Below are 283,331 nucleotides of genomic sequence, written 5' to 3'. Positions count from 1 at the left end.
TGTCTTCCAAAGGGGCTGGAACACTGCACATTCCCACCCGCTGTGTGTGAGTCCCATACCCCCACAGCCTTGCTGACACCTGATACCGGGGGCCTTTAAAATGTTACCCATTCCAATAGGTGTGTAGGGCATCTCATTATGATGTTAAGGTTCGTTTCCCTAATGACTAATGATGTTGAGCAGCTCTTCACGTGTTCATTTGGGGTCTGTCTCTTGTCTGGAGTCTGCTCAGCCCATTTTTAGAAACGGAAGCTGCATTTCCTTATTCCGGCTGCTAATGAGTGGTGGGGTGGGAGGCATCTCAACCTGTCAGTTCTAATCACTTTCCTTCATGTCACCTTTAGGATGCCCTGAGCATCCCTGAGGTTCTGTAGGACACATGCAGCCAATCTGGGAAGGCTCCTCGGGGTAAAGATCCCAGTACCTGGGCACGTGGGTCATTTGTGAGTACATGAAGTCCTCTCATGGACGCTGTAGGGATGGTTCAGTAAAGTGCCTCTCCAATTCTGTGTTCACATGCTCTCCTGAGTGGGAAAGAAAGTGTGGACCATGCAGCTGTTGCGTTTAGAATCCCCTGGACCTGAAGCCTGCCTGGTGCTGGGCCCTCAGGGGTGGCCGATTTCAGCTGGTCTAAACCAAGTTCTTCTGGCAGTGAAGGTCACAGGAGCCCTGTAGCAAGGCCACCTTAAGGCTCTAGACGGGAAGGGCATGGCTGGACCTCTGGAACCGCATACACATATGCTAAGAAGGGGTTAGTCATCTGTCGACGGTGCTTTTGAAACCCATTCTGGAGGCACGAGCCCTGCCATGGTCTGGGTGGGCAGCTTCCCAGAGCACGCAGAAGTCCAGGAGATGCACTTTGAACGCACGAATCAGCAGCTCATGGGAAATGTGACTTTTTAAAATGGAGAGCGACTGCGTGAAGTCGTGTGCATGCTGGGAACTCAAGGTAGGTTTCCTTGCGTGGTAGATACAGGCCTTCACCTGACAATGTCAGCGGATGCACCCACTTGGGTTTGAGGAAAGATGCAGTCGGAGGACCAGAGAACCAAGCCAGGGCCTGCAAAAGGGGTGCAGCGGAGCGGGCTGGCAACCAGGCAGATGGATTTAGGGCCTTGGGGATAAGCAGGCGGGAGTCAGGCTCTAGCGCCCTGGGATTGGGAGCTGGTTCATCCAGGGATGGAGAAGTCCCTCCAGGGTCATCAGCCATTGCGGGGAAGGGGCTCCAGGGACAGGGCAGGGTGAAGCCTCCACGCCAGCATCGTACACAGGACGGATGACGATGACAAAGTGCAGTCGCCCTGCAGGTGGTGGGAGGAAAGTTATGGCACAGTAGGTACCACCAGGTCTGGCTGGGTTGGGGGAGGGCGGGGTGTTGTTGCCAGGCAACGGGTCCCTGTGTCCTCCGCCTCCCCACCCCCAAGCTGGGTCCCACGCGTTCACACATGCCCAGCACTGCGTGAAAGTGTCAAGCCCTGGAGCTCCTGGGCTCCTGCCCCCCACCAAGGGCATCGTCCTCCCTGTGCACAGTCTGTGCGGCCTCTTAGCTTCAGCCTGCTGTGACCCACCCCCCAGGCTCCTCCCACCCCCCACACAGCCTGGCTCCTGCTGCCCACGCCTGATGCTCTGGGACCCCCTCCAGCTGGAGGACATTGGGCAACTTCTGGAGACACTTTTGGTTGTCAAAACTAAGAGGGTTGCTACTGACATCTCATGGGTGCGGGGCCAGGGTCAACCTTCTACAGTTCACAGGATGGCTCCCATGCCCAGGAATGATTCAACAGCCCCCAGCACTTCCTGATTCACGTCCGTCAGGCATCCAGCCAGCCTGTGATAGATGTGTCCAGTGCACTGGCCCGTCATTGACACCTGCGGTACTCCAGGCCATTGCCATGCTTATGAATTGCCATGTTGTCATTAACTATCATTAATTCCATTGTATTTTCATCCTCATCAGAGAAAAAAGCAACAACGGAAAACGCAAAGGTAAGTGAAGAGGGCGTGAGTGGCATATATGCCTGATCGTTTGTACACAGGTGGGAATGGAGCGGAGTGTCTGTTGATGGCGCACAGTTACGGCCGCGCATCCGTCCTGCACAGACGTCGCGTCCAAGGTCTGAGAAACCCACGTGTCATTCTCTTCAATGGTGAGGCTTCTCTATTCGCATTCTTGCATTGTTCATTTTAACTGGGAGGTTTACAAGACCTTAACTCGTTTTCAAAACATAAAACTAAATGAAAAACTAGATGAGTCATATGTGATGGTTAATTTTATGCGTCAACTTGCCTAGGCTGCTGCACCCAGATTTTGGTCAAACATGATTTTAGATGTTTCTGTGAAGGTGATTTTTTAGGCGAGATTCATATTGAATCGGTAGACTTTGACTAAAACAGGTTGCCCTCTGTATTGGGGGGTGATCTCATCCAATCAGCTGAAGACAAAACAGACTGACGTCCCCCAAAGAAGAAGGAATTCTGCCAAAAACGGACTTTGGGCTCAAACTGCAACTCTTCCCTGAGTCCCCAGTCTGCCCGCCCACCCTACAGATTTTGGATTTACCAGCCCCCATAACTGTGTAAAATAATTCCTTAAAATAAATATTTCCCTCTCTCTCAATATACAACAGATATATAGATACGCAGACACACACACACACACCCTGTTACCCTGCTGATTATTGGTGATGCTTCTGTGGGGAACCCTAACACACTACATTTATTATTTTTCTTGTAAAACGGCACTTGTTTGAGATTTTTAAACGGTTGACACTTCATTATTCACATGACGTTGGCTATTCTTTCCTTCACAGAGATTTTTTTTTCTTTTTTTCAGGATATTGAATATATTCCCCTGTGCTGTACAGTAGGTCCTTGTTGTTTATCTGTTTTTTATATAGTAGTTTGGCTTGCTAATCCCAAACTCCTAATTTATCCCTCCTCCTACCCTTCCCCTTTGGCAACCATAACTTTGTTTTCTATGTCTGTCCATTTCTGCTTCATAGGTAAGTTCACTTGTGTCATATTTTAGATTCCACGTATAAGTGGGCTATCATATGATATTTGTCTCTCTCTGACTTACTTGTATGATAATCTCTATGTCCATCCATGTTGCTGCAAATGGCATTATTTCATTCTTTTTTATGGCTGAGTAATATTCCATTGTGTATATGTACCACATCTTCTTTATCCATTCATCTGTCAATGGACGTTTAGGTTGCTTCCATGTCTTGGCTACTGTAAATAGTGCTGCTATGAACACTGGGGTGCATGTATCTTTTCAAATTAGAGTTTTCTGTGGATATACGCCCAGCGGTGAGATTGCTGGATCATATGGTGACTGTATTTTTAGTTTTTTGAGGAACCGCCATACTGTTCTCCACCGTGGCTGCACCACTTCACGTTCCCACCAACGGTGCACAAGGGCTCCCTTCTCTCCACGCCCCCTCTGGCGTTTATTACTTGTAGACTTTTTGCTGATGGCCTTTCTGACCGGTGTGAGGTGGTACCCATTGTACTTTTGATTTGCGTTTCTCTAACGATTAGTGATACTGAGCGCCTTTTCATATGCCTCTTGGCCGTCTGTATGACTCCTTTGGAGAAATGTCTATTTAGGTCTTCTGCCCATTTTTCGATTGGGTTTTGTTTTTTTTTTAATTATTGAGTTCTATGAGCTGTTTGTATGTTTTGGAAATTAAGCCCTTGATGGTCGCATCGTTTGCAAATATTTTCTCCCAGTCTGTAGGTTGTCGTTTCATTTTGTTTACAGTCTCCTTTGCTGTGCAAAACCTGTAAGTTTCCCTTCACGAAGATTCTGAATTCCACCAGTACCTGGGTCACCGTGCGCATGCGTAGCTTGTATAATCACAGTGGTGAGTACGTCTGAAGAACAATGTTGAAAGTGGCTGTCCTGTCCACCCACGGCAGGGGTCCATCTGCCAGACCCAGCTGCCCGCAAGACACAGACAGAAGCTCAGATCACGTGTGTCTCCCTCCTGGGTACAGGGAGCAGGGAGTGGGAAACCAGCTCGGTTCGGAATGGAAAATGGGACGTTTAGAGGAGAAGGAAGCTCAGGACAAGTTGAAGCCGGAAAAAGCTGGACCAGAGTTAGAGGAACTGTGCAGTGAGACACAGGGGAAAGGGCTCCCCACTGCTTGAAGCTGACCAGCAATTCCCAGCAGGTGATGGTGCTGAGGACCAGGGCCTCCTATCCCGTGTTACGTTTCGTAGACGCTAGAATGCAAAGGAATGCAATAAATATTCATTGAATGAACAAATGAATGAGTAAATCCCATAAAGTCAAAATGTAAGACGTTTCTGTGCACACACAGGTGGGTTAATTCCTGTACTCTCCCCAGCTATTAACGAAACCTCACATAGGAGCAGCCAGCACCTGCTCTCATACTTCAGTGGTTGCCCAGTGCTCATTTGTGAAATCCATTTTTAAAAATCTGCTATTTCAAGGGTCTGGAGTGAAAATAGTGTCCCCATCATTTTTAGAAGTTTCCACAAAAGGCAGTGTGGTGGGGTGAATCGTGTCCCCCTAAAGATACGCTGAAGTCCTGACCCCAATATCCGTGACTGTGGCCTTCTTTGGAAACAGGGTCTTTGCAGATGTCATCAAGTTAAAATGTGGTCGTTGTGGATGAGCTGGTCTGTAATCTAATGGCTGGGGTCATAAGGAGAGAGAGATAAAGACACAGAGGACACACAGGGAGGCCGTGTGACAACGGGGCAGAGATTGGAGTGCTGTGTCTACAAGCCAAGGAGGGCCATGGAGTGCGGCACCCACAGAAGCTGGGAGAGGCGGGAAGGACCCTCCCGTAGAGTCCGCAGAGGAAGCATGGCCCTGCTGACTCCTTGATTTGGGACTTGTGGCCCCCAGAACTGTGAGAGCACAAAGTTCTCTTGTTTAAGCCACACGGTCTGTGATGTATAGAATGAGTACAGGTAAAATGGCACAGAACAAGGCTATGTCCTGAGAGCCAGCACTAGTAGTGAGCTGAACAGGAAACAAATTCTGAAACAAGTAACTCATACTCTTAGAGGTTTACATCATGCTGGGCACCTGTCCACTGTCTAACACTTGAGACTCATTAACTCAACCCTTCAACAACCTAGGGGGAGACCAAGGCACAGAGAGGTTAAGTAACTCGCTCAAGGTCACACAGCTCATCCCTGGCAGGGTGGGGATGTGACTCAGTTTGGACCCAGAGCCTCCTTCTTCAGCACTAAGTGGTCCAGCATGTGGGCCTCTTCTGTCGCCGCAGCTGAGCCTCTGGAGCTGGAAGCACGCTCTCTGCAGCACCGTGGTCTCCATACGAAGCTCCAGGGTTATTCCTAATGAGACACTTTGCGGGCAGCACAACGCCTAGACTTGAAAGTGAGTCGGCCGTGTCAGGAGGGACGTGAGTGCCTTCACCGGGCAACTATTCAGTGAGGAGCTACTAGGTGCCGTCACCACCAGAACCGTCAAAAACTCTGGGTCAGACCTGACCGCACACATTCAGCCCTTCCCCTCCGCCTCGCGCCCCAGCCCCGCCCTCCCACCTTCAGCTCCGCCTCCACCCAACAGCTCCCTACTCCGTCCCATCCCTGCTCCAGGCCTCCTGCTCTCAGCTGCCTTGTGCACGTGACCAGGCCCCACCCCCTACATCTCTGACTGCGAGACCCAGCCCGACCTGGCCCTGCCCACCGCCATTAGAGCTTATGACTATCTCCCAAGTCCCATCTGCTCCCCCCACGTCAGTCCAATTGTGCCACCCCCAACCGCTGGCTGCATCTTCCTTTCCACCCTCATCCCCCGCTACTCCTCCTTGATCTTCACGCCTCATCTGGTCTCCAGGAGCATGAAGGTCCTCTCCGTGCCAGGCAGGATGCTAAACCCTGGGGCTGCAAGCAGAGAGAAAAGGTGCGGGGACAGGTGAGAAGCTACCTGTGATTGCCTCCAAGTGATAAGTGCTGGGCCCCAAATGCACCTGAATCCCAATGGAACAGCGAGGAAAAACTACTTAGCCCTGTGCAGAGGTCAAGGAGGGCTCCCCAGAGGAGGTGACACCAGGTTGAGGCTGGGAGGATGGCAAGGAGCTGGCTAAGCATGAGGTGGGAGATGGACATTGCAGGGAGGAGGAGGGAGAAGCTGTGTGAGCTCCCTGAGCTGAAGTTAGCTCTACCTGATGGCATCTTGGCCCGCCTGCAGGCTTCAAAGGGCTGGAGAGACAGGCTGAGCTGCAACAGCCCAGCCTCGTGTGCCTTGCTAAGGTCCAGAGATGGCAGGACATCCCTAACTGCCACTGTTGAGTTCTACCCCGCTTTAGGTTCTATTCATACATAGAACATACATTCCTGGTTCTCTTGCCAGATGCTTCCTCACCTCCTCTGGACCCAGAGAGACAAATAGCTTGGGGCCGCTCTGCTGGGGGCAGCCTCGCAGAGTTCTTGTGGGGTCATTGCAAGTGGGACTGTGATCTTAGGCCCGCTGTGGACGTCCCACGCAGTGCTGGGCATGTGTGAATGCGTGGGACCCAGCTTGGGGGTGGGGAGGCAGAGGACACAGGGACCCGTTGCCTGGCAACAACACCCCGCCCTTCCCCAATCCAGCCAGACCTGGTGGTACCTACTGTGCCATAACTTTCCTCCGACCACCTGCAGGGCGACTGCACTTTGTCATCGTCATCCGTCCTGTGTACGATGCTGGCGTGGAGGCTTCACCCTGCCCTGTCCCTGGAGCCCCTTCCCCGCAATGGCTGATGACCCTGGAGGGACTTCTCCATCCCTGGATGAACCAGCTCCCAATCCCAGGGCGCTAGAGCCTGACTCCCGCCTGCTTATCCCCAAGGGCCTAAATCCATCTGCCTGGTTGCCAGCCTGCTCCGCTGCACCCCTTTTGCAGGCCCTGGCTTGGTTCTCTGGTCCTCCGACTGCATCTTTCCTCAAACCCAAGTGGGTGCATCCGCTGACATTGTCAGGTGAAGGCCTGTATCTACCACACAAGGAAACCTACCTTGAGTTCCCAGCATGCACACGACTTCACGCAGTCGCTCTCCATTTTAAAAAGTCACATTTCCCATGAGCTGCTGATTCGTGCGTTCAAAGTGCATCTCCTGGACTTCTGCGTGCTCTGGGAAGCTGCCCACCCAGACCATGGCAGGGCTCGTGCCTCCAGAATGGGTTTCAAAAGCACCATCGACAGATGACTAACCCCTTCTTAGCATATGTGTAATACAGTTGAATCCCTTCCCATCCGAGACAAAAGCTACTTACTGGATACACTCTGCCACGTTTGGGAGTGTTAGTTAATTAATCCGGGATAGATTAATGCAGCCAGAGCAAAGATTCAACAGGCAGGGGTGCCAGGCTGTGGGGCAGTGGCCAGGGTAGAGCTAATAGCATGCACGAGGGCATGAGAAGGAAGTGGAAAAGGGGGAGCAGCGGTCTGGACTGGGCCCTAAGGAACACCTCCCTCCCTCTCCACCCGGCAAACCCAGGGAGTCACAGTGCCCTAGAATCACCCCACTGGATGTTTGCATCAGTGACCATGCCTGCTGTCTTATTTCAGGCCCTTTCCATTTCCCATCGCAAACATTGCAGAAGACCCACAGCTTCCAGGCTCTTCCCTCTCCTCCCCTCCAGTCCTCTGCAGAACACCCAGGCTCACCAGCTGGACATGTCTCTCCCGATGGTAAAATCTCTCACTCTGTCCTTGTCACCCAAGGGAAGGCATGGCCTCACAGAGCCCGCACCTGTCCATGCTCAGCCCTCAGCCCCGTGGGCACCAGCTGGGCCCACGTTAGTGCAGTGTGGACTCCGTGAGGGCAGGAGCTTTGCTTTTGCTATTGATCTGTCCTAAGGGCTAGAAGAGTGCCCAGCATGAAGTAGGTGCAGAAGAAAGCAAGAGAGAAAGAAAGAAAGAAAGAAAGAAAGAAAGAAAGAAAGAAAGAAAGAAAGAAAGAAAGAAAGAAAGAAAGGAAGGAAGGAAGGAAGGAAGGAAGGAAGGAAGGAAGGAAGGAAGGAAGGAAGGAAGGGAGGGGAAAGAAAGAAAAGAAAGAAAAAGAAAAGAAAGAGAAAGAAAGAAAAAGAAAGAAAGAAAGAAAAGAAAAAGAAAGACAGAAAGAAAAGAAAGAAAGAAAGAAAGAAAGAGAGAAAGAAAAGAAAGAAAGAAAGGGAGAGAGAGAGAGAGGGAGGGAGGGATGGAGGAAGAAAGAAGACAAATAAGTGACCGTTGGGTTTGGTCCCGTGGAGGTCACCGGTGACCTTAGCAAGTGACGGAGACTCAGGAAGACTGGAGTGAACTGAGGAACACCCAGGGGGAGGGGTGTGAACAGAAATGGGGACACAGACACTTTCCAAGTGTCCTGATCATGCTGTATTTCATGTTGATGACCTCATGCACGCCATTGGCAAGTTGAGCTCCTTCAAGACAGGGCCTGAGCCTTGTGCATCTCTGCACCCCACCAGCAGCACAAGCACCCCCGCCCCTTGGCCCATGCTCAGTAAACTTACTCACTGAACACCTGGATAAAGCTGTTGGTGAGGGCTTCCCTGGTGGCACAATGGTTCAGAATCCGCCTGCCAATGCAGGGGACACGGGTTTGAGCCCTGGTCTGGGAAGATCCCACATGCTGCAGAGCAACTAAGCCCGTGCGCCACAACTCCTGAGCCTGTGCTCTAGAGCCCGCGAGCCACAACTCCTGAGCCCGTGCGCCACAACTACTGACGCCCGCGCACCTAGAACCCGTGCTCTGCAACAAGAGAAGCCACTGCAATGAGAAGCCTGCGCACCGCAAAGAAGAGTAGCCCCTGCTCGCTGCAACTAAAAAGAAAGTCCGCGTGCAGCAATGAAGACCCAACGCAGCCAAAAATAAATAAATAAAAAATAAATAAAAGCTGTTGGTGAGAAACGTCACTTTTGCTCATAACCCATCAGCCATAACTGATGCCCCCTAATGGCAGGGGGCAGGACATGTAATTATCATGAGTGCCCTGGGGTGGTCGGAAGGAGACTCAGAGAGAAGCCCAGAAAGTCTCTGCTGCTCTGTAAAAGGGAACCCCATTCCATCCACTGTCAATGGAGCCCCCCTGGGGCCGGCGCCCACCTGCCTCGCGTCTTCACGCTGAGAGACAAGCGTGCTGAGGAAGACGTGGGCTCTGCCCTTGCAGAGCTCTGAACCTCAGCCTGGTGACAGGCATGTAAACCCACATTTCTTCACGAGAGGAGTGTCCCAGGCCCCCAGGTGTTGCTTGTTGGGAGGGCCAGAGAAGCAACACCCAAAGGTGGCCTTTGCCCTGAAAGTTAATTTAGAATTTCCTGATTATCAATGAATGTCTATTTCCCCTGTCATTACAACTCCGTGGTCAAGTTTATAATTGCTATAATTCAGTAACAAATTTCACCACCAAAAATAATTTTGAGCTGGTGTGCATCAGGGTTACCTTGGGAAAGCATCAGAGGAGCAAAGCATCCCAGTGCCACGGATCAGACCCGCCCCACCTGCCGTGGGTCACTTCACACTCCCAGCTGTACCGCAGGAGCCAGGCACCGCCGCGGTGCTGACCTTCTCTTCAGATCCTGCACCCGGCGTCCCTAACAGGGCTTCGCTCAGAGCACATCCGGGAACTTCCCCCCTCGCCCAAACTTAATACGTCTTTACTTAGCAACATCTCCTAAGGTCCTACTTTTAAAATATTATAGATTTGTATGGAATTTCCTCGCATTTTTCTGTACGTGCCAATTTACAGGTTTCCCTGGCTTTTGTACTGCCATTATTATTTGCAAATGGGAATACGTGCAATTCTGAGCACATTACTTCTATCAGTTTATTATGACACCTGTCGTATCACATGAGGGATTCTGTCTTTATTTCGTGACCTTTTTTGTTAATATGCGTCATTGTTTTCTTTTTTTAATTTATTTTTTATGGAAGTATAGTTGATTTATAATGTGTAAGTTTCTGGTGTACAGCAAAGTGATTCAGTTATACATACATATATATATTCTTTTTCATATTCTTTTCCATTATGGTTTGTCCCAGGATATTGAATATAGCGCCCTGTGCTCTACAGTGGGACCTTGTTGTTTATCCATTCTGTGTATAATAGTTTGCATCTGCTAATCCCAAATTCCCACTCCACCCCTCCCTCACCCCACCTCCTCCTTGTCTATTCTCTATGTCTGTGAGTCTGTTTCTGTTTCGTAGATAAGTTCATTTGTGTCGTATTTTGCGACACTGCAGTGGCTTCTCTTGTTGTGGAGCACGGGCTCTAGGCACGCGGGCTTCAGTAGTTGCGGCGCACGGGGCTTAGTTGCTCTGTGACATGTGGGATCTTCCTGGACCAGGGATCAAGCCCGTGTCCCCTGCCTTGGCAGGCGGATTCTTAACCACTGCACCACCAGGGAAGTCCCCGTGCATCATTGTTTTGTTGTTGTTTGTTTGTTTTTTGCGGTACGCGGGCTTCTCACTGCTGTGGCCTCTCCCATTGCGGAGCACAGGCTCCGGACGCGCAGGCTCAGCAGCCACGGCTCACGGGCCCAGCCACTCCACGGCATGTGGGATCTTCCCGGACTGGGGCACGAACCCGCGTCCCCTGCATCGGCAGGCGGCCTCTCAACCACTGCGCCACCAGGGAAGCCCCATCATTGTTTTTAAATCTTATATTCAGGATCACCCCAGGCTGATTCTGTTTCACCCCATGCATCTTGCTCGTCATTCTCACCATCTCCTCCAGGAACACTTTTATCTGCACTTATTCTAGATCTAGTTATTTTTCCCTGGAATAGCTTTAAGGAGTTCTTTAAGGAAGGAGTAGAAATGACAACAATAATACCTAATTCTCGTTGAATGCTTACTGTATGCTAGGCAGCGCTAAGGAGGACCTTCATTGTCTCATTTAATCCTCACATGTGTCTCATTTAATCCTCATACGTGACCCGCGGAGGTGTGGATTGCCAACGCTCCTGTCTGAAGGATGAGGACTGCAGGTTGCCGAGGTTACGTACTAATAACTTGCCCAGGGCCACCCAGTTATTCAGTTGAAGAGCTGGCATTTGAACCCAGGACTGATCAATCCCACCACCACACTCTCAGCACCGCCTACTCTGCCCCTTGGTGCCCTCCTTAATAAAAAGAAAAAACATCAACACCCTGCATTTCTTGCAGTTGTGTCTGAGCCAGACCAGCCATGCCTATTAAAATCACCGCAGCTCAAGTGTTCTTTCACTGTGATCAGTGACAGTAGGTTCATCGTTCCTAATTGCAGAATTAAACCCTGGTTTCTCAGCGGCGGGAAGCTTCTTCATTTATTGTGCAGTTGATACCAAGTTGCAGAAGTGCAGGCCTGTCAGTTTCAGTAACATCTCCACAACAGCTCAGCTATGCTTGGTGACATTTTGTTTTTATAATATGTCCCATGAGGCATCAATGGTATAATTTTTGCTTATTATCTCTTTACCGTTTTATACAGATTGGACCCTGCTAAAAACATTACCTCAGCAATTCTCTCCTGAAAGTTAGCTTAGACCTGCTAAAACAACTGATGGCTTATAGTATACTATAGTATGATTGTTTTGGTGACCACTTAAATTTTTTGGTACCTGAGCTCAAGATAGGCCACTGACTCTAGCAGGCACTAAAAGGCAATGAAAACAGTGAGGTCCCCTTTCTTGCAGCACTGGGAGGGGATTTTAGTTTTAATTCAGAATTCTGATGAGCTCACTTCAAGCCCAGGAGAAAGATCAGAGCACTTAATTTTAGAATAATTATTACACTGCTGATGATACAGTGGTGAGCGTATCGCAGTAAGCACGCCATCAGGACGAAATCAATCACTCCAGTCCCCTGAGTGCAAGGGGAGGACTAAACCTGAAACGGAAATCAGATTTCAGAGGGATGCCCAAACGTTTTTTCACGCTTACCTCCCCATCACATACTCTGAATACTTTATTTTTTTAATTTAGTCGATTTTTATAAGTCAAAACTTCTTGGGAATGTTGCCAAGCATCCTCTGAGAATCCTAGACGTATCATAGCCAGTGACACATCAAGTGAATTAAATACGCAGGCTTGGTAAAACCTCAGATGACATCACTGTGGTTTTCGGTCATGGGTCAGCCTCAACTATCAACGTTCGACGTGTTAAAACATTGGCAATGATTTGCCTACCTTGTTAAGAAAGCAAGCAAGCATAAAAGGGACAGGGTATCTATTTTCAGAAGTAGTCATTTCACAGAGAACCAGACAGGGTACCAAACCAATAGAGTCACATACTGAGGGGGGGATTCTGTCTAATGGAGGAAGCAGATCAAATCATTTGACCCAGTTTTTACGAGTGCTTCGTAAGCAAACTCCAAGTTCTATAATGTTTTATCAAGTCTAGCTCTATAGTTGCTATTTTAATATTAATTGGGGGGGAACTATTAAAGACGCTTAAATGTGTCAAATGTATAGCATAAAACATGACAAACATCAAAAGGCATTTGGAGGTGATTAAGTACAGTAAGTACTTTCAAAATCAAATTTAAATGCACGTTTGTATTTCTTTTTTCAGTAGGGTGACTCACGTTCTGGACCAGGGTCAACGACGCTGACTCTTACTAAAAGAAAAGGGGCAAAGCTTTAAAGTCTCCAAGATTTTTTTTAAAAAGGAAAAAAGAAAGAAACAAAAAACAGTGGCATCTCTGATCTTTTAAAAATGGCTTCAGGGTCAGGGCTTCCCTGGTGGCGCAGTGGTTGAGAGTCCGCCTGCCGATGCAGGGGACGTGGGTTCGTGCCCCAGTCCGGGAGGATCCCACATGCCGCGGAGCGGCTGGGCCCGCGAGCCATGGCCGCTGAGCCTGCGCGTCCGGAGCCTGTGCTCCGCAACGGGAGAGACCGCAACAGTGAGAGGCCCGCGTACCTTAAAAAAAAAAAAAAAATCATAAAAAAAAAAAATGGCTTCAGGGTCAGATCAATTTAGTCAGCGTTTTTAGCCCTCTGTTCACTCTGTGCACGGAAACACACAAAGCTGGAGGTCCAAATGGGACAAAGTTAGCCATTTGTGAATGTCCTGGTGAGAGACACCCCCATTCCGCTCGTAGGTACCCAGAACAAACTGCTGTTTGGGAAGGGCCGCCCCACCAATACCCTTTGCTGAGTTCGTTTTTCTCCCACAATCTGGTGTCTTGGTCTAGAGATCCAGAATGCCTGTCAGCTCCCTCGTGCCTGCCCTGGACCCGGCACAGCCTGTGTCAGGGATGAAGCTGGAACGCCTTGCTTCGTGGCCATTTACGGGAAGCGGGTGGCTGATTGATTCCAGAGCTCTCATTGTGGCACAGAGAGGACAGAGGCTGGCAGGGCCACCTCCTGCCTCAGGCCCGCCCTGCATCTGGGTCCCCGGGAGAGGCGGAACCGCCTGCCTCGGGCTCCACAGCTCTGAGCACACACGGGTCTCACAGCGTTTACACCTGGACTGACAGTTCACATCTATTTCCCCAGAGAGGATGCCAGCTCCTTGAGGGCAGGGACCACCTGGTATTCATCTTTGCAGCCCAAGAGCCTGGGGCACGGCGGGCACGTAAATCATAATACTGAAGGCGGGGAGGGTGAAAAGGAGAGATGGCCGAGGGGTGGATCTGATCCGCTTCCCCACACACCTCACGCTTCACAGAAAAAGTAGCTCATCAAGCACAGGCCGTGGGCTGCAGGTCCCTCAGCTTCCTGCTTCCTTCTAGGTCTCCCGGCTGCACACGCCTTTCTCCCTGCCCCGACCACCTAACCTCAGCTCTGGGCCCTGGGTTACCCCTCCCCGTTAGAAGAGAAAGAAGATAAGGGCCGACCAGTTAACCGTGCTTCCACAGATCTGAAATATTTTCGGAGCGGCTTATCTGCAGGTCTCAGCCTTTGCTGTCTGCCCTGGTCTGACCTCTATTGCTCCACGGCCTGGCTTTTACGAGCCTCGCCTTCCTGGGGCGTAGACGGCAGTGGTCATTCTAAAGCGCAGGGGAGCCGTGTGGGTCTGATCACGATTGAGGGAAGACATTTGTGCAGCAGCGGCCGCCATTTTTCACCCTGCTCCACGGCCTGGGGACATAGATCCATCTTCCTTTACCAAAGGAATCCCACGGTGCAGCTATTAAAAGAACTGCATTCCTCCCCATCTTTCATGAGAGCAGCTTATGGAAGGGCACACAAGAAAACCCATCTAAATCCATGTTCTTTTTTTTTTTTTTCTTTTTTCTTTTTTTTTTGCGGTATGCGGGCCTCTCACCGTCGTGGCCTCTCCCGTTGCGGAGCACAGGCTCTGGACGCGCAGGCTCAGCGGTCATGGCTCACGGGCCCAGCCGCTCCGCGGCATGTGGGATCCTCCCGGACCGGGGCACGAACCCGTGTCCCCTGCATCGACAGGCGGACTCTCAACCACTGTGCCACCAGGGAAGCCCTAAATCCATGTTCTTGTTGCACGGTTCATAATCAAATACCCAGAATTACAACTGCTATTGAAAACACACACACACACACACACACACACACACACACACACACACAGAGTCCTCTCCCAATCTTGCCGAAGGCAAAAGGGCTGCTAGGAACTGGCGTTGAGGTGCTGACGTGATTCAGTTACTATCGGTGGCAACTGTCAGCCGAATTGGAGGACCTGGAGGTGTCTAGGTGTTTAAGGACCAGGGTGGTGGGAAGAGAGAGGAGGGGTGAGCAGGTCCTGCCTCTGAAGAAAAGAGCACGGCGGGCTGAAGCTTCTACTCGGGGGGTTCTTCAGTTCAGTACCCTCCCCTTTCTTACCATGATGTGCAAAGACCAGGCTTCTCAACAGTGAGGACACAGTGGAATTGACACTCAACCCAGCCCAGCCTCAACCATGCTCAGGAGAGAGCTGGGGCCCACCCAGTTCTGAGGCTCGCTGGCATCTCACATGGCAGACACCATGAGGGCGGTTGTCATGATCCATTCACAGAGAATCGAACGCTTCACCACTTCTCATTGCCTCCTTTTTCCTACATCATCATGTGCTTTTCAAAGACCTTCCCCCACGGCTGACATGGAAACAGGAACACTGTGTTCACGTGTCGTAGGTCAAATAGTAGCCTCCAAAAACATCTGGTCCCAATCTCTGGAACCTGTGATGTGACCTTATTATGGAAAAGGGGTCTTTGCAGATGTGATTAAGTTAAAGGTCTTGAGATTGGAAGATGATCCCTGATTACCTGGGTGAGGCCTAAATGCCGTCCCAAGTGTCCTTAGAAGAGAAAGGCCACAAGACAAGGAATGCCAGCAGCCACCCAAAGGTCAGAGGCCACCAAGAGATTCTCCCCTGTATCCTCCTGAGGGAGCGCGGTCCCGCTGGTACCTTGACTTCAGCCCAGTGATACTGACTTCAGATTTCTGACCTCCAGAACCATGAAAGAATAAATTTCTGCTGTTTTAAGTCACAAAGATTGGGATAATTTGTTAAAGAAACCACGGACAATGAATCCACCTCTCTCTACCTTAACCTGACTGTTTAAAGGGACAACCCCTCAGCTTAACAGGTTGGGCAAATTTGGACGTCTAGACACAAGTTCAAAATGAAACAGAGAATCACAGCCAGTTAAAACTTCGCACTTCCAGGGAATTCCCTGGCGGTCCAGTGGTTAGGACTCTGCGTTTCCACTGCCGAGGGTGCAGGTTCAATCCCTGCTCAGGGGTCTAGATCCCGTAAGCCACATGGCCCAAAATAATAATAATAATAAATAAAAACTTCCCACTTCCAAATATGTAAAGGCTTATGTTTTTAAACCCCAATTTACAAAAGGGCTGTTTGGTACAAGAGATACAAACAAGTCGAGTTATGGTATTACTGACACAGACTCAGACATCACTGTGATAGTCTCTGAGGGAAAACTGGCCATTGAGGGCAGATGGCCCAGGACACAGTGCTAGCGACAGGCCCAAAGCTCTGGGACTCACAGGTTCACAGGCACAGTCTCTGCACCAAGAGCCCACAAGTGAAGCAGCTGACCTGCTAGCAGCCGGTAACCGATGAATAATGTCACAGCAAAGCCACCGCAGCACAGGGGCAGGAGGCCTGGGGCTGAAGCTTGGAGGAGAAACGGGATCTGCCAGCAGGCTGAATAGGAAAAGGGCATCTGGGCAGTGCCGGTCCCAGCCATGCGTGGCTGGAGCAGTCGGTGCAGGGGGGACGCCCAGAGCCATCTCCACTCCACTTTGTAGGTCGCGCCAGCACTGAGGCCGCAGACAACATCCAATTTGCACTTAGAGAGATCAATCGGACTAAAAACGTTCTGGGTTGGCACGGAAAGGCGCAAACCCGAAGCAGGAACGTGGCTGAGTGGCTACAATGACCGGCCAGAGGCCCTGGAGCCAGGGAGCGGCAGCAGAAGGGCAGGTGAGGACAGATCAGGGGTGTCTAGAGGTAGATTGATAAGACTGAGTGACGGCTGAATGCAGACACTGAGAGAGAAGAGTCTAAAATTACCATCAGCCTTCTGGCTGGGGTGACAGGGCAGTCCCACTAAGTAGGACAGGGATAGGGGAGGAAGAAAAGGTTCAAGGGACGACAGAAAGAACTTAGGAAGTTGTGCTATGTGAGCGCAGAGCTGTAGGTTATCCAAACGGTGATATCTAACGAGGAGCTGTCCAGATAAATGATGTGAACCGTGTCTAAATAAATCTACATGTACATGGAGCTAGAAATCCTGCCGGGATGCATCCGTGTGTGGAGGACACACAATAAAAATATGAACTCAAGGTCAGGCACCAGGCTGGGCACCGGGCAGGCAGAGGGGAACAGGAAGCCCACTGAGGGGGAGAGGCTGCTGTCAGGCAAATCCAATAACAAGTGCACACGTGTATAACAAGCTACACAAGCTGCTATGGGAGCACAGAGGGGGGCCCCAAATGCAATGAGGCTGAGTGATAACAGGGGAGGGGGCTGGGGGAGTCCTGGAGGAAGGAACGAGAACCAGCAAGATAAAATTATCAAGGGGAGACTGAGTGTGCACAGGGCAGGGGGAGGAAGAGCTCAGGGGAGAGGACAACGGACAAGGACACTCAGAGGTGAGAGGCAGAGTGTGACTTGTTCGGAGAGGACGTGTGTCCACGTGGGTGCCGGGGGACGCGGGATTAGAGGCGGGCTGTCACCAGTTTGGTCAGTCACATTACGAAATTTGAATGTCATCCTTAAAGCAATAGAGAGCCATCAGCAACTTAAGCAAGGGAGTGGCATGACACCTTTGGCTTTCTAAGAGGATCACTTGAACTGCAGCACGAGGGTGGATTCAACGGGAACATCCTGGAGGCTGGGGAGCAGTTAGGAAGTTGGGGACTGGCCCGTGGTTACATTATCAGAGGTACAGCCAGGAGGTGGATGGCCCCGATTTGGTGACGGGCCGAATACTGGTGATGAGGGAGGGGCTCTGGCTCAGGCAGCTGGGCTCACGTCCCAGGGATGGACAGGACTGCATGGGGTGAAACAGGAGGGCCACGGTCAGAATGTCAGGAGACCCAAGCTGTGAGGACGGTCTGGGCAGAGGAGCTGACACAGGAGGCTGAGAACCAAAGGTCAGATAACGGGTAGAAAATCCAGGGGAGGGAATTCCCTGGAAGTCCAGTGGTTAGGACTCTGCGCTCTCACTGCCGAGGGTGCAGGTTCAATCCCTGGTCGGGGAACTAAGGTCCCGCAAGCCGTGTGCTGCGAGGCCAAAAAAGAAAAAAAGAAAAGAAAATCCAGGGGAACGAAGCATCACTGAAACAAGCAGGTTTGAAGGAGGAATTGGTAGGGTCACAAACCAAAGAGCCAACTGAACAAACTGCTGGATTTAGCAGTCAGGTCTCTTTTAGTGAAATGGCCTGATCACATGGCTTAAAGAGGAGACACCAGCGTGTATCTTCCTGAGGCAGCGGGAAGGGATGCAGGGAGAAGGCGATGGCTTTTGGCATACGGTACAGTACACTGAAAACTAGAAAACCCAGCTTCTAGCTCTGGTTACACAGCTGGTACGCGTTTTCTCACCCGTAACGTGGGGACAACTACGTGTGCTCGCCCAGCCTAACCACAGGGGACCCTAAAACTCAAGGCCCTTTGAAAGACTTATAATCACTGTTCTTTTAGTTCAAAGCCACTTTTTGCTCCACCACCATTCAGTTCAAAATACAAAGACACTTTTTCAAGCGTTTAAAGAGTTGCAGAAGAAAACTTTTAGGTGCAAGATTCTTCCTTTGAGACTGAGTCCTCTTAAAATTAGTGGAACGAAAACAACTGACAATAGAGCTGTTCATTTTGCAACACGTTTTTAATTTTAATCAACCTAATGCGAGATTATTTCTTGCACATGTTCCTCAGACGTTTCATAAATTTTTTTTTACCTAGGGTCGTATGTATAAACTCAACTTTAAAAAATTAAATTTATCTGAAAACTGACATTTGGAAAATATTAAACAACATGGATTTAAAAGCCAGCAATTTAAGCATTGGTCCTAAAAATGATCACTTTAAAAGGCAGTCTCGGGAATTCCCTAGCGGTCCAGTGGTTAGGACTCAGCGCTTCCACTGCAGGGGGCACCGGTTCCATCCCCGGTCGAGAGACTAAGATCCTGCATGCACCCCGGCCAAAAAACAAAACAACATGCGGTCTCCTCTCCATTCCAATCTGATGTGTTTTGTTTACCTTGCCTAACAGAACCTTTCTGTAGAGTTAGTGTGTACAGTTTGGCATTTCTGTTACACCAATTTTCTGGTTTTGAATGAGAGGGAAGTGAGTTTTCTAAATAATGGGCTTGTAATACTCATGCAAGAAAACGACAGTCTAGGAGACAGCAATTGAGAATTGATATTAGAGAAAGTAAGTTAGTTGCCCAGCGATCGCTTAAGCCAATGCCTATTAAAAATGAAGGTTTTGTCTGTGAACACGCAGCTGACAAGTGGATGCCACGCGAGGCTGAAGAGCAGAGCTGCCACCCCCATCTGCTCAGGCGGGGTGAACCTGGAGGCCCGTTCACCCCAAGTCAGCACCGAGCGGTCCCCAGCGATCAGAACGTCCAGCTGGGAGGAAGCGTTAGCGCCCAGGTTGGTTCTCAGCAGGTCGGACGCCCCGTGGAGAGGCGTCCGCGCCGCCGAGATGCACCTGGACCCGCGCACCAAGGGGCTGCCGTCGGAAAACAGTCCTCCGAGGGCCGAGCGGAGGCGCCGCCGCAGCGCACCGGGCCGGGAAGGGGCACCACCCGGCGAGCCCACCGGCGCGTGTCCCCGCGGGCGCCAAACCCACCGGGACCGCCAGGCAGAGCGTGGTCCGCGCCTCCGCGATACGCGTCCCTCCAGCCGCCGCCGCCGCCTCCCATCAGGGCGGCCCACGGGGGAGGCGCGCCCCGCCTCGAGCGGGGGGAGGACGCCGGCGCGTGCGGCTCAGGAGGAGGAACACCGGGCGGAAGGCGCGCGCGGGAGGACGCGGCGGCGGTAGCGGCCAGCCGCCTGCCATCGGGCCCGCCCCGCCCGGCCCCCCGCGCCGCGCACCTCCCTCGCCCCGCCCCCCGGCGCCTGGCGGCCAATCACAGGGCCGCGCACGTGACGAGCGCTGCCTGCGATGACCTCATCCCTGGTGTGGGATGACGTCAAATTCAAGATGGATGGAATCACAGCGGCAGCGGCGGCTGCGGCGCGCGCGAGCGGAGTGTGAGCGGGAAGGGGCCTGGCGTCTGCCTCGGGGCTGAAGACCGGTGAGTAACTGTCAGGCCCCTGGCCCTAGGAGAACTGCGGGGCCCGTGGGAGGCCACAGCCTCCCCGCAAAACGCGGCCTTTCCTGACGTAACTCTGAGGTGATTTCTCTCCTCCTTTTTCTCTCCGCCGGCGGGTTGCGGGCTCGGAGCGCTTCTGCGCGTGCGCCGGGCCCGGCTCTCACCGAGCATGCCCCGGGCTCCCACGTAGCCCGTTGTGCCTTCACACTGCGCATGCTCCTTGCCCGCACTTGGCCTCGCCCTCGCCACTGCGCACGCTCCGTCCCTCACTGGGCTTCCCTCGCCGGGCCCGGCGCCCTTGCGCCGGGCGGTTGGGGCACTTTCGGGCGGGGGCGCGTGCTCCATCCCGGGCAGGCGTGGAGGCCGGCTGGTGTCTGCCGGGGCGCGCGGGCGTACGCGGAAGCTGCGGGGCCGGGGTACCCCCGCACCTGCCGCGGCCCGCGCCCCCGCCCCACCGGCCCTCGAGCCCCGCCTAGCGGCCGCCGGCGCATCCAACCATTGACCCGAGTGGACTGCTTGCCCCGCCTCGCCTCGCCTCCTGGCCGGCCCCCCGCAGACCCCCGGGAGGACCGGTCTCCCCGACTCTCCAGCGCTGGCCCCGAGCGTCTCTGCTGGAATGCGGAGCGCCTCCCCCGCCTCTCGGGAAAGCCCCCGTCTGAAACCTGCGGCCGGAGGCGTAGGTTGCCGACCGGCCGCGCTGGAGACCCCCGCCCAGAGACCTCCGCGGGCCGGACTCCCCGAGATCTTTTCTCGCCCAGACCGCTTACCTGGCGCGCGTTCACTGGCCCCCGTACGGGAGAGCATGGCTGTGACCGCGGGAGCGCCCCTCGGTCCCGGCCCTCCACCCGGGTTGCTGCGCGCTCCGACCGCAGCGCCGCGCGGTTCTGGAGGACGCCGCTTCGGCAGCACCGTTCAGAGGGGTGACCGTAGAGACAGGTTCTCCAGCGGGGCGGCCTGGCAGTGGGAGGTGGGGGAAGCGGTGACCGGAGCCCGCGCAGTGCACAGCGCCCTGGGGGTCTTAGGGCGGGAGCCACCAGCCCCGCTCACGCCCGGCGTCTGAGGGCGCCAGGTATTGCGCAGCATCCAGGACTGTTGACAGCGGTGACCCTGCGTCATCCATGGGGAGCCTGCGTTGTGGTCTGATTCCTTGTTCGGAAGAAAGTGGGTTAATCCGTGTCAGAAAGGCTTCTCGTTGACAGTTACTTTTGAAAACTTTTACCCGCTGGTGCTTGGAGTAAATCCTTCATCCACCTTAATGACTAATAGTCATGACGTTTAAATATGAGTACCAGTAAATATCAATGGTAAAAAGAAAGTAGACGTGGGGGGCATTGGTTCACTTCAAAATAACGTTGCATCTAATTTATTCTTCCCTTTTACACTGTTCGGTGTAGAATGTGCTTCATTCTCTGGAAATAAAAGTTGCAAAGGATATGACCCCTGCCCTTGAGGAACCTGACCGTGTTCATGGCAGGGCGTGTTAGGTGTGTAACAGGAGAGGAGCCAGGGTATTGAGAGGGTCTCTGGGTGAGGGGAGACGACCAGAGGGACCAAAGCCAGCGGGGGTGAGGAGAGCAGACGCCAGAGCTGACCACGAGCAAGGCTTGACGGGCGGTGGGCACTGGCTAGAAAGGAAAGAGAAGAGGTTTCCAGTTTGGGAGACCTGCTGGCTGGCAGCACACCGAACTAAACAGGAAATACGTGGGGACCGGCAGATGTGGGAGGGTAGGGTCCTAGGTACCATCCTGGACAAGAGGGCTGTCCTGTGATGGACGAGTCCCGAGAAGCCTCAGCAGGGATACAGAGTTGGAAGTCATAGGCCGGTAGCAATTAAGGCCACAGGCACTCACGCACAAAGCGAAGACCACTGCCACGCGCCGCTCTCTGTGCCGGATGCTGGAGCAGCAGAGATGCGCCAGCCCAGGCCTCGAGCCTTGGTAATGGTTTCCCTCTTTAGGCACCTGCTGGGCCTGCACTAAGCATTAGGAACACACAGCTGACAACAGGGCTTCTTCCTTTTAAGGACTCTCATGAGAGGGCAGATATAAAGGCCGATCATTCAAAATAGATGTGTTATTGCAGAGGGGACGAAGTACTGTGGTAGCTTAGATGGCTGGAGCTACTGGCCAGGAGCACATCACTAGAGCTTTGTAGAGATGGTGACGTTTGAGCTGGATCTTTCTGTAGAGGTTAGCCAAGTAAAGGAAAGGTAAGAAAGACAGTCGGTGGGAATTGGGTGTGCAAGTTTGTAGGGTAGATGCTCACCCTCATGCTGTCCAGTAAGGGTGGAGAGACGAACTGTGATCAGAATATGAAGACTCTTGCATGCCAGTCTGTAGAGTGTGCATTTTATCTAGGGAGGAATAGAGAAGTCAATGTAGTATTCTAAAGGGCACCGGTGGGACCAGCTCTGCTTTAGGAAAACAAAAGGCACGGTCTCCACTCCTGCATCTAATCAGTGTCAGAGTACAGAAAAATCAACAGATATTTATTGTTGTGTGAGACACCACGTTGGGCATTGTGAAGAGTGTCAAAAGACATTAAATAGATTCCTAGTCCTTAAATAGCTTTTACATTTCTGCTGGGGAGACAGACAACTTACAGTATTCGGCACTGAATAAACACTGCGTAAATGGCGTCCCTCTGTAATGCTGCAGTTGAAAGGCGTTTGCTCGTTACAAACTGCAGTGGTCGAGGAAGGTGTGTATATTAGTTAGCTAGGGCTGCCGTAACAGAGCACCACAGACTGGGGGCCCTGAACACCAGCAATGTATTTCCCACAATTCTGGAGCCTAGAAGGCCAAGATGAAGGCTCTGGCAGGCTTGATTTCTCCCGAGCCCTCAGCTTGTGGACGGTCATCTTCTCTGTCTTCACATGGTTTCTCCCTGTGTCTGTGTCCTTCTCTCCACCTCTTACAGGAACACCAGTCACGTTGGATTAGGGCCCACCCTTAAGGCCTCTTTACAACCTACGGTCTCTTAGAAGACCCTGTCTCCACATACGCTTACATTCTGAGGTGCTGGGGGTTAGGACTTCGACCTAGGAATCGCAGGGGACAGTCCAGCCCACGACCGAAGGCTTAATGGAGGAAATGGCCTTGAGCTGAGCTTTGAAGGGTGAGTAACGTTCAGCTGAGTGGGGGCAGGGGCGGGGGCGGGGGGTCTGGGACATTGCAGATTGGGTGACAGGAGAAGCAAGACCTGCGGGTGGTGTCTCAGAGACAAAGTATCTGAAGCAGGAAGTTATCACGAGGCGATAACTAAAGGAAAGAAAATTTAAAAAGTAGTTTGAAACCTGATTTACAGAGCCTTGAAGTCCATGTTTTTAAAGTTTTTCATTTTAACCTAATGGAGAACCATCGTTTTTATCATTTTATTTCTTTTTAGTCAGGTCTTAGGTCTCAGCTAAACTGTCACATCGAGGCATTTCCCGACCATCCCCTCCAAACTCTGGTTCCCTACCCCCCGTCATAGCGTCCTATTTATTTCCATTGTAGCTCTCAGCACAGTCAAAAGTTATCTTTTTTTACTTGTTTCCCTGTTCATCGTCTGATTTACCCCACTGGAAAGTGGGGGCCCTGTCTGTTCTGTGCGACGCTGTATTTCACCTGTGTCTAACCGTACCTTGCCTGTAATAGGAGCTCGGTAAAGAAGCTGAGTTCATAATGGTAATACCTAATGTGTGCGTCCAGCGGACGATCAGAGTTTTGCTTTCGGAAGCTCAGTCAAGGTGGATTTGGAGGCCATGATAGGAAGGACGAGTACCACTTGGAAATCTATTAGTCAGGGTCCTTTAGTGACAAGAGCAGAAACTGCCAGGCCAGCTTGAATAGAAGAAGAAATTGAAAGGTAGAGAGGGGGCTGCTCTTGACATTGAAGGAAAGACAAAGAATTGGGCCGGGAAGGACGAAGACCAAGGTAACTGCAGGAGCCCGTGTAGCGGGCACTGCAGGCTGCGCTCCCAGGCCAGGGCTGAGGTAAATCAGCTCCGCTGGTCGCTGCCTTTGTTGTTCTCAGCCCATACTCCAAAGGAGAAAGTTTCTAATGGGCTGGGCATTGGTTGTGTGCCCAGTCCTGAGCGAGGGGAGCACAGCGCCTCAGACTCCTCGGGACGGGGGTGCTCCAGCGGGAGGGGCACAACAGGAGGCTGCTCTGTTAACCGGGGTGCGTTCTGCTGGTGAGGCGGCGCGCACACCCTACGACCAAATCAGACCTCCTCGGGGGACACAAAACCTGTGGTGAGATGGGGTCCAAGGGGGTGACATCGCTGCTCTTGAAGGGTCAGATCAGCGAGGCTGGCTTTGAAAGCCCAGGCGCTTTCGAGGCTGTCTGGACATCTGCATTGTCTCCAAGTGAGCCACGATGAGATGGAAACTCAGAGCTGACTGCCTGCCACCATCTCACAGTAAAATCAAATGGACAGAGTCAGGCCAGACCCAGAGGTGAGGGTTTGGGAGTGGGCGGGGGTGTGTTTATATTCCGAAGCCAAATGCAGTTGCTGCTTTTCTAACTACGGGCTTGCTTTGTGTTGCATGCATTCCTGCTTTCTCCCGGCGTCATGGTTAGGGCTATATAAGCGATCTCCAGCATTCCAAAGGCTTGCGTGCCCGGAGTTCAGTTTCACGTTAATGTTTTGGATTAAAGAGAGATTTTCCTATAGAACTGGAGTAAGGGTTTTGTGGGCTGGTCTTGGAGCAAGTTTGATTTACAGTGTACCTTAGCTCTGATACCAGCCTGAGTGTTCGTCTCCAAAACTCGAAAGCTGCTGTGAGGTTATTTGGTCCCTTCTCATCTCCCCTTCTGCGCCCACTGTTCACCTCCTGATGTCCTTTTATCCGAGTGTCTAGCTCTGGTTTGCTTCTGTTTATATCCCTGGAATGTTCTATAGTCCAGAACTGCCTACTTTCCTCCATCTCCTTAAAAATCGTAACTTCCTACAGTTGGTATAAAGAGGGAATTATTTGCACTGAATTACGTTATATTAAGATATGAATTCCCTGCCCCTCTTAGCACTCGGTACCTGAGGACTTTGAGGCGGTGGTATGAAGTAGTTTTCTGGAATCCAGTTGTGAAGTGCGCCGTAGCCATTCTAGGGAACTGGAACTTCATTCAGGCCAGAGGCTTCTGGAGTTTTTAAGCCCTGGCACTATTAGATGCATGTTTCTGGAAAGTATCTACGGTAGAATGGTGAAGAGTGGAACCTGTAGTATTGATATCATTATAATTGTCCGGTAAGCAATGAGTCCCCCATCTTCCCGCAGGTCCCCACCGTTCACTCATCGACCCTCCCACCCCTCGGCCAAATTAACTGCTTCCTGTAAACAGTCTTCTCGGCACTTTTCGTATGCTTCGTTATGTTTAGTCTCACATGTCTGTCCTACCGTGGAAACGTTCAGGAAAGGAGGAAGAGAAGTAGAGTGCCCGCATGCAGACGGGAACCACCACATGCACCAGGAGCTCGCACACATACGGCGCCTTTTGTTCTTCGTGAGAATCCTGCGTGGTGGGCAGTGTTAGCCCCATTGAACAGGTTGAGGAAACGTGTGCTCAGGTTGAGTGACCTCTACAAGGTTACATACTTAATAGGCGGCAAAGCCAGGATTTGAGACAAGTAGACTCATTTGACAGTCTTTCCCGTGGAGCCACAGTGACGGCCATGAATTGTTAACTGTATAAAGAGTCTCTCATTTGAAATATCAGGAAACAACATGAAATAGAAACAATTTAGGCAGAGTTCGGGGAGATACTTGTGTGCAGGGACCCAAGTGGTAAGCAAGCCCGCCTCGCTTCAGGAGCTGGTTTCCCCGGGGGTTTCCTCCCAGCCTCTTCTATGGTAGAGGGACCTTTTCGTCCATGTTTCACCCACTTTTCTTGTAAGAGCACCAAGGTTTCCACCGTGACTGAGTGGTGGCGGGAGCTTGGGCGCTGGAGGCTCATGCAGACGAGCAGTGGGCAGGAGGGGCCAGGGATGCAGCGACAGCGCACATGTCCGCGTCAGGGCCTTCAGACCTGGGATGCTCTGTCCTCTGTGAGTCAGAGGTCCTGAGCGTCCACGAGAGGTTGGAGTTTGATGACCCGCAGACTTACGGAGGAGAGGGCACCTCCAGCACGACAGCTGGCCTCCCGAGGCTGCAGAGCAGACAGGCACGCGGCTTCGAGCGTCGGTCTGCACATCCACCAGCTACAGAGGGCTTTCTGGATTATGTCATGACACGCAGCACTCATGATTCTCACCCCCGTTTTTGCCTGCGTTCTTAGTGTAGCATTTTATATTTTTAATGAAGTTGTGAAGCTCAATCAATATACCTACTGTGTCATTAAAACACAGAAGTCCAAAATGTTAATTGTTTGCAGCTAGACCAGGAAAGGGGCCATTGTTAAGCTTTGATGATTGAATTAAAAGGTAAAAGCAAGGGCCTCTGCGTGAAGGAGAGGAGTCTGCACTGTGTGCTCCTGTCACCCCAGACACCGAGAGCCCTTGTCCTGGGCTCCTGAAAAGGATGGGAGAGGTCACTGTCCTCCGATGACCCTTGGGGGGCCTTAATTTTGCTCCGGGGGCCTCATGCCTCCACCCCCTCCCCAGCCTCATGACCCGCCCTCCCCTACATGTGTCTTTTGCTCCAGCCAGGCACTTGGCCTTGGCTCTGTACTGAACACACTGCTCCTGTCCTTGAAGTGTCCTTCACCTTTCCTTCCTGATGCCCATATTTTCTGAGTCCTGCCTGTTCAGGACACTTCTTTTGTAGAACCCCTTCCCTGACCTTCCTCTCACCTGGACCCAGTGCCATCACCTGTGCTCCACCTGTACCTCTGCGCCCTGCCGCCAGGTGCTTAGCACACCGGAGCGTGTGGTGGTTTGACCTCCCCGTTCCCACGCAAGGCCAGGAGCTGTAAGGCAGGACCATGCGTGTCAGGCTGCCACCCTCCCTGTCTGGCCAGTTCTAGCACATACTAGACCGGTGCCCAACCATGAGAAGTGTGTAACGTGACGACCAAGAGTCCAGGCTCTGGGGCCCGACTCCCAGCCCCACAATTAACTGACTGGGTGACCTTAGGCACACTACCTGACCTCTCGATGCCTCGGTTTCCTAATTTGTAAAACAGGGATGATGGCAGTACCTAGCTCAGATGTTTGTGTGGGAATTAAAAGGTACGGTATGCAGGTGAAGAGCATGGCCTCCAGAGCCAGGTCACCTGGTGTGAATTCTGCTGTGCTCCTGACTGTCTGTGCAAACCTGAGCCTCAGGCACATAGCCTTAACCCTGTGTGCCTCAGTTTTCTCAACTGTAAAATGGGGATAATGATGGTACTACCTCCTAGGGTTGGTGCAAGTATTGAGTTAAAGCCTGAAAACTGTTCACAGGGCTGCGTGGCAGAGCAAGCGCTCAGATGTTAGCTGCTGTTCGTGCCCGATCAGTGTCTCGGGAATGGTATGGAAAAATCAGTACCTGGAGCTGTTCTGCACTGTTATCGGGAATTTGGACATGCTTAGCCACTTCTCAAGCAGGCGCTCTCGATGATGACTATAAATTAAGGCTAGAGGCGAATGAATGGTTTTAAATTCCAAATACTTTTCAGGGACGGAGACCATTCCTCTTACAACTCAACTCGCAGTGACTTATTTTTCCCTCATTTCCTGTTTCATTCAAAAAGTATGGAAGCCTGTGGTTTAGGGGTTAGAAGCAGTTACTTAGAACAAAAGTAGAGGTCACGGTAATTTGAAGGAAGAAAAAGAAGGAAACTTTTCCCAACAATGAACAGTGAGAAAATGCGGGTTTCTTGGCCTGTAGGAATAGGGAGCGGATGATATGTGCATTAGCGTTGCTTCGTGTCCAGGGATGTAGAAAATCTCACTTGGTTTAGTCCTCACACAGTCGCTTGGTTTCTTAGTTGGGGTTCCCCCAAAAGCAGACCCTGAGACAAGGATTCAAGTGTAGATGTTTATTTGGGAAGTGATCCCAGGAAGCATAAGAAAGGTTGCAGGGAGGGCTTCCCTGGTGGCGCACTGGTTGAGAGTCCGCGTGCCGATGCAGGGGACGTGGCTTCGTGACCCGGTCCGGGAGGATCCAACATGCCGTGGAGCGGCTGGGCCTGTGAGCCATGGCCGCTGAGCCTGCACGTCCGGAGCCTGTGCTCCGCAACGGGAGAGGCCACAGCAGTGAGAGGCCCGTGTACCGCAAAAAAAAAAAAAAAAAAAAAAAAAAAAAAGGTTGCAGGGGAAGTGAAGCAGGAAAGGATGCCCGTGAAGGGTACATTAATTACCAGGTTCCTGCTCACATTTAGAATATCTAAACTGAATTCCTGAAAAAAGTCTGAACCAATTTTTCAAGCTTCATCTCAAGTAAGGACATCCTTCCAGTTCTGGCAGAAACCTTGGAGACACCCTTACCTCCTCACCTTCTTACCCTCTGCAGTCAGTCCGTTAGAAATCCTAATGACTGTCTTTACCTCCACCGCTGCCCCGCTGGTCCAGGCACTGTCCTGTCTCACCTGCATCAATGCGGTGGACTCCTAGCTGACTTCCCAGCTTACACCCTCTCCCATGGTCCATTCTTTGCAACAAAGCCAGAGGAATCTTTCTGAAACAAAATTCAGGTTGTTGTCATTCCTCTTCTCAGAATCTTCCAACAGCTGCCTTGGTAAAAAGTGCAGTCCCTCCGGTGGTCCCCCCAGCCCTGCACAGTGTCTCCCCAAGCTCCTTCAGTGTCATCATCCACGGCTGCTTCAGCTCTGCTCCGCTCCAGCCCTGCTGTTACCTCGTCTCTTCCCTATGCCTATATGCTCTTCCCTCAGTGATCCTTATGGCTCATCCTTGCGTCCTTCAAGCCTTCTGAAATGTCACTTCGTTGAGTGAGTGAATAGGTGAATGACGTGAAGTTCTGGTAAAATTTGTAGTATGTTATAGGTGCTGAATAAATGGTAGCGATTATGGTTTTCTTTCCTGATTCTCACAGTAACATTATTATCCCTGCTTTACAGTGGGGAAGACTGAGGCTCAGAGAGGTTGATTAGCTTAGAGCACTGACCTTCAAACTGTCTTAGCTCTGACCCACAGGTAATCTAGAGATGATTTAAAGCATATGGGAGGGTGTGCGTAGGTTATATGCAGATACTACACCATCTTATATAAGGGACTGGAGCATCTGTGGATTTTGGTATCCGCAGGCTTCCTGGAACCCATCCCCTGCAGATACTGAGGGACCACTGTACATCTCACCCCAGTGCCGGCTTACATGTGTGGAAATGTATGCGTATAACTTGTGAAAGTTTCACGAGATCGTAGTCAGCCTTACTACATTTGAGACATTTGGACTTTTCTACTCTGCCCTAGTCATTTTTTTCAGTTGTTCACTTCAGACCACTAAATTGATTTTAAGAAACCCTTTTGAAAAGTACTTGTCCAAGCCTTTGATTCTGCATCTGCTGTTTTTCCCTGTGGCAGCATCTGAACTAGCTGTCTCAAAAATTAATTGCACTAAAAATAGTGTTCACAACACGGCTGAGTTATGAGGGTGGCATTGTAAGCTTATTTTTTTCTCTGCTGACCTCTGTAAATGACGACAGGGGTTTCTTTGCACATAAATAGATGTGTGATTACAAAGACAGTATAGTAGGATTAAGGGAGAAATTTAAATGGCTAATCAAAAAAAAGGAAGGGACAATCTCCTTCTCAAGCACTCACCATGGAGGTGAAGCGATGCCAGGCAAGAATGAACCGCAGCTCGGTACAAGCCGACCAAGGCAGTTGTCTATGGACGGGCTCCAGGCGTTGTCTCTGGAAGCAAAGTCACATCTCCAGGTCAGTCAAATGGAGTCAGTACCTCAACAGGAGCCAGATCAGTGGTGGGAAGACCGGGGATCACGCTTGGTCACTCCAGGTGGTGGCCTGGGAAACTCTTCCCTGCAGATTCTCCTGAAGAGCGCAGAGGCTAGTTGACCAGCAAAGCCTGGTCCTGTGAAGCCCGAGGAGAACCTGCAAACGTGCGGGTACCTTGTTTGGTGTATCTCTAGCTCACCCTCTAGGGAATGATAAAACTGTCCAAATAGTCTTAGTTACTCTGAATCCATTTTATATTAAAAAATAAATGTCATAACTATTTTAGAGAACAAGATGGCATTATAAAACCAAGCCAGAGACGAGACATTACCGTAGCAGCAGCCTGAGGGAAGTGTCAGATTTGGAGAGTCAGGTGTCCTCTCTGTGTGAAATGGCTTCATCTTCGTCAGAGGTTAATCTGGACCCTTTTATGCTGAATTAAATATCTATTAACCCTGCAGTTTCTGAAAATTAATTGCACATTTGTCAAGTCCTTACTAGGTATGACATACAGGCTCATGTAATTTTCGCAGCAACCCTAAAGGAGGGCACAGTTGTTAACCGTCTCACGTGAGGGACCTGCTAATCTGAGATGCTAGTGGACCACAAGGGAGGATCTCAACCCCAGCCTCTTGGCAGACACCCACCCCCGCCACCAGCCCCCCACTAGGCCTTTAGATCTCACCTTTAGATTTGAAGGGAGTTTCAGTGAAATCTCAAGTCAAACCCCTTAGTTTAGAATTAGTATAATTAAGTCTAGATCCAGGCTAAAGCTTCTACTGTGCTATTGTTGAAAGTGTAATTTGGTAAGGAAATAGTGTTCGGATTGCAAGGTGTTTAGCATAAGAAAGAAAACAAACTTCTTTATTCTTTAATATTTCTAACCTTTGCTAAACACTTTGATGCAATCGTAATTAGCAAATGATTTTCCTCTTTCTAAATTCTTACCTATTTTTTAAATTTTTTTTTTTTTTTTGCGGTACGTGGGCCTCTCACTGCTGTGGCCTCTCCCGTTGCAGAGCACAGGCTCCGGACGCGCAGGCTCAGCGGCCATGGCTCACGGGCCCAGCCGCTCCATGGCATGTGGGATCTTCCCGGACCAGGGCACGAACCCGTGTCCCCTGCATTGGCAGGTGGACTCTCAACCACTGTGCCACCAGGGAAGGCCTCTTACCTATTTTTGAGACCTCTACTTTACAGCCTATTGTTAATTCACATTGTGTTTAATCATATTCAGTAATAAAACTGCTTTCCTTTCAGAATTACGGACTTTATGGGGTTCGGTACTTCATACTTACTCTCTGAGCCAATGAAGAATAGAATTAAGCCTCAAACGGATGTGGGCCGTAAATATGGATAATAAACCTTGTTTTCAAATATTGCTTCTCTACGTACCTGCCAAGTTCTAGCTGCCTTTTTGCTGGTATGGAAATGCCTGTTACAGACCTTAGTGCTTAAAATCCTTCGGTTTTAATGACTGATGACCTACCTAAGCCATGAGACTTGTTTCTGTATATTTTCCTTGTTACTTAAGTAAGATTATTCATCCAGAAACCTCGTGTTGGGCCACAGTCTGCTAGGCACTGGCACCTGTGAGAAGACAGCTGGCGTTCCCGGCCCTCGAGCAGCCCTCGTCTGGGGAGCTTCCGCCACCCTGCTCACGCGACTGCACGTTTGTCTTTCAGGTGAGCCCGAGCATGGAGGGGCTGCTGCACTACATCAACCCAGCCCACGCCATCTCTCTCCTGAGCGCCCTCAACGAGGAGCGCCTCAGAGGGCAGCTGTGCGACGTGCTCCTGATCGTGGGGGACCAGAAGTTCCGCGCGCATAAGAACGTCCTGGCCGCCAGCAGCGAGTACTTCCAGAGCTTGTTCACGAGTCAGGAGAACGGGTCACAGACTGTGTTCCAGCTGGACTTTTGTGAGCCAGATGCTTTCGACAACGTGCTGAACTACATCTATTCTTCGTCTTTATTTGTGGAGAAAGGCAGCCTTGCTGCTGTGCAGGAGCTAGGCTACAGCCTGGGCATCTCCTTTCTGACCAACATCGCTTCTAAGACGCCCCAGGCCCCCTTTCCAACGTGTCCCAACAGAAAGAAGCCCTTCACGGAAGACGATGAGAACAGTTCTCAGAAGAGAAGCGTCATCGTTTGTCAAAGTAGAAACGAGGCCCAGGGGAAAACCGTGGGTCAGAATCCAGCCGACCTCAGCCACCCTCCTCGGCCCTCCCCCGGCATCGCCGTCCAGGCCAACGCCAGTAAGGCCCCCGGTCCCAAGCCCACGGAGCCAGCGCACCACGTGGCAGCAGCTGAGAAGAGTCGGCCGAAAGATGGCCCCGCGGGCCTCGCGAGGCCCCCCGAGCTCGCCGGGCCATCGGAGGAGCCGAGCCGAGGCGGCCTGGCCAAGCGGGGCGCGGCGCCGCCTCCGAAGCCCCCGCAGGACCGGGGGGCCGCGGACGAGAGGCCGGGCGCCAGCACTCCGCTCCCCCGAGGCGTGGCCGTGGAGCTGGCACTGCGGAGCCCGCGGCCGCCCGTGCTGTCTCTGCGCGGCGCCCCGGAGACGCCCTTCCTGCTGAAGGAGGCGGGCCGGGGCGGCGGGCCGGGCGAGGACAGGAACCTGCTCTACTACTCCAGGCTGGGGCTGGTGATCCCGGCCGGGGGGCCGGTGCCCGGGGGCCAGGGCGTGGACAGGAGCGGCCCGCTCGTCAAGAGCCTCCTCCGCCGCTCGCTGTCAATGGACAGCCAGGTCCCCGTCTTCGCGCCCGCCGCTGACCTGCAGCCCCCGCAGGGCTCCTGCTCGGGCTCGGGCGACGCGGCGGGGAGCTCGCTCGGCGCCTTCTCTCAGGGGCCATCCTCCAGGGACGCGAGCGAGGCGGCGGCCCCCGACGCCCGGGCCCCGGCCCCGCAGCCGCACCGCCTCCGGTCCTTCAGCGCGTCTCAGCCGGCGGAGCGGCCGGGGGCAGCCCCCGGGCCCGAGGTGCGGGTCAAGGCCGAGCCGCGCAGTCCCCCGGAGCCCGGTGACATCATCCGTGTCACAGTGGGGGACGCTGCGGCCACCACGAGGGACCTGGTCCCGCAGGCGGACGACGACCGGCAAGACGCAAGCCGACTCCCGGCCAAGAGGCGGTTCCAGGCGGACAGGAGGCTGCCGGCCAAGCAGCCGAAGGCCGAGGGCCGGGGCTCGCCGGGCGCGGGAGACCCCCGTGCGGAGCGCTCGAGCCCGCCTCTTCTCGAGGCCGACTTCCCGGGTTCTGACTTGAGCAAGGACGAATTCGGCGAGCTGGAGGGTGCGAGACCAAACAAAAAATTTAAATGCAAACACTGCCTTAAGATCTTTAGATCCACGGCCGGCCTTCACCGGCACGTGAACATGTACCACAACCCCGAGAAGCCCTACGCCTGCGACATCTGTCACAAGCGCTTTCACACCAACTTCAAAGTGTGGACGCACTGCCAGACGCAGCACGGCATCGTGAAGAACCCGTCCCCGGCCGCCAGCTCGCACGCCGTTTTGGACGAGAAATTCCAGAGGAAGCTGATCGACATCGTGAGGGAGCGGGAGATTAAGAAGGCCCTGATCCTGAAGCTGCGGCGCGGCCGGCCCGGCTTCCAGGGCCCCGGCGGCTCCCCCGTGCAAGCCATCAAGAGGAGCCTGCGGTCCCGGGCCAAGGGCGCGTACGTGTGCACGGCCTGCGGGAAGGCCTACCGCTTCCTCTCCCAGCTCAAGCAGCACGTGAAGATGCACCCGGGAGAGAAGGCCCTCGGGGCCGGCAGGGCCACCAGGCCCAGGGAGCGCGCGGCGCCCGGGGGCCCGGCGGGCGGCGGCTCAGAGCTCTACCTGTGCCGCCTCTGTAACGCCAAGCTCTCTTCTCTTCTGGAGCAGGGGAGCCACGAGCGCCTGTGCCGCACGGCCACCGTGTGCCCCTACTGCAGCCTCAGGTTCTTCTCGCCCGAGCTCAAGCGCGAGCACGAGGGCAAGTGCGAGTACCGCAAGCTGACCTGCCTGGAGTGCATGCGCACCTTCAAGTCGGCCTTCAGTATCTGGCGGCACCAGGTGGAGGTGCACAACCAGAACAGCATGGCCCCGGCCGCAGGCGCCTCCCCGCCCCGGCCCGACCTCAACGGTGAGGCCAGCGGCCCGACCCGGCCACAGGCCCTGCCCGAACCCGGCCGGGCCGACGCCGCCACAGCTGCCGCCGCCGCCGCCGCCGCCGAAGACGACCCCGCGGGCGGCCGCGGCCCCGAGCCCGTGAACTTCGACCCGGAAGACGCGCCCTGCCTCCCCGAAGACCTCAGCCTCTCCAGGCCGCTGAAGGTCCAGGTCAAAGAGGAGCCGGCGGAGGGGGCCGAGGAGGAGGCGCCCGAGCCCGGCGCGGCCCCCAAGGACCTGTGGCCATGCGAGAAGTGCGGCAAGACCTTCCCGGCGCCCAAGCAGCTGGAGCGGCACCAGGAGCTGCTGTGCTCCGTGAAGCCCTTCATCTGCCACGTCTGCAACAAGGCTTTCCGCACCAACTTCCGGCTCTGGAGTCACTTCCAGTCCCACATGGCTCAGGCCGCCGAGGACCCGGCGCACAGGGAGCCCGAGGTGGGCCCGGGCCCCACTGGCTCCCCATCGCCGCCCCCTCTGCCCCCGCCGCTGCCCAAGATCCAGCCCCTGGAGCCCGACAGCCCCACGGGCTTGCCCGAGAACCCGGCTCCCGGCGCCGACAAGCTCTTCGCGGCCCGGGAGTCAGACACGCTGTTCTACCACGCGCCACCCCTCTCGGCGATCACGTTTAAACGACAGTTCATGTGCAAGCTCTGCCACAGGACATTCAAGACGGCGTTCAGCCTCTGGAGCCACGAGCAAACCCACAGCTGAGAGGCCGCGCGCCCCGCTCCCGGGAGACCGGAGCCCTCGCCGGATTGCAGCCTGTGCCGCGAGCTGCGCCATAAGGAGCAAAACATCTTTCCCAAAGGAGTAACAAAGGTTGCGCACTGTCGTGCTTGAATATAAGTGTGAGGGAAACTGATGGTAATCAGCCGTGTCCTTACTCAACCTAGAAAAACTCCAAAACACCTTGTGCTTCTGGACCTACGGTCACAGGATGGCTTGACTTCGTTACTGTTGAAACTTGGTTTTGGTCGTGTGCATGGTTCCTCATTCCATGGTATCAGTATAATCTTTTACTTGAGGTGGTTTGGGTTTTTTTTGTTTTTACTGATTTGCAATTAGTGAAACACTGTTCAAGTATTTCTTCTTTTGATTCTCTTAAGACGCCTAAGTTCTGGTTAAATCTCAGCCGTGTTTGTAAGTCCAAAACGTATCGGATCGAAGTGGAGTAGTTTGCAGTATTAAGATCTTAGAATACTTCAGCAATAAAAAATGATAAACCTCAACTTTAAGAAGTTATCCTGACACTTGATAAAAATAAATATTTGGTATTTTGTGGTCATTGAGAACTTTTTTTTGTATGAAAATTGTGAGATATAAATCAGCAATAGTAACACTTAGATTTTTATAAAATAACAAAAACTTGCTCTTGGGTCATTTCATATAATTAGTGATGGAAGACTTGGGAAATGAAAACATTAAGATTTCTGGAAGCCCTCCACGTCGGTTTCCAAAGCTTCGGTAGTGGCGGGCATGGTAATCAAACGTGCTCCGTCACGGCTCTGAATTCAGACCAGCATCGAGGGGCCGTGCGTGTTTGCTTTCCTCTGGTTTGCGCTGTCACAAATGGAAACTCTCAGTGTATTGGGGACAGAGAACAAAGATAGCATATGGCACAAATTTTGAATTTAACAACATTAGTGTAACAAGGTCAGGACATATATTTACATAGATCCCAAGCCTCCGGAGTGAGTACAGCTGCTCTAAATCCCAAATTACCGTTTACTCTCAGACACTTGAAGCAGAGGGAGAAGCCACACTGCAGTCTCCACATGCTTTTCAAGAACAATATATACAATAATCAGCTTTCCTGCCTCTCTGTCTTGTGATTTCTGGTAGAATTTTTTGGAGTTGATGGTGGTAAGATGTCCACAGTGAGACCATTATGCTTTAAGTCACTGCTTAATATTCCATAAATATATATTAAAGTACTATCAAGGGTCCAAAATTAGTGTTTGCTACTTATTTTGGCCCATAGGGCTTGGGCTTCTTTTCTTTTTTATTGTTTTGTGTAAATTGTAATTCAAAGCCTTTCGGTGGGTGTAATCCAAAGTTCAGTGGGGTGTTTCAAAAGGAAAAGTTTATTTCATTGGCAGGGGTGGGGAGGTGAGCTATATAAAAGTAGAAATATTGTTGAAACCCCAAAATTCTTTCAAGGTAATGATGGATTAAGCCTCCAGGTTTATTAATTTTTTTGCAAGCTGTTCTTTCAGATAAGAAAGTCAACTACTGTGACTAAGGAGTAATCTGCTGAGTGCCTAAATTGGTGCTCTAGCAGCAGAGAAGTCTACTCACCAGTCTCGTAACCCGCATTCCATACCGACGGTAGGAAGGGGATTCTTATTTTTTATTGAAACACAAGCATTTTTATAAAATTTTAACTGACTTTGTACATTGTAGAAATTACATATGAAAGTTTGCCTTTTATTCTTTCATTTGGAAACTATCAAAAGTCCCCAACTATGGTTACTTCCTATTTTTGTTCTTAAATTTGATGGAGAAAGTAAAGTCAAATCAAGTTGCAGTTATTGATTATTGCCATCTTTGTGTTGTCTTGAAGAAATCTATGCATTTTAAAGACAAAACGAAAACGTGATTTTATGTGATGGATTACTGTTCTTTGAATTCACTGCCTGTATAATGTGGTATTTCTTACTCTGAACGTCCTGGTAGCTATCACTTCAAAACAAGCCGGTTTCCTTCAGAGTGATCGTTACTTATGGCTGTGGAAGGATGGGTTGGTAATTCCACGATACATGGGATCCTGGCGTTGTAAATTCAGGATCCCAGGACTTGAACCTTTATGCTACATTTTTGAAGATTTTTTAACAACGTTAATGAATAAAAAATATTTTTGATCTAAATATAGGCTCTGCATATCTGTTAGATTTTAAAAATTGCCAGTGTTTGGTCTTGTTCACATTTTTGTCTAGGCAAGGAGCATAAGATTTCAAAGAAAATTTTGAACCAAAAACATTTGTAATGCAGTTCTGGTTTTTCTATTACTTTTTATACTGTACCTTAAAAGCATCAGGCTGAAAGAGTTTATTTTGGTGGTCAAAAAATAGGCTTCCACTCATTTAACTATTTTAAATGTTAAGATGTAAAATAATGAAAGACACATAAATTGCTTTATTCAGTAAAGTTTTGTTTAAGAATGTTTATCTCAGCCAGTAGGCAAATACTTGGTATAAGACAAGTTGGCCTTTTCTTGCTGAAACACGTTAGCTAGTAAAGATATTCTTGAAGATGTTTTTTTCTGATTGTAATTAATTTTTGAGAATGTAAAAAGCTCTTTATTCCTTGTAAGTATTCAGGATGCCTGCTTTTTTATGCAATTGTGGAAAGAATGTCAGATGTTTTAATATATTCTTTGTTAATCGGAAAACTTGTTATTGAATCGTTTTCTTCATTTGGGGGAGGGAGGAACACCACAGAAAGTGTGTTTTTATCCAAGTAAGCAATGGAGGTAACAAATCGTGTGCATTTTTTACAGGTAAAATATCTAAAGAGTAATAGAATATTCACCTTTAAAACTAGTTGTGGTTAGTATGCGTTTATAATTTTGTCAAAATATACAGCTGACAGTTCGACAGTGATGTTGTCTGCATTCGTAGGGAGGTGGATGTGGCTCCTGGTTTTCTGTTTGGGAACAGATCATCATGGCCTTCTCTTTAAAAATATGCCCCAGCACTTAATCTCCGTCATAGTCTGATCCACACACAGCACCGATTGGTGCTAAGAGTAGAAACTGAGACAAGAATAAAATGTGCCCTTTGGTGGAGAAAAGAGGTGTAATCAGGCCGGCCGGACGGTCGGATGAGGGAGGGACAGGAATGGACTGATCCAAGTCGGCCTTTGTTCCCTCAAACTGTGTGTGTGTGTGTGTGTGTGTGTGTGTGTGTGTAGGGATGTGTGTGTGTGTAGGGATGTGTGTGTGTGTAGGGATGTGTGTGTGTACAGCCAAAATCTGGAACTTTAGGAAGTAAAGTTATTTTCATTTTCTTACTGCAAAAATAATGTCATTCATAACAGGTTTCTTTATAAATTGCACTAATTAATATTGGGATGTTACGAGTCAGTTTATCAATTTCTGATGTGTCTGATTTTTTTTGCAATAATTGTGAAAAGCATTATTGATTTAGATAATGCTAGCACATATTCTTTAATGAGTTCTTTAACACTGGCTTTTTTTTTAAGTTTTACAAGTAGGTTCTTCTCTTGTGGCTTTAGCACTTTAAGGAGCTTGACGTTCGCATAGTTTTTGGTGTGCCCGCTCAGCGCTTCCCGGCTGTGTGCACTAGGGTGCCCCGTTGCCACGTGACTGGGGAGAAAACTCACTGTCCGTGTTTAGATTCTGGAAGAGAAAAAATGAGTCAATGTCAGGTTTTTAAAAAATTCCATTTAGAGACAGTCGTTTGGGAACCAAAGTATTTTACTGTAAATCTTTAAAACAGTTGAATTCAGTGCTCTTTAGTCATTTATTAGTGCTGTCCAGATTTTCCGCAAAGTTATACTTGGTTAATACTAATTCTCAAAAGGTGATAATTTCTTATCGACATTAATCCAAGGCAGTTTCAAAATTTTCATTGAATGAATGCTTATTGCTAAAAGAAAAACAGATGTGGCTGCTTTCTAACTGTGTGTATTTCGTTGTCATCACGCCTCAGCAGAGAAATCATTGTTCAATTTTATTTAGGAATAAGCGTTTTTGGACTGAAAACTCATAGTAAAATAGGACTTCTACCTAATGTTAAGCCATTGCTTATTTGTATTCAATTATCTGTTTACTTTGCTTAAATCTTGACTAAGGTTGATTGGAGTCAATAAATTTGTACTGTATTTTGTTTTGAATCATGGTCTCATTGGGATGTTTTGGACTTTAATTATATAATGAATAGAGTTTAAATTTATGAAAATTTAATTTATGAGATAAAGCCCTCCTCTTTGGGTGGTACGAATAGCCCCTTGAATCGTGAGAGAGATTTAATTCCCCTACCGCTCCAGGTGGCTTGTAGAATGAAATTTGCACTGAAGCTTAAATTACTTGGACACCACAAATACATGATAATTAAAACCCCATCAGGGACTTCCCTGGTGGTCCAGTGGTTAAGACTCCGCACTTCGCCTGCAGGGGGCGAGGCGTGGGTTCGATCCCTGGTGGGGAAACTAAGATCCCACATGCCATGTGGCGAGGCCAAATAAAGAAAAAAAACCATAAGTGGCAAGCTTTATCCACCTTTTTTTTTTTTTTTACTCTTCAGATGAGTAGTTTTTAAGCTGATTGTGGGGTAAATGCATGAAAGGAGTGTGTCTAGCACCCTGCGTTGACATTTCAGCATAGCAATCGATAAACTAGTTTTGTTTCATGTTTTAAGGGTTTCCACGCAGCAGCATCTTTTATCATTCTAATCTAGCTCTTCCAAAACACCAAGACGTGTTCACTCCTTTGCTATTAGCTTTCCCTGCAAGTGAAGAGCTGGGGTGACCAAAGCCGAGTCCGTCCATCTGGGCTTGCCCTCGCCTCTTCCCGTGGTTTTGTTTTCCCCGCCTGATATCCCAAACTAGCCTCTCCTGGGAGCCTCTGGTTAAAAGTTTCTTGAACACACTGCACCAGGAATAAGTGGTTTAATCTTTATTTTAATCTGCTTTAGCCCTGCTATTCAATTTGCCACCAAATTTTGTTTTGTTTAAAAAACTTAGGTTTGCCTTTTGTTCTTAGTAATCACGACTTTTTGAGGTTGGGGTTGTGGCACTCCTGTTGCATCCTCGGTCTTAGGCACACACCCAAGACAGCAAACGCTTGTGGGGACAAAACCATGTCTCCAACATGGAATACTTCCCCAGCCAGAGGCCAGATCTTGGCTCTGTGAACGGTGGAAGTTGAGTGGCAGGTATTCCTCCTACACGGCATTTGTCTGGGGAAAATGTTCCCCATGTTGTCACAGAAGCACTTTAAAAATAAAGCCTGGTGTAGCCCTGCTGTAGCGTGAACTTGGCTATTGTGATCGGCCATCAGCCCCTACCCACTGCATTAGGGTGCCTGGGTCCGTTTGTTGACCTCACAGTAATGCAAACCTGCTTTTCAGCCAGCTGTATGTCTTAGGTCCCACTTACTGCGGTTGGCATCATTTCTTCCAGAAAATACTTCCTTCCCCTATCCACCCACTCCTCACTCCAGCCCAAAGAACTCGTCCTCCTAAGTGTTCCCATAAGACCCTGACATGGTCCTGCCATTCCCCTTGCCACCTCCGTCTAACCCTGTATGGTTTATGCCACGAGACTGGGAGGGGCCCGAGGGCAGGGGCTGTTATTATCCATCCTCATCTCCAGGGCCAGGCAAGGGAAGGGATCTATGAAGTATTTGATACATAAATGCAGCAACAAAATCTTGTCTGAGATGAAAGACAACCAGACTGATGATTTTCAGCTAATATTAGGAGACTTCCTGAATACTTCTGCATATATTTCCCAGAATATTTTGATTCAGCTACTTAATAAGAGACCCAGAGTGTATTTGAATTTTTCCATGGTTCTCAGTAAGCCCAAGGAGGAATGGAAATGTTCAATTAGCAGGTCTTAGGTTAACGAGCCCCTTGAACTGTGCAGACGCATCACCCTTGTGCTGCTCTCGCGGTTCTGGGTGTGTGGCCCATCACGGCTGAAGTGCCCGTTAGGTCACGCCGGTGTGGCCAGTTGCCTGGTGAGTTCATCAGTAAACCTAGGGGTCGCAGTAGCTAATCGATAGCTCTTCCTGGCGATGTAGGAATAACTGATGCAGGTGCTCTCACTGCATGTGAAGCAGGCGCACGTGTGTCCGAGAGTTTGTAAAATAGCAACAGGCTCGTTTTCCTCCCATATTATTTTTATTTTTATTTATTTATTTATTTATTTTGCGGTACGCGGGCCTCGCACTGCTGTGGCCTCTCCCGTTGCGGAGCACAGGCTCCGGACGCGCAGGCTCAGCGGCCATGGCTCACGGGCCCAGCCGCTCCGCGGCATGTGGGATCTTCCCGGACCGGGGCACGAACCCGTGTCCCCTGCATCGGCAGGCGGACTCCCGACCACTGCGCCACCAGGGAAGCCCTCCCATATTATTTTTGACTTTCCCTTCCTGTCCCCTGCTCCCCCGCCCCCTTCTCAGATACCCCAGTCCTCTCTGGTCTCCCTCACTCTGGAATATTCCTCAGTCTGTCTTTGACTTTTATGGCCTTGATCATTTTGAAGATTGTGGACCAGTCATCCTGTAGATTCCCTCAACTGGAGTTTGTCTGGTGTTTTCTCCTGATGAGACCATGTCATGCATTTTTGTACCGGAATGTCACAGAGGCCGTGTTCTTTCCATGTCAGCCTATGGGTGGCGTGCGACGCCTGTTTGTCCTGTTACTGGTGGTGTTAATTTTAATCATTCGACTGAGATCTTTTCTACCAGGTTTCTTCATTATGTTTTTCCCCTTTGTTGTTAATATTTTGCAGGGAGACGTTCTGAGACTGTGTAACATCCCATTATTCATCTCAGTTTCACCCACTAACTTTAGCCATCTGTTGATGTTTCTGTGTCTTGCCTGAATTATTTTTACAATTGTTTCCAAAGGGAGATTTTCTCAAACCTTCATTCTTTCTTCATTTATCTGTGGGCTTTCTACTGCAAGACATTTATTTGTTCATTTACTTGTTTATGTCTTGTGGATTCATGGATTCCTGTTCTATTCAATGGGTTATAATTAGTTGCCGCCATTTTTGTTTTCATTTTCATGCTCAGATTATCCTAGATTTAGCCAGTGGGAGCGTTACACTGGCTTCTCTGACCTTTGGCATGCCCCCTTCATTCCTTGAGTATCTTCTCACTTCCTGACACATCAAGGTGTTCCAGACCCATCTCATTCCTTCTCTGCCGGAGCCTGGGGAGTCTGATTCCTTTCAGTGGAGAATGGTGTTTGAAGACCAGGATCTGGGCGTTTAAGCATGCTGATTCTAACTAACGTGTGGAGGCTCCCAGGCCCTTCTGCGGACAGGCTTAAAGGGGAGAAACACACACACACATCTGAATTTATCTGGGAATCCTGTAGACCTACTGACATATTCAGAAATCTATGAGTTCACATCCATAGCCTCAATTCCAATCCAACACCACACGATGTATTCTTTGGCTGCCTCTCTCCAGTTTTGTATCTCTCCTCTGTGACGGTGAGAAACTCAGCTCCCATTACCTCAGTTTCCTTGCCATGTAGCCAATCTCCAGCCCCCCTTGGGCCTGCTTTCCACACTCAGGCTGACTGCCGTCCACGTGGGGATCTACCTTATGGCTTTTAACAGAGGAGAGAAGGATGGAAGGAAGGAAGGAGGGAAGGAAAGGAGGAAGGAAGGAAGGGAGGAAGGAAGGAGGGAGGGAGGGAGGGAGGGAGGACTATAATTGTTTCTTTTTCCTTTCAGTTCTATCAGTTTTTATATCATGTAGTTTAACACTATGATATTAGGTGCATAAATGTGTACAGGGTTGATTAATTGACCCCTTTAACATTTTTTAAATGACCTTCTTTATCTACTGTGAAACCTTCTTTATCTACTGTGAAACCTACTGTTTGTATTAATATAACTACTCCAGCTTTCTTTTGACTAATTTGAGCGTGGTATTCTTTTTTCCGTCCTTCTACTTGTAACCTATTTGTGTCATTATATTTAAAGCATATTTCCTGTAGGCATGTATTTGGGTACTGATTTTTTAAATCCAATCTGGCACCTGCTGTCTTTTAATCAGGGTATTTAGATCATTTATATTTAAGGTGATTACTGATCTGGTTGCATTTAAATCGACCATCTTATTATTCATTTTCTAATTATTTCACCTATTCTGTGTTCCCTGTTTTCTTTTTTTGGATTAACTGAGTTTTTATGATTTCGTTAATGATTTTTTAATTACCTTACCTTATGGGTGATATAAGACTTGACAGTATATGCTTCTCAGTCTTTGTGCTTGGTTGTCATACATTTCATGTCTGTGTATGTCGTTAGTCCCACAATATATTGTCATTATTTTGCTTTAAATAGTCAATTAAATTTTTAAAGGAATTTAATTAATAAGAAACAAAGTCTTTATATTTGCCCATATAAGTTTCCATGCCTTGAGCCCTTCATTTCACCTGCAGATCCAAGTTTCCATATGGTATCATTGTCCTTCTGCCTGAAGGACATTAACATTAATATTTCTTGTAGAAAAGGTCTACTGGTACTAAATTATTTCAGCTTGTCTAGAAAAATCTTTATTTTGCCAATTTTGTTTATTTTTTATTGAAATATATTTGATTTACAATATTGTGTTTCTTTCAGGTGTACAGCAAAGTGATTCTGTTATACATATATATGTATATATTCTTTTTTTAAAATTCTTTTCCATTATAGGTTTTATTTTGCCAATTTTGAAAGATTGTTTTGCTGGGTATAGAATTCTAGAATGGATAGGGATTTTTTTCCCATTTTAAAGATATTGCTTCGCTGTTTCTACCTTGAATTATTTCCAGTGAGAAATCTGCTTTCCTTATCTTTGTTCTCATATACATAATATACCAATTTTGCTTTTAAGTTTTTCTCTTTGTTACCAAATGTTTTTGTGTGTGAGAAGAGTGGCATTGTTTTACATTAAGTTCTTCTTACATAAATTTACATCACATTTTTTTTATTCAAACAGAAAGTCACAAAAATTATAATCATCCTCATCAGCTCACTCAGTCCCATGTAATTAATTTTTTTCATCTTGATCATTTGTTAGCAATTTTATGAATTCATCAGTTTTCCATTACAGTCCTGAAAAGGCTTATTCATTCAGTTCAGCAGTATAGTCAGTTACTAGAAACCTGTACTTGTCAGTCTTTTCCATGAATTCCTTGAAGATGAAACCCTTTTATAGAAACATTTTTGCAAAAGCATCAGAGTACACCCAGAACCGTCTGTAAATGACAAAAGACTTAAAAATGACCACGGTTAAAGATTTGAAGAAAGTTCATAATAATGCAATTGACAAGGAAATTTAGTTATTTCTGAGATATACATTTTAAAGTAATAACTAGAATTACGACTTATAACGTTATACCAGAACACATAAGATTTTTAGGAATTTCATGTAATGTCTGAAACATTTATATTAACATATTTCCATACAAATACCCCAAAGAAAGTTTAGTATTAGTTTTTTTTAGTGTTTTTTTCTAATTTTTGAATTTTATTTTACTTTTTTATACAGCAGGTTCTTATTAGTCATCAATTTTATGTATAAAACACATCATCATACATATCAGTGTATACATGTTAATCCCAATCGCCAATTCAGCACACCACCATCCCCACCCCACCCCCCGCGGCTTTCCCCCCTTGGTGTCCATACGTTTGTTCTCTACATCTTGTGTCTCAACTTCTGCCCTGCGAACCGGTTCATCTGTAGCATTTTTCTAAGTTCCACATACATGCGTTAATATACGATATTTGTTTTTCACTTTCTGACTTACTTCACTCTGTATGACAGTCTCTAGATCTATCCACGTCTCAACAAATGACTCAATTTCATTCCTTTTTATGGCTGAGTAATATTCCATTGTATATATGTACAACATCTTCTTTATCCATTCGTCTGTCGATGGACACTTAGGTTGCTTCCATGACCTGGCTATTGTAAAGAGTGCTGCAATGAACATTGGGGTGCATGTGTCTTTTTGAATTATGGTTTTCTCTGGGTATATGCCCAGTAGTGGGATTGCTGGATCATATGGTAATTCTATTTTTAGTTTTTTAAGGAACCTCCATACTGTTCTCCATAGTGGCTGTATCAATTTACATTCCCACCAACACTGCAATAGGGTTCCCTTTTCTCCACACCCTCTCCAGCATTTGCTGTTTGTAGATTTTCTGATGATGCCCATTCTAACTGGTGTGAGATAATACCTCATTTTAGTTTTGATTTGCATTTCTCTAATAATTAGTGATGTTGAGCATCTTTTCATGTGCCTCTCGGCCATCTGTATGTCTTCTTTGGAGAAATGTCTGTTTAGGTCTTCTGCCCATTTTTGCATTGGGTTGTTTCTTTCTTTAATATTGAGCTGCATGTGCTGTTTATATATTTTAGAGATTAATCCTTTGTCCGTTGATTCGTTTGCAAATATTTTCTCCCATTCTGAGGGTTGTCTTTTCGTCTTGTTTACAGTTTCCTTTGCTGTGCAAAAGCTTTCACGTTTCATTAGGTCCCATTTGTTTATTTTTGTTTTTATTTCCATTACTCTAGGAGGTAGATCAAAAAAGATCTTGCTGTGATTTATGTCAAAGAGTGTTCTTCCTATGTTTTCCTCTAAGAGTTTTATAGTGTCCGGTCTTACATTTAGGTCTTGAATCCATTTTGAGCTTATTTTTGTGTATAGTGTTAAGGAGTGTTCTAATTTCATTCTTTTTTTTTTTACATCTTTATTGGAGTATAATTACTTTACAATGGTGTGTTAGTTTCTGCTTTATAACCAAGTGAATCAGTTATACATATACATATGTTCCCATATCTCCTGCCTCTTGCGTCTCCCTCCCTCCCACCCTCCCTATCCCACCCATCCAGGTGATCACAAAGCACCGAGCTGATCTCCCTGTGCTATGTGGCTGCTTCCCACTAGCTAACTATTTTACATTTGGTAGTGTGTTTATGTCCATGCCACTCTCTCAGTTTGTCACAGCTTACCCTTTCCCCTCCCCATATCCTCAAGTCCATTCTCTAGTAGGTCTGTGTCTTTATTCCCATCTTACCCCTAGGTTCTTCATGACATTTTTTTTCTTATATTCCATATATATGTGTTAGCATACAGTATTTGTCTTTCTCTTTCTGACTTACTTCACTCTGTATGACAGACTCTAGGTCCATCCACCTCACTACAAATAACTCAATTTCCTTTCTTTTTATGGCTGAGTAGTATTCCATTGTATATATGTGCCACATCTTCTTTATCCATTCATCAAATGATGGACACCTAGGTTTTTTCCATCTCCTGGCTATTGTAAATAGAGCTGCAAAGAACATTTTGCTACATGACTCTTTTTGAATTATGGTTTTCTCAGGGCATATGCCCAGTAGTGGGATTGCTGGGTCATATGGTAGTTCTATTTGTAGTTTTTTAAGGAACCTCTATACTGTTCTCCATAGAGGCTGTACCAATTCACATTCCCACCAGCAGTGCAAGAGTGTTCCCTTTTCTCCACACCCTCTCCAGCATTTATTGTTTCTAGATTTTTTGATGATGGCCATTCTGACAGGTGTGGGATGATATCTCATTGTAGTTTTCATTTGCATTTCTCTAATGATTAATGATGTTGAGCATTCTTTCATGTGTTTGTTGGCAATCTGTATATCTTCTTTGGAGAAATGTCTATTTAGGTCTTCTGCCAATTTTTGGATTGGGTTGTTTGTTTTTTTGTTATTGAGCTGCTTGTAAATTTTGGAGATTAGTCCTCTGTCAGATGCTTCATTTGCAAATATTTTCTCCCATTCTGAGGGTTGTCTTTTGGTCTTGTTTATGGTTTCCTTTGCTGTGCAAAAGCTTTGTAGCTTCATTAGGTCCCATTTGTTTATTTTTGTTTTTATTTCCATTTCTCTAGGAGGTGGGTCAAAAAGGATCTTGCTGTGATTTATGTCATAGAGTGTTCTGCCTATGTTTTCCTCTAAGAGTTTGATAGTTTCTGGTCTTACATTTAGGTCTTTAATCCATTTTGAGCTTATTTTTGTGTATGGTGTTAGGGAGTGTTGTAATCTCATACTTTTACATGTACCTGTCCAGTTTTCCCAGCACCACTTATTGAAGAGGCTGTCCTTTCTCCACTGTACATTCCTGCCTCCTTTATCAAAGATAAGGTGACCATATGTGTGTGGGTTTATCCCTGGGCTTTCTATCCTGTTCCATTGATCTATATTTCTGTTTTTGTGCCAGTACCATACTGTCTTGATTACTGTAGCTTTGTAGTATAGTCTGAAGTCAGGGAGCCTGATTCCTCTAGCTCCGTTTTTCGTTCTCAAGATTGCTTTGGCTATTCGGGGTCTTTTGTGTTTCCATACAAATTGTGAAACTTTTTGTTCTAGTTCTCTGAAAAATGCCAGTGGTAGTTTGATAGGGATTGCACTGAATCTGTAGATTGCTTTGGGTAGTAGAGTCATTTTCAGAGTGTTGATTCTTCCAATCCGAGAATATGGTATTTCTCTCCATCTATTTGTATCATCTTAAATTTCTTTCATCAGTGTCTTATAATTTTCTGCATACAGGTCTTTTGTCTCCTTAGGTAGGTTTATTCCTAGAGATTTTATTCTTTTTGTTGCAATGGTAAATGGGAGTGCTTTCTTGATTTCACTTTCAGATTTTTCATCATTAGTGTATAGGAATGCAAGAGATTTCTGTGCATTAATTTTGTATCCTGCTACTTTACCAAATTCATTCATTAGCTCTAATAGTTTTCTGGTAGCATCTTTAGGATTCTCTATGTCATGTCATCTGCAAACAGTGACAGCTTTACTTCTTCTTTTCCGATTTGGATTCCTTTTATTTCCTTTTCTTCTCTGATTGCTGTGGCTAAAACTTCCAAAACTATGTTGAATAATAGTGGTGAGAGTGGGCAACCTTGTCTTGTTCCTTATCTTAGTGGAAATGCTTTCAGTTTTTCACCATTGAGGACGATGTTGGCTGTGGGTTTTCATATATGGCCTTTATTATGTTGAGGAAAGTTCCCTCTATGCCTACTTTCTGCAGGGTTTTTATCATAAATGGGTGTTGAATTTTGTCGAAAGCTTTCTCTGCATCTATTGAATGATCATACGGTTTATCTCCCTCAATTTGTTACTATGGTGTATCACGTTGATTGATTTGCATATATTGCAGAATCCTTGCATTCCTGGAATAAACCCCACTTGATCATGGTGTATGATCCTTTTAATGTGCTATTGGATTCTGTTTGCTAGTATTTTGTTGAGGATTTTTTGCGTCTATGTTCATCAGTGATATTGGCCTGTAGTTTTCTTTCTTTGTGACATCCTTGTCTGGTTTTGGTATCAGGGGGATGGTGGCCTCGTAGAATGAGTTTGGGAGTGTTCCTCCCTCTGCTATATTTTGGAAGAGTTTGAGAAGGATAGGTGTTAGCTCTTCTCTAAATGTTTGATAGAATTCGCCTATGAAGCCATCTGGTTCTGGGCTTTTGTTTGTTGGAAGATTTTTAATCACAGTTTCGATTTCAGTGCTTGTGATTGGTCTGTTAATATTTTCTGTTTCTTCCTGATTCAGTCTTGGCATGGTGTGCATTTCTAAGAATTTGTCCGTTTCTCCCAGGTTGTCCATTTTATTGGCATAGAGTTGCTTGTAGTAATCTCTCATGATCCTTTGTACTTCTGCAGTATCAGTTGTTACTTCTCCTTTTTCATTTCTAATTCTTTTCATTTGAATCTTCTCTCTTTTTTTCTTGATGAGTCTGGCTAATGGTTTATCAATTTTGTTTATCTTCTCAAAGAGCCAGCTTTTAGTTTTATTGATCTTTGCTATTGTTTCCTTCATTTCTTTTTCATTTATTTCTGATCTGATCTTTATGATTTCTTCCCTTCTGCTAACTTTGGAGATTTTTTTGTTCTTCTTTCTCTAATTGCTTTAGGTGCAAGGTTAGGTTGTTTATTCGAGATGTTTCCTGTTTCTTAAGGTAGGATTTTATTGCTATAAACTTCCCTCTTAGAACTGCTTTTGCTGCATCCCATAGGTTTTGGGTCGTCGTGTCGTCATTGTCATTTGTTTCTAGGTATTTTTTGATTTCCTCTTTGATTTCTTCAGTGATCACTTCATTATTAAGTAGTGTATTGTTTAGCCTCCATGTGTTTGTATTTTTACAGATCTTTTCCCATAATTGGTATCTAGTCTCATAGCGTTGTGGTCAGAAAAGATACTTGATACAATTTCAATTTTCTTAAATTTACCAAGCCTTGATTTGTGACCCAAGATATGCTCTATCCTGGAGAATGTTCCATGAACACTTGAGAAAAATGTGTATTCTGTTGTTTTTGGATGGAATGTCCTATAACTATCAATTAAGTCCATCTTGTTTAATATATCATTTAAAGCCTGTGTTTCCTTATTTATTTTCATTTTGGATGATCTGTCCATGGGTGAAAATGGGGTGTTAATGTTCCCTACTATGAATGTGTTACTATCAATTTCCCCTTTTATGGCTGTTAGTATTTGCCTTATGTATTGAGGTGCTCCTATGTTGGGTACGTAAATATTTACAATTGTTTTATCTTCTTCTTGGATCGATCCCTTGATCATTATGTAGTGTCCTTCTTTGTCTCCTCTAATAGTCTTTATTTTAAAGTCTACTTTGTCTGATATGAGAATTGCTACTCCAGCTTTCTTTTGGTTTCCATTTGCATGGAATATCTTTTTCCATCCCCTTACTTTCAGTCTGTATGTGTCTCTAGGTCTGAAGCGGGTCTCTTGTAGACAGCATATATACGGGTCTTGTTTTTGTATCCATTCAGCCAGTCTGTGTCTCTTGGAGGAGCATTTAATCCATTTACATTTAAGGTAATTATCAATATGTATGTTCCTATTCCCATTTTCTTAATTGTTTTGGGTTTGTTATTGTAGGTCTTTTCCTTCTCTTGTGTTTCTTGCCTAGAGAAGTTCCTTTAGCATTTGTTGTAAAGCTGGTTTTTTTGTGCTGAACTCTCTCAGCTTTTGCTTGTTTGTAAAGGTTTTAATTTCTCCATCAAATCTGAATGAGATCCTTGATGGGTAGCGTAATCTTGGTTGTAGTTTTCTCTCCTTCATCACTTTAAATATGTCCTGCCAGTCCCTTCTGGCTTGCAGAGTTTCTGCTGAAAAATCGGCTGTTAACCTTATGGGGACTCCCTTGTATGTTACTTTTCCCTTGCTGCTCTTAATGTGTTTTCTTTGTATTTAATTTTTGACAGTTTGATTAATATGTGTCTTGGTGTGTTTCTCCTTGGATTTATCCTGTATGGGATTCTCTGTGCTTCCTGGACTTGATTAACTATTTCCTTTCCCATATTAGGGAAGTTTTCAACTATAATCTCTTCAAATACTTTCTCAGTCCCTTTCTCTTTCTCTTCTTCTTCTGGTACCCCTATAATCCGAATGTTGGTGTGTTTAATGTTGTCCCAGAGGTCTCTGAGACTGTCCTCAGTTCTTTTCATTCTGTTTTCTTTATTCTGCTCTGCAGTAGTTATTTCCACTATTTTATCTTCCAGGTCACTGATCCGTTCTTCTGCCTCAGTTATTCTGCTATTGATCCCATCTAGAGTATTTTTCATTTCATTTATTGTGTTGTTCATCATTGCTTGTTTCATCTTTAGTTCTTCTAGGTCCTTGTTAAATGTTTCTTGCATTTTCTCTATTCTATTTCCAAGATTTTGGATCATCTTTACTATCATTATTCTGAATTCTTTTTCAGGTAGACTGCCTATTTCCTCTTCATTTGTTAGGTCTGGTGGGTTTTTATCTTGCTCCTTCATCTGTTGTGTGTTTTTCTCTCTTCTCATTTTGCTTATCTTACTGTGTTTGGGGTCTCCTTTTTGCAGGCTGCATGTTCGTAGTTCCCATTGTTTTTGGTGTCTGTCCCCAGTGGCTATAGGTGGTTCAGTGGGTTGTGTAGGCTTCCTGGTGGAGGGGACTAGTGCCTGTGTTCTGGTGGATGAGGCTGGACCTTGTCTTTCTGGTGGGCAGGTCCATGTCTGGTGGTGTGTTTTGGGGTGTCTGTGGACTTATTATGATTTTAGGCAGCCTCTCTGATAATGGGTGGGGTTGTGTTCCTGTCTTACTAGTTGTTTGGCATAGGGTGTCCAGCACTGTAGCTTGCTGGTCGTTGAGTGAAGCTGGGTGCTGGTGTTGAGATGGAGATCTCTGGGAGATTTTCGCCGTTTGATATTATGCGCAGCTGGGAGATCTCTTGTGGACCAGCGTCCTGAAGTTGGCTCTCCCACCTCAGAGGCACAGCACTGACTCCTGGCTGCAGCACCAAGAGCCTTTCATCCACACGGCTCAGAATAAAAGGGAGAAAAAGAAGGAAGGAAGGAAGGAAGGAAGGAAGGAAGGAGATAAAAATAAAATAAAATTATTAAAATAAAAAATAATTATTAAGAAAAAAAATTTTTTTAAAGAAAAAAAACAAAAACGGACAGATAGAGCCCTAGGACAAATGCTGGAAGCAAAGGTATACAGACAAAATCTCACACAGAAGTATACACATACACACTCACAAAAATAGGAAAAGGGAAAAAAATAATAAATCTTGCTCTCAAAGTCAACCTCCTCAATTTGGGATGATTCGTTGTCTATTCATGTATTCCACAGATGCAGGATACATCAGGTTGATTGTGGAGCTTTAATCCGCTGCTCCTGAGGCTGCTGGGAGAGATTTCCCTTTCTCTTCTTTGTTCTCACAGCTCCCAGGGGCTCAGCTTTGGATTTGGCCCCACCTGTGTGGGTAGGTCGCCGGAGGACGTCTGTTCTTCGCTCAGACAGGACGGGGTTAAAGGAGCTGCTGATTCGGGGGCTCTGGCTCACTCAGGCCGGGGGGGGGGGGGGTGGGGAGGGAGCGGCATGGAGTGTGGGGCGGGCCTGCGGCTGCAGAGGCCGGCGTGACATTGCACCAGCCTGAGGCGCGCCGTGTGTTCTCCGGGGGAGTTGTCCCTGGATCCCGGGACCCTGGCGGTGGCGGGCTGCACAGGCTCCCGGAAGGGAGGTGTGGATGGTGACCTGTGCTTGCACACAGGCTTCTTGGGGGTGGCAGCAGCAGCCTTAGCGACTCATGCCCGTCTCTGGAGTCCGTGCTTTTAGCCGCGGCTCACGCCCGTCTCTGGAGCTCCTTTAAACAGCGCTCTTAATCCCCTCTCCTTGCGCACCAGGAAACAAAGAGGGAAAAAAAGGTCTCTTGCCTCTTCGGCAGGTCCAGATTTTTCTCGGACTCCCTCCCGGCCAGCCGTGGCGCACTAACCCCTGCAGGCTGTGTTCACGCCGCCACCCCCAGTCCTCTCCCTGCGCTCCGATCAAAGCCCGAGCCTCAACTCCAGGCCCCGCCCGCCCTGGCGGGTGAGCAGACAAGCCTCTCGGCCTGGTGCGTGCCGGTCAGCACCGTTCCTCTATGCGGGAATCTCTCCGCTTTGCTCTCCGCACCCCCTGTTGCTGCGCTCTCCTCCGCGGCTCCTAAGTTTCCCCCCTTCGCCACCCGCAGTCTCCACCCGCAAAGGGGCGCCTAGTGTGTGGAAACCTTTCCTCCTTCATGGCTCCCTCCCACTGGTGCAGGTCCCGTCCCTACTCTTTTGTCTCTGTTTATTCTTTTTTCTTTTGCCCTACCCAGGTACGTGGGGGTTTTCTTGCCTTTTGGGAGGTCTGAGGTCTTCTGCCAGCATTCAGTAGGTGTTCTGTAGGAGTTGTTCCACGTGTAGATGTATTTCTGGTGTATCTGTGGGGAGGAAGGTGATCTCCACGTCTTACTCTTCTGCTATCTTCCCCCTCTCTCTCCTATCCAACTCTTAAGAAAACAAAGAGAAGACTAATTTCATTCTTTTACATGTAGCTGTCCAGTTTTCCCAGCACCACTTATTGAAGAGACTGTCTTTTCTCCATTATATATCCTTGCCTCCTTTGCCATAGATTAGTTGACCATAGGTGTGTGGGTTTATCTCTGGGCTTTCTATCTTATTCCATTGATCTATGTGTCTGTTTTTGTGCCAGTACCATACTGTCTTGATTACTGTCGCTTTGTAGTATAGTCTAAAGTCAGGGAGTCTGATTCCTCTACCTCTGTGTTTTTCCTTCAAGACCACTTTAGATATTCGGGGTCTTTTGTGTCTCCATACAAATTTTAAGATTTTTTTGCTCTAGTTCTGTAAAAAATGCCATTGGTAATTTGATATGGATTGCATTGAATCTGTAGATTGCTTTGGGTAGTATAGTCATTTTCACAATATTCATTCTTCCAATCCAAGAACATGGTATCTGTTGGTATCATCTTTAATTTCTTTCATCAGTGTCTTATAGTTTTCTGCATACAGGTCTTTTGTCTCCCCAGGTAGGTTTATTCCTAGGTATTTTATTCTTTTTGTTGCAGTGGTAAATGGGAGTGTTTCCTTAATTTCTCTTTCAGATTTTTCATCATTAGCATATAGGAATGCAAGAGATCCTATACGTATAGCGTATAGGAATGCAAGTGGTGAGAGTGGACATCCTTGTCTTGTTCCTGATCTTAGAAGAAATGCTTTCAGTTTTTCACCATTGATAATGATGTTTGCTGTGGGTTTGTTGTATATGGCCTTTATTATGTTGAGGTAGGCTCCCTCTATGCCCACTTGCTGGAGAGTTTTTATCATAAATGGGTGTTGAATTTTCTCAAAAGCTTTTTCTGCATCTATTGAGATGATCACATGATTTTTATTCTTCAGTTTGTTAATATGGTGTACCACATTGATTTGCATATATTGAAGAATCCTTGCATCCCTGGGATAAATCCCACTTGATCATGGTGTATGATCCGTTTAATGTGTTGTTGGATTCTGTTTGCTAGTATTTTGTTGAGGATTTTTGCATCTATATTCATCAGTGATACTTGTCTGTAATTTTCTTTTTCTGTAGTATCTTTGTCTGGTTTTGGTATCAGGGTGATGGTGGCCTCGGAGAATGAGTTTGGGAGTGTTCCTCCCTCTGCAATTTTTTGGAACAGTTTGAGAAGGATGGGTGTTAACTCTTCTCTAAATGTTTGATAGAATTCACCTGTGAAGCCACCTAGTCCTGGACTTTTGTTTGTTGGAAGATTTTTAATCACAGTTTCAATTTCATTACTTGTGATTGGTCTGTTCATATTTTCTATTTCTTCCTGGTTCAGTCTTGGAAGGTTATACCTTTCTAATAATTTGTCCTTTTCTTCCAGGTTGTCCATTTGTTGGCAGAGTTGCTTGTAGTAGTCTCTTAGGAGGCTTTGTATTTCTGCGGTGTCCGTTCTAACTTCTCCTTTTTCATTTCTAATTCTATTGATTTGAGTCTTCTGCCTTTTTTTCTTGGTGAGTCTGGCTAATGGTTGATCATTTTTGTTTATCTTCTCAAAGAACCAGCTTTTGGTTTTGTTGATCTTTGCTATTGTTTTCTTCGTTTCTATTTCATTTATTTCTGCTCTGATCTTTATGATTTCATTCCTTCTGCTAACTTTGGGTTTTGTTTGTTCTTCTTTCTCTGGTTCCTTTAGGTGTCAGGTTAGATTGTTTATTTGAGATTTTTCTTGTTTCTTGAGGTAGGCTTGTATAGCTATAAAATTCCCTCTTAGAACTGCTTTTGTTGCATCCCATAGGTTTTGGATCGTCATGTTTTCATTGTCATTTGTCTCTAGGTATTTTTTGATTTCCTCTTTGATTTCTTCAGTGATCTCTTGGTTATTTAGTAACATTTTGTTTAGCTTCCATGTGTTTGTGAGGTTTTTTCTGGTTTCTTTTTCCCTGTAATTCATTTCTAATCTCATAGCATTGTGGTCAGAAAAGATGCTTGATATGATTTCAATTTTCTTAAATTTACAGAGGCTTGATTTGTGACTGAAGATGTGATCTATCCTGGAGAATGTTCCGTGTGCACTTGAGAAGAAAGTGTAATCTGCTGTTTTTGGATGGAATGTCCTATAAATATCAATTAAATCTATGTGGTCTATTGTGTCATTTAAAGCATGTGTTTCCTTAGTAATTTTATGTTTGGCTGATCTGTCCATTGGTGTCAGTGAGGTGTTAAAGTCCCCCACTAGTATTGTGTTACAGTCGATTTCCTCTTTTATAGCTGTTAGCAGTTGCCTTTTGTATTGAGGTGCTCCTCTGTTGGGTGCATATATATTTATAATTGTTATATCTTCTTCTTGTATTCATCCCTTGATCATTATGTAGTGTCCTTCCTTGTCTCTTGTAACATTCTTTATTTTAAAGTCTATTTTATCTGATATGAGTATTGCTACTCCAGCTTTCTTTTGATTTCCATTTGCATGGAATATCTTTTTCCATCCCCTCACTTTCTGTCTGTATGTGTCCCTAGGTCTGAAGTGGATCTCTTGTAGACAGCATATATATGGGTCTTGTTTTTGTATCCGTTCAGCAAGCCTGTGTCTTTTGGTTGGAGCATTTAATCCATTTGTGTTTAAGGTAATTATTGATATGTATGTTCCTATGACCATTTTCTTGTTTTGGGTTTGTTTTTATAGGTCCTTTTCTTCTCTTGTGTTTCCCACTTAGAGAAGTTCCTTTAGCATTTGTTGTAGAGCTGGTTTGGTGGTGCTGAATTCTCTTAGCTTTTGCTTGTCTGTAAAATTTTGATTTCTCCATCGAATCTGAATGGGATCCTTGTCGGGTAGAGTAATCTTGGTTGTAGTTTCTTCCCTTTCATCACTTTAAGTATATCATGCCACTCCCTTCTGCCTTGTAGTGTTTTTGCTGAGAAATCAGCTGTTAACCTTATGGGAGTTCCCTTGTATGTTATTTGTCATTTTTCCCTTGCTGTCTTCAATAATTTTTCTTTGTCTTTAATTTTTGCCAATTTGATTACTATGTGTCTCGGCATGTTTCTCCTTGGGTTTATCCTGTATGGGGCTCGCAGCGCTTCCTGGACTTGGGTGGCTACTTCCTTTCCCAGGTTAGGGAAGTTTTCGACTATAATGTCTTCAAATATTTTCTCGGGTCCTTTCTCTCTCTCTTCTCCTTCTGGGACCCCTATAATGCGAATGTTGTTGGTTTAATGTTGTCCCAGAGGTCTCTTAGACTGTCTTCATTTCTTTTCATTCTTTTTTCTTTATTGTGTTCTGTGGCAGTGAATTCCACCATTCTGTCTTCCAGGTCACTTATTCGTTCTTCTGCCTCAGTTATTCTGCTATTGATTCCTTCTAGTGTAGTTTTCATTTCAGTTATTGTATTGTTCATCTCTGTTTGTTTGTTCTTTAATTCTTCTAGATCTTTGTTAAACATTTCTTGCATCTTCTCGATCTTTGCCTCCATTCTTTTTCCAAGGTCCTGGATCATCTTCACTATCATTATTCTGAATTCTTTTTCTGGAGGTTGCCTATCTTCACTTCATTTAGTTGTTTTTCTGGGGTTTTATCTTGTTCCTTCATCTGGTACATAGCCCTCTGCCTTTTCATCTTGTCTGTGTTTCTGTGAATGTAGATTTTGTTCCACAGGCTGCAGGATTGTAGTTCTTCTTGCTTCTGCTGTCTGCCCTCTGGTGGATGAGGCTATCTAAGAGGCTTGTGTAAGTTTCCTGATGGGAGGGACTGGTGGTGGGTAGAGGTGGCTGTTGCTCTGGTGGGCAGACCTCAGTAAAACTTTAATCCACTTGTCTGCTGATGGGTGGGGCTGTGTTCCCTCCCCAGTTGGTTGTTTGGCCTGAGGCAACCCAACACTGGAGCCTACCTGGGCTCTTTGGTGGGGCTAATGACAGACTCTGGGAGGGCTCACGCCAAGGAGTACTTCCCAGAACTTCTGCTGCCAGTGTCCTTGTCCCCACAGTGAGCCACAGCCACCCCCTGCCTCTGCAGGAGACCCTCCAACACTAGCAGGTAGGTCTGGTTCAGTCTCCCCTGGGGTCACTGCTCCTTCCCCTGGACCCGGATGTGCACACTACTTTGTGTGTGCCCTCCAAGAGTGGAGTCTCTGTTTCCCCCAGTCCTGTCGAAGTCCTGCAATCAATTCCCACTAGGCTTCAAAGTCTGATTCTCTAGGAATTCCTCCTCCCGTTGCTGGCCCCCCCAGGTTCGCAAGCCTGATGTGGGGCTCAGAATCTTCACTCCAGTGGGTGGACTTCTGTGGTATAAGTGTTCACCAGTCTGTGAGTCACCCACCCAGCAGTTATGGGTTTTGATTTTACTGTGATTGTGCCCCTCCTACCATCTCATTGTGGCTTCTCCTTTGTCTTTGGATGTGGGGTATCTTTTTCGGTGAGTTCCAGTGTCCTCCTGTCGATGATTGTCCAGCAGCTAGTTGTGATTCTGGTGTTCTCACAAGAGGGAGTGAGAGCACGTCCTTCTACTCCATCATCTTGGTTCCTCTCCTCTTTGTTACCAATTTTATGCAATCTGATTATGACACACCATGGTGTACTTTTATCGTGTGTGTGTGTGTGTGTGTGTGTGTGTGTGTGTGTGTGTGTATGCCCATGCACACTTGGGCTCGTTTAATTTCTTAGGTGTTTGAGTTTATAGTTCTTATCAGATTTGGAAAATTTTCAGCCGTTAGTTCTTTAAATATTTTTTCCTTTCCTGCCCTCTCTCCTCTCTCCTTCCACAGCTCCAATTACACATTTATTAGACCACTTGAAATTGTTCCAGAGTTCACTGTTGCTTTATTAAAATTTTCCTTTTTGTTCTTTCTGTTTCATTTTGGATGGTTTCTATTGCTGTGCTTCTAGTTTACTAATCTTTTTTTTCTGCAATGTCTAATCTGCCATTAACCATCTGGTGTAGTTTTCATCTCTAGAAATTTGATTTGGATCTTACATTTATCTTGTACGTCTCTACTTAACATGTTCAATCTTTCCTCCAGCTTCTTGAACATATGGAATACAGTTATAACAACTTTTTAATGTCCTTGTGTACTAATTCTATCATCTGTTCCATTTCTGGTTTGGTTTCAATTTACTTCTTTTTCTTCTCATTCTGGGTAACAGTTTTCTGCCTCTTGGCATATCTGTTAATTTTTTGTCGGATGGAAGACATTGTGAATTTTACCTTGTTGGGTGCTAGGTATTTTTGTATTCCTATAAATATGCTAGAACTTTGTTTGGGGGACATAATTAGCTTACTTGGAAACAGCTCTATCCATTTAGGTTTTGTTTTTAAACCATGTTAGGTGGGATCCAAGTGGCATTTAATCTAGGGCTAATTTTGCTCCACTGCTGAGGCAGATACACCCCTTCTAGCCAATGTCCCATGAATTATTTAAAGCAGCATGAGTTCTGGGATTGTCCCCTCTAATATGTTTGGGTGGCTCTTTTCTGGCGTCAGAAGTTTCCTCACGTGTGTTGATCTGTATGCACTGAAGAGTCAAGTGGCCTCTCTGGGCAGCCTTCTCCTCTCTGGTCATCTCCCCTTGAACCCCAGCCACCATGTCTTCCCTGGACTCATGGCCCCAGCTCCTGAGTCAGAGAGACGCTGCTTTGCCTCATGTTTTTCTCATCCCTCAGTGGTCACTGTTCTTCGTTGCCTGATGATCAATGTTTGGAAAATCGTTCTTTCATATGTTTTGTCTGGAATTCAGTTGTTTCAAGCAGGATGGTAAATGCAGTCCTGTTACTCCATCTTGGTCAGAAGGGGAACTGAGACTAGTTATTTTATTATTAATAGCTTAGCTAACATGTCCTAAAGTGTCTAGCACTGTGTGTCTGAGAAATTCTTCCAAATTCTAAGCAGCTCATAAATGAAATTTTCTCCAACTTGACTGAAAAATCACATATACATCTCACTAAATCCAAACTAAACTTGTCCCCTCCTCAGCTGACCTTTCAGTCAGGTCTCAAAAAGCCTATGTTCACCTCAACACCAACTATCGCAAAAGAAATGATGGCGGAGGGGTTGTCAGGATGGAAACAGACAGACCTCTCTCTTGTGATCAGTATGTGCCTGGTCGCACTTTTATACAATTTGCCACAGTAAGGTAGTTTACGAGGTGGCCTGCACCAGTGAGGGGCCCTGGAGCCAAGCTTCATCAGCCGCACGGTAAATCTGCCTCTGTTTTGTTCATTTATAGTGAAAAACCGAGGTCACAACCCATTATGTGAATTTCCTAACCTGGTAATGGGTCACAGCCCACGGTTAGACGCTTTGTCCTGCCCAGGTCAGCAGATAACTGGGTGGCAAGGTGTCCTCTATAGGAGGAGGCCAGGGGACCTGGAACTTGCTGGCTGAGGGAAGAGCCGTCCCTTTTAATCCTCAGTGTTTCTGGTGGCAGAGGTGATAAGTAATTAAAATGGCAAGCACGCCAGACCTATTCTTCTCCCTCATGTGAAAAACACATCCGGATGACACCTTAATTTGTTCCCCTCGAAACAGAAATTTGGCGTGTAAGGAAGCAGAGATTTGGTTCTAATGGTCTCAGTGATGAAAAGTAGGTGTTCACAGGCATTCAAGTTGGGTCTCCAAGTTCAGTTCAAAGAGCTTATCAAGAAACCATTTCTGGGACCTCCCTGGCGGTCCAGTGGTTAAATCACACGCTTCCACTGCAGGGGACGCAGGTTCGATCCCTGGTCGGGGAATGGAGAACTAAGATCCCACATGCCACGTGGTGTGCCCACCCCCCCTCAAAAAAAGAACCTGTTTCTGTTCACAAAATCAAAGACCAAAGATGGATTACTGAATAGTTTGTAACATTTGATGTTATTTTTGTCTGTTTTTTAGCAACGTAAAAGAACTTAAAGTACAAAATAGCCTTGAATAGCCCTCTCATTTAAAATAAAATCATTTTCATCAAGCGCTGTTGGGTCTCTAAGAAGAGTTGGGCTCTGTTTCTAGCCACCTACACACCCATAGAATGTTAGAAACACCCAGGGAACTTTTCCTGATTTGTTGCACTGAATAGTTGGAAATGGCTGTAGCTAGCCACTAAGGAAAGGTTTGCACAATTCACGAGCCGAAGCTCTTTCCCTGCAAACTTACTTTGATTGGTCCAAAGAGTTACAGTTGAAAGAGTTACCAGAGCTCTGGAACAGTCTTACAATGTATACAACTTGGAAATTTTTTTTTGAAATAACCATATTTCCAGTGTCAATACTAGGAATATAGTCTGTTCCCAATAAGTGATTTTTTTAATACACTGAAGACAGGGACACATTATAACTTTTGTTGACCCTAGACACTTCAGGAGAACCTTTCTTCCATAGAAACATATAGATTAAAAATTCTATTTTATATTTGAAATATAATATCATTTTCATTAAAAAAGAAAAATATAACTGGCTGAAGTGAGTTAAAACATTTTCTTCAGCGCTAAAACCTCATTTTTTTCCTTCTGCTCTTCAAAGAAATTAAAAAATTTTTGTGGTCCCCATAAAAACACTTTTGTGGTCCCCTAAAAGTACCATGGACTCTAAACCCTGTGCCTAGTGGATAAATCAACCCTGATTACAGGAAGAGCAAGGCCAGCAACCATGCCGGCTGCCAAGAGGCCGGATTCCCCAGATGGAGACGGAACTTGGGCTTCCAGACTTTCTGTTAGAGAAGTTATGACGCAGTGGGTGATCACCTCCCAACTTTATGTTTACTTTTTAGACTGATACCTGAGATCAGGAATTCTTACTGGGTTTTTTTTTTTAGTTCTTTTAAAAAATAATTCTGAAACACTTTTATTTCTGATGCGTGATGAATTGGATGCTCTGAGATTTCCTGCCGGGAAGCACTTGGATTCTTGATAGTACGCACTTTCTGATGAATTACCAGACCCGTAAGAAATAGGGGGATTTTCCAAGCCCCCTCTCCAGCTCACCCCCAAGAAGGAAAAAATCTCGTGAGCTGGAGAGAGCTGGCTTGCCTGAGGGTGGGCGCCCCTGGCATCACTCTCGGGGATGCTGAGCCTTGGGCAGTGACAAGGTGGGGGAGCTGGGACTGTGGGGCGGGGCAGCCGGGCTGTGCAGAAAAGTGTGACCGCAGCCAGCCTGCCCTCCTTAGGAAGTGTGCAAGGGCCAGAGCGTCTCCCTGTGCCTCAGCTGTTTATACAAACAGTACGGTTTATGCTGAATACCTGGTGTCCTTCGGAGAGTCTGGAATTTTGGTATGCCAGGCGGAAGGTGCCACATGACCAGCTCCCAGTAGAACAACTGGCACCAAGCCACTAATGAGCACCCCTGGTAGGTGTGACGTGTGCTGTGCTGTCACGCTCAGGGCTGAAGGAACATGGCTCCACCAGGAAGCTTGCTCCTGCTTCCGCTGGGTCTCACCTCATGCACGTTTCCCCTCTGCTGCATTTGCTGTGTATCCTTTCACTGCAGTGTACCATGTCCATGCATCCTGTGAGTCCTAGCAAACCACCCAACCTGGGGGTGGTCTTGGGGCCCCCAATACGCAGTTTCAAATCCATGTCACCCAAGGCTCACAATTGAATCAGACAATAGTCCCCTCTGTTTGAAAGCACCCCAAATATAGTTGCTCATGATTCCAGCAGATCAAGCCAAGGGCTCACAGTGAAGACGTGAGGAGGCAGGCTCCCTGGCTGAGATTTGGCAGTGACAACCAGCAACAGAATTAGATCACCGGAAGCTGCCAGTGTTACACTGTCATAGGGCAGGTACACAATAGATACTTATGAAACATTTTAAAGTAATAAAGTGAAATAATAAAGATGACAAATAACTGGACAGTATAGGGACTGATCAGGTATATTTGAGAAAGAAACAAATGGCACGTCTAGAGAAAAAATAATAATTTGAAATTAAAAAAAAAAAACCACCTCAATGAATGGTGCTGTGGACTGAATATTTGTGTCCCCGATGCCTTACATAAGAATGTGTAATGATGTTTGGAGGTGGCGCCCCTAGAAGGTGACTAGGTCACGAGGGTGGAGCCCTCATGAATGGGATTAGTGCCCTTATAAAAGAGGCCCCAGAGAGCTCTCTCAGCCCTTCTGCCGGGTGAGGACACAGTGAGAAGACGCCATCTGTGGACCAGGAAAAGAGCCCTCACCAGGCACCGAGTCTGCTGGTGCCTTGATCTTGGACTTGCAGCCTAAATAAATTTCTGTTGTTTATCAGCCACCCAGTCTGTGGTTTTCTGTTATAGCAGATCAAATGGACTAAGGCAACTGGGTCAAAGAACAGATTTCATATGGCCAAAGAGAATTAATGAACTAGCAGATACATCAGAAGAAAATTACACAGAATCTACAGAATGGCCGTCATCAAAATGTCTACAAATTATAAGTGCTGGAGAGAGTGTGGAGAAAAGGAAACCCTCCTACACTGTTGGTGGGAATGTAAATTGGTGCAGCCACTTTGGAAAACAGTATGGAAGTTCCTTAAAAACCTAAAAATAGAATTACCATATGACCCAGGAATCCCACTCCTGGGCATATATCTGGAAAAAATGAAAACTCTAATTCAAAAAAATACATACATCCCAGTGTTCAGAGCAGCACTATTTACAATAGCCAAGATGTGGAAGCACCTAAATGTCCATCGACAGATGAAAGAAGATGTCATATATGTATATGTGTATATATATAATGGAATATTACTCACCCATAAAAAAGAATGAAATAACGCCATTTGCTGCAACATGGATGGACCTAGAGATTATCATACTAAGTGAAGTAAGTCAGACAGACAAAGGCAAATATCATATGATATCACTTATGTGTGGAATCTAAAATATGACACAAATGAACTTATCTACAAAACAGAAATAGACTCACAGACATAGAGAACAAACTTATGGTTACCAAAGGGGAAAAGGGTGGGGGGATAAATTAGGAGTTTGGGATTAACAGATACACACTACTATATATTTATAAAATAGATAACCAGCGAGGACCTACTGTGTAGCACAGGGAACTATATTTGATATCTTATAATAACCTAAAGTGGAAATAATCTGAAAAAAAATATATATGTATGTATATATATGTGTTTGTATAACTGAATCACTTTGCTCTACAACTGAAAAGTTGTAAATCAACTATACTTCAAAAAAAAAAAAAAACTAACAAAAGTTACACAGAATCAGCACAAAGAGACAAAAAGTTTGAAAATATGGAGGAAAACTTCAAAGTTATAGAGGATTTCCACTCTGGTCAAGATGGAATAATAGGGACTGGATTTGCCTCCCCACCTAAAACAACTAAAACACTGGATAAAATACAGCTACAGCCCTCAAGGCATTGGATTCCCAGCAACAGACAACTCTTAAATATTTTAATGGTACTAAAACGTTATATATTTAATGCTATTTAACATTAATACTTTATAATAATGATATTTAATGTTAATGAGAGCATTGCCATGCATAGTAATTTCTCTTGATCAAGTGACAATTTTAGATAATTTTTATATTATTAAAGTATTTGATGTTTAATGTTATTTAATACCTAAAATAATATTAATTTTAAATTATTTTAGATCATCACTTGGTCTAGATAGATTGTCAGACATAGCATTTACTGAATTAAAAATGAGATAAGTAAAGAAGTAGATTTTGAAAATACTATTGATGAGGTTTTTTTCCATTAAAACCAGGAAAGGAAACGTATAAATTCTGTTTATGGTGTTAGTAAAATACTTAAAATAATGTCATGCATTTCAGTATATGTACTTTCCATTCTTCAATATTTTTCAATTATCTTAATTTTCTGGAAAAAAACCAAGCCATTAAAAAAAAGTAAGACCTTTGATTTGCATTTCTCTAATGATTAGTGATGTTTCATGTGTTTGTTGGCAATCTGTATATCTTTGGAGAAATGTCTGTTTAGGTCTTCTGCCCATTTTTGGATTGGGTTGTTTGTTTTCTTGATATTGAGCTGCATGAGCTGCTTGTAAATCTTGGAGATTAATCCTTTGTCAGTTGCTTCGTTTGCAAATATTTTCTCCCATTCTGAGGGTTGTCTTTTGGTCTTATTTATGGTTTCCTTTGCTGTGCAAAAGATTTGTTTCCTTAGGTCCCATTTGTTTATTTTTGTTTTTATTTCCATTTCTCTAGGAGGTGGGTCAAAAAGGATCTTGCTGAAAATCTACAAACAGTAAATGCTGGAGAGGGTGTGGAGAAAAGGGAACCCTCTTGCACTGTTGGTGGGAATGTAAATTGATACAGCCACTATGGAGAACAGTATGGAGGTCCTTAAAAAACTAAAAATAGAGCTACCATATGACCCAGCAATCCCACTACTGGGCATATACCCTGAGAAAACCATAATTCAAAAAGACACATGCACCCCAATGTTCATTGCAGCTCTATTTACAATAGCCAGGACATGGAAGCAACCTAAGTGTCCATCGACAGATGAATGGATAAAGAAGATGTGACACGTATATACAATGAAATGTTACTCAGCCATAAAAAGGAACGAAATTGAGTCATTTGTAGTGAGGTGGATGGACCTAGAGTCTGTCATACAGAGTGAAGTAAGTCAGAAAGGGAAAGACAAATACCGTATGCTAACACATATATATATGGAATCCAAAAAAAAAAAAAATGGTTCTGAAGAACTTAGGGTCAGGACAGGAATAAAGACACAGAAGTAGAGAATGGACTTGAGGACACCGGGAGGGGGAAGGGTAACCTGGGACGAAGTGAGAGAGAGGCATGGACATATATACACTACCAAATATAAAATACATAGCTAGTGGGAAGCAGCTGCATAGCACAGGGAGATCAGCTCGGTGCTCTGTGACCACCTAGAGGGGTGGGAGAGGGAGGGTGGGAGGGAGACGCAAGAGGGAGGAGATATGGGGATATATGTTTACGTATAGCTGATTCACTCTGTTATACAGCAGAAACTAACAAACCATTGTAAAGCAATTATACTCCAATGAAGATGTTAAAAAAAAAGAAAAAGTAAGACCATGTATGGTGCACATTTTTTTCTTTTGCCTGTGGTCCAATATGGCTCAGGTCAGCGATGGCCTTTGTTTAAATTGTCGATATTCTGTTCATCATGGACTTTTTGCATGAATTTTGATTTTTTTCTAAATATTGTATTAAAACTGTGTTTATACTTGATTACTAAGTGTTTGGCATCCTCTTAAATTTTGCACCCAGACAAGTGCCTTCCTCACCTTACCCTCGCCCTGGCGCTGGGACCCAACCTCCATCCTGAGCCGTCCACCTGCCAGGAGCAGGGAAAGTGGGCAGAGATGGCGCTGCAGCCTTTTCCCCGGCCAGACGCTTGAAACCTTTTGGTTGAGGGTACAAGCTCACATCGTTCTTCGTCAGAGCTCTTGACTTAAAGAAAATGAGGTTGGACTTGAAAATGTATCACAGCTCCTGCTGTCCTGCAGGAACACAGAGGCTTCTGGAAATGGTCGTTTGTTATCCTTGGGCAGCTGGATGCAAGACTAGAAGAAAGGGCTGCTGCCAGCGCCGCTCAGTGGGCTCCGAAGGTGGAGCGGATGGGAATGGGGTGGGGACGGCGTGCCAGGAGGGGACGAAGCGTCGGGCAGGCCAGCGGCTCTGACCTAGCTCTACGTTAAAATCAGCACGGGAACTGTTAAGAAACAGGTGCACACTCACAATAGTACAAACGGGAAGCGACCTGTCGTCCCCCGAGGGTAGCCTGATGTGTCCGTATCATGGACTTGTACACTGCGGTGTGGAAGGGGCAGCTCAGCCCCACTGTGTGGAAGGGGAAGCGCAGCAGCTTCTAGAAGAACCCAAGCCGCCGACCCTGGACGGTCAGCCGTCATCACCTGGTTATCTCTGGAGGAGGCGATGGGGTGTGACTGAGAGGGAGTCCATCTCTGGGCCCCAGGTGCTGGTCCTGTTTAGATTCCTGATCTGGGTTGCGTGGGGGCCGCCCACTGGTGACAGCTCGTGGAGCTGAACACAAGATGCGTACACCTTTTCGGGTACATTATACTGCAGCAAACGTTCACAACGTAACTATACAGTACACAGTGCTGGCCCACAGCAGGCCAGTCAGAGTTTGGGGGCCGAGCCCCAGGTCTGAGGCAGCTGTGCCAGCTCTCCGGGCGCCCCGATAGGTTCTGACGTGGGAACCGAGCGCAGTGCCTCTCAGACGTCAGAGTGGATCAACTCGCCTGGCATCTCGTTAACTGCAGCCCCTGTCTCCCAGGCCCAGGCGGGCCCAGGACTCTGCATTCCTGATTGCGTTTGAACGAGCCCAGTGGCACCGATGCTGCTGACACAGCACCACGTGGGGGCAGCCAGGCAGTGACCGTTCACTGTCTGTGCCCGGGGCGCCTGGGGACCTGCATTTTAAACAAGCACGTGGTTCTTAGGCAGGTTTGAAAGACACCGATCAAGTTCCCAACTGCTTCATCAGGTGGTGGAATTTCCTTAGAATTCACTTTTTCTTCAAATGAGAAAGTTGGCTAAAAGGGTTTTAGAAGCTACCTTTAAATTTTTATTTATTTATTATTTTTGGCTGTGTTGGGTCTTCGTTTCTGTGCGAGGGCTTTCTCTAGTTGCGGCGGGCGGGGGCCACTCTTCATCGCGGTGTGTGGGCCTCTCACTGTCACGGCCTCTCTTGTTGCGGAGCACAGGCTCCAGACGTGCAGGCTCAGTAGTTGTGGCTCACGGGCCCAGCCACTCCACGGCATGTGTGATCTTCCCAGACCAGGGCTCGAACCCATGTCCCCTGCATTGGCAGGCAGATTCTCAACCACTGCACCACCAGGGAAGCCCAGAAGCTACTTTTTTTTTTTTGCGGTACGCGGGCCTCTCACTGTTGTGGCGTCTCTCGTTGTGGAGCACAGGCTCTGGACGCGCAGTCTCAGCGGCCATGACTCACAGGCCCAGCTGCTCCGCGGCATGTGGGACCCTCCCGGACCGGGGCATGAACCCGTGTCCCCTGCATCGGCAGGTGGACTCTCAACCACTGCGCCGCCAGGGAAGCCCCAGAAGCTACTTTTAAAAATGATTTTTAAAGGAGGAGAAACCAGCCAAGGGCAGGAGGCACATTCCAAGCGGGGAGGCAGCTTGCAGTGGGCTGTCGGCACTGCGCAGGTGGGGACGGAAAACAGGGACCGTAGGGACACCCCTTCATCTCAAGGGAGGTTCCACAGAGCTCCCACGATGACGGCACCCTGGCCGGCCAGCTAGAAGCAGAGCTGGGCCCTCCTGGGCGTCCCTGAGCGAGGCTGGCAGCCTGGGAGAGCGCCCGCCCCTCCACTCTAGGGACCCCGTTCTGTTCTGATCTGCTTCTCATCTCTCACCATCGACAGCGGTCCCCAAACTAAACGCATTCAGCCAGACTGGGTTGCAGCCGGAGCAGGAGACTATTCGGGTCAGGTCCTCAGGCCCAGGCGGGCCAACACAAAGATGCCGCCGAGCTGGCAGATGTGACAACAGGATCCCCGTCCTTGGAGCTGGGCGAGCAGAGACAGGTGTGTAGGGGGAGATCTCCCAACCCCAGGTGTCCTTCCTGTGAGCCCCGGCCTGCTGCGGCCCTTGGGCCCGCTGCCCCAGAGGAAGCAGGTCTGTCCCAGCCCCGCCTGTGCTCGGCCGCCTGGACCTACCTGATCTAGGGGCTCGGCTAAGAGACCCGGGCCAAGTGGTCCACTTGGCTCACCGGCACTAACGATGCCAGTCTGCCCCCTTGTTTACTGGTTACTTCACTCCCAGCTTATTCAGAACCGCAGTGAAGAAGGGGGGTGCTAATGTAGGGAGGGGGCCCCACTCAGAGATTCTAATATAAGGTGCAATGAAAGGGGAAGCGGAAACGTCCTGATTGTCCGCAAGGTGGCTACCAGAAAGTTCGATCTGGCACTGACCGCTGACAGCACGTCAGACGGATCGTTACGCAGATGGTTTGCAAGGATTTAGAAAACAGCAGAGACTCAAAGCAGCCCGGGTCACCACCATCCACTCCCACTGCATGTGTCTGGTTTCCAAGTTCTCGAGCCATCACTACAGACACCTAAGATGTAGCGTCCGCCACATGGGGCCCACCATCCTCCAACATGCTCTCAGCCCTGCGGCTCGATGAAGGATCTCACCCCCCGCCGCGGAGGAGGCCCGGCGGTCGCCTTGTCCCCGCCTCCGCCCCCGCCTACCCAGATTCCTCACCAAGTGCCCCTGACCTCTCGCCCACCTCCTCATCTCTGCCCGCAGAGCCCCACAGGACACGGTGCCCACCCGGCCAGGAGTGTCTGCTTCAAAGTGTCCTGCGACGGGACTTCTCAAATTTTAATGTGCATTGAAATTCTCCGGGCTCTTCTTAAAGTGCAGGCTTGGCTTCCACAGGGCCTGAGAGTCTGCATTTCCTACCGGCTCCGAGGTGATGCTGCAGCTGCTGGTCCCAGGCCGCTCTCTGTCTAGCGAGGCTCTGGGTGACATACTGTACAAACTCTTCCTTGCTCAGCCCTTGGCCAGTTCCCCGTCCCTTTAGGGCTAAGAGCCGACTCTCAGCAGGGCCACTGCCGGCCAGGCCCTGCCTGCATCTCCAGACCCCTCTCCGTCGGGTCCCACCACGCCTGTGAAACGTGGGCTGCAGGAGCAAGAAGCCCAGCGCCTGCTCTCAATTCCTGGCCTTTGAACTCCCCGCTGTGCCCGCCCCTCTCTGTGCCCGCCCCTCTCTGTGCCCGGCCTTCCCGCCCCACTTCCTCTTCAGGCCTGTTGACTTCTGCTGACACTCAAGACCCTGTTCAGACTTTCCCGGACGCACAGCCACCCCTAACAGTCGGGCTGTCCTTCCTCTGTGGCCCCCATGCACGCTGTTCCGTAACTAATGGTTCGGGGGTAACTTTGTCCATCCCTCTGGACCGGGAGCCCTTGTGCAGCTTCTTCAGGTCTCCCCAAGGGACAGGAGCCTGCCCCCTGGCGTTTCACTTTTGGAAGCTATTCTAGGGAACAGGTGGAGGCTGGGAAGAAGGCCCCCCCCCCCCGCCCCGCCGCCCAGAAGGTACGGTATCAAGCCAGTTACGCTGTAGGCCCAGGGGCCCCTCCTGCTGGGACGCCTCTGAGGACAGGCGGACGGGGCCTCTGCAAAGGAGGACACGAAGAGGGGAGTGCTTACCCTGCATCTCCTGTCACCACCGGTCAGGGCTGGCCCGGAGCATATCGATGTTCTGTCGTCTCAAGATTTACATGCGTTCAGAATAGTTGTGCCATCCGCAGGAGGCAACAGAGGGTGACTGTGCCCACCGGGAACAGTGGGCGCCGGGCAGGGCTGAGGCGAGAGGGAGGAGGGTGGGTGGGTGAGGCCCAAAGCCCCCGACACTGGGCGGGATTGCAGCTCCCCGCGGGCGCAGCTCAGTGCGCGGACCGCTGCACCAGGCTCGGGACCAGCTGCCGGCTGTGAGCGCGAGGATGCTGGACGGATTGGACGGATGATGGATGGACAGATGGATGAGAACAAATGGCTTCGTCTTCTTTGTGGATCCGGTTGTCAGGTTGACAACCAGGAACTAATCAAGACCGCTCCTGACGGGCTTGCAGGGAGGATGGAGGAGTGGATCCGAGGGTAGAGCCCACACCCACCGCCATCCAGAGAACCAGCCTCAAGGCAGAGGCTGGGAACCAACCCGTTCCTGGGGATTCTCCATCTTTCTCGGGCCTCAGCCAGTGCTGGCCCCCATTTCTCTGTCCAAAGACATTGAAGTCAGACTGACGTTGATCAAATTCGCAGATAAAATAAAAGCTGGAAGAATACCAAGTAGATCACGGGCAAGGCCAAAATGAAAAAGAAAAACAAACAACTTCGTGGGAGCAGGAAAAAACAAGGGCTCTGCAGAGCCACTTCATGCACTGGAAGAATAAAAGCTGAAGGTCCGTCATGCACGTTAACTCAGGGAGATTCTTCTCATGGGGGGCTGAAGCGAGGTACTTTTTTTTCTCACCATTTAACTTAAAACAAGACGGAGCTTCAGAATCCCAGAGGAAAGGCTGCTCGAGGTACAGATAAGCGCCTGATTCTCTGTGAGTCGTCTTTCCAATCCTGGATGTCGAGATGAGCCCCAGCGCCCCGCAGGTCTCCCTGCATCCCTGGTGACTTTCATGGACCAGGGCCTGATGGACCAAGTTCTGTGTGACATTTGCTACCAATATTTTGCTGTGACAGTTCAAGGCCCTGACTTGTGTTGTCACACAGACAAAAGCCCATCTGTCCTCAAAAAGGGGGCCCGCGGGGGCGCTCTCAAGTGCATCTCTAATCTGGTCCACAATTATTTACAGCAAGTCCCCTACATACAAATCGTCAAGTTGCGAACTTTCAAAGATGTGAACGTGCGTTCGCGTGTCCCATCACCTAAGTTCGTTCACGTGTCCGGCGTACATTGTCACATGCGTGCATCCTCGAGTGGCTGTGCTTTCGTGTACTATACTGCACGGCACTCTTGCTGTGCAGCACAAGGAGCTCACTAATGAAGACCTGATGGAGTTGGAGGCCCAGAGAAAGGACGAAGACGGACAAGAGGAAGAAGAAGTAACGGAAGAACCGAAGAGATTCACAACGCAGGACATGGCAGGGGTTTTTCTTTATGTGAGGAGGCGCTGTTAGTTTCTGAGGCAAAGGACCCAAACCTATAACAGTACATGAAGGTTGCAGCAGCCGTTCAGAATGCAATCCAGTGCTACCGTGTCATTTATGGTGAGAAAAAAAGAGCTACTACCCAGACATCACTGGATTGTTCTTTCAAGAGGGTAGATAGAATTGAATCCAGCAAGGAACCAGAACCTGTGCCGTCAGCGTCAGGTGTGAGTGAAATTGCAGCTTGCCGTCCATCTTCTATTGCTGACGATCCTTCAGCTCTGCCATCTCCCACCTCCTCTCCCTCCTCCAGTCAGTAACTCTTCTTGCCTGTTCCCTCGATGCCAGCCCCTGTGTGCCAGCTGTTGTACGGTACTACTGTACTTTTCAAGGGACTGTACTGTAAGATTGAAAATGTTTTCTTTATTTTCTTGTGTTTGTTTTTACATATTATTTGTGTGAAAAGTATCATAAACCTATTACATTAAAGTACTATATAGCTGATTGTGTTAATTGAGTACCTAGGCTAACTTTGTTGGACTTAACGAACAAATTGGACTTACGAACACACTCTTGGAACTGAACTCATTCGTATGTAGGGGACTGGCTGTATAGGCCTGTAATGGGGGCCCAGGCCCCCGTGATGGGTGATTGACAGCTCAGACACAAATGCTGCCTGGTGTGGCTCTCTCGCCACAGGAAAGACACCCGCACAAATTACAAGCGCGGAAAGGATTTCAAAGGGGACGGGCAGGGGACCGTGGAGTGAGCCCGACCAAAGGGCCAAAGGATCTCCCCAGGGGACCCAGCTAGGCCGGCGTGCCAGAAGGAGGCCTCTTGAGGGACCGATTTAGAAACCGTAATGTTGCCGGGAGAAGAGGGTGGGGAAGAGCATCTCAGGCCTGAGGATACCAACCCTGCGCGCACAGCAGGAAGAGAAAGCGGGAGGGGGTGCGGAGAGCATGGCGGGCTGCTGGCAGCACCACCCGGAGGAAACGGCCTGCTTTTCCAAAACAAATACACGAACCCTCATCTGCAAGGAGGAGCCGTGTTCCCAGGGGTCGTGGGTGAGCCGTGGGCCACGAGGGGGAGGCCGTGTGAGGCATGGGACCAGGTCTCCAGGCCTCCACAAAGGCACCTGTTGACACCCAGTGCACCTGACGTCCACGAGTGCCTAGAAGCTGAGGTGCCCAGCAGTGTCCCCGGGAGAAAGCCAGCAAGCCGTCCAGCCCCACCCTGTTTGTCTCGCAGCTTCACCTGTGGAACCCACCCAGCTCTCTCCCCTCGTACCCAGCGTGAAACAGTGCATAGCTTTTCTTTCCTTAAGATGAGAACACTCTCCCTGCCCCGAGGCTGCTAACAGACTGTGCAGCCTTAGTTTCTGAGAGTCTCTACCACCCAGGCCAGCGTGGCTGCCTTTGTGAGGCCCTGAGCCCCGTGCAGCCCAGGGAGACAGGGAGCAGGGGCTGCTGCCGGCCCACATGGACATTCTGTGTGTGTTAGAAAAAGATGCCCCTTCCTCCAGGCAGGCTGCCCGGCAGCCCCAGGCGCCTCTCCACCCGATGTCCTTGTGCAGTGAGCAGCCTGAGCAACTGAACAGGAAGTCAGGGGTAGTCATAGAAATCCACTAAGGGGTCTCAGCCTCCACGGCTGCTGCCAGGGTATCCTCTGTGCAGTGCAAAAAGGCACGAAGGGGGTGTCCAGTGGAGTGGACCTTGTGGCCCCTGGGGTACCCAGAACCCCCGGGAGTGAGAAAAAGGGCAGTTCCTACGGAGTGTGTGTCAGTCTGCGACAAATACCCAGACACAGCGGAGAAGCCACAGGCTGGCGCCTTCACTTAAAGTTTCCAGGCTTTATGGATGTAAAATAAATTTAGTGTGGAGATCTTTGATTTTTAAATGTTTATGGTCCGTGCTACATCAAGATGAATAACCTCAAACTTCCCCTGTTGAGGAGCCAGGATGACGGCACGACCCTCGATTTTGAGGCCAAAATCACATGTATCTTAAGCAGAAGCTTTCGAATCAGGGAAAGCATTGAAACACCCCAACTCAGGACTTGGGGCTGTAAACAGCTCAGTAAGGCTGCCGTGCACTTGAGTCCCTGTTCAGGAAGCCCCAAGAACGCTCGTAAGGAGAGGACAGGGACACGGAGTCACCTGTAGTGACCGGAAGCAACAAGTGACAACACTCGGCCTGTCACCATCCACCTCTGGGGAGCAAATCCTGGGTGCCCGTGGGCACTGGTGGGTATTCAGACTCTGGGATTTGGGCTTTGGTTCCGTTGGAACGTTCCGGCACCTGCTCTTCACCCGAGGCCCTGCAGGAGACAGAGGACTCTCCTCCACCCACCCCTGCGGTGCCCTGCGCCCAGCGCGCCCTCCCTGAAGGAGACACAGGCGCCGTCCCTGTCCTGCACCAACAGGGTAACTTTATATTCTGGGCCAACGACCCCAATTTCCCTTGAAAGCTTGCTTGTTGATTTTTATCGCTTGCATTCATTCATTCACTCATTCATTCATTCATTTGTGAATGAAAACTATTGCCATATCAGTAAATAAAGATGTTGCAGCCACCGAGCCATCCCATTACAGCCGCCCAGATGGGGAGCCCTGAGGGAACTCGGGATGGAGACAGGATGCCCGCCACCAAATTATCAGACGCTGCAGCCACTGCCCCCATCCCGGATGGTGCCCCCTGAGGAAACTCAGGATGAGAAAGCACAGAGTACTGGCCCCAGGGAGCTGAGGTGCACATCAAAGGAATGACTTCAGTGAGCCCAGACTCTTGCATCTTCCCATACAGAGAAAAGCACTAAATTCCTTAACTTGAGATGTCTGGTTTTCTTTCATTAACAGTAAACTTTTGATGTTCCGACTACCTGGTCTTTGCTGCAAAAACTCCTCTATATCGTGGCTCCCCCCTTGCCTCTTCAGAGTGGTCCCTCAGCGCCATGTGAGATGCTGTGTCCCGGGCTTAAGTCCTCTGTTTTCCCCACCGAATAAAACGTAACTCTCAACTTGCAGGTCATGCATTTTTCTCAGTCGACACATTCAGTCATACGGCAAGCATCCCTTGAGCCTGCGCCCTCTGACCTGTGTCGTATTCCGTGCTGGGCTACGACGCTGCAGAGGACAGGAATTCTGTGTCCTTCCCGAGGGAAGGAGACACAGAAAATGAGATGCGCCCTTCTGCACATCACAAGAGAGGTGCTGAGAGGGCTGGACGGAGCCAGCAGTGAGGCTCTGGGAGCTGGGCTGCTGCCAGCACTGTGGTTTATATGCCTGTGTTAGCGTGTCCAGTCCTCTTGGAGATAAGAATAATAACCCCTTTGTACAGATGAGGAAACTGAGGCACGGAGAGATGAAATTACTTGCCTAAAATCACAGGGGCCCAAATTTGAACCCAGTTGGTCTGACCTGGAACGTGAGGTCTTAACCGCCATGTGACAGTTCCTGTTACGGGGCGACTTTGACCTGATCCTGGAAGAAGGAGAGATGATTGCAGGCGGAGAGGGGACGGGGGGAGCTGCAGGCAGAGAACGGCCTTGGTTATGCAGACCATCGGACGGGTCTAGGGTCTGTGGAGGCCTCGCAGGAGGCTGGACATGGCTGGGGAGGGCCCAGAGTGATCATGAGAAAGGGACAATTTGGCATTGCTTCCAGGCTGAGGGGAAGCGGCTCTGCCTGCCCGTCAGCATCACAGAAAGACAACCCTGGCCGCCGTGGGAAGGACCAAGCCCAAGAACGGGAGCAGAGCCTCTGGTCCCTGAAAGCGACCCAGCCCAGCCCTGGAGAACTCGGCTGGAGCAGGACCTGTGCACACCTGGGTTCAGGTGTAGACGGCAGCCCTAAATCCAACTTAACTTTGGGGCTCGAGCTACAAACCTCTAATCCAAATCAAGAGATGTTTCCAGAATACCTGCAGATTCCTGCAGAGAGAATTCAGAGGACTCTGGTCTCAGTCCTAAAAGAACTCGAAGTCTAGTAGGGCCACACGTGCACACACATGCGTGCGCACACACACACAGATACTTCTGTGAAGATCCCCATGACAGTCCAGCACGGTAGAGGAGGTGTGACAGTGGAGGGCATGCAGGCTCGGGTCCCAGGCAGGACACAGCACGTGGGAGGGACGCCGTGCGGGGAGCACAGGCCGAGGGCTATAACCTGGAGGAGGACCGGTCGGGGGAATCGGCAGTGGAGGGGGACTGAGCATGTGCCTGGAGGGAACAGGGTGCCCTCAGTGCAGAAGTAATCCTGGGGGCACTGGGAAGTCATGGACAATGGCTGACTCTCTGTACAGCACTGTACAGGAGCTCTACCCCTGCTGGGGTCTCCAGGCCCCCCAGAGGCCCGGTGAGCCAGGCATCCACGTGTCCGCTTTGCGAGGGAAGGTGAGCTCAAGGAAGGTCAGGAAAAGTGTCAAGTCACCCAGCCTGGAAGGTGCATGAGGTGGGGAGCAGGTAGCTACAGCAGGCGGTCAGATGGTAGGAGCAGGGTGGCATGGAGGAGAAAGCGACACAGCCGCGGGAGGACCGGCTAGAGAGCCCTGAAGACGGGTTCCAGGAGGAGGGAAGCAAGAAGCTGCATTTAGACCGAAAACGATGGGATTTTGGTTCTGACCCACCGGATGGGATGGGATCAGGGTTGGAGAAGCGAGGCTGGTAAGGATGATTCTGGTGTATTTGTGAGAGAAAATGATGCCACTGGAGCACAGATAGAGAAGTTGGAGGGTGGGAATATTTCTGTCGTTGCATAAACATTTTTTTTTTTTTTTTTTGTGATACACTGGCCTCTCACTGCTGTGGGCTCTCCCGTTGCGGAGCACAGGCTCCGGACGCACAGGCTCAGCGGCCATGGCTCACGGGCCCAGCCGCTCCGCGGCATGTGGGATCTTCCCGGACCGGGGCACGAACCCGCGTCCCCTGCATCGGCAGGCGGACTCTCAACCACTGCGCCACCAGGGAAGCCCTGCATAAACATTTTAAATCGTGTTTGTATGTTACCTCTCCAACAAAGTAAGTGCTCGGTAAGCATGAGTTGCCTGAATGAATGAGCGACTCTTCCCTTTGCGCTTTCTTCGATCGTGTTTAACAAAGAGAACCATCACTGACCGTGGGTAGGTTACTATGTTCTCCTTTTAATTCATTCACTATGATTTTTCTTTACTAAAGGTAAAGTTCCCATAACATCAAAGTCACCAGTTTACAGTGGACAATTTGGTGGCGTTTAACACCTTCACAATGTTATGCGACCATCACCCTAATTTCAGGACGTCTTCACCATTCCAGGAGGGAACCCATAACCATTAGGAGTCAGCCTGCGTTCCTCCCCACGCCCAGCCCCTGGCATCCACTGAAATCTGTTTTCCGTCTCTATGCATTTGCCTGTTCTGGACATTTCATATCAAGGCAGTCACACTCTATGTGGCCTTTCGTGTCTGGCTTCCTCCACTTCGCATCACGAGTTAAGGTTCATCCACGTGGTAGCATGTGTCACTACTTCAGTCCTTTTCGTGGCTGAATGCTATTCCGTGGTATGGGTAGACCCCTTTGTTGATCCGTTCATCTATCAATGGACGTTTGAGTCTCCCCTGTCGTTTCAGCTGATTGGAGTCCTTGCCTTCTTGTGGCTGGTCCCAGAGCTACAGGAAGGAGAGGTTCCCTCCAGGCTCACCTGGCATCATCTCTCCCACCTGCTCCCTCTTTCCTTGGCCTTCTCGGGACAGAGCTCATTAAAAACGATGGGTGGACCAGCTCTGCCACTTGGCCTCATGCACGAGGACAATTCCGTTAATGGCCTCCTTGGTTGTCCCCCTGGTCCAGGACTCTCACTTACCACATTCAGAGATGGCCGGTCTAGCTCTCCCCAGCAAAAAAGGATGTTCTTTTTGTCACCACCTCTAACCAGAATCTTTCAATCTCATAAACCCAGCGTCAGGAAGCATCTCCCATGGTGTACTACTCCCTACCTCGTCCCAGGAGGGAGGGGAAACTTCGGTGAGGAGACAGCATCTGGGTCACTCTCATCCATCATTTCTGGACCTCAGAGCAGGACACAGAGCAGGACAGTTCCCCATCGGTCTGCCCCTCAGAGGGGCACATTTCCACACTAGACCTGCCACTGGAAGCGACAGAACTTCACATAGACCACATCTCTTTTCTTTCAAGTTCTTTCAAGTTTGCATAACTTCTTAGATCAACTTTACAAATAAAAAGGCAAAATAATCCCCGGGCGAGGTGGATACTGCACTTGAACAGCGATGCATAAACAACTCCGCCATCTGGAGCCCGCCCGATGAAGCCTGTGCACTTTTTCGCTTGAGAGCAGCTTTGATGATATGTTTTGAATGAATATGCGGGCCTTTATCATTGGAGCAAATAACGTCAACCGGCCCTTTACAACAGCTCGGGCTAAAGACCGAGGGGTCCCAAGGGCGCACATCCGGGGGAGGCCGGTGTGTAGGGGTCCCAAGGGTGCATCCGGGGGGGCCGATGTGTAAGGTTCTCTGCTCCTGGTCACGTCTCTTCCCCAAGGCTGTTCTCAGTGAGCAGGGGGCAGTGTGGGAGCAGCAGGGCCCTGGACACACCCACGACTGCTCAGCTGTGTCCGTAGTAAAGGCAGGGCCCTCTGGACTGGAGGCCCCTACCCCAAATGCGGGTAATCGTGTGTACCTCATAGCATTGTGAGGGCTAAAATCAAAACGCGTCTTCTTCCTTCTTCATGGTCTCGATTCCCTTTAAGGAGCCTCCGGTCATTTTTACCCTGGATTAGTCTATGCTCCATCGTATTGGCTAAGATTCTGGGTGGTTTCAGCTGACAACTTTCTCAAAGATTCTGTTCACTATGAATCTATGTTCCGTGAAGCAGTGTAGCCGAGGGTCTTCGGGATAATGATGAATGACGTCACCGTGTGAGAGGTCTCTGCAACTGCCCTGGGCGTCACAGGTGACAACCCTCTTATAGAAATGTCTGCGTGGATTTGTGAGATCACGCACTTAATATAAATGTAGACTAGCTTCCTTGTCATCATCCTTTCCCCCCAGAACATTCTTTTTCTGCTTCTCCTTCAAAGGGGGGAGGGGCCTCATTTCTACCTACTCTTATTCACCTGCTCCCCTGTGGCCTTAAACCCCCAGCTCCTTGGTGACAAAGACCTCAGAGCCTGCGCTGCCCTGTCCCGGTGCCTGCACGGGAAGTCACCCTGGGCTTCTTCCTATTCCTCTGGGGAAGCCTCGGACTCTGGCTGTTTTCCGGTCAAGCTGGGCCGTGCGTTTGAAAGGCAGCAGGTGTCACTCCCCGCGGCATTCTTCCACGTGTGGAGGCAGGACGGTTCTCCGTGTATTTTTCCCCCCATCGTACTGGACACAGAAGCATGGCGTTAAAACGATATATGTATGAAGATGGCCGACAGGCACATGAAAAGATGCTCAACATTGCTAATTATTAGAGAAATGCAAATCAAAACTATAATAAGGTATCACCTCACGCCGGTCAGAATGGCCATCATCAAAAGTCTACAAACAATAAATGCTGGAGAGGGTGTGGAGAAAAGGGAACCCTCCTGCACTGTTGGTGGGAATGTAAATTGAGACAGACAGTATGGAGAACAGTATGGAAGTTCCTTAAAAAACTAAAAATAGAGTCACCCTATGATCCAACCATCCCACTCCTGGCCATATATCTGGAAATGATAACTCTAATTTGAAAAGAGATGGGCACCCCAATGTTCATAGCAACACTACTTACAATAGCCAAGACGTGGAAGCAACCTATATGCCCATTGACAGATGACTGGATAAAGATGTGATATATATAGATATAGATATAGATATATGTAAAATGGAATATTAGCCATAAAAAAAGAATGAAATAATGCCATTTGCAGCAACATGGATGGACCTAGAGATGATCATACTAAGCGAAATAAGTCAGGGAAAGACAAATATCATATATCACTTATATGTGGAATCTAAAAAAAAGATACAAATGAACTCATTTGCAAAACAGATACAGACTCACAGACATAGAAAACAAACTTATGGTCACCAAAGGGGAAAGGGGGGAGGCGTACAGTAGGAGTTTGGGATTAACAGATACACACTACAGTACTATATATAAAATAGATAAACAACAAGGATCTACTGTATGGCACAGGGAACTATATTCAATATCTTGTAATAATGGGTAATGAAAAAGAATCCGAAAGAGAATATATATATATATATATACACATATATATAACTGAATCACTTGCTGTACAACTGAAACACTGTAAATCAACAATACTTCAATAAAGAAGAAATATAAAAAAACAGTATATGTATGAATAATCAGGAGTTGCAGTGCCGCAAACACCCTCGAGGCAGATTATTGTGTGTTTGCACAAACAGAAAGGGTGGGGCTGAGGCGGGACTGTTTCTCCTGCTGGGACCCATCAGCTGCCTTCTTCCTGTCACCTGGGGAAGAGCCTGAAGGGTAAGGGTTCAGTTGCTCCCCTCCATAGAGTTCCTGCTTCATCCTTGTGACCCCCGCCCCCCCCCCACCTTAACTCAAGGAGAGTCAAGCCGATTGGAGTGGACGTGGAGGGAAGCTGGAATCTCAGGGTTGTCTCCCTCCCCACCCCAGCTCTGCTGGCTGCCGGGTCCCTGGGCTCAGCGGGGCCCCCGGAGAGGCAGCTGGCAGAGCTTCTGGAAGGTGACTCTGCAGGAAATGATGCAACAGGAGATGCATGTGACGATCTCAGGTGTTCACAGGTACAGTTAGTTACACCTTCCACCCCGAGTGGCAAGGGAAGACGACGACTCCATCAGAATCGGTGAAAAATGAGACACTGCAATAAATCTGTGTGAAGAATCGCTCTTTAATTGCACAGGGATGGCCCACAGGTGTAGCAGGAAGGACCACACAGAGAACACCTGGATTCCAGGTCTAGCTTTGCTCAAGCCAAGCGGTCCTTGCCGAGTTACTTGCTATAGGAATCATCGCAGAGAGCTAGGCAAACAGAAGGCATTTGTGTTTTCCTCTTTTAATCCCTAGATCAATTGTTTCCAGACTCCAGTATTTTCCAGACCAGCAAAATTGTTCACTTTGTCTTATTGGACTGCTCGGTGAGCCGCTGGCATAGATAATAATCATTTGTAATTAGAACATCAATTTTTTGTAGGTAAGTAGGTGTCTTTCAGTTGTTTTAAAAAGCCATTTAATAGTGGTTTCCTTTAACTCCCAAAGAGACTAAATATTCCTCCTGTTATTTTCTTGCCTCTATCCTTGTGCCAGTAAGGCTTTTTCAAAAAAATACATAGCACAAAGGAAAATTTGGGGCCAGAATGAAGGCAAAATATTAATTATAGGCACGTGCCTTGATGGGGGATGGGAGAAGCTTTCCGAGGTCTCGCATGGGCTGGCTGAGCCCCGGCCCTCCCTCCAGCTTGCTGGGCTTGGGAGCAGCCGTGAGAGCGCCCTCGCGCGGCTGCACCATCCCGTACATCAAGTCCGCGTTTTTCTGAAGTCAGCGCCAGGAATGCCAGGTCAGGGGGACCTAGAAGCAGATCCCAAGGGTTCTGAGAAGGACGGAGCAGTGCCCCTTGGTGCCCAGGAGCCTGTACCCAGAAAGAAGACCGCACGGTGGCCGCCTCCAGTTGGAGTCTCAGATGCGGCCACGGCAAAGTCCCAGCGAGGTTGGGGGAGGGGGCGATGCCTGTCTTCAGTGAGTTCGTCTCTCTCTTCCTTGGCACGCCCTCCCGCCAGGCCGCCCCCCCCAACCCCCCAAGAACTTGACCTCTACACTGCGGACACATCTGACTCTCCGACAGCGTGACTTCAGACTTCAGTGGACAGGTGCAGGGCAGCATTCTTTCGAGTCATGGAAAACATACCCTGTAGGTGACTGCCTCCTCCGAAGGACTTTTTCAGTGTATAAAAAAATACGAGGTCAAATATTTTCATTCACAATGTAGGTCCCCGCCTCGGGTGCAAGCAAACTTGCCAGATCCCCTTGCCGTTGGGTAGTTACACAGGAGGCTTAACTGAGCCACCTGGCTGCGATGGAGTTGCCATCTGCATCACATTCCTCCATCCACCCGGTGTGGACACACAGTCACCCGGACTGCGTCATCAGGGTGGCCCAGGGCAGGCTCTAGGCTGCCAGGCCCTGCCTCTGCCCCCGCCCCCCAGGCTGCCCCGCCTGAATCACCGATGACTCAGGCTCCTCAGTGGCCATCACCAGGGGGAGTGAGGGCACATCCTGTGACTGCTCGCCTCCGGGTGGGAGGTGGACGGCCTGGCAGGCCCTGCGGGGCTGGGGGCAGGGGCTCGGGCCCTCCTTGATGGGCAGCGCAGGATGGCTGGCTGACTTCCCTGCCATCTTCCCCAGAAAGGGCTTGGGACACAGCAGAAGCGCCACAAGTCCCTCTTGTATGAATGACCCCTGAATGAACTTCCTTCCCCTCTGGGTTTGAAAGAATCCGTGTCTCCTGGACTTCAAAACACAAAAGGCAATTCATCTTCTTTAGACAGATCTTCGCCGGAGCACATGAGAAATGGGACGCCTTCATGTCCAGCTTTTAACATGTTTCTGTTTTTAGCAGAATTTGTTTGCTTTATAATAGTTGATGGAAAGAACACGGGCTTTGGGGTCGACACCACCTGGGGGCCGCCTCTGGCGCTGCCATTTTCTCGCTGTGTGGCCCTGAGCAAGTGACTCAGCCTCTCTGAACTCAGTTTCCTCACCTTTAACACGGGATGATGCCATCCTTCACATGGCCATGAAAATTAAGCGAGCCCCTCAAGTGGAGCGGCTCCCCAGTGTGCCTGCTGTGAGCGCCTGCAGCCACCCAGCCACACCAGCTGCATGTGGGGAGACCCACTCCCAGGCGCAGTTATGACCTCGCGGAGGGGGCAGGCAGGACAGACCATATCTCCATCTCACGCAGCCGGGGCGACTTGCGTGTGGTCTGAACTTCAGACTCAGAAAAGTTTCTCACAGCCCTCGTGATGCTGTGATTTGGGGTTAAGACAGTTATGCAGAGGTGCTGCCTTTCTCCCAGGGAAAGCATCACAAAACCTTGAAAATAACCAGCAAGAGGATCCAAGGCCTCTAATGCCTGGAGCAGGCTCCCTGCATTCCCCCCCCCCCCACCGCCCTGTCCACCCACCCCCCTCGACCCTTAGGCACAACAGGAAATGGCCCCCAGCCCCCGAGCCTCCGACTGTGGAAATGACTAAGTCCTGCCAATGCAGCCTAGGAGATTGGGTCAAATGTCCCCACGGACCCCACTGCTGAGGGCGTGGGCGCAGATCCAAATCTCAAAAGCGTTTTGCTAAGAAGGAATTCTCGGAATGTCTTCCATCAAGCACTGCCAGAGGAAGCTGCGTGTTTGTCTTCCCAGGTCACCCATCACAGCCCCGCTGGGGCCCAGGCTCCGGTCCATCGGTCCATTGGGGCAGTGCGGGCACAAGGTGATGGTTCAGGCAATCATCTTCCTCACAGTCACGCAGATGGCTGCAGCGTGAGGGAGAAGCATCTCTACCACGTCAGAGACAAACTAGATCTGCCCTTTTCCTCTTCTCGAAATGTAAGATTGGAACTGGAAACTCAATGACACTGTTGGTAAGTGTTTAAGTATCTATCCCAATTTTTTGTTAAGTATTTTTAAAAGCCCATATGAATATCTGGTTCAATGATAATGGATATTTTCTAGTATTGACAAGTATAACTTTGTTTGTAGTTATGAAACATATATGACACTAGACATATTTATTAATTTAAAAAAATGTAACATCATCATAGAACCTCCTGGGCTTGGTAGAGGGAAACATTAAAATACTTCCACAGAATATTACTCAGCCATAAAAAGGAAAGAAATTGTGCCAGTGGCAGAGACGTAGATAGACCTAGAGACTGTCATACAGAGTGAAGTAAGTCAGAAAGAGAAAAACAAATATCGTATATTAAATGCCTATATGTGGAATCTAGAAAAATGGTACAGGTGAGCCTGTCGGCAAAGCAGAAATAGAGACACAGATGTAGAGAACAAACGTGTGGATACCAAGGGGGAAGGGGGTGGGTGGGAGGAATTGGGAGATGGGGATTGACACCATGTATAAAACAGATAACTAGTGAGAACCTACTGTATAGCACAGGGAACTCTACTCAGTGCTCTGAGGTGACCTAAATGGGAAGGAAATCCAAAAAAGAGGGGATATATGTATACGTATAGATGACTCACTTTGCTGTACAGCAGAAACGAACACCATATTGTAAAGCAACTGAACTCCAATAAAAAAAATAATAATAATAAAAAAGAAGATTAAAAAAAAATCTTTCCACGGAAGACACAGAGATGAACCACCAAAGGGAACAAGGAGCCTTTACTCCTGTTTCGTGTGTGCAGGCTCACAACCAGTTACTGTGGAACATTCCAGAGCGGAATTTGGAAACATGGTTTCTGCTGTCTCCTCATGCAGTAATGGGACCCACCTGGTCTCAGGTTCCGAGTCATGCCTTCCAGAGAATTCCAGGCAGGTGGCTGCCTCTGGGCGATCCAGCAGGTTGATGTGAAGACGGTTTCCCTTGGGCCACAGTATGAGTGACTGGCACCCGTGGGCCCCTCCCCTGCACCCAGACCCTAGACCCCAGCCCCACCTGCTCACAGAAGCTCAGTGCGAGTGCTTGGAGGATTCAAAGCATGGTAGTTTCCTCTGAGGACTGGTTAAAAGCAGCAGACCGCCGGTGTAGAGTGTGATGGACCCCAGTCCATTGGAAGGTCTGGTGGGTGACAGCGAGTGTCCTTCCTGGGCAGAGCTGCAGTCTGGCTCCTGGGGTTGAAGGGACACGGGGTGGAGGAGAGGGCAACATACTAGGAGCAGGGACTGTCACCATGTGTGACAGTGGTGAAATGCTACTCTTCCTGGAGACTGAGCTGTCCAGTATCCACTCCAGGCAGTGGATGAATGGGATTGGGCACCGGAGCAGAAGTAAAGGGAGTCTGTTCTCTTCCGTAGGTTTACAAGGTGTTTTAGTTCCTTCCTATTGCACGTTTTGGCCAACTGCATTTTCCTGTAAGCCCATGACGTTCCTCATTTCCCCTCACTTGGCTTCTACACAGAAGTAGTTCAATATTTATATGTTTACCTTCCCTTTGGAAAAACTTACAGCAGTGTGACAAATTCTAAACCCTGGGTGGTTGTTAGTTTACAGTGTGTGACAAAGCCCCTAAATGTGCCAGTGGGGTGAGCATGCGTCGGAGACACCGCCGCAGAGGAATGAAACTGGTTCCACCAGTCACACGGGCTGGGGACGGCTGTCTCCTACCTGCCACACAGCCATGCTAGGCATCGCACATGCGCACACCTGCACTCACCGTCGAACAGGGAGACGAGGAGCCCTGGGTATCCGGTTATCCAGGTTATTCTGGCAACGGGGCCAGCATGACTTGGATTATTCAACTGCATAGATCTGGCTACAGGTCAGAAAATATTAAGATGTTTCTTCCAAATAAGAAGAGATTTCTGAGAAAAGCAGAGCAACTCCTCCCAAATCCTTTACAGCCTGGGGGCTGAAGGACGACTTACAGTTTAAAGGATAGATAACTCGCAGGAAGTTGATAGGATCATTCTATTTCCACTTTCTAATATCAGACCTGCCTAGTAAGGGCTGGTTCTCCCCGGCCCCAGCTCGCCTGGGCAACCTGATGAATTCCCCTCCCTGCCAGCCCTGGTCCTGTTCCCCACTAGGGCTGTCAGTCCACCTACCTCCCAATCCCTTCCTCCTTCTCAAAGAAAATCGGGCCCTCGGGTGTCAACTCCTTCACCCTCTACTGCTGTAGACTCGCCCACCCCATAAACAACAAGGTCCTGCTGTAGAGCACAGGGAACTATAGTCAACCTCCTGGGATAAAACGTAATGGGGAAGAATGTGAAAAAGAATGTATATACGTATAACAGAATCACCCTGTTGTACAGCAGAAATTAACACAACATTGTAAATCAACTATGCTTCAATAAAATAAATTAAAAAAAAAAAAACAAACCCTCACTCACCTTCATCTCCTGGCCTCCAGTCTCTAAGCTAGAAATACCCTCTCCTGTGAGGGCCCACACTCTAGGGCTTAGGGTACTGAGCTACATGCAGGCCTCAGGGACTTTGCACACACACACTTCTTCAAATGCCATTACATCCAACCTCCCCCTTTCCAGCCCGGCACCTCACCCTCCTCTTCAGTACTTGGTATCCAGGGCAGATTCGTCACAGCATCTGTGGTTCTCTTTGTTCTACTGCTCCCAGGGTTTTCACGAAATAGCTGTCAATAAATGCCATTAGCCTCTGAACCAGATCCAGACCCTAACCTCCATCGGCCCGACTAGTCCGTCTCCTTAGCAATCTCCCCTCTGAGCCAGGTTGGAAGGCTTCTCTTTACCCACTGCCGTGGCAGAGGGAGGGGCTGGGGAGGAGCCAGTGAGGACCCTCTGCTGCAGTGTCGAGGCCAGAATCCTCACTGATGTTACCAACCAGACAGGCAGACCCTGGCTAGGTAAGAGAAGGCTAAGTGCTCAGGTCTAACCAACCCAATTCAAGGTCAAATCCCTTTCATACAGCCGCAGAACTACAAGCAAATTACTATTTTATGATTCAGGCTTTGCATTAGGCCTTGGAGAATCTCAGGCTAGTGTTTTGAGGCGTTGCCTAATGACGGGGGCTGACTGCAAGGTGAGGGGCGCAGGGAGCGCGCCACACACATGCGCACACACAAACTTCTTAATGGGCATTTTCCTGAGACCCTCCCAGGAGTGATCATGGCAGCTCTTAAAGCGAGGTTCCAGACTTAGGGTGCGAGTGGTGGATTTCTAGGGGCTTTCCAAGTATGTTAAAACCGGACAACTGTCTTTTGCTGGTGGGCAGATGGCGATCCTAGAAATCACCCTTTCACACGCACAGGCGCGCGCACACACATGCACGCACACGCGTGCACACACGCGCACACAGGCTCAAGGAAGCCCCGCCAGCCCGCCCCACTGTAGCCCTGGGGTTGGGCTGACTAATTGGAAAGTCCCGCGCTTTCGCGTCTCCACGCCGGAGACAGGTCCGCGCAGGAGGATGCAGCGCCGGGCGCACACGCGGCCACCGCGCAGCCATGGTCCGGGCGAAGGCGCCGGAGGTGGCAGGCGGCGCGCGCACACGGCCGGCGGGGGCCGAGGCCGCAGCGGGGGCGGGGTCGGCAGGGGAGCTGGGCGCTGGGCCTTTCAAGGGGCGGGCGGGGCGGGCTGCGGGAAGCCGGGAGCCGGGAGCGGCGGGGACGACCCGGGCTCAGGAAAGGCCCAGGCCCCGCCCCGCCCCCGCCCCACCCCGCAGGCCGCGCCCCTTCCCCCGCCCCGCGGCCCCGCCCCTCCTCCGGCCGCCGCTGGGCCGCGGGCGGGACGCCTGGGGCGGCGCGCTGGAGGAAAGGCGCCCGGCCACGGCCCCGGGAGCTACCAGACGCCCGAGTCGGGAACGCGGGACGCCGCGTCCCCATTTGCTAGGGGAGGCGCAGTCCCGGGCCGTGGCCGTCGTGAGGCGGCTGGGCTTTTCCTCCCGCTCACCCTGCCCGCCGGCCTCTCGGCGCCCGGGGCCCGCGTCGCCAGCCGCCTGGATCCGCCCGCCGCGCCCCCTCCCCGCCCCCCGCGAGCCCCGGCCGGCCGCGAGCTGATGTCCTGAGCTCGCCGCCCGCGGGCTGTGCGCCCGGCCAGGGGCTGCCTGGGAAGTTGGGGCGAGGCGCGCCGGGTATGCGCCATCACCATGTCCCGCCTGGACTCGTGGCTCGGTGAGGTCCAGTGGCTGGGCTTGGTGGCGCTCTTCGTCGTGGCCTTGGGCACTGTGGGCCTGTACCTGGCGCAGTGGGCGCTGGCCAGGGCGCGACCCCGCTCCCCGAGGCGGGCGGCGGAGCCCGGCGAGGGCCAGCGCCCCGAGCCGGATGCGCTGCTCGCCTGGATCGTGACGCTGAGCATCTGGAGGAAGCAGTGGCAGGCCGCCTGGGTGGCCGCCCTGAACGATGAGGCCAAACGGAGAGCGGTGAGTTTCCGTGAGGGCCGGTCGTGCTGCGGGGTCGGGCGCGGTGATCTCGGGGCGCGGGTTCAGAGCAGAGCTCTCCTTCCCTGGAGGCTCGCCACAGCCCTTGACTGATTCGAGGGGCAGAGCATCCTTGAAAGTTAGGAGAAAGACCCTGAAGACTGGAGGACCCTTGATGGGGAATCAAGACAAAATGATTCGATTTTATTAACCAGACGTGAGGTGTGCCAGGCCCTAGGCTCCACTGGAGGGACAGACTGGCTGTTGGAGAGACTTTTCGGGGTGCCCCTTCCCCTTCAGGCTCATACTTGCCTTTCCTGGCGTCCCAGGTGGATTCCCGTATTCAGGTGGACACCGAACTGCGTTTGCACCTGAATAACTGTGAACCAAATATGCTTCCACGTACAGAGCTGAATTTCGCCCAGCGTGTTATTTCCAGAAGGTTTGCATTCCTTGGCATTTAAAATTAGTGACCGTTGAGGGCTAGCCACTCGCCAGACATGTACTGGGGGCTTCAGGTACGTCTGTCATCTCTGAATCCTCGCAATTCCTGCGACAGAGGCGTTGTCAACATTTTACAGGTGGGGAAACTGAGGCCTGGAAAGGTTAAGTGATCCGCCCAAGGTCACACAGCCTGTGGGTGGCAGAGCTGGGATTTGAACCCACCTATCTCCTACCTCAAAGCTCAGGGGCTTATGACGGAGCTCTGCTACCTCATGCTCCTGTGGTTATGTTTCTTGTCTGGTTAATGACTGGGTGACTTATTTTTGCTTCTAAGACATCTTGGTTTAATGACAAGCTCCTGGCGTCTGCTATTTCTAGGTGTTCCATAGGAGGAATGGGGGCCTGGGGGGTTTGGGGTACCTCCCAGTCTTCGCCTGTCCTGATGGCTCCCAGGTGTACCGCATTCCGCCACCTGCTTGGGAACTCAGTGGAGAAGCCTGTGGTGCTTCGCTTTGGAAATAGTGAATGCTGTGTGTCTGGACCATCAACCTTCAAAATATTCCACGGTGGGCCCTCTGTGTGGTCTTTGCGCATGGCCTTGACTGACTCACATAGCCACGGGTTTAAAAAACAAAATAGCTTTGAGTGTGAATGAGCATAAATCCAACAAAAGACCGTGTTCTGAACCCTGGGGAAAAAAAAAAAATAACCGTAACCTTTGGATGAAAAAAAGCCTTCAAGGTCATTTGACTGCCGTCTGCCTCGGTGCCTGGAGTCCGTGCCGCGGCCGCCAGAACCGGACAGCTCTTCGGGGGGGCCACCCCACCTCTTGTGGGAGCCCCTAAAGCCACGTGACCTCACCTATGTGAGCAAACACAGCTTTGTTTCCCCACGAAGCTGCTGTCATTGATCCCTGGTTGACCTGGTGTCCAGGGCCTGCGTTCCGGGGCTGAGTGCACTGCAGGCTGGAGTTGTGAGCGGGTGAAAGTCTTGTCCCAGCTGGATGAGACAGGGCGCGTGACGTGGGCCACTGATTCTGCTTCTCAGCCTTTCGTGAGCTGTAACATGCGTGTTGGTGTGGGGCGAATGATCTGTAGGGTCCTGGTCATCCCCCTGGGACTCCTGAGAGGGTCAGGCAGAGGCACGAGCCTCCCTCCTGTAAGTCTGGGACAGTCCTGCTTAAACCATTCTGCCGTGTTCCCTGACATTTCCTGATTGGCTTAGAAACTATGATTGCCTTCGATATAATGCTTCCAGATTACCCTCTTGCCTGGAGCCCTCAGAGAGAAAGGAGGATATCCCTGCTCTGGAATTTTTCTGCAGCCGATCGGGTAAGGCTGAGAACTGAAGCAAATACCTGAAGGTTTCGGAGGCAAACCTGTCTCCCTACTCACTTGAATCCGTGTGGGAGGAGAGAGGGCCCTTGGCTCAGGGGGCGGGGAGAGATCTGGCTCCTTTGCACCTTCTCCGTTCTCTGCTATTCGCCATGCACTGCAGAGTCTTCGACACCAGTTTTTCCAGAGCTCCTGCCCGGAAGGGGCAATAATGTACTGGGTTTAAGCTCAAGGCAGCCCTGAGTCTCCTCTGACAGTAGACTGGGTCTGACTGTGGTGTCAGGTGCGTGTGTGTGTGTGTGTGTGTGTGTACGCGCGCGCGCGTGTGTGTGCATGTGTGTGCGTGCGTGTGTACGTGTGTGTGCGTGTGTGTGATGGGGGGAGGGAATTGCTGGCGTCACTTTGCTCTCCCTGGTGCCTGGAAATGTTGCTCGATTTGAATTCAGATGGAACGTTCTGCAGGCTGATAGGATCTGGGTAACTCCTGCCCTGGCCTTGGCATACCTCTCCCCTGTCCTGGGCCATCCCGACCGCGACACTCATGACAGCGTGGGTGAGCAGTCCCTGGTGTTCCGTTAGCGGCTGTCCTGACCTGGCAGCCAGCCCTGCGGAGTCTCCCTCTGCCCTGCCTCCAACACGATTTCCACTAATCCCCGATTAGGGTTGACCCTCCAAGCCCGCACTCAGCCCGGCGAGCCACAGCTTAGCGTCCCCCTTCTGCCCCGACCCTGTCCTGTTATCTGTCTGCCCTGGCCCGGGAGGAGACCACTTCTCTGCCTATGGCGCTGGGGGATTGGCGGTAACTCAGGCATTTCCAGCGTCTTCCGTGCGAGGCGGGATTCTCTCCTGAATGGAGCGACTCCTCCCATTCTGTTTTACTCCAGCTTGTGTTTTAGGACTGCAAGGAACCCTAAACCCTTCTCGCAGCACCTCTTGCTTCTCCGAAAGGCGAGACTGAGGCCCACGGGCTAGAGAGACTTGCCAGGGTTGACCTAGACCCTGGGCTGGGGGGTTTTCCTGGTCCATCCACATCTGCAGTCACGGTCCCCTGTGGGCAGCAGACTTGACTTTGAGACCCAAATGTTTCCTTTAGTTGCGGTCCAGCAAGAAAGGATAAAAGGGTGCGATTGTTTAATGCATCATCCCTAACAAAGGGGCTCCTATCTCCTAGGAGCTGAGGGTGGGTCAGTAGCTTGTGGAGTCTCCTTTGGCCCCGGATGACCAGGGACTGTGGCACTGCAGGTTCCCTGTGTCAGAGGGCCCCTGGGATTGTAACCCTCACTCTGAGTAATTAGAATGGTGAATTGGAGAGACAGGTGAGGAGACCGCGGCTGCTCTGCCAGCTGGTCGGGCTGATGCCAGGTGTTTGGGGAACACTGGCGAATTGCCTAGAGAGCTTTGAAAAAATACACATGCCTGCTCCCTCCCCCGCTTCAGACTCAGGAAGTTGTTGGGGGCGCAGGGAGCTTCCTATATTGTTCACAAGTTCCCCGAGCTAGCCCCTCACTAGTGAGAAGCTGCTGGGTACACACAGTGTCCGTAAGCCAGCCAGCAGTCAGTCAGTCAGGTCCCCCTCACCCCACGTCTCTCCACTCTGCCATCGCAAACACCTAATTCCAGCTGATCTGATGGCGGTTCGGTCCCAGAGAACAGAAAGTTCCCGGAACTGGCTCAGTCACCAGACTGGAAACTAATGCTGTATTATTTAAAGGCAACAGCTGAGGTTTTCCCTTTGGTTCCCCTGCATTTATTTACATGAACATTTACAAAGTGGTTTGGGGCGACAGTCACCCCAGCAGTGGTCCACATCTGGTGGCTCCAGTGTTGCCGTTTCCACAGCAGGTCACCAGCTATGGAAGCCAGTGTGCCCATGGTCCCCTGCCCCCTCCGGGTGGGCTGGACAGCGCCTTCCTCCCAAGGCTGCGGCTGTTGGGACCACGTGCGGGGAACAGCATTCTGAGAGTGAGGGCCACGTTCTGGACTTGTCCAGCAGGCCCAGGCCCCGGGTGGGGAGGGTTAACAGAGCTGTTTGTCTCTTTAGTCTTTTGCCCCAGGATTTTTTTCAGAGGAATGTTTTAAATGCAAATGACCGAGACTGTAGGACAATTTGTGGTCTTTGTGGGAAGAAAAAAAAAAAAAGTCCTGTGAACTTAGAACATGTTATTAATAGCTCTGACTCGTATAGGAGGTGTGGCAACTTGAAAAGTAAACAAAGTGACAAGACTTGGGAGTTTCCTTATTCTATAATGAGCTCCCTTCGTGCGCTGCTCCCAAAAGTTCAAGCTCCTTGACCACCCACGGTGGCCACAGTCTAAGTCAGCTGGTAAGAGTGGGAAGGCACTCTCTGCCTGACCCCCAAACCGGTCTCCTTTCCACTGCTCAAACATTCAGTGTTCTCTCCTCTGTGGGATCTTCCCACAAGGCATTTCTTGTGTCTCCAACATTATTTAACCTTTCTCCTTATTGAACTCCTGTCAGTATTTCAGGTCTCAGCACAGGGGTCGCTGACCTTCTGCTGCCCCACCCTCTCCCCAGCAGGACCCTGTGGTCACCGGTGCCCTCATCAGCTCCCGGGATTGTGAGGGAGGCCAGAGCCCTGTCCGTCCAGGCACAGCGCACCCGGTGCCCAGCGCACGGCTGGCTTGGGCCAGGTGGCGATTGGAGCATGAATAACAGGCCCTGTTAGAAACTTGTCGCTGGAAGGGGACAAACGGTGGAGATGCGCATCACCCCGTCTGGACACAGGCCTCCCCTGCTTGGGAGCTGGCCAGGCCTGGGCCGAACAAGCTGTTTAATGTGCTTTGGTTTTCACTTCTAAAGAATCAACATTAAAGGAGGCTCACTGATGACTTTGCGAACTGTCAATAGAAACGAGGAGTAGATGCCAGTTCAGGTTGTTCTTTGCATTCACCCATTCTCTCAGCAAGACGGGAATTCAGGGGAAGGAAGAGTGGGTGTAGTGTTAGTGTCAACTAAAACGCAGCATCCACTCCTGTCAGCCCCTTGTGGGTTGCTGAGGAGGGAAGGGACCTCTTGAGCCACTCGGAAGAGCTGTGTGGCCACTGCTTAGGCTGGAAGGCAGCTCTGGGGCTGTGTGACCTTGGGCAAGCCCTGACCTCTCTGTGCTTCATCCGTGGAAGAGGATAAGTTTGGGTTCAGTCTGGAAAGCAGCATCCACTCCAGATGCGACGAGATCTGTGCGAGGCCTTTAGTCAATAGAGTCAACAAAGATGGGCTGCTTTCTTGTAACATCTTCCTTAAAAAAAAAAAAGCTTTAAATTTTTTACTGCTTTTAGATTTAGAGAGAAGTTTCAAAAATAATTCAGTTTCCATACTTTCCTCAGCCAGCCTTGCATAACCATAGCACAAGAGCAGAACCAAGAAATTAACATTGGTACGATGTCACTATAATATAGTATAATGATACTAACACTGTAAAAATATGAGAAATTAACATTGGTATAATGTTACTATGTTTCATAGTACAATCATATTATCATTGTAGCCTATAAGAAATTAATATTGGCACAATGTTACTATATTTTATAATGAAATGATATTAACATTGTAACAGTACAAGAAATTAACAGAAGTTTTTAACTAAACTGAAGACCCTACTTTTTTTTTCTTTTTTAACATCTTTGTTGGAATATAATTGCTTTACAATGTTGTGTTAGTTTCTGCTGTATAACAGAGTGAATCAGCTATATGTACACATATATCCCCATATCCCCTCCCTCTTGCGTCTCCCTCCCACCCTCTCTATCCCACCCCTCTAGGTGGTCACAAAGCACCGAGCTGATATCCCTGTGCGATGCAGCTGCTTCCCAATAGCTATGTATTTTACATTTGGTAATGTATATATGTCCCTGCCACTCTCTCACTTCGTCCCAGCTTACCCTTCCCCCTCCCCGTGTCCTCAAGTCCATTCTCTGCTTCTTTATTCCTGTCCTGCCCCTAGGTTCATCAGAACCATTTTTTTTTTTTTTTTAGATTCCATATATTTGTGTTAGCATATGGTATTTGTTTTTCTCTTTCTGACTTACTTCACTCTGTTTGACACACTCTAGGTCCATCCACCTCACTACAAATAACTCAATTTCCTTTCTTTTTATGGCTGAGTAACATTCCATTGTATATATGTGCCACATCTTCTTTCTCCATTCGTCTGTCGACGGACACTTAGGTTGCTTCCATGTCCTGGCCATTGTAAATAGTGCTGCAATGAACATTGTGGTACATGACTCTTTTTGAATTATGGTTTTCTCTGGGTGTAGGCCGAGTAGTGGGATTGCTGGGTCATATGGTAGTTCTATTTTTAGTTTTTTAAGGAACCTCCATACTGTTCTCCATAGTGGCTGTATCAATTTACATTCCCACCAACAGTGCAAGAGGGTTCCCCTTTCTCCACACCCTCTCCAGCATTTATTTGTAGATTTTTTGATGATGGCCATTCTGACAGGTGTGGGATGATATCTCATTGTAGTTTTGATTTGCATTTCTCTAATGATTAGTGATGTTTCATGTGTTTGTTGGCAGTCTGTATATCTTCTTTGGAGAACTGTCTGTTCAGGTCTTCTGCCCATTTTTGGATTGGGTTGTCTGTTTTCTTGATATTGAGCTGCATGAGCTGCTTGTAAATTTTGGAGATTAATCCTTTGTCAGTTGTTTGGTTGGAAATATTTTCTCCCATTCTGAGGGTTGTCTTTTCATCTTGTTTATGGTTTCCTTTGCTGTGCAAAAGCTTTTAAGTTTCATTAGGTCCCATTTGTTTATTTTTGTTTTTATTTCCATTTCTCTAGGAGGTGGGTCAAAAAGGACCTTGCTGTGATTTATGTCAAAGATTGTTCTTCCTATGTTTTCCTCTAAGAGTTGTATAGTGTCTGGCCTTACATTTAGGTCTTTAGTCCATTTTGAGTTTATTTATGTGTATGGTGTTAGGCAGTGTTCTAATTTCATTCTTTTACATGTAGCTGTCCAGTTTTCCCAGCACCACTTATTGATGAGGCTGTCTTTTCTCCATTGTATATTCTTGCCTCCTTTATCAAAAATAAGGTGACCATAGGGCTTCCCTGATGGCGCAGTGGTTGAGAGTCCACCTGCCAATGCAGGGGGCATGGGTTTGTGCCCCGGTCCGGGAAGATCCCACATGCCGTGGAGTGGCTGGGCCCGTGAGCCATGGCCGCTGAGCCTGTGCGTCCGGAGCCTGTGCTCTGCAACGGGAGAGGCCACAACAATGAGAGGCCCGCGTACCGCAAAAAAAAAAAAAAAAAGGTGACCGTATGTGCGTGGGTTTATCTCTGGGCTTTCTATCCTGTTCCATTGATCTATATTTCTGTTTTTGTGCTAGTACCATACTGTCCTGATTACTGTAGCTTTGTAGTATGATCTGAAGTCAGGGAGCCTGATTCCTCCAGCTCCGTTTTTCTTTCTCAAGATTGCTTTGGCTATTCGGGGTCTTTTATGTTTCCATACAAATTGTGACATTTTTTGCTCTAGTTCTGTGAAAAATGCCATTGGTAGTTTGATAGGGATTGCAATGATACTACCCAAAGATTGCTTTGGGTAGTATAGTCATTTTCACAATGTTGATTCTTCCAATCCAAGGACATGGTATATCTCTCCATCTGTTTGTATCATTTTTAATTTCTTTCATCAGTGTCTTATAGTTTTCTGCATACAGGTCTTTTGTCTCTTTAGGTAGGTTTATTCCTAGGTATTTTATTCTTTTTGTTGCAGTGGTAAATGGGAGTGTTTCCTTAATTTCTCTTTGAGATTTTTCATTATTAGCGTATAAGAATGCAAGAGATTTCTGTGCATTAATTTTGTATCCTGCTACTTTACCAAATTCTTTGATTAGCACTAGTACTTTTCTGGTAGCATCTTTAGGATTCTCTATGTATAGTATCATGTCATCTGCAAACAGTGACAGCTTTACTCCTTCTTTTCTGATTTGGATTCCTTTTATTTCTCTTTCTTCTCTGATTGCTGTGGCTAAAACTTCCAAAACTGTGTTGAATAATAGTGGTGAGAGTGGGCATCCTTGTCTTGTTCCTGATTTTAGGGGGAATGGTTTCTGTTTTTTACCATTGAGAATGATGTTGGCTGTGGGTTTGTCATATATGGCCTTTATTATGTTGAGGTAAGTTCCCTCTATGCCTACTCTCTGGAGAGTTTTTATCATAAATGGGTGTTGAATTTTGTCAAAAGCTTTTTCTGCATCTATTAAGATTATCATATGGTTTTTATCCTTCAGTTTGTTCATATGGTTTATCACATTGATTGATTTGCATATATTGAAGAATCCTTGCATTCCTGGAATAACCCCCACTTGATCATAATGTATGATCCTTTTAATGTGCTGTTGGATTCTGTTTGCTAGTATTTTGTTGAGGATTTTTGCATCTACGTTCATCAGTGATATTGGCCTGTAGTTTTCTTTCTTTGTGACATCTTTGTCTGGTTTTGGTATCAGGGTGATGGTGGCCTTGTAGAATGAGTTTGGGAATGTTCCTCCCTCTGCTATATTTTGGAAGAGTTTGAGAAAGATAGGTGTTAGCTCTTCTCTAAAGGTTTGATAGAATTCACCTGTGAAGCCATCTGGTGCTGGGCTTTTGTTTGTTGGAAGATTTTCAATCACAGTTTCAATTTCAGTGCTTGTGATTAGTCTGTTTATATTTTCTGTTTCTTCCTGGTTCAGTCGTGGAAGGTTGTGCTTTTCTAAGAATTTGTCCATTTCTTCCAGGTTGTCAATTTTATTGGCATAGAGTTGCTTGTAGTAATCTCTCATGATCCTTTGTATTTCTGCAGTGTCAGTTGTTGCTTCTCCTTTTTCTTGTCTAATTCTGTTGACTTGAGTCTTCTCCCTTTTTTTCTTGTTGAGTCTGGCTAGTGGTTTATCAATTTTGTTTATCTTCTCAAAGAACCAGCTTTTAGTTTTATTGGTCTCTGCTGTCGTTTCCTTCATTTCTTTTTCATTTATTTCTCATCTGATCTTTATGATTTCTTTCCTTCTGGTAACTTTTGGGCTTTTTTGTTCTTCTTCCTCTAATTGCTTTAGGTGTAAGGTTAGGTTGTTTATTTGAGGTGTTTCTTGTTTTTTTGAGGTAGGATTGTATTGCTGTAAACTTCCCTCTTAGAACTGCTTTTGCTGCATCCCATAGATTTTGGGTTGTCGTGTTTTCATTGTCATTTGTTTCTAGGTATTTTTTGATTTCCTCTTTGAGTTCTTCAGTGATCTCTTGGTTATTTAGTAACATATTGTTTATCCTCCATGTGTTTGTATTTTTTACACTTTTTTTCCCTGTAATTGATATCTAGTCTCATAGCATTGTGATCAGAAAAGATACTTGATACAATTTCAATTTTCTTAAATTTACCAAGGCTTGGTTTGTGACCCAAGATATAATCTATCCTGGAAAATGTTCCATGGGCACTTGAGAAGAAAATGTATCCTGTTGTTTTTTGGATGGAATGTCCTATAAATATCAATTAAGTCCATCTTGTCTAATGGGTCATTTAAAGCTTGAATTCCCTTGTTTATTTTCTGTTTGGATGATCTGTCCATTGGTGAAAGTGAGGTGTTAAAGTCCCCTACAATTATTGTGTTACTGTCGATTTCCGCTTTTATGGCTGTTAGCATTTGCCTTATGTATTGAGGTGCTCCTGTGTTGGGTGCATAAATATTTACAATTGTTATATCTTCTTCTTGGATCGATCCCTTGATCATTATGTAGTGTCCTTCTTTGTCTCTTGTAATAGTCTTTATTTTAAAGTCTATTTTGTCTGATATGAGAATTGCTACTCCAGCTTTCTTGTGATTTCCATTTGCATGGAATATCTTTTCCCATCCCTTCACTTTCAGTCTGTATGTGTCCCTAGGTCTGAAGAGGGTCTCTTGTAGACAGCATATATACGGGTCTTGTTTTTGTATACATTCAGCCAGTCTGTGTCTTTTGGTTGGAGCATTTAATCCATTTACATTTAAGGTAGTTATCAATATGTATGTCCCTATTACCATTTTCTCAATTGTTTTGGGGTTGTTTTTGTAGATCTTTTCCTTCTCCTGTGTTTCCTGCCCAGAGAAGTTCCTTTAGCGTTTGTTGTAAAGCTGGTTTGGTGGTGCTGAATTCTCTTAACTTTTGCTTGTCTGTAAAGATTTAAATTTCTCTGTCGAATCTGAAAGAGATTCTTGCTGGGTAGAGAAATCTTGGTTGGAGGTTTTTCCCTTTCATCACTTTAAATATGTCCTGCCACTCCCTTCTGGCTTGCAGAGTTTCTGCTGAAAGATCAGCTGTTAACCTTATGGGGATTCCCTTGTATGTTATTTGTTGCTTTTCCCCTGCTGCTTTTAATATTTTTTCTTTGTATTTAATTTTTGATAGTTTCATTAGTATGTGTCTTGGTTTGTTTCTCGTTGGATTTATCCTGTATGGTACTCCCTGTGCTTCCTGGACTGGATTGACTATTTCCTTTCCCATGTTAAGGAAGTTTTCAACTATAATCTCTTCAAATATTTTCTCAGACATTTCTTTTTGTTGTCTTCTTCTGGGACACCTGTAATTCAAATGTTGGTGTGATTAATATTGTCCCAGAGGTCTCTGAGACTGTCCTCAATTCTTTTCATTCTTTTTTCTTTATTCTGCTCTGGGGTAGTTATTTCCACTGTTTTATCTTCCAGGTCACTTATCCATTCTTCTGCATCAGTTGTTCTGCTATTGATTCCTTCCAGAGAATTTTTAATTTCATTTATTGTGCTGTTCATCATTATTTGTTAGCTTTTTAGTTCTTCGAGGTCCTTGTTAAACGTTTCTTGTATTTTCTCCAATCTGTTTCCAAGATTTTGGATTATCTTTACTGTCATTACTCTGAATTCTTTTTCAGGTAGACTGCCTATTTCCTCTTCATTTGTTTGGTCTGGTGGGTTTTTACCTTGCTCCTTCATCTGCTGTGTGTTTCTCTGTCTTCTTATTTTGCTTAATTTACTGTGTTTGGGGTCTCCTTTTCTCAGGCTGCAGGTTTGTAGTTCCCATTGTTTATTGGTGGGTAAGGTTGGTTCAGTGGCTTGTGTAGGCTTCCTGGTGGAGGGGACTGGTGCCTGTGTTCTGGTGGATGAGTCTGGATCTTGTCTTTCTGGTGGGCAGGGCTGCGGCCGGTGGTGTGTTTTGGGGTGTCTGTGAACTTAGTATGATTTTAGGCAGCCTCTCTGCTATTGGGTGGGGTTGTGTTCCTGTCTTGCTGGTTGTTTGGCATAGGATGTCCAGCACTGGAGTTTGCTGGCCGTTGGGTGGAGCTGGGTCTTAGTGTTGAGATGGAGATCTCTGGAGAGCTCTTGCTGATTGATATGACATGGGGCTGGGAGGTCTCTGGTGGTCCAATGTCCTGAACTCGGCTCTCCCACCTCAGAGTCTCAGGCCTGACACTGGACCGGAGCACCAGACCCTGTCAGCCACATAGCTCAGAAGAAAAGAGAGAAAAAAAGAAAGAAAAATAATAATAAAATAAAATAATTAAAATTTAAAAATTATTAAAATGAAAAAATTATAAAGTAATTTAAAAAAAAGAAGACAGTAACGAAACCAATAAACAAATCTGCCAATGATAACAAGAGCTAAAAACTATACTAAGATAAACATAAAAATCAGAAACAAGTCGGTCGCAGACAGCAAACCCCAAGTCTACAGTTGCTCCCAAAGTCCACTGCCTCAATTTTGGGTTGATTTGTTGTCTAGTCAGGTATTCCACAGATGGAGGTACCTCAGGTCACTTGTGGGGATTTAATCCGCGGCTCCTGAGGCTGCACAGAGATTTGCCTCCTGTTCTTTGTTTGCACAGCTCCCGGGGCTCAGCTTTGGATTTGGCCCCGCCTCTGCGTGTAGGTTGACCTCAGGCATCTGTTCCCACCCAGACAGGACAGGGTTCAAGCAGTGGCAGATTAGGGGACTCTGGCTCATTCAGGCCGGGGGCGGCGGGGCAGGGGGGTGGGTGGCGGGGAGGGAGGGGTACGGTAGTTATAATTGGAATGCGGGGCAAGCCTGCAACAGCAGAGGCCGTGGTGACTTTGCAACCGCCTGAATTTCACCGGCTTTCCGCCAGCATTCTTTTATTGTTCCAGGGTCCCGTTCAGGTCCTACATGGATTGAGTTGCTGCTTTGCGTTTGTCTCCTGCAGGCTGTAACAGTTTCCCAGTGTTCCCTTGTTTCTTTGTGACCTTGACAACTCTGAGGACTCTTGATTGTTATCTTGCCAAATATCCCTCAGTTTGGTGTTTTCACACAAGTGGACTGCAGTTATACAAACCACGGAAGCGATGCGCGCCTTTCAGCGTGCTGCGTCACGGGGTGCGTGATGTCAGTGTGGCGTACCACTGGGGAGAAGCAGTGGCCTTCATTCCTTGGTTAAGGTGATTTCCGCCTGTTTCTCTTCTTACATCTTAGGTCTCCTCTTATCCTTTCCTGCTATAGTTACCACATAACTTGGGGAGATACTTTGAGGTTGTACAAATCCTGTCACCCCTCATACTTTCACTCACTGATGTTGGCATCCATCTGTGTATCTAGTCTGCAGCCCTTGGCTTCCGTGGAGTTTGCCTAATGATGATTTTCTGTTTCCCTCTCTCCTTCTGCATTTATTCATTGGAATCCTACTGCAGGAAAGAGCTGCCACTTCTCCTCCATCTATATATGTAATTGATTATTTACATCAGCATGGACTCACGGGTATTTATTTTATTCCATGGATTATAATTCAGTACCATCACTATTTATTTTGTTGCTTAAACCGTCCTTGTTTTGGCCATTAGAAGCTCTTTTGTGTTCTTCCATCTATATATATATATATACACACACACACATAGCTTTTTTCTTTTCTTAGCCTCTCATTTCTTGACGGTTCCACAAGGTGTCTGCTCTGAGCTCGTCTTGTATTTTCCTCTTCTCTGGCCCTGGATTCAGCCACTTTTCTAAGCAGCTCTGATTCCTTTTCCTGGAGAAGTGTTTAGAAAACAAGATCTGGGCATCAGGTGTGCTCATTACCGCTGGGGTCTCATTGCTTCTAGACCCTCTTAGTGGACAGACCTAGGAAATGTATATGTGGACGCTAACACATTCATGTGCACACAGCTCTCTGTCTGCATCTTCAAAACCACGACTATACCTATATCCTGGATTCCAGGTCAACGGCACAGAGTTCATTTTCATCTTCCCCTTTCCTTATCTCGAACTTCTTCCTCCAGAAGTGAGGTATCTGGGACTTACTCTCTGTAGCATACTTATTTGGCCAATTCTAGTTTACACATAACTTACTTTCTGAATTGCTGACCTGTACCCCCATGAGAAACACATTTACTGACTAGATTCTAGCATTTATGTGCAGCCAGGATACTGTTTTCTTCAGTTTCTCAGGTTAGATCTGTTCCCCACCCCTTTGCGTGGTCGTGTTCTTTACTTGTAGTGGAGTGAGGTTTGCCTTCTATCTGGGTTTCCTCCCATATCCAGATTTTTCAAACATCCATCTTTCGCCAGTGATTTGGGATGCCACCTTTGTCACATACCGTGTCCACACGTGTTGGGGTCTATTCTGGACATCCTGTTCCAGCCCTACTAGTCGTCTGTGTGTTCACGCTTTGAATCACAGAGGTTCTAGAGTGCGTCTTAACGTCAAGGAGAGCTCGTCTCTTGTTTTTGCTTTCTCGGTGTTTTCCTGGCAATTCCTGCCTGTTGCTTTTCCTGTGGATGTAAAATCTTGCTCTAGTCTGAGTGGGGTTGAGCCCGGAACAGGGCTGCCTTCCCAAGGACAGGGTGCAGAGATGTGGGAGTTTGTGGTTATGCCGCATGCACGCCAGGCTTCCTGAAACTCAAGGATCAAGCAGAAAGGGAAGGGGAACCTCTGGGTCCTTATTTTAATTTCATAATGTATTTCCTTCGTGAGACTGCCCCTTGACATTAACTTCCCTAGCAAAATATTTCCAGGGTTTTCATTCAGAAGCTGTCATACCTAAGAGGGCATAGATGGCATCTCCTGACGGGCAGGGGCAGGAGGTGGCATCGGGGCTGCTTAAGGCAACGCGGTGTCTTCAGGCTGGTGCAGAAGGTGCGTCGTCTCACACGCAGTCCCGGCGGCTGTAGCGACTCCCGCAAGGGGTCAGCTCCCTGCCTGGTGCCAGGCTCTGTGCTGGGCGCTGCGCTTTCAGCCACGCAGCTTGGCACACAGGGCGATGTCATCCCCAAGCCCCTGGCCAGCAGGTCACACCAAAACAAGCTCCAGCCGTGGAGAATGTCAGCAGAGCAGCCCCCAAAGCACGACTTTATCACGCTTGAGAAGATTTAATAGATTTAATTCTTCCCTGATGATTTTTAGGGGGTGAGATCAGTGTTGCTAAGACAGGGTGAGGTTAGAAGCATGTCAGTGACAATGTTCTGTGCCCTGTAGGTTTACCCTGGATCACTGGGAATTCTTAAGACACAGCCCCGTGATGACTTCATTCTTGTTCCTCTGCACTGCACTTGCCAGCAGAGCTTTGGTGCCTTTTTGTACCATTTTAATTCCCTACCCTTGATCTGACCTTGTAGTTGGAACCAGCACATCACAGCTGAGAGTCTCAGAAATCGATGAGATACGGAGGGAAGTTGTGGGTCTGAATCTCTTTTTTAACCAGTCGATCGGAGCTCACTTGACGATGATGTACTTTCTGGAACATGTCAGGAAAAGAGTTTAAGAAGAGTTTCGTTCCGGGGTCGTATTGTAGGCGTAAGTGTTCAGCTTCTCAAGAGAACTTATTTTTAAAAGGCCAAGACTTGCTTGGCAATCCAAGCCTGGTTTGTTCTTTTATAAAACATCAATCTTGTTGCCTTGTGGTCATATTCATTACTTGCACGTCTTGCACTTGGAGATTTTAATTGCAAGAACCAAAATGGACATAGGGCGACAAGCCACAGAGGACTTTTCTGGAAGCTTACGGGGATGCACAGAGCCGAGGGTGGGGTTGAACCAGGAGACCCTGGAGGGCAGGAGCCTGGCAGCTCTGGAGGAACCCGATCCTTGGGCATGGCCACCGGCCCAAGTTCATTTCCAGCCAAGGAATCCCAAACTCCAGGGAGAAGCAGCCACAGCCTCCCACTGCGCTCCCCCCACCCCGGGTTCCCCCTCACGTGCTGTTTGGGCAGTGGGAGAGGAGAAGGGGGCCGCCCTCAGTAGAGTGCCAGCGCCCACGTGGAACAGGGAGAGGTGATTCTCTGAAACCGGAGAGAGTGCTTTCCCAGAAGAAGGGCAGCACAGCCCTTGAACCTGCTGTGCCTGGCCAGGTGCTGTGCTTGTACTCCAGACCCACCGTCCACCCCAGGAGCCTGGGCTTCTCCCCTTACACCATAAACACGAACTCTCAAAATATCCTTTGCCGACTTTATTGCAACATCTCTGGGTTCGTCCCTGCGCTCCTTACTGATTTCGGCCCGTTGCTGCTACTTAGAGGCATGGATTGAACCAAAGGAAGTCAGACCACATGTTCTGAGGTCTGCCGAGCTTTGCGGCAAGTACGTCATTGCCTTTAGAAAGTAGCCACCCTGCCTGGCACTGCACCCATCTCCTCACTGTGCTTTTCTGTTCCAGGGCCCGCCACTCCTCTGCTTCCAGGAGGACCCGCTGCAGCAGCCCCTGGAGCTGGCCATGGGACAAGTGTCCAGCGTGACCCAGTCAGCCCAGGAGAAGGTGAGCCGGGCACCGTCACCTGCCTTGGGCCTTTCCTCACCGAGGAAGCGAATTTAAAGTGGGGTTGGAGGGCTTCCCTGGTGGTGCAGTGGTTGAGGGTCCGCCTGCCGATGCAGGGGACGCGGGTTCGAGCCCCGGTCCGGGAAGATCCCACATGCCGCGGAGCGGCTGGGCCCGTGAGCCATGGCCGCTGAGCCTGCGTGTCCGGAGCCTGTGCTCTGCAACGGGAGAGGCCACAGCAGTGAGAGGCCCGCGTACCGCAAAAAGATAAATAAATAAAAATAAAGTGGGGTTGGATAACTGAGTCACGTTGCTGTGCAGCAGAGATTGACACAGCATTGTAAATCAGCTAGACTTCAACTTAAAAAAGAAAAAAAGCTGGCGTGGGGGAATTTATTCTGTCTTAGAATTATTGAAAACGCCAGACACCTTACATCAAAAAAATAAATCTGACCCATCAACTGGATGACTAGATAAATAAAATACGGCCTCTCCACGTGATGGAGTGTTATTTGGCCTCCTAAAGGAACGCAGCTCTGACACGTGTTCCCACGTGGAGGAGCCTCGAAGACACTCCACTAAGTGAGAGAAGCCAGACATGAAAGGACACATAAGATTCCACTTATATGAAATATTCAGAATAGATAAATCAGTAGAGACAGAAAGTAGATTAGCGGTGTCCAGGGGCTGGGGCCGGGTAATGCTTGTGGGGACGTGAACATTGACTGCTCAGGTGAACGGGGACAGGGTTTTGGGGGTGACGAAAATGTTCTAAACTGGTGATATTTGTACAATGCTGTGAAATATATTTAAAAGCCATTTAATTGTATAGTTTAAATGGGTGAATTATCTCTCTCTCTCTCTATATATATAGTTATATAAATAATATGTGAATAATTTCCGTAACACGATATATAGATTTGAGTCATTTAGATATTATATAGAGTTTATTTTATAGCTGCTAAGAGCTCACATGCTGAAGTTACTTATTAGACTGGTCAAATACCATAAATAATTGTAAGTTCTTTTTTTTTTTTTAACAAAAGGTATCTGTAGAAGTGCTGAGAAACTCGTAGGTACAAGGCTTACCCTTGTATCTCTGTATATTTTATTATCAAATTAAATGCATATCATTTAGCAGACAGCAAGGAGGGGACACCTGGGTGGCCCCCGGGCCCAGAAGGAGCTCCCATCCAGCCCCCTGGAACCCCACCTCTTGTGTATGTCCCCCCTGGCTCAGCTACAGCGTTGTTGGGGCATTTCAAACGTGTATTGTTCTGTGCACACAATTTCAGAAGAACTTTCTCCTTATAGAACGTGACAGTTGGGAGGTTCATCCAGGTTGATTTGTGTCGCTCTAGTTCATTAGCTGGAACTACAGTTCAGGATTCTGGGTGGACCAGGGCTGCTTTTTCCACCTTCCACTGATGGATAATTAGGTAGTTTTCTCTTTTTCTCAAGTACAGCAGAGCTGCCGTGAACTGTCTCCTGAGTCCTCAGGCACAAGAACGGGAGTATCTCCAGGGCGGGAGTGGCATTCCTAGGTTGTAGGTACGCACGCTTCAGCTCCACCATGGATTCCAGAATTGGTCGCCCAGGGGCTGGCCCAGCTACCTCTGCCGAGGCAGCGCAGGGAAGCTCTCTTTCCCCACCCTTGGCCGATATGGGGTCACAGAGCTCCATAACCCCTGTAACAAGCGTGGAGAAGTCTCTGGAAGATATTGGGAGGAAACTGGTGGCCACAAGGCAGGATGCTGACACCGGCACAGCCCGTAACAGCTGGAAGGGGCCTTGCGAGCAGATGCTCCAGTGCCTAAGTTTCAAAGGCTGGGGGACTGAGGGAAAGATTGCTGCTGGCCTCACCTACCCAAGGCCCCTGCTTGGGAAGTGCCCCTGTGCAGTGAGTGCCCTGTTATTACAAATAGACCCCAGGTCCCTTTGTGGTGCACAGTTTCTGTTTGCTGATTTCTGACACTGTCAGCGTTAAGAGAGGGACAGATCTCAGGGGCTGGCCTGGAGGTGCCAGGAGGGAGCAGAGATTGGCAATGGCAATAGACTATTTTTAAAGGTCTTGATATATAGTGCCGGAAAAGCATCCTTTGGAAAGTGGACAGTTAAACTGTGTTTGTTTTAATACCATTACAGAAATTGCGCATACCCGTCAAAAAGTTAAAAACAATATATAGAAGTGCGTAAGCTTTGTTTTAAGTCTGCCCCCTTCCTCTCTGCTCTCAGCCTTCCTTCCTCTGCTCCCCCCCGGATAGGACCATGGACGGCTGTCCACGCTATCTTCTAGGAAGCTTTTTACCCAGTAAACTACTGGGAAAGTGCACACGATCTTGTGTTCTTTTACAAGTTTCTTCGTAGTTCTTGACTCCTGTGTTTTTTTGACCAGGGACCGATTTTGTGGAAGACAACTTTTCCACGGATGGGGGTGGGAAGCAGTGGAGGGGAGATGGTTCAGGCAGGAATGTGAGCGATGGGGAATGGCAGATGAAGCTTCGCTCGCTCGCCCACCACTCATCTCCTGCTGTGGGTTCCTGTTAGGCCACGGACCGGCCCCGGGGTTGGGGACCCCTGCGTTAAGCGAAGGACAGGCGCTGTGCCAGGAGCTCGTGCTCTAGGGCTGCCTGTCGGCAGGACACTGATGACGGTGTCTTCCTCCTGTTAGGATCTAAACACCCGCCATGGGTTCCAAACTTAGGTTGAATCCTGTGCCAGCAGCGTCACGTGCTCTCTCTGCTCTGTGTAATTCTTGAGAAGGGAAGAACCGTAGCAGAGTCTGAGGACTCCGAAGGTGTCCAAGGAATGCAGACAGGAGATTCAATGACATCCCCCTCCCCTTTCCACGCTCCCTCCGGAGTGTCAGGGTCTGTGTTTCTCACCCCTCTGACTCAGTCCTGACAAGGGACGTGTGGATGACGTTTGAGGTAACGAAAGGGATGACTCTGGGGTCTGGTGTCTAGTCACGTCTTCGATCAAGTCGATGAGGATGGGCTTCTGGTCTCCCTCTGTGAGCATCTTCCCAGCTTGGGTTTGGTCTTGAGTCTCCCGGCACGACCCTCGCAGAACAGAACCGGGTCTCCCCTGCCTTCCAGTTGCCATATGCTCAGACTTTTTCCTGCAGCCCCCGAAGACCCCCGTGTGCCAGAGCAGCTCCCTTTGCAAGTACCTGGCTCCTCGGCAAGCCCCCCGCCCCCCGTCCTGCACAGAGAGTGGGGTCTTGCATAGCTTAGAGCATCTGAGTCACCCTGCAGGACCCGTGGGAGACGCACAGTCCACACCCTGCAGCTGTGGCTGAACTGGGGGCTTCTGAGCAGTTTACTCATGACTCTTCTGACACCAACTGTGTGCGATTTTTCTTGCAAGCAACGAGCAGTCCTCCAGTTCTCAGGACGCCAACAGGGTGTCCTACAATTCAACTCGATTCTGGCACTAAGTACCCACACAGCACAGACCCTACAGGTTAAGGGCTCAGCCCAAGACTGCCCCTCCCTTGAGACGCCAACCCCAAGTCTGGGCCTCCTGTACCCACCAACTGGCTATAAAGCGGCAGGTTCCCACAGCCCCTTCCAAATGCTTGATCGTTTGCTAGAACAGCTCACAGAACTCGGGAAAGCACTTTACTTACTATTATCAGTGTCTAATAAAGGACGTGGCTCAGGAACGGCCAAATGGCAGGTACCTGGGACAGGGAAGGGAGAAGGGGTGGGGAGCTTCCACACTCTCCACGTGTGCCGCCCTCCCAGGACCAGAAGCTCTCCGAACCCCATTGTTTAGGGGTTTTCTGGAGGTTCCATTACGGAGGCATGGCTGATTAAATCACAGGCATGGGTGTGTCCCCTCTCTAGTTGCCATCCCCTCCCCTGAAGTCCAGGTGGCAAAGCTGCTACCCTCTAACCACGCATTGGTCTTTCTGGCCCCCAGTCTCCATCCTGATGTTATCTAGCTCCCCCCCACCCCGCCCCGCAACCACCAGTCATCTCCTTAGTATACAAAAGACATTCGAGATTCCTCGGGCTTTAGGAGCTGTGTGCCAGGAACTGAGGACAAAGACGAGATATTTATCCCAAGAGGCAAGCCGTGCCGGGGCAGGGGCATTTTTCCGAAGGAGTTCTCCCCGTGCAGGGCAGGACGCCCGTGCTCGTGTGGACGGGCATCCTTTCAGGTGGCGACTGGAGGCACCCCTGGGTCTCCAGGGCTCATGGTCTGCAGACACACGCTCAGCTTAGCCGGGTGGCAGACCCAGCAAGGGCTCGGTACCAAGAGGCATTCTCGGTGGGACACTTCTTGCGGAGGAGAGCATTGCCCTTCACCTTCTCTCCGGGGCTCTCTGTGTCCTCCCTTCCAGTCTCAACACGCCCCCAGTCCATTTCTCTCTCCCAGACTGTAATTGCGCTCTTACACGAGAGTGTAAGCTATGTTCTCTTTCCTCATGTCCTAGGAGAGGTTTGCTCCAGAACGTTTGACCCAGAAGGAGCAGACTCAATTTTTCAAGTGGCCTGAGAGCAGCTCTTCCTTCTTGGGTGCAGCCGTAACCCCTCTAGGGCAGATGCATGGGTTCGGAAGCTTTGTGAAGGCGTGAGGTCTACAAGGGCAGCGTGGGAGCTCTCCAAACGTGAATCAGGGTTAGGAGTGTTGTGCTGGGACAGGCACTCGCTGCAAAGGCCACACATGTACTTAGCAAGCGTGGCGAGTGTCCCTGTGAACAGGATGTATATGTGGACGGCTTGCCAGGCAAAGCAGGGGTCGCCTGCTGCTGGGGGACGGCAGTGACGCTGGCCTTCTCGGTGTGAGGCCCTCACTGAGCCACAGGCTTTGTGTCTGTAGAGGATGAATCCCTCCCTGGCCCCGGCCTGTGCAGCACCTGCAGGGCCCCTGCCACGTGGTAGCTCTGATGCCGTCGGGCAATAAGGGCCGTGTCCGTCCTCATTAGTGCCCACAGCTCTTCTCTGCCCAAGGAAGCATTGTGCCCATTGTACGGAGGAGGAAACTGAGGCCAAGAGAGGCTGGGGCACTCGGGCAAGGGAACTAAGAGCTGCTGAATAACAGAGGCTGGAACGGAACCCGAGTCGGCCTCCAGAAACCAACCCCAGCCGCCATACACCATGAACAGCCCTGTTCCTATTATTCTTTACATGTTTATCATTATCATTTCACTTAAGCTCCCACCCAGCCCCACCAGGAAAGAGACGGCAAAAATGGGAAAAAAGGAACTGAAAGGCACTAACCAACCCTTGCTTCCGTAAAACCATGGCAACAAACAGACCTCGGGCAGCTGCATGGAATTTCCCCCGGAATCTCATTCCACAGGGTCTGTCGGGGAACCCCGCAGCCGCCACTGGGATGAATTGTATATTGTGAACACATGGGTTTTTTCTACCTAAGGCTGTTACACATTCGTATACTAAAATATACCCTGGGAGCTTCTGGGCACCCCTGTGCTCTTTGCAGACCTTGGTGGACCCCTTACTTTGCAAGGGTAGAGCACGCAAAGTTGTAGTTGCAAATAGGAAATTTGGTTGACTCTTGTTTGACTTTGCATGTCTTGAAATTCCAGGTACCCCATTAGCCTGGTATTTATGCCAAAATACTAACCGGTTGTGAAATTGTTTTGAAGCCAGGTCTTTCCAAGGGCAGGTGCAAAATTTCTCATTGGAGGCCCCGCCCTTTGAGATGTGAATGGGAGCAGTGTCTCTGGGAGGGCCACCTGTTTGTTTGGATAAAGGCATGTGGAATTCCGGGCTGAGTCAGCCCTCAGGTACTTGGCCTGGTGAAGACCAGGTAAAAGGACCCTCGGGTAAGCTGGGCTTTTGTTTGTGAGTTGGAACACATCAAGCAGCAGCGGCATTACGTGGAGGTGTGACCAAGTGCCTTCCTTTTAAAGGAAGTGTCCCGTATATGTCTTTTAATGCATAGAGTCCACGGAGGAGAACAGCACATTCTTGGATTCTTAGGCCAAGGAATGCTCCCATTAAACCACATGATGTAGTAACAATACCTTCTGGTCGTGTACTATTACAGAAAAGCCTCGTTCTGTTTAAAGTATCCCAACAAGAGAAGGGATGGAGGGTGTAGTTGGGGGTGGGGTATCAGAGCCCGTGTGGTCCAAGGCACACCCCTCGAGGGGACGAAATACAGCATCTACCCAGCATTCCTTGGGGTTGGCTGCCATCTTGTTTCCAGCATTTTTCACCTGGGTCCACTGGGAGAGTCCTTCTAGAGATACACCTTCACTCAGGTATTGTGAACAAGCGGGCAAGTAGGGTTAACTTTATAGATGTTCTGAGAATAGTCAGCTCTGACGCAGTTTACTTTTTAAATTGAGTCTGTTCCAGAGTAGAAGTAATATTTTCTATCAGGCTCGTGCCATCGTAAAGAATACTTACAGGGCCAAGACTGGGTTGCAGAGTTGGGCGAGAAATCTGACTGGGAACTCTGAAGGGTTAGCGAAGGGTCTTTACTTCCATTTTTATTTTGGAGTTCTTTCCCACACGATGTCACAGAGCGTGATTGAAGTGAAATATATTGGGTGACATAAACCTTTTAGGTCCTTTTTCTCAGCTGTATTCCTGATTCTTTTGGAGACAAAAGTAATTAAACTATTTCCAGTTCTCTAGAGTGTTCTCAGAGGAGGAGCTGAGGCAATCGTACAAGAGGCTTAATTGAAAAGGAAAGTGGAAAAGTGTGGTGACATTGACGGATATCTGAGGACGTTCTTGTTGGCAGGCAATAGCAAAACCTGGGACTACCTAGGCCTGGAATTCTTTAGGCCCCTGTCTAAACAAAGGAATATAGTTTGAAGATAAGACCGATTTGCATAGGTATGTGACTGAGTTTAAGGTCTGGAGGCTAGAGAGAAAAAAAAACCTTGACTGATGGCCTCCCTGCCGTTATAACGAAACGTGCCCACTTTCACCGGCTGCCTCCCCTCTTGACCCTTGGGGGTATACCAGGGACCCTGACCCTTCACCTGTCAGTGCAGCTGCTCCTTGGGCTAAAGACTTGCACCTTTGAAACCCTCCCCATGTGGAGCCCACCCCCCATGAAAGGCTCTTGTATGTAGAGAGGAGGGAGGAAGGGGGTTTATCTGAATACACGGTTCAGCCTTCTGTTGTGTGATTATTTTTATTTTTTTTTTTTGCGGTACGCGGGCCTCTCACTGTTGTGGCCCCTCCCGTTGCGGAGCACAGGCTCCGGATGCGCAGGCCCAGCGGTCATGGCTCACGGGCCCAGCCGCTCCACGGCATGTGGGATCTTCCTGGACTGGGGCACGAACCCGCGTCCCCTGCATCGGCAGGCGGACTCCCGACCACTGCGCCGCCAGGGAAGCCCCTGTTGTGTGACTTTTGAAATGGTTTGTGTAATCGAGGATCTCTTTGCTTTGCTTTGGGAAAAGAATCTCAAGGATAAAGCAGGTGGATTTGTGGCTGGCTGCTCTCAAGGGAACTCGCTTCTGTGTGTCCAGATCTTGGCTTTGTGGAGTCCTGCTTCAGGGCCTCCACCATGGAAGCTAGATATTGCTTCAGTTTAACTTGAAAAATCCAGTACCGATATCAGACTGCTTCGGGGGGAGGCCCACACAGGAAAGGTTTGACAGCCATATTTAAACAGCCCTGTGTCGTTGGGGTGCCCCAAGGAGCTGACCTGTAAACTTCAGAAGGGAGCCCATGAACACGACTGTGTTGGGGCAGGGAGACTCTAGGGTCAAGACCAGGGTCTCTACCCGCTCGTCCATATGTAGGTAGACGTCAACCCTGGACGCTCTGGCACTAGCCGGCAGGGTCTGCTTGACCTGGCGTCAGGTGACTCTGCCTTCTGCTGTTCCAAGAGGGGACCCCTTGGGGGTGCAGACGGCCTCGCCGCTGTTTGCCTGGGTGAGAGAATTTAATCCCCGTTGTGGATGACACCTTAATGCACTAAAAGAAGATTACTTATTTTTAAAGCCTGCTTTCCATTTTGTTCTCATCCATTTGGCAAATGGGACATTATTACTCTCAGAGAGGCAGGGGCAGAGCCTGGCCCTGGACACGAATTTGGCCTAATGGTCATATCCCTCCAGCTGGACCCCTAGGAACACTGGTGGCATTTTGTTTGGCCGTATCAAAACTGATCAGGTTGTTGATGTGATTAGTTTTTCCAGCTGAATATACTAAAGAGAGGCCAAGCAATGGTCGGTTTATATGACAGGTGTTATTTAGAGGGTCAGAAAGCCATAGGGCCAGGGAAGACCCTCCAGGGGGGTCTCTGTGAAAGGGCGTTCAGACCCTTCGATGTCCCATTTTTAGTGACTCCACTTACTTTCCTGATGTGACTTGAATGGTAATTGTGACCTTTGGAGGCTTGCATTCTAGAAGTTTTAAAGTCTTTTAAAATCTTTGTTGGACTATTTGTTTATTTGCTTTTAACCAGGTGCTTGGGCTATCTGTGTATCGGGAATGGAGCAGTGGGGTAGCTTTTTGTAGAACTGGGTACAAACGGAAACCAAACTCTTTCTTGAGTCAGGGCGCTAAGGAAGCTGTCAGTGTTCTCGGTAACATTCTAATTCGCTTAGTGTAGACGTTTCCAAAGAAGAAGTCAACCAGTCCCTGTCTGGTTTTTAATTTTAAGCAGTGAGACAAAGAACAGAGAGTCGTGTCACTTGTGTGTATAACTCATCTGGCAACAAAATCCATTCCTTCTGGGACTTCCCTGGCGGTCCAGTGGTTAAGACTCCGCGCTCCCAATGCAGGGGGCCCAGGTTCTATCTCTGGTCGGGGAACTAAGATCCCGCATGCCACGTGGCTCGGCCAAAAACAAGTTCCTTCTAAAAGGGTTGTTTATAGAGCATTTATTTTTAAAACGAATACATGACATTTCTTATACAAACATTTTTTTGTGCCACCCTCCGATGAGCTCTGGAGATGCAATAACATGATGAAGATGTAGAAATAACCCACATAAATCAGTCCTCTGAGAGGGACTTGACAAGAACGGATGAAAATAAGGGTGGTGCGGTTTTCTGCCAGTATTTGGAAAAGGCAAGATTTCCTTTTTCTAACCCTGCTCTGTCAAGAGCATTTATAGTGGACACTGGAAATGGGCCCCTGCAGGCGGCCTGGTATGGTACAGCTCAGGTTCTTGTTGGAGGGGCGGGTGGGCCCCGAGCGGAGAGGGTTAGCCAGGGATCAGCAGGGGGACATGTTTTTAGTCTGAACTTTGTGAAACAGCAGTTATCCTGACAAAGTACATGTTTTGACAGTCTTCCTACTTGGTATTTTAGGTTCTAAATCCACCAGAGAATTAAAAGAATTTTTCCTTCCTTCCCAAGTGACACCATCCAATATGGGGTCAGCAGTTCCCTGGGGAACGTGGAATCCATCCCGCCGTACCCTCAGCCTCTGCCAACCCGGCTTTGGCCGGACGCACGGGCCGCCTACTGGACCCCCTCCACCCTCTCCCACTGCCCTTGCTCCCTCTGCCTTTGCACACCTGGCACCTGGCCTTCTGGTCCTCCCACGCTGGGCTTGCTTGGCATCTTTGCCAGGAGGGTGGCCGACCCCTCGTTCTGGAAGGTCTGCTCCAGTAGGGGGACTCTGTGACAGAAACGCGGTACTTCTCTGTGCGGTAGCAGCGTTCACACTCATCCCTCTAAAATGCTTTGAGATTTATGTCAGGAATATGGTCAGGTTTATTCCTGATGTAATTATTTTGTCTCGTAGGTCTTTAAATGAGCTCATTTTACAACTTTTTTTTTTTTTTTTTTTTTTGCGGTACGCGGTCCTCTCACTGCTGTGGCCTCTCCCGTTGCGGAGCACAGGCTCCGGACGCGCAGGCTCAGCGGCCATGGCTCACGGGCCCAGCCGCTCCGCGGCATGTGGGATCTTCCCAGACCGGGGCACGAACCCGTGTCCCGTGCATCGGCAGGCGGACTCTCAACCACTGCGCCACCAGGGAAGCCCTGAGCTCATTTTATAATTCTATTTTTGTTAAGGCTATATCATTTTGTAACTGTTTAATATTTCATTCGTTCTTTGAATTATCCCTGCATCTTTGAAAACCACAATAGGTTAAAATTTATTAACATAGAAACAATTTCTTGCGTTCTGGGTACGTTTTTAATTTTTTCCTTGTAACATCCATAACAAGTTTTCTTTTTAAGGCCCATTTTTAGTGAGAGACGGTGGCTAATGGCGTTCACTCCATGTGAATGTGGAACTGTCTGGGCAAGTTAAAATCGGCTGCGTGGAGAAATAGAGCGAAGCCATGTTTAAAGAAAAAGATCTTTATGAGTGGAAAGATCCTAACTAGCTTTGGGCAAGCCAGAGTTAGCTTCCAGGAATCCACCAGGAAGAAGAGATCTGAAATACTGTTTCTAGTTTTCAAATGACTGCATAGTAGAAAAGGTGTGAATCTGGGTATTCATCCATTTTTGAAACTCTGAATTCTTGTCCTTGCTGATTTATAGAGTCCAGATTATTTTGTACAGTGAAATGAAGATGGGTGAGGTGCAAGCTCTCCTCTCTCTTGCGTAAAGTTCCGTTGTTTTATGGCCCCTTCTCTAGGTGGTGTTTTGTCATGTCGTGGGCGAGACCATCCAGTTCCTGGTCAGCGTGGGGCTACCCTCGTCCGAGGACACGGGGCGCCCGCTCTACAGTGTGCGGCTCTCCCCGCTTCATCTACAGGTAAAGTTGGGGAGACTGAGCGAGTCCTAGGAAAACAGTTCTCATAAACCTGCAGGGTGAGAGGGTGCAATCAGACGTGCATGCTCCTGTTTTCATTAATTACTGTTCATTTCATAAGTTTCGAACTGTCACCTTCCATATTGTCTCTGTAGGAAATAAAGTGTGTGTGAAATAGGTGTATGTATACACACACACACACATATATACACACATAGATATATACACACACACACATATATACACACACACATATGTACACGTATATATAACGAATTCAGAGTCTCCCAACCATCCAGTACGGGAGATATGGTATTTTTCAAGGCGCTGAAGCATATCAAGGGTGTGTCGACTGTTAGATTAAGGAAAATGTCATCTGAGAGAAGGCAGGTGGTTCTATTTCAGGATCAAGTACTAGACCTCAGAAGTCTCCTGCAGCTTGGAAAACAGCTTGGGGCTGGACTTGGCATTCCTCCTTTTAGTGTTCGAAAAAGTCAGCTTTAAAAGACCCTTATTATTTTTATATGTTAAAGGATGAGTACTACCATTGTTTTTTGGATAATAGACATTATTATAATAATTGTATTAGACTTACATAATTATAACTTTTATGATTGATACATTTATATATTGTATCTGTAACATTAATAATTATACATAAAGCAATTATAAATAGAGACATATGTAATAATTATAATAGACCTATTAGTGAAACTTACAGATGCCTAAACCATCAGATAGCTGTGCATGTCGCACACACAGGAGCAGGAGTTCACGGAAGCTCTTGTGTAGCCGGTGTGTAAAAATTGTGAATTTCTGAGTCTGCGTCGGGGGTCTCTGCTGATGCAGGCCGTTCCCTCTCCTCTGTCCTTGTGCTTGACTGCTAATTTGGGGGACAAGCGCAAATCATTCAGGGTTCTCAACCACAGGGGAAGATTATATTCCATTTGCTTTGCTTAAAAGACATGGTTTGAAACAACCAGAGCAAGCACAAAAATTTCTAGCTCCCTAAATGGCTTTTCTCTGAAACCCAGCCTCCCCAGCCCTACCCTGGTAACATGCCCTTTCCGAGAGTCGAAGAGGTTAAGTTGACCTCGTGGACTTGTCAGATGTTAAAGCCCTGCTGCTCCCCCCACTTAGTTTTTTGGACAATGTGATCAGAAGATTATTTTAAAGTCTGGGACACACGTACCCAGCATGACACACGTTTCAGGATGGGGTGAGTCCAGCAAGGACCACAAACATTCACTGAGGAAACATAGTTTCTGAGATACTGTTTATGTGCCCTCTTCGGCAGCTCAGATACAGGTAACACAATTGTATCTTTGATCTCTTACCAGAGTTTAAAAGCAGCCTGTGGATTACCTCTCAGAGCAGGGGCAGCTGCTAGAGGTTGGTGAATTATTAATGCTCATGGCAGGAGGCATCCCGTCCTCCGCTGTTCTTCAGATAAAAGATGCATAGAGACGAGCGGCTAACCCCTCTCCCCGACCTGGTGGGAGCGACTCAGGGACTGTGGCAATGAAATTAAAGTGCACTTTTTTTTTTTTTTTTTTTGCGGTACACGGGCCTCTCACTGTTGTGGCCTCTCCCGTTGGGGAGCGCAGGCTCAGCGGCCATGGCTCACGGGCCCAGCTGCTCCGCGACATGTGGTATCTTCCCGGACCGGGGCACGAACCCGTGTCCCCTGCATCGGCAGGTGGACTCCCAACCACTGCGCCACCAGGGAAGCCCTAAAGTGCACTTTTGCGAGAGTCACCCAGAATTATAGGGCAAGGGAAGCATCATTTCTCTTACCTCATGCTAGTTGCTAGTGTGAGGGAGAGTTCTGAGTACTACGAAAACAAGTCTAAAGCCATTCTCTCCTTCCCTTTCCCTGGGTGGTGGGGCAGAGGCGTGGAGGTGGGAAGGGTCAAATTTTGGCTTTCGAATGAGTCTCCAGCTGAAGGAGGAGGATGGCGTATCAGTTTGCTCTAGCTGCTCAAACAAGTCACCATAATCTTAGCTGAAAACAGCACACGTTTATCATGTCACCATTCTGGAGGTCTGATGTCCAACACAGGCTAAAATCCTGGTGTTGGTGGGCTGCCTTCCTTTCTGGAAGCTCTTGGGGGAGAATCTGTCTCCTTGCTCACCCGTCATCAGCAGGATTCCGCTGCTTATGGTTGCAGGACTGCGGGTCGAATTCCTTGCTGGCTGTCAGCTAAGGGCAAGGTCCCAGGTTCGAGAGGCAACCTCATTCCTGGGTTCCTGGCATCCTTCTCTGTCTTCCAGTCACGTCTCCCTGGCATGCTCGTGTGTCTTCCTCTTCCACTTTTAAGGGCCCCTATGCTTCCCCAGGGATCACTGGGTTAATGCAGGGTTGTCACCACACCCCAAGGTCCTTACCCTAATCACACCTGTAGAGTCCCTTTTGCCATGTGAGGTAATATATCCAGAGGTTCCGAGGATTGGGGTGAGGACATCTTTGGGGGGGCAGGCGTTATTCTCCCACAACAGATGGGTAGGGCCGGAAGGGGCATCGGGAGAGATCAGAGTCCAAGTGGAGGTTGTGTAGTGGCCCCGGCAAGAGAGGATAAGAATGCTGACGGCTCAGTACACAAGCCTCGGGGGCTGTGTCAGCATGTGGGGCTGGACAAGGCGTCCGGCTCCCTTCTCTTTGTCCCCCCGGCTCCATTATGCCTTGGTGGTGCTCGCAGAAGAGAGCTGCAAGGCAGAGGGCTGGTCATCGAGAGGCTGCAGGGTTTCCATGGCACCTGGCCTTTAGCCCCGACCCTGACGTTCCTCTCCAAGTGACAGGCTGGGGCAGAGGAAGGCGCCGGGGAGGGCGGGGTGGGCTACACAACAGGGAAAGGGAGGTCAGGGGATTTGGGACCCTCCTTTCCATTTTGAAAGCACACCGTCTGCCAAGGAGGTGATAACAGTCTAAGAAAACAAATGAACACACAGACACATTTTGAGGCTCCAGTGAAGAGAGCAGTCCTCCAATAATCTTTTTTTTTCTTCTTTAATAGCTGGAGCTCCACATGAAGGAGAAGAGAGAAGACATTCAGGTCAAGTGGTCCTTCATCAGCGCGCCAGAGATGGCCATTACGGTCCAGCCCAAAGCGCCGGGGGAGGTCAGTCCGTGAGTGTTTGTGATTCCTGCCTCGTGTACGCGCAAACATCGCACGTTATGACCACCTGCCCTGGGAGACGGGGCCTCTGATTAATGCGTGTCTGATGTGTGATCCCGGGGAATGCACAGGGCAGTGATGGGGCAGCGTTGGTGGGCGGGGTGGGGGGTAGGGGAGGTGGGGAGGGCCTTCCGTGGACTTAATGCCAGCTCTCGCCTGGGCTGCACCTGCAATCACCTGGCAGCTTTTAAAAATCCTGAAGCCTGCCCTGCCCCCAGGCAGGTTTAATTGGACCGGGGATTTTTTAAAGCGCTTGTGTGCAGTGGTTGAAAACCACAGCAGTGACGGAACCTAGGTTTTCCTCACCGCTCTATCGCACCTGACCCTCAGATGCTTCCTTCACTGTGAGGGCGCTCGACTCACCTACAGCTCAGCCTGAGTCCAAAGCCTGGCTTCCAAGGCCACCACCTCCTTTCTCCCCACAGCTTTTGCATAGCTGTGTCTCAAGTCTGAAGGTGATCTCCCCGCTTCCTGTGGTCCTGGGGGTGTGAGGAAGTGAATTTGGGAGAAGGAGGGGCCTGCCGAGTCACATGGGTGCTGTCACTTTCAGTTGCTGGAAAGATCGTGGAAAATTTAATAATTTGTCCATAAATAGTATAACTGTTTGAGCCTTGATGTAGGTGTAGGCAGTTTGTTTTTAAGACTAAGAAGTTTGACTTGTAATTCTTTTCCCTTGCATACGTCAGAAGTGGAATTGTTGGCCTGACCGTTTAGTTGTACAAAGTTCGCGTGTTAAGTGTTTCCCTAGTCACTGCTTTATTTTCTCTTTCTCCTTCCCGCCCACGTTTGCATCTGCTTTCCCCCACCTGGCACTGCTTTTTCAGGCCTACAGTGCACACAGAACGGTTCTGTGAACGGCTCCCCTGCCACCTCTGACATCAGACTTCCTAAGTTCAAGATTGCTCTGCTGGTCTTCATAGCAGAGTGTATCCCGCCGAGGGGGTACTGAGTTCTGTGTTCAAAAACTACTCACGTTAAGTGTTTTCCTCTGTGTGGTTATGTTACCAACCGGATGTGAGTTCATGTAAGCAGATGTCAGCATTTGCTTCTGTTAGTACCGTTTCAGGTTTTGTCCCCCATCGTTGTTGATTTACATAGTTTTTGAACGTGCAGAATATTAACATAGTTCAAAAGTCAAAATTACATGAACTGTTGTTCATGAACTCCACCCCATCCATGCCCTGCTCTCTGCTCGCTTGTTTCTTTCGTTTTCGTTTACCCATCCTAGGTTTCTTTTTGCAAAACGGACCTTATTCCCCCATTCTCACCCACTCAGTGGCATGCTGTGCGCACTCTTCACACCTTGCTCCCCACAAGGCCCTGTACGTTTCTCTGCCAACCATGGGCTCCCCATATTAACGAGAAGCGTGACTTTCCCAATGAAGTAATCCTGTGGGATTAAACAGCCCCTTGGAGCTGGGTCCTGTGGGCTTAGTAACCCCTTGGAGCTGGGTCCTGTGGACTTAGTAACCCCTTGGACCCCTGATGGTTGAGATGGCATGGGGGCAGGGGGACAACTATAAAGGAAGGTCGCCAAGTCAGCTGCTCTGTGGATCTAAAATGTGATGGTCTCTGAGCACCCCAGAACCCATCTTTCCCCCTTGGTTTCCTCCTCTGTCAAGTGAGGAGAAATGTGCGGGTTAAAAAAGATAGAAATAGATAAACCAAGTGCAGTACATCCATAAATGGACTATTATTCAGTCGTTAAAAAGATTGGAGTACTAATATGTGCTAGATTAGGAATGAACCTTGAAAACATTGTGCTCAGTAACAGAAGCCAGACATAAATGACCATGTCACATGATCCCATTTCTATGAAATACCCAGAATACACAAATCCATGAAGACGCAAAGCAGATTAGTGGCTGTCAGGGGCTGTCGTGGGGAGGATTGGGGAGTGACTGCTAATGAGTAAAGGGTTTACTTTGGAGGTGATGGAAATATTTTGGAACTAGATAGAGGTGATAGTTTTACAACACCGTGTATGTACGTACTAAACACCACTGAAATGCATACCTTAAAATGGTTACATTTATGTTATGTGAATTCACCTCAGTTTAAAAATAAGGGTATCAAGAACCTATTGCAATAAGAGAAAGATGATGGCGGAGCGGTTCTCAGTGCAGACCCTGGGGCCTTAGTGCCTGGGCTTAACTCTCAGCTCTGCCACTTATGAGCTGCGAGACCCCACACACGCTAATTAATTTCTCTGTGCCTCAGTTTCCTCATCTGTAAAATGGGGACGATGATTTTCAACGTGGTTGTGGGGATTAAACTAGTTAATATGTGTAAGTGTGTAGCATCGGGCCTGACACATCCTAAGAGTGACGTAAGTGTGAGCCATTTTGATTATTAGTAGTTTAGAGATCCTGGCAGAGAGTAGATTTTCAGTAAATGGCAGATTTGGCCTAAGTTTGCTGTAACAAGGCCTGGCCAGCTGGTTGTCCTTGGGACACCACAGACCAATTTCTGAAATCACTTCCAGCCCTGCAAGTTGGAAGATTTTTCAATAGGTCTGTGGTCCTGGTGGAAATCAAGTCCTGCCAGTGTCCATCCCCCTGCGCAGGGGGTGCTGGAGCCCCACAGTGGGGACATTTACGCCAGAAGTGACGAGGGACACAGAGGGCCCTGGAGCCGTCAATGGCAGAGCCAGAATCGTGGCCAGGGTGGCCGAGCACCGGCACTCACCACACTGCAGCCGCTCTCCTGAAACCACGGAACGATGGCGTGGATGGCAGCAGGGCTGGCAGGGCTCGACATTTTCTTTTAGCAGGTGTCCAGCCAGATCCAGTTTTTAAGCGTTCAAAACAAAAGCTATTATATTTAAATAAGGCTTTTAACTGAGATTTTAAAAAATAGATCCTCCTTGCTTAAAAATTGAGAGATAAGATATGCAGAAAAGTGCATATATTGTAAGTGCGCAGCTGATTGAAGCTTCCACACACTGACCATTCATGAGTGCCCAGCGCCCAGCACCACAAACAGAGCAGGGTCAGCTCCCCAGAAAACCCCCTCTACCCGCTTCCACTCACTACCTGCAGCCCCTACAAAGGGTAACCATGCTCCTGACTTCTAACAGGTATGACTTATCTATGCTTGCAGCTAATAATTACCTCAAACCCAGCAGCGTGAAACAACACACATTTACCTCATAGTATCTGTCAGTCAGTCCAGGCTTAACTGGGTCCCCTGCTCGGGGTCTCATGGGCTGTCATCATGGTCTGGGCTGACTGTCCTTCCTAGAGCTCGGGATCCTCTTCCAGTCTCCTATGGTTGTTGGCAAAACTCGGTTCCTTGTGGTTGTAGGACTGAGGTCCTCAGTTCCTTGATGGCTGTGGGCTGGGGCTGCTCTCAGCTCCTTGAAGCCCTGCAGTTCTGTGCCATGTGGCCCCCCTCACACGTGGAAGCTGACTTCTTCAAGGTTAGGAGGAGAATCTCTTGCTCTGGTTTGCTAAGAGGGAGCTGTATATAACATAACCTTTGGCCATCACATCCCTTTGCCGTATTCCGTTGGCTGGAAGCAAGTCACGGGCGCCACCTGCCCTCCAGGCGAGGGGATGATGCAGAACATGACTCGTTGAGGGTCATCTTAGGATTCTGCCCACAAACAGCATTAGCTTAGTTTTGCTTGTTTTGGTACTTTAAATAAAGGAGTCATGCAGTACTGTGTATGTGTTTTTCCGTGTTTGGTTTCTTTCACTTAACATTATGTCTGTGAGATTCATCTGTGTCTTTGTGTGTGCCTGTAACATTGTTTGTGCTCATCGCCCTGTGGTATTCCATTGTGTGACTGCACAGAACTTGTGTATCTGTTCAGGTATTGATGGATACTTAGGTAGTTTCCAGTTTGGGGTCATTATGCATAGTGGTGCTCTGAACATTCTAGGACACATGAGCGCGTTTCTGTTGGGTATTAATTATTGTAGCCTTATAGAGCTTGACACCTGGTGATGCAAGTCATCCTGCTGTGTTATTCTTCTACAAGCTTGTCTTCATTTTTATTGAGCCTTTCCATTTACTTGAATACCATTTATTTTTTTTTCTTCTTATTTATTTTGATGTGGGCCATTTTTAAAGTCTTTATTGAATTTGTTACATGATTGCTTCTGCTTTTACGTTTTGGTGTTTTGTTTTGGTTTTTTTTTGGCCACAAAGCATGTGGGATCTTAGCTCCCCAACCAGGGATTGAACCCGCAACCCCTGCATTGGAAGGTGACGTTGTAACCAGCGGACCACCAGGGAAGTCCCTTGACTACCTTTTAATAAAAAATTAAAAAAAAAATCAAACATCAGGCAAGAAAGAAAAAACATGTGCCTGTATGTTTACAGGAAAGGACTGAAAAGATATACACAGAAATGTTAACACATGTCTATGTTGCACATGTCTTATCTTTAACTTTTAAAAACAAGGAGGATGGGGCTTCCCTGGTGGCCCAGTGGTTGAGAGTCCGCCTGCCGATGCGGGGGACACGGGTTCGTGCCCCGGTCCAGGAAGATCCCACATGCCGCGGAGCAGCTGGGCCCGTGAGCCATGGCCGCCGAGCCTGCGCGTCTGGAGCCTGTGCTCCGCAACGGGAGAGGCCACAGCAGTGAGAGGCCCGCGTACCGCAAAAAAAACAAAAACAAACAAAAAAAACACAAGGAGGATGAATGACTTCTGAGATCAGCAAAGATAAGAGTGAGTGAGTGTCTCACTGTCCTAGTCTGATCTCCTGGAGCCCTGGTGACCCCCAAGTCTGTTTGGTCCCAGGGACATCTGGAGAGCCATGCATTTGCTTGCCCACTTGTACATGTGCCCGGTTACGAGATGGTTTGGTGACTCCCTCCTCTTTCGGCAGGACCAGGCGGTTGGGGCAGATGCAGTCTCTGAAAGTCTCAAGGATATTGTGAAGCACCTGGTTAGCTCTGCGTCCCCATCAGCGGTTCTGAGCACAAAGCCTACGGATGTGAGGGGAGTTCAGGTAAACCAGTTCACCGGGTTGTGGGTGCTTCATGACCCCCTGAAGGACCGTGGTCCACCCGCCTGGAGAATTCGTGTGCATTTCCCACGCTCGCCCCCCATCCCTGCACCTTGCCTCTGCCCCCCCCCCCCCCACGGTAGAGCGAGATTGCACGGTTGCTTGCTGGTGGGTGATGACCACGGTCTGGGGCAAAGCTCTGAGTTCAGGGCACAGGGTTCCGAAGCCCCATGGGAGGAAAGGAAGAGGAGTCTGGCCCGCTCAGCAGCGTCCAAGCCGAAGTAGCCCAGATCCTCTCCTTTTAGGAACCAGAACTTGACTTTTTGCTGTGCCCCCAGAGACTGTTGTCTGGGATCGCACCCTTCCAGAACTAAGGTACCTGGGAACTGCCCCGAGGCAGGCAGAGTGAGCGCACTGGACCCACAGACTTTTAGCCCAGGACGGGGACAGCCTCCGTCCACACTGCCTCTCAGGGGTCTGTCGCCCTCAGGCAGTGCGGACACATGAGGCCATCTCCTCTGTGGGGTCCTTTCCCCGCTGGCGACCCCCCTCCCCATGCTGGGGCCCTCCCCCCGCCCAATTAGGTGCCAGTTCTCTGGCTAAATTCACGTCCAGGGCATTCGCCCAGGACAGCCTCCCTGGGCTTGGTCCCGCACATCTCTTTTGGCGACACATCTAAAAACCTTGGCTTGAGGTCAACTAATTCTCCTAGTCATGAGCAGATCTCTTCGTGATGACTACGCAAAACACACTTACAGTCCCTAAAGTTATTTTTCCTATGTCTTTCCAGTATTTTTATGTGGCATGTAGAATAGCCACTGTTATTATATAGTGGGGGGTGAAGTCAGTGTGAAAGGGTAACTTCTTGTTTTTTTAAGTCTATTGAATTTATTACAGTATAGCTTCTGTTTTTTATGTTTTGGGTTTTTGGCCACGAGGCATGTAGGATCTTAGCTCCCTGACCAGGGATCGAACCCTCACCCTCTGCCTTGGAAGGCGAAGCCTTAACCACTGGAGAGCCAGGGAAGTCCCTCAAGTATAACTTTTCATATGATTTTTTGCTGCAGGCTCTCGGTCTCTGGTTCCTGTTAGGGCATCACCACTGTGAGAGTGTAGAGCCTGGAGACAAAATCTCTTTGATCCGCTGCACAGATATCAGGGGATCACAGTGCTTTGTGGTTCGCTCTGGGTTGAAGGTTATCAGAACAGGAGAAACCTGATGCGGCAGAGGAGCAGCTGAGTAAGCAGCCGAGCAGAGGGAGGGGCTCGTGGGTGTGCGCGCAGGGTTCCCAGGGCTGTGCCGCCAGGTGGGGCTCGGCCCAGAGACGGGGGGTCAGGCCAGGCTTCCCAGAGGCGAGAGCAGAGAGGCTTGGCTGTTCTCTCTTTCAGTAATTCTATCCTGGTGGCTTAGTTCAGATCAGAGCTGCCTGTTTTGAATATGACTATACATTTTTAATGTCAACGTTTGAGAAACTTCACAAAATAGTAGTGCATTTTTAGAATACACTGATTCAGAAAATAAAGGGACCGGGACTACCATAAATTCAATAATGCTTTTAAATAAATTTGTAGACTGTATGTATCAAAATAACACGCATATTATATTAGGGTTCTCTAGAGAAACAGAACCAATGGATGTGTGTGTGTGTGTGTGTGTGTGTGTGTGTGTGTGTAATAGCCCCCATAACTGCATGGCCAACTATATATTTATGTATAAAATATATATATTTAGACATATGAGGAGGCTTATTCTAGGGAGTTGGCTCATGCTAGAGGCTGACAAGCCCCGAGAGTTGCAGGAGAAGCCAGCAGGCTGGGACCCGGGAGAGCTGATGTTTCCACTCAAGTCCAAAGACAGGGAAAAATGGATATCCCAGCTCTGAGGCAGTCGGGCGTGAGGAATTCCCTCTTATCTGAGGCAGAGGCAGCCCTTTGTTCTATCCAGGCCTTCACCTGATTGGACGAGGCCCACCGCAGTGGGGAAGGCAATCTGCTTTCCACGGTCTGTTGATCCAAATGTAAATCTCAGGCAGAACCTCCTCGCAGACACACCCAGAATCACGCCTGACCACGCGCTGGGCACCCCACGGTCCAGTCACGTCAACACATAAGATTGGCCATCACGCATACGCAGTTGAGAAAACATTGCATCTCCACCCCAGACATGTGGGCTGCTCTGTCCCCAGTGCACAGGGACCTGGGTCTTGAGGACTTCTGTGATTACTTCTTGGCCTCCCAGCACCTGCAGCTCACAGTGGGCAAGGCCCTGCCCTGGCTCAGAGTCATGTCTTCTAGGTGGTGACCTGAAGAACACTACAGTTGCTTGAGATGTTAGTAAGCATCCCCCGCCCCCAAAAGCACTCTGAGGTCAGATCAGCTCTTAGGATCCCTCCCTGGGAGGCGCTCGCTGTGCAGAGGCCTGTGATGTCTCTGAGAAGCTTTCCCAGGATTCCCAAATGTTTGTACCTAAGGAGCCCCTTGTAACTAACACTCGTAGCCATGAGTGGGAGGTGGAAGCTAGCTTGAGAAAGGCTGGTCTGAAGGTGACGTCCCACAAGCTTGGGGAGCTCTCTGTTGGAAACACCTTGATGCCCATTTGAGGATATGGGGATGAAGCAGGCTCAAGGGGTACCTGCCTCTGCTTTGTCCCTAGCGTGGCACCTGGATGACACTTAGATCCTCCCCACGTGGATGGCAGGTCTGCCAGGAGGTGGGAAGTAGCCAGTGTCCTGGCTGGTGTCGCACTTAGTGCTAGTGGGCAGTGGGCCCCTGCATCCCAGGGAGGGCGCCCCACTCTGTCTCAAGCTCCTGCCCTGGGTCACGCGTGGCCCCATCTCCACCCACAGTGAGGTTCAGGGGAGTCCTCTCTGGGCGAATGCTTAACTCCCTCGCTCGCTTTCTGTGGGATGTACAAGGCTTCCGAGGAGGGGAAGCAGCTGTGGGTGACTGGTACCCTCCCTCCCCAGTGGTTACAGAGCAGGCCTGGGAGCCAGGCTCCCTCTGGAGGTTTTCTTGAAGATTCCTTCCGTGTAGCAGGTGTCCAGCAGCCACTGCCTCTTTGCCACGGCTCACCGTTCTTTGTCTTCCTTTTGGCAGCATCTGCAGCGCACTTCATCTACTCAGGAATCCTGCCCCCCCAAACCTCCAAGGGCTCATGAGCTCAAGCTATTGGTGAAGAATATTCGAGCCTCGCTGCTGAGCCATCCTGGTGCTTCAGGTGGGTGGTGGCGCGGCAGGGGTGCCCAGGTGAGGGCGGGGCACCCGGCTGGCTGTGGATGTGACCGTCTGTGGTGTGAGCAGAGGGGAGGAGGTGCCTTGTGGGTTGTCCGTGGCCTTTGCTTCCTCCTGTGGAAGGGGGGTGCCACATGGGGGGATTATGGGTGTCCGGAAGGCTTTGGGCCCACCGGGAGCCCTGTGTTGCCCAGAGAGGCTCCTATGGAGACAAGACAGAAACGTTGCAGAATGGGTGATTCCTTTTCGGTGATTCTGAGTCAGTGCTGAGACCCCGGATGCCTAGTAGCCTGGGACCGGACACATCTTTCCACTGTGGTGTGGTTTTTGCTAAGAGTAGCGATGAGTTCTTTGTATTGTCTGAGAACATCGGGGTTACTTATATTTATTTGTGGGGAGTTTCCTCCTGTTCCAGAAGTGCAGGTAGGACACACTGAACTACCTAGAAACTCTGTGAATGAAGCTGGGTATGGGTGGTGTTTTGGTAACTCACACCTCGCCCCCTGAGGCCACACCGCTTAGCAGCCGGGAGGGGCTCCCGGGACCCAGTCGGCCAAGGTCGGGGTCCCAATTTCTAACCTCTGCCAGCAGGTCCCCATCTGAGTCAGAATCTCTCCTTGAAAGTGACTGTGGTGATTAGTAAGATGATGTGTGTAGAACACCGAACACCACCTGGTACACGGTAAAGGGCCAACATATTCCAGTCCTTTACCGTTGATTTTTTTTTTTTTTTTTTTTTTTTTTTGCAGTACGCGGGCCTCTCACTGCTGTGGCCTCTCGCGTTGCGGAGCACAGGCTCCAGACGCGCAGGCTCAGCGGCCACGGCTCACCGGGCCTAGCTGCTCCGCCGCATGTGGGATCTTCCCGGACCGGGACACAAACCCGTGTCCCCTGCATCGGCAGGCGGACTCTCAACCACTGCGCCACCAGGGAAGCCCTACCGTTGATTATTGATTACACAGTATATTCACGGCTTTCTGCCATAGGGCAAGCATTGCCTCGAAGCAGACACAACAGTTCACTAGTGAAATGTCCTGTTATCTGGATCAAATACCTCCAAAAGTTTTGACTGAGCTGAGTTAGGTATAAAAACCTACCTCTGGGCTTCCCTGGTGGCGCAGTGGTTGAGAGTCCGCCTGCCGATGCAGGGGACATGGGTTCGTGCCCCGGTCCGGGAAGATCCCATGTGCCGCGGAGCAGCTGGGCCGGTGAGCCGTGGCCGCTGAGCCTGCGCGTCCGGAGCCTGTTGCTCCGCAACGGAAGAGGCCACAACAGTGAGAGGCCCGCGTACCGCAAAAAAAACAAAAGCAAAAATAACAAACCTACATCTTTGTAAGAGGGAAATGGGTTCTCTGGGAGGTATCCCCAGATTTAGCAGTTACCCCAGATGCCCTTCCTTTTCCAAGCTGTTAGTTTTGTCCAAAGTGAGGCCCACATCTCTGCTGGAGTAATGTTGCCCCCAGGGAGGGCCCTCACCAGAGAGCTGTGCCCACAGTCAGAACCGAGGGGGGAGCAGGGGCACTTAGGGCAGCCCGGGGCTGTGGACATCCAGTGAGTATCCCCAGATGAGGTGCTTTGAGAGTTTGTAAATGGCAAATGAAAGGAACACTGGACCCTCTGAGCCACAGGTCCAGTGAGCCAAGACCAGACATTTAACTCGGCCTTTCTTTTAGATGCAAAATGTCTTAATGCAACTAGAAAACAAAAATAAAAGCCAATATGGTGCCCCTCTGTTTGATTACAGGCAACATTAACCCAGTATGTGTAGTTCAGCTGAATGATCCCATCCAGAAGTTCTCCAGCACCCTCTCGAGAAACACTACCACCCTCACCTGGGAAGAAGAATTCACCTTGTGCGTAAGGGGCCCGGGTTTCCATGGCCACACCTACTCAAGACTGCCAAATTCTAAAACCGTTCTGCAGCACTGTTCATACAAAAGAAGGGAGGAAGGGAGGGAGGGAGGGAGGAAAAAAGAAAATATAAAAAATTAAAAAGAAGTACATTAAGCATCTGAGGAAGCTGTAAGTCAGACACGGATTTCTTTTGAAGGCAGCTCTTAGTATCGATTCACTCTGCACCTACGTACCCACGCCCTGCTGTGACGAGAGATCTGTCGTTGGGCCTTCCACTTGCTTTAGAAACACACACCTTCCAGAGCAGAATGGAAGGAAACTTCCAACTGATACCAAAATCTGACAAAGAGAATGGAAAAAAAGGAAAATTGTAGACCACTTACAAATTATGATGTAGGAATTCTGACTAATGTATTATCAAATAGAATCCAGTAGCACATTAAAAATAATACACCAAGACCGACTGAGTTCATACCAGAAATGCAAGGATGGTTTAATGTGACGAGATCTATTAATGAAATCCACTGTGTCACTAGATCAAGGGAGAAAACAAACTTATTATTTCTCTGTATGCCCAAAAGATATTCAGTGACATTTAATAACCATTTCTAATTTTTAAAACTTAATTAGAACAAGATTTATGGTCACTTTTTTCATATGATTAAAAACAAAAAATCACTGTAAGTGATAAGTAGTAGGAGCAGTCCCACTAAAGTCAAGAGAAGGATACCAACTGTTTTGTTCTAGAAGTACTAGTTAATGCAATTAGATAAGAAAAAGAAATAGTACACAAGTAAGAGGCAAAACTAATCATTACTTGGAGATAATATTATTGCATCTTTAGACTACTGCAGAAAATCAATTGAAGCTATTAGAAATGATGAATATAGGGTAGAAATAATAATATTATAAAAACTAATGTAAATAATATTTCAGTAAAGTAGCTGAGTACAAAAATACAGAAATCAATCCCTTTCTGGTGCGTAAACCATAATTAGAAAAAGTAATGGAAGAAGGTGTCCCATGTATAATATAAAGAGCCTTTATAAATTATTAATGAAAATATGAGCACTCTCTTAGAAAACTGGGCAAAACTTCTGTACTAGAAAAGCAAAAGTAAGAGCCGTAGATAGCCAGAAACATCTGAAGCGATGTTCAATCTCAGTAATAGCTAAAGTAATGCAAACTTAAACAAAAGAGATTGTTTTTCGCCTTATAGGTTGGTAAAGAAAAAGTGAGAAAAGCCAGTGGAAACACTGTATGTATTAGAATAATCATTCTGGAGGCCATCAATATGTATAAAAAAAGAAAATCTCTTACATGCACGTACCTTTTGATTGACAGTTGCTCTTTTCCTAAGGAAATAATCACACAGTGTGTGCAAAGATATATGTATGAGGATATTTATCTCAGCTTGTTTATAATTACAAAATATTGGAAACAACCCATTATTAAGGGTTGGTTATTAAGGAACTGGCTGAATAAAATCTCTTAAGGCCAGAGCGTGGAATACTAGACACCTATGAAAAAGGATGTTGCTCTGTAGTTATTGACATGGAAAGATGTCCATGATATCATAAGTGAAAAAAATAGGTTACAAAGGAGGAGAGAGGTATGTTATGTTCTATATTTGTTTTCAGACAATTATATGGCTATATCTTTCAATACAGTACCTACTAGCCACATGTAGCTCTTTAAATTTCAATTAATTAAAAGCAAACAAAATTAAACCCAGTTCCTCAGTTTGCACTGGCCTCATTTCAAGTTCTGAATAGCTGTATGTGGCTAGTGGCCACCGAATTTGATAGCATCTCTACAGAACCTTTCCACCATGATTCAGAAAGTCCCATTGGATTACCCTAGGAGACCAGTCACCAAATATTAACAGTAACTATTTCTGGATGGTGAAGTTGCAGATAATCTTTGTATTTTGGTTATATATCTTTTTGTTTCTTAAATATTGATGGTGATTTGCATTCCTTTCTATCATCAGGAAAAAAAAATACTATTTCAAGAAAACAGTAAAGTATTTTTAAGGATTCATGGCCCTTCTTCCTTTCCACAGTGAGCTGAATGCCAAGTCGAGGGAGTTGCACCTGCAGATTTCAGAGGATGGGCGATCCTCAGAAGGTGGGTGGTCAGCAGGCAGACGGAGACCCTGCTCTCTGGGAGGGTCATCCAGCGGCCCTGACCAGGGCCTTGGGGTGGGGAGGGTGGGAGACCCAGCAGAGCCTCGGCCCCTCCCCCTAAGCCACTCCAGGTCTTCCTAAGGGAATGTTTGGTCGGAAGTCCATTCTGTTATTAGCAAGGTCAAACGTTTTGGGAAAGAGTATCTTCAACTGGTTCTTTTCTTTTTCTTTTTTTTTTTTAAACGAATATCAAAAATCTTTTATTCAGCAGTTCTTGGCTTAGAGAAGTTCTCAACCCTCTTAGCCTTAATAGACCTTTTACTTCTTTTTTTTTTTTTTTTTTTCCGGTACGCGGGCCTCTCACTGCTGTGGCCTCTCCCGTTGCGGAGCACAGGCTCCGGATGCGCAGGCTCAGCGGCCATGGCTCACGGGCCCAGCCGCTCCGCGGCATGTGGGATCTTCCCGGACCGGGGCATGAACCCGTGTCCCCTGCGTCGGCAGGCGGACTCTCAACCACTGCGCCACCAGGGAAGCCCCCTTTTACTTTTTTTTTTTCCTTCAGTTTTTAATTGTGTTGATACATATAACTTAAAAGTTACCGTCTTAGCAACTTCTGAGTGTAGAATTCAGTGGTATTAAGTGAATTCTCCTGGTTGTGCAACCATCACCGCCGTGCATCTCCAGAATTCACCTTACAAAACCCAAACTCTGTCCCCATCAGACACTCGCTCCCCAGGCCCCTCCCCCAGCCCCTGGCCCCCACCCTTCTGCGCTCTGTCTCCATGAATTACAGCTGACTCTTCCTTGTAGAATAAGCCATAGCAGCTTAACTTGGACACATGCTTTAGATACAAGTCAGCAACGAATAGAGGTAAAAATCACGAGTGAGCGTGGACCTGGTGTGTATGTGTGTAAATCAGTAGTTTCAGTATTTATTAGGTTTTTAGGAATCCCTATGAACGTACCAGAATTGGGAAAGGTGACCCTTCCCCGGCTTATTCAGCTGTGAAACCTAGCCATCTGGTTACCTCCTAAAGTCACAAAGGCATAGGAAAAACAATTCAAGCTCCTGGGTAGTGGCAAGGATTTTTGAGGCAGTTTCCCTGGTTCTGTAGTCTAGAGATAACTCAGATGCCCCTGAGATAAGAACTGACATTCCAAGAGAGGGCGTGTGGTCTGAACACGGGGCGGAACCACTGTTTTCCTAATCCATTCCTGGGGCACCACCCCTGTTGGCTCCATTGGAATTTCATTCCAGTCCAGCCTGATGGGATCTATGAAATTTCAAACTTAAAAAAAAAACACAAAACCCAGAACAAACAACAACCATATAACCTTTCCTCAGGCTCATATATTTTTAACATCTTGCCCCATTTCCTTTATTATTTGTACTCACAATTGCTGGTTGCTCTCACTTTGCTCTCTCTGTCTGTCTACACACACACACACACACACACACACACACACACACACACACCCCCGAGGGTAAATGTGTGAACCACGTGAGTGTAAGTTTCGGGCATCCTGGCCCTTTACCCTCAATTCTTTAGTGCGTATTTCCTAAGAGTAGGGATATTATTTGTCCACAGCAAGTTATCAGCTTCCTGAGTTACACTGGTCCACTTCTTTACTGCCCAGATTCCAGTTTCCGTCAGCCAAGCCCCTGAGGTCCTTCCTGGCAGTATTTCCCCGTCCTGTGTAGGATCAGATACTGCCTCTTGATGGTCACATCTGTAGCCTCCCTTGGTCTGGAACAGTTCCACAGCCTTCCTTTGTCTTTTATGACCTTGACTTTTCTAAAGCTTTCTGAAATGGGAGCCTCTCCCAGTGAGCCGGGCGTGTGTCCAGAGTTGGTTCTGGTTGCAGCCGCTCGTGGGCATCCTGTTCCTGTGGAACCCCATGGAGACGCCCCCGATGTTCCCCGTTTGTCCCCTGTCTCTTTAGCTCTGTTGGCGATGACGACCGTCCCCTTGGATTTGTTCAAGAAGCAGCCTTCTGGGCCACAGAGCTTTACGCTGACCAGCGGGTCCTCCTCAGGCAGCTCAGCATTGGGTTCGGTCACTGCAGAGGTATGACGTCATTCTCTACGATGCCCAGGCCCAGCTCAACCCACTCGAGAAAAGGGACCTCTTCATTTATGTCTGTCAGGGTCTTGCTCTCGCTTCAACGTAAAGCAAGGGGCTTGTCCAAGACCTGATGTTTCCTCCCAGGCGTTTCTAGACATGAATGGGTTGCTTCCTGCCCAGGGTTGCGTTGCACTGTCTACCTGACGTAACTTTCCGTGATGCCCTTTCACGCAGGCCTAGCCCAGAAAGGACTCTTTTATTTCGTTTGGTTCTCCAGCTTTTGTTCCCATCATTGTGTGCTGAGTGGCTGGGTTTGAGCCCGGGTCTCATCATCCTGTGTCAGTTCCGGGGAAATCGGTTAATTATAAGTTACTTATGATACTAAGCGACAGCTAAAGACATCAGAGGTTATCGCAAAGGCAGGCAGCGCGCCGTGGCGGGGTGTCCGTCTGCGCTGACTACGAAGCATGTAACCAGCCCTCTCTGCAGTTTTCTTACATAGAACCCGGTGAGGCGAAATCCTGGCAACTGCCTCCATCTGTTCCTGCTGCAAAGATAGAAAAAGACCGCACGGTGATGCCGTGCGGGACCGTGGTCACTACTGTAACTGCCGTGAAAACCAAGCCTCGCTTCGATGCAGGGAGGGCGTCCCCGCTGAGCTCCGGTGAGTTTCCTCCCCGCAGAAACTCTGAAGTCACGCCTCCCCTGTAAATGTCTTGCCTCTATAAACTGCAGAGCGCTGTAGGCTGCAGGGTTATCTGTAAGAAAATGTCCTGGTACGGGAAGAAAGGGAATTGGCAAGGCTTCTGCATAGCTTTTATTTTTTTCAGACAATTATCTTTCTATCTTGTCAGACACATGACAAGCCAAAGCAAGGTTCAAACCTGTAGTGAATTCTGAAGGTAAGATCTAGGTACTAGATGAAATATCCCGTTCCATTAAGTACTCCATGAGGTTTACGTGGGGACAGCACACTATCTTGAAACATTAGATGTGAGCGGCCAGCATAGAGTTTCTTATGGTAAAAGCCATTCATTCGAAGGCTTGACGTGCAGTCATTTTACATCTAGCCGAATTCTGTACCTGTCCCCATGGCCACCGCCCTGGAGACAACTTCTGTATAAGTGTATGATTTATTATTTTTTTTAATTTATAATGTGTTCCTGCCTGTACAAGAGTATTATCATCCCAGAATAAATCACCTGGCACTGTTCTTGAATGCAAAACAGAAAGTGAGATTCCAATTTAATCAAAAGGTTTCTGAAATTTTATTTAAACCTGGGCTTCCAATGCCCCTTTTGGGCATTCCTCCCCTCCCCAAAAAAAGAATCAGAGAGGTTGTTAAAAATATCTTAGGGTTTGCCTCTTACCTTTTCCAACTGCATGTAGAGTTGAAGTGAGGTGTGATTTCACTTCCCGGTAACTGTAAGAGTCAGACAGCTTTCGGAGGGCTGTTGTAATCAGGATGTCTCCCGGGCAGAATCTCCCCTGAGGACACCTGTGAAGGTGAAGGTCATCGAGAAGGACATCTCCATCCAGGCCATCTCCTGCCACGGCGCCCCCGTCAGCAAGATGTTCTCTTCCTCAGATACAGGTAACGCAAGGCCACTCGAGATGGTCCCTGCTCAGCTCCTTCAGGCTCTGCCCTCGAGCCCCACATCTGGTGAGAAGGACGCTTTTCCTTTGTAGAGTTTGGGGAGAGGTGTTTTAATAAAGTAAGTGAGGAACTATCTAGAAGGAGAGAAGGGAAATGGAAGTCGACGGAAGACCAGGTGTGGCGTTGGCATCCCTGCCTTAAGTCTTAGGGAACACTTGAACAAAGGAAGCGCAAAAAGCCAGCTGTGCCTCACTGTGTCAAATTTCTGAATGTTATTTTTTCTCTTATTCAACGTACTAGTTCCGCGGATGTCATAAAATAAGCAGGACTCGGGGGCCATAATCATAAAGGCAACTTTGTTTTGTCCCCCACTGTCCCCTGAAACCTGTTTAATAGGATTAGTCTCCCCTGGAACTCTGAAAGCAGATTTCCCACTTTTATGGTCGCCTGTGTCACTGTCTCTTGGAATCAGAGCATCATCTAAATTTGGGGGTTAAATTTTCTCCCTTCGCTCACGTGTGACCTGCAGTCTGAGAAGGGCTGGGTGGGCAGCTTCTCCCCACCGCCGTCCACTGAGTCCCGTTTCTGACCCTGCCAACGTCAAGGACAGGACAGGGAGGGATAGGCAGTGGGCAGGCAGCTCTCACGTGATGCCTGCTGTCTTGGGATGGCCGTGTGTTCTCCGAACCTGGCGGAAGTGGAAAACTGCCTCTTTCCCTGGGGGAGCTTCCCTGGTTGGAAGCTGCAGGGGCCCCCCAGCTGCAAAATCCTAGACAGAAGCAGTGCCCCTCATTGGCCGCTCCTGGGGGCCCTGTCTCAGCCCTGCTTTGTACCACGGGGGCACCTTCCCCGCGGGCTGACATCCCTGCTGTGGCTGCCCCTCTGGTCTGTGGGTGCTGGCAGCCCGCACCGTGCAGCCAGGAGCCCTGCAAGCTTCCTCAGGCACAGCTGGCACCTGGACGGGCTCGCCGAGGAGGGACAGAAGCTCTGGGCTCCGCGCCCCCCCGACGGGTGTCCCACGGCCTGGGACTCACAGCGCAGCCCTCTCCCCAGGCGTCCTCACCACATCCCGCTCTTCCCCCCCAGGTCGGCGGCCACAGAGTTCTCAGCCGCTTGGTCCCTCGCCACTGCCTTGGGAAATGTAGCGTCTGTGTTTTTAGAGAGATTTTAATAGTATCTTACATCCAGTGATTCCTAAAGGATTTCTTCCATTTTATCACTTCCAACAGGCCTAGTTTCTTGAAACCAAATCCACCTCTACTTCCGAGAAAGATGCTGGGCTGGCCTTCTCTTAAGGGCCTTTCTAAACCCTCCTAGCATTGACCTAGACATTTTCTAGGAAGTTCTAAGTTGAGAAATCTTTTTCTGTAAAAAACATTCTCAGGAATTAAAATTCCTTTACTACTTTGAGTTGATATCATAAATTTTTTTGTTGTTTAACTGAAAGTTATCATAAAGTTTTATGTGTATATGTTGACCAAAAAAAGTTGATCTTCCTTTTGTGGGATATCAATGTATGTTTTAAGTCATTAAAATACACACACACACACACACACACACACACACACACACACACAAAATGTAGCATCTGTTGTCAGCGGGTCGAGGCCAGACTGAGAAAAAGTTCCTGGTAACATCCTGCCCCTTAATCCCATTGTCCTTTCCATCTTCCTGCTGCAGCAGACACCTTAGTGTGAGTTCCAGCAGCAGCTCTGCGTGGGAGAGACCTGGCGGGGCATCTCAGCTCCGCCGCCCACCTGGCTGTTTCCTACCTGCCCCATTTCTCAAATGGAAACTGAAAGGCACCTCCCTCAGAGGGCTTGCGGTTAATTACCTGAAATGATGTGCACGGAGCTCCTTGCAGGGCACAGGTCCGTGTAAGCCCTCCCCGGATGTTGGCCCGGGTGTGGAATTAACCCTGGGAAGAAGCAGCTTCTGTGAACCAGCCCTCGGTCACCCTGAACACTAGTTTTTGTGTTCAACCACTCCTGGGAGGGCCAGGGAGTAGCTGCGTTGCCTTTCAAAGTTCACAGTCTCCCCAAAGCTCAGAGGTTTCTGTTTTTCACCTCAATCGAGGCATATTTACATTCATTAAAGTGCGTGATTTGAAGCGTACACCTCGGTGAGTGTGTGTAACCACAGAGCATCAGCTCCAGACCCAGGGGCGTCACCTGTCCTGCTCATGAAGTTTCCCCAGAACCCAGCCGTGGACACTTTGACATCCGGCCTCTGCTTCCTAGCTTCCAAGTCAGCTTGCAGTACTTGTGACGGGCCGGCTGCCCACGAAGTCACTGTCTGGCCCTTTACAGAAAATATTTGCCACCCCTGCTTAAGGACCAAATCTGTCGCTGCAGAAGTTCCTGCCAAAGCTTCAGATTTCGTTAACGTGCTTCACGCCCGCTTTTCCTCCGGCAGAGCTACTGGTGCTGAGCGGTGCCGACCCGGTGGCCGAAGTCGCCATCCGACAGCTCAGCGAGTCCTCGAAGCTGAAGCTCAAATCCCCGCGGAAGAAGAGCACGATCGTCATATCTGGGGTCTCCAAGGTGAGCCTCTGCCACTCGCCCCGCGTCAGCCCGTCCCCAGCCCGTGATCAGCTCCGGCGAGCTCCACCCCCAAATGTCAGCTTACATTCCCTCACCCACGAGGGGTCATTCGTGACGCAGCTTATCCTGCTGAGGAAGGAAACTTGAAAGTTTCTGACCGGGGATGCTTTGGTTGTCGAGAGGTTGGTCAATCATGTGAAGAAAACTTATTGAAAGAGAAAAGACCAGCGTGATGTCAACTCCCCTTTGGGGCAGAACCTCCACCCTCGTGGCTGCCCCATCCTGGGGAGCTTTCACTTCACACATTACACGTTTCCAAACCGTTTCCATTCTGCAGTGAATGTGTATGCCTTTCGCGATCAGAGAAACGAAGCTTGTTTTAAAACTTATCCTGAGCCCCATTGCTTCCTTCTCCTGCTCTGTGACCTTTGTCCAGAGCAGCTGGCGGGTGCGAGGCGTCCCTGGCGGACGCCGGGCAGGCAAGGGCCCACATTACAGTCCCTTACCCTTTTTAACGTTTCAGAACAAGCAAGGAGAATGTGAGCAATGGAGGGGTCGGTGGGACATTGGGTAGCTGGGAGAGGATGAGGAAGATGAATTTTTGGACACGGAGGGTGGGTTGATACTTTGAGGGCATGAGAGGGTGGGGCGGGAGGGCATGATGACAGTTGACCCCTTGGCTACTGGGCGAGGAGCCAGAACAGGTCCTGGGAGGCGCCAGAGGTGAGTCACCAATGTGGCCTTAGTGTCCAGGGGCCGGGTGAGTCTCTGGGCTTACCTGCGTGCGCTTCCAGAGGCAGCCAGCAGGGGGCGATGGCGTCCCTGGAAGCGCCTGGATGGCGCTTTTCTTTAGGATGAATAAATAAATGAGTGAAATAAGGGCAAGGCTCGTGACCGTCTCCTCCTCTGTGCCTTCTCTGAGATTTTATTCTAGATCATTTAGTCCATCCAACCGACTGCAGTTAATATCTTTGCTGATGACAAAATTCTCCCAAACTGAGTCAGTGGGCACTTCTGACTTGGCTCAGAAAAGGGCAGTTGTCACCTATCACTTAGCAGACTCTCCTGTGCAACTGCCACGCAGATCAGGAAGAGCAGACCGGCCCCCAGGTACCCGCCCCCCCCACCGCCATGTCCCTGCAGCCACTTTCCTGCCCTCCAGCGAACCACTTTCCCACCCCCAAGCACCTACATCTCCTTTACGTATAAATATAACTCTTAGGATACAAAGTGCATAGCGGTCAGTTCCTCCTTGCAGGAAACACAAAAGTGCTGTAGGAACAAAGGTTAAAGATAAATCGAATCTGGCACCCCGGAGCTCACATCCTCTGTCACCCTGTCTGCCAGCCCGTACGTAGGAAGGATGCTCTTCCCCCAGACCCCCCCAGCCTGCGACCTCGGGCCGACCCTCTGCCACAGGAGACCTTCGTCCACTGCGTTTCAGCCCATGCTTCCCTTACCTGCCTCCTTGGAGGGCCGGGGTGCCTTCTGACGCTGAAACCGCCAGCCAGGATGTTTGGACAGGGCTGCTGAGGCTTCTCCTCGCCCGCTGCTTCTTCCAAGTATCCTTGGCATCTTCCTCACCCTGACTTTGTCTCTCACCCCCCGGGTAGACCTCACTATCTCAGGACAACGACGCCTCCCTGATGCTGGACTACGCAGCCTCCATGGACAGCACCTGCCAGAAGGGTGCCCCGGACCAGCCAGGGGCGGCCGTGGCCCCTGCCCCACCCGAGGAGGGGAAGGATACCCCCGCAGGGGCCCGACTGGCCCTGGAGCCCCAGGAGACTGAGCTGGATTCCTGGGACTTGGAAGAGGAGCCACCGGCCGGGGCCGGCGCGTGGGGTGGCCCGGCCCCGCGGGACCCCGCTGGGGATGAGCTGTCGGAGCACTCCCTGAGTGTGTCTGAGCTGGAGCCGGGCACTTCCCAGAAGCGTAAAGGTACCAGCCCCTCCCGTGCCCGCCCTGCCCACCCCTCCTCACTCCCCACCGCTCCCCCCCGCCCCACGGCTTTGCTCTCCTACTAGTTCCAAGCTAAGCAAGTTCTCACCCGCTGCTTTCCTTCCCTTCTCCTCTACAAGGGCACCCCACGCTCAGCACCCCTACACCTGCAGAAACACCTGCGCTGAACATCCGAGCCCATTTAGAGCCCGTGGGCAGGGGCAGGGGGTGCGGGCTGCATTCAGAATCCTTCCCAGTGTGAGCGGCCGGGTCGTCTCGCTTCATTTGTGGAGGCAACTCGTGTTCATGGCTAGAAGCGCCCCTTCCTCTGTCTGGGCACTCCTCCCCGCAGGAGTAGAAGTATCCAGAGCATTGAGAGGGGTCACCAAGAGCCAGGTACCACGATTGAGCCAAAGAGGCCAGCCGGGCAGAGACTGGGCTTCCCTCAGCTGCGGAGATGGGCACCCCTCCCCTTGTGTGCCTCTCAGACTCCCCCCGCCCAGCGGAAAGCAAACCAGACTTCCCCACTCGACCCTGACAGGGTCCACGGGGAGAGGAGCTCCCTAGAAACTTAGCCATTAACTTAGTATGTGTGCAGTGGTGAGCGAATCACTGCATTGGAATAAGCGACCGTTTCCCGTTAGCGCTAATCAGTGCTGTAAATCTGTAAGCGTCTTCAACGCGTGCAGTTTCCCCAGACGGCGCTTTGGCACGATGGTGACCTGAAGATACTTGCCGAGGGAATGTAGTCCAGAGGCTCGGGCCAGTTCTGGATATGAGGCTTCAAGACTCACTGAGTCTCAGCTCCCTCCTCTGTAAATGGGGATGTGCCCACCACGTGCGCCCACCTCCCCGAGAACCCCACCGGCCAGGCGGTAATAGGAGAGCCCCGTGCGGAGGACAGGCCGGGAGAGCCCAGGCAGGGGCCGGAGCCCAACCAGCAGTCCTGGGTGCAGCTCTGCACCAGGTCCCGGCTCCCCCGCGAGTGTGGACATTAGGAGTCTCGGCCACTCGGGTCGGGAGCCTTGGGGAGCTGCTCTGTTCTTGGTGCCACGGACCAGGGGTTCCTACGTGGGGTGATCGTGCCCCCTCCCCGGGGGGCACCGGCCATGGCTGGAGACCGTTTCAGTTGGCACAGCTGGGGGCAGAGGGTGCTGGGGGTTCAGGTGGTGGAGGCCAGGGATGGCGCTCAGCACCCCACCACAGCATCCCGTGGCCCCAGCGTCCCCAGGGCCGAGCCGAGAGCCCCGCCGGGGAAGGTCGGCAGCCTGCCTGGCCCTCCTCTTTCCCGTTCGCTTCTTGGGCTCCCCCATGACCCACCCCTCGCCGGAGCAGAGCGGGACAGGCGGGGTGGAGGCCAAGGAAGAGGCGGAGAGAGAGGAAGAAGCAGGTTCCTGGGTGTGATTTCCAGACCCTGCGATGGAGATCGGGCTCTATCTGCCTGCCTCCCGGGCTTGGCCCCTCATCCCGAGGACCCTGTCGGGGGGCCGGGAGCAGCACGGCAGTGAGCACCGCCCTCTGTGGTGGCTCCCTGGCTTCTGTTCTGGAAAAGGTGGCCCGGCCGCTGGTACACAGCCCGGCACGTGCCCCCGGCCTGGGCTTTGTCTTAGGGCCAGAGCAGCCCAAGGGGGCTCCCCTGGACCTGAGGAAGGCAGGTGGGCGCTGGGCAGGGTGGAGTGCAGGTGGGGTGCCCTGTCTGTGACCTGATGGACCAGCAGGCCACCTCCTCTTCTCACAGAACCCGCCCCCCCCTCCCGCCCGCCGTCCGTTCATTCTGGAAGGCCGAGCCTCACCACCCCGGGCCCGTTCGGAGACCGCTGCTCCTTCATCCCATCCCTCCTGCCCTGCCTCCCTCCCTCCCCCTGCTGTCCCTTCCGGGGAGCTCTTTCCCTTGGGTTTCCGTCCTTGCTGTGTCCTGGCCACCCCGCTCCTCTCCCGTCACCGGCCAGGTGGATGACACCCTCACTCTTGGGGACCTGGTGCCGGCAGGTGTGCCTTGCTCCACCCTGAGGCCTGGCAGCTGGGGCCGGGCACGGACGCTGAGCCAGCGGTCATGCACCTCACTCTTAGCGCTGCACAGACCCGGGAGCTTTTAAAGGGACACACTGGGCAGCGTTTTAAAAATTGCTTTTCATTCCATTGTTTCCTGAGAGATTTGCACTCGGCATCTCTACGAGATACTGTCAGAACCTTAGATGATTACGCTTTATGGGTACCAAATAGTTTTCCTTTTCCACCAGAATTTCTTCCAAACTGGTGATCTAGGGGGCAGCTCTGTGGAGTTTTCTCTCCTTTGTAAACTGAAGCCTATTTTTCAGTTCAAGAACCACCTGCATCCCCTGTCATAGGAAGGAGTTGGCTCTAGCTTTCCAAGACTGCCTATTTAGCATTCCCCTGGAACCCTGCTGATTGGAAATGTACGTGTGGTCATGATGCAGCCGGGACAGGAAATGCATTCCTCAAATTTGGTTTCATTTTTAGCTTAGCAAAGCACTGATGTGCTGGTACAAATACGTGAATGTACTTAATACAACCGAACTCTACACTTAGAACCGGCTACGGTGGTGCATTTTATGTGATGTGTATTTTACCACAAGTAAGAACAGAAGCATTGGTGGAGACTCTGAAAAATATTAAAAAGGAAAAAACAAATCTCTCCAAGCAAACTGCGCAGTAACGTCCCATGTTGTGTATAACGCAAATGCTTCAAACTCTTCCGTCTCTCGTTCTGATTTTGCTGTTGCAAACTTTTCTTTTCACCTCTTCCTTCTCTCCATCCCTGCTCATGCCCTTTAACTTAAGAGGATCGCTATGCCAACCAGAATTAATTGCCTACACAGTAAGTTATTTTTGTTTTATATATATATATTTTTAATTAAGTATAGCCTTGCTATGAGAAGAGCACATATCGTAACTAAGCCGGAAGTTCACCCCTCCCCCTCTTCCTTTTCCCTCCCATCGCTTTCCACTTGGACCGTCCCCGGGTGCCAGTTTTCCCATCTTCCTCCTTCAAAGTGCCCTGGTCTGGTAGTAGAGGGTCATCATCTCAGGGGAAGGCATCCCTGTGTTAGCTGACGTGACAAAACCACCTCGCCAAGAAATTCAGACAGACCGACTCCCTTAATCGTCCTTGGTGCTAAAAAGTCGTCACTTCTGTAACTGGGCCTTCCGTGGTTCCCCTTGTAATCTAAAGCTGTTCTTTGGGCAGCAAACTATAATTTATAAGGTTGCTTTTGGTCACTGTTTTCCTACCTATAAGATGTTAAGATGCATTCTTCAATGAGCAATTTACGTCTGTTGAACTGAGACGAGTGGGAATAAATTTGGGAATGTTTGCAACATTAAAGCTATAATTTAGAATAATTCTTTTTAATTCCTTCATATATCTGTTTATACCTTAGCCTTATGATGTCTTTGTATTAACCTTTAGTCTTATGATTGTTTTTAGAACCCGGGAAAGATTTGTTTTCTTCCCTGTCCCATCTAAGATTTTGGTTCTTTGCCTGAAATTTCACATAACCTGTTTCCAGATCTTACCTTCAGGCATCTTTAAGATTGGGAGTGAGGCCTGCGTCTTGCTTCTTGTTGTGCGGATGAGGTAGCCCAGAGTGAAGGAGGTGGGCTTATTAAACCCAAACGGCCCCAGCGGCCTTGCCCCATTGATGTGAATTTCCCTTTCAGCAAAGGGTGACAGATTCTGTGGGCCCAGAGTCAACTGTGACATACCAAACTGGAGTTCTTCTCTCGGCCAGGGTTCTCCAGGGAAGCAGAACCAATAGGTTCTGTATTTCAAGGAACCGGTTCGTGTTGATGAGTCTGAAATCTGCAGGGCAGGCAGGAGCTGGCGCCACAGTCTTGGGGCAGAATCTCTGCCCCGGGAACCTTCCTTTTTGTTCTCAGGCATTCAGTGATTGGAGGAAGCCCACCCACCTCACTCCGGGTTATCTCCTAGAGCTCAGGCACTGAGGGAGATCTGGACCACATCGACCAGGAGCCTTGCCCTGCGGCACTCAGCTCAGTACTGGGATGGAGTCACTGGGCGTTCTGGGACAAACTGGCACAGAAAACCGAGCTCCGATGTCCATTGGTCACAGCGGCGCCTTACGGCGCCACCTGCCAGCAGCCGAGGGGGCCCTGGCCCGTCTGAGCTACGACCTCACGCCCACCTGTGGTGCGGCCACATCAGCGTCCGCTGAGCCCACCTGTGGCCACGTCCTTCCGGCATTACTTACCCCAAAGGTCGTGTGCTTTACTGGCCAAGTTTAAACGGACGATAACATTTTTATTTAGTCATGAAAATGGAATAACCTCTGTTTGTGCTGGTTATATTTCATGTTTGCCGAGTTAGTCTGTGCACCCTGGAGATGGGCTCACGTTGCTAGAATGTTCTGTCCTACCCAGGCCGCCAGCATGCCTCTCGGGAGATTTACATCATTCTGGAAAGCCTGTCAGAGTCGTTCCCAGAGAGCAGGGCTGTGCTCTGCGATCCCTCTGGGAGCGGCATCCGTCTCGCCCTCCAGAGGCTTCGCCAGCGGCCACCCGCAGACGGGCGCTCCAGACGCCTACTGGCCACTTCCAGCTCAGATGCCATCCTTAGCGGCACAGGAGAGCCAGGCTCGAGAGCACGGCTTTGTAGGGCGAGCACGTCACCCCTCCGAGTCTCTGCTTCCCTATTTGTAAGCAAGAGATAAGAGCACCCTCAGGTGGCTGGGAGACGTAACCGGGGCCCCACCCTCACATGACTGTCCTCTGTCCAAGAAGCCGACGCCCCCACAGAAGCCATGACAAGTGGTGTCAAGTTAGGGGAAACGCGGACCTGGTGAGCCGTGCACGTGACCACAGGACGAAGCACACCAGGATACACGTGACAGCATCCGGTTCAGGCGGTGACGCTGAACAGGCAAAGTTAACAGCACAGCACACCTGCTCCAGAGGGTGGGCGTAAGGACCAAGAACAGAAACACCGCGTGGCAGGCCTGTCGGGGCAGCACAGGTCCGTAGCCGACATGGCGCTGGCTGGGGCGGGGACGCTGTTGAAACAAAGCACAGCCAGCAGGGCCGTTTAAACAGTTACGGCCAACACATCTCTACCAGCTCTGCTCCCAGGACGCAAGTCCTTGCTGTTTTATGTTAATGTGATGAGAATTTGAAGTTTAGGCGTTTCAGGTGCAATGTCATCTAAACGAGAGAAAGCGACCGCTCAGAAGTGTGCAGACTCCCTTTTTAAGGAGTTTTGAGCACAGCTGCCCCTTGCCTGTTCCTGTGTTCTGGTTTCTCGCTCAATCCGGGGTGCAAAGCCAGACCTTCAGAACCGGGTGCTGTGCCCTGCAGGCTAGGCTGCCATGTCCCCATCCCCCGTCCCGCATGGCCCTGAGATATTAAAACGTGAAGGGGCATCAGGAAACTATGTAGAAGAAAGTGAACGCCCTGCTTACCTTCTGCCCTCTGGTCTGGTCCCCGGTGCTGACGTCTGTGTCCTTAGTCTGTGTCCAAGTACTGATGGCGGTTTGACCAGACCTTGGTGGATGGTTTCCAGCCCCAGCTGCATGTTAGAAAGACCTGGGATTTTTTAAAAGATGCTGATGTCCAGATGTCTCCCAAGAACCCCTCACATCAGATTCCCCAGGGCTGGGACCTGGACGTCTGGAGTTTTTCCAGGTTGCCGGCCGACTCCAGCGTGTCTTGGGGCTGAGAAGACGGCTGTAGCATCTGCCCTCTGCCCTGATCTAACACGGGGCGTCCAGGGTCCGAGGATAAACAGGAGGACGTGGCCGCTGCTTCAGGACGCTCATCTTAAGTCACATCCTCCCCTGCCCTTTCTTGTCTGTGTTAGATTCCTGGGGCTGCTGTAACAAAGTACCGCAGATGGGGTGGTTTAAACAACAGAGATTTCTTCTCTCTGAGCTCTGGAGGCTGGAAGTCCACGATAAAGGTGTGGCAGGGCTGGTTCCTCCTGAGGCTACGAGGGAGAATCTGTCCCAGGCTCTCCCCCAGCTTCTGAGGGTTTGTTAACCATCGTTGTCACTCCGACGCTTGCAGGCGCATCACCTTGAGCTCTGCCCTCATCGTCACGTGGCGTCTCCCTGTGTGTCTCTGTCCAAATTTCCCGTTTCTATAAGGACAGTAGTCATACTGGGTTAGCACCTGTCCTAATGACCTCACTGTAACTTCATTGCCTCTTTAGTGACCGTATCTCCAAACAAGGTCACGTTCTGAGGTGCTGGGGTTCGGACCCCAACATAAGAATTCTGGAGGGACACGATCCAGCCCATGACACCACCCCCGCTCACACCTCAGACCTTGGCTCCAGACCCCAGACTGAATTTCACCACAGGGACGTGTATGACATGGGCTTTGCAGATGGAGCCTTCCAGGGGAGATCCTCTTTCTGCCGGGCTTCCACATCCCTAGATCTGCAGCTGGCCTGGGGGACGGACTGGTCTGTTCCCCTCTCCACACTTCCATCCCCTGCCCCCTGCCCCGGGGAGATGGGGGTGGGGTGTGGCATTAGGGTCCAGGTTAACGGAGTAGGTCCATCAGACCTTCCTTCCTCTCCTCTGTTCCAATGTGACAGCCCCCCATTCACGTGCTATTTGGGGGCTCCAAGCTTAACCCAAAGCAGGTACCTAGAGGTCAGAAATACCTCCTAGGTCCCCCCCCCCAATCTGAGGTAACCTGGTCAGGCTGGGAGGCCCCGGGACTTGCAATATGCTGGGTAACTGACCGGTGGGCATCACTGCATCTGCCCCCGGGACTGGCCAGAGTCCAGAGTCAAGCCCTGTCGGTGGTGGTGACCCCTGCCGTAACACACCCTACCCGGTGGTTTTTTGAGATACGCTGCATCCTACAGGGATTGGAACGGCTCCCGGAACAGACCTTTCTGGCCCAAGGAGAAGCCCGTTGAGCCTAAAGCCACGGACACTTGTATACTCACCCTTCTGCTTCATCCCTTTGCAGCCTTCCTCAGCCCCCCGTACACCGCCTCCAGCTTTAGACCATGGTAGAAAATGTCCGAGTGAGTCTTCGCAGTAGGTTGATTGGACCCAAAGAGCAAATGAAAAACAAATCTCTTGGACAGCTTTGACCAAGTTAAACTCGGCGCATTCCTGGAGCTTTGAGCTGTGTTCTGCTGCTTAACCCAGGCAGAGCAAGTAGGACACGATCCTTTTTTTTTTCTTCATTGTTAATTGGAAAATTTCTTTTTAAAAATTTTTTTTATGGAAGTACAGTTGCTTTGCAATGTTGTGTTAGTTTCTACTGTACAGCAAAGTGAACCAGCTCTACATATATATATATATATATATATATATATATATATATATATATCTCCCCTGGGACATGCATCCTTAAGTTCAGGTCCAGTAAATGGCCTCTTAAAGTCACAGGCGTGCTGGTTTTCCCGAGGTAAGTGCTGATTATGCAAGGGTCTGTGCATAAGGCTGAGTCAGATTCCACAACTGTCCATACATTTCACGTAGAAAAGCAAGTGACGCCTTCCAGCCTCCCGTCTGGATAAACCAGGATGGTTTCTGCGTATGTCGTAGGTGTTGAAGTATTCTTTGTATCTGTCGTGAAAAGAATGGATTTTGCCAAATTAGCTGTAAAGCTCCTGATTGAGATGGTCAGGCCATTCTTTCAAAGTCACTAACACCTACATGCATGCGGTCATGGGTTTCCCAGCCTGGCTGGAAGGGCCCCCTGATCCCCCTGAGCCTTGTTCATAGGATGTGAAACTAGTTTGTGAAAATGGAAGCAGGTTAGTGGGCTCTGGCCATCGATATGTTAGCTGGCATTTAACCTTTAAGGAACCATTGCCGTGGAAATCATTGCCGCTGCTAATTTTTTTTCTATTTCATATTGCACCACTTGACGTCATATACAGATAGGTCGAAGCAAACAAAATTGAGGGGTTTAGGTCTAAAGTGGTCAAGTAACAGACATCTCATGTGACTTAGCCTGATACACACGTGCTGGATCTGAAGTTGTAAAAGATCTTCCTCCCCAAAAGAATAAATGTTACTTAAATTTCCTAAGAGAGTGAATACCATTGTTCTCAGAGTCCTTAATTTGGTTTTAATAGCATGAGCGTCCTTTCTGGGGCACAAAGCACTCTGCCGTTTATACCCCTCCTCGTGATGGGGAGTCTCTGAAAGTCAGGGATCTAGACGCCTGCCTGGGAATGGACTCCAAGTGACCTACCTGCTCACTGCGCCTTGGAAGCACCTGTGCTGTGCTCAGGCCAGACCCAGCTGCCTTTCTTGTGCCAACAGGGAGGCGCGCTGCAGTCACAGGCTGCCTTCTATTAGAGTCGCTGGAGGGAGCCGCCTGCCTTCCTTTCCTCCTGGACGCGTCGCCCACCGGGCTTTTCACCCGCAGCCCCGCTGACCCCGTGCCTTGCTCTTGCAGGAGGGATTTTAAGGAAGGGCGCGAAGCTGTTCTTCCGCCGGCGGCACCAGCAGAAAGACCCCGGCCTGAGCCAGTCCCACAACGACCTGGTGTTCCTGCAGCAGCCGGCGGGGCTGCGGAGGAAGGGGTCGACGCTTGCCCGGTTCCTGAACAAGAAGCTGCTCTCCAGACACCGGGGCCAGAGCACTGCAAACGGCGCCCCCCTGGACCCCTGCCCGTAGGCCGGCACGCGCCTCCTTCCCCGCGATGCTGCAGACGTGGACCCTCCGTAGCCACCCGCCAGGACACAGCCAGAGGGCCCGTGAGTTGTGGACGGCCTCCCTGTCCCCAGTCTAGCTGGGGTTTTTTCCAACAATTTCATCTTTTAAAGGGGAAAGAAAAACCAACAGAAAACATTCTGAGTCTCCAGCCAGGAGGTTTCCCCCGGAGAGAACCTACAAAGCCCAGTTTGCCACCGGAAGCCACGAGACCGGACGGCTCTGCAGCGTGGGCGGTGCTCATGTCTAAGAGTTGAAGTTAAATGGGAGAAGGCTATTTACCACTGTGTGAACTATGGAACTTACCATAAGGGGCTGTGGACGGGCAGGGGAGGGGGACAAGCTTTGCCCTCCATGCTCTAACTTTGGTCCGTGCCTGGACCACATCACAAAGAGGAGGCCGCCTCTGTGCTGTCACTGTGAACGGAATGGATGGGTCACCTCTCCTAATTGGCTGCTCAGAATAAAAAGTGCAGGCGGCCCTGAGTACTGAGGGGTGGGACACAGGCAAGAGAAATTACCATGGGAATGGAAACACTGACAAACGTAGGAAGACATTTGCCTTTGATATTAGCCATATAACTTGAAAAATTATGCAAATACTAAATATATCCTATGCATATTATGCTGAACACTTTTCTAAGTTTGCTTTGAGCCTATCTACGAGTGGGAGATATATAAATCCTTATGTGGTTTTTATATTTTTCTCTATAGCATCAGAGTTGTAATAATACGAACAGAGCAGCCAACACAGGGAATGTTTCTCTCCCGTCCGGCCTCCTTGTTCACAGAAGCGCCAAAAGATGAAGTTAGGAGCAATAGGCCACAGCTAGAGGGACACGGGCACCACACACATATGGTTTTTCTGCAGTCCGAGGTTGGTTTGCCAAATATTGCCCATAGCCGAAACAAAGTACTTTTAGGGCAAAAGAGGAAATTATTTTATGTCTCAGATGTGAGTCTTAGGAATGGAAGTTTAATAACAAATGAGCCAAACGTGCGTCACGCTTCTTCTGTGAGCTCTTCAGAATTCTACTGTGTTTAGCAACTCTTGGGATGCCCTTGTTTTGATTTCCAGTGGAAAAAAACAGTCAGTTCAGCACACGATGTTAATATCCCTACGTGTCTTCCAAACCACTTTCCTCATCTGTACCCTGTTACCCTGGGGTTCATTCACAATTTTCACATCGTCCACTCCTTCTCAATGAAACACTTTTAGGAGACATGCTTATTAAAAAGCACTTGTTGGGCTTCCCTGGTGGCGCAGTGGTTGAGAGTCCGCCTGCCGATGCAGGGGACGCGGGTTCGTGTCCCGGTCCGGGAAGATCCCACATGCCGCGGAGCGGCTGGGCCCGTGAGCCATGGCCGCTGAGCCTGCGCGTCCGGAGCCTGTGCTCCGCAACGGGAGAGGCCACAGCAGTGAGAGGCCCGCGTACCGAAAAAAAAAAAACAAAAAAAAAACACTTGTTATCGGGGTGAAAGGTTTTGAGTAAGATTCATTTTCCTCCAATAAGATTTAAAGGCTACAATGAAAACTTGGCTCCTGTCACAGATGTGAAATTGGGTGAGTTCCTTCCTATAGCTGCTTTTGTGAATCCTTAAACATATATTTCAGGAGTAAGAGAGCCATGGATGAGCAAAACCTTTATAAAAATCAAAATTATAGAATTTTTTCCTTTCCTTTTTTTTGAGGGAGAGATTAGAAAACTACATTAAGAATTTTGTAAAATGCACATTTAAAATTCTTAGGTATCCCAAGAATTATCGAGTAACTGTAAAATGACTTTTTCAGCATAGTTTGCTTTCAAAGATTATACTCCAATTATAATCGCTGTAAGTTAGCACCTGGTATTCCAAAATATAGTCTATTCATACCAAGTTAGTCCCCATAGGCTAGTAATCGCTACTAGTCTTTTGGAACCGATGGTCTCATTAATGTTCTCTTCTACTTGAAGGATTACTGTTCTCTCTCATGTGGTCGACAGAACCTGTGACATTCCAGAATTAATTCTAAGAGGATATTGTGTGTCGAATTTCAGGCACTGATCAGAAGTAGTTAGTACAATTTGTTTTTGATTTGGAAATTCAGATGGACTTGATTTATTCAAGCGTGAAGGTGTCAAGAGTTTTAGATTCAAGTTTCTCGCTCTGAAAAGAAGTCTTAGCTGTTCCCATTCCTGAATGACCCCATGAGCATTCTGTTCTCTGCTTCATCCCTTTATCCGGGGCTCTGCTCTCTCAGCTTCCTCGTGACTTGAAACCTCTTCAGGGTCCTGGGCATGTGTCAGGTGGGCTGCGTCCACCCCGTGTGTGAGAAGCGCGTGGATTAACACGAGGGGGACAGTGTTGCTGGGAGATGCGTATTTCTTGGTGTCTGTTGGATGTACATCAAGAACCCTGTACATTTGAGTCAATCCCAGAGCTTACCCTCCAGACACACACACACACAGTCACCATCAAATGGCTTTTTCTGAAGTTACGGAGGACACTAACGTAGCAGGGAATAGGATGAGAGAAAAGAAGCGTAGGGTCAGGGTCGCACCATGAGAACAGGGGCTGTATCGATACTGTGAATGTTTCCTTTCCAAGCTGTTTATCCAGATCTGGTTTTTAATGATGTAGGATATTTATGTCAAAGTAAATGTCATAACATCAATCTGGATTATACACCAAATGCAAAACGTACTCATTTGTAAGCCACCTTATTCCCTTACCTTTTCCACGTGCTGGAGTGTTCTGAGGGCTTTTGGTTTGGTTTCTGTTTTGTCTCGATGAAATCTTTGCAGAGTGGTGTTCTGAAAGCAGTTTCTCGCGAGCACTCATGTTAATGTGCGTCTGTATGTCCGGAACCAGCTGGTCACGTTGGTTTTAATGAGCTGTCAACAATTCTCCTGGATTTGTTGAAGGACGAGCCGTGTTCTTCGCGGAGGAATGAAATGGACCTTTAGGGGTGCGTGTATGTTTTCACGTAGCGTCAACAGAAGTACCCATCTCATCGTTCCAGCTGAAAACCTGCCGTGAGGAAGAAGGTTTAGACCGAGCACTTTATTTAAATCAGGTCTCAAGTTTAAGTTCACAAGCGGCCCTGGATTCCTAGAGAGGGCTACCCGGCCCGCCGCTGCCGACCCGTCACAAGCTGGGTGCCTGTCCAGGTGTTTGACTGTTTCGCTGGCCACACCTATAGAAGAATAGTGCAGATTTTCTTCTCGAACAGAAAGGGAAAGATTCATTTACGCTGCTGCCACTCAATTCAAGTGTTTTCTGAGTAACCATCTCGGCTCTCTTGAAACCTGACGGTGTAAGTGGGTGGATGTTCGAAGTCAGAACATTTAACTCCATCAGATGAAAAACAGATCTCAGCGCCGGCCTAGACCTGACGCCAGACCCTGCCTCTGCTGCCCCAAACCTGCGAAGGCGTGATGACCAAAGCAGGCGTCACAGGGACGCCAGCACTGCTAGTCCTGCGAAGCAAACTCAGGTTACACCTCTCTGGTTCCTTTTTTGGGGGGGACATTCCTACTTTCTGGATGAGGACGCATTTGAAATACAACAAACTGCCCCATTCACCCAGCTGCCAACTGGTCAGTGACGTGCCGTTTATAATTTAGGCTTGTAGGGTTTTTTCCCCCCCGATATCGTATCAAAGCTACATTTTTTTTTTTTTAAAGAAGAAAATAAGAGGTTTTCCAGGTATGTGGAGAGGTTTGGCTTGATGACCAAGTGTGGCGATGACTTTACCCGACGATGATTGTATCCCTGGGAAGCGCTTTAAAAACAGACTGCGGTCCTGCGCCAGCCCTGTGCAGTGGGGTTCATGCGGGGAAGGTGTGGCTGGAACACGAACGGTCTTTGAAGGAAATAAACGTGCCCACGCAACACTAAACATTGAGTCGTTTCTGCCGAGTCCTGCGCTGTCCCCAGAGTCCAGCGGCTTCTCTGAGGCGCCGGAATCCTGGTCTTTCCTTTGTCAGGCGCCACCCTGGTCAGCTGGCTAAACCAGGAGCTGTCCTCCTAACATTCTCCTCAGGTGATTTGTAAGTCACTTAGCACCTGCTTTAGGCCTGGGGCGAAAATCATTTACTAGACCGTCCATGTCTCCCGTGAACTTTGGGGTTCTGGTGAATTGTAGGTGCTGCCAGTCAGGGTCTGCTTGGTTTGGGTCCCCCAGTGGCCACGTGACCCTGTATGATCCCCAGGGACCTTATGAGGAGTGCTGTCCCCTCGGGGCGTGAAGCCTTTATCCATCCATCGCCCTCGTTGTCATCGCCCCATCCCAGCAGTCGCCCGAGGGTGGGTGCACAGTGGACACCTGCACGGGGTCAGAGGGGCATAGGCCAGGTGGGGCTCTGTGGTGGCTGGCATCCAGGCTGGCCTGGGCTCCTCCACGGTTACTGGGTGGGGACGGGTCGGCCGGGAGGGGCGCACAGACAGCGTCCTGCACCAGCCCTGCAGGCCTCACGTCTCTCCTGGTCATCAGCTTCCCTGTTTCAGCAGTTTCATCCCACTGATCTGTCCAAGCACCTGGCACTTAGAAAACTGGTACCCACCCCAGCCCCTCGCCCATCCCCCCACCCCTCCTCTCCGCTGTCCTGACCCTGCCTGTCCTTTCGGGTGTGGAGTGGTCACTTGAGGGCCGAGACTGACGCACAGCTCTGCATTTCAGAGGAAGAGTCTGCCCACGCAAAGCCCCAGTGTTAGCGGGGCTCAGACCCTGGATTCTCTGCTCTGGACGTGGCAGGTGGCGATGGTGCTGCGACTGGTTTGGGATTAAGGTATCCTGGGGCCTGGGACTGAACTGCTGCTTCCCGTGTGGCCGGTGGTCCACTCTGCACTGACACTCTAGGAATCTGGAGGGACTTGCTGGATGGCCAGCTTTCCCAGCCTGATCTCCTGCGGTCACCTGCAGGTGCACACTGTTCTTGCCAATCCCCTCTGTACAGCCCAAACGTATCCACTTCAACCACCTTTGGGCATTCTGGAATGCACACCCCTCGGCCCCAGGATGCACTTCTCCCTGTTCTTATGATCTAACCAAACACAAGCCCTGCTTTCTGCATGAAGTGCTCGGCACCTCGGATGCCCCAGGGCACTTCCGTTGGCATCCTTCAGTCCCTGTCACTTCCACCTCACTCTCTCCTAGACTTGCACCCCAGCAAGAATGTAGGTGCCCGTATCCCCTGGGTCTAGGATGGTGCCCACTTAGAGCAACGATGGACATCAGCAGACAGCTTTATATAAGCTCAAATAGGAAGTCTGCTTCCTCCCATCCTACCCCACTCACCAGGGCCCAGGGTCAGGGGACAGAGCCAGACATGGAGGGGCGGCACGTGACAAAAAACGTGCTGCTCTTCATCTCGGTCACTTCCTACAAATATAGGGTGCTGTGAGTATATGTCAATAAATCGTTTATTAAAAGAAAATGCAGCTCGCTCACCACAGAGGGCTGGCCTCCAGGACGAAGGACCTTGCACGGTGGCCCGCCCTCAAGAGAACGCTGCCAAGGCCAGACCCCCTGAAGCACCAACTTTCACCATTGTCCACTGCTCACCTCGGCTCTGTAACCATGACTGTCCATAATGCAAATCGCCAAGCTGCATGTGCCAGGCACTCAAAACTATTCATTATTGGGGCTTCCCTGGTGGCGCAGTGGTTGAGGGTCCGCCTGCCGATGCAGGGGACACGGGTTCGTGCCCCGGTCCGGGAAGATCCCACATGCCACGGAGCGGCTGGGCCCGTGAGCCATGGCCGCTGAGCCTGCGCGTCCGGAGCCTGTGCTCCGCAACGGGAGAGGCCACAGCAGTGAGAGGCCTGCGTACTGCAAAAAACAAAACAAACAAAAAACAAAAAAACTATTCATTATATTGATGTCATCAATATTTATAAAGTTGGATGCTTGCCTAGGTGCCTTGGGTTACTTGGTATTTTAGAGAAATACCAGGAGAGAAAGACTCGAGATCACAGTGATTATAGCCAGTACTAACTGAGCACTTACTATGTGCCAGGAATTTTGCAAAGTGTTTAACAGATACTGACTCCTTATACTCTTTGAAGCAACCCCATGAGTTATGATCTATCTCTGCTTTACAGATTAGGAAACTGAGGTACAGGGAGGTTAGGTGACTTGCCCAAGATCACACAGCTGATTAGTGGCAGAACCAGAATTTGAAGCCAGGTTGTCCAGCTGGAGACTCCATGTTCGTGACCACAAGTCTCTACTGCCTTGTGTCAACTGGAGAGACCAAGGACTTGTGGCCTTATGCAGTCTCTCCTGAACTTTAATGCTCCCTGTTGTGGGTGAGAATGATGGAAAGTGAGATGCACTGCTTTGCACACAGTAGGAATGAGATTATTCGCTGATTACTTCTCTCTTTATCTGGATGGGAAGAATTAGCCAGAATGAAAGTAGAAGCTAAAGGTGGTGTAAAGAAGTGAAGCTTAGGATATGTACATCCATAATGTCCCCTAGCAAAGGAGTTTTATATCTAAATTAACAAAAAAACAGAGCTGATGAGACAAGTTAGTTGGAAAGTACACGTCAGGCAAGCCAATGTCAGGACTGAGAGCATGACACCCAATCTGGGGCCACGTGGTAAACTGATGACATCTTAACGTCACAGCTAGTCTCTGTTCAGGAAGGAAAATCCACTGACTATAAGGGAGGCTCTTCCCTGTTTATGTTTTTTTTTTAATTCTCCCAATTTATTTTTAAAAATTCCAAACCCACAGAATGACCTACATACCCTTCACCTAGATTCTCCAGTTTTGCGGCATTTGCTCTATCCAGCATCTATCGGTCAATCGATCAATTATTGTTTGAGGACATCATGTTTCACCCTAAATTCTTCAGAAGACTTTTTCTAAGAACACAGGCATCTTCATGTCATAGTTCAATGCAATGATCACGTCTGGGAAATTTAACATTAATGTTAAAAAATTTCAATTTAACATCAATGCAATACTATTATCTAGTATCACAGTCTATATTCGCATTTCCCCGACTGCCTCCATGACATCCTTTATAGGTGGTTTTCCTTTTTTTCTGCCTGGAATTCAGTGAAGGCCTGTTGCATTAGTTGTTAACAATGAGAATTTGACACTTTCAGGAACAAACCTTTTTTTTTTTTTTTTTTAACTTTAGAATTTTGGCTACAAATCTGCCTTAAAAGGAATTATTTCCAGCCCTCACAGGCAGAATATAATGAACAGGCTGAGATTTCTTTTGAAGATGCAATGACCTTGGGGAATGTGGACCCAGCCCTGGGCTGCATGCGTTGCTATGAGAAATGGCTTTAGGGGGGTTGAGGTCTTGTCTGCTCTTCCACTCTGGCTCTGACCTGACACTTTTTTCTATAAACGACCTGTTTTTGTGTCTATATGACAGTAGGTACTTAGTGTGCAGAGACCAGAGAACCAGCCATCTGGGATGAGAATTGTGCGTGATGTCACCAGAGGGGTGGGCGTGTAGGTGGCGGGAGCACATTAGCTGTCGTGGTCAGTTTGGGGCTCTTGGGAGTTGGGGCACATTTGGGCAAAGACCTGAATGACGGGGAGATGGTGGTGGAGAACCTGGGAGCGTGTTCCAAGATAGTGGGAATGAGTGCAGATCTTGGGAATGTGTTGCAGGAACAGAAGCCTGGCGGCGGGCTGGGATTTCACCGCTGGAGGCGGAGTGGGGGCCACTAGCAGGGTGGAGGTGAGGGGACACAGGTGAGGTGATCTAGGTGTAGGAGGCTGTGGTGCAGACCTACCGTGAATGCCACTGGGAAGGCACTGCAGAACATCAAACGTGGGGGGCGGCGAAATGAGCCCCGGCAGCACCGCACACTCTGCAGGCTCCCTCCCCACTCCCTGAGGATGTGCCCTGCTGATGGGTACTTCCCTGGCGGTCCAGTGGTTAGGACCCCGCGCTTTCACTGCCGAGGGCGCAGGTTCAATCCCTGGTCAGGGAACTAAGGTCCCACAAGCCAAAAAGATCAACCTCAAACACATACCAATACAAGTGAGTCTGGCTGAAGGATAAATTCCTGCAGGCGGGACTGCTGGGCTAAAGGCTACGTGCATCTAGAATTTCTGTGGATATCAACAAATGGCCTGGATGGAGGCTGTACCCGTTAAACCTCCCACCCGGAAAGGATGAGAACATTTGTTTTTCCACAGTCTCTCCAAAATCATGCTATTCAACTTCGAAAATTCTTTGCTAATGTAATTGATAAAAATGATCTCACTGTGATTTTGCTTTACATACATGGCTGCAACAATACAGTTGACTAGCACCTCCTACGCTTATAGGAGCCATTGCATTTTCTGTGCGCTGTCCATAGACTGTTCATTTTTCTCTTGGGTTCTTTATCGTTTTCTTAATGGTTCTTAAGAGCTTTACATATATGAGGGGAACGAGCCCTTTCTAATACCAATTTCAAATCATTTCCCTCTGTTTGGTCCCTCTCTTTGACTTTGTTAACGAAGGCTTTTTGCCAGGCATAAATGAACAAGACAGCTTACATCTCTGAATATGAGAGACCAGGACTAGATAAGCCATCCCTTTGGTCCCTTCTATTTCTAATACTTTGTGACTGGTGGGGGTCAGGAGGCCACACCAGCCCCCAAGCTTGGGGTGGAGGGAGGGGCAGAAACACTCAGTGCCAGGGAGCTCTCTGGCCTCAATTTCGCAGCCTGGGTCTGTGTGCAAACTTTGCACAGAGCAGTGTGGGGTAGTGGTTACGGCGGGGACTTCGGGGACTCACTGGGCCTGGATTGAAATGCTCCGCTCTCCGCTCACCAGCGAGCTGCTCTGATTCATGAAATTGGGGGGCAGAGCAAGGGCTTCCAAGCGTTCACTGTGTGGACAGAAAGATGACCAAGAATGGCAGCAGTCCATGGGCTAGATTCAGAAATCATTATGCTTGGGCAGCAAATCTTAGAACTGTTTTAAAGAAAAGTTCGACCCCCGCTCGCACCTAACCCTCCCAGCCCCCTCCAGGGAATTCAGGCTCGACGGAGCCATCAGAAGAAAGGTACTGGGTGTGGGTAGGGGCCCTGCGCGAGCTGCCAGCGCAAAGTTGCCGGGGGTGGCGGGACCCGGCTGCGCCACCGGGTAAGGGGCCGCGCGTGGCCGCACGACGCTCCCTCCAGTCTCGGGGAGAGGGCAGCCGGAACCCGCCCCGCTTCTACTCGCCGATCCGGATCCACGCCACTCGCTCACCGCGCGCCCCGTCCACGCCTCGCCGCTGCCCTGTGCACGCCGCCCAAGCCCCGCCACAGTCCTGTCTACACCGCTCCGGCTCCCCCTCGTCCACGCGCTCCGCAACCCCGCTGCCGCGTCCACCGCAGCCGCTGCCGGTCCACTGGTTTGTGCCACCTTCTCCTCCGTCCACACGACCCGCGCCCTGGTGCTCGCTGGTCCATGCAGCCCGCTCCACCGTTCCCCGTCCACACTGCCCGCCTCCGCGCCCAGGCCGTCCGCTCCGCGTTCACGCCGCCCGCTTCCCGTCCACACCGCCCGCTCCTCCGCCTCCCCGTCCACGCCGCCCACTCCCAGGCTCTCCCGTCCACACTGCCCGCTCGCCTGCTCCGCGACCACACCGCCCACCCCTGGTCCAGGCCGCCAGCTCCCCAGCTCTCCCGTCCAGGCCGTCCGCTCCCACGCTCTCGCGTCCACGCCGCCCGCGCCCCGGGAGAACTACAACTCCCACAATGCCCCGCCACCGCCCCCCGGCTTCCGGTGCTGCGTAGTTTCCGGAGCGGATCGCAACCCGGAGTCCGGATCCGATCCCGCTCTGCACATTCCAAAGGCAGGTAAAGCCCGGGCCCCGCGCCCTCCGCCCGCCCCCGCACGCGCCGCCCCGGCCCGGCCCGGCCCGCCGCCCCCGCGCGCCCCCGCCTGGCCCGCCGCCCCCGGCCCCGCCCGGCCCGCCGCCCGCCCCGGTCCAGCCGCCATGCCGCCTGTTCTTTGTTACATTCGCCGGCTGCGGGCACCGTGGGCGATCGGAGTCAAAACCCGGCTGGATTTCCCGGAGCCGCTCCGGGATCGCCCTGCGCGCCGCCAGCCCGCCCGCCGCCGGCCCCGCCGCGGGCCCCGCCGCCCGCTCCCCCAGGCCCGCCCGCTCGGGGCGCGGGGCCGGGGCCGCGCTCGCCCGTGGGCGCGGCGCTGGGGGTCCTCCGCCCCCGGCCCCCGGCCCGCGGTCCCGCCCCCGGGCGCCCTCGTCGCCGACGGTTCCTCGTGATGTCACTCTCCCCCGTCCTGGGCCCAGCCCCCGGGGGCGAATGGGGAGGGTCCCTGGACCCCCCGCTCCTGCGGTTAGCAAGGCAGACCCCAGGATTCGGGCGACGGGGCTGCCCAGCCTCCCCCCGCCGCCGCCCCGCCCCGAGCACCCTGCATCCTGTTTGTGTAAACCCTTGGGTGGCAGAGGCAAGGTAGTGAAATCCGTGGACAGGTGACATGTGCCCGCCCTCGGGGTGGGTGGCTGTGCTGGAAAACGGCGCGCTGGCCCCGCCCTGGTGCGGACAGGTGGACCAGCCGGCCATGTGGCCTCTGGCGAGGGGACGGGTATTCGCGATGAAGGTCAGCTTTGAGAAGACAAGTGAAAACGCATTATGGAAATATCCACCGTGCTGATAGCTATAGTTGTTATGTGTTAATCTCTATTAAGGTAGTAGATGAGATTTCCTTTTTTTCCTCAAAAGCTCAGAAATTGCCATCCTGCCCCACCAAGGGTAGATTAAAATGGTAGAAACAAGTGTGTGATCAGAGACACGTGGGCCCGTGTACATATTTAAGCGGCCAACCCACAAAAACCACGTTTGCTTAAGCCACTCATAGAATCTGGACTCACCAGATAAATTTGGAGAAACCCAGCTTGGTTCCTGGACGTATTTTTAAGGACGAAAAGTAAATGAGCAAGTGGTTTTATGACAGATCTTCAAAGGCAACAGTGAGAACTCTCCCTGGAGAGTGTAATGATGTAGACTATAAGTTAGCCTCCCCCGCCACCCAGTACACACAAAACACCACCGTATTTTGTTTCAAACCTGGACATTTTCACGTTTTCCACATTTTCATGACTCCACTCTGCTTCTCTGGATTTCCTTGACATCACTGCCTTATGGTGAATGGTTAAGAAATAGGACTATAGTTTGAATTTTGAAAGGGAAAGATAGTAAGATTTATCCTGTATAAAGTTTTTTTCTCCTATATCTTTGATTCATATTTTTGCAAAAAAGCTACCAACAAAGAATACAATATGTTCGCTTTTGCAAGCAGAAGGAATAGTTATTTTTTCCAGAAGACCAATAAATAAATTTAAAAATCACCCCCAATTACAAGGCTAATAGGTTTTCTGGGAACAATTATATTTGAGAAAGAACTCCATTAGCTTGGGATATACCTCTCATGTATCATTCTTTTGATATCGTCGTCTGTGTAGAAGGCCAGGGGAGGAACACTTCTCCCATTTTGCAGATTTAAGGGAGACTGAAGGCAGCTGTTTCTTGCACATGTGATTTGAGAGGCTGAGATTGTGGGCAAGGACTCAAATGCTTTCTCAGCCTCCTTTCCACAGTTGTGACGTATGACAATACCTGTCTTTCATCTCACATGGTTCACGCGTGCGCATGTTTATTGGCCGTCCACCCAGCAGCTTTCACGTGCTGGGCGCTGCAGAGGGTGAGAGAGAAGGCCCTGCCTGGTAGCCCGAATGCTCTGGAGGGAGGGAGGTGGACAGTGGTTAGAGCATGTAGAAGAAGGCAGGAAGGGTGACAGGTGGAGGCGGGGGATGGGCAGGGGTAGGCACACTTGGGCAGTGGGGACCAGGAAGTTCTGTCTGAGAAGGTGACATTCCAGTGGAAACCAGTGCTGCGAGGCCCTCAGTGGAGATCTGGGGTGAGGCAAGTGCAAAGGCCCTGGGGTGGCAGCAAGCTCTGTGTGGCTGAGGTGGGGTAGCACAGGAGGGTGGCACAGGCCGTACTCTGCTCAGTTTACCCTGAGAGCCAAGCGGACACCACTGGGGTTTGGGGCAGGGGTCCAAAGGATCTGTGTCTTTTTAGAGAGGACCCCGTGGCTGCCCAACAAGGTTCCCCTAGAAACAGGGTGGGGGCAGAGGGGAAATGAGGTGACAGGACAAAGCGTATTTCTAGAGCGAGGCAGGCCTTGCTGCTGGTTTGGGTGGGGAATGTGCAGGGGGTGACAGGAGGGGCCATTCACTGAGGTGCAGGTGACAGGTGTGCAGGTTGAGGGGTGGTCAGGGAATCAGGACCTGGTAGACCAGCAGCATCTTCAAACTGCCCCTCGGGTGGGAGAAACCCTTGCCCAGGGCCCATGGTCCTGGTCATCACCTTCCTTAAGTGCTCCCTTACTAAGGAAGGGTCCCTCCCACTGTCCAGAAGATGGCGACCCCCCAGCCCCAGTCTTGGTGTGGGCCGTGGTCAGCTCACAAGTACGTGGCTCTCACGGTGCGTGGGAGACCTCGGCAGGTGGTCGTTGCTAAGTGGCGACTATAACGAAGTTCTTCCGTCCCAGCTACTTGTCTGGGAGCAGAGTTTCCTGCACTCACATCTGTAAGAACGAAGGGTAGGAACAGAGTTGAAGCGAATTCCATGATACGTGACTGGATTGGCGGGAAAGTCCTATTTATCTCATTAAACCCAGCTTCTGTGCTAGGTGACTGTTGACCAGTGTGGGCAGTATTTCCCTTTTGATCAGTGGTGTCCCAGTTATTGGAACGATAGCGTAGTCCAGGAGAAATTAGCACAAACTCACGGTCATAGGAAATCAAGACTAATTTGATCTGTATGCGTAAACGGCGATCGATAGTCATTTCAAGCACAAACATAACACGTTGGGTTTAACATCTGTGGTGATGGAAACAGACGATGGTGCAGACAGAAGCGCCGTGAGCCTCCTGACAGATGAAGAGCTTGTCCACATGCCTTGTGACCGGACGGCAGTGGGTGTCACGCTGTGGTGTTTCGATTCCAATAGATGCCTTTAGAAGAGCCACATAGCAGTTTTATTTTAAGAAGTTAATATTCATAATATGCTGGAGATTACGTCCCTTGCAGCTGTTTAAAGTAAGGCTGAGCAGCTTACACTGTCAGCTGAAGGGCAGGAAATAGCATTTTGTAAAACACTTTTGTGGGACTGTCGGCAAAGAGGTCGGTCATGGAACCATGTGTCAGGTGGGCTCAGGGGCCTGGGTGGACTCGGGCATGGGAGGTGATGGCGGGTAAATGCCGAATCCGGATGGAGAAAGGACCGAAGGGCCGGACTGGGCTGCCCCACCGTGGCGGCTTGAGATGGGAGCACAGAGGGGCCTCGGGAGGAGCAGGGGTTGGGATGGAAAGACCAGGAGACCTCGCCGGAAAGGGTTTCCAGGGGGAGGGGGTGAATGCTGCCTAGGGGATGAAGGGGAGGCAGTCCACAATGGAGGGCTTTGGTGGAGCCAGGAGGGCAGTTCTTCCCATTCAAGAGAGAAGCCGCCAGAGTCCTTCCCAGGACTTTTGCAATGAAAGGAGACAGAAGTGCGGCATTAGAGCCACAGGTAAAACTTCTTTGTTTTCACGAGTGAGCTCTGTTGAAGGCTGGTGTGCATAATCCAGGGGCGTAACTCTGCAGCAGAGACAGGTGTGTAATAAGGGAGGTGCAGGTGGGGCGGGGCCTCCCGGGGAGACACGGCTGCAGTGTGCCTGTGTGGTGAGTGACAGGTGTGGCCAAGAGGGCTTTGGAGAGGAGGGGCCATTTGGATTAGGTTTTAAAGGTTAGGTAGGAGTTTGGCAGGTGGAGGGAGCTTCTGGAGGAGGAAACAAGAGGAAGGGGTCGTGGAAGCTGGGAGGCTGGTCATGGATGGTTTGGGGTGGTGAGGAACCTGTCGCTGTCACGGGGCAGGGGACAGCTCAGGGTCACAGTGGGGGCCCAGTTGAAGCCTCTCATCCTAATAGCATCTGAGGAAGCCCAACTCTGGATGCTCCCCTGGAGTCTCCCAGAGCCTGTGGGGTCATGTTTCCGCAGACTTACAGCAAATTGAAGCATGGGCTTCCCAGACATGACGGCTTTCTTTACCTGAGAGCTGCTGGGTGTTAGGGCTCCGTTTGACTTGTTTTCAATGTTCAGCACCATCTGCTTCTCCAGCTTAAGCGCTGAAATATCGCAGGTACCATCAGAAAACCCTCGATAAATGGCCTTCCACCATCATGAGGCCAGAGGCAGGTGTTCTCATTCGAGTGTCCCTAGATCGTGATTCGTGTGTAGGGCCTGCAGGGGATGATGTGCCGGAACTGTCACTCCCTGCTCGCTGTCGGGGGGAAGGGACCCTACCTGCTGGACAGAGAGTCTGTCTTGGGGAAGGAGGGTTTCCAGTGCTTCGTAACTCAAGGCCTTTGGCCTTGTAACCTTAAAAATATATATGCTAATTAGTTATAGTAAGTTTGCCTTTTATTGTGACCAAAAACATAAGTGCAATTTGGTCATATTAGTCGAGAGGTTTACAAAGTCTGTTCTGACCAAGCCGCTGCAATTCTGTTCACTGATCCATTGCTTCCATGCCACCTGCCCCCTCCGCCCCATCCCTCTGGGCCCCTTTGTCCCGCACATCTGACTTCTCTGGACTTTGTTCTCTGTGGTTTCTTTTTACACTGTGCTCTCGCCCTTATGCTGAGAACGTGTGAGGATCTTTTCACCACCAAAGGTCCCAGGGTGCCTAGTTTTAAAATATCTTGTCTGTCTCTCAAGGCCTATTAAGTAAGAATCAGGCCTCACATTCCCCTCTTTTTTTTTTTTTTGTTAAGCAAAAGATGATTGCCCGTTGGAGCTCTCATCAGCCTGAGAAGGCCAATTAGCTCAGTTTCCGTTTCTGAGACGGCAGAATGCAAACCTCTCTTGCCCCCTTTGCTCAGAAATCCCTCCTGAAGAACCAGATGTGAGAGTCAGAAAAACAGATGTCATCTTGGACGAAACTAAGAGGTTCAGAAAGAGGAAGAAATTATAAAAGAAATAACACAAGAAAATCTGAGGACTGCAGGACAGGAGAGCCGGGTTGAAAGGGCCACAGCCCGAGCTCGGCACCAAGGCAGACTGAGCCTTCAGGGTCCTGGAGCTAAAACAGTCTAAGAGATCTGGGGGGAGGGAGTCACATACAGAGGGTTTGCCTCCTGGAAAGTCCTCAGACGCCTCAGCTGGAGCATTGGAAGCTGAGGACGATGGAGTCTCACTTTCAACCTTCCTCAGGAAAACCACCGCGTACCGGGCAAAGCAGCTGGCCCGTGAGATTGGAGCAAAGACATTCGCAGACAGGCAAGTCCTCTCAAGAGATTTACCTCCCAGGCACCATTCTAAGGAAACTACTGGAAAATGTGCTCCCCAGATCAAAGGAATAGACCAAGAAAACGGAAGCAACGAGGGCTCAGGGAACAAGAGCTCCACACCCAAGAGGACAAACGAATCCCAGGTGACAGTGGAAGGAAGGCCCACGCAGCCAGTGTCAGACCTGAAGGGCAGTGGGACAGGAAGGGGCCAACTAGAAAATGAGCAAAAGACGCGAAGAGACATTTACCGAAGAGGATTTACGAGTGGCAAATGAGCACAGGAAAAGGTGTGCAGTGTCGTTAGCCATGAGGGAAATGCAAACTAAAGCCACAATGAGGTGCCACTGCACACGTGTGAGAACGGCTAAAATAAAACACGGTGACACCAAACGCTGCCAGGGACGCCAAGAAACTGGATCTTTCAGACGTTGGCGGTGGGGCAGTTTCTTTAAAAACTAAACATCCACCTCACGTAGGACCCAGTCATTACACTTTTGGGCGTTTATCCCAGAGAAATGTCAACTTACGTCCAAACATACCCGTGCACAATTGTTCATAGCAGCTTTATTTGTAATAGCCAAAAGTGGGGACAAAACCAAGGCTCCTTCAGTAAGCGAGTGGTTAAGCGCACATCATGGAGCGAGAGGCAGTAAAAGGGCTGAACTACTGAGACATGTGACAACCCGGGGACATTATGCTGAGGGAAGAAGAAGAGCCAGTCTCACAGGGCCACATACCGTGTGCTTCCGTTTATATGACACTTGTTTTGTTCTGTTTTTTTAACATCTTTATTGGGGTATAATTGCTTTACAGTGGTGTGTTAGTTTCTGCTTTATAACAAAGTGAATCAGTTATACATATACATGTGTTCCCATATCTCTTCCCTCTTGCGTCTCCCTCCCTCCCTATATGACACTCTTGAAATGAGAAAATTTGTAGAGTTGGAGAACAGATTAGTGGTTGCTAGGGGTTAGGGATGGTCAGGGGACAGGGTGTGACTATAGAGGGGCACATGAGGGAAGTCTTTTCGGTGATAGAACATTCCTGAATCTGGATTGTGGAGGTCGTCCCATGAGCCTTCACCTGTGACGAGAAGACACTGAATTACCTGCACACGCACAGTGCCAAGGTCAATATCCTGGTTTTGAGAGTGTGCTGTAGTTACGCTCTCAAACTATGTATGTGATATACATAGTTTTGTAAGATATAACCCTTGGAGAAAACTGAGTGAAGGGTTCAGGGGACCTTCCTGTGCTATTTTTGAAACTTCCTGTAATTATTGCAAAACTAAAGATCTAGGAAGTATTCCATGTGTGGCTTACCTTATATTTCTGTTGAGACCACTGCTTTGGTCACTGACAAGGAGGGACTGCTAAGTCATCTGGGCCAAGAGCAAACTTGCAGGCCCTCAGCCTCCATCACCTCTGTCCTTTATCCGTCCCCTTCCATCACATAGGCAGGCCAGGGACGGCCTGGGAAGGCCCAGCCAGATTAACAAACAAGCGATAACCTTCGTTTCATACTTATATCAACAACCTTCTTGAAAGCGCCTTTTTCTTTGAGTTATTTTAAGCTACGTGTCTTTTAAAATTGTGAAGTTTTCACTTTCCAGTGTTTCAAAACTGATTGTTTTTTCTAACCCCCAGCTTCTGCAGATCACACTTAAAAATAATCCTTATCGGGACTTCCCTGGTGGTCCAGTGGTTAAGACTCCTTGCTTCCACTGCAGGGGGCACTGCAGGGTTCAATCCCTGGTTGGGGAACTAAGATCCCACGTGCCACACGGCAAGGCGGAAAAAAAAAATTCCTTTTCACCTTGCATGCACCAGGACAGCTACTGTCAAAAAACCCAGAAAATAACAAGCGTTGGCGAAGGCGTGGAGGGAATGGAAGATGGTGCAGCTGCCATGAAAAGCAGTATGGTGGTTCCTCAAAAATTAAATGTAGAATTACTGTATGATCCAGTAAGTCCACTTCTGCGTATAGACCCAAAAGAGTCGAAGGCAGAGACCCGAAGAGGTATTTGCCCCTTGTTCATAGCGCCTTCATTCACAGTAGTTAAAACGTGGAAATGACCCAAGTGTCTATCGACAGGTGAATAACGATGGGGTATTATTCAGCCTTTAATAGGAGGGCCATTCTGACACACAGTCCAACGTAGATGAACCTTGAGGACGTGATGCTGAGTGAGACAAGCCTGTCTCGGAAGGAGGAACACTGTCCGACCACCTACAGGAGGTACTTTGAGGACTTGGAATCTGAGCGATAGTTGTGGTAAAGAGTGTTCTGTCCCACGTTTGGTGTATGGTTCCCCTTCCAGGACCTGTTTCCCGGGGAATCTGGATCGAGCTGGTCTGTGCTGGGACGTGGGGGAGGCTCGTCTTACCCTCTCTTTCCTCTCCAGGTGGTGTTTGACCAGCGGCAGGCTGGGGAACACTCCCAGCGGCAGGCGATCTGTAAACTGCACTGTGTTTTTATAGAAAATTTGTGTGAAACTGACAACAGACCAATGAGGTTCCCGGGCCGTCTGAGCTGAGGGTGGCGGCAGGGTGTCTGCCTGCATCCAAGTTCTGGGTGGTGGATGTTCGCAGCCGTAGGAGGCCCCTGACCACCTGCCTGAGAGCCAGACTCGGCCTCCCGTGGCCCTCGGAGCACTAGGCAGGGAAGCTGGGAGTGGCCCGGAGTTCGTTTTTGGCGCGTTGAGGTGCCACTGGCTTCCAGGCGGAGGTGCGGCCGGGGAGCTGGGTGTACGTGTGGGACCCCAGCAGGGTCACCAGTGTCCATGTGGTATTAGCAGCAGCCACAGAAGCAGGTGTGACTGCCTGGGAAGAGGGTCCAGCACGAGGAGGGATGAGAAGGGGCCGGTGCGGAGCCCATGGGAGCTAAGACAGCGACCGGGTGGCAGAGGAGGATACCCCAGGGGCCGGAGCACCGCGAGAGAGCAGCTCGGGGCGGTTGGCTGGGAGAGGAGTGGCTGTGGAGGAGAGGAGAGCAGTCAGCCACATCCGGTGTGACCCAGAGGTCAAGTGAGGTGAAGAAAAAGCTGTTTAGTGGACTTGGCATGCGTCCAAGGCCAGCTCTGGGGGCAGGACGCAGAGTCAGCGGAAGAGGAGGACCTGGGAAGAGTGTGTCGGCACCATTTACAAATAGCTTTAGTATGAACACACAAAACAGTGGACCCGCAGGCAACGGCCGACCGCGCGAGGCCATCACCAGCTCAGCTGCTGTCGCCCAGGTCTGACTGCCCCCTCCACCCCGTCCAGGACTCCCCACCGGTAGGACCTCGAGGCAAACCCTGGTCACATCATTGCGTTTGTAAATATTTCAGTCTGTGTCTCTACAGGAGAAGGACTCTAAAAATAACCACAATACTGTTACCCACCTAAAACATTTAACACTGGTTCCTTAACATGGTCAAAATCTGGTCAGATATCCAGTCGGCGTTCAGATATGCAGTGGTCCGATAAAAGTCATGTGTGCTTTATTCCACCAGGATCCAGACCATTCCCATGCGTTGTGCTGGAAGTTGCTTTTGAACTCCAGTGATTTGATTTCACTGATTTTGATGAGACCACTGTAGGTTCCCTGGTGGTTATAAGAAGGAACACAGAGAGATCCGTGTATGCTTCATCCAGTTTCCCCCAGTGGTACCATCTTGCACAACTCCAGTACCGGGTGGCAGCAGGGATGGTCACCTTGACGCAGTCCAGATACAGAATGTTCCAGCCCCACAAGGAGCCCCCTGGTGCCCCCTTATAGCCTCCCCCTCTTTCCTCCCACCCCTCTCCCTCCTTTACCCCCACCAACCAGTGCTCTAGTCCCCTCCTCAATAATTTTGTCATTTCAAGAATGTTATGTGAATGGGGTCATACGGCACGTAACCTCTGAGGACTGGCGTTTTTCACCCAGCAGCACTCTGGGGATTCAAGATCGGTTGTGTGTGTGTCAGTAGTTTCGTGTTTTTAGTTGCTGATTAGTATTCCAGGCTGTGGATGGACCACAGATTAGATTGTTTAACCAGTCACCCAGTGAGGGACTCTGGGTTGTTTCCAGTTTAGGCTTTTAGGAATAAAGCTACCCTCAGTAGTCATGTACAGGTTTTTTGTGGATGTAAGTTTCCATTTCTCTGGGATAGCCACCCACCAGTGCCATTGCTGGGTCATAGGCCATGTTGGTTTTATCAGAAAGCGTCAAATGGATTTCTACTCCCACCAGCGAACACAGATGCCCCAGTCCCCTCATCCCCACCGGCATCCCGCCGTTCTGAAAGGTGTGGAGTGGTGTCCTTGCGGTTTCTACTTGCGTTTCCATGGCAGCTAATGACATTGGACATCTTTTCATGTGCTTGTGTGCCATTCCAGTGTTTTTGTTGATGAAATGTCTATTCATGTCTTTTGTCCATTTTCTAATTGGCTTGTTTGCATTTTTACTATTGGGTTTTGAGAGTTCTTTGCATATTCTGCATATGGTTACGTGGTTTGCAAAAATGTCTCCTGGTCTTTACATTGTCTGTTCATCCTCTTAACAACATCTTCTGTAGAGCAAAAATGTTAAATTTTGGTAAAGTCCCATTTATCAATTTTCCTTTAGTAAACTATGATTTTGGTGACAAGTCTAAAAACTGGCTAGTTCTAGATCTCAAAGATTTTCTCCTGTTTTTCTAAAAAAAATTACTGTTTTATGTTTTAAGTCTCTGATCCATTATGAATTAATCTTTGTGTGAGATGTGAGGTCACAGTTTTTTTTTTTTTTCTGCCTCTGCATGTCCAGTTGCCCCAGCACCGTTTGTTGAAAAGACCATCCTTCCTCCACTGAGCTGCTTTTCCCCTTTGTCCAAAATCAGTCGAGCATATTTCTGTGAGTCTGTTCTCCATTTCCATTGATCTGTGTGTCTATCCCTCTACCAATACCAAAGTCCTTATTACTGTCCTTTATAATTAAGCTTGAACCAGGTAAACTGATTTCTCTCACTTTAGTCTTCTTTTTCAGAATTGTTTTTAACAGTTGTAATCATGGGGGCTGCCGAGTAAACCTCAGGTGTCACAGAGAGCATCTGCCCCAGATCTCCCCTTGCTCCCCATTTCCCACCAAGTTACACACAGATACTCCTGGTCTAAGCCTAACTGACCCTCGTGACAAATCTCGTTTCCTGACATGATTGCTGTGGTCCCCCAGGGCTTTTTGCAGTAGTAATCATGTAAGTGTTAAAAAGATTGAAGGTTAAGCAGCAGTTCTCAGACTTGAGCCACATCAGGATAACCTGGAGGTTTGCAAATACACGGAGTGCAGGGCCCCAGCCCCGCAGGTCTGGGGAGGGGCCCGAGAATTCACATTTCTGAGAAATTCCCAGGTGCTGCTGGTGCTACTGTTTGATGGTCCAGGGACCACACTGAGAACCACTGATATAAGTAAGTTTCCCCAGGATCGGTGGTTAAAATGGCCGAATATCACACTTTGAATATTTTTCTGTCATTTTCCCTACAACAGTACTATTTACAGTCCCTTGGTCTGAGATTTCTTACATGCTGCAGAAGTCTGGAGACTGGACTTCCCTTCTGCAAAGGAGCATTCTGCACACCAGAGGGATTTTGCCAGCACAGCACAGACTTCAGGAGGCTCCTTTATAAAAGTTATTTATGACAAACCCACAACCAACATAATACTCAACAGCGAAAAGCTGAAAGACTTCCTGCTAAAATCTGCAACAAGACAAGGGTGCCCACTCTCACCACTTCTGTTCAACATAGTATTGGAAGCCCTAGCCATAGCACTCAGACAAGAAAAAGAAATAAAAGATATCCATACTGGAAGGGAAGAGGTAAAGTTGTCATTATATGCAAATGACATGATGCTATATAGAAGACCCTGAAGGTACCACACAAAAACTACTAGAACTGATAAACGAATTCATCAGAGTAGCAGGATACAAGATTGACAAACAGAAATCTGTTGCATTTCTTCACACTAACAGTGAGATATTAGAAAGGGAAAGTAAACAATGAACAATCTCTTTTAAAATCGCATTCCCCCCCCAAAAAAAATACGTAGGAATAAACCTGATCAGGGAGGTGGAAGACTTATATGCTGAGAACTATAAAACATTGATAAAGGAAATAAAAGATTATTTAAAGAAATGGAAAGATATCCCATGCTCTTGGATTAGAAGAATTAATATTGTTAAAATGGCCATTCTACCCAAAGCAATCTACAGATTAATTGTCCCTACCAAATTATCTGTGACATTTTTCACAGAACTAGAACAAATAATCCTAAAATTTATATGGAACCATAAAAGATGCAGAATTACCAAAGCAATCCGGAGGAAAAAGAACAAAGCTGGGGGCATAACTCTCAGACTTCAGATAATACTGCAAAGCTACAGTAATCAAAACATCATGGTATTGGCACAAAAACAGACATATGGATCAATGGAACAGAATAGAGAGCCCAGAAATAAACCCATACACCTATAGTCAATTAATCTCAACAAAAGAGGCAAGAATATACAATGGAGAAAAGACAGTGTCTTCAGCTGGTGATGTTGGGAAAGTTGGGCAGCTACATGTAAATCAGTGAAGTTAGAACATACCCTCACACCATTCACAAAAATAAACTCATAATGGCTTAAAGACTTAAATATAAGACATGACACCATAAAACTCCTAGAAGAGAACATAGGCAAAACATTCTCTGACAGAAACCATAGCAGTGTTTTCTTAGTCTCCCAAGGCAGTAGAAATAAAAGCAAAAATAAACAGATGGGACCAATCAAACTCATAAGCTTTTGCACAGCAAAGGAAACCATAAACACAACGAAAAGACAACCTATGAAGTGGGAGAAAATATTTGCAAACAATGCGACTTGATTTCCAAAATACACAAACAGCTCATACAAGTCAGTAACAAAAAAACAAGCCAATCCAAAAATGGGCAGAAGACTTAAATAGACATTTCTCCAAAGAAGACATACGGATGGCCAACAGGCACATGAAAGGATGCTCAACATCGCTAATTATTAGAGAAATGCAAATCAAAACTACAGTGAGGTACCACCTCACACCAGTCAGAATGGCCATGATTAAAAAGTCTACAAATAACAGATGCTGGAGAGGGTGTGGAGAAAAGGGAACCCTCTTGCACTGATGGTGGGAATGTAAATGGATACAGCCACTAAGTATGGAAGTTCCTTAAAAAACTAAAAATAGAGCTACCATATGACCCAGCAATCCCGCCCCTGGACATATATCCGGAGAAAACTCTAATTTGAAAAGATACATGCACCCCAGTGTCCACAGCAGCACTATTTACAGTAGCCAAGACATGGAAGCCTTGAGAGGCCAGACCAGAGGCAGGCACAGGGGAGGCGGCCACACTGGGCCACGGGGAAGGCCAGAACGGTTCCCTTTGTCCGCACCCTCTGATGCTGCCACCTTTGTAAGCAGTTTGAGGGCTCCCTTAAGAGCCCACTGTTCTTGTAGAGCTTCCTTGACCGTGAGCTGGTGTTGGTGGGTAGAGTGGGTTCCTGCTGATGGGCGGACGGCTCTCAAGCTCCTGGGGGCACCTCAGCTCACGAAAGCGGGTTTTCACGTGTTTCCTCTGCCTCTTTGTCCCTCTTCTCCTTTTGCTCCGTGACCAGCCGTTGCCCCTGTTCCAGACTGGCCCCTGACCCCACCTGTGGAGCCCATCAACCAGGAAACACCAAGTTAAACGTGCTGAGGCCACATGAGGCATCTTGTAATGTAAAGGGGTGTCCCCAGGAACAGAAAAAACTGTGCTGTGTTTGGGGAAAAAATATGCCCTGGTTGTCGATCCTTGGCATTTTAGGGGCAAATTGGAAATGCCATCTCTCTGCCTTGTTTCCTTATAACTAATTCACTCTTCTGTGGTGGACCTTTCAACTAATCACGTGTTCAGCCAATCAGTTTTCATTGGGACTTTGCATTTGTCTGCTATTCATTCTTCGCAAGCTCCCGGGGTGGAAATGGGGCAGAGGGCGTGTGGAATCGGCATTCGTGGAGCGCCGGCCTGTGTACTTCCCCAGAAAGGTACCTAGTGATACACTCGGGCTTGGCTAGGAGTGGGATGCAGGAAGGATGTGTTGAGGTAGCTTAATTGGGGATGGAGGGGTGGGAGGGAAGAGGAACGATTATTGAGTGGCACATACGGGGTGTGTCTCACTTTATGCTCCCCCCAAAACTACATGAGGTGGGCATTTTCATTTCCATTTTATAGATCAGGAATCTGAGGCCCCATCTGAACATGTCCAGATCGCCCACGAATATGCAGGGGGCCTGAGCACAGCTGCTCGCTGTGGAGGTGAACCTCAAGGTTGAATAGGAGATAGAAGTGACCCGTTGTGATAAAGGTTTTGTGGAGAGCAGGCGGGCTCTCCTCCATGATGTCAGGCGGTGCTTAGTCCCCCCAAGAGAAATTCGGTGTCACGCACAGGTTAGCAGGTGGAAGAAAATGGAGGTCACGTGTGATGTGATTGCCCCGGAGGAAGTCATAGTCCCATGAGGGAGGAAAAAATAGAAGTGGCAGTGAGAAAACGGGCTTTTTAAAATAGTGGTGTATTTATTTTACAACTGGAAATGGATGGCTGATATGAAAGATGAAAGCCTGAGTTCACGAAGACGTCCTAATTCAGAGCCATTCACATCAATGGCTTATGAAAAAGCATCATTCTCGGTTAGAAAACATTTCAAGGCCCCCACCCGAACCCACGATAAAGGGGACCCTGCTGCCTGTTGCCTTTAAAGCACAAAGTCAGGGACTTCCCTGGCGGTCCAGTGGTTAGGACTCCACGCTTCCACCGCCAGGGGCCCGGGTTCAATCTCTGGTCGGGGAACTAAGATCCCGCAAGCCACGTGGCAGGACCAATAAAATAAAATTAAAAATTTCTTAAAAAGCACAAAGTGGGCTTCCCTGGTGGCGCAGTGGTTGAGAGTCTGCCTGCCGATGCAGGGGACACGGGTTCGTGCCCCGGTCCGGGAAGATCCCACATGCCGCGGAGCGGCTGGGCTGGTGAGCCATGGCCGCTGAGCCTGCACGTCCGGAGCCTGTGCTCCGCAACGGGGGAGGCCACAGTAGTGAGGCCCGCGTACCGCCAAAAAAACAAAAAAAAAAAACAAACAACAACAACAAAAAAAAAGCACAAAGTAAGTCAGTCCCTACACAGGCTCGAGGGGGCCATTAGCAGGGACTGTCTTTAAAAATGCCAATGGAAAAGAATCTGAAAAAGAATGTAACTGAATCACTTTGCGGTACAGCAGAAATGAACACAACACTGTAAATCAACTGTACTTCAATTCTAAAAATGCCTTTGGCCAAAGCTGATCACTAACGCGGCGCTCTGTCCTGACAGGTGGTGGTGATGGCTGAAGATGGGAACGAGGAGATCATGTTCATCTGTAAGTGGCCCGTGGCCCGTCCTCACCATGGAAGGCAAAGCCACGTCCACGCTTGGTTTCTGTAGTAGAGAAGAGCTCTCTCCTTTAGACGGGGTCTTACTTGTTTTAAGAACCGCGATTTATTACACGAGAAACGTGCTGCCGGGTACCGTTTTAAAAGGAGCATCTTTCTGAGAACTCCCGGCAAAGGGCACTCGGAGGGGTGGCAGTTGACTCAGATACGTAACCCCGGGTTTTAGAAAGAGGCTCACAACCTGTTAGATTTATGATAAACGGGTTAAGTTGGTGAATTTTCATTTACGCTCGTTCCCTGGGGACACCCCTGTCCTCTGTCCCCATGGAGGTGGCTTGGCCTACTTTGCAGCATGTCGAGGAGCAGGGTTTCCTCCTGGGGGCGCACGTCCTGCGTTGCACTCTTTTTGCGTTCGTGGGGAGCACTGTCACTTACCCCCAGGCCGCGCGATGCTCTGTGGGCGTCTCCCTCCCCACTCAGCGCCCCCTCTGACGCTGGGTTGTTTGTTTGCAGGGTGTGAAGACTGCAGCCAGTACCACGACTCTGAATGTCCCGAGCTGGGCCCAGTGGTCATGGTCAAAGACTCCTTTGTGTTAAGCAGGGCAAGGTAAGTGACCGTCTTGAGCTGCTTTTATCGTCCTGCCTGTCAAACAGGGTTTTCGGCATGTCACCTGCTGCAAGAGCCTGGTGGCCTGGGTGTCTACGAAAAGGGGGGGGAACAGCAAAAGAAGACGTGGGAGAGACTTCGGTGAGAAGGGCTGTCCTCACGTTTGAGGCCGTCCGAAATCTCCGTCCCACCGTGAGCTGAGTCTCCTGCCGCCAGGATGAGCGGAGGCTGGTTGCAGACACTTCAGGGTCAATGTCTTTTATCTAGTTCCTGGTTCAGCTGATGGGCTGGGTCGGTTTATGCGTTGAGCGGCCATGGCCGAGCTTGTTCTGTCTCCCCTGTGGTCCGAGCCCAGGCCTGCCGTCTAACAGGCGCCCACTGTGGGCAAGGGGCGGGGATGCGGGCAGCCAGGCAAAGGTGTGGCAGCTTCTGGACGAGCACCTAGATCTGGTGAGGGGGCTCCGTGGCTCTGCCAGTGCACGTTTCCCTGGGGGGGAGGGGCACAGCCCCACCTACCACGTCGTAGCTGTTTGAACCCGGACGAGACGTGCTCCTGTCTGCACCTCAGTTGCCTCATCTGTGAAGTGGAGAGAATAACTACCCCTTGGAAAGTTGCTGTGATCGTTACACCTGATTCAGGGCCCGGCATGTAGTGGCACTAAAATTGTCATCTAATCAACGCAGTTCCTAGAAGCCGCCCAACTGGTTTTCCCAGCCTCTTTATTTCCTTGTCTTACTGTTGCTTCCCTGCACAAAGCAGAGATTACTAATTTCGCCTGAAGTACAGATCTGATGAGCTCTCTTCCAAAAACCTTCAGTGGTTGCCTGTCGCCCACGAAGTTCCCGTGGGAGCCATCGGCCCCTCTATGATAGGTTCCTCGTCTCAGCCCCCCTGCTCGCTCCTGGGAGGGGTGTATGCTCCAGGCGCCCTGGGGGTCCGCCCCACTCCCGATGTGGGCCAGGCTGGCCCTGGCCTTCACGCAGGGCCCCAGCCCACATGCCTTCCCGCTGGCACGCATGCCCCATCCTTGATATTCTGAGTTTACTTAGAAAGGCCACATCCTCGATGAAAGCGGCCCAGTGCGGCCTGGCTGGAAGCGCTTTGCTGGTCTTTGGAATGCGGTGGCAGTTCTCGTCTTCCCCGTGGTACTCTACACGCGGCCCCTCTTTGTGGTCTCTCTGTGGTCCTCCTCTCTCTGGTGGCCGATTGAAGCCCACACTTAGGATGTGTGTGTGTGTGTGTGTGTGTGCGTGTGTGCGCGCACACACACGCATCGGCTCTGTCTCCTGGGCGGGGATTTTAAACGCATCCTTGAGTCAACGCCCCTCTATCGCCCACTCTGGGGGCCAGTGAGAGCGACCTTTTCCGTCACCCTAACGCTCTTGTCCCCTGGTGTGGGTGGCACCTCGGTCAGTGGATGCCCGGGGCCGAGAGTCTCTTGCTTTGTTCTATTTCTAGGTCGTCCCTTCCCTCCAACCTGGAGATCAGACGCCTGGAAGATGGAGCTGAGGGGGTGTTTGCTGTGACCCAGCTCGTCAAGCGCACGCAGTTTGGCCCATTTGAGTCGAGGAGAGTCGCCAAATGGGAGAAGGAGTCTGCGTTTCCATTGAAGGTAAAAGCTGGGGCCAGTGGGGGAGGCAGAACCCCTGCTTTGTGACCTTCCTCGTGCAGATGGGGCAATGCCCACTGAGCTCTAGTGATTCATAAATGTCTTAGAAACAGCTCTAGGTATTATAATTCTGCTGAATTTCCAAGACAATGTTCAGATTTTTTTTTAGTTTGTTCTTATATCACAAGAGCATCAGAGTTAAGTTAGTATTTTGCAAGACATTAAAGAGAGCCTATTTAAAACATCTGCAAGAGTAGACCCCCAGCGCAGGCTTTGGGGGGGGCTTTCTGTGGACTTTTGCAGGGGTGCGTTAGTGTTTTTGCAGGGGTGCGTTAGTGTTTTTGCAGGAGTGCGTTAGTGTTTTTGCAGGGGTGCGTTAGCATTTTCACACCGGTGCAGAGCGTAGGATACGTTGCGAGGCTCTTTCGAAAGGAAGGTGTCTTGTCGAGGCCTTGATGAGAGGCCAGTGCAAAATTTGGCAGCTCTGAAAAGCACATCAGGCTGGAAAATGACAGCTTTTCTATGACACTGAGAAAACCAAAACGGAAGGAAATCGGTGGGAGGGCTTGGATCACTTAAAGTGAGACCCACGGAGGCGCCATGAGGCGAGGGACGTGGGTGTCAGTCACAGCTCTGTCCCCGCACCCAGTACGCGCCCAGCCTCAGCCAGCCTTCAAAAACATCTGTGACATAAACAGAGGAACAGGTGCTGGTTGGGCAATGGTTACCCCGAGAGGTGCGCTCTCCTGGAGACCCTTAGCAGAGACCCACGTGTTTCAGGACAGAGGTGATCTAGGTGACCGCGGAGTTCCGCCAGTCCTTGGAGAACTGAGTTTACAGACAGATTTCAGCACAGCAGAGCGGAAGGAAAGGCACTTGATTTGTTTACAAAGAAAGGAAAGAAAGAGACGTTATTTTACGTGAAGGAGTGCGGTAAAGAGGCCTGGGGCTGATGCACGTAATCACTATGGGCCCGAGGTCGGCCCGAGGCCCCTTTGAAAAAGTCCTCTGTGCCTGTTTTGGTTTCTTTCAGCCACTCAGATTCTGAAGGTCTGTGTCTCGTATTGAGTTGTTTCCAGCACAGGCTCAGCGTTGGTTATCTGGGTCCTGGGGGCAGCTTTATGCCCGTGGAGGGAGGGCAAGGGAGCAGTTCCCACACCGGCTCAGGGTCGTTAGGCACCTGGTGGACCCCTCTGCCCCCTCCTCTTGCTTCTGAGGGCTCCATCCTCAAAGGGGGCCTCCAGCTCTTAGCAGTGTGGAGCCCCTACAGGAAAAGCCCAGGAGAGGGGGGAGATTTCTTCCTACAACGAGGAAGCAATGATTGCATCAGAAAATGGCGGACAGGAACCCCCTATTCCATGTGGTTACTTTGAACTTCAGAATATTCAAGCTTCTCCCCCTGGTCCCTGCCTGCAGTTAATGGATAAAGCAGTGGTGCTGCTTTGCAGAGGAGGGCGCAGCTTATAGAGATTGAGGAACTTTGCAACAGAGCCGGGAGAAGAACTTGGGTGTCCTGATGCCCAGATGGGCCATGAGTAGAACTCAGCTGTCCCGATGACACCTGGGCCAGGTATAGAGTTCAGGTGTCCCGATGACGTCTGGAACTGGAGTAGAGCTCAGGTGTCCTGATTCCCACCTGGGCCATGCCTAGAATTGAGGTGTCCCGATGACACCTGGGCTGGGAGTAGAACTCAAGAAGCACCTTCATGCCCACTTGAAAACTGATTAGAACTTGAGTGTCCAGGTTCTACACCTGGACCACCTAGACCTCAGATGTCCTAGTTCCCAGCCGGGCCACGCATAGAGCTCAGGTCTCCTGGTAACTCCTGGCCTAGGAGCAGAACTCAGGTTTCCCCATGCAGCAGAATGCACGTGTGCGGGTGCCCACCTGGACCACGGGTGGAATTAGGCATCCCAGTTCCCACCTGAGCCATGCGGAGAACTAGGGTCTCCCGGTGACACCTGACCTTTTGCTGTGTCTCCTGCTTCCCTTCTGCTTGTGATCAGCCCACCTGACCCCTGTTCGGGGGTCTACCTCTGCCCTCCCACCACTGTAAATGCCCAAACAGGTCCGTATGGAGCACGGTTTGGCCTCTGATGTGGTGCCGTCCAGACTGGTCACTCAGCAGCCCCCCTTCTCTCACACACACACACACACACACACACGCTGACACGCACACCGGTGGATAACCAGCCCCCGCCCCGGCCCCTCGGCGGGCCGCGCTCACCCCCAGGTGTTCCAGAAGGACGGGCACCCCGTGTGCTTCGACACCTCCAATGAGGATGACTGCAACTGGATGATGCTGGTGCGGCCGGCAGCGGAGCCCGGGCACCAGAACCTGACGGCCTTCCAGCACGGCAGCGACGTGTACTTCACCACCTCGCGTGACATCCCCCCGGGCACCGAGCTGCGCGTGTGGTACGCGGCCTTCTACGCCAAGAGGATGGACAAGCCCATGCTGAGGCAGGCCTGCCCTGGGCTCCATGGTACGTGGGGGCCCCTGTCCCCAGCGCGCCTGCTGTCCTGCCACCCCACGGGGACCCACGGCCCCTTGGCTGCACGCAGCAGCCCGGTGTTAGTGAGAAGAGTTGGGCCGGGCAGGCCCGCGGGCGTGGGGAGCACCGAGGGCTCGGTCCTGACGCCACGTGGTGGGTCTGTAGGTCTGCTGGTTGAACATCTAGGCCGAGAAACCGTTAGAAGAGTTTGCCCCAAGCCAGGCGCTTGCTGGCGGGCAGCTCTGCCCCCAGCTCTGCGGCTTCACACGCGTCACTCACCCATCTGGTCCCTGGGGGTCAGGTTGTGGCCCCTGGGTTTGGGCAGAGGGAACAGAGCACAGAGAGGTTAAGGAAGCTTCCCTGAATCAGTGCAAAGAGTGACGGAATCAGGGTTTGCACCCGGATTCTGGCTCCAGTGCTGGTGCTAGCCACCTTCCAGCAGCCTCTTCCCGGAGGTCGGGGTGTGCGTGTGCATGTGCGTGTGTATACGCATGTGTGTGCCTGTGCAGCATGTGTCGTCAAAGAAAGACCCAGTGGAGTCACGTGTGATTCACCCACATCCCTTTGGAAAAGCAAATCAGAATGCCTGTCCTGCTGACCTGGGGTCGGGGGATCACCGCGTGAAGGGGGCCTTTTCTCCCGCGCTCTGGGTCCTCGGGGGTTCATCCTCACCACCTGGCCTTGAGGGGCCACGGGGTGGCTCACACGTGGCATTACAACCTGGGAGGGCAGGGCTTTCATACGGCTCCACCTGGCCCTGCCCGGGGCAGCTTGTTGCTGCCACGAAGATTACTTCCTGTGGCAGGACTTTCCTTCCGACCGCCGAACAACAGGGTTCTGACAAGGAGATGATTCCTCTTATTATGAGCACCGTGGGGTACAGACAGCTCCGTACAGGCTTGGGAGGTGCTGGTCTGTCCCACGTGGGCATCATGGCGGAGGTTTGGGAGCTGCTTCCGGTGGGCTCACGTGGCAGTGTGAGAGAGGGAGGGAGGTATCCGTGAGGCATCCCAGACGAAGCACCACAAACCGGGGCTCAAACAAAGGAAACATGTTGTCTCACAGTCTGGAAGCCTGGAGTCCAAGATGCGGATTTCCCAGCTCTGGTGTTGCCGACAGCCCTCGGCGGTCCTGGAGTGTAGCTGCAGCTCCCCGTCCCTGCCTGGGTCTCTCCCTGTGCCTCTGGGTTCTCTCCTTATGAGGACACCAGTCACTGGGTTTAGGACCACCCTCAACCAGTCTGACCCATCTTATCTTGGTTACCTCTGCAGAGACCCTACCCAAAGGTTCCAGGCGGACGTGAATTTCCAGGACCCCTCTTCAGTCCCTGCAGGCTGGCTGGGTGGTGGTGGCCCGTGGAGCCTCTTGGGGGTGCTCTGGGGGTGACAGATGGCTGCAGGCGGGGTCTGGTGGCAGGAGAGGGTTTGCATCTTCGCAGGGATATTTGCAGGGAGACTGGGTTTGACGGCCCTTTATTTTGATAGTAAAGGGGGCAGGAAGAATTTGGAGAGACCCTGCGTTTTTCACCAGACTGCTCTAGCCCCTAGGGTTTGCTAAAACCGGGTACCTGGCCCTGCCCCTGCCCCTGGGAGGCACCTGCAGTGGCACTCCACGGGGTCAGGAGTCATTTTCAAGCACCGAGGTGAGGCCACCTCCCTGGGTGCTGGCCAGGGTCACCAGGATCTTCCTGACCTGGCTTTCTCGTGTCGTCGATTCCTTACCCCGTGCGTGTCCCGGGACCAGCCCAGACTGCACGTCAGGGTTTGGCTTGTAGAGTCTGACCTTGTCAGTTGTGTGCTGGAGGTGGCATGCATGCCCCTCATGGCTCTCAAGGTCAAAGTCAACACAGAGGTCACCTCCCCTTATCAGAGTTCCAGTTGTTGTTGGCTTTTTGCCTCTGGAGGGCTCTTGAATCTGGGGCTGCGTTGGAGAGCATAGATCTTCATGAAATGAGCCCAGGACCGTGTTGTCCAATACCTGCCTCCGGATTCCGTTCTAACCGTTCTCAAGCAGGACACTGGGGTAGCTGTGGCCCTCCTCTGGGCTTCTGAGAATGTAGGGCGCTGTTCATAACCAGGCAAGCAGCGTGGCCACCCTAAACTAGCTTCTGAATTGGGGAAATAAATAAGCAACTTAGGTACTCGAAAAGTTTAGAAATAGCTTTTATGATCTTTCTCACTTTCTGTTTCGGGACGAATGTCAAGCACATATTTCTTGGCGACGTGATGAAAGTTCCTGACTGCTGTTAACTAGCTGCTTAGTTGGGTTCCTTGTTTCTTTTCTCCCTGGGAGAGCCCCCTGCTGAGTGCCCGCTTGGCCCCGGCAGTGCTGCTGGCGCCAGTACCATTGCTGCACCTAGGGGCGTGGCAGCCGCCCTAGGACCCCCGCGTTGTCTCCTACCACCCTGGCCTCCTGCCCAGCCCCTTCCCCAAGCCCCTCTCCCCTCCCAGAGAGGCTTCTGGAACGCTGCTCCAGCCCCACCCATCCGGGTGCCCAGGGCCCAGGCGGTCTCAGGTGTGTGTTTTGAACACCTCACCCATCGGCAGCCATGCGTTGGGGGTACTGGGTCACTGAGTGCCCACTTCTCAGTAACGGGAGCAGATGAGACCTGTGAGGAAAGGCCTGGAAACCCGTGGAAAGCTGGCTTTCTGCAGGATTCCGATTATCCAGATCTGACAGGTAGGGAGGTGGCTTCCCCTCTGCCCCTCCTGAGATGAGGCCGCTCCCCATCCCGCCTCTGGTCTGGACGCACCCGTGAGATCACACGGGGCCTTTGTGGCCAGCGCTGCACCCTTAGCCCGATGCGGGTGGGTCAGAGCAAGGTGAAGGGGCCTTAGGAACCAGCAGTTTGTTCCAGAAGCGTCCTGAGGGGGCCCGTGGGCAAGGAGCAGTCTGCCTCTACGTTATTCATAAACTTTCTAGGTGAGCGTCGGAACTGCTAAGACTCATTGGTTCTCTCTCTATGAATTTGCCTCAGACGTCCTTGTCATAGATGTTTGCCATAGAGATCGGCCAGTTTGTAGACTGGCAGAGGAGACTTTTAGATACAGAGGGAAGTGGGTTTCCTTCTCCCTGGCACACTCCTTTCAAAAATTAACCTGTTTTTTTTTTTTCTGGTAGTGGATTTACTTTTCTAATCACATGTTCTCCTTGAGCTCCCATTAAGGCTGGTTTCTCTTCTGTACACACACCTGGGCCCGTTGGCAGGTGAAGGAGGAGGCCCAGAAGCCCAGTGGTCTCAGCGGGCAGGTGCATGGGGTTCAGGGTCGGCTGTCAGCATCAGAGTTTCAAAATCACCTTTCTAGTGAAAAAAATGAAATATATTTAAGTACATTTCATAACATTTGGGGAACTTTTAAATCACATATAACATCACCATCTTAACGACTCTTAATCTTTTTGATTAGCATTTTCTAATTGTTTTAAAAAACCAGCACTGTGGGCGTGTAGTTAACAAACAATAAAATAGCGATTTTAGGTGGACAGTTCAGTTTGGACAAACGTCTACAGTTGTGTGAGCTCCACCACAGTCAAGATGTAGGACGTTCTGAGCACCCCAGACGGTCCCCTCGCACAGCTCTGTACCCCGTCCCCTGGCGGCCAGCATCTACCCTCTGTCCCTGTAGTTCTGCCATTTCTTTTCCATCGTTTAAAAGGCTGTGCACTTCCGCGTGGTTGAGGTCTTGCTGTACGTGCTGATGTACCACGTGATGATCTTCATCACACGTTCTGCCGACCGTCCTGCTGTGGGCCTTCTCCCTGGCTCTCCACTGCCAGCTACTGTTTCATTTTGCGTAGACACCTCTTTTGTTGGGCGTGTGAGTGGTTGGGATGAAGAACTGCCTTCTGACTGCTGGCTAATTTTTTCTTAAGTCTTTTTTTTTTTTTTTTTGTGGTACACGGGCCTCTCACTGCTGTGGCTTCTCCCATTGCGGAGCACAGGCTCCGGACGCACAGGCTCAGCGGCCATGGCTCACGGGCCCAGCCGCTCCACGGCATGTGGGATCTTCCCGGACCGGGGCACGAACCCGCATCCCCTGCATCGGCAGGCGGACTCCCAACCACTGTGCCACCAGGGAAGCCCTTATCGCTGTTTTCTGACACAGACAGAGGCGTGCTTTTTCCTGGTTCTGAACGCGTGTGCAGTCGCCCTTCTGGATGGTTTTGCTTTGCGAGTGGCCCCGGAGGGTTGCGGTGGGTCGTGCGTGTCAACACAAGCTGCACAGAGACGGGAGTGGAGGTGGTGGTGAGGGCTGGTGGCCCCCGTCCAGCCCTGACAGGCTGCCACGTGGGGTTTAGCGAATCAGCTTCCTGGGCCAGGACATCACGAACATACATTCACTTTGAACGTCCCCGTTACCAAGTCAGCTCGCACTGCTCACCGCACGAGCAGCCCGTAAATCGAGAGACCGGCTGGGGCAAGAAATAGCGACTTTATTGGAAAGCCAGCAGACCGAGGAGCTGGTGGACTCGTGTCCCAAAGAACCAGCTGAGTTAGAATTCAGGCTGCTTTCATGCTAAAAGGGGAGGGAATAAAATCAGGCGTCTCCTGGTTCCGGTCAGGGGATGTTAATTTCCTCCTTCCTGCAGCCATTCACAGGTGAGCCTGGTCCGGATGTTTCCTGTGAGCCAAGCAAAGGTGTTTTAGCTTTACCGTCTTTACCCGGGAGGCAGGGTGCCCAGTGAGGGGCCATTAGGTATCATTTAAGCTTATAGGCAACATCCCTTTAGTGATTAACTTGTCACAGAATACAAAGGTTCTTCTCCATTACATCCCCAACTTCGAGGTCTCACGAGAGCATCGGTAGTTCTTTTTGAAAAGGACCCTGAGCAACCAGGGTCTTCCTCTGTGTTCCATGGACCCTGGTCATCTCCCCCCGCCCCCAGACTCCCACGGGGGTGCCGGGAGGGCTAGGGGCACTGCCTCCGCAGTAAGCACCTGCCCCAGGCGGCTGTTTCAACCTAAATTCAATAAAAGTGAAAGTCCAGCTCCCCGGGGGCACTCGGCGCACGTGGCTGCCCCCCTGGCCGGCAGTCACAGAGCATTTCTGTCACTGCAGAAAGCTCTGCTGGCCAGCGCTGGGCAGGAGCCGTGGCCACACCAGGGCGCGGGGCCTGGCTGTTTGGGGTTCCGCCCTTTCTTGTCACATGAGCCAGTGAGAGGTTGGGGAATTCGATGTGGGCCGTAGCATGCATTTTTTCTTTTCTTGAAGTTGTATGGGGGTGGTGGTGTCTGGTCCCACCAGACTGGCTTCTGGGACGAGGCCACGTTTCCGTGACTGGTGACAGCCCTGCGTCAGGCCCTGGTTCCAGTGCTCTGTGCCCGGCTTCCTCATCTGTGAAATGGGGACATTCACGGGCACGAGCGAGTCCGTGCAGGTAAAACGCCGAGAATGGCGCCTGGAGCATTGGACCTGCTCCCAAGCGGTGACAGTTGTTACCGCTGTCATTGTCACCTCCTGCGAGGGCAGGTGTGCCCTGCACTGGGCTGGGCTGCACAGAGAGAGCAGCTGCTGGACCACCTCCCCCTCTTGTCTTTTGAAGCTGCAGGCACCCCAGAGAGCAGCACGCCAGTGGAGGCGGAACCCAGCCGGTGGGTGTGCAAGGTGTGTTCGGCCGCCTTCCTTGAGCTGCAGCTGCTGAATGGTAAGGGGCAGGTGCCTGCCCAGCCAGACGCCGGCGAGTCCCGCGCTGCGCTCCCCCTGACGTGCTCTGTCGCTTCCACGCCATCCCTCTGGGATGGTGGCAGAGCACACGGGAGTTCCCTGGCTTTGCGGGAGCAGCTCAGCTCCCAGCCTGTGTCTTCCAGGCCTCCTCCCGGGATCTGTGCTTTGGCTTGAGGTTCTCTGCGTGTCTGGCAGCGAGGGGCTTGTTTCCTTTCTCTGAAGCTCAGCAGAGCATTAGTTTGGTGTGGGGGACAGTCTCTATTTCTGTAGCCTTCCCAAGCATTCGCAGCCGGGTGGCCGCATCGTTAGCTTGTTCTGCTACGTGGCCAAACTTCCAAACGCTTCCCGTGACACGCAGCACGTAACGTTGTTTGCTTTAAAACTTTCCTTCCCTCATCCCTCACCCCTCTCCTTCCCTGGCCCCTCGAGGGCACTCGCGCTGCACAGTGGTCCTGAGCGTGGAACAAGTGGGGAGACAGCCGCCACTTCACACCGAGGCCTGTGTGAGCCAGTCGAGGTTGTCGATGGGAAGAATGGCTCCTTGGCCGAGTGTGCAGGCGGGCGCCAGTGGTCCCTGGAGGGCGCTGGTCCCCATCTGTCTCGTGGGTCACTCCTCCGTCCTCTTGCTGGTGCCCCGCCCTCCAGCCAGCCTGAGCCCAGCTCACCTTCATTCAGGGAGCATGGCCATCTCTGTCTGCTTCCTGTGTGTGGCCCAGTTATCTTTCCCTGGGAGATCTTTGAGGTTTCTTCTGTTGAAAATAAAGGTTTTTGGCCTTCATGCAGTGTTTTGAAAGACAATTTTGTTCATTATGAATTGAATGTTTATCACTATGCCTCTTCAAAGGCTACGTTTTAAAATAACTGTATTATATATTCATCGTAGAAAAATTAGAAAGCTTAAATGAGCTTTGAGAAGAATATAAAAGTTGCCTGTGAGGTCACCGTAGAGAGACCCACGTTACTTTTCGCTGTGTTCTTCCAGTTTCTCTTTGCTCACACACGCGCACCCAGGCTTTTAGTTTTTACAAAACTGTACGTGATTTTACAAAACTGCCCGGCTTCTGTCGCCTGACTGACTTTTTAAAATGGTGGTTGTGTTTGGTGCAGTGGAAATGCTGTCATTTTCAAAGCAGAAGAAATAACGTTTATTTGCCTCTGCAGAGGGCACCCTGTTAGCAAATAAAATTGAAAACAAACAAAATGGAGGTTGGGAGTGGACGCCCGGCCTTATATGCCTTTGCTCCCCTGTCCTGCAGAGCACCTGTTGGGCCATTTGGAACAATCCAGGAGCGTCCCCCCAGCCGGCCAGCAGGATTCGGTGGCAGAGAAGGAAGCAGACGTGCCCCGGGGGGAGCCTCCCGCAGTTCCCAAGAGTGTCAGTGCCGCCAAAGAGCAGAAGAAAAAGCCTCGAAGGGGGAGAAAACCCAAAGCATCCAAGCCAGAGCAGCCTCTAGTTATCGTGGAAGGCGAGGAGCCCGCAGGTGAGGGGGAGGGGCCCGCAGGTGAGGGGGAGGGGCCCGCAGGTGAGGCTGGTCCCAGTCCTGGGGTAGCAGTGAAGGGAATGGGGAGGGACCTGAGGCCATGTTGCCTCCATGCCCGGTAGCAAAACTCGGCACAGAGCCCTTCTCTTTCGCTGAAGCAGCTCTTCGCGCACGGCGACTCGCAGTGCGGTTGGCAGGCTGTGCCGGCTGTGACCTTTGACAAGCGCGTCCACCTGTGTAGCCGGATATCAGGACAGAGAGCATGTCCGTTCCCCCCAGCCGCTTCCCGGCTTGTCTCCGCGTGGACTGGCGTTCCCGTCCTGGGCACCGTCTCTGTGCCCGGCATCTCCCGCACGGCATGTAGGGGAGGCTCGTCCACAGCCGGGTCCCCGCTGCCTCTTCTCCTTTGCTGCCGAGCCGTGTTGGTCCATCATGTGGATGCCCCACCGTCTGCTCCCGTGTCCCCTGTGGACAGTCGTGCAGCTGGCCTCCAGGCCGTGGCTAAAGCCATTCTCTGACTGTACAGTAGCCTCAGTTGAGCTTGGAGTGACCTTGGGCCCTCATTCTCAGGTGTGGGGTTCCCAAAATGCCATGTCCCCTCGGCCCTCACGTGGCCTCTGCCAGAAGTGCCTGGTGCCAGAGGATTCCTGGCGGGTCTCGCACGTAAGGACCAGACATGATGCTCAGACACTAGCGAGTCCCCTCACTACCTTCCTTACTGATCACTGGGCAGTTTTTCTTTTCGCCATCTGCCGTAGCCCAGGATTTCTTTTGCGAGAGTGAGAAGAAATTTTTATCCTTTCTTGGAATTAAAGAGAATTCAGAGGAGCAGCCCTCACATAATGTTCTCAGGAGAAGTGGTTTAAACTTCCCCTGGACAGTTTCCCTGCTTCTCTATAAAGAAGTAGAGGAGAAGGAGGTGAAAAGCTTATTAAATGATTATTTCACTAATTCTAAGTTGCATTAGGAAGACGTCACAGTAGGTGAAGTGGCTAAATCTTTGCACGTAACCTTCCCGTATTTCACTTGTCCAGAGGTTCAGGCCTGGGTCCCTGTCACTGTGGTTATTTGATATTTGACTCTTGTACAAAATGATGATCTGCTTTTGAACATACTCAAGATGGCTTGTGTGATTACAAAAATTAATATTTCCAAATCTCTGTCAGGACAGAATTAGCTAGGTTATAAGGTCCCACCGTATGTCAAAGTGTTTCGGTTTTAGGTGGTACGAAAGGGATTGAGATAGTGTCATGACTTAACCACAGATTATAACTCCAGTTTTGAGTTAAGAATAATATTTTGCTTTTCTAAATCTGCAGGTAAATGTGTGGATTCTAAACTATCGCTAGTTTTTTTGGTTTTTTTTCCCTGTGTCAGTCTTGTGATCTGTGTCTGCCCCGTTGGCCAGGCTGTGGCCCCTCGGGCCTGTCATCTTGGTTCGGTTGCGTTCCATCCCCGGCCCTGGTGATGACACGGCTTGTCCTGTCCCCTCCACACAGAACAAGTGGCAGAGATCATGAGCGAGGTCGAGCCTGTGGCTGCGTCGCCGGACGAACGGATCATGGAGCTGGTTCTGGGGAAGCTGGCCGCCACCCCCAGCGACGCGAGCTCAGTGCCAAAGTATGTCCCAGAGCAGCGCGTGGGCCCGGCTCCACAGGCAAAGGCGCCGTGGCGGCTAATCCGTTCCAGAGGGAAGGCCGGATGAGAGGGGATGGTTTACTTCTTGTAGGAAACGTATGTGCTTGGGAAGCAGCAGGAGCTCTGGAGCCCAGGGGGTTAATAGCGCATCCACTGTGAAATAGCTTAAAATTTTAAAAACTATTTTTTACTGTAGTAAAGTACACATAGTACACAATTTACCATCCTAATCGTTTTTAAGTGTACGATTCGGTGGTTTTAAATACATTCACCTTGCAGTGCAGCCTTCCGCCCATCTCTGGAACTTTTTCATCTTCCCCAAACTGAAACTCCATACTTACAAAAAACACTGACTCCCTATCAGCCCCTCCCCAGCCCCTGGCACCCACCATTCTGCCTTCTGTCTCTGTGAAGAGCTCAGAGGAGGTACCTGTGTCTCCAGGGGCCTCATATGCGTGTTCTCACACGGTGTTTGTCTTATTTCACTTAACGTGACGCCCTCGAGGTTCATCTGTGCTGTAGCAGGTGTCAGAATGTCCTTCCATTTTAAGGCAGAATAATATTCCGTCATGTGGGATGGACCACATTTTGTTTATTCATTCTTCCATCAAGGACACTTGTGTTGCTTCTGCCTTGGCTGCTGTGAACAAATGCTGCTATGATAGGACAGTTTGTATTTAAATTTCTGTAAATTTAACACCTTGCTCTGTGTGTTTCCACTTTTTATGAACGAGGAAAATGTTTGTATTTTAGTTACTATTCTTAGGCAGTTTTTTGCCCTGGAGTTGAATAAGCTGGTGGCAGTATTTTTTTCCAGCCCTTTTCCCACGGGGCCAAAACGCGCCTGGTCCTTTAGGGTTCGGGAAGCTGTGGAAAAACTGAAAACAGAGCAGAGCAATGTCAGAAATGGTGAACCTGACCTACTTATTTATACTCCATCTTATTGCCCAGAGGGTTTCGGTAACTTACCGTCAGAAACACATTTCATAGGGAGAAGAAGTTTGAAAAATCAGGTTCGGGGAAAATATGAAACAGGGTAGAGGCAAGTGAAGAAAAAGAGAACAGTCATGGTTACTCCGGTCGGCACGCCAACTGAGCTCCAGGCTTCCCGGTGGCCGGAGTTAACGCCCAGGGAGCTGAGTGGCCGGTACGGGAAAAGCTAACTGGTGGCACTGCGCGTTCAGCGTGTCTGTCCCTTCCAGGTGCCCCAAAGCTGCAGGGGTGCGCCTGAGCACGGCCCCCCGCTCTCGTGTCCGGCTAGGAGGATTTGCCAGGGCCTCTCTCCAAGGTGACTGTGACCTTGAACTTTTTTCTCCGACCACCCTGTCTCCCACCGGTCTCACCGGCTGGTGTGTCTAACCCAGCAGGTTCCCGCACCATCAGAGCGGCAGCATCACCCTCAAGAGGAGCCTGATTCTCTCGAGCCGCCACGGCATCCGGCGGAAGCTGGTGCGGCAGCTGGGGGAGCACCGGCGGGTCTACCAGTGCAGCATCTGCAGCAAGGTCTTCCAGAACAGCAGCAACCTCAGCAGGCACGTGCGCTCCCACGGTGAGTCCCCGCGACGTCGGCGCCGGGCGGCTGGGAGCCGGGCGGCTGGGAGCCGGGCGGCGCGCCCCAGGCGGGCGTGTGGCCTCAGGGCGCCTGGAGCAGTGGCGCGCGGCTTGTCCCTGCTCGTCCCTTAGGTGACAAGCTGTTTAAATGCGAGGAGTGCACCAAGCTGTTCAGCCGCAAGGAGAGCCTGAAGCAGCACGTCTCCTACAAGCACAGCAGGAACGAGGTGGGTGAAGGGCCGCTGCCGTCCAGTGACGGAGGAGAGCAGCCCGTTGGCGCTGATGAAGGAGTCACGGGGTGGGGGCAGCGGGAGCCGGAGCGGCCCAGGTGGGTAGGTGGGCGCCACCAGGGCTCGGGCCGAGCGAGAGGCCCGCGTGGGCAGCGAGCTCACCCGGGCGCGGGGCTCCCTTTCAGGGCAGGGGCACGGCCAGACAGGGTTCACGCTCCACGCTGGGCAGGAGGGTAGCGGGGGGAAGGGCCCGCTCCCTGAGGGGGCGCGTCCCAGCTGCCCCCGCTTCCCGCCCCCCCCCACCAGGTCGACAGCGAGTACAGGTACCGGTGCGGCACCTGCGAGAAGACCTTCCGCATCCAGAGCGCGCTGGAGTTTCACAACTGCCGGACAGGTGAGGGGCCCCGCCCGGCGCTGAGGCGCGGGTACCTGGCGGGGTGGGGACCAGGTGTTCCGGCAGAGGGTGAAGGTGGATTTAACAGGTGTCCTCACCTGTAACGTTCCCCTCCGTTCGGGGTGCTTCAAGCAGCTGTTACTTACTCTCAAGAGACCGAAACTTTCCCTTTAGACGGGGATTTATTTCACATCCTGTTATTCCTCCGAAGCAGCCACATATGGCCCACAGTTGAGCCCGTGGTGAAGCAGGGGGGTTTCGTCGTCGCCGAGGATGGTGAGTGGTAGGGTTGCTCTGGGACCCGGTGAGCAGTCCTTGAAGAGATGGGGTCGCGGCTGGAGGGCTGGGCTTCCGCCTCGCTCTCGGCAGGAGCTTCCTCAGCCATCCGCTCCCCTCCCTCCGAGGACCCTGCCTGGGTCCAGGTGAGGGCCTTGCCGCTCCCTCGCACACTCCGGCCTCCGCTGAGCCTGCCGCTGTCCCCAGTCCCCACTCGTGACACGGACCCTCGTCTGCTTGCGTGCAGCTGAGGCCGGCGTGCTTGGGCCAGCCGGCGGCCGGGACGGGTCTCTGGGCCTGGCCGAGGGTCTCAGGCCCCGTGTCTGGCCGAGCGCGCAGCTGGCTAGTATACGCGATGTATAAATCCCCGGGGACGGCCAGGGGACGGCTGTGCAGGAGCCCAGCCGGCAGGGGAGGCCCGTGTCCTGTCCCCGCGGCTCTTTGCCCTGTGCCCCGTGGGGGAAGGCGGACGGCTGCGTTCCCACCCAGGGAGGATGGGGTTGGCGGAGGGTCGCTGTTGTCTTTTCGGCCCCCTCTTCTAGGCATCGTCGCACACCTGGGGGGTGGATACCAGTGGCAGTCGGCTTAGAGACCTGCCAGGTTAACCTTTGATTCCGAACCCCCTTCCTGTCGAGCCCTCGGTGTGTGTCACCGGTCACTCTGTATCTCTGTGCTGGTTCTCGTTAGGGTGCCGGGGGGCCGGCCCGCATCTCAGGGCACCCTTACCCCGTCACCTAAATCGCCACTGCCCCTCCCTGCCGGTGGCCAGCACCCGCTCCTGCAGCCTCTGCAGTGTCCCTTCATTGGTTCATTTGCTTGTTCCGCTTTGAGGGCTCCTGTTGGAAACTGCGGCTGGTTTCCTCCGTCCACAGTGCCTCGCTCCCAGGGCGGGGCTTTTCTGAGTGGCAGCTGAGTCTCGTCTCACCTGAGCTCCAGCTGCCCCGTGTCAGTCACGGCATGAAGTGGCCTTGGAAGCTTCCGGGTGCGCGTCCAGGTGCTACACCACCTGCATTCCGCAGCCCAGGTGTTCCCAAAACCTGGGGGAAATCCACCAATATTTTGATGCCGTATCAGTCAGAGGACCCTCGAGCTGTGCTTACCGCCGGGCAGGATGGCGCTCCACGAGGCCACGCTCGGTTCTGCCCGAGCTCAGTGGGTGGGCCTCAGAGCGGAGGGGGATGCCCCTGTCCCGGCCCGGGTGTTTGCTGCGGCCCGCTGGAGGCGGAGGCAGAGAAGTTCTCTTCTTTTTATCTTTATTTCTCTGGACACAAATGAAACAGAAAGTACTAAGTCAAAGCAGCAGTTGCTACATGTCAGCAAAAAGTTCTGTTAAACCAGACGTTTGTCTGTCTTCGTTATATAGAAGTTAACAGAGCAACGATGAATTGAAATGCAGTTTCTCCACAATTTCAAAGGTCAGAAGTTTTGGATGGAAGACAAAGGATAAACCTGGGAGCTGAGGTCGTTTGTGTAATATATTATTTGCAGGCTGTTGTACTTTCTTGTAATAGTGTTCATGTTAGGAGAATGTGTCTTCCGTAGACCACGTAGTCAGGGATTTGTGTGAGGTTTGAAATGATGGGTCTGCTGGGCTTTTTCTCAAGCTTTCACTCAGCAGGGCCTGTCCTGGGTGTGAGGTGGCCCTCGTCTGCCCTCGACCTTCCTGAGGGAGCTGGAGGAGAGCAGAGGCTCATGTCTAGGCCCTCAGGCAAGATAGGGTCTCCCCGGAAACCTCCTGTCCCGCCTCCGGGTGACCCTGTGCCCCCTCCTCCACCAGAGCCCACGTGTTGGGCTGCACCCCCAGGCCTGCAAGCCTTGGAGCTGGCCAACCTCGAGACCAAAGAAAGAGCCCAGAGACAGCGACAGAGACATCAAAGGTTTACTGGACGCGGGAACCTTACACATCCGAAACAAAGGTCCTGAAGCCGCACCCTGCCAGGTGCAGAGGACAGGCAGCACCTGGCAGGCAGAGATCTTCCCCCCTCAGGGGAGAAGGAGGCTGCAGTTTATAGGGGCAACTGACATCAGGTTGGCTTATCAGTTACCAGGGAGACCAGCGGCTGGGGCACACCCCTCCCATCCCCTCAGGTCAAGGACCACCAGCAGGGCAGGTGTCTCCTTTAATGAACTCGAAGAAAGGCAGAGCCTTCTGGCCTGAGGATTAGACAGTCACCAGCTGGGGCAGGGGGCAGCAGTATAGGGGAGCGTGTAGAGGTGAGGCGGGCACTGGCTGGGCAGGGGGCAGACAGAGAGCGGGGCACAGCCATGCTGAGAGGCCTGACCATCCACCACAGAACAGGTGTTTGTTCTCAGTTACTGCATTTTGTTAAACATGAGTGTAGGCCTCGAGGGCAGCAGGGATTATGGCGGGGGAGGGGCGGGGGAGGGGCGAGAAGGTTGTCGTCCAGCACCTGCCTGGATTCCTGAACTGGTGACATGTGGACGCCATGGCAGGAAAAGCCACCGTGGTGACAGCCTGGCCCAGACAGCTGCTCCAGCTCTGCTGTCACCCGGCGAAGGCCACACCGGAGCTGTTGGGGATGGTTAGAGGTGGGTCCTCTCCATACGCTGGGAGGGACTCGACCCGTTAGAGAGAAGAAGTGAAAGTCCAAGGGCCGCGCTGCACCTTCCACGGCTGTCGGGTTCCTGGGCGTGTGGGCCACCTGGCCAGGAGGGAGGCTTACCTGTGTGGTTTAGCAGGCCCAGAGTGGGCGGGGTCTCCAGTGATCCCATGGAACGGCCCTGTAAGGCACGGCCCTTCATCTCTGATGAGCAGAGCAGGATGGCAGACGCCCTCATCTCTGGTGGTCTCATTCCTAAGGATCCATGCCGAGGACATCTAGTAGGAAGAGCATCATTACATTACCTACAATATCAAAAATGATGAAGTAGGGCTTCCCTGGTGGCGCAGTGGTTGGGAGTCTGCCTGCCGATGCAGGGGACGCGGGTTCGTGCCCCGGTCCGGGAAGATCCCACATGCCGCGGAGCGGCTGGGCCCGTGAGCCATGGCCGCTGAGCCTGCGCGTCCGGAGCCTGTGCTCCGCAACAGGAGAGGCCACAGCAGTGAGAGGCCCGCGTACCGCAAAAAAAAAAAAAGATGGAGTAAATTACGATGTATGAACTGGGTGGAAAATTATGTAACCACTAAAATCAGCATGGAAATGTCTGCATGATAAGCACAGGTACCGCACACACACAAACGCGTGTACCGGGGAGTGTGGATACCCCGGGGCCTCCACCTGGGGCTGCACATCGGGGTCCACCTGGCAGAAGTTAAACTGCTGAGGCCTGAGTCCCCGGGGACGCTGGGCAGAGTCTGGAGCCGGTTTGGTTGCAACAGCTGCCTGGGGGATGCTGTCCAACGTACAGGGCACAGGACAGCCTCCCGCAGCGATCCGGCCAGAGTGTCAGCAGCACCCAGGCTGCGATTCCCGGACATGGGAGTCCGCTGCGCAGCAGAGTGAGGACCGCGATCAATCACTGTAGAAAACGAAACTTGGCCTCCGGCCTCCGGGATTGGCGCATTCAGCAAACATTTGCTGACTGTGGGAAGTGGCACGTGGGCTTTAGCCAAAGGCCCAGAAATGAGGGTGACACGGTGTGACCTCAGGCCCTCGCTCTGGAGGGGGACGCACACTGTCATGCCCACCCGCTCAGGTGACACGGGACGGTGTTCCCGGTGCTGCAGGACGGCCGTGGGCAGTGAGGGCTGACTTTCGGGGCTGGCGTAGGTGACGGACCTGTGGGCAGTTAACGTGTCCTGGCAGGAGCAGGGTGGGCATGGCGGGGTTGAGGGCAGAGGACAAGTCTGAGTGGAGAGCGCTAACCAAGGCCCCGAGACCCCCTAATCCAGGGGCGGAGGCCGGGTGGCTGGGGCCAAGGCAGACAGCTGGAGAGGTGCCAGGGCGGGGCAGATGCCCTGATGGCCCCTGTGCTTGTGCTCATGGGGGGCAGACCCCCCGGGCCTGGGGGGAGGGGACAGGACACCCCAGGGTCTGCCTTGGGCACCTGGAGGGAGAGAGCAGGGCGGGGCCTGTCCGAGGCCCTGGTGGGGCAGTCTGACCACCTTTGGGGAGGGACTGGGGAGGGACACCGGGCTGTGGGTATCTCTGAAGGCTTCAATGTGGGGAGGGGGTGTTTGCTGGGGGTGGGTGCACGTTTCCCAAAGGTGACCTAGGGACCAGACGGTTTTGTTTACAGGTGGGAGACATTGGGGATGTCTTTGCGCGATGGGGGAGGAGCCTGTGGAGGGCACGTGGGAGGGGAGGGGCAGGCGATGGGTGGATTTCAGAGGAGCGGTGGGGCGGGGCAGGAGGCCGCTCATCTGACGCTGCGGGAAGCAGGGCCCGGCGCTGCGGTCAGGTTGCCTGAGGGGGTGAGGGCCAAGGACAGCTGTGGTCCAGCTGCTTTCCTTGCCACGAATCCCCAGATGCTGTGGGAGGCTTGTGGCGCCAGGGAGGAAGGAGGTGAGCTACCTGTTTGCTCTGCACGCTGCTCAGGCCTGGCTTGGCCGGGGGGCTTCGTTGGCTCAGGTGGTGCTGTTTCCTGGCCCCGCCCTCCTCCTGTGCCTCGTTGCCGGTCCCACGGCCATGATGTTGAGCCTGTAGTCGGTGTCATGTACCTAAAAGTTGCTGTGTGTTTCCCTGCTTCCTCGACAGATGATAAGACGTTCCAATGTGAGATGTGTTTCAGATTCTTCTCCACCAACAGCAACCTTTCCAAGCACAAGAAGAAGCACGGGGACAAGAAGTTTGCCTGTGAAGTCTGCAACAAAATGTTCTACCGCAAGGACGTCATGCTGGACCACCAGAGGAGGCACCTGGAAGGTGAATGCGCCTGCCGGGGAGGGGGCGGGGCTCACGCTGGCCCTGTCTCTGTGGGCGCCTGTTGGCGAGGCAGCACCTGACGGGAATTGGCTCAGGTATCCAGAGGTCCTGATGGGGGATTAGAGCATCACGTGCGAGTGGGAACGTTGGAAACGCCCCAAACGCTCCGCAGCGGGAAAGTTAGGAAAACCAGACTCTTTGTAGGACTGAATTTTATCAGTCACCAAAATCTTTTTGTTTTCAGAGAGCTTAATATTGTGAGAAAATGCTTTCCATACGAAAGTAGGAGGAAAGCAGTGTATGAAACGTCACACGGGGTGTGGTGCACTCAGCCGTGTGCGTGGGACGGAACGTTTCAGGCGGAGGCTGTTTGGGGCCGTGAGTGATGCTGCCCTTGTTCCTGTTTCCCCAGGGACCCCCGATGACCCTCGCCATTTGCGGTGGGCTTGGGGTGCCTGGGGGCTGCCTGTCGTGTGGTGGGTTTACGAGAGGCCAGCGCAGGAGAAAGATGGGCTTCAGTGGGGTCGCTGATGGGGGGGAAGGTGGGAGGCAGCACAGCGAGGGATGAGGTGGGGGTGGGGTTGCGGGCGACCCCACAGGGCAGACCCTGAGCTGTGCAGGGGAAGGCAGGGGCCCCGAGAGAAGAGAGAGACCGGGACCTTGGGCCACAGGTGTGTCCTGAGCACCTACCCTACCTAGGAGGCTTTCTCAAAGACCCTCTGCTCAGACAGACCCTCTTTCAAAATAGCATTTTAGTTTTAGTGATCTTGACATTTTAGTTTTTTACCCTAAAACCCACTGCCCTCTTGCTGACCAGCCTCTGTAAGAAGCACTCACTGACCAGAGCACCTTGTTGTAAAAGTTTGAAAAAAAAATCGTTTTACAAAGAATTGTAAATGAAGTATACGCTTGTCGGGGGAAAAAGGTCAGAAAACGAAGTTGTTCGCGAAGTCTGACCATTGCATGCAGCTGTGCGTGTACACGTGTCTTCATGGCTTTTAAAACAAGCCTGGAGTCAGGTCACGTCCTGCATCACCTTTGCACTCTGCCTTTTTACCTGGCCCTTCTTCACGTGGGTTCATAAGCCCCACCCCCTTCCATCTGTGATTCGGTGCTGCACTTAGCGCCTGGTGTCCACTTAGTGACCGGGTGGCCTTGGTCATGCTGCTGGGGCTCAGTGTCCTCACCTGTGTTGTGGGGATGGCCATTGTGCCGACCTGCTGGGCTGGTTGAACTGGACCCTGATGATAAAGCCCCAGGCGGGCCCGTAAGTGCCGCCATTACTGCCGGAAGTCAGGTGTTTCCTGATCGACAGATACGTGGGTTGCATCTTACAACTTTATCTTACAACATTCTACAGCTGACGCACTCAGATCATTTTCCTCGGGAATGAGCGAATGCTGTGTGGCCGTTCCGTGGTTTTTCCCTCTATACTGAAGCGTAATCCACGCCCAGTACAGCCCTGTGTGCTTTACGCCGCTGGGGGCTTTCTGGGGAGTCACGTACTTGTCTCCAGGCCAGCGAGCTGGCCGTTCTTGAGCCCAGCTGTGCAGGAATGTCCCAGAGGGACGGGTCAGTGGTGTAGAGAGAGACCGTGAGAAGGAACTTCTCTCTTTCTTTTATTCAGAGATTCCCTGTTTCCTGAGAACTTCTAAGTCTGTTTCGATCCCAATTATGATCACTTTTGCCTTAAAACCATAGAAATTTATTATTTTCTGACTTTTTACCTTGATCCTTATTGGGCTGATTTAATTTGAAGGATGAATATTAGTATCTTTTTAATAAGAATGCCCTCCTACGTACAGACGCCTCTGAGAACCCCACCTTTCCCTTGAACTTCAGATTGAGCACAGATACCTCCCTTACCAGTAGCTCATTCTGACTCCTCTGCGTGGAAAGCTCAAGACACTTGCTGCCCTTGGATTTCCAAGTTTCAGGTGCGGCCCGGGTTCCGGAGTCGGTGGTGCGGGCCGCCTGCCCTCCCTCCCGGGTCGCGTGTCGGAGCGCTGGTGCGTCATGGACGAGTGACCCGCTCGCTCCTTTGTCCCACCCGTGGGCAGCCCTGTCCTCCATCAGCTGGAGGTGACCCTGGCTGATGCGGGAAGGTCTCCTGTGTACTGACTCTCTCGGCCGGGGGGTGGGGCGTTTCAGGAGTGCGGCGGGTGAAGAGGGAAGACGCGGAGGCCGGCGGTGCCGAGAACCTGGTGCGCTACAGGAAGGAGCCTTCGGGGTGCCCGGTGTGCGGCAAGGTAACGCAGGCTGGGGCCGGGGCCCGGACACAGCTCGCCTTTTCTTATGGGAAGGCTCAGAGCCCTATGCACTGCGTGTGGCGGGAGCAGGGAAAGGTTAAGATCGAGTGGGTACTTGGTGTGCCGAGCCGCGGCGTCCCCTCACTTGGTGCTCTGGTCATCTGCTCTCCTGCTGTGGAGGAAGGAGCTCAGCCTTGTCTCCCTTCGGCCACGATTTTCCACTAGTGCCACCCCGGCACGAACACTCCACCTCCAGCGCCCCGAGCCACATGCCTCTGGCGGAGACGGGATGTCCGGGTTTATTTTCCTGGCCAGCACTGGTCCCCCTGCAGCATTTCCCGGTGAGAGACTGACGGAGCCACAGCCGCGTGCTCTGTGCCCAGTCCACGGATGCCGGTGCCCCGAGCGAGCAGATCTGTCCGGGCGTCGGGCTGGCCGTCAGAGGGCGTTGACGCCTCAGCAGGCCCTAAACGTCCGGAGTCCGCTCCCCATCCGAGCAGCCCCGGGCCACGTCAGCCCTGCACAGGGAATGCTGTCCGGGCGCTGCCGTCCAGGCCACGTCAGCTCACCACGTGAGATGGCGGTGGTCTTGGTGCACAAACGCCTGGTCTCGGCTGGAGGGGCGGTTGCTCGTTCCCTTAGGCTCACCTCCCGTGACTCGGCTCTCCCGGGTTCTCAGCCGCGCGCAGCCCACGTGAGCCACGTGGTCCTGGAGTGACAGCAGCCACCGGAAGTGAAGGCCCGGTGGACGGCCAGCTGTGACTCGGCCCAGCCAGCTGGCACGTGGCGGCATTGCCAGATCTTTTGACCTTTTCAAGAGAACACGGAAACCCGTGTTTTTATGGGAAATTTCCTGATTTTTTTCAAACCACAAAGCAACAGGTCCGCAGGGTAGCGTGGCCTATGGGCTCCACGCTGGGGCTCTGACTTAGTGTGGGTTTGGGGGCTGGAGGGGGGAGTGGAGCTGGGGTAACGGAACACACGCCTGAGCCCGGGTGGCCAGGCCGGGTCGCTCCCGGGCAGGGGTGGGTGGAGGCTGCCCCGTGTTCACGTGTCCCGCTCATTCTGCCCACTGACCACCGGCTCTGAGGAGTGGTGGCACCGTGTCCCTTCCATGTCCCTGGGAGATGGTGTACGTGAAACCAGCCAGCCGTGTGACTGACGTTCAGACACCTTTTATTCTGTGAAATGTTCACTGAACACTCATGGAGGGGCCAGGCAAGAGGCGAAAGGTCTCTCAGTGGCACATGGCTCGGGGTGCTGGAGATGGAGTGTTCGTGCCGGGGTGGCACTAGTGGAAAATCGTGGCCAATGGGAGACAAGGCTGAGCTCCTTCCTCCGCAGCAAGAGAGCAGATGACCAGAGCCTGAATGTCTCTAGAACTGAATTCTTCATTGCTTCCAAGTATCCCGTCTTCAGCCCCGTCTGCCTGGAGAACACAGGTGCCGGGGGACACCTGCAACCTCCATCCCTCCCTGGAGGCCCATCTTCCTGCCCTGCTGACTCCTTTTCCCGCCCAGCCTCCCTGGGCTGTGGTCTCAGGGCTGTTGGCCGCAAGTCACCTGCAGATCTTGAAAAGCAGTGTCCGTGAAGGCATTAGCCTCTGTTCCCCGTGAACCGTGTCCCTTTCATTCATGGCGTGTTCTCTTCCTGAGACCACGCGTGGTCGGGCTGAGCTCTAAGGAGGCCTGCTCTCCAGGTCACTCGGCCACTGGGGCGAAGGCCGTTCTCTCAGATCAGTGCGGGCCCTGGGGGCCATCTCTGCTGCTGGTTTTGTCCACTGAGCTCTGCTGGTGGACGCACAGCTGCACCTGGCCTGTGGGCAGCAGAGGGGACACCCAGTGGATGAGTACTAGGTGAATGACCGAGTCTCCACACTCATCACTTTAGACAGGAAGCGCTGAGAAACTGGGGGAGGCGGTGTGAATTGTGCATGAAATACGGAACACCCACTGAGGACAGAACTCTTCTGACATCCGCTTTCGGAAAACTGCAGCTGTTTCTGTGACAGCCTTCTTGGTAGGCCCCATCCTAGTGAAATCTTTAAGTGAGCTGAATGAAATTGAGCAGAATACTGTTTATGGTGAAGACTAGACAACGGTTAATTCTGTACTATAATGTAAGCACCAATTTAAACGGTCAAACGGTCAGGATTCTAGCACCACGTGACTATTTGTGTCTCCAACACTGAGGAGTTGCTGCAGCTCAAACCCTGGGGGGAAGCTGCGCTTTTGTGCCCGGTTACGGCCTCCCCGTGGGCCGGGCACGCACGGTCCCAGGCTTCTCCGAGCCGGCTCTCCTCCCCACAGGTGTTCTCCTGCAGGAGCAACATGAACAAACACCTGCTGACGCACGGCGACAAGAAGTACACCTGTGAGATCTGCGGGCGCAGGTTCTTCCGCGTGGACGTGCTCCGGGATCACATCCACGTCCACTTCAAGGTGGGCTAGCGTCCCCCTTCCCGGGCTGCACGGGGGGGCGGGGCCGGCCCTTGTGGTCAGCGTGGCCGCCTTGCCACTCTTCCGGTGAGCTCTCTGGAGTCTTCTTGCCGTGTCTCCTGAAGCCCACCTGCAGGGCTCGCGTTAAAACCCCTCCATGCTAGGCACCTCCCGGGACAAGAATGAGGGTCGAGGGTCGGGACGGGAGGCATTTGCTTCCCTCCCTGCCTTTGAGGAACGTGAGACGGGAGCTTGTGGGTGTGGTGGGGAGAGGAGTGAGGATTCGGGGTCATGGCTGCGGGGTTGGGCGGGGGAAGAAGTGCCGATCCAGGGAAAAGGAGGGAGGGGTCGGTGGTGACGAGGCCCACGTGAGGACGCAGAGCATGCCCTCCAGACGCGTCCCAGCTCGGTGACTGTTCCCAGCAGCTCCAGCCCTGGCGTTCACAGTCACCTGGACGTGAGCAAAGCCTGATGGCCCCACCGTCAGGGGGTGGGGTGTCCCAGGTGACCCGAGGGCACGGTTTCTGCATCCGGCCTACAAATCCCTGGTTAAAGCTCGCGCCAAGCGTGTCAGAAATTGGACGCGGTGACTGTTTGCCAGGACATCGCGCTGATGGACGACCAGCAGAGGGAGGAGTTCATCGGCAAGATCGGGATCTCCTCGGAAGAAAACGATGGTACTTCCGACGAGAGCGCAGACTCGGAGCCTCACAAGTACAGCTGCAAAAGGTGTCAGGTAACTGGACCTGCAGCCTTCCGGCCCTGGGGCTGCAGGGCTCTGGCATGGGGGGGCACCTCACAGATGTCCCGGAAGGCGCCCCAGGTCTCATCACATCTCAGGGATGTTGGATACGGGTCTCACCGCCATCAGGGGACCACTGTCTCAGAATCAGTGTGGTCCACACGTGCCTGTGTGGCTGACCGGTGGGGATCCGTGTCCACAAAGGTGGGCGCAAGCCAGGGCTCCTCTGTCCTCCGCCTGCCCCCCACATGGCAGGGACCCTTGCTTAGAGGCTGGGGGTGCGGTGAGTTTTCAGCAGTTTTGCTGTACGGCTTCACTGCTCTGGGAGCTGTGGTTCACCACGGCCCAGCAGGTCCCTGCGTTCTCCCTGGGCGTTCACACCTGTGGGCTCGGCACAGCACCTGACCGTGCACCTGTCAGGGCCTTCAGGCTTGGGAGAGAGATGGGGTCAGGTGGGCGGAGAGGAGGGGCGTTCTGGAAGCTGGCTGGGGGGGGTGGGGGCCGCGGGACCTGCCGGCAGGTCCAGGAGGACCGGAGTCTGCTTCCTGTGCCCCCCCCCGCTTCGTGATTTTGCCCACCGCTGGCCCTGCTCTCGGGAGTCCCCCCTCTCCTGCTGGGAAGCGGGCTCTCTCCAGCGTCCAGGGCGCCTGGGTGGCAGCAGCGCAGCGTTGGCCGCGGGGATCCGGGCTGCGTGCGCACGAGAGCAGTGTGCGTGTCCACAGCTCACCTTCGGCCGCGGGAAGGAGTACCTGAAGCACATCATGGAGGTGCACAAGGAGAAGGGCTACGGCTGCAGCACCTGCCATCGGCGCTTCGCCCTGAAGGCCACCTACCACGCCCACATGGTCATCCACCGCGAGAACCTGCCTGACCCCAACGTGCAGAAGTGAGGCCCCCCCGGGCAGGGGCTCCCTGGTCTAGGGTGGTGCGGAGGGAGGGCTGGCTTCCTTGCAGAGAGGCAGGTGCCCAAATCGGCCGTCTGGAGCGCAGAGCAAGTTCTCCCTCCTTCGGGGGCCCTGGGCGGGTCTGGGGGAGGCACTGGCCTCGCTCCTTCGTGGGTCATCAGGCCTCTCCCAGGTTGCACGCCTTCCCAGACCCCCGGCACAGTGGGCCACGTTGCAGGCCCTGCCTGCATACGACCAGAGCCCCTTTGCCCCGCAGTAATTAGGTTTCGTGAATGTCAGTCCCACTTCTGGCTACAGCCCGTAATCAGCGCTGTGTGTCCAAGCAAGTCAGGCAACAGCCCTGCTTAGAGCCGAGTAGTCTGCTCGGGCTGCCGACTGGGCCGCTTGAACAGCAGAAATGTATTATCTCAGTGCTGAAGGCCGGACGTTCTAGATGCAGCAGATCTGCTTCCTCCTGTGACCGTGAGGGAGCATCTGTCCCAGGCTCTCTCCTTGGCGTGTGGATGCCATCTTCTCCCTGTGTCCTCGTGGCCTTCCCTCAGTGCGTGTCTCTGTGTCCCTGTTTATAAGGGCACCAGTCATACTGGATTCGGGCCTGTCATGAGGACCTCAATTTTAACTTAGCCCCTCTGTGACGACCCCCATCTCCAAGCACCGTCGCGTTCTGCAGTGCTGGGAATCGGGACACCAACGTGTGAATCTTGAGGGGGACGATTCAGCCCAGATGGAGGCTGAAGTGTCTGGGTCCCTTGTCCCCCGCCCAGCACCTTTTATGCCCCACCTGCCGATAGAGGCGCTCAGGCAGGTGCACTCGGCCGCTGACGGCCCCGGGAGGCTGTGCGGGGCGTCCTGAGCCTGTGCCTGGTTTCAGGTACATCCACCCATGTGAGATCTGCGGGCGTATCTTCAACAGCATCGGAAACTTGGAGCGGCACAAACTTATCCACACAGGTAGCCGTGCCTGGGAGGACGCAGGGGCCCGGGCTGCTTCCTGCCCAGCGGTCATCTTGCCTCCCTGCCGGCGCTTCTCTGTCCGTCTTTGCCACCGCTCCCCGCTCTGGGTCCCCGCGGAGACCGGGGAAGGAGGGCTCAGTGGGCACTGCTCCAACTGCAGGCGTGGGGCCACACTTCTCCCGTCATCACGCGGTGACCGTGGGTGCGGATCTCCTGCTGTGAAAGTCTGACCTGTTTGTCTGTAGGTGTGAAAAGCCACGCCTGCGAGCAGTGTGGGAAGTCCTTTGCCAGGAAGGACATGCTGAAGGAGCACATGCGCGTGCATGACAACATCCGAGAGTACCTGTGCGCAGAGTGTGGGAAAGGTGAGGGCAGGTGGGGGGGACCCGGGCTGTGTGCTCTGTGTGGGGGGAGGGGGAGGGAGGGGCGAAGGCGAGAGCGGGCGCACGGAGGTGGGGGGGACCTGGCCGTCAGGCAGGAGGGGCGGCCAGGCCACACGGGGCGGGGGGGGGGTCGCCCAGACCCGAGTCATTTACTCAAGAAAGGTAAGACCCGAGGAGGATCAGCGAGAAAAATAAAGCCGTCCAAAGGCAGGAGATGGGGTGAAATCAAAGCACAAGCAAATCGTTTTAAAAGTAGGGAAACAGTGCAACACAGAACTCTGTGAAGTACAGAATAATCTGAGGGGCCTCGTGTGGCCTGAGTGTAGGTGCAAAATCCTCACTGCCGACTGGAACCACTAACTAGGACCAGCTGTGCACAGTGATGCACTGTTACAGTGATGACTGTGACCTTTATTGGAGTCAGGTGAAATGAGTGAAATGATAATAAGTCCATTAATAAAATCTCTCACATCAGTAAGTAGAATGAGGGAAAAAAAGGTAATCCCAGTCCATGGTAAAATTTTAACTCATTTCTGTTTGAAAACAAACCAGAACTGTCAGGAAGACTTGGGGCAGCAGATCTTTGGTGCTTTCAAGTGGCCGCCAGTGTTCTGTGTGGTGGACAGCGGCAGTGCCGCCCTCCTTCAGATATGGGACTGGTCAAGTTCATCTGCCTTGCTGTGAGGGTCTTTTAAAAAATTTAATATTCTGTCAAGTTTTTACTTTCTTCCTTTATGTGATTTTTAGGAAAGTACGAAGAAAACACAAATGCCCCGTAATTCCACTCACTGGATAAACCCCTGTTAGACTCATAAAATAAGATTACACGCAGAAGGCTAAAAGAACTGCAGAGAAAAGCAGAAAGTGCACAGTCCCCCACCCCTGGCCCCCAGTCCCTCTCTGCACAGGTGACAGTTTCTTGTCTGTTCTCCAGAGTAACTGTGTGCAGCGTGTAGATTGTTTTATTGAAAAAGTAACCCAGGCACCTAACCAAAAAAAAAAATTTTTTTTGACACAAATGGCTATGCAAAGTAAAGTTATTCCCACCTCGGACCTCAGTTATACCCTTCAAAAGCAGCATTTGATTGTTGTGCACCGACATTTCTAGAAGTTTCCACGCATGTCAGCACTGGCCCTGCTGGCTGGAGCTCCAGCTGCAGCCCCCGTCTTTGCTGCAGCAAGTCCAGCCCCTTTCCCACAGAGCTAGAGCCAGTTAGAGGTGGGAAGGGTTGTAGGTAGACAGGTGTGGTGGGCCGTCCACCCAGCTGGGCAGGGGGCAACGACACCTGAGACCTGAGTGCTGTTCAGTGAGCCCTGGCAGGTCAGGGAGGGGTGCCCAGGGTGGGCGCTGAGGTCAGTGGCACACCTTGTGTTATATACATTTTTATATCTGAAGTGTATTTAATGTTTAGTTTCATGATTTCTTTCATGACTTCTGAATACTTTAAATACAATGCAGGTGTAACACTTGGGTTACCGTATTTATTTTCCATAATCCTAAACTATCAGTGGTCATTTTACTTTCATATTATGATCACCGGCACATACAAGCAGATGCTTGTGCTTACCTGTTCTTTCCATCCCTTACTTTTTATTTACTTCCATATCCATCGTGGTGACCTTTTCATATCAGGCAAATATGGTCCTAATTTTCCCCTCAAAACCTTGACAGGATTCCATCCTGTGGATTCCTACAACCACACCCTTTCATTTATATCTTCAGGGGGTTTTGGTGTGCAGTCTTCTATCATTCCAAGTGACGTTGCAGGAAATGCCCTTGCTTATTATTATCAATACTTTACATTTTCCCCCCAAATTCTGGACCTGACCGGCTCCTATTCAAATGGGAGGCTGTAGAGGTAATGAGAGTCCCATCACCTGGCAGCAGAGACCCCTGTGCCATGCCTGGTGGGTTTCCACGTACAGCACTAGTAGCCAAGGGTACACAGGAAGATTTGTTCAAAACACTTCACGCACCATGAGATGCTAAGGCCGCCCCCCAGGCGCCCTTTGCCCACAGACCCTGCAGCCCCCCTTCCTGTCCAGCACTGCCCACCTGGTGGGTCTCCTGGCCTAAGACCCTCCACCACTGATTCAAACCCTAAACCAGGGTCTTTCCTTCTTCGGCGCCTGAGTTAGGGAGGTTTAAGCATATTTCGCTCCTTTCCGCCCGTGTTGACTTTGTTACATTAACCTGAAGGTAGATGGAAAGTCTGTGTTTGGACCTTTAAGTATCTAATCTTAATTAACACTTATATCACCAAGATCAACATTGGACTTCAGGAGACTTGGAGCCGCCTACCAGCTGAGTCAGTTGGGTCACAGTGGTTAGATGGGCACGGCTACCCGCCCCTCCTGTTGTTGGGAGCGCTGACCGTGCAGGCTGGGCGGGCGCCCGCCGAGACGGGCTGTCTGGAAGTGGCCTCCGAGGACACAGGGCCCGCCTCACCGCGGGTGGAGGGGGCCCTCGGAGACGAGCCCCCGCGCCCTGTCCCTCTTTGCTCTCACCCCGACCTGTGTGTGCTGGGGCGAGGGGGCGGGGCGCGTGCGCCGCTGGGGTCCGTGGCAGGGCTGGGGCCTCCGAAGAGCCGCCGCGCTCCGTCCGCAGGCATGAAGACCAAGCACGCGCTGCGCCACCACATGAAACTGCACAAGGGCATCAAGGAGTACGAGTGCAGGGAGTGCCACCGCAAGTTCGCGCAGAAGGTCAACATGCTCAAGCACTACAAGCGGCACACGGGTGAGTCAGCCCCGGCCGCGGCGCCCTCGCGGAGGGACCAGGCCAGCGGTGCAGGCGCAGCTCGGGGAAGCGCCGCCTCTGCCCCTCGCGGCCTTTAGCTCCCAGCACGCCCCGGGCTTCCTGACCGAGCTCTCGGAGGTGGGTTGCTTAGGTGGCCGGTTTCTCAGAAGCTCCCGGTCCCTGCAAGCGCCCTCCATCCTTGTGCGCCCTCACGGAGCTCGGGTTACCGCCCGGCTAGCTGTCCTCAACGCCTTCCCACCGGCTCAGCCGTCGCCCTGCAGGAGCGTGTGAGGGAGAAACCATCAGACGAGGGCCCGGGGCGTGTGTACACGCCGGTCATCCTGTCGTCTGGGTGTGTCCATCAGTAGGGCAGTGGCTAAATTATGGTGTGTTCACCATGAGGGACGGTGCACCCCTGCAAGTGATGGAATCGTATGTTAAGTTACGCAGACGTTCGTGGTCCAGTGGGAGAGAAACCAGCCTCTACAACAAATGAGTTCATTGTCTTATAAAACATTTGTGTGTGGATGAACGTGTGTGTATAAGAGGATTAAGATCGACAGCGGAGTGAGAGACGGTTATCCCTGGGTGATGGAGTTGTGTCTCAAGTTTCTGGTAGGAGCCTCTGGTTGGTTCCGTGTTCTCCCTAAAACACACCTGAGTCCTGCCACTGCCTGGCCCAGCTCACCTGTGCGCCCACCTCTCTCACTGCCCCCAGGGCTGTCCAGGCCACCACGCAGGTCTGCTTTGGGTCCTCCTGGAGTGCCAGCCCCCAGGGCACTGGGCTTTCACAAAAGTGTGCTGCCCTTCTCTTCCTGGGGAAGCTCATCCGTTTCGCTTCCCCTTTTCTGGGAAGCGTTCTCCCCCGGGACTGGGTCCTGCACCACCTCTCGGGTCTCACAACACTGCACCTGCTGGGCTGTAGTGGCCTCTGGCCTCCAAAAGCCACAGTGAGCATACGAGGGGTTCGCCGAATACAGGGCCAAGATAAGTCCAAGATGAGTGGACCCTGAAAATCACTTACCTAGTTTTCCACGTGGGGGGAAACCTTTATTTAAAAGGCATTCTAAGGACCACTTTCTTGTCAGTTTGGGGAGGGAAACAGTGCGATGCCTGGATGCTTCCTTGCCGGGTTGCAGGCAGGCAAGGTGGTCACCCCAGACCAAGTGACTGATCTGAACACTCAGGACTGGAGTGAAGCGGGCGGAAGCCTTAAACGTGTCGTAAACGTGGCCCTGCCTTCCCTGGTCGCGAGCTGTGCAGAGTAAGCTCATTGAATCGGATTCTGCTGAGACTGTGGCAGTCTGAGGGCCTCGGGCTGAAACTGTCCTTGTCACCCTTTCTGCGGAAGGAGCTCGCCTGGGTGCCAGCCATAGGGTAGCTTTCAAGCCACAGTGTGCCGGTCGCGTGTGGGAATGAACACTTAACTGTCTGCTCTCTCCTGGTAATTTACCTCCCGTGCAGCTTCTGCAAATGCAGAAATGTGTCAAGGACGAGACAGCTTCTGTGTGCAGTTAAAACACTCGTGAAACGTGAAATTAAGTGTGCCTTTTTCTGCAGGGATTAAAGATTTCATGTGCGAACTGTGCGGAAAAACTTTCAGCGAGAGAAACACGATGGAGACGCACAAGCTCATCCACACGGGTAAGCGGGGCACCTGGGGGCCGGCCGCCCGCCCGCCGCGCCGCCGCGGCCATCGGAGCGTGCGCGGTGCGGGCGCCGCCGCGGCCACCGGAGCGTGCGCGGCGGGGATGGCCTGGCTGTGATGCTGCTGGTAGGCCTTTTCAGATGTTTTGGTGCTGTTCTGCCTTAACGATGGCCCTTTGCCCCCAAAACGTCAGCCCATCATAATTTTCGGACATTGTCCGAAACTTGAATTTTCGGATATTGGAGTAGCTACTGGGCTCCAGGAGGGGAGGAGGCCGCGCTGCCTGTCCCGCGGCCTGACCACCGGGTGGGTGACCCGGCCGGCGACCCTGGCCGCACGTGCAGAGGCTGACCCCGCTCACCACCCGTGCTTTCTCTTCTGCCCCGTGCGTGTGGGAAGTGGGCAAGCAGTGGACGTGCTCCGTGTGCGACAAGAAGTACGTCACCGAGTACATGCTGCAGAAGCACGTGCAGCTCACCCACGACAAGGTAGAGGCCCAGAGCTGCCAGCTGTGCGGGACCAAGGTGTCCACCAGGGCTTCCATGAGCAGACACATGCGGCGCAAGCACCCCGAGGTGAGCCTGGGCGGGCGACCCTGCCTGCCTCCCCCCGCCTCCCCGCGCAGGCCCGGCCCCTCTGCCCTCTGCCCGGTGGCGGCTCCTGCCCAGAGACCCCGCCGCGCTGGCTCACCATCCCTGCCCCCGCGCAGGCCCGTGGTTCCTCCAGGCGGGGCCCGGGCCTGGCAACTCCCCTCCGCCTGCGCGCCGACGGCGCTGAACGAGTGAGTGAACAGAAGAGCCTGGAACGTGTTTTTTGCTGAGGTTATAAATTACATTCTCGCTGGAATTACAGCGAGACGGGAGTACGACCCTGACCCCTCCCCCTTTCCTCCCTTTGGGCAACTAAAAAAGATTCAGGACGGGAGCCTCCGTGTGGTGTTAGGGGCTGAATAGAAGGTGGCCCTGGGGACCGACGGGGAGAAGCTGTATTGAGGCAGATAGACCCTGGCTCACCCGTGGGCTGGTTCTAAAGGCAGGTCCAGCGCACTGAAGAATTTAATGCTTTTTAAAAAGAAGTAAACTGAAAAACAAAGCTAGAAGAAAGTACGGGAAAATAGCTATATCACTGAAGGGTGGAAACTTTCTAAGCGCAAAAGCGGTGAGAGGAGTCTCGAACAAACGATTTGACTAAGCGGCATAACATGTAGAACTTCTGTAGGTCAAAGGGAAAATGGAAAAAATGTGGTAAGATATTACTACCGTTAACAGATAGAAACTGTTAACATTAAAGGTAATATGCATTCCATGAGTAGAACACAAAGAACCCAGTGTGTCCACGGAGATTCATGAAAGCGAACACCTGTGGTTAAGACACAGGAGAAAGCCTTTAACAGTAGAGGTGCGATCCTTCCTCCGTTGAATTAGAGGAGGTTCTTAGATTCAAAATGCCTGTGCGGCGGGTGTGAGCCGGGCGCCCGGCCGTGGCGTGTCCTCCTGGGGGGTAGCGTGACCATCCCTCCAGTGTTTTATATAAATGACTACTTGGACCCCTCAACGTCCTGCAAGGGGAATATGATTAAGTTAGTGGTAGTTTAGTGATGTGCCTGAATGTGACGTGTTTGCAGAGAACCCTGAGTGAAAGCGGGAGTGTTTGCTGTAAGAAAGCCGTACACGCCGTGCGTGTGCCGCGTGTGTATACACTATGTCATTCACGTTGTGTGTGTTTACGGGATACTCACGTATGTAATATAAGTGGGGTGGGCGAAACGAGAAAGGACGACAACATTACACGGTGGTCTTCCCCTGGCGTTGAAGTTTTGGTTATTTCTTCGCTTGTTCTCCGTTTTAAGTAATTCACTCTAGTGAACGTGGGTTACTTTCGCAATTGTACAAGCACCCTCTGCCTCGTTTGGGTGGCAAGTGCGTCTTTTTCTGCGTCACCTTGACCCTGAGCTCTGGGGACCCCGAGGAGCTGGGGCTCCACCAGCTTCGCTGTCCTCACTCCTGGCCTTTTCCACCTAGTGGCCAGCTAGCGTTTCCACCTAGAAAAACAAAGTTGGGAGAGCAGGAGCCCGAAGCGTCAGCACCCACCCGCTGCCCAGTGTCGGCAGACAGCGCCCCCCAGGCCTCGGGGCCCAGGGCCGGCGCTGCAGGCTCCCCGGGGGCTCGTGACACGTGGGAGTGATTTCTTGGTGACGTGTGGGTGTTTGTAGCTACACGTGCTAACGGCGCGCACAGCAGTTTTTGCAGACGGGTTGTGTGATGCACGTTGCTGGGTGCGGGAGGCCTTGCGGGCGCGGAGCAGCCTGGCAGACGCTTCCGTCTGGTTGACGGTCACTTCCTAGCCAGCCCCTCTGTGCGGCCGCCTCCTCCTCTCACGCCCACCATGCCGGCGGCACAGCGCTCTGGAGGGCACTCCAGCTCACGGAGGGCTCCCCTGTCGGGGCTCTGTTCTCAGTCCCTTTTGTCTCTGAAGCCTTCAGCCTCTTCCCCCGTTGATCCTCTGATGTTTCTCTGTCATTTTCTTCTGTGTTGCTCAAACAGATGCAGTTAAGTGCCTGCGGGGATGAGCGCTGGTGACGGCCGGACAGGGTGCGCCCCGTCCTCCTGGACCGACCGTCTAGGGTGGGAGCCGGGGGGTGGGTAGGACGCAGACAAGTCAGACAGAGAGGAAGAGATGGAGTGAGGCCGAGGGAGGGCTCTGCTGCCGTGTGGCTGCCACCCTGGGGCCCGGCTGTGCAGGGGTGCGGGGCAGGGGGCCACGCAGTGCTGGGCACAGACTCGGGGGCAGGGGTCCCGTGGAGGCCGGCTAAGGTGTTAAGCGTAAACCGCTTTCACACATTGGAGACCTTTCAGAATTGATGCGATTTTATTACTTCAAGGTCTTTCCCTCTGCTTTGAGAGAACGTTACATTCAAAAAAATTCAAACACACACAGTACTTTGCATGCGTGGTCTTCTCTCCGAATAAGAGCGAAGCCAGCAGATGCTTCCGTGGTTGTTCTTCGTGGCATGAGCTTCCAGACCGTGTGACTAGGACGCCGATGATGTTGTTGATGATGGAGGTGGGGGTGACGGTGACGGTGGTGGAGGTGATGGTGGCGGTGACAGTGATGGAGGTGGGGGTGACAGTGACAGTGGTGGAGGTGATGGTGGTGGTGACAGTGATGGAGGTGGGGGTGACAGTGACGGTGGTGACAGCGGTGGAGGTGCTGATGGTGAGGGTGGGAGAGGACGGTGGCATCTGGCCGCTGTGACTAAGCTTTGTGGCATCACAGTCACACTTGGGTCCTCAGCGCCACGTCAGCATTTACGTTGCAACACACATGACCACGACCTCCTTGCTGCCCGTCCTTTCAGAGAACGCCCAGCCCTGGTGTCGGAACCTAAGTCCAGAAATGCAGCTCCCCGTCATTCTGCTTAAATGAGCCACACCCGCTATGTATAGCCTATAATTTGGTTCTTAATTTTTTTTGACCAAGAATGTAGAGATGCTTGCAGAGCCACTGGGCTGAAGAGCCCGTGCAGACACTTTCCTGGTCTCCCTGCTCTCGTGTAGTCTTTGCACAGCACTTCCCTTCTTCAGCAACTCCCCGTTTCCACACCTCCCTCCCAGGGATTCCGTTCTCTCTGCGCTCAGGGTCCGTCGCCCCACCTGTGATTTGTTCACTTAAGTGATCGCAGTCACGGTACGGCCAGCGTCAGCAGGTGTGTGGGTCAGGTTCAGGGAAGACCGGGTGGACCCCGGGCGTGTGTCGTGGCGTAAGGGTCTGCGTGCTGGGGACCGGCTGGTGCGGCTCACAGGTGCACTTCATCTGAAATGACCAATGAAACTACCCGGACTTGTCTACTTTTCAGGTAGAAAAGTCACGTGTGTACAGTGTAAATGTCTCATTCTCGATGGTTCCTTGTAGGACAGGTTTCCTGTATCTTATCCCGCTCCGCTCTCGGTTTGAAAGAACAAGATTGAGTGAGAATGCACTATGCATTACGCACTGTGCACGTTAGTGTTTTCACTAAACTAAAAGGGAAGGAATAGTCTCCACCCTCGAGCGGTGGACAGTGCGGTGACACACGGACAGGGGCGAGGTAACACCCCCGTGTGTGAGAGCACAGCAGAAACTTGAAGAGAGGGGGCCTGGGAGGAGGGAAGGAGAGCCCGGACGGGACTGTGGAATCCAGGTTTTCAAGACCCGAGCAGGGCCCGTGAGGGCGTGGGCGCCTTTGAGGGTGGCTGCCTGTCGGCGCGTGTCTGGGTCCCGCCTGACCTGCGCCTCGGCCTTCGGGCGTGGTGTCCCGGGCTCACCGCCCTGTGGTCCCTCCTAGGTCCTGGCCGTGAGGATCGACGACCTGGACCACCTCCCCGAGACCACCACCATCGACGCCTCCTCCATCGGTATCGTCCAGGTGAGCCCGGCGCCCGCGGGGCCCGGGACGTCTCACCCGAGGGGCCCCGGCAGGGGTCCCGAGCAGCCTTTGGGAAAAAACCCCACGTTTCACGCTCGTTTGCCTGTTTTATTGGTTGGTCGTCACCCCAGGAGCCTTTTAGTTTCTGTAAAAGTTTCTAGAATTTCAGTTTTCTGAATCCTGACGTATCTCCTTTTAGAGAATAGATGGTTTCTTAAGTTACAGTTCCCCACAGAAAACAGTCAATAGAGAGCGTGTGTACACGTGCGTACGTGTGTGTACAGAGAGAATTAGGTTTATTTTAAGGACTTGGTGCCCACGAGTGTGGAGCTGGCAAGTCCAGAGCTTTCAGGACGGGCCGGAGGCTGGAGACCCAGGAGGAGTTGATGCTGTGCCCGGGGTCCATCTGGAGACAGAGTTCCCGCTTCCTCTGGGAGCTTCAGGCTTTCCTCTCGAGGCCTTCGCCCGATGGGACGAGGCCCACCCGCATTGCAGAGGGCGCTCTGCATGACTCAGTACTCACCGATTTCAGCGTTAATCACATCTGAAAGATCCCTTCACGGCAGCCTCTAGACTGGTGTTCAGCCACCCAGCCGGGCGCCCGAGCCCAGCCACGTCGACACTTAAACTTAAGCATCACAGGTGTTTCCAGAAAAGCTTATTAGCACGATTAGATTATTAGAAGCAAAATAACTTTCAACGTATTAGGTGAACTTACTTTTAAAAGGAATTTTTAGTCAGTAGCTTTATATAAAGAGCTTCTCTTATTTTATTTTATTTTTTTGTGGTACGCGGGCCTCTCACCGTTGTGGCCTCTCCCGTTGCGGAGCACAGGCTCCGGACGCGCAGGCTCAGCGGCCATGGCTCACAGGCCCAGCCGCTCCGCGGCACGTGGGATCCTCCCGGACCGGGGCACGAACCCGCGTCCCCCGCATCGGCAGGCGGACTCTCAACCACTGCGCCACCAGGGAAGCCCAGCTTCTCTTCTTTTAAAGGAAACGTGTCATGCTCTCGGTTATTTTAAAATCACGTTTCTACCTCTGTGTTTTGCAACGGAGCTTTGGGCGCGGCGCTCAGTGGCCGGGTTGTACTGAACCGCCGTGCCCCACGCCTCAGCAGCCCCGGAGGGCCAGGACCACGCCCACCCTGGCCGGGGCAACCCCTCCTCAGGGTCTGCCTGCCGCTGGGTGGGAGCAAGTCTCATGGATGGCACCAAGGACCAGGAGGGAGGAGAGCCTTGCTGGCCACCGTGACTCAGCGGCCTCCGTGATGCTGGGCCAGCCCAGCTGTAGGTCGGAAAACAGGCCACACTTAGCAGCTCAAGAAGACGTGTGCAGGGCACCCGTCTGGGGTCACCATTACCGCCGGGCCCTGTTTGCTGTCCCCAGAAAAGGTGACCGTACAGTTCTTGCGGTCAGCCTCATTTTGATCCAAGATTGTGTCTGCAGTGAATCTGTTTCAGCCAGGGGATGAGAGTCCTGATGTGAAAGCATTTTTCAGTCTCAGACTGAGCTCAACAGGGCTGAAACAGTGGCTCAAAAAATCTGCTTTTAGAGATGTTTCTATTTCAGCACAAAATGTGGCTTTTAAAAATATGACTGGTATCTAAAATCCTTCACCTGAAAGAAAAGCAACTGAAACCAACAGGAACTTGCCCCCGTCCTTAGAAGTGCAAGTTAGCAGACAAGCCTGGTCACCTGGTGTCCAGGAACAGGGCCGGGCCGCGCTGGCCACTTCGGGGCCACGGCCCGTTGACCCGCCGTTGTCGCGCCTTCTCTTCCTGCAGCCTGAGCTGAGCCTGGGGCAGGAGGATCTGGCGGAAGGGAAGCACGTGAAAGCCACCAGGAGGACTCACAAGAGGAAGCAGAAGCCAGAGGACGAGGCCGGGGCCACGGGGCCCGAGGAGGCCACCTTCAGCGAGTTCTCGGAGAAGGAGGCCACGTTCTCGGGCGGCGTCGGGGACGAGACCAGCTCCGCCGTGCAGAGCATCCAGCAGGTCGCCGCTCCCCGTGCAGGGCTGGGGGCCCCGGGCGTGGGGGGCCTGGACTCTGGCCGTGGCCAGCACGTGCCCCGTTTCCCAGCTTAGACCCAGAAGTCACCGCCATCCTCCCGGGTTGGGAACGGGGCTGCGTCCAGTTTGGGGAGGTTCTCAATGGCCTGAGCATGCCGGCCAGTCAGGCAGGGCCCGACTCTGCATGCCAGGGCGTGTGGCCGGCCAGCCTGCTGCTTTTAACCAAGGCTTCCCCGCTGGGGTTTCGAGGCCCCCAGCTCCTGGTCGGCGTGTGTCGGACGCCACACCCCTCCCCTGACTGGCCCTGGTCACCCTGGTTGCAGACGTTCCTGCGTTCCAGCCCTGTCTGTGGGGAGGAGCATGGCTTTGCTTTTTCATTTATTAGCTCCGGCACTGCACATTGGTTCACTGCCCTTCTGACCTTTACAGTTGGGATTTCCATTTACCATCATCACTTCACAGAAGTTAAGAGACAGTGAAGAATGTGCTCTGTTTTTCTCATTACTTTCTTCTGTTTTTTTTCCTAGCTACGGAAACCCTTTGATTTTCAGTTCCAGCTGATGGCCTCGGTGACGGTGTCTGTATCTTGTTTCTCTCTTTCACTAGAATTCTTTTTCCAGGAAAAATGAACTTGGTTTAATCTCCCAGCAGCAGGTGTTTTAACTCCTTCCTTTGGGCCAGGGGTGTGATGATTCCAGCGTCACGAGATGGCCTCCGTGACAAAGTACAGCACAGGAAGCTGCTCATGTTCTCGATTCTGCAGGAACTAACGGTCCCGTGTTGTGCGTGACTCTTCCAGGTGGTGGTGACGCTGGGCGACCCCAATGTGACCACCCCGTCGAGCTCCGTCGGCCTGACCAACATCACCGTGACCCCCATCACCACCGCGGCCGGGACTCAGTTTACCAACCTCCAGCCGGTGGCCGTCGGGCACCTGACCACCCCGGAGCGCCAGCTGCAGCTGGACAACTCCATCCTGACCGTGACCTTTGACACTGTCAGCGGCTCTGCCATGCTGCACAACCGCCAGAACGACCTCCAGATCCACCCGCAGCCGGAAGCCTCGAATCCGCAGTCGGTGGCCCACTTCATCAACCTGACCACCCTGGTCAACTCCATCACGCCCCTGGGGAGCCAGCTCGGCGAGCAGCCGCCGCTCACCTGGCGGGCGGTGCCCCAGACAGACGTGCTGCCCGCCCCGGCCCCCGCCCCGCAGGCCGCCCAGCCCCCGGTGCCGGCCGAGCAGCAGCCGCAGATGTACAGCTACTGAGTCACCCTGCGGGGACCTGGGGGAGAACCACGGGCAGGCGGTCCGGTTCTGTTTTTATTTGAGATTTGTTTGCTGGATACCAAACGAAAAAACAAACACCGCACGTTGCAGCATCAGGAAGGTTGACGTAGCTTTTGCAGCGTCATCTCCAAATTCACCAACAGCCATCCCAGTCTGTCAGCTGAGCTCACGAGTGACCCCGAGCAGGTCCCCCTGAGGCCCCATGTGCTCTGCCCGGCAAGGCCAGGCCCCCAGGCGTCCCTCCCGGAAGGCGGATGGGCGCAGGGTTTGGGAAAAGGAAACCCAGGGAGGAGCAGCGCGGTAAGACCCGTATGTCACCAGGGATGTAAGTGGCATGTTTCATGTTTCCCTTTAGGGCTCCGCTACTGTGTGGAAACGTAGCCGGTTTTCTCCTGTGGCTCCTGCACGTTTTTGCTAACGAGCAGATAGGAGTTCAAGTCACGTTGACTCTCTTTGAAATTTGAGTTGAGTCGAATTCGTTCTGCACCTTTGGGCTGAAACCATGTGGGAGGATGCCCTGTGGGAGCGGACGCCCCTCCTCTGGCCTTCACGAGTTGCTCTCGGGCAAGGGGTCGCGTGAGGCTGCCGACCAAGGCACCTTAGTGGTAGAATTCGTGAATCGATTCTCAATATGCCTCTTTCCTTTTTTGTTTTTTAAACTTTACCTCGAGCACGCCTTGTGTGATCGAGACTGCGGAGGCCACGTCGTTCTCTATTTTCCTCTAACACACAGAAGTCGTTTGCACTGTGGGACTGCGGGTCCACGTCCAGCTCTACGCGGCTGCCCCGATGCAGGGGCCGTGAGCCTCATGCCGGCCCCTCTGGGGGCACCTCGGGGTTGTGTCTCAGGATTCCCTGCCACCAAATGTATTTATTAGGGCTGAGGCGTAGCCAGAATCCCCCGCACTAGAGAACAGGGGAGAAATTCATGGCTTTTTTCTGTTTAAACTTTAAGTCCAAAGGTTGGTGTGTTTCAAGACCAGTTTTCTATAAAATGTTGAATGAACTTGGCTCTTTCCCCAAGAAAGGTATAGGTTTTTTTGAAATGTGAAGACAGTGCTATTTCCTGCCAAGTAGTATGAAAGCAGAAAGGCTATTAGCTGAGCAGTAGAAGCGTCAGTGCCCCTAATGAACGAGTGAATAAATATGCTGAGCGACGGGAGCGCTGCCCCTCCGGGGGACGCGCTTTCACACGTGTGCGCCCGTTTCAGAAGTGGCCGGTGAGGCTCTGGACCACCAAGGCGGCAGCCGGCAGCCAGCCCTCCCACGGCGCAGCCAGGGAAACAGAGGCGGGCAAAGAGGCTAGATTTCTACCCTCCTGATGCTTTAACGCTGTCCAGAATGAAATGATACGTTTGTTTGCCTTACTTTGTCCTGATCAGTATTTGTCCCCGATCCTGCATTGTTTGGGAGACCATCCGTAGCGGATAAATGAGGCAGAATAACCTTACGCTGCTAGTGAGGCTACAGACGACCTGTTACGCAAAATGCAACGTTCTCAGCACTTCGCTTCATTCCAAATCGCACGATTTTGAGGAGGGGGCTAGGCTTTGATTTGTGCAATACATGCTTTCGTGAACTAAGTTCATCACCCACGCGGCATGTGAAAGGGGCTTCAGGATTCGCCCTCCACACCCAGCTCACCGGTAACTCCCGACGACTCGCACCTCTGAATTGGTAGTGGGGGATTGTTTGACTTTTAATTTATGATAATTATTTTTTATGTTATTTATGTATATAATTAACTGCTTTATACCTAATAGTTTCATCAAATGAACTTGGGCTGGGGGTGATATACTTTCTAAGTATCGTCTCTGTTCTCCAAATGTAAGTGGTCCAGGTATCCGTGGCATCATCAAAAGCGCCGAGGTTCCTAAGGTATTTTCTTAAAAATCGCTGACCGTCCTTTTGCATTTGCAGAATGTAAGGGATGAAATGACCAAGTACAAAATCCAAACGTGATTGAACACCCGCTAGCATTTATCTTTTATTCCTCTCCCCTATGAAACAAAGGCCTTTTAAATCACAATTTTATTTTTTTAAGAGAAGTTGTTTTTATGCTTAGAGTAAGAACGCATCAGATGTCTTTAAAGAACTTGATTTAGGTTGTGCGGCCCCAGTGTACCTCCCGCCGTTTATTTAACGACACAGATGCTTAATCATACTTCCTGTTATAGTAAGAACTCTAAATAAAAATCAAATGGACTCCTGAGTTTTCTGTAGAAATATTTGGTCTAATAGGGTCACTGTCTGAGGCAAAATAGGTTCGTGTGGTCTTAAAACGGTTGCTATGAATTTGCATATAAGACACTGGGAAGCAAAAAATAAAAAGTACTACTCAGCCCAAAGAGTTACCAGCTGTAGACTGTTCTGCACCTCTGTCGCTGTTTCCTGATGGAAAAGATTTACTTTTTTTTAACTGATCCCAGTGCACAGCTGTATCCATAGGAGGAAATTGGATGGAGCCGTTGTGACCACTGAGCTCTGTGAATCCCTCGGGGTTATTCTAAATTAATAAACAGAAGATGCTTGGTTTTGGCCGGTGAATTTGTGAAGTTGTGTCGTTCTGTGCCCCCTGACGGTGTAAGCCTTGCAGAGCAGGCCCCCGGGATTGCGTGTCCCTGAGGCAAGGAGGGGACGGGGGCCCCGAGTGGGATGTGTTCCTTGTGCCGGGTGCCGCTCCACTGTGACCGACAGGGACCTGCCTTGGAGGATTCGGGGCCCGGGAGGCAGATGCACGGACTTCACAGTCACAGTGGCCAGAGCTCGAGGCTCCCAGCTCAGGGCCGTGTCAGTGACTTTCCCGTTGGATTTTGAAATGCATCAAGGCTGAGAGGTCACGTGTATTTCGTGTCCCGTTAGTTTGTATAACGACAAATAAAAGTTGCCATGAGCTGTGTTTTTCCATTGCTGGCCCTCTGCTCCGACTGCCCGTTCTCAGTAGTGGACACACGGTATATTTTGAGAACGGTTGTAATTCCCGTGTAGTTCAGACCCTGTGAAATGTTAGGATTATTTTAAATGACCCAAACATTGAAAATAAACAAGATACTGAGATATCAGAAGCTTTCACAAGGGTTTGTTTGTTTGTTTAAAAGCAACAAAGCAGGGCTTCCCTGGTGGCGCAGTGGTTGAGAGTCCGCCTGCCGATGCAGGGGACGCAGGTTCGTGCCCCGGTCCGGGAAGATCCCACATGCCGCGGAGCGGCTGGGCCCGTGAGCCATGGCCGCTGAGCCTGCGCGTCTGGAGCCTGTGCTCCGCAACGCGAGAGGCCACAGCAGTGAGAGGCCTGCGTACCGCCAAAAAAAAAAAACAAAAAAACAACAAAGCAACAAAGCAGTGGTTGTAGCATTTTTTTGTAAAGCTTAGATGGAGAGAACGGACACAAAAAAAGATGAGCAGCCAGAGAGAGGGGAGAACTTAGTAAGCAAGGCGTTCCTTAGGGCACGTGGTCTGGAAGAATCCCTCATTTTATTGATCAAATAATGATATGTTCCGATTTGTTAGGAAGAGTCATCTTAAAGTTATGAAACACCTGGAGTGTCATCCGATCTTCTAAGGATTTGAATTATGAGAAACTTGTTTTAGGTACTTCAGTTGTATCTTAGAGAACAGCTGGTAGCAGCTAATTCTTCTGCCAGTGAATAGGGTTCACCCCCTCAACGTCCAACCAATTGTGAGCATGTTCTTGTATGTGCAGCAAATTCCAATAGAAAGGGGGAGACCGCTGGGCCACTGGCTGCTTCCCCTTGTGGGTGTTTGCACCTGGCTTGAGCGCCCCCACATCAGGAGGTCCTAGTCCTGGAATGACAGCCAGTGATCTGACCTGCGTGTGCTGCAGGCAGCAGAATTACCTGGGTGACCCGCACAACGAGCTGGCTGGGACCACCCCTCCCCCCCAAGCCCTGGTACCCATGGACCTGAGGCTTCTCCTCCCTGAGCCGGGACCTGTGGCTCCCCGGGGTCCTGCAGTCCCAGGTGCAGGCTGCTGGCATCCAGACAACACTTGAGGGCGGGCGCCCCACATCCAGACTGCCTTGGCACCAAGCCTCCAGCTCTTCCTCGATGACCGGTCTGTCTGCCCACATTTGCTCCATAAGGAGGGAGACGGACCCCCTCTCCATGGGAAGGCGTCCCTTCAATGGGACACAGACCCGCCCTGAGTGTCCGCAGGGAACCCGGCCCAGCATACTTCCCGGGGAGAGTGAGGGTGCAGGACCCGGGGCTTGGGGCCCGCTGTTCACTGTCTGTTCCACTTGGGCCTTTCAGCTCCTCCTGGGCGCAGTGCATCACCCCCTCGCGTGACCATCTGCAGCTTGCCCTCAACCCCAGGAATTCTCTCTTCCTAGCTTTAGCCACAAAACAGGGTAGCAAGGTCACAAAGGAAAGAGAAGGCATGGCCGCAGTGTTGCGGGAAATGCTCTAGAAATCCAAAAGCTGCCCTGCGGAGTCTCCAGAATGATCCGGGGCTGGGGGTGAGGCTGCTGCCGTCAGGAGCGGCCGCCGTTTCGTCTGTGCGTTGCCATCCTCTGTTCCGGGAAAGCACACGGACTCATCACCTGGATGTCGCCAAGGACCGTCAAGCTCTCACGTCTGACCCCGGAGTTCATGACCCCCGGCCCCCAACCTGGCGCTCCCCGACTGTCCCCACTCACGGCCCACAGCCCTGCCCTCCACCTAGTCGCACGGGCAGGAGCCCAGAGCCATCCCACGCTTACACCCCCTGTGCCTTTGGGTCTGTCCGGGTGTCACCATCCCCATGACCACCTTCCCAGCTGACAGCCCCTAAGGGGCCACCCGGCCCCCGCTCGTCCCCAGGAGCCCGTCCTCCACACGGTGGCCTCGTTGGCCCTTGTAAAGGTGTCATTCTGTGTGTCACCCACGCACCAAGGTCAGCGTCCTCCAACGGATCCTAAGTGCTCCCTGGACACACCGATCCTTTCTGCGGCCTCGAGCCTGCAGGAGCTGCCCCGCCTCCTTCTTCCCCGTTCTCTCCCAGGGTCTCCGCACGCCCAGCGCCCTGACCCCCCGCTTGGTTAACGCTGCTTGGCCCTCAGATCGCGGCTCAAACGTCACTTCCTCAGAGAAGCCTCCTGGAATCCCCCGGAAGCCCTCATTTCCCACTCTGATAGCAAAGCAAGCACAGTGCGCTCCAGCTGGCAATTACGCTGGCTGTTTACTCATTCTATGAATTTGTTCCTATCTGTGCCTCCCTGCTGTTCAGTAAGTTCCGGCAAGGCGGGGACTGTGCTTCTTCTCATCGTTTCATCATTTCCCCTGAGCCCCTCAGTAAGCCTGAGCCACAGAGATTAATAGGCAAGTGTTTTCCCCAAGGGTGGCCACCAACGCTTTGAAGCGCTCCCCCCAAAACCCAACTTTGCTGTATCCAGTTGGAATTATCACTTGAAATTTCTGTCTTCATGAGACTCTTGGAAATCCTCATCTCCAATGACTCGATTTTATTGATAAGATTATTAATTACTTCTTCAACTTTGTTCATTAAGTTATGATTTTTGCCCCTTGTTAGCAAATAGTAAAACGTAATCAAGCCTTTCGATTCTTCCTGCTTCGTGATTAATGGCAGGGGACCATTTAGCAGAAAATGGTTCTTTCTTTACAACAAGTGCTCTTCGTTATGTTAAATGATCACATGATGGAAACGGCAGTAAAGAAGACACTCATTCGACACAATCATATAGGTTTCAGGTCCAACATTGTAGTACATTTTTGCAGACCCTGAAGTACATGTCAGCACGCACCCTATGGTTTTCAAAAATCATATTCCCTGGACTGCCCCCAGCATGCCAATCATCCCTACCTCACTTCCTAGCATCCTCGCTGTAACAGTCTATGGGACACACGTGATGAATGGAATAGAACAATGGAAGTTTTTGTTTTTTTGGAGTATGGTTGCTCTACAACGTTGTGTTAGTTTCTGCTGTACGACAAAGTGAATCAGCTCTATGTATACATATATCCCCTCCCTCTTGGACCTCCCTCCCATCCCCTGCCATCCCGCTGGAAATTTCTAATAAAGGCTATAGTGAAAAAAAAAACAAACCTGTGCCTCGTGTTCTTAGTATCTCAGGATCCTGAGCAAAGATCTTTTCACTGCGGTTGGTTATCTGTTTGGTGGGTTGGACATTGACTTTTCGAGTTCTTTGGAAACGGAGCTGAAGCGCGTGACCCTAGATTTTCAGCTTGCATACATCTCATAAGCATCAGCAAAAACATAACTGAAAGGAGTCATATTTAAACACCCTGCATGTCCATTTCAGATAAGAAGAGTGACAGCCCGAACTCCTGCTTGCTCGGGGCTCCACCAACGTCAGCTCAGCCAGTCCCTCCAACGGCCCCCTGAGATGGCTGTCGTCTCATTGTGACATGACGCAGGGTTTCTCAAGCAAAGGGTAGACTTCACTGCCAGTGAAATATTGTTAGAAAACGTTGTCTTAATGGATCTGTAACGTCATGTGTGTGGAATTGGGTTTCTTCGCTTATATTTAGAACCGTGTCCGTACTTTTGGAGACATCGTGAATTTTTGCCTGAAGGGCCAAACAGTTCCTCTTAAGAAAAGGAGACGCCAGTGTAGCTGGCCCACACCAAGCCAGCATGCTTAGGCTTCTAAGAGCATCCCCCAGGGATTCGTCAGAACGTTCCCAAAATAACCAGCGTCTGAATTGTGGCACCAAATAGTACAGAGACTTTTTTTAAACAGAGGCCTATTTTTTTCCTTTTTATTTTTTACAAAATTGTATTGAAGTATAGTTGATTTACAATGTTGTGTTTAATTTCTGCGGCACGGCAAAGTGACTCAGTTATACCTATATATATTCTTTTTCATATTCTTTTCCATTATGGTTTCTCACAGGATATAGTTCCCTGTGCTCTACAGTAGGACCTTGTCGTGTATCCATTCTATATAGAATAGTTGGCATCTGCTGACCCCAAGCTCCCAGTGCTTCCCTCCCCCACCCCTCCTCCCCCTTGGCAACCACAAATCTGTTCTCTATGTCTGTGAATCTGTTGCTGTTCCGTAGATAGGTTCACTTGTGTCGTATTTTAGACTCCACATATAAGTGATGTCATATGGTATTTGTCTTTCTCTGTCTGACTCACTTCACTCAGTATGATCATCTCTACGTCCATCCATGTTGCAGCAGAGGGCATTATTTCGTTTCTTTTTATAGCTGTCGTATTCCACTGCATATATGTACCACGTCTTCTTTAGCCATTCATCTGTCCGTGGACAGTCAGGTTGCTTCCATGTCTCGCCTATTGTGAATAGTGCTGCTATGAACATTGGGGTGCGTGCATCTTTTCAAATTACAGTTTTGTCCAGATATGTGCCCAGGAGTGGGATGGCTGGATCATACGGCAACTCTATTTTTAGCTTCTTGAGGAACCTCCATGCTGCTTTTTTCATCTTTTTAACTGCAAATGTAACAAAACATTATGACTTTACTGGCTCCCGTCTGACTGTCTGTCAGCCGTGGCTCAGCTTTCCCGCTCTGGCTGCAATTACGCTCACCCCACCCCCCCATCTTCCTTCAAGGGGGTCAAAGCCTAAACAGTCTAACCGACTAGTCACCAGCCGCAGTCAGACTTCTGACTCTCCAGGGCTCACCGTCGCCTCTAGCTTGCTGTGCAAATCTACGACCACTACTACCATCAAAGCTCCTACTGGGAACCAGCTCATCCCGGGCTCATCCCTGGCTCCGGTGACTCACAGCCCAGAAGAGCGTCTTTTCCTCAACTTGGGAACAACGCAAGTTTTACAGCCCTGAGCTGCCATTCGGCAACCGATTTCACACCAAGAACAGAAACGTGGCTAAACTCCCCCAGACATGATGTATTTTATTGTTAATGGGGCAAGTGGAAGAGGTTTCATAATGTCATTGTTTCTGTCTAAAAACATCTTCGTGTCGGATAATTGAGGGTATTCATTCGTGTTCTGTTTGTGGTAAACATCAAGAAGAGGAGATTATAGCCTTTTGTCTAATAGCCTTTCACTTCTTAAACCCACCAACTCACTTCTTAACCTGCCCTAGTCCTTCAGCCTTTTCTCTTCATGTTTTCTCCTCTCAGACTTCCCCCTGAACCTTCAAGGGTTTCAATTTTCTTTTTTAATTGAAGTGTAGTTTATTTACAATGTTGTCTTAGTTACTGTTGTACAGCAAAATGACTCAGTTATACACATATACACATTCTTTTTTTTTTTTTTGGCTGCGTGGGGTCTTCGTTGCTGCTGCCTGCGGGCTTTCTCTAGTTGTGGCGAGCGGGGGCTACTCTCCGTTGCGGTGAGCGGGCTTCTCATTGCGGTGGCTTCTCTTGTTGCGGAGCACAGGCTCTAGAGCACGGGCTCAGTAGTTGTGGCTCACGGGCTCTAGAGCTCTGGCTCAGTAGTTGTGGCACACGGGCTTAGTTGCTCCATGGCATGTGGGATCTTCCCGGACCAGGGATCAAACCCGTGTCCCCTGCATTAGCTGACGGATTCTTAACCACTGCACCATCAGGGAAAACCTAGAATAAGTTTTTGCTCTTCATATTCATTTAGCGTGTTTTTGCAAATGAGTGTTTAACAGTACATCGGAGTGTAGGTAGAAGTGTCTTCTGAAATACTTATATTTGCTGATCCATTATCACAATTTATATTTAAAATGTTGTAATTGCAATTTTATTTTGTTTTAATTATTTCTATCTGTGTTCAACTCTGCTTTCTGTGTGGACCTCACTGGTATGTACTTTTACCTCATGTAGATTTTCAGGAAAAATATGATTTATAGTTTTAAAGAATCTTTTATTAAACCATACTTTACTGACAAGTTTATGTTTCAGTTTTTGGTGCATTTATGTTTAGTTTTAGAGCATGTATTTATCAGTATTGTAGCAAATACTTTGTCAATAAGAGAATTCTATGGAGCCAGATTAGAACTCCTGGTGAGCTAGAATGCTTTGTACTTTTCCCATAATGCACAGATCACTTTATGGAAATTTTTTAACTTACATTCAAAAAGATATGTCACTCTATAACTATGTGCTAGTCTATTCTGAAAAGGGTAAAGAATAAGTCAAGTTTCTGAATTTGATTAATTAGAGGCTACCAAAGCTGAGGAAAGAAAGACCGAGATGAATCCCTAGAGAAAATGACAAATTCATCTTAAAAAAAAAAAAGAAAGGACTCTTTATATTCTGAATTTCCTGGTAATGAGGTTTATTTTTTAATGGTGGTTTTCATTTTTTTGGCACCTGGCCCATGATTTGATGCTGAATCGTTTAGCATAGAAAAATGTATGGTTTCCACAGCAACTACGATTTCTTTCTCTCAATTCCTGCCTCTGACCAAGGCAATCTGCAGTTGCTTGCAGTGTTGGGGGCGCTTCGTTCTCCCTGCAGCTTTGAGTGGCCAGGGGAGAGCCCCTGGCAGTCAGTAGGGACCACCCAGTCTGACCTTCCATTGTCAATGCACCGAAGGGAATAGGAAGCCAGCATGGGGGTGGGGCGGGCTGAGGAGGAAGGGGGCCCGCAGAGCCCACCCCCCATCATCGTTGAAGTAGAGACCGTCCCGGAAGTGTGGGCCCACTGGGGCTGTAGGTTAAAATATTTTAAACCACTGCTTTAACACATGCCATGGCGCCCTACAAGTAGCTGGGGCTTGTTGGAAACAATGTATATGTATTCAAGACAGTTGACATTCCTTTAAACATCTTTGCTACTAAATTACCTTTTAATAATTAATGCCAATATTACGGCGGTGGCTTGCAAAGCCTTTTGTTTGGTTTTGCACATTGAAGAGGTAAAATCTTGCCTCAGATAAACCGGATTGTTTTCGCGTTTCTACCGATTTCCTTTTTGGTAGCTACGCAAGCCGTCTGTTGCGCCCTGCGGTTTGTGTAAATGTCTCCTCTCTGAGACAAATGTCTCTGGAACTGTGGTTGCTGTGACAACTGGACAAAATCAAGAAGCCAGCTGGACGAAAGTAACTGAGGTTGGATGTCCGCAGGGAACATTGGTAGCAAGCCAGGAAACGTACACCTGGGAGGTGTCATATGCTTAACTATGGCGCGAATCTTCTTACCAGCTTGAAGCAAAGTAAATGGGATAGTTGCATTTTTTTTTTAATTAAATAAGACTTTATTGAATGAATGAAAGAATGATCTTCAGCACTTCAAGTTTCAGATATGATGGAGAGGTTGAAAAGCATTTCTGATTTATGTTATGCGATCTTAAAATACGAAAATGATCATATGAATTTGAGTTAATAAAATATCAAATTTTTGCTTAACATCTTACACCAATATGGAACAAAGCCAACAGAAAAGAGAAAGACAAAAGGCTATATAATTTAATATTTTCTCCATTAAATTCATAATGGTGATTTATTTTAAATGCCATACCTTTCTTTAATTTTTATTTTGGAGTATAGTTGATTTACAATGTTGTGTTAGTTTCAGGTGTCCAGCTAAGTGATTCAGTTATACATATATCCATTCTTTTCCAGATTCTTTCCCCATGTAAGTTATTATAGAATATTGAGTAGAGTTCCCTGTGCTCTACAGTAGGTCCTTGTTGCTTATCTGTTTGATAGATAGTAGTATGTATATGTTAATCCCAGACTCCTAAAAAAAAATGGGTAGTTTTTTATGTAATAGATACAAAGGCATCTCCAGGAGAGCTTATAGAAGGCTTTGGCGTGAAAGGCAGGGATCTCTCCTTGAACTCTAACCCTAGGTTGTATCGTGGCTCTCAGGAAACTGACAGCCCAATCTTGCTTTCTCCTCCGGGCTCCAGCCTGTCAATATTTATCTGGCTAAGGTGCACCTGGCTCCCAGCCCACGTACGCACTTCTGCCCCTTCTGCTCGCTATTGACTTGTACGCAGATATTAGCTGGTTGCAGAAGAAATTATTTCCACAGAAAGTGAAAGTATTTAAAATTGATCCAAAAATGGGACACTTAAAAAAAATCATTCACCTATTTTTAATGTGTAGCTAATTTAAATGTTAATTTTTAATTATTAGTTAAGACGAATTTACCGGTATTGGTTCATAAATTATAACAACGCAGGACACAAATAATGATGTTGATAATGGGGGAAACTGTAGGGGTGCAGGGGGACGGGAGTATATGAGAATTCTGTACTTTCTGTGTAATTTTTCTGTAAACCCAAAACTGCTCTAAATAAATGAAGTCTTAATTTTGTTAAAAGACGTATATATATGTATGTACATATGAAATAAGATAGGTATGTATATATGTATGTGTGTATATATGTATGTAAGTACATACGTCTATATGTGTGTATGTATGTGTGCATTTGTGTGTGTGTGTGTGTACTTGGCATTGGTGGGAGATCAAAGTGGTTCAGCTGCCTTGGAGGACTGTCTGTCAGTATCTTTTAAAGTTAAGTGTACATCTCCCCCTCAGTTTGGCAATCCCACTCCTAGGTATTTACCCAAGAGAAATAAAATCATATGACGGGGGTGTCTCAAGGTGAGTGCCCCAACCGGGGCTGGGAGAGGAGGTGTGAGAAGGGGAGGGGGCTCTACTGCCTCGTCCTCCCTGGTTTCGTTCTCTTCCGAATTTTTACTTTGTGGACCTGGAGCACATACTGCAGGCCAGTCCTGGAAGGTCCCGGTGTTCTTTCTTTGATAACTTTCCAATCTCTCCATTTCTCTCTCCTCCTTTTTTTTGGCATTCCTGTGAGTTGGACGTTGGCCCTTTCCTGCTGATCTACTCTAATTTTTCCTTCCATCTCTTTGCCTTTTGTTGAAATCTCTGGTAGACCTCCTCGGCTTTTCAAGTTTTTGGTTTTACGATTGTGTGTTAATTTCTAAGAGTTCTTTCTGGTTCTCTAGTAATCTTTCTCCCCACCGCCCCATCTTGTTCTAACTTCATAGGTGCAAATATCTTGTTCCCCTGAGATTATGTGCGGGTCTCTTGTTTTAAGTTTCCCGCGGTTTTCTCTGGACTGGCTCTGTTTCTTCTGAGTTCCCGTTTTCTGATTATTTTCTGCCTCTCACACTGGAGACGTTCCTCAAATCTCTGCCGGTCCTGCTGGTTCTTTGAGTGTGGGTAGGGCTACCTTCACCAGTCCCTTGCCCAGAGGCCCCCAAATGCCATGTGTAGAATGTGGGGTCATCTATGTGATGGGCAGTGGGTGTGGCGGGCATGTCTGGGTGACGGTGCCCTGGGGAGGGGGTCTGGTGCAGCTGAGTGGGGACACCCTGGTTCAGGTTCACACACGTGCACACACACAGGGTAAAGAAAAGTGCTTTAGACCTTAGGAGGGAATGCAGTTTCAGAATCAAGTTTTATAAAAGTTAATTAATTTTGCCATGTATTCTGCAGTCAGGCCTTTGATCTTTTCTCTGCTTCCCTCTAGACAGTTCTTGTATTTCAGCCACATTCTTTAATAATAAACATTGACTTTTCTCTCTGCAAATTAAAAAGGAGCATTTAAAAATGCACCGTTTGTTTAAGTTTTAAATTACAAATGAAATGAGTAGCCATAAAGCAGAGGTGTGTTTGAGAATAATCGAAGGATGACATTGACGGAAGTCACCTTCATCTGAGTTCTCTCCAGCTTTACCACTGCCAGTGCCTCTCCAGGTAAACTCGTGGGAACCTCGCGTGACCAGTCTCCCAGGATCAGCAGGTGCGATTTCACTCCGATCACCTTCCAGAATTTCGGATCAGGAGTCCGAACGGGAGTCGGTTACCGAAAGCATGAAAACCCGGATTTCTGCAGAATGATTTTTTTCGTTGCGTGTATAACTTGGACCTACTGTTGTCTGATAACTTTCAAACGCGATGTTATTCCAGAAAGCGAATATGTTTTGTTGACCTTTAGAATGAATAGTGAAAAATACAGAATTTTGATAATCTCATCACTGATCATGAACGGAAGCAACTGATCAGGCGGGGAGGGCTTTGGCATTTTAAGAGACTGTAAGTAAACTTTGAATAATCTATTTCACCTTTTATTCTCAGGATGGCCTAAAGGTTCACTGCAATAAATACATGCCTCTCATTTTGGTAGAAATGGGAATTTTGTGTCTATATAAAAATAGTCGACGGAAGGTGCAGCGGAGGAGAGACCTTTGCTGTTTGGAGGAACAATCTCCCCAAATATGCACTTAGATAATGATGGATAACCAGCCCAAGTTACAGCACGTTATCCCCGCAAATACGCACTTAGATAATGAGGGATAACCAGCCCAATTTACAGCACGTTTACATTGTCTAATTTTACCAGTTTTGCTGACGACTCTGAGCTAATATTCCCTTTAAGTTCAGAGCTCCTTAACTTCCACTCTCTCAAAACGAAAAAACTCCACAACACAGGTAATAACAGACTCTGAATATCTCATTTGCTTTATTCCTCAACATACACCAGCCCCAGAATAATAATACCCACAGCATGATTATCGGGAAAGCTCTAAGATTCTTCTCTCTTTCTCATCGTTCTTTTGGTCCTCGGGTATTTTCCCCAGGAGTGACTTTCAAATTTCCATGTTTCAAAGTCACTTGAGATAGCTCCCCTCTGGTCGGTCAGGCCTCCCAAAGGATATACACATGGTTGGTCCTGTTTTATTTTTGACCTTTAGGGATTGCTTTTTAAAAGTCAATTTGTTTTGTAAGTGAGTGAAATATTTGCACGGTTCCAAAGTGAAACCTTTAAAACAAGGCATGTCCACAGATGGTGGGTTTCCACCTCAGGTCTTCCTGCCCCCCCACCATAGGTATCCTTCAACGATACTTATAGATTATTATCCTATTGCTTATTTTTAAAATATAGATAGATAGAAGATAGATGATAGTTGACAGTTGATAGATTATGATAGATAGATGATAAATAGTTGAATGGTTGCTGATTGATAGCTGGATTATGCTAGATAGGTACATAGTTGATAAGTGGTTGATAGATTATGATAGATAGCTGATAGATTATGATGGGTAGATGACAGATAAATAATTGAACAGCTGTTGATTGATAGATGGGTGGCTGGCTGCCTTCCTATCCCCCACCTGTCCTGGACAAGCTGTAATGCACGCTTCGCGCTTCCCTCCCCCTTGCTCTGTCCACAGAGATCTGTGTGATCGCCCAGCGCCACCCCTAGGGACCGACCTCCTGCCTCTTGCCGACTGCCAGCTACTCCTCCATGTGGATGAGTGACAGTAATTCCCCCAGGGCCCCATCCCTGGGGATGTGGGTTGCTTTCACTGGTTTGCTTTCACAAATTGTATAATATTTTAACAGAAATGTATTTTCAACGGGAAAGTACACCAGATGGAATTAACAGCAGAAGTTTTCAGTGCATCACTGAAAGCCCATGAAAACAGCCCAGACAGGAAGAAAAAACACAGTCGTGCTGACGCTGGCACAGGCCAGGCAGACACGGTCCTGGGGACACGTTTGTTAATTCCCACAATCCTGAGAAGTCGGGACCCTCAGTTCCACTTTCCTCCTTCTACAGAGGGAGAAACTGAGGCAAGAGAGCTCATTCACCCGCTGGGAGGTGGCGAGGCAGGACTGGCCACCACGGGCAGCCCGAGCACCACCATGCTGCCCGCTGTAGGCCAGTCTGATGGACCCTGGGGGCCAGAGCCAGGCCACGGCCACCCTTGCCTACACGGTGCCCGGCGCAAAGCTGTGCACCACGAGGTTCTGCCGAGTGACCGGCAGACCGTTTGACTGGGAACCTGATTCCCCAGCGGCCGCCGTTGCAATTCCCATGCTCGGCCCGCAGGTGGCAGAAGTCCACCTTGCCGAGACGCTCCCTTGAGAACTTGGTAAAGCCACCTGGGTGTGTGTGAGAAGTACCCAAGGACGATTCCTTTCCAAATAGACGTCCTGGGGAAGAAGGTCTTGGCTGGTGAGGGCTGATCTGGAGCAGCGATAGGAGAGACCCTGCAAGCGACGTGCATGCAGGACCCAGGCCCTGGGGTGGGCGTGGCTCAGGGGCGAGGGGCGAGGGGCGTGGGGGGGGAGGTGGGAGGCAGGGGTTAGCCTCCTCCTGGCTGTGTGAACATCTGTGTACAAGTTTTGTTCGAATTCCCGTTTTAAGTTCTTTGGGGGGATACTCCTAGGAGGGAAATTGCTAGATTATATGGTAATTCTTTGCTTAACTCTTTGAGGACCTTCCAGACCGTTTTCCCATAAATACTTTTCAAGTTGTTTGATTCTAACTTAACAAACAAAACTTCCGGGCACTTCTTTGGGCCTAGGCGCACTGAGATACTAAAGGTACGTGTGGGGAGGACGTCTGGGGACTTCCTGACCTAGGGAGCCCGTGCTGTACCACCCAGGCCCTGGGGGCTCTGGAGGCCAGCCAAGCAGATCCTGAGTCACCGAAATCACCAAGGGTGAGTGTCAGCAGAGAGATGGCAAAGCCCCTAGCCTCCCGCATGACTCTGAGGGGCTGCCGTCCGGGTAGAGTGGGTCAGTGCCGTTGTAGACAGGAAGGGGAGGTGGTGACACTGAACAGAAAGAGGTGAAGGCGGGTGAGGCCCACCGAGGATTAGGGCCAGAGTGTCCCAGGACCAGGAGCCACACAGAGGGGCTGGGGAAGAAAGGCCAGTGGCTGGGACAGACAGGGGGTGGTGATCAGTGATGAGCCAGGACAGGTGGGCGGGGCAGCGTCAGACTTGGGCCTCTGCCCAGGGAGGCAGAGAGGCTGCCCTGTCCGCTCGGGGCCCAGAGTGGAGGAACCAGGTATTAATCAGCAGCCCCCTGGTAAACACGATGATACACCCAGCCACGCGCCTCATGAGCTTGTAACAGAAGTATGTGATGGGGAAAACAGAGAGATGCGCTGAGTGGGAATAAACCAGGCTTCAGCTGAACTTCCCAGACAGAGAGGACAGCTTGTGCAAAGGCCCTGGGGAGCCTGAGTCGGAGGACCTGGGAGAAGCAGGGTGGGGGAGGGCCACCCTCCAAGGACAAGAGCAGCGGAGACCAGAAGATGAAGCTAGAAAGGCAGGCCCATTTCCAAACTAAAACAGTGAGGTGGGTTTTGTGTTTTCGGAACATCAGCTGCAGTGTGAAGACTGGAGAGGGAGGGGCTGTAATGACCCCGCTGGGAAATGACCAAATGGCCCCGGGGCTGGCATGGGAAAAGAAGTTCCCTCAGGAGGTTGTCAGTAGGGAAGAGCTAGTGTCTTGGTGATCAGACCGTGCAGACATTTCTCCCGGGGATGGGTACAGACTGAAATCTACATGCTAATTGTCAAAATTGGTGAAAATTACAAATCAAGCTAACAAAATGTTAAATAAAATGTAATAAAATGTATTCAGAATTAATGGAGGCAGAATTGCAGCAGTGAACAAGTTATGTTCTTTCAGCAAATAGCGTTCAAATCATGCAGAGAATTCTCAAAAGCAGCCATGCAGGCTGCTGCAGGAGTTGCAGCTCCAGGAGAGCGAGGCCACCTTCCTAGGGAGGAGCCTGCCGGGCAGAAAGGGGGCAGGGCTGGGAGGAGCCGCCGGGAGGATGGGGGAGGGGAGAGGGGCCAGGAGGGGGAGGGGAGAGGGCGCGGAGGAGGAGGGAAGGGGGAGGAGAAAGAGGGGCAGGGTGGGGAGGAGGCGGGGAGGGGGTGGGGAGGGAGGGAGGGGGTGGGGAGGGAGGGGAGGGGCGGGGCCGGGAGGACGCCGCCGAGTGGCCTGGGCTCCGCTGGCCCCTCCCTGTGGGCCGCTCCAGCGGGAGGACATTAAAGGCGCTGGCTTCGGTCTGGACCCCGGAAACACGGTCAGCTTGGCTCCAGAAGCTGGGTGAGCCGTTCGCCTACGAAGGCTGTGTGAGGGGGCGCACTGCTCCCAAGGAGGGGACCCCCAAGGAGGACAAAGATAGGTTTAAACCCACGGAGCAGACACACGTCCCAGAAGTAATAAACCACCGACACTGTTTCTCCATATCCTGGTGCCTGCCATGCGCAGTCCTTGGAGCCCGACGCCATCCTGAGGCAGGGACCCCCACCCCCACCCCCCGCCCTCAGGGACCGGCAAACTCATCCAGAGTCAAGGCGCCGGGACCCTGCCCCCTGAGAGTCCTCGCACCTGCCTGTCCTTGGCCTGCAGGGTCGTCCTGACCGCACGGTGGGACGGAGAGGCAGTTCCCGGCCCCCCGTCGGCTCGCGGGGTCAGCGCGCCGTGCTAAATGGCCACGTGGAGGGGGGGCATCCCATCGCAGCCGGGCACAGCCGGAGGGACCGCCTATGAGATGCGCAGGCCGAGGACCCGAGGGAGGAGGAAGCGGACCTAGGAATTCTTAGGGAGAAGGGCCAGCAGCATCCCCGGGGTCGCGCTCCTCTCTGCCCCTTCCGTGCTCACCAGCGCTCCCGGGCGCCACAACTACTGAGCCGGGGCTCTAGAGCCCGCGAACCACAGCTGCTGAAGCCCGTGCGCCTAGAGCCCGTGCTCCGCAGCAAGAGAAGCCGCGGCAGTGAGAAGCTCGCGCACCGCAACGGAGAGTAGCCCCCGCTCGCCGCAACTAGAGAAAGCCCGCGCGCAGCAACGAGGACCCAACGCAGCCAAAAATAAATAAATAAAACAAATTTTTAAAAAGAAGTTTTCAGTGATATAAAAATTCTTGACACTGGAGTGGGTTCAGTCATTTCAGCGAATATGAATGTTTACAAAATTATAGATAAGGTTTCTCTGTTTACTAAGAAACTTGCTATAGCTCATTAAGATGCAAAATTCAATCCAGTATGCATTTTCTTATGTAATAGTCTAATAAGATTTATTGTATTTGAAAGCTAACGTTAAAAGTTTTGAAATTCAATTGTATATGCTTGATCTCATATATAAAACGGTACGTTAGGAATTTTTTTAAAGCTTACAAGTGCTAAAACATCTACAGCTTAAAAATGATGCATCTGTATATTTTGTGCCTTTTAAGTGACTTGCTGTGTTGATTTTAAATCTTTTCACCTAGTTCGTCGCTGTTACTTGCCATGTATTTAGGTTACATATTTGCACAAGAAAATGACTATAAAAAATTTCCTTTCGACTCCTTAGTCTCATATCTTATATCTTCTATATGTAAACCATCTTTGGAGTCTCTTAGATGGCCATGCAGTAACCATGAAGGTTTATCTCCTCACACAGTAAAATAAACAATGCTAAAATAACCATTAAAATATTGGAACTATAACTTCTTAAATCAGTGATTTGTTTTATTTTATTGAAGTATAGTTGATGTAAGTTACAGGTGTACAACATAGTGATTGACAATTTTTAAAGGTTATACTCCATTTATAGTTATTCTAAAATATTGGCTGCATTCCCTGTGTTGTACAATATATCCTTGTAGCTTATTTTATACATTACAGTTTGTACCTCTTAACCACCTACCCCTATATTGCCCGTCTCCCTACTGGTAACTACTAGTTTGTTCTCTATATCTATGAGTCTCTTTCTCATTGGAAGTTACTTTTATACTTGGAAATGTCAACCTTACCCGCCAACGACCAATGACCATTAACATAAATAACGATTACTCTCCTATAACCCCACAGGGTCTGGAACCCACCTGTCTTCACGATTCCTGCAAGGGACTTTGTTTTCCTTGTACCGATTAAAAACCTGACCCTCAGAGTGGGCTGAGTGGCCGGTATGAGGACGCTAGTGAAGTTGGAGGCCAGTCCGCCCCGCTGTGGCCTGGATCTTTGGACCCATCCTCCTGCAGCTGGGGGCTCCTGGGGGCCCAGGAGCCCAACGCTGAGCCTGCTGCAGACACTCCGTAAATATGTGTCGAGTGGAGCAAGCAGGTGATTAAAGAAATGAAACTGGTGTGTTTTATTGCTAGACTGGTGTGGACTGTTAGTCACCGATGCCGCCGAACTTCCTGTAGATGAGACTCTGGATGTGAAAGCAAGTCTAGAGAAAGGTGCCACAAACAGCACCAATGACTCATTTTCTACTCAGTTTGCTTTTTTCCCACCAAAATAATGACCATGTTTATATATTTCAAGGTATCTTTATATATTTTAAATCCGATTATTTTTAAAATGTTAGTTTAAATGTTAGTTACATTTGCCACAAACAAGCTTGAAATAACCATTTGCCACTCCAGTCTCAAGGAGACCAACTGTGATTTCAAGATTACATGGAAAAGGACGCGGCTGCCTGATCTTCCCGAGGCCCTGGAACAAGCACTGTCCTGTTCCAATGTGTGAGCACCCGCGGAAGAGAAGCCCCGGGAGAGAATGGGTTCAGTTACTGGCTGTAAAATTCGATTACGTGCCCAGGGGAAGGTAAGGTCTGTGGAACCTGAGTCTGAGGCTTCTGTGTGCTGGCTAAGATCAACCTCTCCTTTTCCGTGACTAACATAAAAATACAGATGACGTCATTAGAATGCTCCCGCATCCTGCCCCCATTATTCATCTCATTTGGCCAAAAATAAATCTTCCTTCACTGCACAGTCTACACCGATGAGTGTTTTTTTAGGCGTAGAAATTTGCAATTACACTTCCCGACCTCTGACCCAGATATCTTTCCAAGAGCAGGTTGCGTTCAGGCTGGGAATTTTTTTTTTCCTCCCAAAGGTGGAAAAACATCTTCTCAAATGGTCTGTTCTACAAGTGAAAAGAAGCCCTACTCTAGGAAAGAACGGGAACTCCTGCTGTCTTTGGAATGCACTTTAGATTTGCTGTCGGGGTAACTGGAAAAAAAAAATGTTACTCTCAAAGTGGAAACTTCGGTGTAAAAAAGCGAAAGGTGGATCTCCAGGAAATTACGCTGAGTGCAAAATGCCAATTCCAAAATCTCCCACGCTATGCGACTCCTGTGTGCAAACATAATGTATTTTGAAATAACACAATTTTAGAAATAGAAGAAAGATTAGTGGCGGACGGGGCTTGGGAGTTCTGTTATCAAAGGGCCACGGGAGGGGTTCTCACGTGATGTAATGTCCCATAAACTGACTGTAGTGACAGATACACGAACCTACATCGGTGATCGCATTGTATACAACTTCTTACTCACTGACAACGACAAATAACATTGGGGAAATCTGAATAAGACCGGTGGATTGTATCAAAGTATCTACTTTTTTCTTTTTTGGCAAAGTTTTGCAAAGTGATAGCACTGGGGAAGCATTTGGCGGAGTGCATTATTTTTTACAACTGCATATGACTCTACAATCATCTAAACACACGCGCACACGCAAGTCAACAGCCGCCCGCGGCGCCCGGGCGCCTTCTCACGCAGAGAACACGGGGAGACGGCGCTGGGTCCTCACCGGTCTTTGGGTCGTTTTGCTGCGACCTGGCCCGGGGGGCGGGGCGCGTTGCGGACGTGACGTCAGTGGGCGGGGCGTGCACCTGGGCACCTGGGCTGCCGCGGCGGCGCGGAGCTGCGGCTAGACGCGCGCCATGGAGGGCGAGAGCCGGAGCCCGTGGGCCCTGGGGCTGCTGCGCACGTTCGACGCGGACGAGTTCGCGGGCTGGGAGAAGGTCGGCTCGGGCGGCTTCGGGCAGGTGTACAAGGTGCGCCACGTCCACTGGAAGACGTGGCTCGCCATCAAGTGCTCGCCGAGCCTGCACGTCGACGACAGGTCAGCGGCCCGGGCGGGGGCGGCGGCGCTGGGGCGGGCGGCGGGGCCCGGCCTCACAGCGGCGCGCGGCGGCGGGCCGGGGCCGGGGCCGGGGTGCTTGGATTCCGGGCGTTCCCGTTCTCTCCACCTGAGTCGCCTCGGGAGCAGCCTCGGAAGGAGAACCAAGCGCCGGGCGAGGCCGTGAGCCCCCGGCGGGGTCTGCGCCTTTTGCTCGGCCGGAGGGACGTTGGGGGTGGTTTGGCGAGCTCCGGGTCTAACTGCTCACGCCGGTGCCCCGGGCTGCGGCTCCTACGGGGAGCCTCGGGAAGCCGCGTTTGCCTAAGACGGTGTTCAGCGCCCGGCATTGTTACCTGGCTTCCGGTGAGCCCCGGATTTTCAGAGTCGCGGGCTCACCTTGCGCCTTGGACCCGCGCCCCTCGGAGGCTCGTCCGTCCCGCCCAGGACCCACCCGGGCGCTGCGGTTTGCGCCCGGCTTAGAAAAAGTGCCGTGTGGGATCTGTGCTTTGTGAGTTAGTTAGATTGCGTTCGACTTACTTAGTAATTTACTTTGGAGCACAAATTGGTGTAAGACGGTAATTATTTCGGTCGGAAGCCCTGGCTTGGCTTGGCCAGGCCTCCTCGGCGCCCGGGCACTTGAGCGTCGGCGTTACCCGGCTTGGGCCTGGCCGTGGGGTCCGGCAGGCGGCCCGGGGTGCCAGGTTCCAACATTCAGCGCTCTCTGGCCGTACCCTCTCGTTTTAGCTGACTTAATTTAGAGGCCGAGCCTCTGCGGAGCGGCCTTGCACTTATGGTTGGACCATGGTGCCCTCCTGGACCCCAGTTTCCCCATCCCCAAACTGGGAGGCCACCTGCCTGTCCCTCGGTAACAGAGGTGCTCAAGTTAAAGAAGACGGTTGGAAAGGACCGGAGCTGCCCCAGTTAAATTCGGTCGGTGGATTGTGGTCTGTGTATATAATTTTAGGGGTGGGGTGGGAGGAGGGTCTTGAGAAGTAGCTCTTTTGGGGTGAGGGGTGTTCACTCTTTACGGTTGCGTTTTAATAATTTATAAGCTTCGGTTGAGCGCGTTTAAATTGCCTATCCTTTGGTGACGTTTGCGTTCTACATGGAAGGTGTGTGGTGTTTTGTGTTCTGTGTGGAGAGCCCCCTGTACAGTCAGCCCCGAACAGACACAGACTCAGAAAAGCAGCTCCTTTGCTGCCTCAGAGACCTGGTTTCTAATCCTCGGCTTCTTGAATGCTGGGGCCTCCAAACTCCAGCTTTTCACCCCCAGAATGGTGGTGCGCGTGTCCCTGGACTGAGGTGCACAGAGGATTGCAGCGTGTGCCCCCTCAGGTCCCGGAGGGGAGGAAGCCCCCGCGCACTTAGTGGCTTTGTGTTTTCCTCCTGGCCTGGGAGGTTATACAGCAGAACTGTTGGTGGCTTTTTGCTCTAAGCCTCGAGCACAGTGTCTCTTGGAAACTTCAGTAGAGTGGTGGCGAGTGTCGCGCAAATATCACTAACGCGCAGGGGAGCTGCTTGTGAGGCTGTGCTTCCCTCGGATCCCAGGAACTTCTCAGGCCGGGAGGGGCGCCCTGGCTGTTTTGCTGAAATCCAAACCTCTTTGAACGCCGGTCCCCAGTTAGAGCCTGCAAGGCGCGACTCTTGCCGGCGTGTGGGTATTTTTACGCTCTCGGGGACGTTTCTTTGCCTGCTGGAGTCTTCTGGCCGAGTTTTCTTCATCAGCCGCAGGTTTTAGCGCCAGCGTCTTGTATCGGAGGAGCCTAGTAAACAAGCACGTCCCCGGGCTGACTCAGCAGCCCGCACCCTCAGGGTCTGTTATTTCCAGCGACCGGGCCCTCGTTTCTTGGGTGGCCCAGGTGGAGGTGGGGTTTCTCCACGTGAGGCGGGCCACTTAGGATCCTGCATTGCCTCGTTGCAAAGCTTTTTGTCCTTTACCTGGAAGGCTTTCCTGCCCTGCCCCAAATAGGCAGGTGGTGGCATGTACTGGACAGCTGGGTAGAGGTCAGCATTGCCCAACAGGAAGAGATTCACCTCTTGCACTTTGCCAGGCTGGGCGGGGTTGGCTGGCGCTCTGCGTTAGCGGCAGGAGCTGGGCTCTCTGACTGAGACGGTGGTCACACCCCTGCTCCCTGTAAAGAAGAGTCTTCTAGGTTCGTTACTGACTCTCCCTGGCTTGAGACGCCCATTAGGCGCTTGTGTCGCGCCTGCTGTGGTGCAGGAGCAGCTGCCTGCCCTGCGGCATTGCCTCTAGGCCTGGAAATGGCTGCTGCGCTCCCCATCCTCCCAGGTTTTGGCAGGTGGCCTCGGTGCTCTTTTGATGAGCTGCCCCCACCTTGACCTTTCTATTTGCAAGATGCTCCCTGGAGTGGGGAATAAGATTCTACTGGGGGTCCTTGGTGCAGCCCTCAGCCCCAAACCCCTGCCAGCTAAAACTTGTCTCACCTGTTTGAAGGGTGGCGCCTCTCACCCCTGCCGTGAGGGCCTGACCTTTTCTTTCCTGGGGCCTCCTGCACTGGTTACATAGGGACCCACCGCCAGTACACGTGTGGGTCCTTTTCATCGCCTGCTTCTCCCTCCGGGCAGGCCCCAGTCTTCATGCCACCCCTTGACCACAGCAGGGCCTGATCCCCAGCGTGCACCCCGGGCCCTCAGAGCAGCAGGCTGCCCCAGGCCACGTGAGCAGGTACTTCTGGGTGGGGAGGGTCAGGGGCTGCCCAGTCCCAGACACCACTTGGAGTTCCCAGAGAGCAGAGAGACACCTGCCCAGGGGCTTCCAAGGGGCACCCCCGGGGCATTCCCAAGTGACACCCCATTGATCTGCACTCGCTCTGCTTACGGGCACATCTGGGAGCTTTGGGGGACGTGTAGCCACCCTGGCTGACCCTCATTGGGGATCACGAGGGTTTGGCCGGAGTCTAGCTGGGGGGGTGGGGCGGCATTCCCATTTAGGTGAGAACTAAGCCTTGGAGGCCCGTTCCTCCGGCCCCCAGCCCCTGGCTCAGAGGAAGCCCAGGATAACTGAGCGCCTGCAGCTGCTGGAGCTTGGCCGCGGCTAGTCAGGGCGAGCCCGAGCAAACCCCGGGTGTGTAAGCACAGAGCTGACAATTGGACAAGCCCGGTTCTTGTCAGTTTAAAAATAGCAGTGTGGGAACCCCTCGCAGGCTCCCTGGGGACATAAGTGGATTGGTGCGCAGCGAGAAGGCCTGGCTGGGAGGCATCAGTAACAAATGATTAAACCGTTTTTCCTGCTGCCTTTTCCCACAAGTGGTTCCCAGGTTTCTCCCTCTGAGGAGCACTTTGTTACAGGGTACCCTTCCCTATAGCCCGACCCTTTTCCCCCTTCCCGTAGTTTCCTGCTACTCCTCTTTCAGCAGGCCTGTCCCAGGGCCCGTGTTCTCCCCCTTCCAAGGTCCATGCCTCCGGAAAGCTTCCCTCGCCCTCTGGATGTCTTTGGAATTTGTGGCTGGGCCTGGAGGAGAACCCCATTGCTTCTCCAGAAAGTGTCCTTTAGAAATAATCAGTCTGGTGAGATTCCTCGTATCTCTCCCTATCCCGATGCCCTCCCCGGGGTGGGGGAGATACGCTTTGGCCAGCCTCAATTGGGAAGAAACATTGAATGGATGTAAGTGCTGTGGATAAAGTGTCTTTAACAAATTTTACCCCGACTTGGTCCTGTTAATGCCTAGATTTTCCATCTCCGACCAAGAGGGGCGGGGCAGGGGTGCTGTCCCCATTCCTGCCGGGAAACGGAATTAGCAACCCTTCCCCGAATGGGAGAAAGGAGGTGTGATGGGAACGATTACAGAGGAGAAATACGACGCCAGCCCCACTGAATCGTGCCTAATCGTAGACACGCTCTTAGCACGTCACCGTTCTTAGGTTGTATGAATGAAACTGATGTCCGTGGACTCGGGTGGCCTGAAAGGTCACTCGTCACCAGGTGGCGTGGGCTTTGATGCTGATGGTGTGGCTGTGAAGAGCCTGGGCTCCTGAAGCCCCCCGGCCCCCCTCCTGCACCTGGGCTCTGGGACCGGCTTGAAAATCGCTCAGGTGCTAAAGGGATAATAGTCATCACAGTCAATCCACCTCCAGTTCCCTTGTGCTGTTGTGGGCATAAACCGGGAACACCGCTTCGAGGAAAATATATTAAAAAAAAATAATTGACACGGTGGTGGTTTCATTCTGGGTGAGACGCACCTTCCCGTCTCCTCCAGCAGTGCCCGGAGAGGGCCCAGTCTAGGCTTATGGAATTGCTGATGCTGCCAGCAGCGGAGCTGGGGGGAGTGGGTACTGGAGGGTATCCTAGGGGCAGCTGAAGAAAGGCCCCGAGGATGGGGTGGCTTGGATTTCGGCTCAGTGGTTACTAGGATGTAAACGGGATGAACATTTTTTGTGCCGACCCTTCTGAACGCTACCAAAGAGGGTGGTTAGGGGGCCCGGCCAACCCACTCCCCAGGCCTGAGTGAGGGGCTCCCTGGGGGGGGGTCCCCTGGAACCCCCTGCTGGGTGATCCCGGGACCTCCTTCCTCGCCCCAGGGATGCAGCCATGGCGGAGTCCTCGGCTCTTAGGCATTTCTGACTGAGCTGTCACGGAGAGGTGATTTGTCCTGGAAACGAGGCCTTATCTTCCAGGATAGCTGGCCGTCCTCCACGAGCTGTCCTGGGATGCGTGGTCCGCGGGACCGAGCTGCCTGGTGTTGCTTCCGGAAAGGGTGCGGGCTGTCTGAGAACATTCCGGCTGTGGCCAGCTTTCTGGAGCAGACAGCTGCAGTGGCTCGCCCCCCCCCCTTTTTTTAAACTAAGGTAAATGGGCTCTCAGTGCGGTGGGGAGGGCCCGGGGCGGGGGAGAGAGCCGCAAACCTGCTGACCTGGGTGCACTGGGGTGGGGCTTTCCCGCCAGCTGCTCCCCTGAGTCTAGTGAGCTCAGCCGTCAGAAGTCACCTGGCTCTGACGTATGCAGCCCTTTGGGCGAATGGAGCCTCACTTAACGACACCTTCAGCTTCAGCGGCATCGACATCCTCCTCAGCTGTCGGTCTGGCTGCCTCTCAGAACGTCTGCTGAAAGCGGAAAAAAGCCATCCTTGTGAGTGGCCGGCCTGTAACTCCGGAACCTGTAGTGCCTGGAAGCCTGTGGGCCTGGAGGGATCCTCCCGTGGTCTCCCGGCGGAAGCGGGTCTCTGTCCATCCTGCGGCCGGACCCGGGCCAGGGCCACGTGGGCGCAGTGTGCTGGACTCACGCTGGTGGGGAGCGGCGGCCCAGCGGCCACTTTAACAGAGAATAAAGGCAGTGGGACCAGACAGGTCGCAAAACTGCTTCTTAAAATAGGAAACAGAGCGGCAGCGGTACTGATCCCCGCCATGACAGCTCGGGAGAGAGTGTTAGGAGTGTAGTTGAACTGGTTAATGTAGGCGACGTGAGGTCTTCCCCGGGGAGGAGAAAGGAGATGGGCCCGAGGGCGCCGTTCTCTCTTCTTAACTGACAACCCTTATTTGAAGTGTTGCTTGATGCAGCCCTTTCCTCTTTCAGATGTCCCTCGGGACCGGGCACGGCGCTGGGGTCTGCCTGCATGTCACCCTGGAACCCAGCAAGCACTGTGGCTGCAGCCGGCGCTGGCCGGCCTGGGCCAGGCACCTGAACCCACTCTTCAGCCCGGCCCGGGGACCTCCACGGGGGCTCTTGTGGACATCGTGTTTTCCATTCATTGGATCTTTGACTGGAGTGCTAAGAGGGCACGTCATGCTGAGCTCAGTTTTGTCCTATAGTCATGTCATGATTCACTCCTGATACCTGTCGCACTCTTTCCTGACGCTAGGGGAATTCTTTTGCTCCTTGAGCCTGTTCAGAGCCAAAGTCTTGATCCCCTTGCCCCCTGCCTGCCCCGCTCCTGCTGATTCCATAAATGGGGAGCCACCCAGTGATTCCCAGTAGACGTCTGGGGTCATCCTTGCTACCTCCCTCTTCTCCACATCCAGTCGGTCACCAGGACTTAATGGTTCTCCCTCGAAAATGAGCCCTGCATCCACTAGCTTCCTCTGTCTGCACTCCCGGCAGCCGGGGCCCCGGTGACCACCCTGAGTGCCTCGTGGCCGCTCTGCCCCTGCTGCTTCCAGCCCGGGGCTCTGGTGTAGGAATGGGACTGAGACCTTACGAGCCCTCGCTGCTGCCCTCTGCCCACCTGAGTCAGGGACCCCCTTTATTAAACGTCCCCAGGTCCCTGTACTTCCCCTTCAAAGAACTTGGATTTTCAACTACACTTCTTTTTTTCGGGGTGATTTCCACCTTCTCCCCTAGAAGGTAAATACCCTGAAGGCGCAAGGAAGGGGTCTCTTTCGTCCTCAGTTCTAACATGTAGAGGATGCTCAGTAAATACTTACTAATAAATGAATTTTAATTGGGTGCAGATTAAAATTAAAGTAATTGCTGGGAGTACTTAGGTGGGTGATTCCAGACTGTAGGGGTTTATTTAAAAAAAATTTTTTTTGGCCGCACGGCATGGGCATGAGGGATCCTAGCTCCTCAAGCAGGAATCGAACCGGCACCCCCTGCAGTGGAAGTGCAGAGTCTTAACCACTGGACCGCCAGGGAAATCCCTTTAGTGGTTTATTTTAAATTTGGCTGAAAATGCGTGAGCTGTGTTCCAGTGGTTGTCAGGCTTAACTCTTGGCCTTTGGGGCAGGGTAAGTCTTTGCCTGGGGGGCTGTCCTGTGTGCTGCAAGGTGCAGGGTGGCGCTCCTGGCCTCTACCCACTGGATGCCAGCGGCGGTGCCCGATGTCCCCCGGAGGCAAAGTCCCCCCAGGGGAGAACCACTGGTCTGCACCCAGGGATCCTCTCCCTGAGACACCCGCCTTGGCCAGCGCTCACCTTGGGGAGGGCGGAGGGGCGGGAACTCCCCTCCCATATGCAGGGGCCGGACGCGCGGGCAGGGGTGCTGTGGTCCTGTCCAGCTGAGCCCACCACAGGCAGAGCTGGGTGCTGCAGACCTTGGTAAACAGTGCGGCGTGGTTCCTCCTTGCAGGTGGCTTCCTCCCTGGGAAGTGTTTTCATACCTGTAAAGGAGGCCTGGGAGTGAGCTGCGGTCTCAGAGAGGAGGTCAGATCAGTAAGAAGCAGCCTCATTTCCGTGGTAGTTTCTGACTCTCCAGCAGGCTGGGAAGCAGGCGCAGGCGCAGTGGGGCGGGCAGCTGCACCCAAGCTCCGGAAGAGCCCCCGTGGTGGGAGCGGAGCCATCCTGGGTCCTGGGCCGGGGGGCTTATGTGGGAATCTGCATTCTCGGGCGGGGGGTTGGGGGGCCCTGAGGCTGCCCCGGCTGCTTCCTGCCTCAGTTCCCAGCTCCCATAGGCTGTGTGGTTCTAGACTCTTCCTTTAGGAGCTTCCTAGAAAGCGGGTTCCTGGCACCCACCTAGAGCCTGTTCTCCGGGAGCGGAGCCCGGGAGTCTGCGTTTCAGCCGTCTCCCGGGTGCTTTCTACGGTGGCCGTGTTTGAGAACAGGCCAGAGCTTGGCCTTGTGGGATGTGGCCTCTTCTCCTGAATGTACTCTGAGACTTTGACCCATCACGCTGACGCCGACCAAGGCCCTGGATACCAGTCTGTAAAGGCTGCACCAGGAAGTGGCCTTAGACCAGGGGTTGGCAGACTTTCCGTGAAGGGCAGAGAGTAGACCTTTGAGGCTCTGCAGGCCACGGGGTCTGCGTCGCAGCTACGCATCTCTGCCGCGAGTGCGGAGACAGCCTCCGCCCCGCTGGACGTGGACGGGTGAGACTGCCATGCAGTCAGTTTCTTTACAGAACAGGGGCTGGCTGTGGACAGCAGCTTGGTAGTCGCCCAAAAGGTTAAACACTGAAGTACTACGTGACCAGGCAACTCTCCGCCTCGGCACGTATCCAAAGGAGTTGAAAGCAGGGACTTGAACACCTGTGTGTATAAATGTACGGCATTAGTCACAGTAACCGGAAGGTGGAAACGACCCAAGGGTCTTGTCCATCAGCAGAGGAGCGGTAAACACAATGTGTGTGTTCATACAATGGAATCATGCTCAGCCGTAAGAGGAGTGACGTTTCGGTTTGTGCTACAGCGTGGATGGACCTGGACGACATATGATGAGTGAAATAAGCCAGTTACTAAAGGACGGATGCTACATGATTCCACATATGTGAGATCCCTAGAGCAGGCAGGTTCATAGACGGCAAGGGGAAGAGAGGGTGGGAGCGGGGCCTGGAAGGAGGGGTTCCTGTTGAGTGGGCACAGAGTTCTTGTTGGGACGAAGACGAAGTTTTGGGTGGAGTGCGTGGTGTTGGTTGCACAATGTCGTGAACGGATATGATGCCCGTGAATCGCACACTTGGGAATGGTTACGGCGATAGATAGTATGTTACGTACATTTTACTACAGTTTAAATAATGGTTTTAAAAAGAAGGTGGCTCTTGGGCAGCAGTCTGCAGACCCTGCTTTAGACCAGGCTCCGTTAATTGCAGCGTGGGGTTAGGGTTTAGGAATGACGGGGCCAGCCAGAGTGATGGGCTTCACAGAGAAGGGGGCTGGGCTCTCTGGATGGATAATTCGTTAAAGCTTTTGGTCAAACCTAAACGTCCCTTCCGTCATCCCAAGGGAAGGGATTGTCAGTGTGGCCTCGTCATCTGCAGCTCGGAACTTGCATTGGCTCAGTGCTACCGGAGGGTTTTCAGATAATGATTGCAGGCTCTCTCCTCCCTGCTTACAACAACCCCACGACGCGTAGATGCGTTTGAATAACCACGGACTGAAGACATGGGAAGGCCTAGAATTTAATTATGTGACATTAAAGTGAGCTCTGTGTGTGTGTGTGTGCGCGCGCACGCACACATACGTGCCCTTGTACACGTGTACGTGCATTTTAGTAATTTTCTCAGCCGTGTGGAGCTGCTGATCTCCTGGCCACAGTGCCTGTGCCTGTGGCCAGGTGACCGCTGCGCACACATCCCTCACGTCTTTGAACTTTTCCAGGGAGCGCATGGAACTTTTGGAGGAAGCCAAGAAGATGGAGATGGCCAAGTTCCGTTACATCCTGCCCGTGTACGGCATCTGCCAGGAGCCCGTGGGCCTGGTCATGGAGTACATGGAGACAGGCTCCCTGGAGAAGCTGCTGGCCTCCGAGCCGCTGCCCTGGGACCTGCGCTTCCGCATCGTCCACGAGACGGCCGTGGGCATGAACTTCCTGCACTGCATGGCCCCGCCTCTCCTCCACCTGGACCTCAAGCCCGCCAACATCCTGCTGGACGCCCACTACCACGTCAAGGTAAGGACGTGAGGGGACCGGGTGGCCGGAGCGATGGATGCCCCGGGTGGGGGGCCGCGGGACTGGAACCTCAGGGCCAGCGAGGGGGCCGAAGAGGAGGTGGTTCCCTTGTGGGAAAGAACTCAAAGCAGAGGCCTCTCTCAGCATCAGGATCCCCAGTCTTGCCGTGTGTGGCTGGTAAAAACGCCACAGATGTGTAACTGGAGAATGGACTCTTATGAACAAGGGTCACGCCCCCAAGTCCTGGATCAGGACTCTAGGTTCTGGGCACCCCGGAAAAAGAGGCTGTGGGTTTGTGGATTCCGGTCTTACTGGCCATCTTACACAATCAGATTGAAGCGGACCTCGGCTCGGCCGTCTCCGTGTGGGCTGGGTCAGCCTGTTTCCCCTTGGTGGTTCCCGGGCTCAGGGTGATGGGAGTCTCGGGGTGCTCGGAAATGGGGGCTGCGGAGTGCTGTGGAGAGGGGCCCTGGAGGGACTCATTCTGTTCTCTTCCTTCAAGGCCTGTGAGTTCTGATTTTTTTTTTTTTGCGGTACGCGGGCCTCTCACTGTTGTGGCCTCTCCCGTTGCGGAGCACAGGCTCCGGACGCGCAGGCTCAGCGGCCATGGCTCACGGGCCCAGCCGCTCTGCGGCATGTGGGATCTTCCTGGACCGGGGCACGAACCCGCGTCCCCTGCATCGGCAGGCGGACTCTCTACCACTGCGCCACCAGGGAAGCCCTGATCTTTTTTCTTTGATAAGTTTATAAAGCAGAAAAGCACGAGGGATAATATAACTAAAATCGGGTGCCGTCCCCTTGGAACTGGCCCTTGTTAGTGTGGTAGGTTTGTGTTTCTTTGAAGATGTCTCTCCCTTGGAAGGCCATCGTGTCACACCGTGGGGGGCACTAGCCGTGGCTTTCCCACTCAGTGACATGGGTTCTAGGCTCGCCCACCTGCTGAGGTCACCCTGTCCCTCAGGAGGGCGGGTCAGGAAGGGCCACACGCCGTGGCCGGGGTCCCGTCCGGCTCCTCGGCGCCGTGGAAGGAGGGCTGGGCCCGGGGTCGCACACAGCCACCCCCCTGCACCCCGACTCCGCAGCAGGCACAGCACTCCGGCTGAGCCGGCCTGTGGCCGGTGGGGGAATCAGTTTCCACGTCGTACACTTAACGACAAGGTGTCCTTAAGGCGGTGTCCTTCGAGAATAAGATTTTATCAGAAGCTGGAAGTACCCTCCCGCTAAAGTGAAGCGGGGAATTGAGGGAACAAACAACAAGTGGGTGGTTCCCAGCCTTCCTGAGTTCTAGCAGCCCTGCAGTCCTGTTTCCTTCTGGTTGGGGTGCTGGCTTCACACGTGGACTCTGTCCCCGACGAGCATTGCAGAGTTGTGACGACCAGCGTGGGGTCCGTGGGCACCAAGTCAGAGTGAAACCTTTGATCTCAAACTTGAATGAGCACAAGCAAGGGGAGGTGAGGATGGGTCCCCACTGTGCGCAAGGCCCTGTCTCTGGGAGCTGCCCCGTCTGCCAGGGGAGGTTCCGAGGGGACGGTGGCTCCTGCTAAGCTGAGGCTCCGAGGGGTTAAATGGAGGCCAGGGTTGTCCAGCTGCGTGTGGTTGAGCAGAGGTTCGAACCGGGTTCTGCGGCCCTGGAGCCCTTGGTCTCCCACCCGCCCCACTGCCGTACGTGACATCACGGGTGGCACGCAGTGGCGCATGAGGGCAGACGGGGTAGCGGGCGGTAGGTGTCCAGACAGCCCCTGGGGGTGCAGTGGGAGAGGGGTCACTGGAACTCCAGCTCGGGTGAGGGTGTCACTGGATGGGACTGGTCTTCGGAGAGGACCAGTCAGGAGTGGGGGCACCTGCAGAAGGGCCTTTCGGAGGAGGAAGCAACCCAGGAAAAGTCACGGCAAGTTCTGGGTTTTTAGGGGCAGGAGAAGCAGGAGGCGTAGTTGGATTAGGGTGCAGGGTGTGGGGAGGCCTTCCGCTCGTCTTTAAGGACGCTGAGATGCCACTGTAATAGAACGTGCCTTTCTTAGGGAGACCCCACTGATTGCACCCCATCCCTTTGAGCGGTCTTTTCAGAGTCACGGAGTGCAGCTGGCCCAGCGGGGCCTGTGTCTCAGCTCACTCCCTTCCCACCGTCGGGCCGCTCTCCTAACAGCCATGTGGGATGTTTGGGGCAGGAGGCCCGCCCTTTGAGGACCACGGTGACATCCTCCTGGGCAGCACAGCCCTCGCGCGCTCTGTCCCCGGCAGGGGGGGTGGTGGCCCTGTCGCTGGGGGACGCCTCGCCTGGCTGTGGGCGTGTCGGCGAGGGCGTGTCGGCGAGGGCTGGTGCTCTGGGTGCTGGGAGTGGCCGGCACATAGTCTCCTCCTGTCCTGTCCACGCCGCGATGCTGACCTGCGTCCAGGGGTGGTCGCCGGTGCTGCGTACACAGTAGGACCGAACGCCCGCCCCGCAGGGCGCTGAGTGCCGCTCGCTGGCGCCCGGGGCTGATGTCCTTGTGGTCGTTTCTGCACTGGCTCCCAGGGCTCCTTGCTTTGAGCGCTTTCTTCCTCCTCCGCTTGTCCACCCCGGGCTTGGCAGGCCTGGCACTCGTGGCAGTTTTAGGAAGTGGGTGAACGTTCCTTAAAGGACCAAGGGGCTTGTTAATAAGGACCTGGGGTGGCTGGGAGCAGTCTCCACTGACAGGAAGGGAGGGGACACTGCAGCTCCGAGGAGGTGGCCAGGCCACCAGCCCCTCTTTCCCAAAGGTCGGGAATGCACTTCTGTGACTCCTTTTTTTTTTAAATAAATAAATAAATTTATTGATTGATCGATTTATGGCTGCATTGGGTCTTCGTTGCTGCTGCACACAGGCTTTCTCTAGTTGTGGCGAGTGGGGGCTACTCTGCGTTGCGGTGTGTGGGCTTCTCATTGTGGTGGCTTCTTTTGATGCAGAGCACGGGCTCTAGGCACGTGGGCATCAGTAGTTGTGGCGCGCGGGCTCTAGAGTACAGGCTCAGTGGCTGTGGTGCACGGGCTTAGCTGCTCCTCGGCATGTGGGATCTTCCCGGACCAGGGCTCGAACCCGTGTCCCCTGCGTTGCCAGGCAGATTCCTAACCACTGCGCCACCAGGGAAGCCCTGTGACTCCTTAACCAGGTGGGCAGTCACCCTGCACAGCCCCAAACAAGCAGAAACTATATTCACAGGACGCGTGTTTTTCATCCTCAGGAACAACTCAGCAGGAGCCTCATCTGAGGTTCTAAGTCGGCCGCTCGATTTCTGGGCAGTTTTTAGTTGATGGTTATTTTTAGCAATACAACTTTAATCTGGAATCTTGAAATAAGATCCTAAGTTGTCACTCCATCCCCTTCCCTTGGTCCCTGGAGGCTACATTTTTTGTCCATACGTAGGATGACTGGAACTGAAAATTTCACAGCAACCACCTGTTTTTGGAAAGTGTATTCTAGACACTTTAATATTAAATTAATATGTGAGGTTAGTATTAAGTATGCTAACTATCACCACTAAAATATTAATTCTAGTGACAGTAGTAAGCGCAAGTTGACAATGGAATAACTCGACTTAAAATCTCAAGCTATGCTTGGGGCCCACTTTGCCCAGACCAGGCTGTATTCAGAGGGCTGGATACCCAGGGTCCTGTTCTCTGTGGTGCAGAATGGCCTTTCACTCCAAGGTGGCACGGCCCTGACCCGGCCCTTCGTTAGTCTCTGTTAGTCTCATCCAGCTGGGCCCGGCGGGGGAAGGGCCGTGTCCCGGGGGCCCCTGTGAGCACTGGCTCTGGGCAGTACCGAGGCGGACGTTGAGTGCGGGTTCATTTGTAAATTATAGGGCGCTTGCTGTCCTCAGGGATTGCCACACTGTCCTGCTGTCTGGGAACCCGGGGACAGACGAGGCAGGCCCTCCCTGGGCGGGACAGGTGAGAAGGAGCAGGTGGAGAGATCCTGTGGGCCGGAGGGTCGGTGGCCATCAGAGAATTCTCATTTCTGGGTTTGCCTTTTGGTGCCGGAGGTTTCACGTAGAATTTAGGCTTATTTTCTTTGCGTCAAGTGTGTATCTTGAAGCAGCAGAAATAAGGAGAAAAGGCTGCCAACGTGGGGGTGGGGCACCAGGTGCCAGGATCCCTGCATCCCCGTCTGTCCTCAGTCCTGAATCTGACACGTCCACACTGCTGGGAGTTTGGTACTGAAACTTTCCCGCTCGTCCACCTGCTACCTTGCGTTGCTCTGTCCCCGGTCCCGAGCTGCAGGGTCGGGGTGATGGGTTCGTTCTGGGGAGCTAGCACTTCCCTTTCCCGAGTGGAAAGTTTCTGGGAGGTCAGAGAATGGACCGCTGCTGGGGACCCCGAAATGGCCAGGCCGGCCTCACTCGTGTGGACCCACGCCCCCCCACCGGGCAGAGCCTGACTGCAGAAGTGGGGGCCGGGTCCAGTGTCACAGGCTTTCTTCCCATCCCCCACGCCCCCACCGCAGATGTGGTCAGAGACCCCTTGAAGGAGCGAGTCCCCAGTCCTAAACCCGCCCTGCTCAGCGGTGATGACGCCAGGCCCCTGGCTCACCTTGTGGGCAGGTGAGCCCAGAACCAAAGGCCTGACTCGGCCGCATTTCCCATCACCCCAGAGGCGTGTTTGAGGGGAGCCCGGAGTTAACTAGAAGGCTTAGAAAAACCCACGCGCCTCGGAGGAGAATTTACGAAGGGGCCGTTTTCCACGCGGATCCTGAGTCCCTTAATGCCAGAGAGTGTGGCCTAATCCCACACAGCGTTTCACCGCCTCTGAGGGCTCTGATTCACACCCCGGGTTGCAGGGGGGAGGGCGGGCGCTCCGCAGTGACTTCCCCCTTGTGGGTTCCCCTGAGCCTTCAGGACGCCTTGGCCTAAGGAGACGCGGAGGCAGAGGTGTATGAGGCCCGAGCTGCTGGGTCCAGGTGCCCCTTGGGCCGGTGGGCCCTGCGGCGGAGGGGATGTATGTCACACCTGTCGTTTGGGTATTGTGTTTGGAGCCAGCAGGTGTCTGTTCCTGGAACGCTCCAGGTGGAGGACAGAGGGCCGCCGAGGTTGGCAGTTGTGTTTTGCTCGCTTTAAAGGGCTTCTGAAGGCGCGTTTCCCTTTGAAGAAGCAGCTGCTGCTTGCCCGCCGGCCCAGCTGTGCGAGTGCGTAACTGCTTTGCCTCTGAGGGTGCCCCCTCCCTTGCCTTCCTTCTGCCAGTGAATTCCTTCCTTCAAGTGTAATCTTTTCCCCTGTCCATCAAGCTCCTAATGGTTTCAGGCATGGTTCTTCCCAGGCTGGCTGGGCCTTCCCGCCTGCGCCGGGGAGCGCAGGTGATGTGAGAGCCGTGGTGCCGATTCCTGAACGCAGCTGCTCAGCCGGGGGTGGGGGGTGGGGGTACCGCCCCTGCCCCCGACGTTGCCAGGGTCCTGGGGGAGAGCATGCTGATAAAACGTCCCAAAGCAGCAGCCCCGGCTGCCTCACTCAGCAAGCTGCCAGCCAAGCCTGACGAGCTCCTTCCCGCCACTGCATTGCAGATCTCCGACTTCGGGCTAGCCAAGTGCAACGGGCTGTCCCACTCGCAGGACCTCAGCATGGACGGCCTTTTCGGCACCATCGCCTACCTTCCTCCTGAGCGTATCCGGGAGAAGAGCCGGCTCTTCGACACCAAGCACGACGTGTACAGGTGTGTGTCAGGCGCGCAGCCCCAGGCCGCCAGGGGCTCCGCGCCTGGATTCCTCGTGCTCTGCAGGGGGGCTTGGCCAGGGGCTCCTCCGTGCCGCCCGATAAGAGGTTCAGTCCAAAGGAAAGGGCTTTTAGGCGGAGGGTCCGGGCTATCCAAGGACTGGCTTACAAGAGGGAGTTCTCTGCTGTGAGCGCCGCTGGCCCGGGATGGAGAACGTTAGTGGCTGGTGTCAGTTAGAGCCGGTTATGCAACCGGATGGGCAGCTCCCACACCGTGGAAGCTTTGGTGTTTGTAGGATGTAGGGAACATGGGCTCTATTGCTTGTCTGCTGAGAGAACCTGCTACCTCAAGTGGTCTCTGTGTCTGTCTGTGTGTGGATTCCGGCTCCAGAATCCAGTCCCCTGTGGCCCGGAACTCACTTCCTAACGTCACTTACGCGTGACAGGAGCACAGACACCCTAGAGGCTGTTCACAGACTGGCACCGGGGATGTCTGTGCTGGAGAGCAAGCGTGAATCACTTGGCGCCTTCCCTTCCCACATGGCGAAGGTCTTAATCACGCAGACTTCTCGGAGCAGGAAAGCAGGAGGGCGGGTGCCGGCAGGCACGTAAGCCCCTCATTGTGGTTCTTGGCTCACGCGGTGACTGTCACCCTGAGCCCCGCCTTCGGGTCACGGCCACCGCCTGGAGTCCTGGCCGACTGGTTTGACCGTAGCCGCCCATGCACGTGCTTTGCTGGACTTTGAGCAGGACGTCTGTCGGGCAGTGGTGCACAGGGCGCTGGGCACCCGCCTGTAGGGTTTGGGGAGAATAAGATTCTCTGTTTATTTCGGGGTTGAGAGTTTCAACTTTTGAATTTGTAGATTTCAATTACTTTTCAATGGGGACTTCTTGCCTTTCGGTAAACAGCTGCCCTTAACCCAGTGCAGGCTGGTAGCTCAGTGCTTGGACTTCTGATTCTGTTTTTATTTTTTTTAATTTTACCAGATTGAGCTCTTTCGGGGTATATCCAGAGTAATCATATATATATATAATTAATATATAAATGATATAAAGGTAACACACACACATATATATTACACACAAGTGTATATGATTTCTAACAACCAAAAAGGGCTCTGGGAGGTTCAGCCGGTGCCCCCTCATCTTTTCCACGCCCTCAGATGACGTCAGTGGGCTCGAGACGCCCAGAGCTGTCGTCGGTATTTTGAGGCCCAGTGTTTGCAGGAAGATGGTGTGAGAGAAGCAGACTCCGCCGTTCTCCCCTTGAGCTGGCGGTCCAGGAACAGGGTGGCGGTCCCTTCGGGAACCCCTCCTGCTGTCGGGACTGACAGTTCAGTTGATGGAGTTTTGTCTGTTGTCTGACATTTGAGCTTTCCACATGCCCTGTTCCACAGTAAGAGTATTTGCCCATTTAAAACACTGCATGAAAGATCCCTTGGTGTCCCCTCTCTGTCTCGGAGTCTCTCGAAGGCGCTGGGTGGACTTCCTCAAGCTCGTCGCTGTGTTTGAGGCTCCGGCACGCAGACACTGACGCGCCTCTTCCCTTCCAGCTTCGCCATCGTGATCTGGGGCGTGCTCACGCAGAAGAAGCCGTTTGCGGGTGAGTGGACATGTCTAGGGGTGATGCAGCTGCCTCTCGCCGAGCAGTGGAGGGCATGCTCTGTGGTCCTTTCTCTGTGTCAGAAGTGCCTGCGGATCACAGTCGGGGCCGCTCTGGGCCGTGGTGCTGGCGGGCCGTCTGGTGGGGAGCAGGGCTGCCTTGTCCTGCCCAGCAGGTCCGCACAGAGACCCACGGCCCACCTCATCGCAGGCTTTCATATATGCCGACGAGGCGCGCTGCCGTGCAGCTCACGTACGGGGAAAGGCGCCGATCTGATGGGGTCTGTCCAGTGGCTCTTGTTAGGTCGTAGCTCATTGTTTTGTGTGTGATAAAATACACGTAACATAAAATGTATCATTTTAACCATTTAAACTGTACGTTGTGGCACTAAGTGCATTCACAGTGCTGTACAGTCGTCACCACCGTCTGGTTCTAGAACATTCCATCACCCCAAAAGGAAACCCCGGGCTGCTTAGGCAGTCACTCCCTTCCCCGCACCCCAGCCCCTGTTGACCACTAATCTACTTTCTGTCTCTGTAGGTTTGTCCGTTGTAGTGATTTCCCGATACATATTTTTTTAATCTTCTAATTTTTGATCGTAAAACACACATCACTTAAAAATGACCATCTGAACCGTTTTGAAGTGTACAGTTTGGTCACGTGAAGTGTATTCCCGTTGTGGGGCAACCAGCCTGCAGAATCATTGGGTGGGTGCTCCCCGGGTCAGCACACCTGGCCCGAGGGCTGTGGGTTTCCTCCCCCTGCCACGCACCCGCCCTGCTGATTTCCGGCCCCGAGGTTTCAGTACCTTGACTCACTTTATTGGAAAAGTCAAGTACCTGGGCTACGCAAGTACCTTGACTCACTTTATTGGAAAAGTCAAGTACCTGGTCTGACCAAAAAGATCTAAGAACGCAGATCAGGGTCAGCACGTGGCCCCCAGGTCTTTTGCAGGGTTTTGTCTGTGCGTCGTTACCCTGTCTCCCTGCCATCTCCTCCTCAGTGGAGGTCCGTGGCCTGGATTCTTTTCAGCGTGGCCAGGTGGCACTGTCGCTCGGGCCGCCGGGGGCCTGCGCTTTGGGGTAGAAATTCAGGAGGACTTTTTCGTCACTGCAGGGCAGTTTGGGCCACTTGAGGCTGGGCGATGTGACTCCGTGACTTAGCATTCTTCCCTTTGGTGGGCGTGGGCCTCTTTGGAACCGATCTCGTTCCGTATTTTTCTCCTTTGAACTTGGTTTTCCTTTGAGTTCGATGCCCAGAAAGACCTGCTCTGTGATACAAGGCAGTGATTCCATTTGGTAGATCACAGATAGTTTCTAAAACCTGGAAAACAGAGGACAGATGTGCCCTGCAAGGTGAAGGATTAAAGAATGCTCTGTGCTTTGAAAAGGAAATACCGTGTCTCCTGGGCGCTTGGTGGTGACGTGCCCCACACTTTCCCACGGTTGTCACTCCTCCCGAAGATAAGAAATCCTGCCTCAGCCCCACGGAGCTGCCCTGACCTGTGCACCTGCCCTTTGCAGATGAGAAGAACATCCTGCACATCATGGTGAAAGTGGTGAAGGGCCACCGCCCCGAGCTGCCGCCTGTCTGCAGACCCAGGCCCCGCGCCTGCGAGAGTCTCCTGCGCCTCATGCAGAGGTGCTGGCACGGGGACCCCCGGGAGCGGCCCAGCTTCCAAGGTGAGTGCCCCCAGAGGGTGCCCGGAGTATTGCTGCTCGAGGGTCGTGCCGCTGTCCCAGGTGACGGAGTCGACGGCCGGGACAGGGGAGGCTGTCCGGAGACAGGAGCGCCAGGGCGGGCCCCGCACCCGCAGGGTGTGCCCGCCTGTGGCCCCTGCCTGTGATGGGGGCGAGGAGGCTGGAGCCACGTGGCCAGCTCCAGCTGTCCACCCCCGGCTGTGGCCCGCTGCCCTCAGCAGCCTCTTCTTGGTGTTGCAGGTTCAGATGCAGCAATGCATCTTTTAGGGACGAGGCGACCGCTGGCCTGCGGCTTTCTTTGCATTTCTCATGGCGCCTTGTCCCTGGGGAACGGCTGTGTCCTTTGGTTAGGAGAGTGATCCTGACGCACTTGAAATTGATCACGACGTTTAAAACGTATGGGGAAACCAGCGTGAATGCGGTGGGAGCCTCTCGCCAGGAGCTGGCAGCCGGGCCGTCGGGGTACGCGCTCCGGCGGGTCTGGCTTCTTGGGGAAACAGGGCCTCGGTGGCTCCTGCTTGGAGTCTGGCCAGACCCTGCATGTGGTTGCCGATGGGGACCCCTGCGGGGTTGCCATGAGCTTGGCCGGGGCCAGCAGCCTGGGAGGCCACAGTGCTGACCGGTCAAGAGGCTGGACCCTGCAGGTGCTGCCTCTTCTGTCCCGGCCTGAGGTCACACGTTTAACTAGAGCATTTGTGTGAGTCAGTGTGGAGGCGATATACCCTTTTGTGTTTTGTCCCCCAAAGAAATCACCTCTGAAACCGAAGACCTGTGCGAAAAACCTGACGATGAAGTGAAAGAGACAACTCCAGACCCGGATGTGAGAAACCCACCTGAGGCCGAGGCCGAGGTAATGGGGACCCTTCCGGGGGCCCGGTTTCCCCTAACTTGGCTTCGGGGGTTGAGTCTCTCTTTTCTGCAAATGCCCTGCCAGCCTGGACCACTCGCACCCTGTTCTGAGGCTTGGGCCGTCCCCCGCCCCTGCCCCTGGCTGCTCGGCCTCGAGCTTGCTGCCTTGGCGAGCTGGCCTTGGAAGCCTGCAGGCCAGGCTGGGGAGGGGGTCTGGGCTCTGGGGGTCTGGGGTCTTTTTGCACCTGGAGGCTGGGGATCTGTCCACTTTCTAACTCTGCCTATGCACGTTTTGCTTTATGAGTGCCACGCAGGGTAGGTGAGATGTGATCAATTCCAACTACGCGAACTAAATAAGTACCTTTCGGGTAGTAAGACTCGTGAAGTGGGGCCTGCTAAACTGACCTTGTTGGGTGGCATCTGGTGTTGTCACCCCAGGCTGTGCTGTGAGGCCGGGAGATAAGTAAGCACTGATGGCGTGTCTGCTGTCTGAGCAGGAAGGGGCGTGTGCGTGAGGGCAGAGGGCAGAGGGGCAGGGAAGGGGACCCGGCCCCCACCACCCCCACAAGGGAAGAAAGGCCCAGCGCGTGGTGTGACTCGGTGCGCCAGGCCACCAGTTCCCGAGGAGAGGGAAGAGTTGGGGACAGGTGGGCGGGAACCGGGAGGAATCACGAGTCACCTGCAGATTCTAACCCCTCGGCACAACCTGCGTTTCTCGCGGCCGGGCAGGAGGGGGCCCTCGGAAGGGCCCGTTAGGATGGGTTGGGGTGGAGTGCCGTGCTGTGCCTGTAGCTCGGCCCCTGCCCCCCACCCTTGTACACACGCGGCCCCCAGCTAGACTCGCACAGCTCCGGGGAGGGTGGCGGGTTGTTAGGACCCCAGCCCATCTCCTTCCTCCGTTTCGTATCAGCGCTGACGTGTCCCGGGTGGACACGGCCAGCACACAGGCTTCACCTCCTGCAGCTTATTCACATCTTGTCCGGATAACTCAGGGCCACGTCACTGCGCAGATGGGGCCCAGCATGGTGACAGGCATTCCGTCCCCGTCGTCGTCTTTTCTTACCATGCCCTCCCGCCGGGTGGACCCAGCGCACGGTCTCTGGGCCCCCTAGAACCATGGTAACGGGAGTTAAATTCCCTGCATGGCTCACGGGGGACCCACGTGTTCCCCACCTCCTCCGCCCGCCCCGTCAGGTCACGGATGGAGCCTCATCCCCTCCGTGTGCTGTCTCTGCAGGCGCCCGCGGCCACCCCGCTCAAGCGAGCCTCTGCCCCGACCTTTGACAACGACTACAGCCTCTCCGAGCTGCTGTCCCAGCTAGACTCGGGCATCTCCCAGACCCTCGAGGGCCCGGAAGAGCTCGGCCGCAGCTCCTCCGCGTGCAAACTTCCGTCGGCGAGCAGCGGCAAGAGGCTGTCGGGGGTGTCCTCGGTGGATTCTGCCTTCTCCTCCAGAGGGTCGCTGTCCTTGTCCTTCGAGCGGGAGTCTTCAGCGGGCGGTGAGTGGAGGGCCCATCCCTGGGAAATAATGCGCTTAACTGGGGGCCCGGGGGGCCGGGCAGAGAGTGAGCAACTGAACGGGCTTCCTGACCTCACGGTAGCTGTCCTGTGTTTTCTGCAGCCCTTCACTGATTGGGTTTGGGCGTCAGTGCAAATGCAGAGATGCACGTGGGCCGAGCAGGTGTCACTTAGATGTAAGAGGGGTGAGTCACACCCCTGGCTGTGCGGGTGGGTCTCACCCGTGCCAGCCCGGCACGCAGGGGCTGACCTCCAGTTTGCAGGTTGAAGAACTCGAGCTGCATCAGGGAGCCCAGTGGATGTATGGAACCCCTCCCCCTGGAGACCTCTCTCTCGTAATTTCAGCCCTGTACCCCCTTTCCCAGACGGTGAGGGGAAAACACCCGCATTCCTTCTTATTCGTGCGCTCCCATCTACCGTAGCCGTGCATGTTGATGGGCAAGCTGGCCTTGGAGGTTGTGACTCCCTGGTCCTGTTTATATACCTTGGGTTTTCTGTCTAGAAGGTGCTTTCCCCTGCCCCTGCCCTGTCCCAGGTGCTGGCCCTCGGGTGGGGGCCTGGTGCCAACTACAGCCCCCTCGTTGCTGCCTGTGAGGATGACGTATGAGGTTTCCTTTCCGTGAGGAAAATATGCCTGCTCACGCTTAGGGCTACAGTGCAGGGGTGGCCAGAGGGGCGCGGGAAGGGTACAGACCCCAGGAGGAAGGGGAACTTGTTTTTCCTGGGGAATCGGGGAGTTCCTCCTGGAATGCGGACTTTTCCTAGATGCCATGGACCTCCTGGAATTTTTAGAGTGGAATATTTGGGATGAAAGGGGGCACTTAGGGTTGAGGAAACTCCTTACAGAGGCGCAGAGGTGGGGAAGGCCTGGCTGGACTGGAGGTTAGCAGCCAGCAATGAGGCTGAAAAGAAAGAAGCACCCGTCTCCCACGGAGAAAGACGTAGAACTTTCTCTCGGGGCCTGCTACCCTCAAGTGACATCTTCATGCTTGGAGAGGACCAATCACTGGCCCATCTCAGAAGCCAGCGTTAAAACACTAAGTCCCCATTGGGCTGATTCCATTTTCTTAATACACCCCATGCCCCCTCCTCCTACGCAGGGCCCCTTGAAAATGTTTCACGTGAGGGCGTCTCGTTTCATTTAAATCGGAACCCGACAATGTAATAGGATTTTTATGTTAAATGTAACCTTTACATTGTGAATAACAGTCCTTCTAAAATGGGAGACTCGGTCCTTTAAGGAGTCTTCTAGAAAGCGTCCTTCATGATATTGCTGAGACAAGAGGCATCATTTGGAGGTTGGGCTGGGAGCAGGTGGTGGGCCCTGGAGGAGTGGCCTGGGCTAGGAGCTGCCAGCTCTCCGGTGGGTTGGGGGCTGCTGCCTGGTCTGTGTTGCCATTTCTGAGTACCAGCTGGGGCCTGAGTTCTACATCCCTTATCTAATCGCAACCCTACCGGATGGGTAGAATGATTTTTACTTTGTACCTCGACAGAAGAGCACTTTGGAGACATTCGTTGCCCTGCCCGAGGTCTCCCCACTCGATCTTAATTAAACCAGCATGGACAGCACAGCACTTAAGCGATTTCAGATAAAAAGCGGCCTGGAGGCCACGGGGAGTTGGGGGCCATGTAGAAAACACTGGCCGGGCCCGGGGAGGCAGCCCCACGTGACCCCTGCACCTGCTCTCCCCGCAGATCTCGGTGCCACCGACATCCAGAAGAAGAAGCTCGTGGATGCCATCGTGAACGGGGACACCAGCAGGCTGATGAAGATCCTGCAGCCCCAGGACGTCGACCTGGTCCTGGACGGCGGCGCCAGCCTGCTGCACCTGGCCGTGCAGGCTGGGCAGGAAGACTGCGTCAAGTGGCTGCTGCTTAACAACGCCAACCCCAATCTCACCAACAGGAAGGGCTCCACCCCCCTCCACGTGGCCGTGGAGAAGAGGGTGCGGGGCGTCGTGGAGCTCCTGCTGACCCGGAAGATCAGCGTCAATGCCGCGGACGAGGACCAGTGGACGGCCCTGCACTTCGCGGCCCAGAATGGGGACGAGGGCAGCACGCGGCTGCTGCTGGAGAAGAACGCCTCCATGCACGAGGCAGACTGCGAGGGCCGGACGCCCATGCACGTGGCCTGCCAGCACGGCCAGGAGAGCATTGTGCGTATCCTGCTGCGCCACGGCGTGGACGCCGGCCTGCCGGGGAAGGACGCCTGGGTGCCGCTGCACTACGCCGCCTGGCAGGGCCACCTGCCCATCGTCAAGCTGCTGGCCAAGCAGCCGGGGGTGAGCGTGGACGCCCAGACGCTGGATGGGAGGACGCCCCTGCACCTGGCTGCCCAGCGCGGGCACTACCGCGTGGCCCGCGTCCTCATCGACCTGCACTCCGACGTCAACGTCTGCGGCCTGCTGGCGCAGACGCCCCTGCACGTGGCCGCGGAGACGGGGCACACGAGCACCGCCAGGTTGCTCCTGCACCGGGGCGCCCGCAGGGAGGCCGTGACGGCTGAGGGCTGCACCGCACTGCACCTGGCCGCCCGCGGTGGGCACCTGGCGACCGTCAGGCTGCTGGTGGAGGAGCGGGCCGACGTGCTGGCCCGGGGGCCCCGCCGCCAGACGGCGCTGCACCTGGCCGCCGCCGGCGGGCACTCGGAGGTGGTGGCGGAGCTAGTCAGCGCCGACGTGCGTGACCTGTCTGACGAGCAGGGGCTCAGCGCGCTGCACCTGGCCGCCCGGGGCCGGCACGCCAAGACGGTGGAGACGCTGCTCAGACACGGGGCCCACGTCAACCTGCAGAGCCTCAAGTTCCAGGGCGGCCCCGGCTCCTCCGCCGCGCTCCTCCGGCGAAGCAAGACCTAGCCTGCCGCCCCCGGAGACGGGGCCCCCGCGGGGTTCCTGTCCCCGCGCCGTGCTCCGCTCGCCCCGTCTGCGGCCTGCGGGATGCCTTCGAGAGGCGGGTGGCCGCCGACTCGGGATTCGCGCCGGCGTCTGCTTGGGCGTCGCTTGCGCACCGCCCCCCCCGACGAGGCTGGTCAGAGTGCGCGTGACCACTGCCCACGGGTGCGCCCGGCGTCGGAGGGACGGGGGTCGGAGGCATTTGGCTGCACTCCCCGCTCCTGCCGTCGGTCCCTCGGTGACAGGGCCGTGAGCCCCCCCACCCCGTCGTGAGCGGAGCCACCTGTGGCTGGGAAGGCGGTGTGCAGGAAGAGCTGCGTCTTTTCTCTCCATTTGCAGCGGCAGGCAAAGAAGCCTGTTCCAGAAGGCTTTCGTGGAATTCTTGTTCTCCGGAAGAATACCTTTCATAGACGAACAGTGTCAGCTGTCGCTTTAGATCCGTGAAAAACTTCCATCTCATTGGATCGTCTGCCTTCTGCGCAACGAGTGTGAACCGGTGGTTGGTTTTTAAAGCAAAAACGGTCATCTCACCGGCCCTTTCATACCCAGATTTGTCCGTCACTCAGTCCTCGTGGGTGGCCACACACGTGTGCCGTGAGTGCTACCTGCCCTAGTTCATGTCTCGTTGCAGAAAATGTCTGAACTTTAGAGTCAAGTGTCTAAAAGTCAAGAAAACTTCACTGACGGCCTCAGTTTCGGACTCAACAGTGTTAGCGAGTTAGATGCACCACCTTCCTCACTGTTTTCAGCCGTCAGCCTTGGCCGGGTAGCGGTTTGTGCCGAGTGAGGCTGTTTTAGGGTCTCCAAGGAGATTTCTGACCTGCTTTACAAACGGCTACTCTTTGCAGGGGCCTCAGCTTTTGGGGTGTGACCCCCCAAGTCAGCTCCAGGAGACAGCCTCACGGTCTTGGATGTAAAAACCCCGTTCTTTAGTTGTCACCTGTGTCCCACATGCACCCGCCCCCCAATACTATGATTAGAGTCAGTTTGCTGCAGGCCCCGACCCTGTATGCAAACATGCCCTTTGGACTGGTGTGTGAAACAGAGATTGATGTTAACGTACCATGTATGTTAATGTGAATCTGTGGGCAGGATACTTCTTTTCTGTGACAGGAAATATCCGGGCTGCTTAGAACTGGCTATGTTTTAATATGCCTTGTGCTTTGAATGTGTCGTGCTACTGTTGTATGTAGAACACGTGGAAGAAGAAGCTTCCGTTTGATGTCAATAAAGCTAAGTTCTCTTCCGACCTTTTTGAAACCGATGAGCCTACATTTTCATATACATGAGCTCGAGGAATCTGATTTCTGAAAAGCAGATCTGAGGCAGTCACATGTGGGGTGGAGATGCCCTTTGGAAGGGCAATCTGTGTGCCCTGAATTTACCCGTGATCTGGGGGGGATGGAAGAGGTGGAAGGGTGGACCCGGGCTTCCTGCCTCCTTAGCCCGGGACCTTCCTCCTGCATGTGTGAACCGTTAGGGAAGAAGCTCCCAACACCAGAGTTTTTATTTCTTTGTAAGTTTTTTTTTTTTTTTTTGACCATGCCATGTGGCATGCGGGGTCTTAGTTCCCCGACCAGGGATTGAACCCACGCTTCCTGCAGTGGAAGCATGGAATCCTAACCACTGGACCGTCAGGGAATTCCCCTTAACTTTACATTTTGAAAGAGTTTTAAAATATAGAAAAGTTGTAAGAATAGCACATAGAACCCTGGTGTCCCCTTCGTAGATTTTCCCTTTGTTTCCATTTAATTCTCTTGCCTCGTCACTCCCTTTTCTTCCGGATCTACCCACCCATCCATCCCCCAACCCCCTCATCCATTCATCTCTTCGTCCCCCATGCACTTATCCATCCATCCATTCGCCCCATCCATCTCCCCATCCACCTGTCCATCTGTCCATCCATCCATCTCTCTGAGTAGGTTGCAGAAAATAGGCCTCATGACCCCTAAGTACTTCAGTGTGTATTTCCTAAAAACAAGGACTGTAGCCATGGTGTATCTATCAAAATCAAGAAATGAACATTGATACGATGCCATCATCTAATGTACAAATCCTTTTCAAGGGTTTACTGACTGTCCCCAGAGTGTCCTTTATAGGAGAACCACGAGCCAGCCACAGTCTCAGGGCTCCATTCCATCCTGGCCCAGGATCTCGCTGTGTTGCGTTGTTAAGACTCTTCAGGCTTCAGCCCTCGTTTCTCAGTGTCGTCTTTCATGACCTTGCCTTCAGGGAGGTACAGCCAGTAATTTCGTGGACTGCCCTCAGCGTAGGTTTGTCTTAGTTCTCTTCTGGATTTGACCTAGGCTAAGCATTTTTTTTTTTAACATCTTTATTGGAGTATAACTGCTTTACAATGGTGGCTAAGCGCTTTTGGCAGAAACACCACAGACGTGACACCGTGTATGAAGTATAGCTTACCTTTTAATTTTTTGATTTGTATCATGTGCTCACAAATTCCTATTTGAACGCTTATTATCCTTTATTTTGATGTTGGAATTATCCCTGATTTGGCCAGTTCCGCACTGGCTCTCGCGTCCCTTTGATGCCTCCCCATCAGTCGTTGAGCACTTCCTGCTTTCTGACACAATGAGGTGGTCCAGGCACATGCTGTACTTCCTTCACCCCAGCCTCAGAAGCAGCCATTTCTCCAAGGAAACCAGTTTCCTTCGGTGAAGAATGGTATTTAGAAGCCGAGATCTGGGCGTTAGACGCACTCATTGTTCCTGGAGTACCACTGCCTCTCGTCCCTCAGGAGACAGATCTGGGAAAAGCGTGTGTGTGTAACTTTCATGTATACACACATACATGTCCCCATGTCTTCTTGAGAACGATGGTTTCACATCGATGCCTTCAATTACAGCCCGACACCCCAGGGTGTATTCCAGCTTCTCCGTACTTGTATCTGCTTCCTCTGACAGTGAGGAGGTTGGTCCCCATCGTCCTCAGTACATTGTGCCCATTCGCCCCGTCCCCATGCGTGTAACGAATCTGCCTGCTGTGCTGGCTGCCCCCTCAGCCTCTGTCCCTTCTCGCCGCCTGAGCCAGCAGGTCCCTCCCTGCCTGTGCCCAGCAGTGCGCCAGCTGAGAGCTCCCTGGTCCGTGGAACGAGGATTCTTTTAAAAATCCTTTTGCGCCAGGAGTCGAGACGCAGGAACTTTCACTTACTAAGCCTCTGCCGTTTGGCTTAAGTTTCCTTTTCTTCCGGTGTGCACCTTCTTCACTTCCCTTCCTGTCCTGAGATAGTTTAACAACATTACATTTTTCCTTCTTCGCTTCCCGTAGAAGTCGGGCTTTCCGCCATTTTTCTCTGATCCCTATTTCATGCTTTTTCATTTAGGAGCATCTTCTGGTTTGAGGACGGCATGAATTTTTCTTAGATTTTCTGCTCTAGAAAAAAAAAAAGCCTCTTTGTTCTTGGGAGGAAACAAGAGTGAGTCTTTTTTTTTTTTTTTTTTTTTTTTTTTTTTTTTTTTTTTGCGGTACGCGGGCCTCTCACTGTCGTAGCCTCTCCCGTTGTGGAGCACAGGCTCCGGACGCGCAGGCTCATCGGCCGTGGCTCACGGGCCCAGTCGCTGCGCGGCACGTGGGATCCTCCCGGACTGGGGCGGAACCTGCATCGGCAGGCGGACTCAACCACTGCACCACCAGGGAAGCCCCAAGAGTGCATCTTAAACTTCAGATGCTGTGCTGTTGCTCTGGGGCTGAGGGTCCCTTGGGACACCCCCAGAGAGTGCCCCCTGGGGCCTGGCCTGGGGCAATATCAGAAAGACATGCCAGCCTTTTCTTCAGCAGCTCTGAGAAGTGGAGATGGTAGGTTCTGGAAGAGAAGAGGCTCTTAGCTGGAGCAAGTGGATGCCCAGGGCAGCGCCCTCCAGCACTGACATCCAGGTCCACAGATGACCCGGCTCACTGCAGAGTCCTTCCCGCAGCCTGGGAATGAGGTCAGAACCAGGGGCGACACTGCACCGAACATTCCCTTGTCACCACCCAGGACCACCCGCACGGGAACCACCCAACACATAGTAGCAGAGGTCTCAACCCCAGCCTCGGGGACGTAGTCCCCTGGGCTCAGGTGCCGCTTGACTTTATTGCCACCATGTCACTCTTAGAGACACACCTGCAGCCACACTCCAGAGCAGAGAGGTCGGACACCTGACCGTGACTGGTGTGTCCCTTCTGTTTCCACGGTGTCAGGACTCCGCGTCCAACAAGCGTTAGGCCATCGTGGGCGGGTGCAGATTCCTCCTGAATCCCCGCCGGGCAGAGGGCGGCAGCCGTTCAGCTCCTGGTGCGCTCCCGAGATGTCTGGGTGCGGAGGGCTCCCTCGGCAGACAACTGGCTTCCCACCTGAGCCCTCCCTCCGCAGCACTGCCTCGCCAAGAGTCACCACCTTCCAGGTCTCTCAACCTGGTTCCAGTTCTCCGGGGCCTTTGTCTGCTGGAGGTATTTCACTGTCCAGTATCTTGGGTGAGGCAGGCAGTGTGATTAAGGCCTCCTGTTGACACGGCAGCAGAGAGAAAGTGGGCCTTTGCAGACGCTGGCATTCAGCAGAGTCCTTGCCCCTAAGCTTACGCTTCGGTGGCCGGCTTATGGAAAACTTTGACTCTTGGCCCTGGACAAGTTTTCCTCCCCACTCGGCCTCCCCTCCTCCCGTCCCCTTTTTCCCTTCTCCCCTTCCTCCCGCCTTCCATTCCTCCCTCCCTCCTCTCTCCTCCCATCCTTACCTCCCTCTCTTCCTCTTTCTCCTCCTCCTTTCCTTTACGATTATCCTATGAGGTCAGGGGCTCAGGATCTCCCACACAGGACCTGCACGACCTTCTCAGGTGCCGGAGCTCTAGGCATTCTGTTGTGTCCATATGCGCGAACATCGTGATCAGGGGACAGTGGCCCTGATGGTGACTGTTGAGTGAGAAGAGGCACCGGGTGGGCAGTATTCCAGGCAGTGGTGCTAGTCATAGCTTTGGGCCCCCTTGGCAAAGAAAAGTATACTGCTTCATGTGCCAGTGTCAGGGATGGCTGGATCCAGGTGTTCACAAGTGTCACCCTTCCCCGGTGTTGGTTTCATTAAGGGGCAGGCAGACCCCTTGCAAAAAAAAAAAAAAAAAAAAAAAAAAAAAAGCCCTGGCCTCTCCAAGCTTAAATAACCTCAGTTTGAGGATCCCAGTAGAAAGAGGACTTCTTTCCCCCAGTATCTGCCCCTTCCCACCCCCCAAATTACACATCGTTCATAGAAACTTAGACACTTTTTTTTCTCCCCACATTTTAACAGACCTGGGAGAGTAGATGACACCTTACAATTGAAGTTGGCGGCATTTTTTTCTCTTTTGGAGGTGCTTTAGGTAATGGTACATTTTATCATTCGTGGCATCTCAGAATTGCTGTAATATGGTGACCTCTGTGCCTGGTAGTGCCATTCCTAAGACCAGTTGTGGTAGCCAGGGGAAGAGAACGTTCTCGTTGGCAGGCTGGGTCAGGCTGGGCAGTCTCAGCCCGGAACATGGGGGTGGTCGTTTCCTAGAGGAAAATCAGGACACTTCTGCTGGAAAAGGTGGATTAGAGGCTGGGCAGTGACAGCTACAGGTGTCATCACACAGGGACCCCCACAGAGAGTCCTCGGAAGAGCTGGAACCACCTGGGGACCTGAGCTGCATGTGGAATGGGTGTCTGGGCATCTTCTCAGGAATCGGACAGAGGGGTCCCTGATCCAGGCCCCTCTCAGAACCCCGGGAGAAGGGCAGGGATGTCCCGGAAGGAGGCACCGTCAGCCGGGCCGTGGAGACAGTACCCAGTGGCTTCCAAGACACAGTGGGTGTGTCAGAGAGCAAATCTTGGGGTCACCCACTAGATGCATCAGAAGTGGGGGAAGAGCCCCTGTTCCCAGGCTCTGTGAGGTCGTCACCGCCTCTGGAGGGAACAGGAGTCGTCCCTAGCTCCTGAACTTTGCCTGGAAGGGGAGGTACAGAGCCAGGACCCCTGCCCTCCCCAAGCCAAGCCGGACCTAAGAGGGTGCCCACCTGATTGAAGGGGACGAAGCCACCGAGTAACGGAAAGGCTTGTAGGAAAAATGCCCTTGCTCCGGTGACTGCCCCTGGGGGCTGCGGGAGGGAAGAGCGTTCCAGAGCCTCCCAGGTAACTGCTGTGGACCATGGTCGTGAAAGGGTTACACAAAGAGTAAGCTACCTCCCTGACTGTTGGAAAGCGCTAACATGTATAATAAAGATGTTTACACTACGAGAAGCAAGCTCGAATTAAAAAGAAAAGAAAAACGTTTGGCTGCTGGATGAGGATGAGAAAACGGTGCAATGGGAGACAAGACGGCCCAGGGCAGGGCGCGTCCCTGCTGGTCATTTCACACCTACGAGCACGTGTACGGAAGAGAATAAAGGGATAGCTGTATGTAGCTCCAGTAAGATGCTCGTCAGTCTGCGGGGTGCTGCCCCAGAGCGTGAGGGCCCAGGGTGCTGGGGGAGGACACCCACTTTCTATGACACGTGTCTGAGCTGGATGCTCAGAGCCTGGAGGTTTCCTCAAGCTGTGGGCCCTCGGTGGCCACCAAAGAAAATGAGGTCTCCCTCCTTCCTCCCTCCCTGAGTCACTGCCTGGGCTGGTCGGGCCACTGGACAAGCGAGCCCCAGCTGAAGTGGCACCTGGCGGGGACAGTGAGTGTGGTCGGTGGGGAGGTGGCCCCCGCTCGGGAGAAAGCTGTCTCTTGGGGACACTGCTGCCTCCTCCGTGGGCTGTGGCCACGGGACCTCCTTTTCCTTTGGTCTTTCCTGGGTGGCTGTGGGGAGAGAGCCCTGCTAATTAACCAACCAGCTCCCCAGGACAGGAGGCATCTCCCCGTCTCTCAGCCTCTCCCTGTGCTTCTGGGAACAAAGCCAGCTGAATGTGTTGATCTGACATTAAAAACGTCAGTCTTCAGGGGTGAAGGTACCAGATTCTGAAGGGCATAGACAGACACAAGGAATCCTCAGCATCCTCCTGGGGGCCCTTAGACGCAGACCTCTCCCAGCCCCCTGCTCCATCAAAGGCGGGACACGTTTGAACCAGACGTGCCTGGACCCAGTGACCCCCGGTGTGTCTGGAGTGGTGTTGGGGGAAGGAACTCAGTGAGGGGAAATTAGGCCAATTCTCTATCCTCGCAGGTGAGAGTGGTGCCTCCCCTGCCCCTCTAGCCTCTCTCCCTTCTCTCAGCATCCAGCACCTCTAGGCAGGAAAAGATCTATGGCCCTGACAGTTAAAGGTCCCCACCCTCCATCATCCTGCAGAGACACCTGCTCATTGATAAACCCGGCCCACGCACACAGGGCTTCCAAACATCACTTACTTACTCGTGTCAGGAAGATAAACAGTGAACCCCTCACAAGAAAGACAAAGACACCACCCCCAACCAGCCCAACAAGCAGAGAAAACAATCACAGAAAACAAAGTATGGAGAGAAAACTTAAAAATCTACAATCATCTCAGAGAGAAAACAGAAGATTTTTTTTGATGTGGACCATTTTTAAAGTCTTTATTGAATTTGTTACAATATTACTTCGGTTTTATGATTTGGTTTTTTGGCCACAAGGCATGTGGGATCTTAGCTCCCTGACCAGGAATTGAAGCCGCACCCCCTGCATTGGAAGGCGAAGTCTTAACCGCTGGACCACCAGGGAAGTTCTGAAAACAGAAGATTTTAAATAAATGGAAACCAGACAGGTGTGTGTGTGTGTGTGTCTGGGTGTCTGTGTGTGTAAACATTTAAAGAACAGAAACTGAAAATTTTTAAAATGTGATGGGAGAAATGAAAGTCTTAAAAGAAGGACAGGTCAGAATCATTCCAGGAGGCCCAACATCCCAATAATAGGAGTTCCAGAAATAGAGAAGGAGGCAAACATGCCCAAAGTAAAGGACGTGACCCTCAGCTAGAGAAGGCCCATCACATGGTGCAGAGCAGTGTCTGGGTGGACAGCCGTCCAAAGCACAGCACCCTGGAAAGTCAGGATGGGGATGAAGAGGTGGTCCTAGAAGCTTCCGGGGGCTGGGGGGTGGGTTCTAAATCAGATGACATTGGACTGCTAGACAACAAAAGACAAGCTAGAAGACAAGAGAACGATGCTGTCAACACTCTAAGGAAGGTGGTTTTTCAGTCTAGAACTTCTGTGAATTTTCTCCTTTAATGCTCAACTTTCTGTGTGTATTTCCATCTTCTTATCTCCCTGTGCTACAGTCTGCATGACTGACCCCTGAGCAGGAGGAGCTGTATCTTCTAGCTGTTGAGTGGAGCTGACTTTGTGACAGTGGGGCTGTGTCTCATCTGTAGTTAACTTATCCACTGATGTTTTTATTCCACTCACTCTATTTTTTATTTCTAAAAGTTTTATTTCATTCCTTCTGACTATGTCTTGTTCTTTTTCTTTTCAGTAGTACCTGTGTTCAGTTCCTTGTTTTACATCTATAATCATTTTAAACATGCCTGTTTAAACCTATTATCTGATAAGCCCATTACCTGAGGTTCTTAGGGACCTCATTTCTCTGTTTATTGGGTCTGCTGGTGGATTGTTTCCTTGTGTCCTACAATTTCAGATTGTGAGCTCATGTTCAGTAGGGCTCTACCTGGGGGCATCTTTTGTGCCTGGGCTGAGGGTTGGTCTTTCCCGAGGGGTGTTGTGTTTGCAAGATTCTCAGTTGTATTGTCAGCCTGTGATCATTTTTATGCTAATTTCAGGGCTCCGTGGGTCCCAGACTATGCAGACAGTACACATTTGAAACTTACACCCAAAGAGGACTGGCCCATCATTACAAGTTCTCTAGGTTGGTTTTGTTTTGTTATTGTTTTTTGTTTATTTTCTTAACCATCCGTGGCACAGGCTTTCAGGTCTTCTCTGTTTGCTGGTAGGTGGATAGATTCCTTTGTTGGGGTGGGGGGGCTTCAAGGGTCTCACTTATAACAGCTGCCTCACATGGGCCCCCAGCCTTATCTAGTGTCTTGGGATGTTGACCCAACTCCCCAGGTATGGAGACTGGTGTCATCTCACTGTCTGAAGCAGCTATGTTCACCAGGCTGGTCTTTGCATCTGTCTTCTCTTTTGGCCCTAGAGATTTTGTTCCCTTTCTTCCTGGTATGTTTAGCTAGTCCTTTAAAGGGATTCTCACATCTTACACAGCATTTCTAGCTGTGTAGTGGGAAAGTCTTCATGTTTGGTCCACACGGGAAAGGGGCAGGTCCAATCATATTGACCTGGTCATAGTGATATATAAAGAGTGAATTCTGATTTCATGGTGGATGGTGACATAACTCCCTTGGGTGGCTGTGGGTATGGGTGGGGCTTCATCTTCCACAGTCAGAAATGAAGACCTAAAATCAAACAGAAAAAGCAGACCAGCGGGAGAGTTAACATGTGTGATGGGGTGAACACTGAAGCTTTGAACTTCAAGATTTGAACGTGGCTGCCCCGCTATGTGCGAGCTGCATCCGGGTGGTGGGCAACCGCTAGGGCAGGCGACGGCTGATTTCTGTTTCCTTGTCTTGAGCTTTTTACTTTTTACACTGTGTATTTTTACTGATTTGAGTTTGAAAACACACAAGCTAACATGAAAGAGTCTGAAAATGCTGCTGACACTTGGTTTTCTGATGAGAGGGGCCCCTGGGGCTTGGGAAAGAGCAGAAGGCAGGGTGTCACGGCAGAGACCCTTCTCTCTGAAGGATCCCAAATCTAGGGGATCTGCTTTCACGTTTTAGGGCAGCTGCCTTGACTTTCAACATCAATTCAACAAGCGTTCTTCAGTACTTCCCAAATGCCGGTGCCTGAATTAGGAGCTGAGAACCTCCCGGCTTTCACGAGGGAGAATGGGAGATGCAGACGCGTGACGCCCACCCAATCGACCTCAAAGACTCGCTCCGTTGATTTAGATCTGACACACTGACTTTGTAATTAATCCACACAGATTTTCCTCTCTATGCAAACCCACCCTCAAAGGCTCACGGTGGCTTCTTGGGAAGGTGGCATCACCAGGGAGCTTTTCCTCTCGTCCCTTTAGCCCGAGTGGGAATAAGCAGTGTTTACTTGGTGCTGAGTCACTGGGTCAGGCTTCATTCGTGAACCTGTTCCTCCCGTTCCCTTCCCTTCCTCCACCCAGACTCAGGATTTCCCTCTGTCTGTGGGAGGCTGAACCTCGACCGCTCTCTGAGACCCTAACCAGGTTTCCTCTAGCTGCCCCAGCATGTGGACCAACCTGGTTAGTTCGCGTGGCTTGGGTGGGTGGTGGCAGCAACGTGGGCCCCACCGCTGAGAACACCCCCTGCGGCCTGGTCTGGTGGGTGTTGCCGAATCAGCTAAGGCGAGTGGACGCACCTTCCCTTCCCTTCCTTTCCCATCACGGCGGCCTCACCTCTGCTGGGAGAGCCGGAAACCTGGGTCCCAGGCCTGCCTGCTGCTCCTGCCTGCGTGCTCTTGGTCAAGCTGTGATGCCTGAAAACTGAGGGTCCAAAGGTCCATGAACTGTGAAGAACTATGGGTGGTATATACCCAAAGAGTTGCAGACAGGGACTCAGAGAAGTGCAACTCACCCACGCTCAGAGCAGCACGTTCACAACCAGCAAAGGGGGAAACAGCCCAAGGACCCAGCCGCGGATGCCTGGATCGACCCAATGCAGCATCTCCACACAGTGGAACGTGTGGAGCCAAATTCAGCCGTAACGAGGAAGGAAGGATGGATGTCCGCTACCACGTGGATGAACCTCTAAGTCGCGACACTTGGTGGAAGATGACAGACACCATAGGTTACATATTGCATGATTCCGTTGACAGGAAATGTCCCAGATGTGGTGGTCAGGCCTGGGGGCAGGGGCTGGGGAAAAACTGCTTGGTGGTCCAGGGTCTTCCTTCGGAGGGCGGGAAACGCTGGGGTAGCACAACACTGCGGATGTACTGGGTGCTTCCAGTCGATGACTGTAAAATGGCTAATTTTATGTTGTGTGTGTTCACCTCAATAAATTAAAAAAAAAAAAAAAAAAGGTCCCTCAACAGAAGCAAGTCCATGGCTGCCAGGACCCGAAGTAATGCCAGCAAAGGGCTGCTTGTCCGCGTTCCTCTTCGAGTCCCGCTAATGAGGTGGGTGGTGCCCGGTGCGCCCACATTTTACCCGGATTTCCGTCTTGTTTTATGCTTTGCCGTGCCGCTTTTATAGGTATCAGGAAGCTGTGCGGCGTGAAGATGTTGGACTGAAGCATCCGTTCAGTCCATCTTTCACGCCTTCATTTCCTACATCGTTTCCACCGACCACATTCCCACCAAGCAGCCTGGACCATCTCTTGTCCTCTGGGTCACAAAGGGCAGCGCCACGAAGCCCACAGGCCCAGAGGTCCCCAGCCTGAGGAGTCAGCCCTCAGGTGGCCGCTGGGTGACGGTACTGGGAGGTCAGGGAGACCAGGAAGCCCCCTGCGCGTGCAGACAATGAGCTGGGGTGTGTCATGGGCTGGGACGCTGGGAGGGACTTGGAGGCTGGCCGGAAACAGGGGCTGCGGGAAGCAGCCTGTGTTGCCTTCAGGGTGAATTTTGGCCCCTTTTTGGAGTCAGCTGAGCAGTGGCTCAGTACACTGTCCCCTCCTGTGGCCCCAGCATGGGAATGAGGACGGAGCATCCTGGCCCGGCCTGGGCTCTTCCCAACAGATAGGATGAGCTATTAGGACCAGGTCTCGTGGGCTGGCGAGATGGGCTTCAGGCCAGGGTGGCTGTCCAGGCGTCCCCGCCTCCCACCCTGCCCTCCACCGTTTCCTTCGTGGGTGGCCGGGCTCGCTCCCGGAGGAAATCTCCACGACACCACCCCCTGCGTGACTGGAGTCTCCACTCACAGGACACGTCTTCCTGGGGAGGGGGCAGCTCAGACCTGGGCCCCCAGAACCACACCTTCTGTAGGAGCTTCTAAAGCGGCAAAACAAAGATACTCCCAAGATGTCGGAGGAGGCCTGGGTGGTCTGATGGGCTGTGTGGGCGCAGGGGTGGGTGGAGTTTCCCGGTGACTACCGGCAGCGGCGGCAGGAATGATCTCCACGCCCTGGCCGTGGCAGTGTCGAGGACGAGGGGTGGGGCTGACACATGCAGGAGGGGCTGGGGGAGTTCTGGGGGCTCTGCTGGGTTACTTGGCCCAAATCCGGCCCCCTCCAAAAGGCTCCTCCCAGCCCTGGCCGAGCCTGGGGAGCTGCGTGTCTGATGCTCGTCTCCTCCTGGTCTTGGGGGAGGGAGCAGGCCTGATGCGCCCTGTGTTTGTCAGGTCTGTCCAGAGAAACAGAACAAGAGGATGTGGAGATACATAAATTCAGAAATGTACCGTAAGAAATAGGCTTATGCAATTACGGAGGCTGGGAAGTCCCGATCCTGTGGGGTGGGCCAGCAAGCTGGAGACCCAGCTCGAGTCTGAAGGTCGTCTGCTGCAGCAGCCCCCTTCTTCAGGGAAGGACGGCCTTTTGTTCTATTAAGTTCTTCGACTGATTGGGCGAGGCCCACCCACATCACAAAGGGCAATCTGCTTACTCCAAATCTACCAGTTTACATGCCCATCTCATCCAAAAACACCCTCGTGGGAATTCCCTGGCCATCCAGTGGTTAGGATCCGTGCCTCCGCTGCACTGGGAACAGGTTTGATCCCCGGTCAGATCTCGCAAGCTGCACAGCGAGGCCAAAAAAAAATTAAAAATAAATAAATAAAAATGTAAAAATACAAAAACCTTCTCAGTAACATCAAGAATAATGTTGGACCAAATGTCTGGGCACCGTGGTGCAGACAAGCTGATGAATAAAATCAAACATCACCTTCCCCCCACCCTTACCAGCAGCTCTGGGTTCCGAGGGCTCTGCACAGCGTCACCAGCTCCCATGGAGCCCCCTTCAGTTGGGTGAACATCAGTGGCCCCACCTGGCACCCAGGTAAACCCACAGAACCGAAGATGCTGGCTTCCCAAGGGATGCAGGGTGGGTTGGCAGTGCCGCTGGGGCCTGGAGCACGCCTCCTCTCTGGAGATGAAACAGCAGGAGGGAAGAGGTTAATACAGACAACCACACAGCCGCTGAGGACGCTGAGTCACGGGAACCCGCTTCTGCTGATCCGGGCACATTTTTCCTTCATTCATCAAAGCCAGAGATGGCCCGTTGGGACCTGCCACAGGAAATCATCACGTCGACCTACCTGAACACGCCTTCCTGGGTGGCCTCCGCGTCGTCCTCCCTCACAGCCCGGCTCTCCCTCCACCTTCAGCCCCGGGGAAGGGCTCCCTGCGTTCCCACTGCCCCTCGGAGGGAAGCTTCCTGGCCTGCCTGAGTCAGAGCATCACAGCCAGGGGCCTACTGCCCTGACCTTGTTGGTTCAAACCGAGGCCACTGTCGCCACAGCCCAGGGATGAGGAGGGTCCTGACTGGATGGGGCTGGGGGGTGGGTGACGGCACTGACAGCTTACACGTGGGAAGACCGGGGCCCCAGAGAGGCGAACCTATTGCCCAAGATCATTTTCTAGTGAAAGTGTATCCCAAATATTGCATGAGACATCCTATGCTAAAAAGTTAGCCGTGGGGCTTCCCTGGTGGCGCAGTGGTTGGGAGTCCACCTGCCAATGCAGGGGACACGGGTTCGTGCCCCGGTCTGGGAAGATCCCACGTGCCGCGGAGCGGCTGGGCCCATGAGCCATGGCCGCTGAGCCTGCGCGTCCGGAACCTGTGCTCCGCAACGGTAGCCGTAACACAGTTTATTAATATTTAATTAAAATTTACATTTCTCAATTTTACTAACATTTTATTTGAAATTTTCAAAATGATTCACAATTTTAGCATAAGTATACCCCCAATATCGCGTGAGACTTACAAAAACTGATGAATAACTTATGGATATTTATAATTTATACTTGTACTTTATTATTTATGACTACTTATGATTAAAAAAATTGTTTATCTGAAATTCACCCTTAACTGGGTGCCCTATATATTATCTGGGCAACCCTATTTATATAACATCTTCCTAATTATTCTTGGTTGTTTGAAAATTATAAAACTTAAACATTTTTTAATTTGTTTTTGGTTTTATTGAAGTAGAGTTGATTTACAGTGTGTTAGTTTCAGATGTACAGCAAAGTGATTCCGTTTTATATATGTGTGTTAGTTTTCAGATTCTTTTTCATTATACAAGATATTATTACAAGATATAGAATGTAGTTCTTTGTGCTGTACAGTAGGTCCTTATTATTTTATATATAGCAGTGTGTATCTGCTAATCCCAAACTCTTAATTCATCCCTCGCCCCCCCAAAAATTATTTTTCTATACTTCAGAACTTGGATTTCTCCCACGTAGGTTTATTCCGTAAGTTTTACTGCAACCCACAGATGTCATAATTCTATTAGAAAAGGGGTTAACATTTCTTGCGTTACAAAGACAACATGCTTTGCCATTTGCAACACCAGTCATGTAATGAGGGGAACAGGATTCTCTCCAGCCGGTGACTTGCTTGTTTCTTGTCTTTGCCTGCCACTTCGGGGCCAAGGACTCTGGGGGAGGCGTGAGGGTGACAGAATCAGAGGAGACACGGCCCTCGTCTGCAGCCCCCAGTGGGCGCTGGGACAGGACACGGTGGCAAAGCGCCCGGGGTGGAGCTAGACTCTAGCCTTTGTCCAGCCCCACTTCCGGTCACCATCCTGGACCTCCCTCCCCGCCCCTGAGGGTCCAGCGGCCCCACTCACACATCTGTCCCCTCCCCCTGGGGCTTCCTGGCTGGGCCTGCTGCCCGCCCTCCCCCTCCTCCACACAGTCCTGGCCGTTTTCTCCAGGAAGCCTCTGTGCCCCACGTCCAGGAGTGTCAGGTCCCCGCATGGACCCCGTTGGAGGATGCCCTTCGTCGCCTGTGGTACTTTCCCACGGGTCTGCACCGAAGGAACCGCTGAGGGCGTCTCCCCAGACACCTCTCCCCAGAACCACCAAAGAACAGGTAACAGGTACCACTCATAACAGGTGCCCCACCCCATCAGGAGAGGAGTCATTTTCTTTCTGGCAGATGCCAGGCAGATGGGTGTAGGTAGCGGTGAAGGGTTGGGGGTGGCAAGGAGGAAAGTGAGGGCGCGAGAAGAACATGTATTACACGATCCCATTCATACGAAATGTCCAGAACGGGCATGTCCATAGAAAAACAAAGGAGATTTTTGGTTGCCAGGGGCTGGGGGGGAATTGCAGGGTGTTAGTGAAAGGGTAGAGTGTTTCTTTCGGAAGTGATGGAAGTGCGCTAAAGTTGAGTGTGGGGATGGTCGCACAGCTCTGGGAAGGTACCAAAAGCCACTACGCTGAACACGTGGAAGGGGTGAATTGTATGGAGTGTGAGTTGTATCTCAGTGAAGCTGTTTAAAAAAACGATGGCTGCTTGATAACCAGCCCCACTCCCCTCCCCACCGTGAAGTGAGCTTAGCTGAGCTGTGGACACAGCAGCTCCCGGGACAGGTTGGGTCTGGGATGTGGGCCCCCTCCCCCCGCCCTTAGCTGCCAATTCTACAGACGGGCTGCGTGCAGCCTCGGGCCTGACGTTCTCGATTCCATCCTCATGGGGAGGGCTGGCCTCCAGCTTCTAGGCCACGGGTGAACTGCTAACTGCTGTTTTCTGAACTTGTAGAGACAGAGGACACATGTTTGCGGACTGTGGCCACAGCCAAGCCCAGCAGATATGTTTATACGCTCCCCAGGGGAGCCCTCAGAGCCTCGGTGGCAAAGAGGTTGAATGACACCAAAAAGGGGCAGAGCCAGGACCCGACCCTGGTCTCTGATGCTGTCATTCTTGACCCTCTGCCCAGAGCTTCGGGCCACAGGCCTGGCCTCAAGAGGGACATCCCTGGACCAACAGAAGACACGGATTCTACAGTCCTGTGAGGAGGAAGCACCAGGAAGTTGCATGGGCAATGGCTGCAGGGGTGAGGTCTGAGGACAGCTGGTCGGGGCCAGGCCCCCCGTGCTACCTTCCCCGGCCCTGTTCCCGCTTCTGAAAGATGGCAGGTTGGGCTGGGGCGTCACTTCTCAACCTCGGTGTACTGCCTTGAACAGCATCCCCTCCAAAGTATGTCCAAGTCCTACACCTCGGTACATATGGGTGTGACCTATGTGGAAACAGGGGCTTTGCAGATGTAATGAATATTTAAGGATCATCCTGGGTTTGGGGGTGGGTCCTAAATCCACCGACTGGCGTCCTTAGGAGACCGAAGCAGAGGGGGAATAGTCACCCGGAAGAGGAGCACGGAGACAGACACCCATGAGGAAAGCCACGTGACGGAGGCGGAGATGGGGTGATGCATCTGCAGGCCGGGGAGCACCAAGGCCTGTCGGCCACCAGCAGAAGCTGGACAGGGGCCTGAGACAGACCCTGCCTCAGAGCCCCCAGAGGGAACCGGCTCTGTGACACTTGACCTCAGACTTCCAGCCTCCAGAACAGTGAGAGAATAAATGCGCCTTGTTACAGCAGCTCTGGTTAACTCATACTCTCGGGTAGCGTGAAGACAGGGTGAGAGGAAAGCTAGTCCTGCAAACTACCAATGCCAATTTAAGCTACCTTACTTATAGCTCTCACGTAGTCATAAAAGCAAAGCAAACTTGTAAAGTCAACACAGCCTACATTTTTAAAATACCATTTAGATAAAGAGCATGACTTGTCTTGCTGGATTAGGTCTGGCTGAAAGGAAGCCTCCGCAATGACAAAGTTGTGCTTTTGCAGGCGGGGCCGCGGCCCCAACCCCACGCCTGTTCTCACTTCAACTAACAAACCACCTGGGCTGTGGCGGGGGTAGAGAGTTAACGCCCTAAGTCCACGTGGCCCTTTTTTGTGTAGCCCACGCAAGGAGGGTAACGCTGCCCGCCCCTGCCCCCGCCCCATCCCCGCCCCCATCCCCGCACCAGCATCCCACCCCCACCCCCACCCCCACCCCCGCCGGATCCCTGCCCCAGCCCTGCCCCCAGCCCCGCCCCCGTCCCCACCCCCATTCCCCACTCCATCCCCATCCCCGCCCCCGTCCCCACCCCAACCCCCGCCCCCGTCCCCGCCCCCATCCCCATCCCCGCCCCCATCCCCACCCCATTCCCTGCACCAGCCCCCACCCCACCCCCTCCCCCATCCCCACCCCCCCCATCCCCACCCCCATCCTCATCCCCGCCCCCGCCCCCACCCTGGGGCTGTATTTCATGGAGAGACACGTCCTGCTGTGGTTTGCTGGGCTCAGAGCCAGTGAGAGGAGCAGGGTCAGGCCGTTTGTCCAGTGGGTGTGGATGGACAGGCATCAGGCCCACCAGCCCCTTGCAGAGAGCAGGTGGCGTTCAGGTCCTGGAGATGTGAGTAGCCTGGTCTTTCCTCCTGAGGAGCGACCAGTGGGGAAGGGGTGCTCCCCAGCAGGGAAAGGCCTCCTTTCGGGACACGAGTGGAGCCTCGTTCCCTGGGCCGGGTTTTCTTGAAGGCAGCCCTGTGTCTGTGTGCACCTGGGGAAGTGAAGGCCTTCGGGCTCTGCCGAGTTCCCTGTCTTGGCCTCTGTGTCCTCAGCTGTAAATCCAGGCAGTTACATTTGGGGCCTGTAAGGTCCCCCCTAGGCATAAAACTGGACCATCGTGCTCAGAGGCCGTATCCGGAGAGAAGAGTCTGGAAGCCGAAGGTGGCAGGAGGGAGATGTCAAGCACGAGGGGGAGGGCCGGGCCCTGGGGGGTGGGGTGGGCGGGGCCTGGGGACGGAGCCGAAGTGGGAAGGCGGCCGGGCTGGCTCCCCCTGGCTGCTGTAACGTGTTAGCGCAGCTCGCGGTGCTGCAGGCCGGAAGTCTGATGCGGGCCCCGCTGCGGTATGATCAGGTGGCAGCAGGGCCGCTTCCTTCTGTAAATTCCAGGGGAGAATTCTTTCCTGCCTTTTCCAGCTCCTAGAAGCTGTGCATCTTCCTTGGCCTGTGGCCTCTTCCTCCGTCCTCAAAGCCGGCCATTGCCTCCCTCCCTCTTCGGCTTCCCCAGAGGTCTCCTCCTCTGACTGTGCTCCCCTGGGAGGACAGTGGGCCAACCCGGATAATCCAGGATAATCTCCCAGCCCAAAGATCCTTAACTGAAGCTGCAGAATCCCTGTTAGCAGATAAATTAACACTCACATGTCCCGGGACCGGTATCATCATCCCTGGCGGGGGGAGGGGGAGCGGCCTTTATTCTGCCCACCATGGGCACCTCCACCTGAGAGCAGAGAAATGGCCCATGGAAGATGCTCCGTACATGTACTGAGTGAAAGAACAAGGGGTTGGATGAAGCCGAGTCTCCGCTTGCTTGTTAGTTAATGCAGGAGATGCTACAAGACCTTCTCCTGCTCCGGGAGCAGCCGGGTGAACGACGTATTCAGTGGGTGCCTCATAAGTGTTTCTGCCCACCTGCCTGCCTGCTTCGTGGCTTGAAGGTCGGCAGGCAGGTCGGAGAGTTCTAGAAATAGAACCTTTACACCTCCAGACCTGCTGCCCAGGTCTGGTCCTGCAGAGGGTGAGGTTGGGGGCAGACTTCCCCTTGGCCCCCTCCTTGCCGTCCTAGGGGTGCTGAGCCAGTATCCACTTCTGCCCTTGGAGCTGCCCACTAGGCACACCTAGGAGTCAGAAAGAAAGGACCTGTGACAACACGAAAAGGGCCCTTGTCCCGGACCTTAGGGAAAGAATGGGTGACTACTGTGTGAGAATAATAGCAATCAGGCCATTAAAGAGAAGGGCCAGGTGGATCTGCCTTCCTACTGCCTACCCCCAGACTGGACCTTCAACCCCACTGGACAATCCGCCTCCACTGCAGGTGTCTCGGTCCCCAGGGCAACTGGGAATCATTTCACAAACAGAAGTTTATGGTCTTGTGGGAATGGGGAGTTGAGGAAATGTCAAGGGGCGAAGTTTTCATTTATAGCATCTGTGTATGTAGGTGTTAGGCCAGGTGTCAGCTAAATTCTACTCAGAATGACTCAGCTGGCCTCCTGGCCATTTATTTGTCTGTCAGCAGTATGACTCTAGTGCTTTTGGCCATAAATAATCGAATCCCTAACTCTCAGAGGCAAAAGCAATACTTTCTTAAAAAAATTTTTTTGAGTGTATTTTTAAAATTGAAGTATAGTGGCTAGCAATACTTTCAATTGCCTCATGAACTGTGGAGGGAGGGCACTGAGTTGAAGAGATTTTCTTGGCTTTCCCCACAGTGACAAGATGGCTGCAGGGGCTCCAGTCATCACACCCTCCTAGGACAACAGCCAGTGCAGGGAGGGGCAGGCAGCAAAGGGCTTCTTTCCTCACAGCTCTTTTATTACCTTGTCCAGAAGCCCTTGGGGACTTCATCTTCCTGACCACTGACCAGACAGAGTCCCACTGCCACTGCCGGACTCAAGCACTTTAAAGAAAAGGGAACAGGGAGCAGGGAGCTTCCTGAAGTGTCCGGTCTCTGCAGTGGACAGCCTGTCTCCCCTTCCACCCCCATGTGCACACATGCACACCACACACACACACATGCACACACTCACTTTTGGTCCAAGCAGTTCCCAAGGGGCGAGGCTAACCCTCTCTCAGGAGTGGACACCCCAGCAAGACCTGAATCCATCAGGGCTTCCCCCACCAGGCCCTGAGGAATGAGTGAGGGGTGGGCTCTGAGCTCCTGCCCAGCACTTTTCCTGGCACAGTCTGGAAGGAGGTGCCCGCTGGAGTTAGCCAGTGGCCAGGACCTAGCGGGCGCTTTAGGGCCACCTGCTCTTTTTTTTTTTTTAATGTTTTTTTATTGAATTAAAGCAACAGCATACAATTTTTTTTGGAAATTATAAGGTTAATATAGAAATAAGTGAAAAATTAATCCTATGACGTCTGGATCAACTACCTGAATTTGCGAAGTGAATAACAAATATTCAATTCTCATTTTATCAACTGACTTTGGCCCACAAGTGAAAAACACATCATTCCTTTTGATGATTTCTGTGGGATGCCTGTCAAGCATTGCAAGTAATAGAGAATGTATCAGACTACAGAGCAATAAAGAGATTTACAGCAGAAGCGCTGATTAAAATGATCAATGTCCCAAACTGTGGAAGGAGCATTTTGCTAGAAGATGCAGACGGATGGGTTTTGTGTGAAGGCAGCGCCCTAGAAGGCCCCCTCGCCGCCCCCCCCAACCCCAGTCCCATGGCTCAGGTGCGGGGCTGATGAGCTCCCCATTTCCCGCAGCCAGTCTGTGAGGCACCCAGACAGGACAAGTCCACATTTTGTTTATAGCCTTGCAGACTCTTTTCTAAGCAGATGAATGCGTACCCTTTTCCTTTAAAAAAATAAAAATGAGGTCGTAATCCACAGCCCATCTTGTGATCTCCGTTTTTCCTTTGGGAAGATGGGGACACTTTGTCAGGGAATATTCTTCTGCAACCGATGTTAGTTGCGTCCCTGCCGCACACATGCGCCTCGGCTGGTGCAGCTCAGCCCACTTCACCCCTGAACATCCTGAGTCTTCCTCGTTTCCTGGTGGGCAGCAGCCTCTGCTTGAGTGATGGGGCCACCTGGCAGGGCTGCCACCTGCACAGTCCCCTCATCCAAAAGTGCCCCATTTGGGAACTGCACCCAAACGACTTTTTCCAATCACTGTTCTCGTCACAGCCCCATCTATGTGGGTGCTCAGACCGTCATCAGACCCTTGAGATTCCCTCTTGAGGGTTAATTATTCATGTGGCCCGGGACCCACGGCTGCCAGAGTCCACTCCGTCCCCTCCCCCACGCCTGCAGAAGCTGCCCTTTTGGACTCAGGTGCCAAGGAGGAGAGAGCAATTGTTACTGGAATCATTAAAATCGTTTCTGGGAAATAGACAGTGGTTGAAAAAATTAGAAGCTACAGAAAAGTATAAACAAGAAAATAAAAACCACCTGTAAGCCCACTAGCCAGAGATAACAGCTATTAACAATTTAGTGTATTTCTATCCAGGTGTTTTTCCTGAGTATAACTCAGTCAGCATCCCACTAGGTATGCAGAAACCTCTCTAAATGTTTCAAACATGGTATGTTTAATGTGGAGAATTGATTGCATGAGGATAGAAGAGCTGACAGCCCGTGGGGGCGGGTGGTAAGGTTCAGAACACCCAGTTAAATGTGAATTCTAGATAAACAACAAATAATTTGGGGGTACAAGTATATCCTAGGTAATATTTGTTTATCTGACGTTCAAGTTCAAGTTTAACCGGGCATCCTGCTTTTGTTTTTCTCCCCTAAATCTGGCAAGCCTAGATGGAGAGACAGCCCGGAGACCAGCTTCTCAGGGAGCACCATCCCCGCCCCCCTTCCCTCCCCTGGCTGGAGAGAAGGGAGGGGTGTTGCCAGGACCAAGAGGCAAGATCCCCCTCCATGCGCCCCCCGACCCCGAAAAGCTAGGCCTGTTGGGCGAGGCTGGAGCTGAGCCCAGGGAGTGTGCTGTAGAGTGAATGCTTCTCCCTTCCTCCGCCCTCCAGCTCCAGCCGGTGCCTCTCCTTATCTGAGCCCAGACAGCTATCAGGCAGCCTGGGAGGTGTAGCTTGTGGGACTCAGTCCCGAGACGAGAGGCCGGCGGCGCCAGGACAGACGCAGCGTGAGACTGCACAGCAGAAGGCCAGGGTCCTATGCGTTGCTCCCCACACTTTCTCTGAGTGTGTAACTTTCAGAAGTTGTAATATCCCAGAGTACAGAGTTCTATAGTGTACCTGACTACTGCAGAATTGTGCACTTAGGAACCGTGATTTCCCGCTGAAACTCTGCGGGGCAGAGGGCTGCAGAGAAGCTTCAAGACCCGCGCTTGAGGATTTCAGGGGCCCTATGGCTGGGCTCCCTCCTGTTTTCCTAACCGGAGGCTGCCAGCAGTTTGCTAAGGTCTGGGTAGAGGCTGCCCCGCATACCCAGGTGTCGGGAGGCATCAGACACACCAGGGACATGACGCTTGGGCCGCGCCGTGAACTCTTATTCACGGACAAGAACTTGAACTTTGGGTCATGGTCACACCCACACATGGCTGTCTGTGAGATCTTCGTGCCTGTGGAGGTTTGAATGAGAACCAAAGCGCAGCAGGTGGTTCTGAGATTATGCTGTTTTTCCTCGCCCCACTACACGCGTGCGTGCGCGCGCACACACACACACGCACACGCACACGCACACGCACGCCGTGGCAGGGCCCTCACAAGCTTTCCCACGGGTGCTCCCTCTGCCTGTGTCCTGGCAGGGTGTCGACAAGGCACGGAAAACCAAGTCAGCGCTGGGCCTGGAGCGTGGAGGGAAGGGACGGCCCTGCGCTCTGAACCGGCCCTGCCTTGTACCCACTGTGTGGGTTTTGGTGAGATGCCAGCCCTTCTGAGCCGCAGTGTCCTCCTCTGAAGCTGGGGCCCACACTGCCTGCCCTGCAGGGATGTGGGATCATCAGTGAAATACCGTGGGAGGAGCCCTGGGCGTGTAGCAGGTGCGGAATAAACGGGCATTTCGGTCACCACGTATCCAGTGGGCACTCATTTGGGAAGACCAGGCAGGAAGCCCCCCCACCGCTGGCTGGGGGTCAGCTGCTGACAGTGGGGCACAGGCCCGGGTCCTTTGTGGCTTCAGGGAGGGGCGTTACCTGCTTTGATGAGTCAGCAGGGACACGGCGGCCACCCCACTCCCCGCCCTGCCTTCACCTGCTCCCTCTGGCCTCCCTGCTGGCTGAGGCCCGGTTCCCAGGAGGCTGGGGCTGTGCTGCAGGGGGTGGGCCGGGCCCACCCAGCTCCTTGCCACCTCCACCCCTGCCCGCAAGAGCCGTCGTGGGTGACTGGTGTGCCCAGCGCCTCTTGCACCCTGTCCCCGGATCCCAGCCGCCGCTGTGCGAGCAGGTCTGGGGGGGCCCCAGCTGCAGCTCCCTGTTCACTGTCTGCCCCCGGCTTCTCCTCAAGGAGCCCACCTGGTGTGCGGTTCCCCCCTGGAGTTGCAGGAGTGACCCCTCGACTGTGGGAGCTGGGGATGGACGGGTAGGGCTGCTGCCTGTCCAGACTCACCTGACACCTCTGAGGCCTGCGCCCGCTTTGACCCACTCCACGCCCGCTTTGACCCACTCCACGCCCGTGTCTTGAATCGTTTTTCCTCCGCCTGTTTCACCCTCCTTCACCCCATCGTTGGGGCTTCCTGCGGTCCCCTCCTAACAGCGCCTGCACACGGGTCCTCTTCCAGGCCCTGCATGGGGGAACGAGGTGTGGACAACTGCTCCCGGCCAGCCTTCCAGGAGGACACAGGACACCGGTCAGGAGCCTGGAAGAGGCAAGATGGTCCGTGAAGCTGGATCAGCTGTGACCCCTCTGAGCCCAGTTTCAGGAACTGATGGTGTCGTGTTGACGCTCAGATGTCACCATTTCTAACGAGTGTCCAGCAGGCCGAGACCACTGCCATCTCAGGTCTGCACCTGCGCAAAGGCACTCACAGCGTAATGGTGCTTCCCGAGTCACACGAGCACAGGGAGGACGGACGGGCCCCTTCGACCTTGCTTGTACGTGTTTTCTCTGGTACCAGTTTTTAGGGTTGAGGCTTCCTAACCTCAGAGAGGCCCATGGCTCTGAAGCCTGAGACCTGGCTGGCAGCCTCCTGGACTGTAAAACGTGGGCGGTGCTGCTGAAAGGACCCGCTTTATCACAGATGGTAAACGGCGTGCTCAGCCGTCAGTCAGGAACTTGCCACCTTTAACCTTGAACGAACGCTGCTTGCCCCCTGGGAAGGTCACCGGCTTTCCACCTGCAGGGGTCTCCCCAGGACTGTTCCCCGGGGAGCCAGATGCTCTTCCTGGGTCCATGACCTGCTGCCCCACCAGGAACTTGACCCAGACTGGACCGAGCTTAGACCCCAATCGCTTTCTAGACAAATCGCAAAAAGTCAGCGCTCCCGCAGGTATATCGCTCTCACCACTTCAGCTTTGGCACCGTCAGGGTTCTGTGCCCTGACTTCGCATTTCACTACTTCTGTTCTGTCGGCCCAAGCATGAAGCTGACGCACCTGGAGCGAGCTGGGCTTTCCCTCCTACCCCTCCCACCCACTGCATCTTCCCGCATCTCTCCCCTCCTTCCCCCCCGCCCCAGCTCCTCCAGGACGAAACAGGCAGTGCTATGGGTTGAATTATGTGACCCCCAAAAGATGCGCTGGGGTTCTTAACCCCTGTATCTTAGAATGTGATCTTATCGGGATACAGGGTCTTTACAGAGGTGATCAAATGAAAACGAGGCATCAGTGTGAGGCCCTAACCCGATATGACTGGTGTTCTTATAAAAAGGGGAAATTTAGACAGAGACAGACACAAACGGAGGGAGACGGTGTGAAGACATGGGGAGAAGGCGGCCGTGATGAAACGCAGCGGGACCCTATGGTCCTCCCCCCGTCCCATGTCCTCCGCCTGCCTTTTGTCTGTGGAAAAACTTTAGCCAAAGAATAAGGTTAATTAGAGAAGTGAGAAAATGCAGAAGCAAAAGAAAGCAGTCAGACAGGACAGAACAATAAAAGTTTAGTCACTAAACAGAGTCAGGGACCTTTAACTCCTTCTCAAGGGCTATAGACAGTATTCTGAGCCATGTCCTGTGAGCTGTCTTATAGAGACTGAAACCTCCACCAGATGGAAGAAGTTAACTACATGATGACCAGGCTGTAGCCATGACGTCAGCTGCCGCAATTCCAAGAACTGGCCTCAAGGAAATGGGAACAAGCCAACCCCGGAACTGAAGACTAACTGTACCTAAAACAATCCTGACGACGCTGGTCAGACCACCGATGACCAAGTTCAAGATGACGGTCCGAGCTGGCTGTTCTGTTTCTGCATGCAGCCCCCTCCCTCCGTCTATCAAAGCTTTTGCCCCCGATTGTCAGCTGGTGGCAGGGTCGGGGTGGAGTCGGCCTTTGGACAGGAGTCCACCCTCTCACCCCCCCAACCAGTTGCCGGCATCGAAAATAAAGCAAACTTTCCTTTCCACCACTTGCTTCTTGATTGGCTTTTAAGCGGCGAGCAGCCGGACCCCACTTCCGGTTACGGTGGGACTGGGTGATGAATCTACCAGCCAAGGGACGCCAAGGATGCTGGCAAACGCCAGAAGCTGGAAGAGGCGAGGAGGGACCCTCCCCTGGAGCCTTCAGAGGGAGCGGGGCCGGCACCTTGATCTTGGAGTTCTAGTCTCTAGACCTGAGAAAATAAATTTCTGTCGTTTAAGCCCCCAGTTTGTGGTACTTTACTAAGGCAGCTCTAGGAAACGATACAGAGAGTTAATTCACCAAAAGTGGGGGGAATAAGCTTTGCAAATACTGCCTTGATCAGGGGCTCGTGTTACACCCGTTATCTGTTCTCCTTTATGAAATGGTTGCACGTGCATCAAGATCTTGAGAAACTGAGTGTATTTTCAAAGCTCAAAAGGTTTGCTTGCTAAGAACTTGTCCTGTAAAAGAAAGAATCCCTTTGTAGACCAAGTTGATAGACTTATTTTATCCAGATCGTCACTGGTTTGGTTTTCTCAGAAATAAGAAAAGTATGGATATAAATGTCTTGGCATTTGAAAAAAAGGATGAGGGTAGCTGCTCTCTCAGGTCTTAGCCGCCACCGTGGTCCTGCCCGACCTGCCTTTGGAAAGCGTTTGGAGCCACGGTGTGAGTTCCGGGGCTGCCGAAGTTGGGAAAGCTTCCCTTTGTCTGTGGAAGGCTGCACAGGGAAGATGGGGGAAGTCCCAGCGATCTCCATGGTCACCCTGTGCTGATGCCTGGTGTGGAAAGTGTGATTCTGTCACACTCGATTCCGGATGCAGGTTGGGACTCATTGTAGCAGTTGGACTGGCCTGCAGGAGGCCCAGGGGCTGCCTCCGCGTGGGGCAGGGCCTCCCCGGCAGCAGTCCAGTGAAGCCAGAGAAGGAACAGTGCCCATCCGTTCTGGCACGTTCCTTCGCAGCCTGCGTCTGTGTGAGCATCCCCTGCGTGGGCTGAGTCACCTCCCCAGCTGTGCTTGGGAAACACCTGGAAGGCTGTTGAACTGGGAAGTGGACAGGGGGTCTGGACCCTGCCCTGCTCCGATCCCACACGGTGGGTGGCCCAAACCTTGGGAAGGATGGTCCTGGCCTGTCTGGTACCCGGCTCTGACCCCCTCAGAGGCCTGATGACAAGGGTGAGGGTCTAAAGGAAACGTGCTGAGTCCTGGCTTTGCAGCCCCGCACTGCACACGGAGACCACGCACACCTCCTTCAAGGGGTCTTGTGAAGTGGACACAGTCTGAGCCCATGAGTAAGTGGCCTGCCAGCGTTCACCTTCGTGACGGTGGCCATGGTCCCTGGCTGGCATCAGACTCCGAGGGTGGGGTGGCAATGTACCCAGGCAGGGACTCAGCGTCCCTCCCCAGTGGGAGCTGCCCTTTCCCCGAGGGTGTGGACCCACATGTATCCTGCCCTCCTTCCTCGTTTCCTGGGCTGGAGAAGACTGAGTCAGCCTGTGAACATGGTAGAGGAGACCGCCTTCCACAGAGAAACATAAATGCCAAGCTGGGTGACCGCTGCCCGGAGCCGCCTCCAGAGAGGGCGTGGCCCAAGCCTCCTGAAGGTCACAGACTGTCTGTGCCAGGGGTTTGAGATCATCTGTCTTGACGTTTGTCAAGCATGTTACTTGGAAAAAGGTTTGGAGGCTGCATCCTCTTGGTTAAACGCCCTGCAGGACTGCTCAAGGCCTTCATTGCTTGCCTGCTCAGGGACTCAATAAACAGGGGTATGGGTGCAACATTGCCCCAGGTGTATTTGACTTCAACTTTTTTTTTTTTGCAGTACGCGGGCCTCTCACTGTTGCGGCCTCTCCCGTTGCGGAGCACAGGCTCCGGACGCGCAGGCTCAGCGGCCATGGCTCACGGGCCCAGCCGCTCCGCGGCATGTGGGATCCTCCCGGACCGGGGCACGAACCCGTGTCCCCTGAATCGGCAGGCGGACTCTCAACCGCTGCGCCACCAGGGAAGCCCCATTCATCTTTTTCAGCAATACCTTTTTTTTTTTCCCCTGCTGGAGTATTTGATGGGAAATGCTCTTCTCACCCAATCTCTTCATTTTAAAGATGAAGAAGAAAGTCATCACCGGAGAGGTTATGTGACCTGCCTGACGTTACTCAGTAGCAGCACTGCTGGGAGGAGAACTCACACTCGGCTCTGCAGGCAGCTCTCTTCCTTGCAATGTACAGAGAAGAAGAATAAACCCCAAAGCAACTGAGAAAGATTTCTCTTTCTCCTCAACTCAAAATAGAAAGTACCCCCATTTATAAGGAAAAAAGTTAGCTCAGTGGCCCTTGACCTTGTCTGGGAGCTCTTCAAGGGACTTCAGGTTAAACATGGTAGACTGAAGATATACATTCATCAGGTCCTTTAAAAAATCCTCCAGAACACCAGCACAGCAACAGTAAGAAGTCACCTCACGAGAACAAAGGGAGAAGAAGAGGAAAAAACAGCAGGCAGAGATGTCCATGAAAATTTCGATGCACAGACAATGCCAGCGGCCTCCCCAGTATCTTTTCTCCCTTCTTTTTGCCGACAGAACCCCAGTTTTGGCTGGGGCCATCATGCTCCCAATTGCCTTGTGTCCCAGAGCCCGTGTCCCTAAGGGTGTCCATGTGGTCCTGTATAAGTGGAAGTCTGCTGGAGATCCTGGGAAAATAGCATTCCTACATCGGAGCCGCTCCTTCTCCACCATCTTTTCTTTTTTGGCCCTCCTTCTGTCTCCTTGGAATGTGGACCTGAGGCTGGAGTGGAGTAGCTGTCTTGTGAACATGAGGATGAAAGCCACACAATGAGGACGACAGAGCAGAAACACAGAAGGAAACTGGGACGGTGATAACGTCACAGGCTGCTGTCCTAGCCCTGGATGTTTGGGTAAGAACAGTAAAATGCTGTTCGGGGCTTCCCTGGTGGTGCAGTGCTTGAGAGTCCGCCTGCCGATGCAGGGGACACGGGTTCGTGCCCTGGTCCGGGAAGATCCCACATGCCGCGGAGCGGCTGGGCCCGTGAGCCATGGCCGCTGAGCCTGCGCGTCCGGAGCCTGTGCTCCGCAACGGGAGAGGCCACAACGGTGAGAGGCCCGCGTACCACCAAAAAAAAAAAAATGCTGTTCGGTCGAGCCATTGAATGGGGTTCTGCCACATGAAGCCAAATGTAATCTGTAGGTGACGCACTGGCACTGCAGACCAGTGAAAAGCGAAGCAAGACTACCTGCCGAAATGATCACCAACCTACACAAGCAACTGACGGCAAAGCTCCAGAATGGCTGAAGAACTGGAGGCACCAAGGTTGGAGTGAGGGGCTAGCTGAGCACTGCAGAGCTGACGCGCAGAATGTATGTCATAAGAAACACTTAGACCCTAAGCTTTCCTCCCCCGTCCCACAGAGACAGACAACTGTCCCACCTCCATTGAAGAGAACTTAGGATGTATACACTGCAGAGAAATTAAACCAGACAGGCTCTGGGCTTGGTGACTCGAGGAAGAGCAGAAAGAAGAAAAAGTTACGAAAGAAACAATACAAAACGTTTGCTGGAACTGTACGACATAACTTTCCTGATTGAACGAGCGAACCAAGTTTCCCGACAAAACGTGAAACAATTTCATCTTGAAATTTCAAAACGCTGGTGATTTAAAAAATCCTTAATATTTATAGAGGAAAAACAATGGGATAAATTCAAAGTATCAGAATTTCTCAATAATAATATTAGAAAGCAGAAAATAATGAAGCAATGCCTTCAAAATTCTAAAAAAAAAAGTTTTATCTAGAATTCTTTATTTATACAAACTGTCAATCAAAGGGTGGAATAAAGATGTTTAAAAATATGTAAGATTTTCTTTTTTTTTTTTTTTTTTTTTTTGCGGTACGCGGGCCTCTCACTGTTGCGGCCTCTCCATTTGTGGAGCACAAGCTCCGGACGCGCAGGCTCAGTGGCCACGGCTCACGGGCCCAGCCGCTCCGCGGCACGTGGGATCCTCCCGGACCGGGGCACGAACCCGCATCCCCTGCTTCGGCAGGCGGACCCCCAACCACTGCGCCGCCAGGGAAGCCCCAAAAATATGTAAGATTTTTAAGATTTAGAAATTGTACCTCACATACATTCTTTCTCAGGAAGCTACTGGAGGATGTGCTTCACTCGAGCAAGAAAGTAAACCCAGAAAGAGAAAGATGTGGGACACAGGACACACTGTATGTAGCACAGAAAAATACAAAGAGATTCTCACTGAAGTTGAAGGGAACTCTCAGGAGGAGAGCTGTGCCACAAGCCAAGAGGTCAACTGTCCAGATACAAACGGGAAGACGAGAGCTCCAGAAAGGATGTCTCCACTGGAACAACAAACAACAACAAAACAAAACAAAACGTGAATGATTACCTGATGTGTGTGATTTTGTTGAGAGGAGTTTTTCAGGTTTGTCAGATAAAGTTGGGGAATAAGTGGTCCGTAGTATATAAAAAAATTGAGGCAATAGTTAACTCCAGGAAAAACAAAATGTTGCACAAGAAAAGAAAAAGTAATCTTAGTGCCATAAGGGCTGAGTTGTGACATTTATGGAGTCATAATAATGCCAACCCTAAACATTGGTTTGGCCAAAGATTACGATATAAGTAAATTATGAAGATGGTGGGTAGGACGGAAGAGGCTGAGAGCATGTGGCGGGTGGTGGTGTAAGTGCGCTAAAATGGAAAAAAACAAGAAATAATACGGTAGTCATTTTAGTTAAAAATGTGGAGGTATAGGGCTTCCCTGGTGGTGCAGTGGTTGAGAGTCCGCCTGCCGATGCAGGGGACACGGGTTTGTGTCCCGGTCTGGGAAGATCCCACGTGCCGCGGAGCGGCTGGGCCCGTGAGCCATGGCCGCTGAGCCTGCGC

At 51.6% G+C, this 283,331-nt stretch overlaps 4 protein-coding genes across 9 annotated transcripts; all 4 read left to right on the top strand.

The window, feature by feature from the left end:
* The first annotated feature begins 19,594 nt into the window (after window positions 1-19,594).
* ZBTB21 (zinc finger and BTB domain containing 21) lies at window positions 19,595-38,537 on the top strand. Of its 2 annotated transcripts, none has more exons than XM_079921919.1 (2): window positions 19,595-19,697; window positions 31,218-38,537. In XM_079921919.1, exon 2 carries the CDS (start codon window positions 31,230-31,232, stop codon window positions 34,389-34,391), a length of 3,162 nt encoding a protein of 1,053 aa, XP_079778045.1. In that variant the 5' UTR covers window positions 19,595-19,697; window positions 31,218-31,229; the 3' UTR covers window positions 34,392-38,537. The 2 variants fall into 2 exon arrangements, with proteins under 2 accessions (XP_079778045.1, XP_079778044.1); XM_079921918.1 differs by lacking the exon at window positions 19,595-19,697 and adding an exon at window positions 22,698-22,832.
* A 46,385-nt stretch (window positions 38,538-84,922) lies between these two features.
* On the top strand, window positions 84,923-148,820 carry C2CD2 (C2 calcium dependent domain containing 2). 3 transcript variants are annotated; one of them, XM_079923003.1, is made up of 14 exons: window positions 84,923-85,877; window positions 101,258-101,356; window positions 111,901-112,020; window positions 115,032-115,136; window positions 120,032-120,154; window positions 123,248-123,368; window positions 125,127-125,235; window positions 127,302-127,366; window positions 129,310-129,434; window positions 129,921-130,095; window positions 130,912-131,025; window positions 133,444-133,571; window positions 135,185-135,512; window positions 143,783-148,820. In XM_079923003.1, exons 1-14 carry the CDS (start codon window positions 85,605-85,607, stop codon window positions 144,430-144,432), a joined length of 2,535 nt encoding a protein of 844 aa, XP_079779129.1. In that variant the 5' UTR covers window positions 84,923-85,604; the 3' UTR covers window positions 144,433-148,820. The 3 variants fall into 3 exon arrangements, with proteins under 3 accessions (XP_079779129.1, XP_079779130.1, XP_079779131.1); XM_079923004.1 differs by having other exon boundaries at window positions 143,919-144,255; XM_079923005.1 differs by lacking the exons at window positions 84,923-85,877; window positions 101,258-101,356; window positions 111,901-112,020; window positions 115,032-115,136; window positions 120,032-120,154 and adding exons at window positions 120,247-121,391; window positions 122,338-122,485.
* A 20,017-nt stretch (window positions 148,821-168,837) lies between these two features.
* On the top strand, window positions 168,838-212,564 carry PRDM15 (PR/SET domain 15). 3 transcript variants are annotated; one of them, XM_079922291.1, is made up of 23 exons: window positions 168,839-168,879; window positions 169,406-169,499; window positions 170,959-171,112; window positions 173,344-173,596; window positions 179,150-179,251; window positions 180,528-180,752; window positions 182,252-182,372; window positions 183,755-183,939; window positions 184,074-184,168; window positions 184,478-184,565; window positions 189,500-189,667; window positions 191,819-191,916; window positions 194,226-194,357; window positions 194,956-195,090; window positions 195,819-195,982; window positions 196,873-196,952; window positions 197,201-197,320; window positions 199,947-200,078; window positions 201,639-201,722; window positions 202,126-202,301; window positions 206,051-206,131; window positions 207,918-208,127; window positions 208,942-212,564. In XM_079922291.1, exons 1-23 carry the CDS (start codon window positions 168,843-168,845, stop codon window positions 209,410-209,412), a joined length of 3,405 nt encoding a protein of 1,134 aa, XP_079778417.1. In that variant the 5' UTR covers window positions 168,839-168,842; the 3' UTR covers window positions 209,413-212,564. The 3 variants fall into 3 exon arrangements, with proteins under 3 accessions (XP_079778415.1, XP_079778417.1, XP_079778416.1); XM_079922289.1 differs by lacking the exon at window positions 195,819-195,982 and having other exon boundaries at window positions 168,838-168,879; window positions 194,956-195,068; XM_079922290.1 differs by lacking the exons at window positions 168,839-168,879; window positions 169,406-169,499 and having other exon boundaries at window positions 171,046-171,112; window positions 173,304-173,596.
* A 17,122-nt stretch (window positions 212,565-229,686) lies between these two features.
* Window positions 229,687-254,735, top strand: RIPK4 (receptor interacting serine/threonine kinase 4). Its single transcript, XM_079922905.1, has 8 exons — window positions 229,687-229,994; window positions 238,975-239,266; window positions 244,777-244,925; window positions 246,478-246,527; window positions 248,051-248,209; window positions 248,974-249,077; window positions 250,314-250,575; window positions 252,290-254,735. Exons 1-8 carry the CDS (start codon window positions 229,813-229,815, stop codon window positions 253,447-253,449), a joined length of 2,358 nt encoding a protein of 785 aa, XP_079779031.1. The 5' UTR covers window positions 229,687-229,812; the 3' UTR covers window positions 253,450-254,735.
* Window positions 254,736-283,331: the final 28,596 nt, after the last annotated feature.

Source organism: Stenella coeruleoalba, assembly GCF_951394435.1.
Source record: "Stenella coeruleoalba genome assembly, chromosome: 5".
In the NCBI taxonomy this organism is placed as follows: domain Eukaryota; kingdom Metazoa; phylum Chordata; class Mammalia; order Artiodactyla; family Delphinidae; genus Stenella; species Stenella coeruleoalba.
This window is presented reverse-complemented; position numbering and strand designations above follow the sequence as displayed.

Coding starts and splice junctions, on each gene's coding strand:
- ZBTB21 (XM_079921919.1), top strand. CDS start 31,230: ATGGAGGGGCTGCTGCACTACATCAACCCAGCCCACGCCATCTCTCTC.
- C2CD2 (XM_079923003.1), top strand. CDS start 85,605: ATGTCCCGCCTGGACTCGTGGCTCGGTGAGGTCCAGTGGCTGGGCTTG. Junction 85,878..101,257: donor ATGAGGCCAAACGGAGAGCG/GTGAGTTTCCGT, acceptor TTTCTGTTCCAG/GGCCCGCCACTCCTCTGCTT. Junction 115,137..120,031: donor AGCCCAAAGCGCCGGGGGAG/GTCAGTCCGTGA, acceptor CTCTTTCGGCAG/GACCAGGCGGTTGGGGCAGA.
- PRDM15 (XM_079922291.1), top strand. CDS start 168,843: ATGGCTGAAGATGGGAACGAGGAGATCATGTTCATCT. Junction 196,953..197,200: donor GCACAAACTTATCCACACAG/GTAGCCGTGCCT, acceptor GTTTGTCTGTAG/GTGTGAAAAGCCACGCCTGC. Junction 208,128..208,941: donor CCGTGCAGAGCATCCAGCAG/GTCGCCGCTCCC, acceptor TGACTCTTCCAG/GTGGTGGTGACGCTGGGCGA.
- RIPK4 (XM_079922905.1), top strand. CDS start 229,813: ATGGAGGGCGAGAGCCGGAGCCCGTGGGCCCTGGGGCTGCTGCGCACG. Junction 229,995..238,974: donor AGCCTGCACGTCGACGACAG/GTCAGCGGCCCG, acceptor GAACTTTTCCAG/GGAGCGCATGGAACTTTTGG. Junction 246,528..248,050: donor GCAGAAGAAGCCGTTTGCGG/GTGAGTGGACAT, acceptor TGCCCTTTGCAG/ATGAGAAGAACATCCTGCAC.